The 286272-nt window shown below is 39.4% G+C and overlaps 1 protein-coding gene and 1 pseudogene across 4 annotated transcripts; both read left to right on the top strand.

The window, feature by feature from the left end:
- Positions 1-43129: 43129 nt before the first annotated feature.
- KDR (kinase insert domain receptor) lies at positions 43130-185612 on the top strand. 3 transcript variants are annotated; one of them, XM_081054279.1, is made up of 30 exons: positions 43130-43278; positions 145236-145329; positions 146753-146949; positions 149900-150030; positions 150271-150439; positions 151021-151160; positions 151783-151960; positions 153568-153682; positions 153772-153935; positions 155921-156077; positions 157160-157283; positions 157788-157896; positions 158555-158875; positions 160932-161078; positions 161418-161549; positions 164325-164431; positions 164852-164987; positions 165355-165459; positions 166785-166898; positions 167471-167559; positions 168163-168316; positions 170520-170617; positions 172867-172989; positions 173141-173252; positions 173715-173814; positions 174221-174326; positions 175387-175538; positions 180513-180612; positions 181110-181195; positions 182951-185612. In XM_081054279.1, the coding sequence occupies exons 2-30, from the start codon at positions 145298-145300 to the stop codon at positions 183171-183173; spliced, it is 3921 nt and encodes a 1306-aa protein (XP_080910405.1). In that variant the 5' UTR covers positions 43130-43278; positions 145236-145297; the 3' UTR covers positions 183174-185612. The 3 variants fall into 3 exon arrangements, with proteins under 3 accessions (XP_080910405.1, XP_080910403.1, XP_080910404.1); XM_081054277.1 differs by lacking the exon at positions 43130-43278 and adding an exon at positions 141208-141606; XM_081054278.1 differs by lacking the exon at positions 43130-43278 and adding an exon at positions 145063-145148.
- A 59926-nt stretch (positions 185613-245538) lies between these two features.
- Positions 245539-246557, top strand: LOC308497288 (annexin A2-like; annotated as a pseudogene). Its single transcript has one exon. The product of its transcript is annotated as an annexin A2-like (transcript).
- The last annotated feature ends 39715 nt before the right edge of the window (positions 246558-286272 follow it).

Genomic DNA, 286272 nt, shown 5'->3' with positions numbered 1-286272 from the left:
CTGGCTGTGGGTTTGGCCTCATCCATAGCTTATGGGATGCTGTGTGGGGGGCTTACCCCACAGAGTAGGATTCACCCCAATGGGTTCTGGTACCTGTTGAGACCACCCTTTGTGGATGCCACTTGTGGGGCTAATTGGGCGGTGCTATTCTGTGGTCTCAAGCCAACCTCCAAGTATGTTAGTTCTAGGACCTCTTGGGAGGGGCTCTGGTGCCGGCCCAGGTCAGCCACTGCCTATGACTGGCTGGGGATTACCTGGTAGGTGATCCACAGTTGGTCACTGCCTGTGCTTCATTTGGGGGCACGTGGGAGAGGCCACACTGCAAACTGAGGACAGCTGCCGCCAGTACTAGGTCTGTGGTAGCTCTTCAAAAAGTCCAGGCATTTTGAGGCCTGTTGCCACCTACTGGCTCCCATGAGGTTCAGCTGCTGAAAAAGCCTCTTGCCACAGGCAAGTTGGGTGGGGCCAGGTCTCAATGAGTCAGCAGGGTGGAGCACTGGAGCTCACTAGGCCAATCAGAATCAGATTTGTACTGTGTGGGCGGGCTCAACACAGAGAAGATGGCGCCTGCCTGCTGGCTACATGGGAGAAGGGCCCCATACAGGGAAAATGGGGACTCTTCCTCCAGTCCTACCCTGAAGTTACACAAGTCAGTTTCTCCCCTATGTCTCTGATGGTCTCCGAGTCGCCGTCCCTCCGCTGGGTGGGACATGGGTGAGGGTGAGTGCCTACGTGGGCCCTTTAAGAGGATGTCTGGGTTTCCCACAGCCTTCTGTCCTACCCGGATGGTCGGAATCCCCGCTGTTTTTCACAGCCGGAAGTTGTGGGGGCTCCTTTCCCCAGCACCAGTGCTCTGGGCTGGGAAACCTGGTCTGGGGGTCTGGGGTTCTTTGCTCCTTTGTGGGGAACTTCTGTGTCTCAGATATCCTGATTTTCAATCACCACACAGAGGTTTGAAGCCAGACCATTTCATATCTCTGCCGCCCCATACCAGTCTCAACGTGGCTTCTTTTTTATATCCCTAATTATAAAACTTGTGTTCAGCTAGACTTCAGATGGTTCTCCAGGTTGACTGTTCTATAATTTAATTGTAATTTTGATGTGTTCCTGGGATGAGGCAAGCACAGCACATATCTACTATGCCATCTTGGATCTCCCTATCCATTTACCTATTGAAGGACATCTTTGTTGCTTCCATATATTGGCAATTTCATAATTGCTAATTTGTGTGCAGGCTTTTGTGTGGATATAAATTTTGCATGGACATAAGTTTTCAACTTATTAGGGTAAATAGCAAGGAGCATGATTTCTGGATCAAACATGGTCCTTTGAATAATCCTCTTTTATTTGCAAAGCAGTTTCACTTCACTAATTTACTCAATTTTTACAGGAGCTCTCTGAGGTAAGTGAGGTCCTATATTATCATTCCCACTTTTTAGGAGAAACTGAGGCTCTAAAACTTTAAGTAAAACATACATATTGACATAGTTGGTGAATGTGTAACCCAGACACTGAATGCAGTGTCTTCATGTGGTTTGAAGTTTACAATAAAGCAATTAGCTATAGCTAGAATAATTCTCATGATCTCAGTGCAAACCATTCAAACAATGGGACCAGGCCAGTCCCAGAAAAATGGGGAAACAATAAATTTCTTTTTAGTGTCTTCCTGGGCCCATACCCAGAGTCTGTCTTTCACACAGATGTCCTCTGACCTTCCATTCACTTGAATTGTTATTATTAATGATTTCATGTGCTGTTCCTCCCAGATAAAATGTGCATTTTCACAGTAGCTTTTGATGTCTTCACTCAAAAAAGTAAAAAATGTGGACATTTTCAGCACCAGGCAGGGCATAGGTGGTAGAGAGAAATGAACTGAGAACTCCCAGTTGTCCTCAAATTATACCTCACATTTGTTTATATATCCACATATATATACACATTTGTCATATCTACAGGTAATGACATTTATTCTTTCATTTCATTCCTAGATACAAAAATTATCTCCATAATATGGGAAGATGATACCAATGGACAACATGACTTAACTATAGTCACATTTTCTTCCAGTAGGTTGGCCTTAATTTCCCACCAGTAATATTTATCAGTCTCATAGGTTAATTACCCGTAGTGAAATATACCACATTTGTTTTGGGGCAGTGGTGGCAGTGACAAAAGGGAATGTAGTTTAGAAGTATTTTAGCCCCCTCTCTTTAATCTCCAAGTCATTACAAATAAACATACAATCTGGATAAAAACAAATGCAGCTTCAGCACAAATCTCTTCCAAGAAGGTGGTTGTCCCTAAGTCCCTCCTTTGTAGAAACTCTGTAGCATCCACTGAGAAGGGCTCCTCATAGGGTTTTAGAAAATAAAAGAAACATTTCTAGCATGAATTTTGACATTATCCCTCAGACATAGAAAGAGTAGTGTCTTGATTACTACAATGGGTGGCTGGCCTCCACCCAGCATACTCTATTTATACCACTAAAATGACTCAAATTCCTTCCTTTTGCTTTTACATATTAGGAGTCTACTGGCAAAGCCCTGGCCTTGGGTATTTCTGATCTTATCATGTGGATAATCTTGGGAATCTTACAGTAAATGAAAGTGTTGCTTGCCTGAATCTGATTCCTGTTTTTAAAAAGAGGATTTCTGGGTTTCAGTCTATCTGAACGAAGTTTTACCTCTTTGTGCGACCTCCAGGAAGCCATTGCCTGCTCCATACTGCTGTTGGGTGAGGGTAATGTAAACTTGGAGCCATCCCCAGAAGGAATAATCTTTGGGGATTAGTGATTTCACAAGAGGAGGATTTCATTTGGTTCATTCTGTGTGCCAGAATCTGGATGAGATATTTGGGGTTCACCCAATATGAGCATTGGTCACAGTACTGGGAGAATATTTAAATTATTATTCTTTCCATGGCTCCCACTGTCTTCAGAATTAAGTCTAAACTCCTTAACGACATAAGGGCCCATCATGATCTACCCTTCTAACCAACCTAGTGTTTCCCTAACCCCGGGTACTTAGTACACTTGTAGAACTTGAGTCTGCAGGGTAATAGTTAATTGTTCTATCTCACCTGCTAAGCTGTAGACTCTGGACTCTCATTCCTGACCACAGGGTGTAGAATTCTATAGCAATCCATAAATATCAACAATTTATTGATGAACCCAAACTATGGGTTCACTTTACCGAACAGTTAGTTTAAGTAAATGTCCTTAGTAAAACAAATGTACAATGTTAAGTATGTGAATAGCATAGGTCAGGTATTAACTTGTGTCTCCTCACTATGAACCCATCAACTCCTTCAGTGGAGAGAGGCTAGGAGAATCATTCTGCCCTGACTCTGTGTGCCTTGGCTCATTTCCTTCCTTGGCCCTGGCTTTGCATTGTTCCAAAGGCTCTTCTCTGCACCACACATGTCTGCACTGGAATGGATGCTTCTGTTTTTCAGGGTTTTAATAGAAATTGCTAGGACTTCTCAGTCTATCTGAATGAAGTTGTACAAACACCAGAGTCTAAGGATGATGCTATTTCCATAACTTGGGCTCTTGCTGTTTATAATTTGCTATTGTATGACCTCTTCATGGCCTGACTTTGAAGAAGCCTGGTGCTATACTGAATGTTTACATCTCCCAAAATTCATATTGAAACTCTAACCCCCAATGTGATGGTATTAAGAGGTGGATCTTTGGGAGGTGTGGCCCTCATGAATAGGATTAGTGCCCTAAAGAAAGAGACCCTAGAGAGCTCCCTTGCCCCTTGCACCATGTGAGGACACATGGAAAGGGTGATCATCTATGAAGTGGGCTTTCCTAAAGCAGACTCTTACCAGGCACCAAATCTGCCTGTGCCTTAACCTTGGACTTTCAGCCTCCAGAACAGTGAGAAGTAAATGTTTGCTGTTTGAGCCATCTGCTCTATGGTATTTTTGTTATAGCAGCCCAAATGGGCTAAGACACCTCGTTTCCTTCAGTGTGCCCTCCACAGGAAGCAGAGGTCTGCTGCCTTTTCCGGGGATACTTCTTTCTCTGCTCTGTTCTGTCATTACCACCACCACCACCATCACCATTATTACCATCAACACTCACGCATCACTTACTTGCTCCAACTACAGTGCTAAGTACCCCGTTCACTGAATCTTCACAACAGCCTTATGAAGTAGGTGGCATGATTATATTCTTCCTTTTGTAGACGAGGAAGCTGAGGCAGAGAAAGAGTCTGATTTGCTGAAGGTCACATGCTATCAAATGACCCGAATAGTCTGGCTCTAGGGCCAGCACATCATACCCACCTGGATTTTTCTTGAGAAAACTTCCCCTCTGTACTCTGTGTTATGCTAGCAAATATCCTGCACCTTTCTAGGTGCTAGAATTTTTTACATTATACTCACCTTCATGTGGACCTTGTAGGCAGAGCCTGCCTTTTTGTCTTGCTGATAGTTAGCTCTTGACCTTGTGCTAAGTGGTCCTTGAGCATGGGATACTTTTTCCAGAAATAATAAAATCCTGCTGGAGGGAGAATATGATAGTAGGAAGTAATGGGAGTTAAATTGGGTGGAGCATGTTGGGGGAAATACAGGGGGGAAATGTGTGAGACCCTGTGGTATAATACTGCAGACGGATGTAAGGCTTCACACTTTTCCATTTCTGTCACTCTTTAGAATTTTCAAAAAACAGAAACTCTACCTTTACCATAGCTTTGTGGGCTAGGCAGGGTGGGAATTATTATTTATTTTTTTGCCAAAGAGAAAACAGCAGCTTAGAAAGTGAAATGATTTGCTGTAGGTCACTTAGCTACTACTAAGCAGTGAAGCAGGTCCGTGGTTTCTGTCTTCTTGTTCTGTTTGCACTACAGCATGCTTTTTCGCTATCAGTGTATGGGCAGACTAGGAATGAAAACAGACAGACTTCATCTTTATAATTTAAAATATTCTTTTGTTGGTTCCCCAGAAAACAAGAATGAAAAATGAATTTGGAGTTCTTGTTGACTGGCTTGGCTATGGCTACTACCTTTGCTCTCATTGGCACATTCCAGCAAGTTATGGCTGGAATTTATGATGGGTGACTTCAGAAGGGCCAAGGCTTCAGATGCTAAACTAGTGATGTTTGAGTCATTTTGTCTGAAAATCAGACTGATTCTTAACACTAGTCTGGGTTTTTTAAGCCAACTGGCTTGTGTAATTGTGAGAAAGTCACTTTATCACTTTGTTCCTATTTTCATCTCCATCCCAGGTGATGGAGAAATTATTATACTTGAAATGTAGAGAAGTAAGAGAAGGAAGATTTTTCTGTAACTTCCAAATGATATAATTGCATTTGATTCCACCTATGTTTGTGTGGTATTCACTTTTTCATTCTCCTTTCCCTCCTTCACCAGACTTATTATTTATTTTTTAAATGAGAAAAATGTATTATTCTTATAATAATAACAAAGAACTAGTATAAAATGACCAGCAACAAGTTAACTCTATTTTAATTGTGCCTGAAGCTTCCAAAGTGAAATGAATAATAAGTGCAAAATTTGCTTTGTAATATAAGTGGGAACAATCTATCTACCTATAAGTATTCTTTACATTTCTTCCTCTGTGCATTTGTATACTCTGCTTATTTTACTTAAATGAAAGTTCTTTGCATTTACTTTAATTCAGCAAAACTATGTTCCATGCCTGCTTTTGGCTAGCTACTGATTTGATTCCCCAAACAAAAAGATGCAGTGTTTGCCTTTATAGAAATGATAAATTGGTGGACAATTAATGAAAAAATGCTGGTTCCCCTAAGACATTGTCTTGAGGCACAGATAGGGCCCTAACCCATGCAGAATTGCAGGACTTCCAGGCACATCCCTTCTTAATTCTGCTCCACTGGCCTCCATGGCATCCACTCTCAATGCAGAAGTGAGTCGCTGGTCAACCCAGATGCTCTGATACTGTGGACAGTGATGTCTCCCTTGCTTCTTCTCTGGCTGATCCAGCTCGACACTCAGTCTGTTGAGTTAATTCTTGCCTCAGCCTCTCCTAACTTTCACAGCAAGAGGGAAAAGCATCATTTATCCTTAACCCTGTTGCACTCTTACACAAAGTAGAGTTGGCTTTATTGTCTCAGTTGTACAGAGATTCAAATTACACATGTAAAAATTAAAATTATACACATTTGAAAAATAAACAAAGAAAACAAATAGAAACAACTTATTTTTTAGATTGCAGTTTCCCTCTCTTTAGAACTCCCACTAAGCTTTAAGTGAAGTGCCTTAAGGTCAAGGAATGGGTCTGTCTCATTCTCTTGTGTATCCCCAGTACCCAGGACAGAGCCTGACCAGAGTAGACTCACTAAATGTTTGTTGAGTACACATGGGTGACTACATGACTCAGGTATGTGTTCCTATGACCTTGGACAAGGACAGGCTGAGTGGCAGACACCATGATGTACTCACAGTTATCCCTTCTTTGGACACTGGCTGACTGTCCTTGGAACGTGTTTGTGTGACTTGGCTCTCTCTTCTCTCAGGATAAGTTCATTTCCAAAGAGTCTCCTCAGACCCTCATGTAAGTAGAACCTTGGTAGACCCACCCGAGGGGCCCTGCAGACTCGCCTAAACCCTGACTGGATCCTAGAATAAACATCGCCTGGGCTCAAACCAGGGCTCAGCTACATAAACAATGATGGCTGAAATGTCCAGTGCAAGGACGAGAGTTTGAGAGGGAAGAACAGTAACTTCTGACTGGGAAGGTCCAAGAAGACATTTGGCACGTGATCAGGGTGAGGGACCAACTGCAGGAGCAGGTCACAGGGCACCTATGGGCGCAGTGTTTGGGGCCAGTGGTCAGAAAACCCACTGTGGAGAATAATACTGGGAGATAATGATAAAAGGTTGTTTGGGGACAGTCATGGACTTTATTCCAGAGACCAAAAGAAGCAACTTGACCTGAGTTCTGGGAAGTGTGATGATGAAAGATGGATGGCAGGGAGAGAGGTTAGAAAACTGCGTAGGAAGAGCCAACAATAATCCAACAAAGAGGATTGAGGACGACCAAAGGCAGGGACAATGGGAATGCAAAATCCCCTCCACTGTACCCCGTTTAGCCTTTGTTTACTTTGTTTTGTATTCACGACACTTCCAAACCCAGGGGCAGGCCCAAAAATAGTGGTCAGTAAATGTTTGTAGAATGAATGAGTAAATAAAGCACAGATAGAAAAGACACTGGGGACATAGAATCACTAGATTTCTGAAGATGGGAGTTAGGTTGGTGAGAGAAAGGGAGACGATGAAGATAAGATGAGGTTTTCAGGTACTGTGTCTGTTTGGCTGAGGCGCTCCTTCCTGAGGTAGGAGGACAAGGGAAAGTAAAGGAAAACTGTTTTAGACACATGGAGTGCGTTTCCGCCCCACGAGGAGCCTATTTGTATGAGTTTTCTGCTGGACCCTGACTTTTTGGGCAACGGTGAAAAGGATTGTCACAGGCAATCAGGAGAGCCCAGACTTAAAGTCCCATCACAGCTCAGTCTTAGCATCAAGTTACTTTCTTCCATTTGAATCAACACATTTAGATTCCCACATGTTTTCTATGTGAGCATTTGTGATGAATATTTATTGGCCTGGGTTATATTACCTTTCCCCCCAATATATATTTATTCTGGGGCTAGCATTTTTAAGTTCTCAGAAACTACCACAAGTATTGACATTTATTTTCTAGGCTCCAAGAAAACATTATCTATGCCATTTGGAAAGACAATATTTGGTGTCTGGTTAGTTAAGAAATGAAGACATTGAAATCTAATCTTAGTTTGGGGTCCTAAAATGCCTTTTTGAAAGTATAATTTTTATCTGTATATAGGAATATTTTAAAAATAAAAGTATATTTAGGTTTTACATAGTACTTTATAAACATGAGTTCATTCTTTCTGTGTTCTTATGATGCTATGCAAAGTACAGTTATATTTTGAGTGGAGTCAGTAAAACCCTTAAAAGGGTAAATTGGCCTAAATTACTTGGTGCTCAAGCCAAGAATTAAACTCTTGTCTCCTGATTCCCCAACCATGTTACCCTCAGAGGTGGTAGAGGTCTGATTGACATCCTGGGAGGTCTGGTGGAAAAAGCATAGACTCTGGAGTCATGGGTTCAAATCTCTGCTCTACCCCACACCAGCTGCATGAACTTGGACAAGTTATTTGATGTCTCCGTGCCTCATTTACTTCATTAGCCAAACATTCATCAGGGGTTTTTTTTGGTGAGCATTAAATGAGTTAACTATAAGTGTCTGGCACAGAGCACATGTGAAACGTCTGTGCCCTTTTCTTCCTGCCCCTGGTTAGTAATCACATGTGAGCCTCTCTACCAGAGTGATTTTTCTCATTCTGAGCACTCAGAAAAAATTTTGCTCACAAGCTAAGGAAAACTGTCTACTAATTTTTGTTGCATGCTATCATGGACTCTTAATATAGTCATGTGCCATTTAAGGACAGGGATACATTCTGAGAAAAGCGTCTTGAGGCAATTTCATCATTGTGTGAATATCATAGAGTGCACTTACACAAACCTAGATAGTATAGCCCACTCCACATCTCTGCTGTAGCCTGTGGCTCCGAGGCTGCAAGCCTGTACAGCATGTTACTGTACAAAACATGAGATTAAATCAAGCGCAAGAGAAAATGAGGCAATCAAGAGATGCTGTAGACATGAGATGTGTAAAGCTGCTGCCTGTGTAACACAGCATATGGTTCTACAGCAAACTTCTTTCCATATCAGTAGAAAGAGTACACTATAAAAAAACGATAAAAAGTATAGCATAGTAAATCCATAAATCAGTAACAGTCATTTCTTACCACTGTCAAGTATGATGCACTGTATATAATTGTATGTGCTACCCTTTTACAGAAGTGGCAGCACAGTAGGTGTGTTTATATCTGCCTCACACAAACATGTAAGTATTGTGCTATGATGTCATAACAGCTATGACATCACTAGGCAATAAGAATTTTTCATAAAATTTATAATCTTACGTGACCACCATTGTATATGTGGTCTGTTGCTGACTGAATCGTCCTTATGTGGCACATGGCTGTCATACATTCTGTGACATTATTTATGAATTGTGCTAGAGCAATATTTCTCACTACATAGCAATGTATGTTTTTAATCACTTTTTACCTATTACAGTCCCCCACTTCTACTCTTGATAACAGAAGTTGTGGCATGAATTTTTTTCTTCTTCCTTCTGTTCTTTCTTATACCTGGTGCCCCGAGAGGTACACAGGAGATAATTTATTTAGTTTCCTTTTTGATTCATTGTTAAATTTGAGACAAGAAACACTGATAAACAAAATTTTAAAAGTTTGGCAATTATTCTAAGAAGCAGAGTATGAAGAGTGTAAAGGAATTAGAGAGGAGGCACTTTAGGTGCACCTGAATGAATCTGGATATGTCCTGTCACGTAAGACATATGTAATAAGAAAACTATTAAAGTAAAACATTAAACATTATTGATTATATTCTTTATATTATAAAGAATATAATCAATAATATTGTAATAAATATGTATGGTGTCAGAGGGATACTATATTTGTTGGAGTAAAAGATGGGAGAGGATCTAGGGGCAGGGTGAAAAAGATGAAGGGATTAAGAAGTGCAAATTGTTACAAAATAGTCATGGGGATGAAGGGTATAGCATAAAGAATATAGTCAGTAATATTGTAATAACTATATATGGTATCAGATGGGTACCAGATTTATTGGGGTGATCACTTCGTAAGTTATACAAATGTCTAATCACTGTTATACACCTGAAACTAATATACTATTGTATAGCAACTGTAATTAAAAAATGAAACAATTATTTAAAAAATAAAGTAAAACAATAATAGTATGATTTTTTTTATTTAATAATAACAATACCTACCATTTATTAAGTATCTGTTAGGTTGGTGCCAAAGTACTTGGCGGTTTTTGCAATTATTTTTAATGTTTTAAACCACAGTTATTTTTGCACCAATCTAATACTTAGTACAAGTACTATGAAAAGCATTTTATATGCTTTAACTTATTTTAAGGAAGGGCAGGGCTACTATTATTCCTGAGTTACAGATGAGGAAAATAACTTAGTCAAGCCTGCACAGCTTGTAGTAAGTGGCGGAGCTAGAATTGGAATCAACAACTATATCATCTGTCTTCTAGTAACAGTAGCTCCCATTCATGGAGAGCTCATGATATGCCAGGCATCATGCTAAGTGCTATTCATTCATTATCATTACATCCCCATGAAGTAGGCATTGATACCTCCATTTTAGAGATCAAGAAACTGAGGCATTCTGATTATCAAAATGACTTATCAAAATGATTATCAAAATGACTTCAACCATTTATCAGTGCATTGATAACTTATGTTCATAATTTGAGGCACTGTTAAATCTTGAAAGTGTTTAAACATTAAAATAATTACATCAAAGTGATCAATGCACATGCTAAAAAAAAAAGTTCCTGGCTCCCCTTATTCTTACTCCAGAAACATTTTCAACAGTTCATGTTTCAGGTTCCTTTTTTGGTGGTGGTAATGGCGGGGGGCTGTCCATAAACCTAGAAAATGTACTTGTGGAAATAGTTCTTAATTTATCCATTTAACATTTTCTATTGATAATGATTGAGCTCATTTAAACTACCTACGTAATGCACGCTACTTCTCCTGTCAGTATAGCTATAGCTCTATATTCAACTTCAAAAACAAATTTACACCATTTTTGTTTTATTCCTTTCTTTTACAGGAGTATATCCACAAGCAACTTCTTAAAAAAAGGTGTTCTTTTCTTTAAGGTATCATTGGATGACAGACTATGGCTTTTATCCTTTCTTTCTGATTGATTATTTGGCTGTTTATAAAATTCTAGTTTGAAAATTATCTTTCCTCAGAAATTGTAAGGCTTTGCTTTATTGTTTTCTAGCATCCAATGTTGCTGATGAGAAATATGATGCTAGTTTGAATCTCATTCCTTTATAGGTGACCTACTTTTTCTCTGAAATTTATACACACACACACACACACACACACACACACACATATTTAGGATTTTAAATTTTTTTGTGGATTTATCTAGTTGTCAGACTCTTTTTTTTCACTCATCATGCTCAAAACATGGTACTCCTTGCAGTCTGAAGACTTGTGTCTTTTTTGACTTATGGAAGTATTTCTTTAATAATCACATCCCTTTGTATTCTCTGTTCTCTTTTTCTGGAACTTATATTAGTTGAATAATGGAAATTTTGGCTTCATCTCCATGTGTCATGTTTTCTTTCATATTTATTCATATTTCATGTATATTCTATGTGTGTCTGAAATATCTTCTGAGAGTTTTCTCTACCTTCTGAGAATTCTCTTCAACTATACCTACTAACTCTTCTATTTAACTTTTTATATTGGCAATTATACTCTTAGCCCTGGCTTCTAATTCTCTGATTATACTGGGGTTTTTTTTAAATAAAATTTTGTTCTTGTTATGTTTAGAAGATACAGTATCCTCCAAAATCTGAAAATATTTCAGTATTTAAAAAATGGTCTCAACAATAACACACATATAAAACGATCTCCTCTCGTTGTTCTGGGTTCCTCCTCCTCCTCTCTTTCCTTTTCTCTTCCTCCTCTTCCTCCTCGTCTTCTTGTTCTTCTCTCTTTCTCTTAATATTTCTTTCATCTTATAGAAAAGCTTCTCTTTCAGCTTTTTTCAAATACCAGTATGTGGATAGAAAGGCTGTCTGGGAGCACCTTTTATACAGAGGGTGCCAAAAAAATGTATACACCTTTTAAGAGAGGAAAAAACTGTATTAAAATGATAATACTCAATATATACTCAATATATACTCAATATATATATAGTTCTTTGATAACAAAAGATAACAAGTCACATTTGACTTCTGCAGTTACAAGAGGTGCTCAGAGTGGTTGCCATCAGCATAATTTTAATACAGTTCTTTCCTTTCTTAAAATGTGTATACATTTTTTTGGCACCCTGATGTTAGTAATGTTAGTATGGCTTCTTGACCATCATGCTTCGCTTTGGTGTGAATCTGTAGAGAGCTTGCCAATACAGAGGTAGAGAGTAAATGCCAGATTTGGCAGGCTTTTATTCTGGAGCACTGATGCTTGCACTAGTCAACTTAATTCTCCCTTGACAGTTTGTTCAATTTTCTTCAAGAACAATGTCCTGATTTTCGGTTAAGCTGTAGGCATCTCTTTGGGAAGGGGTAGGAGAAGAGTGGGAGGGTATGTGGATTGTTCTATTGACCTTCAGTTATACCTCATTTTTAGCAGCACTTCTCACTTCCATCTCCCTTGTACCTGCCATTATTGAATCCAGAGTCTTCTTGGAATTTTGCCAGATGGATTGCTCCTACCCCAGCTGAGCATAAATCCCAAACTGTGGCTTCTTTCCTCTTTCATCAATCACCAGATTTTCATGTATTTTCCGTCTTCCGGAAATTTGCTGAACTCTGGACTGCTCATGATTTCTGCAGTGTTCTTTGATTATTAAGAGTTTACATCATTTTAATATTTTTTTCCTGTCATTTAATAGAGTTCAGGAGGGAGAAGAAATGAATATTCTTAGCTCATTATGTTGAACAGGAAGCCCCCTCACTATCTTTTGGAATTTATTAATTCACCAATACGTACTGAATATGTGCTATATACTAGGTGCGAGGTTAGCCACTAGAGATACAAAACAGAATCAGACATAGTTTTTCATGATGTACAAGGAGACAAATGTTTAAGAAGTAATTGTGTTACAAGGTAAAAAGTGAGTAATAAAAGTACATATGACATGCCAAAGATCATAGCAGAAAGAACAGTAAGTTCTATTGGCAGCCCCTCTACTGGGTTGGAAAATAACCAAGTGTCCCAGGTAACATTCAAGAAGTTTCTATATCTCTCAGTCCACATCAGTCTGAAGATAAAGTGGTGTCACATAAACAGGGATGAAAAAAAGTCACCATTTCTCTAGCTGATGTAAAACCTTTATTGGATATCTCCAGTGGCAGAGTAGAGACACAAACCAGGGTGCAGGTAGTTTGGGGGAAATAATAGGAAGCCCAGTGAAGAACTGACGATTAGACAGGGGTGGAAGAAAATCAGTAAAGGTAGTTTATTGAGCTGGTTGCTGCAGTGAACAACTGGGGCTCTGAAGAACTTAATACAAGGTGCCTCAGAATTCTTCCAATGGACAGGAAGCAGGGCCGTTTATCCACTGACTCCCTTATGCTGTTGGTTGGTGTTAATTCTCTTTCTCGGAAGGTGTTAGTTCTCTTTCTCTCCTGGGCTATATCTACATGCAGGCTCAGTAGTGTTCCTTGGTTTTTGGAGAAAATCCCTAAGCAGAAAAACTGGAGATTCCTTGGTAGGAGCTTGAGTTGGAATCTGGCATTGCATACAGAGCTGCCCATGATGGCTGTGCTAAAATCAGATGGGCTGAAGGGAGTACCAAGACCACAAAAACTCTGCTGAGGGGACCTCTTTTCCCCTCTGCGGTTTCTGATAATGTGCAGGGAGACCTCATGTATGATTGCAATCGTGACTGCAGCAACAATGTCTGCTGTGAAAGCCCCTGGGCCCCTCTGAACCCTGCAAAGCTCTTCATCACTATGGCAGCCCCTGCTCCTCAGTCTGATGCCCCTATCTCTGCCATGTCCCACTGAGAAACAGCACAGCCAACAGCAAACCACCCAGGTGGGGAGAATCCCTTTTGCCTGACTTTGTACCCTATACTCTGACTTTGATCCCAAAAGCATTAAGGCATTGAGATTCTGGGAAACTTCTGTGAAGCTGCAAATGTCACCTGGAAGAGGAAAACCTTGATCCACTGTGACTTCTTCCCACATAGTCTTGGCTCGGTTAATGTGTGTTGTGCCAGAGAGCATAGAGGTAAGGAAATATGAGAGTCCTTTGTGAGAATCAGGAGCCTAGGCATTTTGGAGAGGAATTAGATGCTTTATGTTCCCTTTTGAGGTCCGGGAAGGAAAGGCAAAAGGTTAGTATGCTACGGTTTTCTATGTGGCAGGTATTTTATGATATTAGATCTCATTTAATCTTGTTTTGGATGATCTTATTTTTCAATTACAGTTGATATTCAGTATTTTATATTAGTTTCAGGTGTATAGCATAGTGATTAGACATTTATGTAATTTACAAAGTGATCCCCTTGATTCACCTGGCACCATATATAGTTATTATAATATTATTAACTATGTTCCCTATACTGTACTTTATATCCCCATAACTATTTCGTAACTACCAATTTGTATTTCTTAATCTCCTCATCTTTTTTATCCAGTTCCTCCCCCCCCACTCCCATCTGGCAACCATCAGTTGTTCTCTGTACCTGTGAGTCTTTTTCTGTTTTGTTTGTTTACTTTGTTTTTTAGATTCCACATATAAGTTAGATCATACAGTATTTGTCTTTCTCTGTCTGACTTATTTCACTTAGCATAAAACCCTCTAGGTCCATCCATGTTGTCACAAATGGTAAGATTTCATTCTTTTTTATGGCTGAGTAATGCTCCATTGTGTATATATGCTACCTCTTCTTTATCCAGTCATGTTTTGATGAGTCCTCAGGTTGCTTCTATATCTTGGCTATTGTAAATAACATTGCAATGAACACAGGGGTACATACATCTTTTCAAATTAATGTTTTGGATTTCTTTGGATAAATACCCAGAAATGGAATTCCTGGATCATAAGGTAGTTGTGGTTTTAATTTTTTGAGGAATCTGCATAGTGTTTTATATTCATATATACTCATTGGCTACACCAATTTGCAATCCCACCAACAGTGCATGACAGTTCTATTTTCCCCACATCCTTGACAACACATGTAGTTTGTTGATTTATTGATGATAGCCATTCTGACAGGTGTCAGATGATACCTCAATGTGGTTGTAATTCGCACTCCTCTGATGTTGTTGAGCATCTTTTCATATGTCTGTTAGCTATTTCTAAGTCCTCTTTGGAGAAATATCTATTCAGGTCTTCTGCCCATTTTCTAATTGGATTATTTGTGTGTTTTTTGGTGTTGAGTTGTATGAGTTCTTTATTAATTTTTGGTATTAACCCCTTATCAGATGTATCATTGGCAAATAGCTTCTCGCATTCTGTAGGTTGTCTTTTCATTTTGTTGATGGCTTTCTGTGCTGTGCAAACACCTTTTAATATGATGTAGTCCCATTTGTTTATTTTTTTTGTTTCCCTTGCCCAAGGTGATATATCAATATCATCTATGTATGTATGTATGTATGTCTATCTATCAATCAATCTATCTATCTATCTATCTATCTATCTATCTATCTATCTATCTATCTATCTTACTAAGAGCAATGTCAGAGGGTTTTACTGCCTATGAATTCTTCTAGGAGTTTTATGGTTTCAAGTCTTACATTAAAAATTTTAATCTATTTTGAGTTTGTTCTTCTTTAGTGTAAGAAGGTGGTCTAGTTTCATTTTTTGCATGTATCTGTCCATTTTTCCCAATACCATTTATTGAATAGACTGTCTTTACCCCATTGTATATTCTTGCCTCTTTTGTCACACATTAATTGACCATAAAGTTGTGGGTTTATTTCTGGGCTTTCTATTCTGTTCTATATTCTTGCCTCTTTTGCCACACATTAATTGACCATAAAGTTGTGGGTTTATTTCTGGGCTTTCTATTCTGTTCTATTGATTAATGTGTCTGTTTTTGTGCTAGTACCATGCTGTTTTGAATACGATAGCCTTGTAGTATAGTTTGATATTGGGTAACATGATACCTCCAATTTTGTTCTACATTCTCAAGATTGCTGTGGCTATTCAGGGTCTTTTGTGTGTCAGTGTAAATTTTAGGATTATTTTTTCTAGTTCTGTGAAAAATACCATTGGTTTTTTTTTTTTGGTTTTTTTTTTTTGATGATAGGGATTGCATTGAGTCTATAGATTTTTGCTTTGGGGAGTATAAACATTTTAATGATGTTAATTCTTCCTATCCATGAGCACAATATGTGCTTCCATTTATTTGTATCTTCTTCAATTTCTTTCTTCAATGTCTTATAATTTTCCAAATATAGGTCTTTTATCTCCTTTGTTAGATTTATTCCTAGGTATTTTATTTTTTGATGCAACTGTACATAGGTTTGTTTTCTTAATTTATGTTTCTGATAGTTCATTATTGGTGTATAAAAATGCAACTGATTTCTAATGTTAGTTTTTTATCCAACTACTTTACTGAATTCATTTATGACTTCTACTACTTTTTTTGATGGAATCTTTAGGGTTCTCTCTATATAGTATCATGTGATCTGAAAATGACAGTTTTCTTCCTTTCCAATTTGGATGTCTTTTTTTTTTTTTTTTTTCCCCCTCACCTGGTTGCTGTGGCTAGGACTTCCAGTACTACGTTGAATAAAAGTGGCAAAAGTGGACATCCTTGTCTTGTTCCTGACCTTAAGAAAAATGCTTTTAGCTCTTCCCTGTTGAATATAATGTTGGCTGTGTGTTTATCACATATGGCCTTTATTATGTTGAGGTATGTTTCCTGTATTCCCACTTTGCTGAGAGTTTTTGTCATAAATGGATACTGGATTTTGTCAAATGCTTTTTCTGAAACTATTGACATGATCATATGATTTTTATTTTTCATTTTGTTTTGTGGTGTGTCTCATTAACTGATTTGCAGATACTGAACCAATCTTGCACCCCAGGAATAAATCCCACTTAGTCATGGTGTATGATCTTTTTAATGTATTGCTGAATTCGGTTTGCTAGTATTTTTTGAGGATTTTTGCATCTCTTTTCATCAGGGAAATTGGCCTGTAATTTTCTTTCTTTCTTTTTTTTTTTTTTTTTTGGTAATGTCTTTGTCTGGTTTGGGAATCAGGGTAATAGTGACCTCATATAATGAGCTCTGGAGCTATCCCTCTTCTTGAATTTTTTGGAATAGTTTGAAAAGGATAATTGTTAATTGTTCTTTGAATGTTTGGTAAAATTCACCTGTGAAGCCATCCAGTCCAGGACTTTCGTATGTTGAAAGTTTTTTTTATTACTGATTTGTTTTTGTTAGTAGTAATCAGTCTGTTTGGATTTTCTGCTTCTTCTTGATTCAGTCTTGGAAGACTGTATGTTTTTAAGAATTTATGCGTTTCTTCCAGGTTCTCCAAAGTGTTGGCATATCATTTGTCTTCATATTTTCTCATAATCCTTTGTGTGTCTGGGGTATCAGTTGTCACTCCGCTTCCATTTCTGATATTATTTATTTGGGTTCTTTCTTTTTTTGTGTGATGAGTCTGTTTAAGGTTTATCAATTTTGTTCATCTTTTCAATGAACCAGCTCTTGGTTTTATTGATCTTTTGTAATGCTTTTTTCAGACTCCATTTTGTTTATTTCTCTTTGATCTTCATTACTTCCTTCTTGCTACTCATTTTGGTCTTTGTTTGCTGTTCTTTTTCTAGTTCCTGTAGGTGTAAGGTTAGATTATTTGAGATTTTTCTTATTTCTCGAGGTAGACCTGTATTGCTATGAATTTTTTTCTTAGAACTGCATTTGCTGTGTTCCATAGATTTGGGGTTGTTGTGTCTTCATTTAATTTGTCTCAAGGTATATTTTGATTTTTTCCTTGATGTCTTTGTTAATCCATTCATTGTTTAGTAGCATGTTACTTAGCCTACATGTGTTTGTGTGTTTTTCAGTTTTCTTATAATTGATTTCTATTTTTATACCATTGTGGTCCAAGAAGATGCTTGGTAGGATTTCAATCTTCTTAAATTTATTGAAAGTTGTTTTGTGGCCTAACATGTCTATCCTGAAAAATGTTCTGTGTATGCCTGAAAAGAATGTATATTCCGCTGTTTGGGATCAAATGCTCTTAAAATATCAGTTAAATCCATCTGGTCTAATGTATCATTTACAACTGCTGTTTTCTTGTGGGTTCTCTGCCTAGAAGATATATTAATTGATGTCAATGGGGTGTTAAAGTCCCTTAGAATTGCTGTATTACCATTGATCTCTCCCTTTATCTCTGTCAATATTAGCTTTTAATATTTAGGTGCTCCTACATTGGGTGCATAAATGTTTACAAAGATTATATCCTCTTGGTGCATTAATCCCTTTATCAATATGTAGTGTCCTTCTTTGTCTCTTATTATAGTCTTTGTTTTAAAGTCTCTTTTTTTCTGATAAAAGTACTACTTCCTCTGCTTTCTTTTTGCTTTCCATTTGCATGAATATCTTTTTCCATTCTTTTGCTTTCATTCTGTATGTGTCTTTTGATCTGAAATGGGACTCTTGTAGACACCATTCAGCGACCCAGTGTCTTTTGATTTGAGCATTTAATCCATTTACTTTTAAAGTGATTATTGATAGATATGTAGTTATTGCCATTTTAATATTCATATTTATGTTCTACCCCCTTGTTCTTCTTAAAGAAGTTCCTTTAACACTTCTTATAATACTGGGTTGATGGTGATGAACTCCTTTAGCTTTTTCTTATTTGGGAAGCTCTTTATCTGTCCTTCAATTCTAAATGATAGCTTTACTGTGTAGAGTAATCTTGGTTGTAGGTCCTTGCTTTTCATCGTTTTTAATATTTTGTGCCAATCCCTTTTAACCTGCAAAGTTTCTGTTGAGAAATCAGCTGATTTTCTTATGGAGCTCCCATTTAGGTAACTAACTGCCTTTCTCTTGCTGCTTTTAAAATTCTCTCTTTGTCTTTAACCTTTGGCATTTCAATTATGACGTGCCTTGGTGTGAGACTCTGTGGGTTCATCTTGTTTGGAATTCTTTGCGCTTGCTGGACTTGCATGTCTATTTTCTTCACTAGAATAGGAAAGTTTTCAGTCATTATTTCTTCATACAGTTTCTCAGTCCCTTTCTCTCTTCTCCTTCAGGTACCCCTATGATGCAAATGTTGGTACACTTGATGTTATCCCAGAGGTCCCTTAAGCTATCCTTGTTTTTTTTTTTTTTTTTTTTTATTCTTTTTCCTTTTTGCTGCTCCAAATGGGTGTTTTCTGCTATCTTGTATTCAAATCACTGATTCAATCCTCTGCTTCATCAAATCTGCTGTTGATTTCTTCTAGAGTATTCTTCATTAGTTATTGTATTCTTCATTTCTCACTGGTCTGTTTTCAGGTTTCTGTGTCCTTTTTTATGCTTACTATCTCTTTGTTGAAATCTGCACTAAGTTCCTTGAGTAGCCCTTGTAACCAGTGTTTGAACACTGTATCTCGTAGATCACTTACCTCCATTTCATTTAGTTCTCTTTCTGGATTTTTTTTTCTGTTCTTTCACATAGTACATGTTTCTTCATCTCCTCATTTTGACTTCCTCTCTGTATTTGTTTCTAAGTATTAGGTAAATCTGCTATGTCTCCCAGGTTGGTAGGGTGGCTTTGTGTAGTAGGCGTCCTGTGGGTCCCAGTGGCACAGTCTCCCTGGTCACCTGAGCCGGGTGTTCCAGTGGTGTCCCTCCTGTTGTAGTTGAGCCTTGATTGCTGTTGGCATGTCAGTGGGTGTGTTGACACTTAATACCACTGGCTGTGAGGATTGGCCATGACCACAACATACGAGCTGCTGTGCCAGTGCTGACCCCACATAGTGGGATTTGTCCCAGTGGTATCTGGTGCCTGCTGAGACCACCCTTTGGGTATGTCACTTGTGGGGAGAATCAGGTGGTACTCTATTGTGGTCTGAAGCCAGCCACTGCTTGTGTTGGTTCTGGGGCCTCTTATGAGAGACTCTGGTACAGGTTAAGGCCCAGCTGCTGCCTGTAACCTTCCTGGGGCTACCTGGTAAGAGCTACAAAGTGATCTGAAGTTTGTAGTCACCTGTGCTGGACCTGGAGGCATGTGGGAGAGCACACTCTATGAACTGAGGCTGGCTGCCACAAGTACCAGGCCTGGGGCAGCTCAGCAAAGACCCAGGGCACCCCAAGGCTTGCCACCACCTGCTGGCTGCCTGAGGGACTCAGCTGCTGAAAGAACCTTGGGCAGTACTCAAGTTGGGTGAGATAGGGACTCGGTGTCACCAAGATGGATGAATGGTGTTCACCAGATTAATAATACAGGTTCAGTTTTGGTGCCAGTAGTGAGCCTGGATTCACTCAGCAAAAGACATAGAGAACACTAAGTCCAACTACTGCCTGCCTGGTGCCTTTAGACCCCTGAGAGTTCTCCATGAAAGTCTGTAGCTTGGGCCAAGGAGGGCTGCACACCTCCAAAAGAGCCTCAAATTGGGCTCTTTTGGGCTCCAGAGCTACAAATTGGGTGGGGCAAAGGCCCAGGGAGTCAGGGTGGAGTGAGCAGAGTTCACCAGGCCAGTGTAGATTCAGATTTGACTGTGTGTAGGGAGGGTCTTAACACTGGAAAGATGGTACCCGCCCATAAGCTGCACTGGAGGAGGGCTCAGTATAAGGATAGTGGTGACTTTTCCTCCAGCCCTTGCTTTGAAACCACACAACTCAGTCTCTCCTGTATGTCTCTGGTTCCTCCTGAGCTACCATCCCTCCACCCAAAAGTGAGTGTCTGCAAGTGAGTAAGTGAATCTGTGCATGGGCTCTTCAAGAGGATGCCTGCATTTCTAGTAACCTTCCAATTCATCCAGATGGATGGATTCCCCACTGATTTTCACAACCAGAATTTGCAGGGGCTCCCCTTCTTGGCACTGGTTCTCTGGGATGGGAACTCAGGTATGAAGCTGTGGCCCCTTGCTCCTTAGGAGCTATCTGCAGCTGAGTTATCCCTCTGATTCTCAAACACCATATATGGTTGTGAGACCAGCCCATTTAGCGCCTCTGCCCCCCACCGCCGTGTCTATGTGGCTTCTTCTTTACATCCTTACAGGACTTCTGTTCAGCTAGTCTTCAGATAGTTCTCCAGGTTGATTGTTCTATAATTTTATTGTAATTTTGATGTGGTCATGGGAGGAGGCGAGCACAGTGTTTTCCTACCCCGCCATCTTGACCGAAACCTATAGATCTCATTTAATCTTGATAACATGTCACACTACTATTAAGTAAAGGGTATTATTTCCAAGGCAATCAAAGCAACAAAAGTTCGAGAGAATAAATAATTTTCCCAAGTTCACAGTATTAGGAAGAGGCAGAGGTGAGATTTGAACCCTAGTCTGTTTAGTTCTAAAGTCTGATCAATCATATAGCAGCTGAATGGAGGAAAGAAGGGAAAATAATCTGCAGTAGAGCAGTTGAAGGGCAGGTTGAACCACAGATTTTGATTTCATTTTGCATTCTGAACCATCCAAGCAGTCCCCCAAATGAATTCCACAGGTACAAGCAACTGTTCATGTGTAAAAGGCCTGGGGGACTGAGCTGAGCACAATTCAGCGAGCCATCAGGCAGCTGCTGCTGCTACTAAGAAGGGAAAGTGTCTTTAGTTTGCATAATAGAATTATGAGGAGATTATAGGAGGTCATAGACCTCTGCTTTGTTCTGTTTAGAATTTATCTGTAGGTCCATTTTTTGGTCATCATATTTCAAGGGATGCTAGAAGACTTTCAAATCATAGTATTTGCTGGAAGGACCAACAGGATGTTAAGTGGTTTAGAAAATCTGACATGTGAGGTGTATTGTGGACAGGAGATATTAAGCTGGAAGTCGATAACACTAAGAGAGGCATGGTGGCTGTTTTTAGATATTTCAAGGGATAGCATGAAGATTTTTAGCCAAGACAGTAGAATTAGAACCAATAGGAAGAGAAAGAAGCATTTGTTTATTGCGACTTACTATGTGTCAGTTTCTGTGTTAGGACAAGTATTTGAACTCATATGAGGAAGATGAGAACAATAAGCTGAAATGTCCAACAATATGATAGGATTACTCTAGGAGTGAGGAAATGGACACTTCAAGCAGACAGTGGATGAATGCTGAACAAAGACATTGTAGAAGGGATTTGGGCATTACCTGAACGGGTTGAATAGAAGATGAATGATTTCTCAGATCTAGTCTCCATTATAAGTGTACGGATAATCTCAGCCACATCATTCTTCAAGATCATTGAGAATAGGACACCCATCAATTATATATATTGAGTGAAAATAAAGATCTTCATATACAAAGGTGAAAAATTCTAAGATCTTCCAGAAAGAAAAAGCAGATAACATACAAAAAACAACATGAATCTTGTTGAAATCAAAACTGCAAATTAAGCCATGAGATACCACTTTACAATGATAAAAGTAACAGAAAATTGCAAGGTTTGATCATTCCAAACATGGTCAGATAATTTCATGTGAGGAAAGAGAAACCCTCATGTGCTGCTGGTGGGAGTGTGAGTTGGTACAGCCATTCTGGAAAACAATTTAGTGCTCCTTAGTGAAATTGAGAAGAATGCTTATTCTCTGCTACCCACAATTCCTTTTCTAGTTACATGTCCCAGAGAAACTCTTACATAGGTGGAGAAGGGATCACATAAGATAATTTTTTTTCAACATCATTTGTGATGGTAGGAAGTTGGAAGGAACTTGTCCATCACAATGAAAATGGATAAGTAAATTAAGGCAAATATCTAGTATAACATATTATACAGCACTCCCAATTTAATGAACTAGATGTAGCCATGGATTGATCTTAAAAATAGTGAAAAAAGCAAGAAACTGAATGCAAAGATTTGTATGCAATATGACTTAAGCAAAACAATAACATACATAAAAGCAGTGTCTTTCAATAATACAAATAGAGGCAAGGACATTTATTATAAACATTAAAGTGGGGCAGAAAATGGAAGTGGGGATATGAAGGCTATGAAGGGGGAAAAAGAGGCATATTGTAATTAAATAAAGTAAGAGGGATTGTGCACAGAGAGCATGCCGACTTTTGTACCTCCAACAATGTGCTGTGAAATGAAAAGGTTTACAAATTTTATTTCTAAAACAGCAGGAAAAACATAATTTGTGCTTTTGTGCTTTTTATAAACCTAGGTGAAATGATAACTTACGTGCTGCTTTGATTGCCATTTTATCTTTTAAACTTGTATATTCATTTATTTGATAATTGAACACATTTTTATTGAGCACCCATTATATAGCTGGTAGTCGGGCTCTAGGCACTGGGAATAGAGTTTTGAGTAACATGCCCACAGCTAAATACCTAGAATTGCTGGGTCAGAGGGTAAGCACATTTAAAATTTTGATAGATATTGCTAAACTGTCCTCCAAAAGTCTACCTAACTGGTATTTTTTATTAAGTGGGGTATTTTTGATGTGGTGGTAAGGGGGTCACTTCCCAATGATTCATTTCTCTAAATGTGGATGAAGGGACGAAAAGGAAGGGAGGTAAGAAGAATCATGAGAAACGATGAGATTTGAATTGTACATTTTACGTGAGCCGAGAAAGCCAGAGCTGGGCAGCGTGATGGAGGCTCAGAGCAAACTCTGATGTGTATCAGAGGCACGTGCTCTCCCGGCCTCCTCATCCCGGCCCAGCCTGCTGGGACCTGGGCATTTTCCCTCTTGGGTCATCTGGCAGTGGGCTCTAACGTTCAGCACCTGCTGTGGCAGGAAGGGAGGAAAAGCTACCTCATGATTATTACTTACCCATTGTATCCTTTTAGCAGCGTCTGCGCCATGGGCCAGTACCCCTTACTGCGCTTCTGAACTTTGCGTCCACGCGCTACAGCCCTGCATGGCAGCCTCTGGGCCCCACCCAGCCCGTGGCAGAAACAGGATGTCATGTTTCTAAGCGCAGCAAGCAGCAGCTGCTTATCTGCACTGGTCAGTAAGGCAGACAGAAACATTCTCCGTGACCTTCCTTCCTTGGCGTGTTTGAAAACCATGACTCTGTTCCCCTTTATGGGGGAGGTAGCTGCGGGGTTTTAACTAAGCGGGGGTATAGACATGAAATGTTTCTATTTTTAAAAAATTATTGATTTCTATAGTATTCAGCTGAATTTCCATTTCCCACTCTTTAACATCTTTGGTAACTTTCTGCCCTCTTTCGGTTATAAACATTTTAGTCCACTTTGGTTTAAAGCGTCAGTCTCAGATTCAATTTAAATCTAATCTCTTACCTCTTCCAAACCGTAGGTTTGACCTGAGAGGCCTGGCACATCTGGAGTGTATAAACTGCCTTTTCACTTTTCCTTCAAATCCAGCACGTTGGAATAAAAAGAGGGGTGATAAGCAAGAGGTGGGGTGATAGGAAAAATAGTCTGTCTTGAGATACACACGTCCTCGCTCTCCTGGGTCTACCAGTGTGTTTCTCCATGGAGGGTACCAATGTCATTTTGGATGCCACAAGTCTTAGAGTGGAACTGCCATGCACATTTCAGAATATTTCACATTTCTTTTCCTTCATCCCTACACAAATTTCCAGTACTCTTCAGTCTTTATGACAACCATCACCCACCCCCCTTCACACACACACATTTTTCCAAACACCTTCTAGGAGGGCCATTCTGTCTTGATTGAGAACCATTGGAAGTTTCCTGGGTTGGGACCAGTGAGAAGGGGTGGAAGAGCAAGATCTCAGATTGCTGGGCCTGAGTCAGCAGGAGGAAGGGATCCCTGTGTGTCCTTTGGTTGGGTCTGGTTACCTCTGCATCTTTCTGCTACTGTGTGGTAGTCTCTGTATAGAAAATGTTGTTGGGATTCTAGGGATATTGTTCATTTCTTCTGGACTTCTCTGTTGCTGACGATCATCTTAAAGAGGGTAGCTGGTCTTCCTTGTCCCCAGCAGTGATCCATGCCTCCCACATTTTCTCTGGGGAAGAGGTAATCCCAGAGTAAATGAGAGGTTCCTTTCCCTTCACCTGAAAGCCCCATGGGCAGCCTCCAAGTTCTGCTCCTCCCTCTGGCTCCATGTTCTTCTGACTCCACGGCCCACGTAGTAGCCAAGGGAACCACTGGAGTCCACTGGTCCTTACTTATCCTCTGGTAGGTTGTTGTCTCCATTTTCCTCCCAGTGCTACTCAGTAGTTTCTGCCTTCATAAATTTCCAGGAGAGCAGCAGGCACCAGGCTGTACATTCATGGATATCTCCAAACTCTAGGGGAAGCATGTCAAGCTCTCCCAAGAGACAACTTATCGCATTCCACTTGGATAGTAACCCCAATATGGGACTTATATTGTGCAGTTCAGTGAGCTCCCATCCAAGGGTGAGGTGCCAGTTTCCTCTTTTTCTGATGCCCTCCGTCTCTAAAAGTGATTATCCTGCAACTCCGCCCACCTCTTGGCTTCTTGAGGAATGGGGAAGCACACCTCCCCAGTCTTGTATAAAATGTCTCTCACCAAGGACCCAGAAGTTGGTAGCTCTCAAGTTCCTTTTTCTAGCTCCTTTTTCCTTTTGAGATTACACTGAAAAAGGTTTCGTGTGTGTGCGGAGGGGTGGAGTGGTTGCAGTGGTGATGATACCAGTGGTGGCAGCGATGGTTCTGCTGAATATCAGAAAGCCCTTTGTTGCGGTTCACCTTAGCGTGTGTGTCTTTAGGCCCTCATTGTTTTCAGCCAGGAGTCCTAGCTCCTATTCCAGGGCAATAGGAAAAGTCCTACTCAGTCTCCCCCGACACAGGAGAAGCATGCTAGGGAAAAACTGCCGGCGTCTTGACACTAGCCCTGACACCAGAGGTAGAACCTGGAGGATAGGATCACATTCTTAGAATTAAACAAAGAAAAGGAAGTTTCCCCTTCATAGAGTAAGAGCTCCCAATTATTTTCCTTGGGTATTGATTTTTCCTTTTAAGTATTCTATGGTGGGTGAGGGAGGAAAGAGGAAAATACAGGTTGAGAGAACAAACTGAGGTAGAAAGAACATTTGTGGGGAAGGTCTTCTGCTCATCTTTGGTTAAGGAGTATGGAATGGCTAGGAACTTCCTGAGGTTGAAGTGAGAGTCTACTTCCTGACACTGGCATGAAGACGAAGATTTGCAACTAAAACCCGTTCGTGTGTCTGTTTGTCCATCCATCCATTCATTCACCCACCCACTCACCCACCTAAGTACTCACCCACTCATCAAATATTACTGTATATCTATTCTGAGACAGATACCATACAATGAAAATAATCTTTGTGCTATGCCGTTTTTCTTCTTTCTAATCCTGTCTCACATGGTCTTCCTGCCGAGGTATAGAACTATTAGGACCATGTGTTCCTAGATACAGGGCCTTGCTGGGCAACAGCCCCCCTACAGACAAGGGGTGACCTCTAAGGGCTAGAGCTTTGAGGCTGCTGATCTGCTAAAGTTCTTAGCAATTAATTTAATTCCTTTTTGGTTTCCTTATTTATAAAGTGAGATGTGAAAGTGACTTAGTTTTTTTTTTCCTATTAGGTATTATGAGCTATAGAGAAAATTGCACATATATATTCAATTTGAATATTGACTTAAATATATGACTATGTCAGTAACATAAATATACATACACGCAACTATAGATGCGGATATTATCCCTGTTATTCAGATCAGAAAACAGAATACCAGAAAGGTTAAGTCTTACCTAAGGATACAGAGTATTGGTGGAGTCTGAATTCAGACCTGTTTGATTACAAAGCCCTCCACCATCTTTCAGCTTATATTTAATGCCTCTAAATCAGTAGGATATATAAAGGGAGGGTAAGTAAAAAAGAATAAATTACACGTATTCCACAAACTATATGAGGCCTTCAGAGGACTGTCTTTATGATGCTGAGGAATTATTTGTGTGCCATCAATAGTCTTTCTACACAGGACTTCATGGGAGGACTAGATTTAAATCTGCCTCTATAACTGGTATTTGCTTTTCTTGTAATTGTTTTCATATCTGCTTCTTAGCAATGTAGTTGACTGAGCATCTTTATAAGAACTTCCTCATTCCCAGAGCCTCCCCTCTCTGGCTTCTTCCAAAGAGGGATGCATAAAGATTTGTGCTTTACAGATATGATTATGGAAGTTACTCTCCAAAGATCAATGCAGCACCTCTTGGAATTCATGCCCTTTATAGTCTCTTCCTCTTCAGTCTTATTGTGCCTGTAACTCCCTGTTGACCAAAAGAATTTGGTGGAAATGATACTGCAGGACTTCTGAGACTAGGTCATAAGAAACGCTGCAACCTCTACTGGGGTCTCTTGAAATGCTTGCTGTTAGGGTGCTCCTTTCTCTTGGAACCCAGCTGTCGTACCATGAGAAGCCCAAGTCACATGGGTGGCCATGTGTTGTTTCTCTGGTTAATAGCCCCACCTGGTTCCCCAGCTGACAGCTAGCATCACCTGGCAGCCGTGAGAGTGTGCCATCATTGAGGCCAGCCCACTCATGCCCTCCGATAACTTGTGGCTCAGCTGTCACATATATGACTGTAACTACATCAGAACTGCCTCACTGAGCTCACCCAAACCAAAGAACCATGAGAGAGAAAAGGAAATTAGAATTTTAAGCCATTAGATTTTGTGGTGGTTTGTTACACAACAAAGGATAAGTGAACAGTTCCTCTGGGAGGAGGCTGGATTCCTAGGCTAGAGTTGACCTGTGGAGCTTTCAGTTAAAATCTGGAATATATTAGCTTTTTGATCTTGTGTAAGTAAGTTCCTGTACTTCTCTGTATCTCAATGTTCTCTTCTGTGAAATAGGGATAATAATAGTGTATTACTCATAGGATTATTTATTATATTTATTTATTTTTTTTTAAATTTATTGTGGTGACAATTGTTAGTGAAATTACATAGATTTCAGGTGTACAATTCTGTATTACATCATCTATAAATCCCATTGTGTGTTCACCACCCAGAGTCAGTTCTCCTTCCATCACCATATATTTGATCCCACTTACCCTCATCTCTCACACCCCCCGCCCCCTTACCCTCTGGTAACCACTAAACTGTTGTCTGTGTCTATGAGTTTTTGTTTCTCATTTGTTTGCCTTGTTCTCTTGTTGTTTTTGGTTTATATACCACATATCAGTGAAATCATAGGGTTCTCTGCTTTTTCTGTCTGACTTATTTCACTTAGCATTATACTCTCAAGATCCATCCACGTTGTCACAAATGTCCTATATCATCTTTTCTTACTGCCAAATAGTATTCCATTGTGTATATATACCACAGCTTCTTTATCCATTCATCTATTGAAGGACATTTTGGTTGTTTCCATGTCTTGGCCACCGTAAACAAAGCTGCAACGAACATTGGAGCACATGTGTCTTTATGTATAAATGTTTTCAGATTTTTTGGGTAGATACCCGGGAGAGGGATTGCTGGGTCATATGGTAATTCTATTCGTAATTTCTTGAGGAACCTCCACACTGCCTTCCATAACGGCTGCACCAGAGGATTTTTGTGAGAATTAAATATGGGATCTATGTAAAGGGCTTAATGTGGTGCCTGACCTTTGCTAAGCCAGTGAGCATTTACAGACTCAATGTGAGCTATGGTAATAATTATTGACATTAGTGGTTGTGTGGAATTGAATAAAGTTTCTCCTAAAATACAATCACTTATTAACATTTTTCTTTATTTTTGTTTTAGTCTCTTTTCTACCAATTCTAACTTACCAGGTCTCCTGAAAGTTAAGTCATGCAAATTTTGTGGCAACACTTTTTTCTATTCTGCCACATATTTCAAATGAAGGGCGGATTTTTTGAGTTACCCTGATTATTTTTTGGGTTGTGGGGATATGAACCTTCAATTCACTCATTTTTATCTCAACTCCAAGTGCCCTATCAGTTTTGCTTTTCCTTCAGTTTCCTCCAGAGAATTGCTTTTCCTTACTTGAAGGTCAGGGGGATCTGAGTGGGCAATTGATGTCTTAATGAAGATGACAAGAATGAGGGTCATTGGGTTGAAAATGAAAACTGACACTTTAATTGTCCTCTGTGGTATCTTAATGACTTGTGGCTAAGAGCATTATGCTGTTTCTGTAAAAGGGAACCAAACGTATACTGGGGTTTGTTGAAATGCCAGGATGAATGAAGCTTTTTAGAATAGCAAACCCTTTTCTATGGCTTTCTAACTCCTGTGATTATGTTATTGCTGGGTAGAGTAAGCAGGGGCCTGGGATGCACCGTGACCACCATGAATCCTATCTCTCCTCCCACACTCATATTTTAGATTCCAAGCTTCAAATACAAAATTACATCAAAACTTGAGCTCCCTGAGCAATGATGTGAGGTTATGCCTAACCCACCTGTCACTGTATTTGCTCTCTTTTCAGTCAGGACATGTTTTAGAGAGAGAGCCAAATGACTTATGTTGGGAATTTTAGGTCTACTAGGATTCTGCACGTAGGAGTGAGGTAGACAGGGGGAAATATGCCATATTTCATTTAACTTTTTTTTTTCTTTTGGACTTAATACAAAAATATCTGGTTTAGGTCTTCAATTTGTACCTGAAAGAAACCTAAACCACAGAAATCTTGAAGCAAATTTTATCATCCGACATATCGGGGAAAAGGACCCATTTTCTGAGTCCTTTTATAATAGAAACAATCCCATTTTCATAGAGAGGGACCAATAATTAGGACTCAGACTTGTAATTGGTACCACACTGGTTGCTTGTGTGATGGCTTTTTTAGGTTGCCTGAGAGTATGGTTAACCCTGCTTAGCTCCAGATGAGCTTGGCATGCAGTAGGCACATAATAAATGCCTGATAATGGAATGAAAAAATGATACACATCTGCCACTTGCTCAAACCATCTGTGGGTTCTTCTGCTCATTGAGTTAACTTCTATCAGTTTATGCTTTTAAGTTGCTATCAACGTCTGTAGTTCTAGCTTCTTCTCTTTTCCCTTCCATTTCTGGGAGACAAAGCCTATTCTTATTATTCAGTGAGTCACCTTCATATCTGTGAGAGAGGGCCAAATGAAATGAATTTCCTGGATTGTGGCCTGGAATGAAAGCTGAGTTCTGACTCTTAGTTTATGAAAAACCATCTATGCTTGGTATCAGTATAATTCTGTTACGTCTGTGTCAAAGGTGATCAATATTTTTGAATTCTTGGTGATATCTGATGGTGGAAAGTTACAGTTTTTGCATAAAAAATTTGGAACTCTAGATTTGAATACTAGGTATTTAAATCAATAATTAATTTACTAAAAGACTTATGTTGGTGGAGTTAGTTGCTGTAATTAAGCTTTGTTGATTAGTATGGAAAAATTATTACTCACTGAGTGTTGACTGCTTACTAGCTTTGGGAGAAAAGAGCTTGTGGTCTTAGTGTGCTTCTAATCAAATTGATTTCCTTATCAGGAATAAGCATGTTTAAGCAACAATTTTACCCAAGAGCTTAAAAATCGAACATGATGGGTTTCCTCCTCCTCCTCCAGGTTCCCCTCCTCCTTTACTAATTTTAAAGGAAGCCTTCCCACCCAGAGTCTAGAGATTAGTCCCGTCTGGTCTAGCCTTGTGAAATCGGAAACTGTCAATCTGTGAAATATATGGAAAAAAATGCTTGGCTTATCTGTGACCATCTTTCATTTTCTAAGTCAGTGGTCAAGGTGAGAATTTGCAGTTCTGTCTTTGGAAGCTTCCATTGCCATCTCTGGTTCTATTCCCATCCTACTTTTAGGTGATTATAGAATATATTGGTTTCCTATTTTCTTTGTATTTCTACTGTCTTTCCTTACTTTAAATCATTTTCTTCTCCAGCATATTCTCCTGCCCCTAATTCTCAAGGGATCATTTGGCAGGGGCAAAACTGATGGATGAACAGAAGGAAAAATGAATCCAATGTACATTTCAAATGTCCAGCTGAAGATCCAAAACTAAGGAAAAACACCTAAAAGAAATTGAGGGGGCAGCCAGATGGTTCAGTTGGTTAGAGCGCGAGCTCTGAACAACAGGGTTCAATTCCCACATGGGCCAGTGAGCTGCGCCCTCCACAACTAGATTGAAGACAACTAGCTGCCACTGAGCTGCCGGAGTGGCAGCCGGATGGCTCAGTTGGTTAGAGCGCAAGCTCTTAACAACAAGGTCACCGGTTCAATTCCCGCATGGGATGGTGGGCTGCACCCCCTGCAACTACGATTGAAAACAGCGACTGGACTTGGAGCTGAGCTGCGCCCTCCACAACTAAATTGAAAGCCGATGACTTGGATCTGATGGACGCTGGAGAAACACACTGTTCCCCAATAAAATAAAATAAAAAAGAAAGAAATTGAGGCTTTCAGGTAAAAAAATAGATCTTTGTTGTCCACATTTTTCATGGTGATAATAACAACCCATGACTAACAGATGTCAAAAACTATCTGGGTGATGAACACACAAAGTGATATATCGATGATGTATTAATGATATATTACAGAATTGTACATTTGAAACCTATGTAACTTTACTAATCGTTGTCAACCCAATAAACTTTAATTAAAAAAAAAACTGTATGGAAAAATCTAAGCATGTCTTTCTGTCAGAGGAGCAAATTTGAAAACTGATGATCAATAAAATAAAGCTGCTTGTTATCTCAGTCTCGTTATTATCATACAGGACTGGGTCATCTTAGACAAGTAATGGAATTCATGTGTACGTCAAAGGGCTGTCAAATCTGAGAGTAATAACATTTGACGTATTATTAGTTCCCATAAGACTAAGATTGTCATATAATAAATGTAATTTCTCTGAACTTCAAATTAAAATGAACTAATGTGCTTATATCAAATAATCTTAATTGGTAATATTTTCTGAGGACTTATCTTGTGTCAGGTACTATGATATATGCTCTGTTTGTGCTATTTCATCTGATCATTTCAATAACTCCATGTCATAGAGAGTAATATTATTTCCTAATATTACTCTATTTTATAGATGAGGAAACTGGGCATCATCTACATAGGTTGTTATAAAATGGTTAATTGTTAAATACTATCATTGTAATTACTATTACTATTATAGCTGTTATTAACATCAAACAGAGATTAGTTGATTAAAATCAGAACTCGTACTCTGAACTATGCTGATGACACATTGATAAACCTTTCTTCACTTTCCATTTATAACTTAAATTTTTACTAATTTTTCTCCTTCATAAAAGTAATACATATTACAGTAGAAAACTGAGACAATACAGACAGGATAACAGCAAAGCAAAATAAGACAATCACAACAAAAGCATTGCTTGCAATCCCACTACTCAGAGATTATTCCTGCTAACATTTTGGTATATATTTTTCCCTTATTATTTACTAAGCATATGTAAAATATTTTAAATAGAGCATACCACATATCCTTTTTATGTCTTGCCTTTTCACTAAGCAATATAACTTGAACATTTTTCTATTGAATAGTTTTCTCCTACATGTTTTTCTAACTTGTTAGGGAGTTAAAACACATTGTATCAAAGTTAGGGTCTCTCGCCTTAGAAAAGTGAAAACGCACACAAAATGTTGCATACAAATTTTGGAAGTTTCACTTTCTAAAAATTGTCTATACATTTCCTGTCCCTGCCTATACCATTATAGAGAGCTGCACAATATTCTCTCCAATGTTTAAGGTCATACTATAATGTATTTAATTAGATTCCTGACATTTTTTCCCTATCATGAACAATATGATTGAGATCTTCTATATTTGTAATTATAACATTCCTTCACAGCACAATTCCTCATACTGCAAATTTATAGTTACCACGTAGCTGACATTTTGTTTATCCACTCACCTTTTGATAGACATTTGGGTTGCTTCTATTTTCTGACTGTTCTGAATAATGTTGCTATAATCGTAGGTGTACAAATGTTTCTTTGAAGCCATGTTCTCCATTCTTTTGGATATGTACCCAGAAGTGGAATTACTGGATCATACGATAGTTCTGTTTTTAAGTTTTTGAGAAACTACCATAATGTTTTCTATAGTGGTTACACCATTTTAATTCCCACCAACTATGCACAAAGGTTCTATTAATAATTTCTCCCCGTCCTTACTGGCACTTGTTATTTTCTGCTTATCGGATAATAACTATCTTAGTGGGTGTTAAGTAATATTTCATTGTGGTTTTGATTTGCATTTCTAATGATTAATAATGTTTAGCATCTTTTCATATGAGGTCTGACAGTTAGGTTCGCCAACTCATCCTAGAAAAAGTGCTTCATACCTCATTGCCGAATATCACTACAGTCACCTTCCAAGTACTCCCTTTGGGAAGCTATGCACTGACGACAGTGCCTAGTCTACCCTTCAAAGCAATTTTCGAACTCCTTCTGGAATGGCCATCAGAGCTATTGTATTACCTTTGATGTCCTGAATGTCATCCAAATGTCTTCCTTTAAATATTTCTTATATCCTTGGGTAAAGAAAGAAGTCATTGGGGGCCATATCAGGTGAGTAGGGAGGGTGTTCCAATACAGTTATTTCTTTACTGGCTAGAAACTCCCTCACAGACTGTGCCGTGTGAGCTGGTGCATTGTCATGATGCAAAGACATGAATTGTTGGTGAAAAGTTCAGGTCGTTTAACTTTTTCATGCAGCCTTTTCAGCACTTCCAAACAGTAAGCTTGGTTAACTGTCCAGTTGGTACAAATTCATAATAAATAATCCCTTTGATATCAGAAAAGGTTAGCAACATCATTGCAACAAGATGGTGAATGTAATTGTCAGACCTCGTTTGTTTATTGGCCATTTGTATACCTTCTTTGGAGAAATATAAAATATCTATTCAAGGTTTTTCCCATTTTAAAGTTGGGCTTTTTGTTGTTGTTGTTGAGTTGTAGGATTCCTTTATTCTGGATATTAACCTCTCAGCAGATACGAGATTTGCAAATATTTTCTTCCATTTAATGGCTTGCCTTTTCACTCTGTTGATTGCATCCTTTGGCACAGATGTTTTTAATTTTGATGTAGTTTATCTATTTCTTCTTTTGTTTTCTGTGCTTTTGGTGTCATAGGGACCATTCACTTTTTTCCCCCTAAAATTGCACCATGTGAATCGTCCATATATCCCTCCAATCACACACGTATTTTTGCCTTCAGTAACACTCAAAATTTTCCCTATCAACACTCTCACAGGAATCCTAACAAAAAAGTCTTGGGAAAGAGATTTAGGCTGTTTTTCTATGATCATGGCCAAGACTTGGTCATCCTGATTCACCATGGTTCTGAAGTGAGTGAGGAAGACATTTGGAAATAATTTTCTATCACAACAGCAAGTACCAAGTAGATATCTAGGTCACATTTATTGAATTATTGTCTTGTTCTTTGGTATCTGCAAATATTTTCAAAATTTTTTCATGTTTCTCTTAGTCCTGGTACAGTCATTCCCTCAGACTGAATATATGCAATTTGTACAAGTAGAAAATCAGTCGAACAGGTTGTTGTTGCAACAGAATGTTTAGAAATCGTTGTTTTGAAAGACTTATGTCATCTCTCTAGGGCAAGTTAATGTGATAGTGAAAAGTTGAATCTCAGAGAGTTTAAGGGCTAATTTCAGCTTACATACTGAATGGAAAACAAAAGAGCCAGTTGTAGAAGCTGAAAATTCAAAATTGTGTATGATATCATTGCACAGTGAATGAATGACCTTTGATTATATAAATAAAGATTGCCAACGAAAATCATGTCAAGTGAATCAGCTCTAAAGTGCAACTGCGAAGTTAAAAGCTCCTTGAAGGCAAGGGTCGTATATGCCAATCCCAGCAAACACACACATGCACGCGTGTAGACACATGCACATACTTGTATGTACACACAGGAATAGCATACGTCTTACAGAGAAAGAAAGTCTTGTGTCAGTACCTTAGACTTCCAAGAATCCATCTATCAGTATGCCGGTATAACTGAATTATATACACGTAGTCAATGTGTCTAAATACAGCTTTATATGAATGTCCAAGTTTACAAATATTTTATCAGGTTCAGAGAATGCTGACAAATCAATGAACGTGATTTGAAGATGTGTGAGAATACAATTTGAGTTTGGTTGCCAGCTCATCTTTTGGGGGAAAAATACAATATTTAAAATTTTTTCTTAGACCAAAATAAGAAACTAACTGTGTTTCTTAAAAATAATTATTGTTTGTGTCTTTCTCTTTGGAGACCGTGACCTGTTTCCCTTTGGTTTTTTTTGATATCACCACACTCGTTTCCCCAGGGGATGTTGACGTTGACAGAATAAGACCAAGGGGACCTTTGTGACTTCACCCAAATGTCATAACAAAAGTAAGTCTTAGCTGCTTCTGAGGGATTGACTTTCAAGCAGGAACTGGGTTGTTTTGGAAACTTAGCTAATGACATTGTTATTATTTCTCGTGAGTGATTAGGTTGATAGATCAGTCCCACTTGCATTTAGTGTAATCCCTGCAGACCTGAGTGGTGAGCCCCTCAGTACAGAAGCTGTGTGGCCCTGAAGGTTGGCCAAAGCTCTCTTCTCTGCAAGAAGGATGTGGTATTTGCCTCTGAAATTTTTACATTTGGCTGTGAAACCCCCAAATAATGTTTTCTTCATTAGTGTGCCTAGAGAGTTTGAACCATCTCTCATCCTGGGAATATTTTTTAAATTTTAAAAACATTTTTACAAATTTAAAGAATAAATTTGAAAGGCACAACTGACATTTGTAAAAATTCTGGCAAGACACAAATGTTACAGATACTAGGATTCATTTAACTTACACTTTTTAGTTGTGCCCTGCACACAGTAAGAGTGCAATAAATATTTACTGAATGTTGAATGGATGAAGTGAATTTGGAAATAAGCAGAGAGCCTTTGTGGCATTGTAAATCATGTTAGAAGTATGTTTTTACAGATATCACTGGGACACAATCATATCTTCTTGACCTTCTTGTGCCTTTATTGATGTGTTTTGACTGATATTAAGAAGACGCTAGCTTGAAAGGAGAAGCCTATAATTTAAAAACATGATTTTTACCATCCCCTAACACTTCACAAAGGTCAAGAGGGTAGATAAACAACTTCCTACAGCTGCTGCTACATCTGGCACACGCCTGCAGCAGAAAGTGTGCGCTGAAGAGATAAACACATCAGGTTGTATCTACTTGCACGCCTATGCTTTTTGTGTCTGAACTTGACCCTTAGCAATTAATATTAAAACCAGCCTTGACATTAATGAATAAAAATTCAAAAGAAGTTATGCTGAATTGAAATTACCAGTATTCCCAAGAGGACAGGTTTCTCTGATGGTTTTGAGGTTAACTTTGATTTGTAATCCTGGCTCAACATCTTATCTTTGTTGTTTCCTTCTGGGAACAATCTTCTCTTGGTTTCTGCAGTTTCCGGTCCCTTATGATTCTCTACTTGATTAATGCTGAGCATTAATTGTTCTGTCTCGGTCGATTTACTTATATATGGATATTTGCCAAATGTTACTTCATTTTGTGACCTCTTGAGGATGCTTCCAGCTCTGAGATTCTGTGACACTCTAGATAGGTCTAAAATTAGCAGGTGATTTTATTTTAAGAAGTCATCACACAGAATTCTCTACTAGTTTTCAAGTGAAATAATCTGTTGCTTGATTATCTCATGTGCTTGTATAAATACTGCTGATGACTCAAAACCTTAAAAAACCCCACTCAAACTGGATCCTTTCTTGGAAGACTTTACAAAGTAAACTGTAGGGAGAAGGTATGACTTTATAATATTCACTCCTTGTATTTGTGGTGAATCTGGGAGGGCCTTCTATAAACACTTCCTGAATAAAACGAAAACTTCTCAATTCCAAGTTCATTTTCTATCCACGAAACCACAGTAACTTTCCAAAAAAGACTGTCAAACATAGTATTGTTGATTCTCTTATTTGCTAACCAAGAATCCAGATGCCACTATTAACATTGTTTGGAAACGTTCATATATTTTGATCTCAAATATTTTTCATAGAACCAGGTTATGCCTCTATGTATTAGCCTTAGATCTGTGAGCTTTATAATTTCAATCCCCCTCCTTTCAGTTTTTTGCCACAAATAACCATTGATATAAGTGTATTCATTTTATTATTATTTTCAGTACATCTGAAGCTTCTAGAAAAATATTTGAATATTCCATTTCTCTTTGTGGTAGCAGGCAGCCTGTGGGGTGGTCATTTCTGCATAGATCCTTGACCAACAAATGCAGGTATCCAGGCATGATGTTTACACTCTGTTTTTACCAAATTGCTGGGTGAGCACTTTACAAGATCACTGAGCGTTCCCTATCTACTGATTAGCATTTAGAGGACCTTAGCAAATGGGATGGAGCCACAGGAGGGAAGCAGGCTGCTATTGAAATGGAGGAAAGTCACTCGTGGCTGATAAGCGGGAAGAGTGATAAATCGCAAATGGCCTTTCAGCCTTAGGAGTTCACCGCGCGGGTCTATCAGGAACCCAGTCAGCATCTGATGAACTTTTACTTTTCACAGCATCATCTGAGGGCAGCGATAGGGGCAAAGAAATGTCCTGGCATGTTCTGCATTGGATACCTGTCAGTTGGTTTACAGATAATCTACAGACCACAGAGTATTTTGCTGACGTACTTGAGACCAGAAACACAACAGGAGGGCATGTCAAGCTCCGGCTTCTAGGAATAGGAGTCACTGGTCTACAATATATTTCCACTTTAAGAAAGGCCAAACATATTGTTGGAAAACACTAGGTTTTAGACCTGCCCAAAGTCCTGTAAATGCACGTTAGTTTTTTAATTTTAGTAACACCACACCTGCTGACATGATGAATTCTAGTACTCCAGGGGTGACATGGGAAACCCCTTCATCTTCAAGGGGGGACGTGGTTTGGGAGCAAAAGGGTTGCCGCTGGCCCATTTCAATTTCCAGTCATGCTCCATTGGTACCCGTTTGTGACTCATCCATTGTCCGTGTGAGTGCTTCCAGGGCTGTGATGCTGGTGGGGGGCTTCCCTAACCCCCAGCACAGTGCGTGTGTATCATGCTTAGTCAATAAATATTTGTGAATGAATGAAACGCTAGCAGTGTGCTTTATTGAGTAACATGCCCAGCTCTTCTCACTAACGCCTGTTTTGGGTTAGGTTGCTGTGATTTATCATCAAGGACCCAGCATGATATGTAGTCATTAATATGGCTTTTGGAATAAGGTTCCTATTTTCATGGCTACTCTTTGTTAAATGCTGGGCAGGGGACAATGAGCAATAACAAGAAGGTCGCATGATCTCGGTCTTCGAAGGGTTTAATCTAATCAAGGGGACAAGACTAAAAGATGTTCAACAATAGCATGTTCACAACAGTCTAAATGACACAGTGGTACATTGTCTACCATAGATGGTGACAGCTTGGAGACTATTACTTTAATTCTCTGGTTTTATTCTACTTCAGACAGTTCATGGCATTTAGTAGAATTGTAGAACGTTAGACTGAAATGGGACTCTCAGAAATCTTGGCTACCTTTTGGTCCGACTCATTTTTTTAGAGAACACTGAGAAGTTAAGTACCTTGCCCAGGGTCACAATATTCACCTATTTCCCTAGGATTTCGCTTCCACAGTGTGCTAGAACCCCCAGCTCATGCCAGGAGTTTGCCTTGTTTCTAAATGATGCCTTTGTTTTGTGATAATAAAGTCGCTGTTGTTGGGTTCTAAGAAAGAGGCAACTTACACTGAGTTATACTTCTTAGCAAATATGTTAGTTTCCACTGTATCGATATTTTCTTTCTTTTTCTTTTTTTTTTAAACAGCCCCTTATGATTATGCCTATGATCTGCACAGTGTAAGAAATGTTGGAATTCACAAATGGCATCTGCTGTTTAACAGTTAACATTTCTTGAGCCCAATGGCACCATCCTTTGCTCATTCCATGAGCTGCCTCACTTAATCGTCATAACCACCAAATGAGGCAGATATGGAGGCTTAGAGTTAAGGAGCTCGTCTAGTTCTCCGAGAAAGCACATGCCGATTATGCTGGGACCCCACGCCAGGCTCCAGAGCCTGTGCACTTAACCACAGTTCCATCCTGCTTGTGTGTATGACATGCCGGACTCCTAGAAGTTGGTGTGGGCACCTACGACCCATCTGAGCTATTGATACATTACAACAACCACCCAAAATCTTGGCTGTGTCCTCGAGCTAGACTCTCTCTCCATGCTTTTCTCTGCAAATGTTCACTGTTTTTTTCAAGAAAGAGAGTACCAATGCTCGGCCTCTCTCAGTGCACAATTGGGTTAGTTAAGGATTTAAACATAAGAGTCATAACCCTCCAGCTCTTATATTTGCCATGACTCTTCCTTCCTTCCTTCCTTCCTTTCTATCTTTCTTCCTTCCTTCGTTCCTTCCTTCCTTCCTTCCTTCGTTCCTTCCTTCGTTCCTTCCTTCCTTCCTTCCTTCCTTCCTTCCTTCCTTCCTTCCTTCCTTCCTTCCTGCCTTCCTGCCTTCCTTCCTAACTTCCTAACTTCCTTCCTCTCTCTCTCCTTCTCTCTCTCTCTCTCTCTCTCTCTCTCTCTCTCTCTCTCTCTCTCTCTCTCTCTTAAATTTAGTGAAAAATTTGGAAGGATTTAATTGATTTGAAAATGTTACAATTATAGGATTTGTGGTACCTAGTAGAATTGGTGATTTGGTGAAAGTTAATTACTTTAAGTGTTTTTCCTTTTCCTTGGTGCACTTTTTTTTTTTTTTTGTAAGTAAAATAAGAATGGAAAAAAGATAGCAACCTCCATGTTTTCAGTGTAGCTCCTTCTAGAGGAGCCCCTATCCTGCAGAGACTGGAGTCTAAGACATCTAATCTATCCAGAGGGGGCTTCAGATTTGATTAGCCTTGGAATTCAGCTTACAAAATGGGCTGTTAAAAAGTCAAAGCAAACTAGAGAGTGGACCCCTGACTCTTAGGGTGGGAAGCTGGCCTCTCTGAGCAGGAAGTGTTCGGATGTGCTGACAATGAGGAAACAGGCCGTGTTTTTGTTTATTTTCTCATAAAGTGCTGATGAACAAATGAGAGAGTTGCATTAAGGGGCTCTGAAGGCAAGCTGTGAAAAGAGATTGGGGGTTTATCGGCCTTTTAGCCTGGTTTCCTTTGGAAAGAATGCCTGTGACACGGCCGGGCCCTGCAAGTCTGCGTGTCTCCCCTTCATCCCGGCGCCCCTCCTCCCCGCACACCCCTTGATAACTTCCAATGCCTCAAACTGATGTCAGCCCTTTTTGGCAGATGGGGAGAAGGTAGGCCTCATGAATTCCTTAATAATAAGAGGCAAATGCATGAAAGATAAAGCCAATTTCCACACACTAAATAACCCCCTTTTTGTTTTTTTGTGCTTGTGCCTGATAGTTCTAAATTTAATTTCTGGACTTCTTTAAGGAGATCCCTAGGAAATTGGTGGGGGTTGGGAGTGTAAGAAGGATTCTGTCGGGAGGAACATTCATATGTTTTTGTGTGTAAGATCTTACCTGACACAAGAATGGAGGAAAGTCAGAAATATGAGGAAAGCACTCTATAGCTATAAATAAATCTGTCACTTGGAAGATAAAAATTCTTAAGCAGCATACCTTAAAAAAAGTATGAACTTTGAATCCTTGGTGGAGCAAGGATCATAAAAAAATAAATGATCAAATACATTTTTAAAAATTAAATAATCTAGAAGCTAGCTTTGCTGTTAAACTCCGTGTCCTTACAAGTTTCATAAACAGTAATTATAGAGCGACCGTTATCCCTGATCCTCGGTGGCAATTACATCAGCTTCAGAGGTCATTCCACCTTCCTCTGGGGGAGAAGTGAAGTCTGTTTCCTCTGAGCTAGAGTTGACATCTCAGGAGTAAAGTAATGTCTGGTAAAATAACTCACTAAAAATCAAATATGACCAGTGTGCTTCTGAGTCAAGGAATTCAAAATGTTTCACAGATGATAGCAATTTTAACCAGTGTTACCTAGAGTAATTCCAAGGAATGAAAAAATAACAACAAATAGTTCAGAATGAATTTTGTCCAATACTGAAGGTTTTGTCAGGTGTTTCTTTTTTTTCTTCCTCATGTCTTGCAATGCATGAATTTACAGTAAAAATAATAATGGGGATTTGGAAATGATTGGATTACATATCGGAAGGAGATGAATTATTTCATGTGAAACTTAATCTGCTCAGAAATAAAGATTAGCATACACTTTGCTGTTTCTTGCTGTATATTTTAATAAGGTGTGAGGATCACATACCTGACAGCTGAATCATTTAATATTAGATACAAAATATTATTAGATACAAAATAATATTAGATACAAAAGATTAACCTGGTCCAGTCTTCATCTTGGTACCCACTAAAGATGAAGAGCAATGGAAGTTGGTGGAGCCAGTCAATGGCAGTGGTAGAACACTATTTGTTTCTTTCTGGGGTGGGCACATTGATGGAACGTTACCATGGAGTTGGGAGTATATGGGAATCATTCACAAATATTCAAGTTCCTATTTTAATAAGGCTCAGTTTCCCCACATGAGGGGAGAGGTGACAATTGTATGCCCTGGAGCCAGATTGCTGGAGCTGAGTCCCGGCTTTGTGAGTGACTAGCAGTCAGCTCTTGAACCAGGTTACTCCCTTCTCTGTGCCTTAGTTTCCTCATCTGTAAAATGGACATATCACAACCTACCTCAGGGCGTTGTGAGGCTTGAATGAGTTAACACTTGTAAGACACTTAGAATGACGCTCAGAACAAAGTAAACACCGAATACATGCTTGGTACTATTACTAATAAACATCACAAATATCTGGATTCTTTTTTAGAATCTGCCTCGATTCAGTTTTTCTGCCTGTAAAAATACACAGGGAGATAAAACATCGTTTAAAACTAAAAGGTTCAGCGCTTCCAGGATGTAAGGTACAATTGAAGCAAGAAGCCGAGTTTATTATAAAGGTCATCGTGCTACTTTGAAGGGCTCGGGTAACATCAGTGGTCTAGACATCCTAGACCTATCTCGCCCAAAGTAATAATATACATGGCTTATAAAAATACCGTACAGGAAGGCCTCAGATCAAAGATGCTGTTTAAATGAGAAACAGTTTTATTTTTGTTATTACTCAGACTTTCCTACGTAAAAAGAAAAAAATATATGATTTTAGTGAAAAATGCCCCAGCTTTTATTTTGATGTAAGCTAACTACAGAAATAAACGAGTAGGATCAGGGTTATGGAAACTAACATTATACTACTATATTGTAAATACTATAAATTTGCTTGGAAAATTTCAACCTAGGCGTCTTTAATCTTTTTTCCATATCACGTTGCTTAAAAAGACTAAATTAATGATACCGTGTATCATAAAATTTGGATTTTATGATTTCAATGCAAAAATTTTTGATTTTGATTAACAACTGAAAGCATTGTTACAGGTTGTCTAGTCCACATTCCTTTACAGGTAGGAAAACTGAGGCCCACTCAGTTGGGTGATGATGGAGCCCAGGCTAGAACCCAGGCAGGCCTCCCGATGCCTGGTTCCGACTCTCCTGTCAGTATTTTATTCTGCCTTTTTGAAAGCTGAGTACATTTAACCCTTGAACAACTTGGGACTTGGGGGCTCACACCCCCAGTGCAGTTCAAAATACACATATAACTTTTGATTCCCCCCAAATTTAAGTTGTCCGTTGGTTTCCATGGTGCACTGGTTCCAAGATCCCCCTGTGCATACCAAAATCTCCAGATGGTGAAGTCCCCTATATAAGATGACGTGGATCAATGCATACAGTCGACCCTCTGGATCTGTGGACTCCCAACCGCAGACTGAAAACAGTACAGGTGTTTATTGGAAAAAATAATCTACGTATGAGTGGACCTGTGCAGCTCCAAGCTGCATGGTTCAAAGGTCAGCTGTATTTGCAGCAACATTTCTGCCTCCCTCATCCCCTTCCTCAACACTGCTTTATCTCCTACTTTAATCTGAAGTCAATCTGGAATCTACAGTTAGAAGCTTCTCTGGGGCTTCTCCTCTGTCAAACAAGGTTATTGTCATCTAGTTTGCAGAGTTGTTGTAAGGACGACGTGAAATAACATTTGGGAAGTGCCTGGCGTATGACATGCTTTCAAAGTGTCATTGAAAATACTGTGGTTCTTAAGACCCTTTTCTGGGGGCGGTGAGGATATTTCTGTCTTGGGAATTATTTAAACATATTTGGAAATTATTTAAAAGGTTTTTTTTTGAGGGGGTGGGTCTGGACTCACTGTGAAGACAGCAAGACTCTCTCATTCAGAACTGGTGACGATGTAGTGCTTTTAGTTCACAGACTGGCTGTGCTGAGCAGTAGCTAAAACAGGACAGAAGAGATAGATACTAAAAGCCCATTTGAGTGTAACAACTCATTCCTTTCTCCAGGGATAGAAGCATTTCTGAAGACGGAGGCGTGCTGATAATACCATAATGATAATGGCAGCTCCTCTTTCCTGCGGGCTTTCTATGGGACACGCACTTGCTAAGCTCATCACAGAGGTTTCCCCTCTTCGATCTCATAGCCACCTCATGTGGTAAGTCCCCATTTTATCTACGAAAAGCTGAAGCTTGGAGTTCAGTGATTTGCACAAGGTAAGTGACAGTTAAGACCCAACCCAGACTTTCTGATTCCAAAGCCCCGACTTTTAAACCCTGTGTAATTCAAGTGTCTCTGCCCAAATGGTCAGTGGTCAAATTCATCCACTGATTCCTCAATTTTCTACTTTCCTAGTGTAGATACAGGTGATTCCCATCACCTGGTACCGTGTTTCCTCGAAAATAAGACCAGGTCTTATATTAATTTTTGCTCCAAAAGACGCGTTAGGGCTTCTGTTCAGGGGATGTCCTGAAAAATCCTGCTAGGGCTTATTTTCTGGTTAGGTCTAATTTTGGGAGAAACACGGTAGTTTCCCTCTCTCTTCTGGTGACAGAGAAATGCATCCACGGCTGTTGTGTTGCTTTCCTGGTACTGCAATAACAAATTACCCTGAACTGCGTGGCTCAACACAATAGAAAGGCATTCTCTTATAATTCTGGAGGCTAGAAATCTGAAATCCAGGTGCTGGCAGGGCCACGCTCCCTTGGAAAGGCTCAGGGGAAGAATCCCCCCCTTGCCTCTGCTACTTTCTGGTCACTCTCAGCAATCTTGTGTTCCTCGGCTTGGGGTGGTAGTGACTCCCCAATCTTTGCCTCTACCTGTATCTGACCTTCTTCCCTGTGTTGTGTGTGTTGGCGTGTCTGAATCTCCCTCTCCTTTCTCTTATAAAGACACCAGTCATAGAATTCGGGGCCCACCCCAATCTGGTACGACCTCATCTTCACTAATTACATTTGCAAAGACCCTATTCCCAAGCAGGTCACATTCTGAAGTTCCGGGAGGACATGAATTTTGGGAGGACACTAGTCAACCTTCTGCAACTGTGAACCCTGGGAAGAATATGATGTGGGTGAGAATCCACTCCCAGAAAGGACACGCCTTTGTCTTTTTCAGGACACTGTGTCTAGACACGGGCAAAACATTCGTTTTATATCCCTATTATTTGCATGAGCAGGTATCTTCTGTTGCAAATTGCAATGGAATATAGTCTGCAATCTATTTCATAAACCTTTTGACATTTTAATGAGCTGCAAGCAAACGCTAATTTTTCAGAAGAAATAATGCAGCGGCACCTTCTGAAGCAGACTTAGAGAGTTCGTGGCCATGAACCCTTCAAAGAGCTGACCCTGAGAAATGTTCCAAAGCTCACGTCTCCTTCCATCAGAGCCCTGGGCCCTGGAAAGTGGGGCCATTTGTCAGGAAGCCATTTATCTGTCTTCATTGTTGGTGGGAGTGAAAAGTGACAAAACAATGTTATCAGAGGCCGTGTTCAGAGCTGTGATAGGCGTCAGGGAGACCCCAACTGGGCCTACATTTATTTACCAGAACTGCCAGTAAGAGTTGTGCCCACACAAACATATACAGGTATGCATTATATTTATATCACAATTCTGGTTGAATTGGAAAGAAAAAGCACACATTCTTAAGCTAACTTTTTGAGCCCCCTTTCATGTTTAAAGCAAATTATTTCTTTGTCAATTCCTTGGGCTCCAGCCCTGCTGGTCTTTTTTCCATCCCTGGAAGCTGCCAAGTTCACTCCTGCCTTTATATCTGTTGCCCCCTGTCCTCCTCAACTAACTTTCTCCAAATCTTCCCGAGATCCTTCTTATCACTCATATCTCCCCTCCAGATGTCTTCCCTGAGCACTCCAGTTTTATTTTCATTATAACACAGTATTAACCGGACTTGTAATTATTAATATTTTGTCTAGTTGTTTATGTATTTCTCCTTCCCACCTTCTATCAAGAATATAAGCTCCATGAGATCAGAGACCTTGTTTCATTTCCTGCTCTATCCCCAATATCTAGAGAAGTACCTGGCACATAATAGGTGTTCAATTAGTATTTGTGACTGAGTTCTCCCACCCAGCCTTGATTCAGTCCTCATCTTAGACTAAAGGGTCTCTAGGAACTCCATTCAAGAGATCTCAGTGTCCACTCTCCTGAGACAAGCAAGCGGCCAGCCCACTGGACACAGGCTGTATCCAGCCCAGATGGAACTGTGCAGCTAGGTGCAGGGAAGGGTAGGCAAGACTGTCCAGGGCTGCAGAGCTTATTGTTAAAAGTCTCAGATGAAGCGAGGCAAGCCAGGAACCCAGTTATCAACTCAAAGGGAATAGGTAAAGAGGGAAAATCCAGATTCAAGGAAACAGGAAGGAACTAGGGAAACCAGACCAAAACAATAAGGTTCAAAGTAAAGAATGGGAGGTGGAACCTGGAGGAAGTCCCTGAGCCATGGAATCGTAGACACAGCTGCTCATATGGTCTTTGACCAAGTGCACAGGTGGAAAGGAAGCTATTAAAGGTAGTGACTTAGACTCATTCACTCAATATCAAATCAGACTTTCTATTGGATCAGTTCTGATCTTGCACCCTAATCCAAGTTATTAGATCTTGATCTTATCCCTCAAACCCGGTGCCCTCCCTGTAACCAAGTCCTAGAGTTGAACACGAGTCCTGTTCCTAGTTACGGAGAGATGAAGTGAGCAGAGGATGGAATGAGGTATAAAATGACAGATGTTCCACCATGAATATATTTGGCAAGCCTGGTTTCTTCGTACTACATGTGAGCTTTGACAGGTGAAAATACTTACAAGAAATAATTAATAAAGGAAGAACTTAAAGTGAGCCTTGGGGATAAATGGGGGTCATATGTTGCTAATTAGCTAGTTATTCCTATGGATAGTCACAGTTTAATCTTTAGCCAGAGCAAAATGAGGTGTTTAAGAGCTGATGTATTAAAGTTTTAAATGTGTTGCATTCACAGTTAAATCTTGAAAGTCTGGAGAGTTATTATTGTTGGCTGGAGTTATATCGGGTAGAGGGTCCTCAAGGTGTAGCAAAAATGCTGGGAGGAAAGATAAGTTAGGGTTCTGGCCCTGCTCTTGCTGCTAAGTAGTGGCAAGACTTTGGGTGCCCCTCACATCACCTACAAAAGGAGCAGATTTCTAATATGGTTGATTCGCTGTTCACCTGTAATGTGCATGGGATCAGAATTCATATGATAAAATATACATACAAGTGAGTGTGTTTTCAAAATATATCTACAATTAGATTGAGGTGAGTGTAAAAGTAAATTTGCCTGGTGATAGTCACATAATCTGCATACATTAAATATAGTGTCAAAATTCAGCTTGGTTTTCTGGGGTCAAGTTTTGTACTTCGATGCCAGGACTCGACCTTGTTCATCTTGCCTCTGTGCTTCTGCCATAAGGTGAGAGGGACAGCTCACTGGTTTTACAACCTCAGCATCCATTCTTTGTTCTTTTGGTTTACAGCCGTATGATTTTCCTTGGGGAAAATCTCTTCTCCACTCTTAGTTCACATTCAGGGAGGCTATGTGACCCAGGATAGGCCTATCAGAGCTTTAGGTTCCTCGGGCCACGGTGAGTGGTACAGGCGTGGGTACATGATCCCTTCCGAACCAACCGGACTGAATCCCCCCACCCTTTTTTTAAGCATTGGAACGAGTATCTGTATTTTTGCTGGGGTTGTTAAGGACCTTGGTTATAGGGGTTGTTGAAACTTTCTTGACTCTGTCAAGAGAGCCTGACTGATAACAGAGCAATCACAAAGGAAAGTGGGCTGCAATGTCATGAGTTACCAAGTTCTGAAGATTCCAAATGATCTGGGCAAATGTGAAGTGGGTGACTCGTGGACTTCAGTTTCATGAACTCCTAAATTTTCTTTTTAGCCGAAGCCAGTTTGAACTGGATGTTGTTATTTGCAACTGAAGTAATCTTGATATAAAGGCACTTACCTTCTCTACCGACTGAGCAATAAAAATGAATTCTTAATTTTAAGTCCCAAGACAGCAGGAGTATTGACTACTTTCCCATCACCTAGATCAGGGCCTGGCTCATAGAAGGTGATGAACACAATGATTAGAGCAGTGAGGCCCATTTATCAGTTTTCTTTTAAAGATACCCCCTTTTCTTATTATGGTAGTAAATGTTTATTATAGAAACTTTATAAAAAAGGAATAACTATCACTCATTACCATACCCTTCAGAGATAAGCATGATTAACTTTGGTAGATGGTACAGTTTTTCAACCATATATCATATTTTTCAAAAATGATATGTATTTCATATATTGTTTTGCTCACTAATTTTCTAGTTAGTATATAAATGAGTCAATTTCCAAGTTACTACTTAATGTTTTGCAGCATATCTTTAAATGGCTACATAGTATATCATTGTATGGATGAACCAAAAGTTATGGACTGTTGGGCTTCTTCCAGTTTTCAATAATATAGACAACTTCAATATTTATAGATATCAGTGATTGTTTACTTAGCACCATGTCCAAGAAATGGAATTATTGAGTCAAAAAAGTGTGAACAATTTTAAGACTTTTGATACATATTGCCAAATGGCTCTGTGCTCTCACTAACCTGAGTATTAAAAAGTTTTTACAATCTTTGAAAAATGGGTAGGTGAGAAATGTTATCTTTTTATTTGTTTTTCTTTGTTAGTGAGTTTTATATTTTTAAAAAGTATTATAGGTCATTGATATTTCTCCTTTTGTTAATTCTAGGACAGTTCTTTATTTTATCATCTGTTTCTTAATGCATTTATTGTATTTTATATTTGAAAATGCCACTCCAAGCCTGTGGCTTCCAGACTGACTGTTTTCCCTGCAGGGAGGGGGTACTCAGCCCTTCCAGTAATAGCCAGGTCAGCCTTTCAGAAAGCCAAGCACTGCAGACTTTGCCGTTCAGTCCCATGAACTGCAAACACATTTTGGATCCCACTGTAGCTGCATCATCAGATATTTTTATTTCACTAGTTCAAATTATCATCCCCTTTTACCAGATTACTGCAATACTCTTGCAAATGGTCTTTCTTCCTCAGTCTCCTCTCTGCTCTAATCTATCCCCTGCCTTCTCACCTGGAAAATAAACAATAAACCAATAAAAATAAATCATAACTTGGATCACATTGCTGTCCATAAACCTTCAATGACTCCATTTTGCTTACCTAGTACTGACTGGGCATCTAGGACTCAAAGTTTGCTGAGCTCCAGCCCCTTCATGATTTGGTCTCAGCTTCTCTTCCATTCCAGTTTTGCGTTACTCATAACTCACGAATCTTACCCATCAACCAAACTGAACTGCCTCTATGCCTTTATTCAATTTGGTCTGTTTTCCTTGAATGCCCTTCACTCTCGTCTCCACTTATTAAAATTTGGAAGACACAGTCCATATGCCCTCAGGCCCACCCCCTCAATGAAGTCATTCTACTCCCCCAGCCAGGAAAGTCTCTCCCTCTTCTGTGTATCAAACACGTACAACGTATAAATCTTAGAGAACTTACCTCCCCCTGTTGCCTCCTATGGTTCTTTTTATAGAAGATTTGTCTTCCTTAATGAGAGGAAGAACACTCATCTGAATATAGAACTATACCTCTGAAAGGTTTGGCAGGAAAACCAATCACAATATTTAAGAGGCCTCTGTTTCCCCCCCTTTCATTGTGAATCCCATCCCTGGCATTTCCTGCACTTGTATGTCAGCAGCCCTCTTAATGTAGTCACTTGATTGTCTCTGTAGCTCTGACTGTCTCTGATTTTCATCCTGAAACTTGCATCGGGTTTTCTGAAATGCACTTCAGGATTCCACTTTGTTTTTCTTCTGTGTTTAGGAGGAAGAGAGGCAGGGAGTTGGTAAACATGGCCTGGAGACCTTCCCCAAACAGGCAGCCAGATACTTTGATCATTAGTTCTGTTAAGCGTCTTCCTTTCTGCTGCCTCATGAAGATCTATTTTCCAGGCCTGTTTTGAGGAAGCAGGGAGCCATGGGGCTGTTTCATAGGGTGTTTGTTTCTTGTGAACTACTTACTGATAGCCAAAATTCTGCAATTGAGAATAAGAATTACTCTTTCCCTTTTATACTCAGATTAGGTTACCTGGGCAGAGGGGTAAGCTTCCTGTCCATAGGGCTCTGTGGTGGAAAATCACTTGCCCATCCAGATCTTCATATGATCATGATTTCACTTGGCATTGCTCTGTCAGAAATCCTCTCTTACATCACACTGATTTTAAGATTTCTGAAGTGAATTCTACATCACAATATGAAAAGCATCACAATATGTTGACACAGTAAGGAGATAAAAGCGTTCCATTTCACCAACCTTCCCCTCAAGCCCTTCTTATTCACCAAAGCTCACACAGGCAAGGTGTGGTGGATAGATGAAAACAAACTTAATTTCCCTCATGGCTTTGAAGACTTTTGGTTCTAGCAATGGATGGCTTGCCTTAAGCTGGGGTCCAATTCTGTGGCTTGTCAGGAGTCACCAGACGCCACAGGGCATGTGCTCAGGAGCCAGACATAGTGGAAGTTTCTACAGCTCATCAACCCTCACAGAGGAATCTATTCACCTCTACCACCTGCTGCCCACCTGTCTTGGTCCCCTCCGTGATCTCCGTTTCTGTCCAGCATTTCTCCTGGGTATGTTGCAGCTGCCTTGGCCCCTGGTTGGGACTCTGACCTGTTGTGGAAAACCCTGAGCCCTTCACACAGAACCTCTTGGTCTGAGAGTCACTGCTGACTGGACTTCAGGTCCAGGCTGAGGCTGGGGCAAGTGTTTATTAAGCACCTCGCATGTGGGCACGGTGCACATTGGGCCAAAGGCAACCACAGTACAAGGTAGAGGCAAATGGAAGGGAGAGCAGCCCGCGTTTATTAAATATTTAAAGGGCCCAGCCATAAGGGCGAGTCGTTATTTTCACCAGGAGACACCTTTCCCTTATTCTGAGCAAAATGTGTATTTCTCACTTAAGCTCTTCTATTTGCATTCTTGGCTCTACAGGGGCTGAGCCAAGTGTTCCAACTCAAACTTCCAATGTCTAACTTCGTTGATTAAGAAACTACTGATAGTTCACTGACTAAAGTCATCCACTCATTCATTTATTCTTTATTTATCAATCTCCTACTCTGTGCAAGATGCTGGCATTACTGATGTGAAGGAAACAAACATGAATAATAAATTCTCGATGCCTGCTTTCAAGGAGCTTCTGGACTAGTAGCAAACACGACCATTATACAAATATGTAGAAATTATAGACATAGGTAGAAAATAAGTATTAGTGATGTGTAGTGCACTGGCAACCCACAAAAGGAATAATTAATTCTGCTTGGGGATCTTTGAGGTGGTTTTATGGAGAGGTGCAACTTAACTTGGGTCTTTAGAGAATGAGTTGGATTCTGGTCAATGAAGAATGGGGAGAAGGGCAATCTTCAGGTTGAAGAAATGGAATGAACATGATACTGAGGCTTGAAATGTATGGCATATTCAGTTAGTGGTCAGCTGGGCTTGGAATGTGAGATGGATGGTTAGAGCCCAGGTGTTGGGGTAGAAAAGGTAGGCTGGTGTTGGGCTCTGGAAGTTCTTGAATACCATACCAAGGACATTGCAGCTTTATTCTTCAGGCAAGAAAGAAGCATTAAAGGTTTCTGAAGGGGACAGTGACCTAAACAAAGTTGCATTTTATAAACACCATTCTGGCAGCACTGTAAAAGATGAGTTGAAGGGAAGAAGTTGTGGGCAGAGAAACCAGGTAAGAAGTTATCCAAACAAGAGATAAGGGGAACTTAAAGTAGGACAATAAAAGACTCAAGACTATTTTATCAACCTAATCTACTCAATTCTTTCTTTCAGTTTAAAAAAAGGTTGACTTCCAGAAACAACTTGAAAAATGAGTGTGATAATTCGATTTTTTAAAAGCAGACCTCAAGAGGGTATTTTTTAAGCTCTGTGTTAGACAGTATCAATGAGGCATTTATTGAAACCCCTAGAGTTTATAAGGCCTCCTGGGGGATGCATAGAAGGAAAAAGACTTAAGACACAGTTCATTTTGAAGAATCAGACACAGTCTTACAAAAAAATAACCAAGGACACCAAGCACTACATACGATAAGGTGTTTAATAATAAAATGCTCCAGGAGGATTGTTTTCCTCCATCCCTTTTTTGTAAGAATTCTCTTAGTTTTCTTCATCCTGATGGCATCCACAACTATTGGCAGGAAACCAAAGACAGAAGAGAAGGTTGGATATTTTCAGGGGTACTTGATAGAAAGATGAGAGCTTGCCCCATCCAAGGCATTAAATCTTTGTTTGCATAAAAAAAATTCAATATGAACCTTCTTTAGTAATGTATAACCTATTCAATTAAATGCAACTAACTTTTGTGGTGTATCTATTATACACAAGCCACTGTTCTAGAGTACAAAGATGAACAAGAAATGGTCTTAGTCTTTATCTGTAAGTGGGAAAGCTGACGTATTTACTCCCACAACTGTATTTGATTAGCAACCTTCTCACTGACATACTGCTGAGATAATGACTGTACATGAGGGTCAAATAAAAGAATGGTAGTGAGTTATTTCTTTGTCTTTTTTTTTCTTATGGTGTCAGAGACATGGCTGAATTTTTCATTAAACACTCTATAGAGTTTATTTAATCACTGTTTATTTTCCTCATCTGAAATATAGGAGTCATAATTGTAAATGTGAAAGTACCCTGTTCTGGGCCTCAATAAGTTATTTTTTTTTCCTTTCCCTGTTGGATCTAATTCCTCAGGATCAGAACTTCACCTCTTTCTCAGATGAGTTTATTATTTCCTTCAAGGTTCCATGGTCATTTTGTTTTTCCTTTTTCCTCATTTGTTCTCTCTCTCTCCTCCTCTTGGATAGTTTCTCTTTTCCTCTGACTCTTTCCTTCCTCAGTTGCCTTGTTGTTTATTCTTTCCTTTGCTTCTTGATATTAATGTCTGTCTCTCTGGACTCTAAGAGGTGTTTAAGTTTCCATTTTAAGACTCTGTTGTATTTGTTACCTAAACTCTTATGTTCCTGATTCTAAACTTAAAAATAGGTGAATGTAACGTTTCATATTTATTTCACAAAATAGGATGATACCTTTTATTTTATCTGGCCTTGTCATCTCCCATTCTCTATGGAGAAATGAACTAGGGTAGCAGGTCTGTACCCAGTGTCTGTGAGAGATAAGAATCACCCTAGTAAACTTTATAAACGGATTCATATGTGCCTGACCATGGTCTCAGGTAATTGGCCAAGCCAGCTTTTGTCAAGCTTTTTCCTCACTGGTCATTTTTCACTGTGCCCAAGCCCAGCTCTTGCAGGCAGCCAGATTTCAGATCAGCTATTCTGAGTAGAGCTGAGCTCTGGAATAATGAAGTTGCTTTGCCTCTGCCTTTTAAGAGCACACGTTCTCCAGTTTGGAGAGGTAAACTAATCTCTGGATTTAAAGTGAATCTTCGGAAATCTATATTTATTTCTCTTGCTTTGCATGAAAGATAACAGCATTCATTTATTCATTTGCAATGTGTGTCTACTTTGAGCCTGCTCTGTGCCTGGTGTTGTATGTTGACCCTATCTAATAGCATAATTCTATTTTGTAGATGAGAAAACTGAGCCCCAGAGAGAGTAATGATGTAACTCTGAGCACTTCTCTGAGATTTAAGCCCAACTCTATGACTTCTATGCCTCCTCCCATTTTTTGAACATTTACCATGTGCCAGTCTCCATGCTAGGTGAGTTCATGCTTAATTTAGATAGCAATAACTAGAAATAAATATTATCAACCCATTTTACAGGTGAGGACCCTGAAATAATGACTTGAATTTAAGTACTGTAGAGAATAGTTTTGAGATGGAGTGGAAGGTAAGATTAGGAAGGCAGATCAGGGATACAGTTATGGAAGGATTTGAGTACTAAGTGAAAAAGTATAGGCTTTATCTGAGAGGTAATTGTGAAACTTGGAGTTTTTTGTTTTTATTTTTCAGCTTTATCCCCTTAAGAGAAATCATATTACTTAGATTTAAAGTTTAGAAGTTATTATGAAAATAAATAATTATGTGAAAACGCTTTCAGTTTTTCACAGAAAAAACTTCTTAAAGGAATCACTATAATTTAATATTTATAAAACAGAAAAGACATTATTTCGGTTGGATTTATAAATGAAATAAATTTATGGATTTACGAAGATTAAAATCACAGCAAAAAATGAAATGTTAGGAAAAATCAAAAGAAACAGTGACCTGATACAAAAAGATAATAAATCTGTTCCACAGAACGGCCTCACTTAGGGACGTTTCACCAGAACCAGAGTTAAGGATGCCTACAAAATCAGAGTTGAGAAATGTTGGAGCAGTCTTACATGATTGGGATTTTACTTTAATCTGATAATCTAATACTTTAGTCTCATTGATTGGACATCATGGACTGTACATTCATGGAAGTTTGCTTTTGTAGCTGTGAAAAAACTTGTCAAACAATTTAGTAGTCTAAACAAGATGCCATGAAGATACTTAAACTGTTTGAGAGCACAAATCATAATTAAGTACTGCCAAGTGTTTCAGAAAAACAGTTCATGGACAATTTATATACTACTTGCAAGTTACTTTTATTGTCCTTTAATGTAGTTTCCTAAGGCATCTTCTAAGCCTCATTTTAATCAGTTTGGTTTTAGTATATACATATATAAAAATCTTTAAAAATATTCTTAATTAGTACATAGTAGAAAGTCTTCAGTCTTCAGAATGTATGTGTACTTTTAGCATATTATACCAAATAAATCAGGTAGGTTTCAAAATGTAAGATAAGTTATATGAGCCAAGCACATTCATTTGAAGAAATTGGCAGAACCATTATTTAATTTTACACTTGCAATCTGCTCAATGTATTTGCAGTTATTATCTGCTGATTAGAACTAAAAACGTCCTTTAACTAGTGGTGTTCAGAATATTTTGGAAGATAAAGTCTGAATCTTATTTCATGAATTTGTTGCACACAATTACATACTACATATGAAAATAGTTCATTTTAATTTGACATAGAACTAGGTGATTATGTGATCCAGGCTGAAAATATCATAAAGTAATAGTGTAATACATACAGATGACTTTAATCTTCAGTTTTTTTTTCTTTGTAAAACTTTATGTCTATATATGTAGCGTGGAAAGGGGATCTAAAGCTGTTATCCTAAATAAATAAAATCCCCCACTGTGCATTATCTTCAATTACCTTTGTATTTCAATAGAGGAAGTTTTTATTTCTTGCCTATAATTTACAGATATTTATGTAAATTCTTGATTCATGTTCCATGAGTACTCACTGCCTTTTCATTTTGAAGCTATTCTCAGACTAGCTCTGGTATTCTCAAGAATAAAGAACATGGGTTTTATATACTTTGTATTTCCCCAAGTGCCTAGTATAGTGTTCTGCATACACTGAAAACTTAATAAAGTGCTCCGAATGATGGTGGTATTAGGTATGATGATCATGATGATGATGATAGAGATAGTGCTATGCTGGGCACATAGCAATCTCCAAATATCAAAAATGATGAAATCTTATTGAAACGTGAAGTCAGCCTGTGGGCTATCTGAAAGTAGTTACAGCTTAAATATATTTAGAAAACACACTTTTTTTTTTTTTAACATATAGCATGTAGGGTGAGAGTGTAGTCTCTGGAGTTAGACTGCCTGAATTAAAATCCTACTTATTAGATCTGTAACTTTGAGCAAGTATTTTAATTGTCCCATGCCTCAGTTTCCCCATTTGTAAATGGGGATAGTAATGGTATTTACTTTTTAGGATTATTATAAGGATTAAATGTTATAAGGTCGAATATTATATAAAAGATTTAGAAGAGTATCTGCTATATAGTAAACACTTAATAAGTGATAATTATTATTATTCAAATTAAATAAAGGTACATATTCATTATAGAAAATTTAGAAAGTACTAAAAAAGAAATAAGAAAAACCACCCAGTGTCCCATTCCCCAGAGCAACGACTTGTTAATATTTTGACATATTTACTCTTATTGTATATCAATTTGTGCAACTTAGTAGTGTAGTCTTAGAATAGATCAGATATCCAGCTGACATCAGTGTTGATGAAATTAGGCAAATTTTTGGTAAAAACATTGGGCAATCAGTACAAAAATAAAATGTTAATATTATGTGGAAATACGGGAAAATGTTTAGCATAATGTTAAGTGGAGAAGATGAATATATAAAATAACATGCACATGCAGTATATTCAATTTTGTAAAATTAAATTTGCAAAATAAAATTAGTGTTACTGGGGTAAAATTATGTATAATTTATTATAATCATTATTAGACTTATTATTGTTGTTATTGTTACTTTAAGTCAAATTTACTTTTTCATATTTTTATTCATGTTGATTTTATTAATGTAAATAGTTTATTCATTTACATTTATTCAAGTCATTTTTTAAATTAAAGTTTATTGGAGTGACAACTGTTAGTAAAGTTACGTAGATTTCAGGTGTACAATTCTGTATTACATCGTCTATAAATCCCATTGTGTGTTCACCACCCAGAGTCAGTTCTCCTTCCATCACCATATATTTGACCCCCTTTACCCTCATCTATCACTCCTCTTCCCCCTTACCCTCTGGTAAAAATTTACTTTTTAAAACATGGTGCTGGATTGAATTGTAATTATTCCATGGCTGAATCATTGGATGACAGTGTGAGCTCTGCTATCCCTTTGTACCATGGGCCTGAAAGGGACACATAAAGAGCAGCAAAGGTGGTACTTGCTTGGTACTCACAAGAGACCAACGTGTTGGGTTAGTTTGAGCAACGGTATATCCCACACTTGTTCAGCTATATATTATGAGGTGTGTGTGTGTGTGTGTGTCCTGAGGTTGTTCAGATCAACAATATCAGTTAGATATGGCGATGTGGGGATGAGCGTTCCAGAAAAGGAAAGGAGTGTGTGTGTTGCGGGAAAGGAGGGAGAGAAAAAAAATGAAGAAGGTATAAAAGGAAGAGGTGAGGGGAAGTAAGATCTAAGATAAAAGAGGTTAAAGAGGGGAGGTTCCGTGGGCTAGAAATTGTAGGAAACATTCAGATGTTACATATTTTGTTTTAAATGATAATGTACAACTCCCACATCTGTATTTCCATTGCTACCTTTTTTCAATAAAAAAGGTAAATGAAAAGGTATATTTAAATGTAAAGGCATATTTGAGGTGGAGATGACATGCTGTCTTTATTGGGAATCCTGAGGGGTAAGTGGCATAGTGACTTGGCAAAGGGGATTGGGTGGGACATTTGTAAAACCTATAAAAATGTCACAGGATAAATAACTTTATTTAAACTGCCTGAAGTTACCCTAAAGAAACAGCCAGATTATTACGCTGTGCATCCCGTTCTGCCAAGGGTAACTTGACCCTTGGCCCAGGATGAATAACAATGCTTGCCAGGTTTCAATAGCAGTCATTTTGCTATCTGTGATTTTCAGAGGAAGCGGCGGGAGGTGCAGGCTGGTGAAAAACCTTAGGGTGTTCAGGAATACTTATTTGTTGGACTAATTTTAGAAGCATGTCTTAAGATGAAGAATGAGGTTCCTCTATTTCACAGAATGGCTGCCTGCTGGCAGATCAGAGTTTTCCCGGTAAAACCTCTCCTTTGAATAGGGTAGCAAGAGCAAGTAACTCAGACACATGGAGCTTCTCCCACTTGAAAGAAATTCCTTTAAAATCAAAAAGACCTTTGACTTTTACCTCTTGGGTTAACAGAAAATACTCATAATGACTATATATATATATATATATATATATATATATATATATATATATATATATATATATATATATATATTTTTTTTTTTTTTTTTTTACATTTTGCATAGTTTTATAAAATTTTCTCTCCAGGGCTTTTATGTTACTTCTAGTTTAGGGAGGGCTACGCTTTCAGTCTTGAAGAGCATTTCTTTGGAGGTGGTTGCTGACACTGTCTGAAGCCAATGATTTATTGTAAGTGACATCAAAACATAGACAAGAGTCCCTGCGAAAAGGAGCAGAGAGTGGTTTGTGCCATGACACTCGCTGAAATATGTACAATAGCAGTGAAACATTTAAGACTCAGAAGGAAAACAGGAAGGACAAGAAATTCACTTTCAGGGATTGCTGGAGGACTTTGGAGGACTTCCTCCGTAATCCTATCTTCTCTCCACATGTTTGTGTAACTAATACCCTCCATCTGCGCAAACAGATCAAGGGACATGCATCTTTTGGGGTGTTTCTCTGGGACATATTTTCTATCTCTGGGCTGAGCTGGAAGACTTTGGCACTAATTCATTTTGCCTTACAAGGCTGGATGGATAATTAGTGAACATGATTTCCTTGGCACATTTCAGAACAAATCTGCAAAGTTACAGGGGGGAAAAAGAGAGAGATTTGAACTTCAGAGGTTTTTCCAGACTATTAAATTTCCAGCAGTTTAATGATGGACCAAATACTTATCAGCAAATTTAAAACCCAGTAGCACCAGGCAGATAGATGCAATTGGGCTTTTGGACAACTCAGTGGGGACCCGGGAATATCGGGACCTGATCTGAATATTCCACCTCACTTTGGGTGACTGAGGTGTTGACAGGGCCAGGATAGGCATGTGTCACCTCTGGGCTGGGTCCAGAAGAGAAGTAAGCATAAGATTCTTAAGCTCCCTTCCCCCACCTTGCTGTATGAATGCATTTAATCTTTTACTTGTATGTAAAACAAATATCTAATTGTAACTGTAATCTATATATTGGGCATATGGGATAAGGCAACATAGGGTTCAAAGAGCTCAAGTGTGCTTGGGGAACGAACACAGAAAAAACTAACAACAAAAGAGCCTAACTATTGGAATAATTCAAAGATGTAGAAAGTGGTAAGTACAACCACTTTGGAAAACTGTTTAGTGGTCCATGCTCAAGGAAAACATATACATGTGATATGCCCTATTACCTAGCAGTTCCACTTCTGAGTATATACGCAACAAAAATGAGAGCATATGTCCACAAAAAAGATATGTGCAAGAATGTTCATAATAGTCTCTGCATTGAAGCAACCCACATGTCTAGTCACAGAAGAATAGGTAAATAAATTGTATTGTATTCATAAAATAGAATACTACACAAAAGAGTACATATTGTGGATTCCATTTATATGAAGATTAAAAACAAGTGAGTTCATCTATTATGCTAGGAGTTAGAATCATGGTTACCTTTGAGTGGCTAAGTGTCGATTGGGAAGGGGTACAAGAAAGTTTGCTGAGCTGCTGGAATTTTGATATCTTGATCTGGTTGGTGGTTACAGGTGTCCACATATGTAAAAATTTGGTCCCTTTACTATATGTAAGTTACATCTGTATGTAAGTTATATTTCAAAAAAAAATTTTATACAATGATATGTTAAAAATAAAAGAAAGTGATATGGTAGCATTAATCATGTAAGCATTGATTTTTTTTCCTGGGGGAATGAGATGCACACATGAGGGACATCTGACCTACTGTATTGAAGGGGTTTGGGATTTGGACATGAGTCAGAGGCAGTGTTATTAGTTCAGAGAGGGAGCTGATTGGGCCCAAAATTAGGGCAGTGAGAATGGAGGTAGGCAGAGATGAGGGCATTTCAGAGAGAGAATGAGAAAGGGTCTCAAGAGAATAGAGCTGTGTGTGTGAAGGATGGGGGAGAGGGAAAAGGAGCAAGTAAAGATTAGAATGGCTCTAAGTGTTTTCCTTTTGGTTGCTGGGTTGCTGATGGCATTGTTAATAGAGAAGAACATATATGGAACCATCTTAAATCATATGATCAGTTGGTTTGACACGGCAGCAGTCAGAACCAGCATTTAAGTTAATTAACAGCACTTGATACGTGACTTGAATTCTGCCCCTTCTTGTTCTACACATACGATTACAATGCGCAGATCCCTTATACTGTAGTTCTTGTGCAGATCTTTTTCAGTGACCTAAAGAGAAAGTTTTAAATGTTTAATCATGATACTTACACATTGATGTAGTTAGACATATTCAACAGTTGACTCTCTTCTATTTCTAAACTCAGGTTGATTCTGGAGTATTATTTAATTTTGTAAAGAAATGCTAACACAAATTTTCTAACTGTGGGTACAAGATACCAAGTCTAGGAGGCTAGGCACAGCGATATATATGGAAGCACAGGCTAGCTTCTCTTACTGTTATATTTGCTAGGACGTGCTATCATTCATCGTACTGTTTATGTTCATTTTGAGTTCTGATAGTTGAGTGTTAATGGTGATTTAGGGTGGTGTTCAACCCTAAATCAATCCTAAAGAGGAGCATTGGGCTCAACAAAAGACTTTTGGAGATGGAGGGTAGCTTGTCTCTTGCCTGTTTACTGCTGCGTGACAAAACTGTTATCTCCCTTTTTGTTTAAAACCTGCTTAATGTGTTTTTAGTAGACATTCATTTTCATTTCCTCAGTATTAACACTGAAGGGATGCCATCTGGTTGTTAGGGAGTTATATAGGCTGCAGATGCTGTCTACGTACTCTCTACCTACCATCCCAGGTCCACACACTGAATACACCATTTCATTTCCTGGGCTAGGTCAAAATAACTGATATGGTTCCTCCTACTGCTTTTCCTGCTCTGGGGGCAGGGTAAGAATGGCTGACAGAGAGCTTCCTGTTTCCTGTTTGCCTCTAGGAGAACACAATTCTACAAGGTCCCATTTCTCTGCCTTTGCAAAGGCAATTGTCCTCCGCTCTTAATCAACCCTCATGGGAAGTCACTTGTGATTCTTCGGCAGGCCTAACCTTTTAGAGATAACACTGTTGTTAAAAACTCCTCACTGTGATGCTTGTTGGAGGAAAACATGAAAATGTTAAAATTGCTGATGAATTACAGCTATTGTTACAGCTAATTTGAGGAAGACTTTCTGAAATTAAAATTTTATTGACTAATCTTTTGAATAGTTTTACATTTTATTTATTTTTAGTATGTAAGAAATTATGTCTTTCATCTGGAAATCCTTATAATAAATTTTTGATTTACATTTTTTTAAAGTAAGAAAAATGATTTTTCTAGGTCAAGCTGTTAAAATTGTGAATTTGAACAGATTAATTTTATGCCAGTGCAATCAATGAGGACTTTCAGTTAAGTAATTCATTTTGTGAAACTCACATTTGGAGACAGAAATTTACCTGTGATGTGACCCTTTGCCTCAGATTCCAGGCTTTCCATGGTCTGATTCTGTCTGTGTAATCTCAGTGTTCTTACCTTTTAGGAATCTTTTATTCTTGTGAAATCCATCCACTCGCAGCCCTCTGAACCTGCTTGGCCTTTTTCCAAACTCCAGGGCAGTGGCTCTCAAAGTGGTTCAGTGTACATCAGAGTCACCCAGAGGGCTCATTAAAACACAGATTGCTGGGCCTCACCAGAGTTTCTGATTCTGCAGGTCAGCGATGAGACCTGATGAGTTACATTTTTAACAAATTACCAAGTGATGTTGATATTGCTGGTTCAGGGACCATACTTTGAGGACCACTGCATTCGACCTCTGCTTGAACTGTCTGTGGTAGGCCAGGTAATGGATTTCCAAATATGTCTACATCCCAATCCAGAACCTATGAATATAATTTACATGGCAAAAGGACTTTGAAGGTGTGATTAAGTTACAGATTTTGAGATGAGGAGATTATCCTGGATTGTCCGGATGGGCCCAGTGTAATAACAATGGTCCTTATAAGAGGGAAGCAAGAGGATCAAAGGCAGAAAAAGGAGAGTTGATGACAGAAGCAGACGTTTAAGTGATGTACCTTGAGGATGGAGAAAGGGGCCACAAACCAAAGATTTCAGGTGGTCTTTAGAAGGTGGAAAAGGCAAGGAAAGATGTTCTCTCCTGGAGCTTGTAGAAAGAACAGCATTCTGCCAACACATTGATTTTAGCCCTTTAGCAGTCATTTCAGACTCCTGACCTCAAAACTGTAAGATAATACATTTGTGTTGTTTTAAGCCACTAAGTTTGTGGTAATTTGTTTTATCAGCAATTGGAAACTAATGCAACATCCTACCCCATATTGCAGGCTACCTAAATCCTATCTAATTTAGCTCAAATGTTGGTGGCAGTCTACTCTAATCTGCATCCTCATGATGTTTGTACTCAGTGATCTTAATTCAGAATTTTCTATCTTCCTGTGAATTCCTAGAACATTTGTTGTCTTGACCAGTTATATATATATCCAAAACCTATGAATATAATTTACATGGCAAAAAGGACTTTCAATATATATATACATGTATATGTATATATACATATATGTGTGTGTGTGTGTGTGTGTATTCAAAAGATCTCATTCTTTAATGGTTTGCTATGTTGCAGACCTGAAGCTGAGGCTGACAATGAAAAGCTAGAATTCCTGCTCTTAAGGAGTTCCTAATCTATCAGGGAGGCAGACATAACTGATCACTTTAATCGTATATATCACATACATAGTTATGTTACTAACTACATGTGATTTACGAGTGTAGCATATATCTTATAGCTAATACAACAGATACTACATTGTAGTATGAATATTCCTTTATATGTCTTTCCACATAGAGACAGTAATTTTCTATACTACTGTCACATGCCCTTAGCCCTTGCCCACTACCTCATTCCTGAGGCTTGATGGCTGAGTTTCATCAGGATGTTTCTGATCAGAAACTTGCAAATCAGTTCTTCAACTGACAACCATTATAAATGATGGATAAAGCTTAAAAATATGTATCTCTGAAGGCATCTGAGAGTTACCAAGACACAGAGAGGTTGAGGGACCAAGGTACTGGAGAAAAGAAAAATACAAAAATGGACCCAACTTTTTGTTGCCAATTTCTCTCTCAAGGCATTGGGTGGTTCACAACTGGGGGATGAAACATGAAGCTGAACAGAAATGGTGGCTGAGAGGCTGAGTTTCTACCATGTTATATAGCTGAAGGAACAATATTGGAACCTGGGGCCCACCAAGAAGGAGGGGCTCTCCAGACTTTCACCTAGGAGTAAGGATAAAATAGAAAAAGATAACACAAAAAAAATGAAATCCTTTTTCATGCCAGCTCAACTCTTGATTGATTGGATTATAGTGATCTGTTTTAACTCCTAGAAGCAAAAAGTAAATCATCTCTGGAGGACTAATATCACACACAGCCTCAAATTATCTCTATAGCTTTTTACCCTCAATGTCTGTCATGTAATAGAAGTTTGCCAGGCATACTAGCAGACAAAGCCAAATGATCAAAAATCAAGGGGAAAAAACCTAATAGACAATAGATATAGACTGACAGAATATCCTGGTGTTTGAGATAGCAGACACATGGCTTTAAAATAATATGTTCAGGAGATTAAATGACAAGGTGGAAAATTTCAGCAGAGAACTGGAAACCATGAAAGAAAGCTAAAGAGTAGTTTTATAACTGAAAATTTCACTACTTGAAATTAAGAATTCAATAGATGGAGAGTGACATCATAGGAATGGCAGCAGCGGGGAGCACTTTTTGAGTTCTCCTCCGGATCTTATCACAAACGGGACACATAAACCATCAAAGGACTCTGCTCATCATGCAGAACAGCTAAGTGGCTCGTACAAGGATTACTTGCAGGTGGGCAAATTGGGTGAGCAGGGGAAGAGGGAAGGGAGCAGAGTGGAGATGCGGCCCGCATCTGCAGCTGTGGGGATGTGGACTGCATCTGCAGAGGTGGAAACACGGTCCACACCTATGGCTGTGGGGATGCGGCCCACATCTGCGGCTGTGGAAACACGGCCGGCATCCACAGCTGCAGAGACGCAGGGGATCCCAGGATGGAACAGAGAACACAAAAGCCAGGAGCTGGGCTCTTTCCCTGCGTCCCACAGCTGATCTCTCCCACTGAGAGGGCAGCATATCCAGCATTTGAGGCAATAACCTCAGCTGGGTCCTTCAATTGGGCCCTATGCCAGACAAAGGATACAAACTCCATACCTGGGCCCCACCCTGCTCTTCCAGTCCTACACCCACCCTTCCAGAGACTTAAACTGGCCCCTGAACTGAGGAGTAGTGTCAGATTACAGAGGAGCCTTAGTGCTCAGGCTCTGGGAAGACTGGCAGGCAGCTCTGACCCAGGGAAGAGGCTGGGAAGAGTGTGATTTTGGCTGGGTGAGGAGAGAAGAGACTCCTCCACCCCCAGCCACCACCTTTTCTGGCCTGCGGGAAGAGTGTGACATGGCTGGGCTGGGAGAGAGATGACCCCTCCATCCCCAGCCCCCACTCTTTCTGACCTGCCTAGGGCGGGGCAATTACAACTGCGGAGGCATTCCCAGGAATCAGCAGTAAGTGGCAGACGCAGCTCCCGGCTTTCAGCAGCTCAGAAATCTCCCGCCAGCCACACACACACACACACACACACACACACACACACACACACGGAATAAGTGCCCTAAAATTCAGGAGAACTGGACACAGGGCTGGTGGTGCTACTCTCAGCGTGCATTTGTGCAGGAAAGGACAGAAACTGCACTGACTTTGTAAAAACTACCATCCAGATCCCTCAGCCCCACGCATCTAAATCTGCCCAACGTCTAATCTGCCCCACGCATCTCATCTGCCCATCACCTGATGCCCAACGTCACTCTGGGCATCAGGTGACTGGCTCTGCCTGCACAATACACGGGGGACTCTTGGGTACAGCAGAGGACAACCTGGAGATTACTTGGTGGGCTTAAGCCAAGACTGGCGCGCTTTTTGTTTTGTTTTGTTTTGTTTTGTTTTGTCTTTATATCTTTGATATCTTTGCCTGTGTTGAGTGGGAGTTGTCGGTTCTTTTTACATGTGAACGTATTTGATTTTTTCTTTGTTGTTGTTGTTGTTGTGCTTGGTGATTTGCTTTGTTATGAAATTACCCTACCAGGGCCCAGCTTAAGAGGCACGAGATTCAACATCCAGAGGCCAATTCCAGACCAAACCAGAGTACTTCTTGGTTTGACCTACAAGTCACACACCTAGAGGGAATTCTGTACGGGCACAAGAGCCCCTAGAGGCCAAACCACATTTAAGTGGTCAACCCTCATGCAGCAGAACACCCTGTGGTGGGCAGAGCCAAGTCTCACAACTAGTCGGCCTAGGAGTTAACCCCACCTACTCACAAGCGAAAAGCAATTAAAGATATTCTTTAACAGGACAATATACACAACACAAGAGTCACCTTTGGAGCATACCTATGGAGCAGAGGAGAAGAACGAAGTAGTGCAAGTCAAATATAAAGAACACATACTACATAAGATAACCCAGTAAGAACTAAGAACTCTAGGGGATCTACCTAATACATCAAAGCAAACACAGAGAGTCAGCCAGAATGGGGAAACAAAGAAACATGTCCCAAATAAAAGAACAGAAGAAACCTCCAGAAGTGGAATCAAATGAAACAGAGGTAACCAACCTATCAGAGACAGAGTTCAGAACACTGATGATAAGAATGTTTAAGGAGCTTAGAGACGACATAAAGAAGGATGTAGAAATCATAATAAACAACCTGTTAGAACTAAAGACCACAATTACCAAAATAAAGAACTCACTTGAAGGAATGACCAGCAGGTTAGATGAAGCAGAGGATCAAATCAGTGACTTAGAAGACAAGTTAGCAGAGATCACCCAAACAGAACAACAGAAAGAAAAAAGAATAAAAAACAATGAAGATGCTTTAAGAGACCTCTGGGATAACATCAAGTGCAACAACATGCGCATCATAAGAATACCAGAAGCTGAAGAGAGGAAGCAAGGGATTAAGAACATATTTGAAGTAATAATGTCCGAAAACTTCCGTAACCTGATGAGGGAAACCAACATACAAGCCCAGGAAGTGCAGAGAGTTCCAACCAGGATAAACCCAAACAGGTCCACACCAAGACACATTATAGTTAAAATGGCAAAGCTTAAAGACAAAGAGAGAATCCTAAAAGCAGTAAGAGAAAGACAGAGGGTTACATACAAGGGAACTCCCATAAGACTATCAAATGACTTTTCTACAGAAACATTGAAGACCAGGAGGGAGTGGCAAGAGATACTCAAAGTGATGGACAACAAAGGCCTACAACCCAGATTGCTTTAGCCAGCAAGGCTATCATTTAAAGCTGATGGAGAGATAAAGAGCTTCCCAGAAAAGAATAAGCTAAAGGAATTTATTACCACCAAGCCAGCATTGCAAGAAATACTAAAAGGACTTCTGTAAATAAAAGAAAGATGAAAACAATCTCACTACAAATTAAAAAATGGCAATAACTATGTAGATATCAATAATCACTTTAAAGGTAAACAGATTAAATGCTCCAATCAAGAGACATAGGGTGGCTGAGTGGATAAGAAAGCAAGACCCTTGTATATGCTATATACAAGAGACTCACCTCAGATCAAAAGACACATACAGGTTGAAAGTGAAGGGTTGGAGCAAGATAGTTCATGCAAATGGAAATCAGAAAAAACTTGGAGTTGCAATACTTATATCTGACAAAATAGACTTTAAAATGAAGAACATGTTAAAAGACAAAGATGGGCACTATATAATAATAAAGGGATCGATCAGACAAGAAGACATAACCCTAGTAAACATCTGTGCACCCAACATAGGAGTACCTAAATATATAAAACAGATATTGACTGACATAAAGACAGAGATCAACAGTAACACTATCATAGTAGGGGACTTCAACACACCTCTGACAACAAGGGACAGGTGTTCCAGACAGAAAATCAATATGGAAACAATAGCCTTAAATGATACATTGGAACACTTGGATTTAATCGATATTTTCAGAGCATTTCACCCCAATGCTGCAAAATACACGTTCTTCTCCAGCGCACATGGAACATTTTCCAAGATAGACCATATGTTAGGCCACAAAACAAGTCGATAAATTTAAGAAAATTGAAATCATACCAATTGTCTTCTCTGACCACAGTGCTATGAAATTAGAAATGAACTACAGGAAAAAAACTGGAAGACACACCAATTCATGGAGGCTGAATAACATGTTACTAAATAATGAATGGGTCAAGCAGGAGATCAAGGAAGAAATCAAAAGATATCTCGAGACAAAAGAAAATGAAAATATGACGACCCAAAATCTATGGGATGCCGCAAAAGCAGTCCTAAGAGGGAAATTCATAGCATTGCAGGCCTACCTAAAGAAACAAGAAACATCACTAATCAACAGTTTATCTTCACACTTAACGGATCTGGAAAAAGAACAGCAAAATAAGCCCAAAGGGAGCACAAAGAAGGAGATAATAAAGATCAGAGCGGAAATAAATGAAATAGAAACCAGAAAAAAAATACAAAAGATCAATGAATCCAAGAGTTGGTTCTTAGAGAAGATAAACAAAATTGACAAACCTTTAGCCAGACTCATTAAAAAAAGAGAGAGAGAGGACCCAAATTAATAAAATCAGAAATGAAAGAGGAGACGTGACAACAGACACCACAGAAATACAAAAAAATTTAAGAAATTACTATAGGCAACTATATGCCAACAAATTTGACAATCTGGAAGAAATGGACAATTTTCTAGAGGTGTACAACCTTCAAAGGCTAACTCAAGAAGGAACAGAAAACCTGAATAGACTGATTACCACCAGGGAAATTGAATCAGTAATCAACAATCTCCCAACAAACAAAAGCCCTGGACCAGATGGGTTTACAGGTGAATTTTACAAAACGTTCAAAAAAGAATTATCACCTATTCTCCTCAAGCTCGTCCAAAAAAATCCAGAAGGAGGGAAGACTCCCAAACACTGTTTACGAAGCCACTATCACCCTGATCCCAAAATCAGACAAAAACACCACAAAAAAAGAAAAACTACAGGCTGATATCGATCAATAGATGCAGAAAAAGCATTTTATAAAATCCAGCAGCCATTTATGATAAAAACCCTTAAGAAAGTGGGAATAGAGGGATCATATCTCAACATAATAAAGGCCATATATGATAAACCCACAGCTAACATCATACTCAATGGGGAAAAGCTAAAACTATTCCCTCTAAAATCAGGAATAAGGCAAGGTTGCCCATTTTCTCCACTTCTATTCAACATAGTGCTGGAAGTTCTAGCCACAGCAATCAGACAAGAAAAAGAAATAAAAGGCATCCAAATTGGTAAGAAAGAAGTAAAATTGTCATTATATGCAGATTATATGATACTATATATAGAGAACCCTAAAGACTCCACCAAGAAACTATTAGAGCTGATAGATGAATTTAGTAAAGTAGCAGGATACAAAATTAATATTCGGAAATCAGTTGCATTTGTATATATCAATAATAAAACATCTGAAGGTGAAATTAAAAAAAAATCCCATTTACAATTGCTTCAAAGACTATAAAACACCTGGGAATAAATTTAACCAAAGAAGTAAAAGACCTGTACTCAGAAAATTATAAGACACTGAAGAAAGAAATGAAAGAAGATACAAATAGATGGAAACACATACCATGTTCATGGATAGGAAGAATTAATATAGTTAAAATGTCCATACTAAGGCAATATACATATTCAACGTAATTCCTATCAAACTACCAAAGACGTTTTTCACAGAAATAGAACATATAATCCTAAAATTTATTTGGGACCATAAAAGAGCCTGGACAGCCTCAGAAATCTTGAGAAATAAGAACAAAGTGGGAGGTACAACAATACCTGACATCAAATTATACTACAAAGCTACAGTAATCAAAACAGCATGGTACTGGCATAAAAACAGACACATAGATCAGTGGAACAGAATAGAGAGTCCAGAAATAAATCCATGCCTATATGGCCATTTAATCTACGATAATGGAAGCAAGAATGTATGGTGGGGTAAAGACAATCTATTCAATAAATGGTGCTGGGAAACCTGGACAGACACATGCAAAAAAAATGAAACTGGACCACCTCCTTACACCATATACAAAAATAAATTCAAAATGGCTTAAAGACTTAAATGTAATATCTGAAACCATAAAATACCAAGAAGAAAATATAGGAAGAAACTTCACAGACATTACCCGGAGTAAAATTTTTACTGATATATCCCCTCGCGCGAGGGAAGTAAGAGAAAAAAATAAACATGTGGGATTACATCAAAGTAAAAAGTTTTTTCACAGCAAAGGAAACCATCAATAGAACAAAAAGTGATCCTACTGAATGGGAAAAGATATTTGCCAGTGATATATCTGATAAGGGGTTAATATCACAAATCTATAAAAAACTCACTCAACTCAACTCCAAAAAAACAAACAACCCAATTAAAAAATGGGCAGAGGACTTGAAGAGACATTTTTCTAAGAAGGACATACAGATGGCAAACAGACATATGAAGAAATGCTCAACCTCACTAACCATCAGAGAAATGCAAATGAAAACCAGAATGAGATACCACCTCACCCCAGTCAAAATGGCTATCATCAATAAATCAACAAACAACAAGTGCTGACGTGGATGTGGAGAGAAGGGAATGCTTGTGCACTGTTGGTGGGATTGCAGATTGGTGCAGCCACTATGGAAAATAGTATGGAGGTATCTCAAAAATCTGAAAATGGAACTACCTTATGATCCAGCAATTCCACTCCTAGGTATCTATCTGGAGAAATCCAAAACTCCAATTCAAAAATCTGTATGCACTCCTATGTTTATTGCAGCACTATACACAATAGCCAAGACATGGAAACAACCCAAATGCCCATCGGTAGATGACTGGATTAAGAAGCTGTGGTACATTTATACAATGGAGTATTATGCAGCCATAAAGAAGAAAGAAATCTTACCATTTGCAGCAACATGGATGGACCTGGAGAACATTATGTTAAGTGAAATAAGTCAGACAGAGAAAGACAAATACCATACGATCTCACTTATATGCAGAATCTAAAGAAAAGAATAAGTGAATGAACTAATCAGAAACAGTTTTGGAAACAAAGAGGAAAAACAGGGTTGCTTGGTTGGCCGGGGGGGGGGGGTTGGGGATAAGGTGGAAGGTGAGGGGATTAGAAAACAATTGGTAACCACAAGATGGCCACGGGGTTTTGAAAATTAATTTGGGGAACGTAATCAATAATGTTGTAAAGATTTTGTAGGGTATCCGATGGACACGTGTCCCATTTGGGAGACCACCTCAGGGATGATGTAGATGCTTGATCACTGCACTGTACACCTGAAGCTGAACAATAATGAATGCCAACTATAATTATATATACATATATATATATATATATGTATATATATATATATATATATATATATGTATGTATATACTTACATGAAGAGGAGTACAGCATTAGGAATAGAGACAGTGGAAATGTAATGGCTCTGTTCGATGTCAGAGGGATAGTGGATGGGGGAGGGGGGTTCACACAGTGTGAGGCATATAAATGATAAACGTCTAAGTATTACTTTGTCTTGTGCACCTGAAACTAATAAAAAAGTAAATTAAAAAAAAAAGAATTCAATAGATGGCTTTAAGAGCACATTAGACAGGGCAAAGAAAAAGTTAAGAAACTGGAAGATAGGTCAGAAGAAAATATCCTGACTAAAGAATTGAGAGAAGAAAGTATGGAAAATACAAAATCTAATGTAAGAGATACAGAGACATAATGAAAAGATGTAACATGTGTAATTGGAGTGCCAGGAGAGGAAAGGGAGAATAAAGTAGAAGCAATATTTAAATAATGATTAGAGTTCCCTGAAACTGATGGAAGATATCATACCAGAGATACAAAAAGTGCAATGGACCCCCAAAGTGAATAAGTGCAATTCACTTTGGGGCCTTGATTATCAGAATTAGTTATTTTGGCTTATTTACACAAGTATTAGGTTGGTGCAAAAATTATTGCGATTTTTGCAATTTTAACCTTTTAAACCACAATTACTTTTGCACCAACATAATAAAATATTACAATTTTCCGACTGTTGTGCAATAAGGGGTGGCCATTGAGATGTAAGCAGAAATTGTTCATTTGGATTGACAGGAAAATTCTTTAAAAGAAATAGACACTGTTACATGCCCTTTGCCCTTGCCCACTACCTCATTCCTTGGGAATGAGGAATGATGACTGAGTCTCAACAGCCATATTGGTTCATTATACCATTGTAGTGATTAATTTTATGTGTCAACTTGAATAGGCCACAGTATCCATATATTTGGTTAAATACTAGTCTAGATGTTACTCTGAAGGTATTTTTTTTAGATTAGATTAATATTTAAGTCAGTAGACTGAATAAAGTAGCTTTCTCTGTAAAATGTTGGTGGGCCTCATCCAATCAGTTGAAGGACTTAGGAGGAAAAAAAGCTGGCATCCCTCAAAATGGAGGAAACTCTGACTGCAGTCTGCCTTTGTATTCAAGCTGAAACATCAGTTCTTTCCTGGGTCTCCAGCCTGCTGGCCTACCCTACAGATTTTGGACTTGCCAAAATCTGTGAGCCAGTCCAATCACATTAGCCAATTCCTTAAAATCCCCTCCTCCATAGATTATACATACACCGTATTAATTCTCTTTCCATGGAGAACAATAATACAGCCATGAAAGTCATGTGCCAAGGAAAGTGGAGCAGAAAGATGTAAGGAATCTGGTACTCCCATATTGACACTAAATTGCCTACCTATGGACTTCTTTTATGTGAAAGACTAGTAAACCTGGACATATTTATGTGTTTTTCATGAGATTTTATTAAATATACAGCCCAAAATAACACTGAGAAAATGGCAATTTAAAAAAGTACCTGAATAATTATCAGCTTTTCTTTTTACTCATCAAACAGACATGCAGAGCAGAAATTCAAGCTAATTCTATTTTCTTCACTTGTTTATTAGTCTCTATTTATTTTAAAATATGTGAAGGGTCAAAGAACATAGATTCTATACAATGTGTTATTAATAATGATTGACCATGAATCACTCCAATGAAATCTTTCAGGTTTATCTGGTCCTACCACATGAAGAGAAATTTCTCCTGATGGATATTAAATTATATGTGTAAAATCTAATCCAATTTCCATTAGATTCATATATGACAAAGTAAGGCATTGAAAACATTTATAAAATATTATAGATAACATTTATGGAACAATTACTCTAAGACAATGACTCAGATATTTATTTTTCAGTTTTTTTGAAATAGAAAAATCAAACTAATTGAGCATCACAATATGAAACAAAAATATAATTCAGACCAAACCTAAAATAAATACTGATTAAAATTATTTGCTTTATTCAGAGGCTATATCAAGACTAAAAATTAAACTGTTGTGTCTAAGACTGTCTCATCTCTGTAAAATCAAAATAGTTTTACTAAATATACATTTTCTTCTTCATTTGCTTTGTCCCCCTACTGTGGCTGTGTTCTTAATTGTATCTGTTGTGACTGATGTTTTTTTTCTTGCTTTACAGGAAATATTTGGTTTTCCTTTAAAGACATTTTTCATGAAGTCTGTTGGAAGGAATTTATAGATGCTTTTATGACAGGTTTTGTCTGGATTCTGAAAGAAAATTCCACCACATAAATTGTGATGTGAATGAATGCTGCACCATTGGCCTAGAGAAATTATGTTAAATTTTAGCAAAGTCACAAATAAAAAAGATGCTTTGTGACTAATGATTAATGCACTATTTAAGATAAGCTTTATTAGATGCATCATATCTATAATTGGTGTGTCTGGGAAATGCATAGTTGGTGATTTTTTTTTTTTTTTTTACAGTCCAACAGTAATATTTTCCCGAAGCTGACTATAAAATTTTAAAAAAATCTTTCTTTGAAAGCAACACATTTTCTGGACATGAGAGCCTATTTACTTTTGCCTGCCATAGTCTTGAGAATGACCTGGGATTTTCAAATTGCGAAACCACAATGCTCAGAAAGTGTGAAGGCCAAGAGTAGAAAAGACTGAGAATCAAATACCAATCTGAAATTGGGTTTCGTTGTTCTCTCTCCATTTAAATCTATTAATTAAAAATATTTGTTTTTATATTTGTTTTACTATCTGTTCTTTTGACTGTGATAAATGTCTCCTGCGGGCCTTGTAGGCTCACAGGCCACATGTAACTATTTGAATGAGAGAGATACTTTTACTTTCACTGGCTCCATGATTTATTTTCTTATTTTATTTTACATCCTATTCTACTATAACTTTCAACTCTTTCCATGTTATGATTAACCAACCGGTTGGAAAACCCCTTCAAAAATTTCCCTCTTGTTGTGTCTTCTTGTTTTATCCTGCAGAAAAGAGTTTTAGTAGTTTAAAAATAAAACAAAAAGTAGAAACCATATATGACAGTTAACAGAGACTGCATTGAATTTATTTTGTTAACTTCCTCTGGTGTTTTCCTTCTATGCAGTACCTTTTATTTTATTTATTTATTTAAAAAATTATGGGGCGCCTGGATGGCTTAGTTGGTTAGAGCGTGAGCTCTGAGCAACAGGGCTGCCGGTTCAATTCCCCCATGGGATGGTGGGCTGCACCGCCTGCAACTAAAGATTGAAAACAGCAACTGGACTTGGAGCTGAGCTGTGTCCTCCACAACTAGACTGCAGGACAACGACTTGGAGCTGATGGGCCCTGGAGAACACACCGTCCTCCCACATTCCCCAATAAAATGTGTAAAAAAAATGTAACTAACCTTTTTATTTGAGATAACTGTGGGTTCATAGACAGTTATAAGAAATAATACAGAACAACGCTGTATATTTTTTTACCCATTTTTCCTAATGGTAACAGCTTGCAAAACTACAGTACAATGATCATACACTACAATGATCATACACTACAATGATCATACAGTACAATGATCATAAGCAGGATATTGATGTTGATATAACTGAGATCCAGACGATTTCTGTCGCCAGAAGCATCTCTCCTGTTGCCCTTTGATAGCCACACCGCTTCTCTTCTGTCCCCATTCATTCCCTGCTTACCCTTTGGCAACCATTAATCATTCTACATTTGTATAATTTTGTCACTTCAAACATGTTATGTAAATGGAAATGTGGTACCTTTTGGGTTTGGCTTTTTTCACTCAGCATCATTCTCTGGAGTTGAACCTCTTTTCATGTACTTATTTGCCATTTGTGTTATCTTCTCCGAAGCATCTCCATGTGTTTTACCCCTTCTGTAATTTCCCATTTACCCTTTTCTGTTTGGTTTTTTACTGTTGAGTTTTGAGAGTTTTTTATATCTTGTAGATACTAGTCCTTTTTAGAATTTGTGGTTTGCAATCATTCTTTCCTAATCTGTAGCTAGTCTTTTCATACTTTTGACAGGGTTTTTATTTTTTATTTATTTAATTTTTCAATTACAGTTGACATTCAATATATTTTATATTAGTTTCAGGTGTACAGTTTACTAGTTAGATATTTATATAATTTACAAATTAATCCCCTTGACTGGTACCCACCTGGCACCACAACATGCTTATTAAAATATCATTGACTATATTCTCTATCTGTACTTTACAATCCTGTGACTATTTTGTAGCTACCAATTGTACTACTTATCCCTTTCAACTTTTTCACCCAGCCCCCCACCAACCTCCTTCCCACATGGCAACCATCAGTTTGTTCTCTGTATCCATGAGTGTGTTTCTGTTTTGTTTGTTCATTTATTTTGTTCTTTAAATTCCACATATAAATGAAATCACATGGTATTTGTCTTTCTCTCTCTGACTTAATTCATTTAGCATAATATCTTCTAGGTCCATCCATGTTGTCACAATGGTAAGATTTCATTCTTTTTTATGGCTGAGTAATATTTCATTGTATATGTACCACCTCTTCTTTATTCAATCATGTATTGATGAGCACTTAGGTTGCCTCTATATTTTGGCTATTGTAAATAACTCTGCAATGAACATAGGGGTGCACATATCTTTTTGAATTAGTATTTTAGATTCCTTTGGATAAATACCCAAAAGTGGAATTACTGGGTCATACAAGTAAGGTAGTTCTATTTTTAATTTTTTGAGGAATCTCCACGCTGTTTTTTATAGTGGCTGCACTCATTTGCAATCCCACCAATAGTGCACAAGGGTTCCCTTTTCTCCACATCCTCGTCAACACGTGTTGTTTGTTGATGACAGCTGTTCTGATAGGAATGAGATGGTCTCTCATTGTGGTTTTAATTTGCATTTCTCTGATAATTAGTGATGGTGAGCATCTTTTCATAAGTCTATTGGTAATCTGTATGTCATCTTTGGAGAAATCTATTCAGGTCCTCTGCCCATTTTTAAAAATTGGATTGTTTATTTTTTCTGGTGTTAAGATGTGTGAGTTCTTTATAAATTTTGGATATTAACCCCTTATCAGATGTATCATTGGCAAATATCTTCTCCCAATTGTTAGATTGTCATTTTGTTTTTTTAATCGTTTCCTCTTCTATGCAAAACCTTTGTAGTTTGATTTCTTTATTTTTTTCTTTTGTATTCCCTGCCTAAGGAGATCTATCAGAAAAAATATTATGATGAGCAATGTCAAAGAATTTACTACCTATGTTTTCTTCTGGAATTTTATGGTTTCAGGTCTTACATTTAAGTCTTTAATCCATTTTGAGTTTATTTTCGTATATAAAATAAGAAGGTGGTCCAGTTTCATTTTTTTTTACATGTATCTGTACAGTTTTCACAGCACCATGTATTGAATAGACTGTCTTTACCCCATTGTATATTCTTGTCTTTTTTGTCATAGATTAATTGACCATACAGGTGTGGGTTTATTTCTGGGCTCGCTATCCTGTTCCACTGATCTATGTGTCTGTTTTTAATGCCAGTACCATGGTGTTTTGATTGCTATTGACCTACATTATAGGTTGATATCCAGTAGGGTGATACTTCCAACTCTGTTTTTTTCTCAAGACTGCTGTGACTATTCGGGATCTTTTGTGTTTCCATATCAATTTTAGGATTATTCTATTTCTGTGAAAAATGCCATTGGCATTTTAATAGTGATTGCATTGAATCCACAGATTGCTTTGGGGAGTATAAATATTTTAAAGATGTTAATTCTTGTACACTTGAAACCTATGTAATTTTATTAACCATTGTCACCCCAATAAATTTTAATTAAATCGGGTGTCTAGATGGCTCGATTGGTTGCTGATTCAATTCCCACATGGGCCAGTGAACTGCGCCCTCTACACTAGATTGAAAACAACGGCTTGAGCTTGGAGCTGAGTTACCAGAGGGCGGCCAGTTGGCTCCATGGTTAGAGCATGGTGCTCATAACACCAAGGTCACTGGTTAGAGTTCCACACGGGCCAGTGAGCTGCGCCCTCTACACTAGATTGAAAACAAAGACTTGACATGGAGCTGATGTATCCTGGAAAAACACACTGTTCCCCAATATTCTCCAATTAAAAAAATTTTATTTAAAACGCACACACACACACAGATGCACATGAGGTGTGACAATTAAGTTGAGAACTTGTTGCAACGATGTTGCTAACCTTTTTTGATATCAGAGGGATTATTCATTATGAATTTGTACCAACTGGACAAACGGTTAACCAAGTTTACTATTTGGAAGTGCTAAAAAGGCTGTGTGAAAAAGTTAGATGACCTGAACTTTTCACCAACAATTCATGGCTCTTGCATCACGACAATGCACCAGCTCACACAGCACTGTCTGTGAGGGAGTTTTTAGCCAGTAAACAAATAACTGTATTGCAACACCCTCCCTACTCACCTGATCTGGCCCCCGATGACTTCTTTCTTTACCCAAAGATAAAGGAAATATTGAAAGGAAGACATTTGGATGACATTCAGGACATAAAAAATAATACGACAACAGCTCTGATGGCCATTCCAGAAAAAGAGTTCCAAAATTGCTTTGAACGGTGGACTAGGTACTGGCATCGTGCATAGTTTCCCAAAGGGAGTACTTCGAAGGTGACTATAGTGATATTCAGCAATGAGGGATGTAGCACTTTTTCTAGGATGAGTTCACGAACTTAATTGTCTGACCTTCATATATATACATATATATGAATATATATATTATATGAATATATATTATATGAATTATATATATATGTATATATATAATTACATGCATACATATATATATATATATATCAACCAACACTAATTTCAAATGAAACTAAGCACCTAAAATGACCACAATTTTTAATTGCTTCATGAGATTGAAAACCAGACAGATCCCAAACCAATGTACTTTTTATTTTTTTATTTCTTATGACAATACACATAACATATGTGTCTGATAGAAAATATTGCAAAAAAATGCCAACATTATAATGCTTTGCAATATAATTTTTAAAATATTTTAAAGCAAATTTATAATCATGCTGTAAATAATGTTTTATAGCCAGTTTATTCAGTTAACAGCATACTATGAGCATGTACCATAACATTAACTAATGCAAACATATTTTAATAGGCTCCATTAAATAAATGAATAAATACATAAATAAATAAATAAATAAATAAATAAATAAATAAATAAATAAAAGTTAATTCTTTTCATCCATGAGCATGGTAGATGCTCCCATTTATCTGTATCTTCTTCAATGTCTTACGATTTTTTGAGTACAGGTCTTTTACCTCCTCTGTTAAATTTATTCCTAGGTATTTTATTTTATTAAGACCGGGTCTTACAATATAATATAATATAATGTAATATAATACCAGGTCTTATATTAACTTTTGTTCCAAAAGACATATTAGAGCTGATTGTCCAGCTAGGTCTTATTTTCGGGGAAACACGGTAAATCCCATTTGATCCTGATGTATGATCTTTTTAATTTATTGTTGAATTCAGTTTCCTAATATTTTATTGAGGATTTTTGCATCTATATTCATCAGGGATATCAGCCTATAATTTTCTTTTTTTTATGATATCTGTCTGGTTTGGGAATCAGGGTAACGTTGACCTTGTAAAGTAAGCTTGTGAGTCTTCTCTCCTCTTGAATTTTTTGGAATAGTTTGAGAAAGATATCTATAAGTGCTGCTTTGAATGTTTGGAAAATTCACCTGTGAATGCATTTGGTCCAGAACTTTTGTTTGTTGGTGAGTTTCTGATTACTGATTCAATTTAATTAGTAATCATTGGTCTGTTCAGATTTTCTGTTTCTACCTGCCTCCATCTTAGTCTCAGAAGATTGTATGTTTCTAGGAATTTATCCATTTCTTCCAAATAGTCCAATTTGCTGGTATATAATTGTTCATAGTATTTTCTTATAATCCTTTATATTCCTGTGGTATCAGTTGTCACTCTCTCCCATTTCTGATTTTATTTATTTGGGTTCTCTTTCTGTTTTTCTTGATGACTCTGATTAAAGGTTTATCAATTTTGTTTATCCTTTCAGTGATAAAAAAATTATTTATTTTAGTATTTTATTTTATTATATCCTTCCTTCTACTCAGTTGGGGTTCTGTTTGTTTTTATTTTTCTAGTTCCTTTAGGTGTAAGGTTAGATTGTTTATTTCAGATTTTTCTTGTTTCTTGAGGTAGACCTGTTTTGCTATGACTTTCCCCTTAGAACTGCTTTTGTTGTGTCCCATAATTGTTGAGTCTTTGTGTTTTCATTTTTATTTGTCTCCAAGTGTCTTTTGATTTTTTTTCCTTGATCTCATTGTTAATGCATTCATTGTTTAGTAGCATGTTATTTAGCCACCATGTGTTTGTGTGTTTTTCAGTTTTCTTCTTGTAATTGATTTCTAGTTTCATACCATTGTGATCAGGTAAGACACTTAATATGGTTTCAATCTTCCTAAATTTATTGAGACTTGTTTTGTGGCCTAAAATGTGGTCTATCTTGGAAAATGTTCCATGTGCTCTTGAAAAGAATTATATTCTGCTGCCTTGGGGGTGACATGCTCTAAAAATATCAATTAAATCCATCTGGTCTAATATGTTGTTTAAGGCTCCTGTTTCCTTGTTGATTTTCTGTCTGGAAGACCTGTCCATTGATGTCTATGGGTGTTAAAGTCCCCTACTATGATTGTGTTACTGATGATCTCTCTGTTTATGTCTGTAATATTTGCTTTATGAATTTAGATGCTCCTGTGTTGGGTGGGTAAATGTTTACAAGAGTTATATCATTTTGTTGGATTGATTCCTTTATCCTTATGTAGTATCCTTCTTTGTCTCTTGTTATTTGCTTTTGTTTTAAAGTCTGTTTTGTCTGATGTAAGTATTGCTTCCATGTTTTGTTTTTACCATTTCCATTTGCATGAAATATATTTTTCATCCCTTTACTTTCAGTGTGTGTGTGTCTTTTGATCTGAAGTGGGTCTCTTGTAAACAGCATATGTATGAATCTTGTTTTCTTATCCATTCAACCACCCTGTGTCTTTTGATTGGAGCATTTAATCTACTTACATTTACATTTAAAGTGATTTTTGATAGTCATGTAGTTATTATTATTTTATTATTCATATTTACGTTCTTTTTTTCTTATTCTTCTTAAAGATGTCTCTTTAACATTTCTTGTAATATTGATACAGTGGTGATGAATTTCTTTAGCTTTTTCCTGTCTGGGAAGCTCTTTACCTCTCTTTTGATTCTGATTGATAGGCTTGCTGGGTAGAGTAATCTTGTTTGTAGGTCCTTACTTTTCATCACTTTGAGTATTTTGTGACAATTCCTTCTGGCCTGCAGTTTCTGTTGAAAAATCAGCTGATGGTCTTATGGGTGCTCACTCATAGAAAATTACCTTTCTCTTGCTGCTTTAAATATTCCCTTTTTGTTTTTAACATTTGGCATTTTAATTATGATTTAATGATGATGTGTCTTGGGTTGTGATGATGATGTGAGCCTCTTTGGGTTCATCTTGTGTGAGACTCTCTGTGCTTCCTGGACTTCTGTGTTTATTTCCTTTGCCAAGTTAAGGAAGTTTTCCATTATTATTTCATCAAATAGCGTTTCAATCCCTTGCTCTCTCTCTCTTCTCCTTCTGGTAGCCTTATGATGCAAATGTTGGTGTACTTGATGTAGTTCCAGAAGGCCCTTGAACTATCCTTATTGTTTTTCAAATTCATTTTTCTTTTTTGTTGCTCTGATTGGGTGTTTTCTGCTACCTTGTCTTCCAAATCACTGATTAAATCCTCTGTTCATCTAATCTGCCGTTGATTTCTTTTAGTGTATTCTTCATTTCAGTTATTGTATTGTCAATTTCTGATTGGTTCTTTTTTATGGTTTTTATGTCCTTTTGATAGGGTCTTTTACAAAGCAAAAGTTTTTAGTTTTGATAAAGTCTTATTTATCAATTTTTCCATTTATGGCTCATGCTTTTGGTATTAAGTCTAGAAACTCTTTGCATAGCCCTAGATTTCAAAGGTTCCCTCCATGTTTTCTGTTTTTTCTTTTTTACATTTAAGTCTGTGACCCATTCTGAATTTATTTTCATACAAGGTACGAGACTTAGGTCAAGATAGTCTCTTCTTCTTCTCCTTCTCCTTCTCCTTCTCCTTCTCCTTCTCCTTCTCCTTCTCCTTCTTCTCCTTCTCCTCCTCCTCCTCTTCCTCCTCCTCCTCCTCTTCCTCCTCCTCCTCCTCTTCTCCTTCCCCTTCCCCTTCTCCTTCTCCTTCTTTTTTTTCTCTCTTTCTTGCCTGCAGATATCCAATTTATCCAGCATCATTTCTTGAAAAGGGTACTTTTCCTCTATTGAAGTGCTATGCACTTTTGTCAAATACCAAGTAAGTATATTTGTATGGCCCTGTTTCTGGTTTCTCTGTTCTGTTTCGTTTATCTGCATGTCTATCCCTCTGCCAGTACTTTACATTATTACTGTAGCTATATTCTTGAAATTGGGTGTACTGAACCCTCAGCGTTCTTCTTTTTCAAAATTATTTTAGCTATTCTAGTTCCTTTGCCTTTCTATATAAATTAAAAATAGTTTTGTGTCTGCAAAACAATCTAGGAATTTTATTAAGCCAGTATATCAATTTGGGAACAATTGACATCTTGACTGTGTTGGGATGTCCAATCCATGAGCATAGCATCTTTCTATTTATTAAGATCTTCTTTGATTTCTTTCTAATGTTGTGTAGTTTTTATCACACAAGTTTTGTATGTTTTATTAGATTTACACCTAAGCATTTCATTTTATTTGAGTGATTGTAAATGGATTACATTTTTAATTTCATTGTTCATGTGTTTATTACTAATATATAGAAAAATTACTGAGTTTAATTTGCTTGTTTTGTATCCTGCGTCCTTACTGAACTCACCTTTTTTTTTATTTTAAAGATTTTATTGGGGAAGGGGAACAGGACTTTATTGGGGAACAGTGTGTAATTCCAGGCCTTTTTTCCAAGTCAAGTTGTCCTTTCAATCTTAGTTGTGGAGGGTGCAGCTCAAACCGGCAACCTTTGTGGTTGAGAGGACGCGCTCCAACCAACTGAGCCATCCAGGAGCTCAGCGGCAGCTCAGCTCAAGGTGCCGAGTTCAATCTTAGTTGCAGGGGGCAGAGCCCACCATCCCTTGCGGGACTCAAGTACCGGCAACCTTGTGGTTGAGAGCCCACTGGCCCATGTGAGAATCAAACCGGCAGCCTTTGGAGTTAGGAGCATGGAGCTCTAACTGCCTGAGCCACCGGGCCGGCCCCTGATCTCACCTTTAATTAGGTCTTAGAATTTTTTTTGTACCCTCCTTGAGATTTTTTATGTTGACAAATATGTCATTTGAAAATAAAAAACAACAGCTTTATTTATTCCTTTATGGTCTATATATCTTTCATTTCTTTTTTTGCCTTATTGCTCTAACTAAAACTTCCAACACTGTTGAGTAAGAGTGGTATTAGTGGATATCCTGCTTTGTTCCTGGTCTTAGAGGGAAAGTATTTTCTTTCATAATTAAGAACTATGCTGGTTGCAAGTTTTGGTAGATAGCATTTATCAAGCTGAGGAAATTCCACTCTATTCTTTTTTACTTTTTCTGAGAGGGTTTAACATGAACGTATTGAATTTTGTCAGATGCTTTTTCTGTATTGATTGATATAATCAAGTGATTTTTCTCCTTCAGCCTGTTAATACGGTAGATTACATTGATTTTTCAAATATTAAACCTGCCTTCATCACTGAAATACACCCTAACTGGACATGATGTATGATTCTTTTTATATATTGCTAAATTCTGCTTGCTAAGGATTTTGCATTTATTCATGAAAGATATTGGTCTGTAGTTTTCTTTTATTGTACTGTTTTTCTCATTTTGATATCAGAGTAACGCTAGCATTTTTAAATGAATTAGGAAACATTTATGTTTCTCTCTGTGTTAGAAGAGATTGTATAGAATTGGTATTAATTTCTTCTTTAAATGTTTAGTACAATTCTCCAGTGAAACCATTTGGACCTAGAGATTTCTTTGTTTAGAGGTTTTAAATTGTGAACTCAATTTCCTTAATAATTTTATGGTTATTCAAATTATTTCTTTCATATTCGGTGAGTTGTAGTAATTTGTGTTTTTTGATGAATTGGTCCATTTTGTCTAAGTTGTTAAACATGTGTGATGTGTGTAGAGGGTTTTTTTTTTTTGTAGTATTTATTTGTTCTCCTTTCAGTGCCTACAAGCTCTGTGATATCCGTTTATCATTTCTGATACTTATATTGGCAATTTATGTCTTCTCTTTTTTTTCTTTGTCAGCTTGCTAGAGATTTATCAATTTTACTGATCTTTTCAAAGCACCAGCTCTTTGTTTTGTTGATTTTCCCTATTGTTTTTCCATTTTACTGATTTGTACTCTTATCTTTATTATTTTCTTTCTTCTCAGTCTACCTTCTTCTCTCCCTTTTTCAGAATCTTTTTATGTTTGTTTTATACATAATGTCTGGGTTTTTAGTTGTGGTTAATGGGAAAAATAGGGAAAAGTATTTCTATTCCATCTTACTAGTCTGTACATTCTGCTTTTATGTGTGGGTGATGTCCTTGGATTTTACTCTTGGAGCATAGGTTGAGCTCATCTTATATTTTGCTGTGTTAAGAGACAAACTTTGGAAATATGCAGTGTGCTGGGGAATAGCTTTTTGTGATGGTTTTTCATTCTTGTCATGATGCATATTTAGTAAGTAATTATTGGAAGTGGACAAGCCATAGAACTTAGGGCAGGGTGCCTAATTTAGTGAATATTTACAATAGAGTTAAACTTTTTACAATAGAGTTAAAACTTTTCCTGCACTTCTGCTAAATGGCTGCTGCCAACAGGACTGCCTTTAATTAATTGACTTCTTGGTGGGTAGGGAAAGGAGCAGTAGGCTCCAGAAGCTTGTCAACTTCCCTTCTTTTATATCTTTCTCTTTTCTTTGTTTCAAAATGATCTCAAATCTGGAAAGAGAAAAGTTATGATAAAGATAACAAAAATCGTGCTTGGTTTGATAGTATACATATACATATACACGTCTATCATCTATATACCTGTACCTATACCTCTATCTATCTATCTATATATGCTTCAACAAACAGTTCATTTGTACTCATTTAAGGTTTTACAATGTGGGTAAATCTTGTACTGTGATGGTTCCCACATCTCAGTTACCCTTTATCATTCTGACGTGAAAATCATGTTGAAGGGGAAATTGTTTGTGCGTATAATGAGTATAACTTGCATCCTAAGGGCCTTGAAATGCAGTTTTCTAAACTAAATACGAAAAACAACAGTCTAAACATAGATTTCTCCATAGTCAAGCTCTTCCTGTAAAGGCTTTAAAAAAGAAAAAAAAAAAAAACCTAGGGAATTGTCACACTTCCCATTGTTATTCACAGGCTTGTTTGGGATCTGATGGGGGCAGCTGCCAGAGGCCTGACATTTCAGCAGGGAGAAGGAGGGCAAGAGTTGGAAGTCTTTGGATCTAAATAGCACTCTCAAATTCACTGTTGCCTTTGAGCTTTCTTGAAAATGTGGTAATGGTTGTAGAATTTGGATAGATGATTCCTGTAGTAAAACAAATTCAATTAGCTAACAACATGTAGGAACACTGCAGAATACAGAATTAAAATACCATCAAATCCTACAAGCTACTTTAAACTCTTAATGGCTTCTTAAATGGCTTGCCATCCAAATCAACAAATATTTATCAAGAAATGACCATGTGCTAGGTGCAATAGGGGCTGTTGGGAATACAAAGATGAATAAGCCCCAGTCCCTGAATTTAAGGAATAAACAATCTAGAGGGGAAGTAAAGATGCATACAAATAACTGCTGTACAATGTGCTTGAAGTGAGGCTTTTTAAAGGAGTTGCCATTTGAACTGAACCTTGAAGGGTTGTTTAGTGGCTGCAAGCAGCAGGGATGGATTCCAGCTAATTGAAGGTGGAGGGGAAGGGAACAGAGGGGAATCTATGGGTACTGTGGGAATAGCTCCCAAATTGAAATAAAAACTGAACCTCTGAAGGAATGTAGGCATTGTGAGTTGATGTATCAGAACTGGTGGCAGATTTTTCTTTATAGCATGTTCTACAGGGTGGGTCAACTCTAACACTGCTGGATTGGGTCACTCCTCTCAGGTACAGGTTTCAAGCCACAAGGGCCTGACAGGTATGACTTGGATCACGCATCTACCTCATGCACCTCTTGCCCAATGTACTGCCGGGGGAGTCATTCCTTAACGGAAGATCATGAGCTATAATCAAAGGCCAATGTTTCGGGTGTTGGGCAGCATAAACCACAGACAGGTAGAGGGAATAGATGAGTAGACATAGAGCACTAGGGAAATAAGGAGAATATTTTAGCGTAGCAAAGGTGAAGGAGGGAATAAGTTGGGAGAGATGAGGAAAGACAGGCAGATTGGAAGTGAGCAATGGAAGGCCTTAACCACGATGTTCAGAACTGGTTTTAGAATCAATGTCTGGGAATAGGAGGAGCAGGTTGGGTAAAATCTGTGTTGTAAGAACTGTTCTCTGGAAACAGACTTGGGTCGTAAAAAGGAAAAGGGAGGGGGCGGGAAGGTGAAAGAAGAGGTTGCTTAGGTGAAAACAGGGAGAGAAGGCATATAATGATATTGTACTTTACCATTAAATAACAACAGTGAACACTTTTACATGCTTTACCTTTACCTGGTAAAAAGGACAGGGCATGCATGATTTACCCCTTTTAACAGATATAGTGCTAGAAGCTTGAGAAGCTAAGGACTTCTTTTAGATCCAATGGTGGGTAACTGGGAGCCAGGGTTCCCCCTCAAGTCATCTGGGTGGGGTTCCATCTAAGGTGAGACTTTGCAGCCAGATCCAGCTTACTTTGCTTCACTGCATCACAGGCTGTGACCCAGTGTTTTCATTGCTAGGATGATGAGGTTGTACCCTCGAGGAAGTAACTCCAGTACATCTGAATCTTGGCTAGTGCTTGACGTACTTTTGTGACCTGAATGCAGTTTTTCTTTCTCCCCCGTGAGAGAGGATTTTCCAAAAAGAGTTTCAAAAATAATCAGTGGTCACCCTGAACCTGTGCTCAGCAGCTAACTGTGAGGACAGTGACCGCGTAAAAGGAAACAGAACAGTGGAGCAGTTAAGAACATTAGGCTGTGGAAAGTCAGGTTGTCCAGGTTAAAATCCCTGCTCTGCCTCTTAGTAGCTGTGTGACCTTGGTCAACATACTTGACTTTCTAAAGGTCAGTCTCTTTATCTGTAAAATGGAGATAGTGACGGAGCTACCCTAACGAGTTGTTGTGAACATGAGATGAGATAATGCTTGTAGAGACTTGGCACATAGTGTCTATTATGCTGTTATTATGGTTATTGTTATTATTTTCTTAACCATAATTGCCATAATAATATGGCGGGAGAAGTTTTCCAAATAGTTCTGTGACATTTGAGCTTCGGTGCCATCTAGTGGCCAGGACATTTCAGAGTGTGCTATTAGTCTAGGTGTTGCCCCCGCAGGTGACTTAAGGGCCTGCTATTTTGTAACTGAATGAATTGCTGCTAACTGATTTCAAAGGTGAGTCCTGGGCATGCTGGCTAGGACCAGGAAGGTTGTGGGACCTCATTACCGATGATAACTCTGTTTCTATAGACAGAAGTGGAGCTTCTGGTGTCTTCTTTCCCTTGGATTGACCACACAATGGAACTGTGTTTCCAATGGGTGTAGCAGCCTCTTGGAGTGATGCAGGTACAGACTGACTGGCCAGTGTAGTGGTTAGGAGTGACCATGGTGGTCACGTGGTGTATGACACATCCGTGGAACGACTCCCGTAAGTTATTTAAGCTCTTTAAGCCTCTAGGGGTATGGAGAGTAATAATACCTGCCTCACAGTTTTCTTGAGAATGCACATACCGTGTTTCCCCGAAAATAAGACCTAGCTGGGCCATCAGCTCTAATGCGTCTTTTGGAGCAAAAATTAATATAAGATCTGGTCTTATTTTAATGTAAGACTGGGTATAATATAACATAATATAATACTGGGTAATATAATATTATATAATATAATATAATATAATATAATGTAATATAATATAATATAATACCGGGTCTTATACTAATTTTTGCTCCAGAAGACACATTAGAGCTGATAGTCTGGCTAGGTTCTTATTTTCAGGGAAACACAGTATGTATTTAGCATAGGGCCTGATGCATAGGGAAGATGCTCAGTAAACATTAGCCATACTTATTTTTCAGTTTTGCAGTACATTTTTGTGTCAAAGTAGGACCTTTTGTTCATTCATTCAGTCATTCAGTTGATATCTATTGAGAATATACTAGGTGCCAAAGACTGAGCTAGACGAACCCACGCATTAAACAGACAGTTCCTCTGGGTTGGGTGAACAGGCATTAAATAAACGATTCCCGGGGAAAACTGTGTCGTTGAGCTTGACTTACAGACTGGACCAAGGACCTTCTGTGGAGCATCATTCACATCACCGACAATGTAGACTTGAACAACTTTATAAGGCACTTTTTAAGCAGGTGGGAGTTAAGTTTCTTGTTCTTTTTTTGCCCATTTATTTTTATTTATTAAATTTATTGGGGTGACAATTGTTAGTAAAATTACACAGATTTCAGGTGTACAATTCTGTATTACATCATCTATAAATCCCATTGTGTGTTCACCACCCAGAGTCAGTTCTCCTTCCATCACCATATATTTGATCCCCCTTACCCTCATCTCCCACCCCCCACCTCCCTTTCCCTCTGGTAACCACTAAGTTATTGTCTGTGTCTGAGTTTTTGTTTCTCATTTGTTTGCCTTGTTCTTTTGTTGTTTTTGGTTTATATACCACATATCAGTGAAATCATATGATTCTCTGCTTTTTCTGTCTGACTTATTTCGCTTAGCATCATACTGTCAAGATCCATCCATGTTGTCACAAATGTTCTATCATCTTTTCTTATCGCCGAATAGTATTCCATTGTGTATATATACCACAGCTTCTTTATCCATTCAACTATCAAAGGACATTTTGGTTATTTCCATGTCTTGGCCACCGTAAACAAAGTGGCAATGAACATTGGAGCACACATGTCTTTAAGGATAAATGTTTTCAGATTTTTTGAGTAGATACCCAGGAGAGGGATTGCTGGGTCATATGGTAATTCTATTCGTAATTTTTTGAGGAACCTCCACACTGCCTTCCATAGCGGCTGCACCAGTCTGCACTCCCACCAACAGTGTATGAGGGTTCCTTTTTCTCCACAGCCTCTCCAACACTTGTTACTATTTGTCTTGTTGGTTGATGATAACCATTCTGACTGGGGTGATATCTCATTGTGGTTTTTATTTGCATTTCTCTGATGATTAGTGATGTTGAGCATTTTTTCATATGTCTATTTGCCATTTGTTATGTCCTCTTTGGAGAAATGTCTCTTCAGGTCCTCTGCCCATTTTTCAGTTGGGTTGTTTGTTTTTTTGTTGTTGAGTTTCATGAGTTCCTTGTATATTTTGAATATTAGCCCCTTATCAGAGGCGGTGTTTGCAAAAATCTTCTCCCATTCAGTTGGTTGTCTCAAGTTTCTTGTTCTTAAAAACAAAATCAGTATACTCGTATTACAATGATTTTTCAGAAGATGAAAAGAAAGTGCCTTGAAGAATGCGTTCCTTTTCGTAATTTGCTTAAAAGCCCCGTGTGGGCTGGCAGTGGACCTGGTGATTACACTGAAGTACATTTGGATGCATTCATGTTACGGATCTGGTGATTCAGGTGACAAGTCACTTTGTTGAAGGGGCTAAAGACTATAAGATTTATTTTTACTTGTCTATGTAATCAATCTCATCCTCGTCTTTTCTCTGTATTCGCCTATGTTCCTGAACATGTTTTTACTTCAGTTCCGAGGAATTCAGCAAATTCTCAAAGTTGCACTTTTTTTCAGAAAAACCACCCTGTAATATGTATTGGAAATGGAATAATTCTCCTAGACTAAGTCGTAAAGCTGTGATTTTTATGAAGGGCTCGGTGAGGGGGTCGGGGAAAGGAGAAAGTAGCTTGTGTATGCTTGGGAAAAACATATTCAATATAATGATATATAAGTAATATCACATAAAGCCACATAATACTATAAACATGAAATATTCTGTATTATGCCAAACCATAGAAAATACGTACTGTTTTCATAATATGATCAACAAAAAAGTAAAGCTCAGTAAGTTCTTCCTGGCTGGTGACCCTACACAGAAGACAGACTCTTCAGGGCCTCCTAGGGATATTCCCACACAGGGGAACAAACTGAAATCTGATTGAGACATCGGGGTAAGATTTTTTTCCGTTTATCAAAACGGAACATGGGTTAAAACAAAATTAGCCAAGAAAACTAAAGGCTGGAAAATGGCTGTTTATCTGGTTTCATATATCTCCTAAACGAACATTGCTTGGGAATCCCCAAATAACAGCGATAACCATAATGGCCATGGCATTGATGTTGTGCCCGGCTCTGTGCTAGGAACACACCACATTGAGGAGGTGGGTAGGTAAGAAGTTGTGGTTGGCGAGGCTGCCATTGTGCTCCATCGGTAACTTCCCTGGGCTCAGCTGACTCCTTTCTATCTGGGCTCTGCACTCCTGCTTTGGTGCTGTTTGCTTCCTGCATAGCAAGCACCTTCCTTGCTCTTACTTGGCAGCCTGTTCCATAAATTAGTTTCCTTGCATTTAGGTGTGTTCTGCAGCCCCTAGAGGATAATTAAAAAGGTTAATTTTATAATAGTTAATATTAGAGTAGATCTTCAGGGTCAGGGTCTTTTACCGAAATCCCATCTTTTATATTTCCTTTTCTGCCTCCATTGTTGAGAGGTTCTGCAAAAGAGATTTCTGTTTACACACGGCTGGCAGAGAGAAAGAGAGAACAGGACCTTTTCTACGTAGCTGGTTTTTGACTTTAAAAAATTTGGCTTAAACATGCCTCGTAAACGCGGGATCTTCTTTTTCCTTTTGTCATACAGGAGCAGTTTATTGCTACTGTTCAGGTTTTGCCTAAAAGTTACTATTACTGACTACATTTCCAGTCGATCCTAGACTGAGATGGCATAACTTGGAGGATTTCTTTTTAGGCAGTTAGAGAAGAATTATGCACATGATTAGAATGAAACTGTTTAAGTGTTGGCTCTTACTTTCTATTTTCCAAAGCACATAATTGTCTAAAATCTCACTCCCGTTTATGCTCTAAAACGGTGCCTTTGTTTCATCAGATGCCATGACATATCTATCCATCTTGAACTCTTAACTCTTGTTTCTTTATATTGTAGTGTCATCTCTTTATTCTGTGAAGGCTGGAATTTTAAAGGATTGTGCTTGAATCTATTTTTTGGTGGTGGTAGTGAGGGGAGTTAAGGTTCCTACTTCCCCTGATGACTTACACAGGAAGTTTAAGGCATAATCAGACTATAAAATCCTGAACAGAGAGGAGACCATAATTTCAGCTACAGACTAAGCAGATAACAGACATCAGCCATTCACCAGTCAGAAGATAAGGGAATGAGTTTGATTCCTCATTAAAAGCTTCATGGTTTAAGTCAAAAAAAAAAAAAAAGGAAAAAAAAAAGGTCTGGGTCTTGGCTTATTAAGTTACATAAACAGAGTGAAGTGCCATGGGGGAGAATGGAAACTTTCGGTGTGACCTATAATTAGAAAATTTCCACACAGAGAATAAAAGCAGAGACCGTATGCCACTTCCTGACCCCAGTCACCCATAGAGGCCAAGCCATTGGTGGGAGACAGATAAGAAAACACCAAGGAAAGGAAACCTGAGTAGTCCGTCTGCCTGTTTGCCCTGATGGGACTCAGCCTGAGAGCCATGCATGGAACGTGCCCTTATAGTTTAAATCATCTCCAAGGCAACAGTAAGAAGGAAAGGCTGCCCAGTGCCAAACTCTGCGCTAGGAAGGAACAGGCTGGGGTGTGATTCCTGGGAGAAAGGCAGGAGGTTAGAATCCTGCTCTCCCACTTATTTGTCATGTAACTTTGTCATGTGAATATGTTCACTTTTCTGAGCCTCCATTTCTTCCTATGTATATACAGTAAGTCCTCACTTAATGCCTTTGGTAGATTCTGCAACTTTAAGCAAAACAGCGTATAAAGAAATCAATTTTACCATGGGCTAGTTAATATACACAAGTTAAGTTTCTATGGCAGCTCATCAACCTTATAATGAAACGATGGCAAACGAAACGATGGTAATGAAGGACCTGCTACATCTTCCTCCTGTGTGTTCCCATATATCCTAAAACGCAATAAGAATATTGACTCTGGTGGTTTGTTGGCAGGATTTATGAGTCAATAGATTGGTGAAGTAACTGAGGACAGTGATTGCCTCCCACGCACATAACACAGGGCCTGGCATATAGTAGATGTTCAGTTAATATTAACTGAATAAAAATATGTTTAAAAAATCCTAGCAGGGTGACTGGCAAATAACAGTTGATGGTCAGAATTTTGGTTCCATGTCACCAATACATTTTTTTTTTTCTCTTTAAAAAGATGTCAGTAACCAAGTGATCTTAAACAAATCTTTTAACCTCTCTGGGTCTAATTCTTCATCCATAAAAAAAGTTAGAGTAGTCTGTCGTGTGTGCTCTATCTGATAAAAATTTACTCTTTTTGAAAATCAATTCTACCCCCAGTGGAGGCTAATTTGTTTCTAATGAATAAACTGTAGCTTTGGGGCTCAGCTTAAAAGCAGTTGGTATAAACAAGAAAAGCCCTAACATTTAAATTGACTTCAGGTTTCTCCTGAAAAACTCTCTATTTCACCTTGAATAGACCTGGTTTCTTCATATCCCATCCAGTTAGTGTACTTTCCACTCTTGAAAGTGTCAGGTTTGGAAGATAAATTATATGGTCATTGAAGTATGAATGATGAGGAAAACTGGTTGCCTGGCAATTGAATATTATTGTAACGTCCTAAGCTCTCCGGCAGAATGGAAGGCCTGGTTTCCCGTGCTCGGCACTGACCCGAGCAGCGATCTGGGACACGCTGTTGGCTTCTGGCAATGCAAAGAAGCTCCAGCAATTTAGAGACATTTAGAACTATGTTATATGAGGAGCAACATTAGGAGCTAGAGATGTTTAGCTTAGAGAAAGCTCTCACGTGATAGCTGAGTTTGTTTTAAAACCATCAAGACTCTTCAAGTGGCACCAGAAGGCCAAACAAGAGCCAGTGAGAGGCCCATGGATGAGAAATGTGTTAGATTAATCGTGGCCCGTCCATGGAGTGATATCAGGATATGGGACCATGTCCATGATACACTAATACATTTTTAGAAAGCTATGGCACAAGTATATATAGAATCTGATTCCATTTATGTAAAAATGCATACATATGTAATCTTGTGTATACAGAGAAAATGTCTGAGTAACTAGAATGAAGCAACCACTGTTAAGAGGGGGAACTTTAATGTTTTACTTTACAAACTTTTATAACACTTCACATTGCATACTTCTGCATTGTTTGAATTATCATGGCTTTTTAAAAAGAGTAAATGAGAAAATGTTGTAATGAGACAAAGTAACATAGTATCAGAAAAGAATTAGAAACATGAGAACTCAAAAGAAAAAATATCAGTTGCATTTTAAGGTAGTGAGTTCACTGTCTCTGGAGATATCCAAGGTTGGAGAATAGGTGGTCACTGCTGTTGGGAGATAACTAAGGTTTGATGGGGTGCTGAGTTAATGATCTATAAAGCTCTTTCATCCTTGCCAGTCTACTACATTTTGAGATTCAATGAGATAAAACCATTCAAAGGTTACACTTATAACCATTTTAAACTAATCCTGGGCCAAAAAAAGCAGGAATTAGGCTATTATGGTTACTCTGTTTTAAAATTTCCTCCGTGTAATGTTGCTTTTACTCTTTTTAGTTGTAGTATTATCATGGGATATTTCCAGAGTGGTTACTGTGTTGCAGACATTTTGCTTTACACATGCAACTTCATTTAATTTTTGCAGTAGTGTATGGTAGCATTATTGTTATTTCCATTTAATAGATGAGCGAATGGAGGTAAGCAAAGAGAAGTAAAGCAACTTACTCAATGTCATAGACCTAGTACTAGTATAGTGGAGAATTTGGGTGTCAACTCTTTTAACATTCATTTGACCCCCGTCTCCAATTGCATGTTACAAAAATGTGACCTCAGGAGTTACCTTCTCTCTAAAAGCAGTTTCTAATTAGTCTAAGCCAACTCTTGTAACAAAAAAGTTTTTAAATGAAGATTTTCCCCCTCTTTGTATAATGATTTGGAACTTGCTCATGTGCTTTTTCAGATTAATCTTTCTGAGGAAATGACCTTGGCCCTGGAGGGACCAGGGCATCTGCCTGAGTGGGTGGGGTGGGAAAATATGAGGGGAGGGTGTGGAGATTAGAAATCTTACATATAGAATGCAAAGACAAAGTACACATTATAATCCCTCCCGATGTTGAAAACAAAATTGCATTCTGCCGGAAAACAGCTATTGTGTTGAGGAGGGATTTTCTAAATTCCTTCGTTTCCCCCTACAATACACTGAAGAAACTGGCTTGTTTTCTCAAGCCATAGGGATGAGATAGGCTGGTTACTAGGCTTATGGCACTGCCATACAACACTGGCTACTAAACAAATATCCCATCCCTTTCCAACCCCAAGGAATAATGGGAAGAAGAGAAGTGGGCAGGAGAGAAAAAGGAGTGAGGGGAGAGGTGAGAAGCAGGCAATGTTATATTGTTTTTCACAATCAAAAATCATAGCTAAAATTGAAAAATTCAATCCCTCACTGGCACTAGCCACATTTCAAGTGTTTAGTGGCCGCACATGGCTCATGGCTAGGCTATTGGATATTTAGAACATCTGCATAATGTTGTTTTAGGATGGTGCCTCTCCAGATAATGCTCAACCTCAAATTTCTCAGCCGTCCAGCCCCTCCCTGGCTGGTGGGGTCTGGGTTGTCCCTCTCTGAGTTGAAATTTCTAAGGGAGGATATGTGTTAAAAGCAGCCAGAGAAGTTTCAGGGAGTATGAGGGCTGCGCCTTGACCCTACTTGTTGGGCACAGCCTGGGACAACTGTCATCTCTCTAGAGAGGCCCTCAATACATCAGACTCTGGAAGAACTGGGTGCCTGTGGACTTAAGGTCAGAGATGGCTGAGGGCGTTTCTGATGGAATAGAGTTCCCAGATTCCTGAGGTGCTGAGGCCAGAGTGACAGGTCAGGAGAATCCTCTGGGCCTGGACTACAGAGTAGGTCACAGAAGCTGTGGGAGCGAGGGAAGCCTGTTGGCTCCCCCCTGCCCTCCTCAGGCCTGCTCATGGGCCGAGAGACACAGTGTCGGTAGAAAAAATAGAGAATCGGCCTCTGAAGTCAGGAAGTTGAGGGAGGGATATTTGCATGGGTACCCAAAGACCACTGAAGAGCCCCAAGGTCCAGGCAGCCTGAGCTCACTAAAGACCACCCGGCCACAGGTGCTGCCCTCCCAAGCCGGGCAGAAGGGAAGCCAGACTCCTTTCTCTACACAGCAACATCCCCTCCAGACCTCACCGAGACCCCACCAGCCAGGGAGCGGGCTGGAGGGCTAAAATTGTGCGTTACCTGGAGCGGAACTGTCCAACAGAACATTCTACAATGAGGCAGACATTCTAAATATCCAATGTGGTAGCCATGAGACAGATGTGTGGACACTAAACACTTGAAATGTGGCGAGTGACACTGAGGAACTGAAATTTTTCTTTTCAATTTTAGCTGTTATTTTTTTATTGTAAAAAATAATATAACAACATTAAAGGAAAATTTAAAACAGGAAACAGCATCACTCATAATCCTTACACCCTAACATAAAGTTATTCATGATTTCTCTTTGAGTCTTTATTCTCTCATATCTCTAGTGTACATTTTTAAAATCACAGAATACATACAAGATAAAAACCAATTTTTAATTATTTTACCTCTGAGGATACCTAGGAAGAGAGCTAAAATATTTCTGAGTAAAGACAGAGAAAACTTTTGTACCTCTCTGAGAGTGATTTTAAAGAATCAAAAGGGAAATCAAATAATGTCAATGTGTGGGGGATTGAATTTTAAATGTTAACTAATTAACATTTAAAGTCAAATAGCCACAAGTGACTAGTGGTTACCATACTGGACAGTGCATATTCTAGAGGAACTATTTCATGTGTTGGATTGAACTATATTTTAAAGTAGAAAAAATGAAAAGTTAATGTTTCCCCTCTAACAAGTGAGTAAAGAAGAATGGATTAATTACATATCAAATAAGGAAACTACCTCTTCTCTGTATATCCAATGGTTGTGAGGTAAACTTGTGATTCCCTTTATATTATTGCTAATGAAGGTATGCTCATTGTTGAAAACGCTGGAAAATACAGGTGAGCTAAAAGGAAAAATTAAATAACATTTATAGTCCCACCACTTCCCTTTGTAGTTTAATAAATATCCACCCAGTCATGTGTGTAGGTGTATTTATGTGTGTGTGTGTGTGTGTGTGTGTGTATGATTTTTTTTAAGAGTGGAATTATAGTGTCCTGTTGTTTTTGTAATTGCTTTTCCAGCTGCTGAATTATATCACAAATAATCTTCAAATGAAAACATTAGAGCTGTCTTCAGTGTTTCTGGGTCATGAACATTGTTTTGATAAATGTCCTAGTGGCTAAATCTTTGCACACAGCCATAACCCATTTCTTGGCTACTGCTCTCTTTGATCCCATGTCCCCCTGACTTCTGTGAAATTTTCTCTCTGGCACATTCAGTGTCTCCTTCCCTTTAACCAAACAATCTACCCTGCTTTTCTCATATTCCCCCCATCCCAGGAACCCCACCTAACCCCAGAATGAATGAATCAGAGGAAGATAATTTACCTCACTTTAGTTCAGTTGAGTATTTACCGGGATTAAGCCTGGTTAGGAGTGGGGTTCCCCGCTTGTCTCCACATAAGATGTAAGCGGTAAAGAGGCCATACGGTTGTTTCCTGTTTATGGAAACCTCATCTTTCTTCACCTGTCCTTCCTGTTCCCTTCTTCCTGTCTTTGCCTTCATGTGCCCCCCACAATTTCCTGCTCTGTGTTCTGCCATGGAAGCTTCTCTGAGCTTACGGTGGGAATGTTTGAGAGGATGCCCACCAGGTAGGATCATTGTATATTCCACTTACTCAGCTATAAGTTGCTTATAAAACCCCATTTCTGATTTGACTGATTTGCACAGTTTAGAAATACTTCTCCAGCCTGACTCCATCCTCTCAGTGGCAAACCATTGCTCTGCGGTCACCTCGGTGAGACAGATTCTTTACATTACTAAACAAAGCCAAGAGTAAAAGGAATAGGAAAGAGTCATTCATTGCTGATAATTGTCTTCACATTGTATGAATCATTTGTCCCTATTTGTCTGACAGGATGAATAAGAAGTTACTGTAAAAACTTGTAAAAATTGTTTTATTCATTTTATTCTGTAAAGGTGATACATGCACAAGCCAAGAAATTAAGCAAGCACAAAAAAGTATAGAATGAAAAATAATTCTTCCTTTTATCCTCATTCCCAGAGAGGTTGGTTCTTCTTTCCAGAGGCAACTACCAATTTCTTGTGGCGATAACTATACCTGCTACATCTAGTCAGGTAGCTGCCTGCCATGTGTGCCAGGGTGTGGATAGCTGCACTGTGCACATGAAATGTAGCGAGCCCAGATTGAGACATGCTATATGTGTACACCGTAACTTAAAGACTTATGAAAGCAAGCCTGTAAAATATCTCATAAATAACTTTTGTACTGATTGCCTGTTGAAGTGATAGTTTAGATATCTTTTTTTAATTGTCACCCCAATAAACTTGAATTATTTTAGATATCTTGAATACATTTGACCTCTTTCATTTTACTTTTTTTTGTAGCTACTGAACAATTTAAAGTTACGTATGTGGCTCACATTTGTGGCTTGCATTGTATTTCTGTTGGATAGTGCTGGTATATACAGAAATAAGTATACATACCTACACTTTTGTGTAGGGGTGTGTGTGTGTGTGAGTGTGTGTGTATGTGTGTGTGTGCACAGCCATGTATTGTGGTATAATACAAACTTTGCTCTGCATCTTTCTTTTTCCACCTAGCAATATGTCTTGGAAATCATTTCACATCACTGCGTCAATAGATTTTGAAACGTTATTTATGGTTCTGTTGTATAAAACTCTATTTATACAACTAGCCCCGTATGGGGGACCTTTAGGTTGTTTCCACTTTTTCCCTCAATTTTTATAGATGATGCTATAATCGACAGCCTTGTATACTTGTATTTCACATTTACAGTTGGAAAAACTCAATCAAAGAATGTTTATTTACATTTTTGACAAATTTGCAATTTTGACAAGTGTTGTGAAGTTTATCTTAGAGGATGCGACAATTTTCAAACACATAAGGAACGTACGGGCAAGCTAATTTCCCTTAACTCCCTCAAAACAGTGTAATACCAAACATTTTTATCTTTGCCAATCTGATAATTGGCAAACTATATGGTTAGTTTAGACTACCTGCTCATATATATTTATTTAAAATATATATGAGAATAATAATGATGAATTTTATGTAGCAAATTATGGTTTGCAAAGGATGTTCATGGGTTGTCTCATTTAAATCTTACAATAACACAGCGATAGCATCATTTTACCTAGAAGCAAACCAAAGCTGCGATAAGAAGGAGAAATGAACCTTTGGGTGCAGTAACTACTTTAAATACATACATTGATTTAATTCTGAACACACTGTAGAAGCAGATTTTCATACTTTACAGATGAAGACACTGAAGTTCAGCATGATTAGGTGACTCACAGAGATCACACAGCCAGCAAATAGAGGGTTGGATGGGACAGCTTTGCTGTCAGACAAGTGTGAGTGAACTACTATACCAGCTGTGTGAACTTGGATAAGTATATTAATACATAAAATGGGGAGAACAAAGTTACCTACCTCATGGGAGCTGGGGGGGAGGGGTAGCTGTCAAAATTAATCAAGATAGTGTATGTAAATACTTAGCACAGTGCCTGGCACACAGCAAGCTCGTGTGTGTGTGTGTGTGTGTGTGTGTGTGTGTGTGTGTGTGTGAAGACTTAAACCCAGGTTCTTAGTTTCCTGATCTCCCACCTCTTCATTCTCCCCCTCCTGGTGACTCAGTCCCCTCAGGTCAGCAGGACACCATTTGTCTGACCCAGTTATTATCTTTATGTGAGTTGGGGGGAGGGCAAGAGCAGAAAGGAGGCATTTCCAGGTCATCCTGTGCCAGCCATTTCCTCTCCAGCTGGGTCAGATGTTGATTCTCTCTGTACCTGAGTATCATCTTCATCAGATGGGTCAGAGGGCGGTATTGATAAGGTGGAGACTCTTACAAGCTTTCTTTGACCCCCTGGCACAAAATAAGTAGCAGGCCACATAGACTTGTACATGAGAACCAGGCAACTCATGTGCCATTGCCCATGGCTCAGCGGCACTATCGACGAGGTTAGGCAAGTGATGGTGTATTTTTAGATAGCCTCCAAATCAAGTAAATGATTATAATATAATGAACTATAATTGTGAAATTAAGCAGAATCCACTGTGATTTTAGAATGGTCTTTATTCTTTCCCCTTTGGAAAAAAAAAAAAAAAGACAGGAAGTAAGTGATCAGGAAATGCAGGAACAATAGCCTTTTCCTGGAAGAGTGGCTCCAAAGCGATGACTAAACATTCAGACATGCTGGGCTTGACTGGCAGAGGCTGAAGCCATGGGCCACACTGGAGAGAGGAGGCCAGAGGTAACTTATGAAACCTGGACAGAGCAGCCCAATTAGCGGAAGTGTATTATTTACTACTCCCTGTGTGGTGAAAATAAATGAGAGATTATGTCAAGGTTACATTGGACCTGGAGACCACCAAGTTGTTAATTGACAAAAACTGCTACTGTCCGTCTTTTAAACCACCGAATTCTCTGCTTTGAAAGCCTTTGCATGATTAACAGACTTTACTAAGCCAAAAATTGTTTTGTTTCTTTAAAAATAATTAACCATCATTTGTAAAAAAAACAAGCAAACAAACCAAACTACGCTTTTGAATGTCTTATCAGCCTTTGGAAATCAGAGTTAATGACACTGAAAAGATTAATTCCAGGTAGGAGCAAAGACACACGTTGCTTTAGTTGTGTTAAGCAGTCTTATCACCAGCAAACGCATGATTTCTCTTGGCTTTGTGAAAGGTTGAAACACACTTTTAGAATCCCTCTTTTTATCTCCTCAGACCCTTTAGCTGACCAGGCAGCACAGCATCTGTTTTGCAGGGGTTCCTAGGAAAGAAGAAAGTGTCTTTCCTATGGAGCATCACATTCAAGCACCATTAATGTTTTTATTTTTTGGAAAAATATTAAAAGATGAAAAATAAAAAATTATTCATGATACCATCACTTAGACAAATTATATAAAAAGAGTATCTTCTTTCACCTTTGTCATGCCATGCCCCAGAGTTAACACTAAAAAAAAAGGTGTATATTCCTCTCTTTTCCTAAGTCTGCAATTATATAGACTTAGACTTAGACTTACAACTATATAGACCGTGTTTTCCCCAAAATAAAAACTAACCAGAAAATAAGCCCTATCATGATTTTTCAGGATGACATCCCCTGAACATAAGCCCTAATGTATCTTTTGGAGCAAAAATTAATGTAAGACCTACTCTTATTTTTGGGAAACACAGTACCTACTTTCTTAAACAAAATGAGATGCAATTCGCTACGTTTTACTTAGATTTTCCACATAGAACCTTTCAAAAATGGTTACAAAATAGTTGACATTTAGCAAAGTTTAGTTTGTACTGTTTATTCTTCTAAGCATTTTATAAGTATTAACTCAGTTTAATCCTCACAACGACCTATGAGGTAACCACTTTTATCATTCCCATTTTACAGAAGGAAGAGCCTCAAGAGGTTAAGTAATTTGCCCAGGATCATGCAACATTAATGCAACTCAGACAATTTGGCTGTATCACACACACAAAAATCAGCTCCATCCCTCACATTTGCAGCCAATATTCCATGGATTGACTACAGTTTATTTAGCCATTCTAATTATCCTTTGTTATTTCAATGCTTAATGAACATCCCTATACATATATCTTCAATGCTTAATGAACATCCCTATACATATATCTTCAATGCTTAATGAACATCCCTATACATATATCTTTATGCAGTTGTGCTTTCCATTTGGAGGGGTAATCTGCTAGAAGTGGGATTGCTGGGTCAAAGGCTAGGTGTATTTGAAATTTCAGTTAAATTTCCTTGTTGAGCATTTGCTAGATGCCAAGTGTATTTTCCCGTTCACCATCATATTTAACCTTCATAGCAATCTAGTGCCTATGTGTTATGATTGTCCTCATAACCCACTGTGGTTAGGAGATTTGTCTTGAATTCCACAGCTAATCAGTACATGAAATCCCAACCCTAATCTCCTGGCTCCACTTTCTATGTGCATTTCACTGTGTGCTAGCTTTTAGTACTGTAATTGCAAGGTTTCTTCTTCAGAATTTAAGCTTAAATCACCAAGCCAGTCACTACCACAGGGTCTCTGTTCTCAGTTAAGAGAGGGATTTGTGCTTCTCTCTCTCTCTCTCTCTCTCTCTCTCTCTCTCTCTCTCTCTCTCTCTCTCTATATATATATATATATATATATATATATATATATATACATCTTTGGAGTTCAATGTTACTAGAATATGTTGGTCTTGAAAAGTGATTTCTATAATTTTAATTATTCCTAACATTTTACTATACCTTCCATTAAAGAATAGAGTCTATACAGTTTTTATCAAGTGTTTGCTCAGTAGACATTCTAAAAAGAGAATCATAGCTTTTCTTAAAAATATAAACCGTCTGATCACAGAACAATTGATTGAGCCATGTGTGGATTTTCTAAGTTTCTTTTTTCTCTCCTCCATTTTTGAGTCATGTCACTGCTTTGCTACTTACTAATGGGTCAACCTTGGGCAACTTATTTTATTGTTTTAAATGAAATTTCCTCATCTGGAATGTATCACATTCTGAATTATTGTGAGGATTGAACCAGATAATTCATGCCCAGTGTTTGACGCTGTGATGGGCACACAGGAGGCCTGAGTCAATGTTAGCAGGCGGCAGTGGTAGGAGCACAAACCACCATCAAGACTGGACAGGCAGTTCGCAAGCACATGGGGTACAGTATGCAGCCCAAGTGAGAATTTCCAAAAGAGTGGAGAGAAGGCTTCTTGTTAATTAAAGGAGGTGATTTGGCAATTGGAGTGAGTGGGGTGAGAATGCAACCTGACATGAGCCTGACACCATTGGCCAGCCCCGTCTAAGTTGGCCTCCATTGTAAAACCCCCTCCACGTCCCGCTCAGCTTCTCTGACTACTCCTCGGCTTACTCAACTGGCTCTTCTACATCCTCCTGCCTTCAAGAGGGGATCTTCAACAGTTTCCATTTCTCATCGACAGTCTCTCTGTGGCCATCTGTTTATGCTTCGGTAGTTACAGAAACTTACAGAATAATGAAGGGTAGATGAGAAAGAAGAAGTTTTATGTTATGAGGATGGCAGGAAAGATGATTGGGAGCCTTTGCTACCTTGGAGATGGGGGCAGGACAGGAAGGAATTCAGTCTGAAGTGTCAATTTTTGTACTTGATTTTCACCATTGGCTTTTTGAGTTCTTGGTTAATTGAATCTTTTTGCCAAAATGATAAAATGCTCCCCTTCTGAATTTGGGATAAGTTGATATGAATTAATCAGACTCTGTGAAGGTGTGTCAAGGAGCGTATGACCTACAAGGCATGTGTGGGAGCAGTTCCACCAGATGTGAAAGTCAAATTAGTTGGTGTTGCTCCCTGCAGCTGGGGTGAAGGTTTATCTGGAAAAGAGGCCGGGGTTTTATCCATGGTTTCCCATATTCTATGTCCTTCAATAATTAGAGTTGGCTCTATACTATTAATGTGGGAGCCTCAGAATTAATATGTGGGAGTTTGGGTGAATAACATTTTGATGCTTAATATTACCTAGAGATATAAGACTAGCCAGGAAATCTCATGAAAGAAGTTCCTGTGTTGATATATTGGCTCCGGTTTTATTGTATTTAGTGCAGTGATCCAATGAAAATAATAATTTTACTTTTCTGGTTTATTTGTGGGTTGAACCCAGAAGCTAGGGCACTCAATACTGAAAAAGGATAAGGAGGAAAATGAATCAATGAGGCCTCCCCAAAGCTCTGAATGAAGTACGTGATAGTGCCCACCTGTGGTCGGCCTGCCCAACCCTTTGACTACACGTACAGTCCATCTCTTTCTTGGAGAATCACATCTCTCAGACACTTATCTCATGGTGTGGATAGAAGTGGCACTACCCCCTGGCTAGAAGGGACTCAGCTTGAACCAATGAGAATACCACATCCTTCTGGGCACAGTAACTAATTCTGGGGTGGGTCCTTGAGCAACACTGGATTAAACAGACCGGATTAAATCCCGAGCCTGTCGCTCAAATTCTTAGGAGAGAGATCATTTCTTTCTGTTGGATTGCTAAACGGGCGCAATGTATACCTAACGCTGCTGGAGGCCATCTTGCTACCACAGAAAGAAAGTCTGCCAGAGAAGGAAGCCAACATAAAGGAAAGCAGAGCCAGAGATGGATGCTAATTCCTAATGACACCATACGAATATCTGGATCCAGCCATACTGGAAGACATAATTTGTTATGTGAACAAATAAAGTCATGGTTTTGTTTGTTTAAGGAGGTTTGAGCTTTTTAAATCTTCAGTAATTTGAAATCTAAGTATTCTATATCAAGATATAAATTTATAGAAATAAAATGTCACAATAGTCTTTAATTTTCATGGCGTTATACAAGGAAAAATATCTCAGTGATGAGACTGTTTCCCTGTTGGCGAGTTTCCAAAATATGTCAGGATGAGAAATACTGTTATTCTTTTCCTTGCTCCCAAATGTGTTTCTGACATGGTGCTCAGATAGCCAGTGTCCGTGTGCTAATCCCCTGTCTGTCCACCTCCATCGTGTCCAGTGTATCTCTGTTTTGCAAAGACTCGGTGTCCCTCCTCTCTCTCTTGTCTTTGCACTCCACACCCCATTTCTTGTTTGAAGTTTTGTGGAAGCCGAGTTTCTCTTTTCCGAGGAGCATCTCCCCACATGAGCACATGATTCAGACGGCCATTACGGACTGCCCTTACCTTCCAGGTCCCGAGGAGAAGAGAAGGTGAAGCAGATGTGTGGAGGCAATCTACACAGAAATAAGACTGCTGAGACCACAAATGCAAATGGAGGTTGACTTTAGCCCTGTGTTAGAGGGATCACTTTCCCCAGAGAGCACAGCTAATGCCACCCATCTGCTACCAAGAGCCATATCTTGATATGGGATTGTAACGTAGAGTTGGCCTGATGCCAAGAGAGCACTGAAACTGGACCTTCCCAATTTCAAATGTCTAGATTTACACTGCAGGAAAACCATGCTCAGTTGGCATGAATTTGTTTCTTACTCTAACCAGTTTGCAAAGGTCAGATAAGACTCAGCACTGGCCTGAGCATCCCTAGATTAGGGATTGAAAACTTAAATGCCCGCTGGGGCCAGGCAGCTGGCAGGTTGGGTGAGGAGACCTGGATGGGGCCTGAGCCCCTGGGTGCATGATTAAAGGGAGCTGCTATGGTTCAGCCCCAATTTGAAGGGCAGCTTGGGTCCTGTGCTGCCAGGTCCGTCGTGCTTCACAGAGGAGCAGCAAACCCAGAAGGCCTCAGTTTGCAACCTCTGATTTGGTAATAGCATCAGTGATTGTGCCAGGTGGCTGGATTTGGGGTTGTGTTTAAAGCTAGTTTAGTTCACTTTGAACAAAACCCAAAGTGTCCTGGGTTAGAGCACAGACTCCGGTGTCAGGCCGACCTAGGTTTGTGGCTTGGCTTTGACACTTACTAATGTCATGACCTTAGCCAAGGAACTTAATGTCTTGGAAATGAGCTTCCACATTTGTAAAACGCGATTGCAGTTTCCACATCTGACTTGTGTGGTTGGGAGGTGGCAGAATTTGAGGTTAAATGATACAATGCTCTTAAAGCTCTTCCACAATAGTTGTGAAAAAGTGTAAAGCTTTAGTAAGCGCTGGCAGTTCTATGACTAGAGCTGACAGAAATCCATGTAAGATATTGTTTTTGTATTCTCCAGAAACAAAGTCAGAGAGACAATATCGTATAGTGGATAAGAGTGGTGCAAAAGCCTGGAGCCAAATCTTGCTCCCCTCAGTTTTCTTGTCTGTGGAAAAGAAAACGGAGACCTAAGGCTGCCTATCCCAAGAGATCCTGAGAAGTACTACATGAATTAACACACATAACTGGCTTAACATTTCTAAAACATTTAGAACAGAGCCTGACACACAGTAAAGACTCTAGGAGTGAAAGGTTATAATACTATTCTTACAATAAATTGTTAACAGTTCTTATGACTTCGTCATTTGCATTAAGACTGTATACATACCCTGGAGCTTGTGGTTTACATTATGCTAACTTTAATGAGAACTAATACAATTCTTTTTTAACTTACAAAGTTGGAAAAGTTTACTCATGTTTATAAGGGCCACTTCAAATCCACAGTGAAAGGTATAAAAATGCAGAGTGTAAAAAATGAATGCAATTATGTCAAGTTCTTCAAAATCAGGTTTTATAAAACTCACCTAGAAAAAGGTCAGGTAGATTAGAAAAGCATAACAATGTGTTGAGAGTCACTTTTGTGCAACGCACATTACTAGGCCTGGAAACAAAGCTACAACAATAAATGGGGGAAGGTATGCACCTCTACCTTGCAGCCAATGTTCATGTTCACACACTAGCATATGGTTGACGTGGGGTCCTTTTCGGAGACCTTTTTCTCCTCTCAGAGAATACCTGGTAGTGCCAGTGTACAGAGGATAAAGATCAGTATTGCGTTCAGAAGCAATGCAGACTCGAATTGCCCAAGGGCGGGCGAGCTGGTGGCACTGTCCCCAGCTGGTGAGGGGAGCCCAGCGAGGACATCTCGGGGTTGATGGGGCCGGTGGGAAAGGGGATCCAGGCAGGGGGCAGACATCCTCAGTGGGTCCTTCTTCCCAAAGCCTAGGGAGTGAGCGTGAGTCTCCAAAAAATTTCGATCTGAATTTCGTGGGTGTCTGAGAGAAGGCGAGACTGACGCCTTTTTCCCCGGACTGGAAGCGTGGGTGAACGTGCACCGCCCGGAGCAGTGCCAGAGCCCAGGGAGAAACGGAGTGAAGGCGCGGCCGGGGGGTGAGGAGTGAGGAGGAGGGCCGCAGGGGCCTGCGCTAGGAAGCCGCGGAGCCGGGCCTGCAGGCTTTGCGGGGCGTTGCGGGAGCCGAGCTGGAGAGGCACGTTTCCAGCCCACAGGGACGCTGTCGGTTGTAGCTCTGGGGCACCCACCCCGGGCCGCTAGGACAGAGCCCTGGGCAGGCACGGTGTGTCGAGGCCTCCAGCAGGTCCCAGCAACCCGCAGCCCTGACGGCCCATGAAAAGGCACCACCACCTCGCCGTGCGAAGGCAGGGATGCCCACCCTCCACCCTTCCCCCCGAGTTCAAGTCCAGGGCCACTCGAGACTGCCTGCTCCGGGAAGGAAGGAAGCTAAAGGAAATGAGACTGCTTTAGTTACCAAAAAGCGATGGGAAGTTATGGAGTCAGGCTGAGAAGTGATTAAAGAAGACGTTTTCCAGCAGAAAAAGGAGGGGGGAGGTTGTCCACAGAACAGTTGGCAGCAGTTATTTGAAAAAGTGAAACCATTTCATGTGGTATATGCAGCTCTGATGAATTAAGAGTCTTCACTCAACAGTTACACATGCACAGGGTGTGAAAACTGAGGGCTGCTTTTGCAACTCAGCTAGCGTTGGGTGGTAGTGTCAGAGAGCTGGGTTCACTCGTGGAGTGACCTCAGGGGAATACAGTCATTTGATTTCTCTGAGACTCAAGTTTTTTTCTTTATTAATGTGAGGATTACACTAACATCTTAGCTACCTCCCAGGGTTCTGTTGTGGGGCAAATGAGGCAATTTCTTTGAGTGAAACTTCTTTATGAAAGATCAAGTATTGTATGAACATTAGGTATTAATAACTGATTTTAAAATTCATTCCTCTATGTGCTGTCTGATTCAGCTCATGATTTAGAGTATAACTGCTTAAAGTAGAGAGTCGACTGTTTAGCTTAATTCTATAACTATTTGTTGATTGACTCCTGTTGAAAGGAACTCTCTGTATGGTTTGCTCAGTGTGGACAGCTGGTCTGAGTAACATGAACCTCCTACATGACTGTTAATGGCTTTGGGAGGTTTGGGGCTATATTATTATTAACACGTCTTCTGCTGTCCACTTCATTTTCTCCATAATTGTCTGTTAATCTTCCTTTTCTTATTTTACTGTGGAAAACATCTGTGTTATGAATAATTGGCTTTGTTTCTGTGTTGTTTCCTACACCTAATTCATTCTTATTTAGAACTGTATTTAAACACTATTTGATGGTTTAATGTGCGGTTTCATAGTTCAAGTTAAGACTAACTTTATTTGGAGGGAATATAATCTTATTACTTACATGATTTCAAATCAGATTATTTTCTAATAGTTGAAGAAAATTAAATAGGTTAAATGTGTAAATAAACTTTAGAATTCTGAAGAGAGAAAAATCTTTCCCCAAACAACTATGTAAATGAGTTTGGAGGAAGAAAAGGCCCAAAGTTGTATTTTAAGAAAAAGAAGTATACTTTAACTAGAGTAATTTATAAAGAACTGACACTGTAGTTTGAGTTCTACATTATAAGCTCATTACTATTAAATCCAAACAACGATTTTCTCTCTTATTGGAAGTCCAATTGCATGTATGGTCTCTGCATAGTTTTAATCATATAGTGCCTCCTATTATTGCCTAAATAGTATTCTAACAAGAAAGACAATCTTTAGTGGGGTGAGGTTGTGTGGCTCACTCTTATGCCCCTCCACCCAATGTCTTTCACAGAAATGAGTCCAAAGTCATTACATAATATCCAAATGCTTTTGTTGTACTGTAATTTGTTTCTATTGGGCCAGATACTGTTATCCCTAATTTAGCTAAATTCTCCATTGTCAACTTGTAGTTTTTGTAAATTTATATCTCTTATAAATTACCTTGGCTGTCAAGCTTTCGTAACAATTGCCAGGGGGTTATCACTCCACTTCTTTAATCTGTATAAGAAAGGAATAAAGTCTCTTAGAGATAATTCTAAATGACACTCAGTGTGAGCGATTTTGAAGAAATAAAGCAGAAGAAATGCCTTGCAATTATGCCTCGCCAACACACCCACTGTCCTTTGCTTTGAGATTTGGCTTGAGGCTCATAGAAAACTGTCTCCTTAACAAGAGGATCTTGGATGATAGCTAGCCTCTATTTTCAGTGTGCAGAAGGGGAGAAAAGTAAGAATGATGGTTCTTTCATCACCGATCACTTTGGTGACATCAAAAGATTAAGGGAAGTATTTTTTTCTGGGCCTCTCACCTACTTCTCTTGTCCCTTCCTCTTCAGTCTCCATAAAGCTTATCTTGGAAACCAGGCACTCTTTGCCATGTCACAGTAAGGTGTGTATAATACGTGCTCTGATAGGTTTGTGTTTATAACACATGGAGTTGTCACTGAGGCAGGACTTGCTTGCTATCAGGAGATGCATCCTGAATGGGGATTACCAAGGCTGGCCTGTGGTCAGATTGTCTACCGGTAGCTTTCTCTCCCGCTTAATATTTATAGCTTCACTTATGAGAGTCCCTTTTTTTTTTTTTTGATGCTGTTGTCCATTTTCCTTTCTAATCTCAACCCATCTGAGCATAAACTTTCATCCCAAGCAAAAAAAATAAAATAAAATTCTTCCAATTTCAGCGGGGGGAGTGGTGAAAACAAAATGAAACGGAAAGCTGTTCAGATAACCCAGGAGAATTTTAAGACCCCTTTGTTATAACAATCCTTTTATGTTTGAAATATTTATTGGGTCTCTTCCTGGTCACGATCGGAAGGGAAACCTGAATTGGTGCCCTTTAAGCTGCTTGTGTGGACAGAAGAGTACATGTTTATAGTCAAGATGGTGCTTGATCTTGGAATGACAGGAAATGATTTTGCAAGTCCAGATAAACTATTTTATCCTAGAAAGCATACATGCCAAACACAGTTTAAAGTAAACACACAAGAATCCTTCTGCGGTGCCAAATGGGTAGAGTGTTGGGAAAAGCTAACACTTCTTCACATTTAGGACAGTTTGGTACAATAGTTGCCTTTCAGTGACTTGTTTTGACCATGTTTCCTTTTGTAGATGTAAGCTTTTAAGATCTCCATACTGGAACACATAGTGAAATAGTGGAATTTATTTGAATGAATGAATGAATGAATGAATAACTCCTCACCCACCCAAAAGCTTCTGGAGTTTGCATCCTCATGCCAAAAGTTGTGAGCACTTTTGAGTGGATCACAATACACTTGATCTCCAATTTTGTAACTAGTTTTGTATTAGTTTGGTATTAGTTCCCTGCCGGACAGGGTGGAGCTGGTGTCTTAGCTCCATTCCTCCACCAAACTTTAAAAAAAATTACTTAAAGTTTATATTGATGAATACTATGGGACAATATTATTTTGAAGTTTATATAGATGAATACTATGGGAAATTGCCAAGAAATTTTTGAAAAAGAAGATTAGGGAGAGGAAATTGCTCAACCAGATTTAAAAATTTGCTATAAAGCTAATGATAAAACAATGTAATATTTGTAAACAGATCACTGGAATACAGGAGAGTCTGGAACAGATCCAAGTATATATGCTGATTTTATATTGCTGAAAAGGACATATTTGATTGAAAAAATTGTTTAAAAAATGGTGGCAAAACTTTTCAACTAAGTCCATTAACATCTATCATTTAGTGGGTATTTACTATGTGCCAGATGCTATTCTGAGAGGTTTTTATGTATTAACTCAATCCTCATAACAACCCTTTGAGATAGAAATTATCTGCATTATTATCCTCATTTGTAAAACTGAAACTCAGAGATGTTTAATAACTTGTCCAAAGTCACGCAGCTAAAAAGTGGTGCATTTGAACCCAGGCAATAAAATTAGATCGTTACCTGGTTTATGCTGTATAAAAATTTAAATTCCAGATGGGTTAAACATCTAAATGTATAAAATATCATCTTCATTACATCATAGGGAGACAATCTGGCGAAATGGTTATATAATCTTGAAATTAGAGAGATTTTCTTAAGCGAGACAGAAATCCCAGAAGAAATCAAGGAAAAACATTGATCTGACAACATAAAACAACAACAATAACAACTTCTGTTGACAGGATACCATAAGCAAAATCAAAAGCTCAACAATTAGCCCCTGAGTAGGGGGTAGAGAGCTTCCTCACAGTAGTGGGTGGAGGGGACCTGCTTTTCTGTGCTGTGTCCCACCCTGGGCTGTTCTGTATGTTAACACTTCCCGTGGTGTGTTTCTTCTCCCTCTACCTCATCACCAAGGTAGGTTTATGTTGCTCCCAGTGTCTCTCCCCACAACGTCAGCCCCAAACTGAATTCTTACCTGGAAATGGTGCAATGGATAATTGATATAAACTGCCAATTCACATAAGATAAAATGCAAATGGTCAATAAATACGTAACAGAGGCAATGCGTACTCTGCTAATAGGCTTTTAGGGAAACTCCCAATTTTTCTGTTTGGTTTCACTTTGGTCAGAGAACCAAGCTATTCCTTTAAGTTCTTCTCTGCTCCCCCTACTTTCTGACACCACCTCTATAATCTTTCAAGATGTTTAAGTTCCTTATCGTCTGTGCAGTGGGTCCCGGACTGTTTGATGGAGGATTGTCAGTGGCTGCGGAGTGAGACGTTGAAAGTGCACACTTGAGAATTACCTGGCAATGATTTCATGCTGCTGTTTCCTGCTCCTCTTGGCAGAAGATACAGAAGATATTTTCCCTTTCTGCTTTGTGATCTAGAATCGTAGTCTTTCCATTGCTTTCTCTGTCCCCAGTTAGGATGGATCTTCTGCCTCCAATTTACATGGAGTCACAGTCGTACATAGTCTTTGGGAAAAGTCTTCCTGTTCTGCATTTAGGCCTGAGGTTTCTTTGAGTCTTTGTTTCAGTTTAGAATGGGGGTGAGGTTGGAATGATAGAAAAATAGCCATCAGAGTTGAAAGGTACCACTGAGAGAACGTGGAAAACCTGTAGGTAACACTTAGAGACATTATCTGCCATACGTCTATGTTTTTAACTTCTCTAGTACTTAGGAAATACAAATAACAATGCAATAACTGTTTTTTCCCCATTAGATTCGTCAAAGTTTAAAATATTGACAACATCCAATATAGGCCAGAGCTGGAGGGAAAGATACTCATATGTTGTTGGGAGATGAATTGCTGAAACTTTTTAAGAAATTGCTAAAACATATCTACAACCATTAAAATTTAAATTGACACAGGCTTTGAGCTAGCAGTACATGTCTATGAATTTAGCATGAAGAAATAAAAGCACTAGACATAGGGATTTACTTACAAGGATATTTATTGCAGACTTATTTACCAGTGCACTGTAGACAAGCCAAATAACTTATCAAGGAATAATTGACTAAATTATAACACATTCATATAATAGAATATTATACAACTATTAAAAGGATGTCAACTCTATGATCCCTTTTATTTTGTAAAATACAATGTTGAGAGCTTTAAGTATGGTAAGTGTATTTATATTGTATAAGTGTAAAAAGATATACACCACACTATTCACGTAAGGCACGCATCATAAACTTCAATGAGAATAGGCACCATTCTGACGGTCATTGAAGCAGAGTGGGCATTGAAACACCTGCAGGAGTAAGAAAGGATTATTATTAGTCTTAGAGTCCTAGGAAGGTGGCAAGGATGGGTTCCAAAACACAGATGAAGAGATTATTTTTAGATCAGAAGAAAGAAAAATAGGACAGGAACAGCTGTAGGTAGATTGACATGGTAGATAACGGGAGATGAGGCATTCCTACTGATGGCTGGCTTTTCTTTTTTCCATAATGTTGGAGTAAAGGGATTAAAGGAAGTGAGGAAGGCTTAGAGTAGGTTTCCTGGAGAATGAGAAAAAAAATAGTAGGATTGCTTGGGTCATTTAAGGTTGGCGAGCATTAATTTAGAGCAGAACCATTGTATACATTTTTTAGATTGGTATGATGAACATAAGAAGCTATATTAAAAATGAGTAAAAATTTCTGGTAAGGTAGAAGTTAGGAGTTTTATTAATACTTTTCTAGGAAAATAATTCTAAATCCAATATTAGGAAAAATCTCAAGAAATAAAAGAAGTTACTTGCTTTTTCACATTAGAAATTTATTTTTAGTCATAGACTTTTTTAAACAGCTTTATTAAGGTATGGTTCATATACCATACATTTCAGCCATCTAAAGTGTACAATTCAATTGTTTTTAGCATATTGATAGACACATGAAACCATTATGCATTCAATTTTATAACATTTTTATCTTCCCCAAAAGAAATCCATAGCCTTTAGCCATCACCCGACCCCACAACCTTCTCATTTCCCCACCCCCGCACCCTAGGTAACCACTAATCTACTTTCCTTCTCTATAGATTTGCCTATTAGGGACATTTCATATAAATGGAATCATACAATGTGTGCTCCTTTGTGACTGTCTTCTTTCACTTAGCATGTTGTTTTCAAGGTTTGCTGAAGCACCTGTGTCAGTACTTCATTCCTGCTTATTGTCAAATGATATTCCCTTGTGTGGATACACCACTTTCTATTTATCCATTCATCAGTCAATGGTCATTTGGGATGTTTCCACTTTTTTGGGAATTATGAATAATACTACGATTAATATCTCGTACAAGTTTTTGTATGGACACGTGTTTTCATTTCTCTTGGGTATATACCTAGAAGTGGAATCTCTGGGTCATATGGCAACTTTATGCTTAGCTTTTTGAGGAACTGCCAGACTGTTTTCCAAAATGTCTGCAGTCATAGAAATTTAGAACTAGATGGAACCAGGGAAATTACTAGAGTTGTTCAATTCATCTCTAATAACTGTTCCAGGGCAGGTAAGTGACTTAACCAAAATTAAGAAGCTAGTTGGAGATTAGAGCCTAGTGTCTGATCTTTGTGTTAAATTTTATTTTTTATTTTAAACAGTTAAATTTCTTTATACACGTAGTCACACATGTACATTAATTTCCATTAGTATGATTACAAACATGCTATTTTTAGTGTAAACTTTGGGAATTCCCTTCTCTTTCTTGTGCTTATGTTCTTTCTCCCTTCCACATTGCCTTAGTTTCCTCCACAAGGTAATTAATACTAGCAACTTAAAAACCATACTATCATATTTGTTCTATGATAGTATTTTCACACACACACACATGCACACACAAATGGAATTTTTACCACTGTTTTACAAAAATAGGATCATGTTATACTATTTTATTATTAATTTATTGGGGTGACAATGGTTAATAAAATTACATAGGTTTCAAGTGTATAATTCTATAATACCTCATCTGTATGTCACATTGTATGCTTACAACCCAGAGTCAGTTCTCTTTCTATCACCATATATTCGACCCCTTTACCCTCTTCTACCATCTACCTCCCCCCTTACCTTCTGGTAACCATTAAACTGTTGTCTGTGTCTATGAGTTTTTGTTTCTTTGTTTGTTTGTCTTGTTCCTTTGTTGCTTTCAATTTTATATACCACAAATCAGTGAAGTCATATGATTCTCGACTTTTTCTGTCTGACATATTTCACTTAGCATAATAATCTCAAAGTCCATCCATGTTGTTGCAAATGGCAGTATTTTATCTTATGGCAGAATAGTATTCCATTGTGTATATATACCACATCTTCTTTATCCAGTCATCTATCGAAGGACACTTTTGTCATTTCCATGTCTTGCCACTGTAAATAATACTGCAATGAACATCAGAGTATATATATATCTTTACTGATAAATGTTTTCAGATTTTTTTGGTAGATACTCAGGAGAGGGATTTCTGGGTCATATGGTAATTCTATTTGTAATTTTTTGAGGAAAGTCCATACTCTTTTTGATAATTGCTGTACCAATTTACATTCCCACCAGCAATGTATGAGGGTTCCTTTTTCTCCACAGCCTCTCCAACACTTGTTATTATTTGTCTTATTGATGATAGCCATTCTATCTGGTGTGAGGTGATATCTCATTGTGGTTTTGATTTGCATTTTCCTAATAGTGAAGGTGGTATCTGTTGGCCGTTGTTTGTCTTCTTGGGAGAAGTGTCTGTTCATGTCATCTGCTCATTTTTTAATTGGATTGTTTGTTTTTCTGTTGTTGAGTTGTATGAGTTTTTTATATATTTTGAATATTAGCCCCTTATTGGAAGCATTGTTTGCAAATATCTTCTCCCATTCAGTTGGTTGCCTCTTTGTTTTGTCATCAGATTTGTATGGAATCACAAAAGACCCCGAATAGCCAAAAATTTTAAGAAAAAAGAACAAGGCTGGTGGTACCACATTCCTTGACTTCAGCTTCTACTACAAAGTAACAATAATCAAAATAGCATGATATTGGCAGAAAAAAAAGACACACAGACCAATGGAATAGAATTGAAAACCCAGAAGTAAATCCACATACATATGGCCAGATAATTTTCAACAAAGGAGCCAAAAACATACAATGGAGAAAAGACAGCCTCTTCAATAAATGGTGCTGGGAGAATTGGAAAGCCACGTGCAAAAGAATGAAACTGGACTGCTATCTGTCACCATGTACCAAAATTAATTCAAAATGGATCAAAGACCTACACATAAGACTTGAAACAATAAACTGCATAGAAGAAAACATAGGTACTAAACTTATGGACTTTGGGTTCAAAGAGCATTTTATGAATTTGACTCCAAAGGCAATGGAAGTAAAAGCTAAAATGAATCAATGGGGCTATATGAAACTTAAAAGCTTCTGCACAGCAAAGGAAACCATGTTATACTATTTTATTGCATGTTGCTTTTGGAATTCCGTCCTAATCAACCAGTATACTTTTATTTTATTGTTTTAAATGTCAGCATAATTCTCAGTGATGTGGATGTTTTTTTAATCTCAATGATGTGGATATTATTTTTCATGATGTGGATGAGTGTTCATTGTTTCTGGGTTTTAATTTAATTTTTAATGGACAACACTACAATAAATATCCTTGCTACTCAGGTGTGGTCTGTGGCAGCATTGGCATCACCTGAAGTTTTATAGATATGAAAACTTTCAAGTTCTAACCTTGACCTACTGAATTCACATCTGCATTTTATCAAGATCCCCAGGAGAGTCATACTGACATTGAAGATTGCACACTGACCTTGTACATACAACCTTTCCTACTAGTGCTATCGTTTCTATAGATTCCAAGGAGTAGAATTCTGGGACAAAAGTGTGTACATACTTTAAACTTTAATAGACACTTTAACAGATTGCTTTCCCTAAAGACTGCAGCACATGGATTTCTACCAGCACTGCTTTACTGCTTTCCCTCACGTTCCTATTAGCAGTGAGTATTAATGTTAAGATTTTTAAGGAAATTTGCTATTACAGATTTTATTAGATTTTTTTCCCATGTAATTGAGAAAACTGTTCATAAGACAGTATTATTAGAATAGTACCAATTTAGAATTTTGGATTTCCAAGTCAAACGATAGTAAAAGCACAAAACAAAAAATAACGAGAATAAGGATGCAACAAGTCGAATAAAAAACTACTCTCCTCTTCTCTAACCTTCCCTCATGTTAACATGAGGAAATGGGTACCCAGAATCGCCATCATCTGACCAGCTGGATATTGTGCAGTGCCTTGTTCACACTTCCTGGCAACATTTTCGGATAAATATTTGGCAGAAAAGGTGAAACAGAGTAAAGGTTTACACAAAGCCTGTTTAATCTCAAAACTAATCAGAAACTTATAAATCTTTAAAAAATACCATAGTTTGCCAATCAAATGGGCAGCTTTTAAAATATTAACAATATCCAGTGTTAGTAAAGTTGTGGAAAACCAAATAATCTTCTAAATTGTTGATAGGAGTATAAATTGATAATGTCCTTTTAGGGGATGATATAGCAGTGTATATAAGACATTTAAATGCCCATACCTTATGACTCAGCAAGATAGGAATCTGTCTTACAGAAATAGTCACACATGAGGAAAAGAAATATTAAAAGATGGCCATTGAAAAACCTGAGACCACTTAAATGTCCATCAGTAGGAACATGAATTAATATACTTTGGTGTATTGATAATGTCTATATCTGATATGGAACACTCTACAAAGCATATTGCTAAACAAAAAAAAAAACGTCAAGTCTCAAAACAATATATTTTGTACAATCCACCCAAACAATATATTTTTTACAACCACCTTTGGAAGCTATAACATTAAGAGTGTGTGTGTGTGTGTGTGTGTGTGTGTGTGTGTGTGTGTGTGTGTGTGTTGTGTACATATCTATGGATGTAATAGGAAAAAACACACACCAAACTTCTAACACTGGTTACCTCTGGGTTTGTGTGTAAGGCAGGGAGACTGGTGATCAGAATGATGGTGAAGGAGTAACATACATACTATTTCCTAAGTAATAATAATTATAATTGTTAACATTTATGTCTGTATGTCTGGCACTATGCTAAAAGCTTTACATGAATAATCTATTTAATTCTTACAACCACCTCTCTCTCTCTCTCTCTTTCTCTATCTCTCCAATCTATCTATATCTTTGCTACACTATGTTTCTAAGGTCATCATGGAGAAAATTAAACCCAGCTTTCCATTTACATCATTGAAGTATAATATAATTTCTGAAAGTACACTAGGTTTTTCAGAGGGTAGCACAATTGACAGGTAATGTAATTGGTCCTGATTCTTTACCACTGTGGGGGAGGTTTGCCTCATTCCAGAACATTTGTGTGACAGCCTGATTGTAGATCTTGGAATGGAGTAGAAAAATACAACCAAGTACAATCTCTGCACTCAGCTGGCCACTGAACCACAGAATCAAACATTTCATAACAAGGAGAAGACCTTAGTGATCCTTGTCATTATTTTGCTAATGAAGAAACAGGACTCAACTCTATCAGTGGCAGAACTGGTATGGAAATCAGGTTTTCTGACTCTCGGTTCAGTGCTCTTTGCACTGTATTAAGATTTGGGCTTGTGTCATTCATGATATACATTTAGCTTCCTATAGGATATAACCAGACAGATGGACACAGGGTGCTGACTCATCCCTGTATATGGAGCTCCTCCAATTTGTATACCTTTATCTAGAAGGAGAGAAAGGACTGAACAGCCAGTGTTGAGCAGATGTTGCAATCATCAGCCTTAAAGATGTGGCCATTATACTCTCCTTAAAATTTATGGAGGTCCAGCTACATAATTTCCTTGGGGTTATGTTTAACTCTATAAATTACCTAGTTGATTTTTACAGAGAGACTCCAACTCTTCCATTTTAAAGGTTTCCATTCCCATTAAACAAGAAAACCACCTTGACGGTATGGTTAAGAAATGGTGTGGTCAGACGGTGGTGGACATGAAGCGAATCATCTGCAGAAGACACGGGCAGACTGATGAAGCACAATGATGGGTCCAGGACAGAGCTAGGCAGGAAGTCATTGTCAGCTAAGCCCAGGTGCAGGTGACTGCCCCTGGACAGAAAAAAAGATCAAAGGTCAGGAAACACGTGGACCCCGAGGAGAGCAGAGAAAGTACTGAGTCTAACCCACTTTTCCTGATTTTATTCAAGCCAAGAGGAAGGCAAAGGGCTGCGTCAACTAACTTTCCCAAACTGGCGCATCAGCGTAACAGGCTGAGCCTCTCCCACTTACCTTCAGATCCCAAACACAGGGTTTACAGCCCTCTGGCCGCTCTGCCTGGGGCTCCCTCCCACAGGCAAAGAGAAGAAAGGCCACTGGGACATCTTGAACTCCTGAGTCTTGCTCCAGGATAGCAGCTGTCACAGAATGTCATCTGCCAAAAGAGCATCATATCAACATGCTCTTCACTTTATAAGCCTTTAGCCTCTCACAATTTATGATCAATTCCATGAACCATGTGTTGATTCAGCTTTGAAATTCAAACTTCTGAGGCTTTGGACTACTTATTAGCACTCCAGAGTCAAAATATTCATGCGTCTCTTGCGTGAGGAAAATTTGAGTTTCTGTGAGACAATGACCAATACTCTTAAATAAAAAACTGTGTGTAATGACCATTCTTCATGCCTAATGGTTGATTTTTTTATGGCCCTTTTGTTAATATTCTACCTCACTTTGAGTGTATGTGTTTAGGTTACTTGTTGGTAATATGAGGTATCTGAAAAGCAAAAATGTAAATATTATATATCCTGGTGTATACCTATCTATATATTAATTAGATTATTTTTGAAGATTATAAATGTAATATCTTTTAAAAAATCTCCACCAGCACAGAAAGTAATAAAATAAAAAATAAAGTCAGCTGCCAGTCTCATCAATATCGACATTCTTAACTATTTCTCACATTGCCTCTTGGAATTGATTTGTGCATGAGGTGCATTTATGAGGCACGATGTCCTTTTTTGTTTCAACTAAATGGGATCATACAAGACATACCTGCTTGGCACTTTGCTCTTTTCCACTAGCAATATATTTAACTATTCCCTATTGATAGATATTAAGGTTGTTCACATTTTGAAAACCTTTTTAATCATCCTTTATTGCAAGGAATATTATTGTCATAGGTAACTTCATAGACTTGTGCATGTATATCTTCAAATCACTATATTTTCGTGTTTGTTACAACTCTAGTAAAAGTTTTGAAAATTGGAAACAGAGCCTGAAGGCAAAACTAAAGGGTATGACATCTCCCTAGATTGATCCTCTTTGGTTTCTATCTTCAACAGCTACAGATAATTGAAAGCTGACTATAGGAAAAGAAGACAAGCAGAAAAGGAATATATTTAGGAAATATGGACAAGGATTTTCTTGGATGGCATGAAGTTCAGCTCTTAGGAGAGAGGTGACTTGGTAATTTTCATGCTGGCATAGTATTTAAAAGGAAGTGATTTCACTTGTCACAAAATAAGTTAATTTTTTCTTCTTTAAGTCTCCCTGCCACTGAGGTTTTCCTATCATCCCAGCCCTTGGTTTCTGCTGCTTCTAAGGAATGCCTATGATATTTATTGCTTGTCCTGTAAATTTGACATGCTATATATTTAGCCTTATATGTTTATTTTTCTAATGTACATATTGTGATTTGCTAATCTCATAAACTTCTTCTTGGCAAGCTTTATACCTCTGTATTCGTTGTAGCCCCCCTGCAGCAATTTGCAGTGCAATACATAGTGCAATATGTAGTCACTTTCTAAATGGGTTTCCTTAGACTCTAGAGTTCTACCGTATTTTCTATTCAACACCAACACATGAATAAGGGAAATATTTTTTCCACAGTCCCTTCCTAAGGTAGACTAATACTTGGCATCCCATTTGAGTTTCCCGATCTGTGTTTCCAGGGTCTCGGTGGACCAAAACAAGACATTTTGGTAGGCAATGACCATGAACCTTTGTTTTGTTTCCCCTCATGGGTCAGGTGGCCTTAGCTGGCACGTAAGTAGACACAGATGTCAAGAACGGCAAGGAGGTATGTGGTGCCAATGTCTCAGTTCTGGGAAAAGGAAACACTTCACAGAGAATAGGTACCACCTGTAGGTGTTGCAGTCTGCCAAGTGAAACCAGTTTGGCTTAAAGATAGTGAAAAATAATTCCCAAGGGTATAAGTAATGTTTGCTTATACACGAAATTGAATGAGGGTGTGTGTGTGTGTGTGTGTGTGTGTGTGTGTGTGTGTGTGTACGTATCTGTATCTGTATGTGTACCTGGTGCTTACTCCACTCCAGTAAAACCTGTTGACCTCTTTATGAATCTCAATTGCTGAAAGAACACTTTTTATTTAATATTTGACCTGTTCAGAAGAACAGACCTTAAATTTGCTTTAGCAGGCATGAAAGAAAGAATTTCACATTTCCTTCTATTTTCAACCATCTCAATGAGATTTGTTAAATTCCCCCAAAAGGATTTGGGGCTTTGAAGAACTTTGCAACTCTACACAAAGATTGAGTGTTATTTACATCTTCCTTCTAGCAGAATTTGATTACATTTGGGGAATTAATTTTACTTAAGGCCATTAGATGGAATTTAGTACAAAATCCACATATCTCTGGGCAAATTACTAAACTTTGTGCCTCAGTTTCCTCATCTATAAAATGGGTATAATAATTGTACACATCTCATAGGTTACTGAGAAGTGTGAATGTTCTAAGAAAGTCACAGTACATAGCACATAAATTATCGATTACTTCTACTATTATTACCTTACTACTATTACTAATACCTTTACTATGGCTACCACAACCCCTATCCTATTCCCTTCATACTTCTCTCTCCACCTTTCATCCTTTAATTCACAAAGATCTTCAATCAATTTAATGTAATCGTGAAATTCCATTGAAATTTGTGGAATATTTCATATATATGGGAATCCATAATTTTCCTTGATGGTGGAATTTAAAGCATGAGGTCTGATGTGATGGAAAGAGCATTATATTATGAGTTGGATTTAGTTGCAGCCCTGTCACTTACTAGCTTAGTAATCCTGGGGAAGTCAAGTCATTTTTCTGGGATTCTGTTTCCTCTTTGTAAAATGGGAGTGGATGGATGAATGAGATGATTTCTAAGGTCCCTTCTGGGGGAAACTTGGGAGGATTTGGACTATGGTATAAGACCAAGATGTATAAAAATACCATAACATTTTATATTACAAGATGAGCTCAACTGTTAATTTGTTTTACAGAAGCAAAGTTAAAAATAATCCATTCCAAATAAAACAGCTTAGAATTGAACAAAATATTTTCTAAAATAAATAAATAGGACTAAAGATAATGATGTCAGACTATAAAATCTTCAGTTGCAGGGACAATGCATCAATATAGATCCTTGTACCTTCAGAGGCTAGCAGAGGGCCAGGTACTTAGTAGGTGTCCACACAAGTTTGCTGAAATAAACAGCAGAGTCAGTGTAGCTGGTGAACTAAAGAATATTCTATTTGGATTGACTCAGGGTTTAAATTGTGAGAAGTTTGAAATTTCTCAAATCTTAGGCTTTATATTGAAGCAGAAGTTCTCTTGTGGTTACTGGGCCAGCATCATCATTATCACCTGGGAACGTGTAATAAATGCAAATTCTTGGGCTTTTCCCCAAATCTACTGCAAATTATTTTTATGCAAATCCAAGGTAATAATGTTATTTCACCTATAAATACATATGACCCAGAAAAATAAAAGAGAAGGGGGCATTTCCTAACTAATTTTATGAGGCTAACATTACCGTGATAACTAAACCAGAGATAGATATTACAAGGAAAGTAAACTATAGGCCAATGTCCCTCCTGACCATCAATTCAAAAATCCTTACCAAAATGTTATCATATCAAACCTAGCCATATATAAAGAAGATAGTACATCAAGTCCAAGTGATGTTTAATCTCAGGAATGCAAGGTTGGTTCAAGATTGAAAAATCAATCCACACAATTTTCCAGAACAAGAATCTATTGAGATAATTATATGGTTGTTCTGGAAAATTGTGTATTTGACAAAATTCAACATTCATTCATACTAACTTCCATTAAATTAGGAATAGAAGGGGACTTCCTCAGACCAATAAAATGAATCTATGAAAACTTCTTATATTTAATGAAACAAGATTATATGCTTTCTTCTCAAGCATGGATATAATAAGGCAAGGATGTTCACTCTTCACTTCTACTTGACATTATATTGGAGATCTTACTCTAGGTAATAAGCCAACAAATAAAAGCATAAAGATTGGAAAGGAAGAAATAAAACTGTCTCTATTTACAGAAATGTGGCTATCTACATAGAAAATCCCAAAGAATCTACCAAAAAAGCTATTAGAACTAATATGTGAGTTTTGCAAGGGCACAGATTGTAAGGACAATATGTACACTTGAAACCTACATAATTTTACTAACCAGTGTCACCCCAATAAATTTAATAAATAATTTTTAAAAACTGTATGTCATATAGTAGCACAAAACAATTGGAAATTAAAACTTAAAAAAAATAGTACCATTTACAATGGCATCAATGAACATGAAATATTTTGAGATAAATCTACCAAAATATGGTCAAAATTTAGATGCTGAAAACTATTAAGTACTAATGAGAGAAATTATAGTCAAATCCATGATGATCCCCAGTGACCCCTGTCTTCTGATATTCAAACCCTGGTATTGACGTCCTCCCACAGTAAGTTGGTCTGAACTGTGTAATAAGATATTGTGGACATGATAGTGTATGATTTCTAATTCTAGGTCATAAAACACATTATGGCTTCCACTTTGCTATTTTGGATCACTTGCTCTAGGGAAGCCAACTTTCATGTCATGAGAACACTTCAGTAGTCCCGTGGAGACTCCCAGTGTTTATCAAGGATCTGAATACTTCTGTCAAAAGTCATGTGAGTGAGTCACACTAGACATAAGTACTTCAGCCCCAATCAAAACTTCATACAATCGAATCCCTGGCCTACATCTTGACCACAATCTCATGAGAGACCTGGAATGAGAATAACCTAGTAAACGGTCCTTGAAACTGCATCACACTCATGAACTATAAAAATTCTGTGAATACATGCTTATTGTTTGAAGCTACTAGGTTTTGGTCTAATTTTTCACACAGTAATAGAAAACTAACACAGTATTTTGTACCTGGAAATGAGGTGCTTCTTGAACATTTAAAAATGCAGTCATCACTTTTGAATGGAGTGGTCAGAAGAGGCTGCCAGGACTTTGAGAAGCATGTTAATAAAAGCCTAAAGAATATTGGAGAAATGATCATGTGATTTTTACCCCTCATTCTGTTAATGTGGTGCATCATATTGATGGATTTTCATTTGTTGAACCATCCTTATACTCCAGGGATAAATCCCACTTGGTCATGGCATATAATCCTTTTAATGTGCTGTTGAGTTAGGTTTGCTAGTATTATGTTGAGGATTTGTGCATTAATGTTCATCAGGAATATTAGCCTGTAGTTTTCTTTACTTGTGGTATCTTTGTCTGGTTTTGGTATGAGAGTAATGCTGGTTTCATAAAATGAGTTTGGAAGTGCTCCCTCATATTTAATTTTTGGAAGAGATTGGGAAGGATTGGTGTTAATTCTTCTTTAAATGTTTGGTAGAATTAAATTCCAGTTATGCAAAATGAATGATTTCCAGAGATCTGCTGTGCAGTATTGTGCCTGTAGATAATAATATTCTGTTATACACTTAAAAATCTATATAGAGGATATGTGTTCTTAATACAATAAAACAAACAAAAGTAAGAGAAGAGAAGAGAAGAGAAGAGAAGAGAAGAGAAGAGAAGAGAAGAGAAGAGAAGAGAAGAGAAGAGAAGAGAAGAGAAGAGAAGAGAAGAGACAATTGTGGCTCAGCAGGGTTAAAATTGCCCATGTAGCAGAGCTGAGATTCTAATCTTGGTTAGTCTGGCACCAAAGCTCCCACCCCTCTACTACAGTACTGTTCTTTCCTTTCAAACAAATATGGAAGACTGAGAAGAGGAAAATGTCTTTAAGACAGGCCATTTGAAACTAAATACCACCTATTTTACTCCAAAGGAAATTGATTTAAAAAATAATAATAGCAGCCTTTACATGTAAGGTAATGTGAATTCCCTGTGTTTTGACGATCCTTCCCCCTTCACAGTTACATGGAATATATTTTAAAGGATCCTTCCCCTCTTCCAGTCATGGGGATAGTTATTAAAGAGCTTATTATGAAGAAAGGACCTATACTGAAGAATTGAACAAGCATCAATTTAAAAAATTCAACCAATCAGTGTAAAATAAAAAAATATAATATGGACCAAACCCTGTATATTAAAACTTCTCCACATAAAATTTTTATTAAACCATTATAATATATATATATCTATATCTATATAGATATATATATATATGTAAGAGAAATTGTATTTAAATAGAATACTGAGATTACTAGCAAAGGCGTAATGGCATTTGAGAAGGCTACCAGTGTGGGCTTAAAGGAAAATATTGAACACTGGAGGCAGACATTTTAGCAGAAAGGTTGAAGATATTGTCTCAGAGCTTATTCAATTGGACAATAGGGCTTTTCAGAAATTTTAAGGGCACGGTTCCACAGCAGTCTCAGTACAAACCCAAGGTAAACAAATACTTATTTCAAAGAGATTTTTAGATGTGGACTTTGACTAATAGAGTGAATCTCAAGAAGAGTTGTAAAAGACCTACAAAGTCATTTAGAGATTATGTCAGCAGAAATATTATCTAGCTTACACTGACATCCAGTTATTGTTCCAATTTCCTGATTGTTTCACAACTTGAATTTTTTTCCATTTGAGTACATTGTCTTGTGAAGCCAGAAAGATGTATCTTTAATCCTGGCTCTTCCATTTACTAGTGGTGTGAACTGTCAAAGATGCTTAAATTAGTTTGGGGAATATAATCAGTAATGTTGCAAAGATTTTGTAGGGTGTCTGATGGACACTTGTCCTATTAGGGAGACCACTTCATGGAGACGGTGTAGATGCCTGATACTGCACTGTGCACCTGAAGCTGAAGTTGAATAATAATGAATTTCAACTATAATTATATATATAATATATATAATAATGTGTATTATGTATATTATATTATATATAATATATATACCATGTTTCCTCGAAAATAAGACCTAACCAATCAGCTTTAATGCATCTTTTGGAGCAAAAATTAATATAGGACCCGGTCTTATATAAGACCATCTTTTATATTATGTTATGTTATGTTATGTTATGTTATGTTATGTTATGTTATGTTATGTTATATTATATTATAGAACTGGTCTTATATTATATAAGACCCGGTCTTATATTATAGTAAAATAAGACTGGGTCTTACATTAATTTTTGCTCCAAAAGACGCATTAAAGCTGATTGTCCGGCTAGGTCTTATTTTCTGGGAAACATGGTATATAGTTACAAGATGTGGAGTACAGTATAGACAATAGAGTCAGTGGAACTGTAACAGCTATATACGATGTCAGAGGGGTAGTAGATTGGGGAAGGGGAGTTATCACTTTGTGAGGGGTATAAATAGCTAACTTTTACATTGTTTTGTACACCTGAAACTAATTTTTAAAAAAATGATGCTTAAATTTCTGAACCTCATAGGATTGCTTGGAAAAGATAATGAGATAATGTATAAGAAAACATTTTGTACAGTAAGGGCTTAATACATTTTAGCTTTTAAAATGAATTATTATTGATCGCTTATGACTTCTCAAGATCATGTGTCGGCAGTACCATGAAACACATGAGGAAGCAGAGAGTATTATAAGAGAGCTACTCCAAGCTCTGTAAGCGGGAGAGAGAAGGCCAAGCACCTGCTTATCCACCTGGGCAAATGAGATGTCACGTATGGCCTTTAATAGCTTTTTAAAAATTCAAAATTTGTTATGTTTATTATTATTTAAATTATGATTTCAAATTATCAATGAAAATATTCAAAGCTATAAAAGAGTATAGAGTAATAAATGAAATCTGTTCTACCCTCCCATCCTAACCCTAATCCTCAGGGGTAATTATTTTTAAGCTTCCCCTTCTTCTCTGCATATATGTATAAAAAAATATTATGTGACTCATGTAGAAAATTTAAGTCATCCATATTTTTCTCACCAAGGATTAATCACTGTTAAATTCGGATGTATATGTTTTTAGTCTATTTCTGTTCACAAGCATACACCTACAGATGTTTTTAAACGTTCTCAAACATGCTCATAAAGAATTTTAAGGATGGTTGTAGTTCTGGGGTCCTCATGTTAGGCCATAAAAGCTTCTTGTAACTGGATATAAGAGCTAGCTCTACATATTACTCCAACTCTGTCTTTTGACTTTAGGAGCTAGGAAGGATGAAAAACAACGTCATGTACTACACTGATTTCAGATTAGAAAACTGATTTAAATGATTCATGTTTCTCGAAACTCAATTTTGGAGTCTTCCTCCCTCCCAACCTCCCCCAAGCAGTTCTGTCATTCAGAATAGCATTTAGCAAAAAGCTTAACTCAGAAAAAATGGGAGCGTTGCTTCAATAAACATAAAAGCTTATCTTCTGTTTGAGGCTAAGACCTAGAAAGTGGTAAATACTTCTATCAAAATGAATTGTTGTTAACAGACTGTTGACCTTGGACTTGTTTACTTCCTTGACACTTTCTTCAGTAGTAGATGGGACCATTTCAGACTAAAAATATCGAACTGTAATTTGAAATACTCGAGGATGCTATAAGACCTTTTTGTATTGTAGGTACTCTTACTTTTGGAAGACTTACCCTGAGTCATGGCAAATACTTTAAAATGAACTCACAACTCACATTAAATATATGGTTTTGGTTGAAAAAAATATTTAAAAGCATTTTTAGTGATTTTGAGTTTTCTAAGAATAAATTATTTTGTTCTTTTAAATTTTCTCACATATTTTTGGTACTCTTTAGAAAGCTCATGGTGACAATAGTACACAATGGATGAAATAGTCCTGGAGCTATGATAAATGTCTTCATTTCTAATTTTTGGAAGAATATTTTTTATTCTCATGCACGAGAGTTTAACAAGAGGTTAATATGATTAGAATCACATTAGAACACAAAGAAATATCTGTTGGTTAGGTTTTCCTCCCAGAGATTCTGATTCTTAATTTATGTAGGATGGTGCCAGGTACCAGTATTTTTTCAAAGCTCCCCCAAACTCTGGAGATTCTAATGTATAGCCAGGATTTAGAACCACTCGTTTAACATTAATAAATGAATTCTCTAATAAATAAATTACCAATAAAATAAAATTTAAAATTTAAATGAAATAATAAGTGTCTAATAAATCCTCTAATACAAAACAAGAACAGTATATCTAGTCCATGGGTAATACCTTTTAAAAGTCTAAAATTCTGGTGTTTGAATAGATATACCACAGTTACCTTGCTATTAAAAAATACATTAATAAATTGCTGAATGAATAGGGATTGCTCAGCAATCTGCCACCTGTACTTAAGGAGCAGACCTCTGGCACTACAGCAGCTTTCTGGGTACAGAATGTGGGGCCAAACCTCATGGTGTTGACATTTTGGAAAGAGTCTGTCATAGTCACTTGCTAGAAGAAATTCTGTGTTGCCAAGTGTAGTTGTGGAAAATATTTTCAATACTTTTTCAAGATGCAAACAATCAAGATCTGTCTTTAGTGGCTAACGACTTGTTGATTGAAGACAGGAGACTGGTTTATATTATCTCTCGAGGGTCTCCTACAATTCTAGGAGTTCCATCTTAGGAAGGATAGCATCAACGAATTAACTGACACACTGTCCCACAAGAATTATTGTCAGGAACAACTCCAAATATGACCCAACATTAGTTCCTCATGGTTTTATTCTCTTATGATTATGAGCTGAAAGACATTAAACATTTGATGTTAGAGATCAGGTCGGGAAGAAGAGTCTTGAGGCTAGGAAGATAGTTTTGGCTGAAGATAGAGGATTAATTCTCAAATACATGTTTCTGCAGTCTAGCCAAGAGATGGTCAGAACTTGGATGGTCGATTTAATACAAGAACAAACTAGAAAGAACAGATGTTAGGAAAGAAGAATTGGCAAGATTGAGTGATGCTGTGATTGGGAAGGCTGAGAGACAAGAATTAGCTTTTTAGAGACTGTTTTTACCAGGAAGGATATTTTAATGAGAGACGAACCCACATAAGAGTCTGTTTTAGAGTGTAGCTTTGGATTCATTCTTCCTTGGCTCAAATCCTAGCTCCAAGTTACTTAACCCCTCTGGGCCTTAGTTTCACATCTGTTAAATGAGGATAATAATAGTACCTATTTTGTAGGTTGGTGGTGAAGATTAAGGGAGTCAACACATGGAAAATGCTCACAACATGGTAGCTCAATAAATGTTAGTTATTGTTATGATGATACCAGCGGATGAAAGAAAAGAGGAATGAAAACTTGTAGTTTTCAATGAATTGGAAGTTTAGGGAAAACAATTATGAAAATGACACTAAACCTGCTTTTTGTCTCATAATATAATGAGGAAGACAGACACACATAGCCAAATAAATCTGATGTAAAGCAGAATATCATATATGTTACAACAGGTATTGAATAATGGGTTCTTGGAGTGTGGGGAATGTAGTGGTCATTGACTGGTTGTCTCCTTAACATCCATTTTCTCTTGGTTTCTACAAAAACCTTTGGATTTTTCTTTGAGAAATAGTCCTTTCCTCATTTGAGTAATGTTGTTTTGGTGTTATTGGCTGCACTCTTAATTTCAGAGCTAGACTCTGATTGATCTAAATCTATTGGCATTGTTCCTACCTGGTATCGTCTGATTGTTTGTGTCCTTGCCCAAATTCATATGTAGAAATCATAACATTCACAGGAGATGGTCTTGGTAGGTGGACTCTTTGGAAGCGATTAGGCCATGAAGATGAACGGCCTCGTGAATGGGATTAGTGCTCTTGTAAAAGAGAACCGACAGAGCTCCCCAACCCTTTCTGCCATGTGAGGATACAAGAGAAGTCTGCAGAAGAAGACTCTCTCCTGACCACGCTGGTACCCTGATCTCAGACTTCCAGGCTCCTGAACTGTGAGAAATCAATTTCTGTTGATGATCAGTCACCCAGTCTGTAGTATCTTGTTACTTCAGGCTGAACAGATGAAGACACTGCCCCCTGGTAACTAATGTAGAGATGAGCAAATGAGATGCAAGGAGATGTTTGCTGAAGACAAAGAGTTTTCCTCGTTTGTTCTCAAGAGCTTCTGGCAAAGAGTTTTTTTTTTTTTCTGTGAGCAATGTAGTATGAGGATGTATAGTCTTTTTTTTTTTTCTTACTATGAGGAGAACCTGAGGGAAGAATTGAGAAAATCGCCGAGAAAATTAACAGGATGACACACTGAGACTCTGGACAAAATGAGCTGAAGCCAGCCTACAGCTTAACAGCAACATGATCCGATACATTTCAGTCAACTCAATTTGATTTTTCTGTTGCATAAAACCCAAGAAATCCTGACTATTGTATGAAGGAGAGAATAATTCAGGTGGCCAGGACAGGAAGGGTAGGGATGTAGAAGACATCTTGGGGCCTGGTTTTAGAGGAAGGCCAGCTTCCCATAGGCAGATATTGGAATAATGTACCTTTTAAACAAAGAACACATTGAGCATAAGTCTGTAATCAAGAGGGGATAAAGAATTTTCTGGAAGTGGCCAGTGGACCCTATATGGCTGGAATATCAAGTATGTATATCGTATACTGGAAGGAAAGCTGGAAAAACAGGAACCAGGCAAGGAATGAAACCTTTAAACACAAGCCTTTGGATTTGGAGCTTTAAGCTGTGTGCAAATATCAACTGTCAAAGATAAATACAGATGAAACTTATGTTTTAGATAACTTTGGCAGTGGAGTGATGGATGGATTGGAATATTCTAAAACAAAGGCAAAATAGTCACGAATCAGGGCAGTCTCATGAATGAAAATAGGGGATGGATGTTAGAGATGTAAATAATGTACGCAAGCTTGAATTTGGGTGGAAGGGAAAAGGCAGGGGAGTAGTAACATTGCTGCAAGTAACACTACTCCAGATGGAGTATAAGCATCTGGAACGACTCTGCGCTTGAGAAGGCTGAAGGAGCCAGTGTGGGAGTTCAATTTTGGACGCTTTGAATTTAAGAGATTGATGGAACACAAACATCGCGATGTCCAGAAAGGATTGGAGATTAGAGTCTGGAACTACGGTAGAAAATCAAAGCTGGAAAGCACAATTTTGCAAGGAATCCCTACAAAGAAGATGGTTGAAAACACAAAGGGGAATAGGGTCCCTGAGAAAGTTATGGAAGAAGATAAGGGATAATTAAGGATGGATTTGGAGATTCCCTATGTTTAGGGAAGAACAGAGGAGCCTTCGCCACTGAAGGGTATTGGCTGGATAAGTAGGCATGTACAGTGTTATGAGTGTCAGGCAACAGAGAGTTTCAATCGAAGCAGAAAGTGGGATGAATGTTGTGGAGATAAGGTGAGGGTTGGCTTCTCTTCTTTCAAGAACTTTTCTGATGAAGGAAAGGTAAAAGTAACAGACAACTAAGTAGATTTAGGGAGAAGTAGGGTCAAGTTTTCATACGATAAAGAAATGTGTTTTTGTATACAATCTAAAGACAATTTTTAATGTCTAATATTTTTGATGTGTTGCTTTGTTACTGGACTCATTTTCTCCACATCTGGAACTTCTATTTATATTATGTGGTCAAATGCATGAAATGACTCCCTTCTGGCCTTTCATCTGCCTATAACCAGCCTGACCAATTTTTGGATGATTATCAGTTAGATCTGAACTTGTATTTTTCATTTTATTTATAAATTTCTCTCTGTGTGAGGTGTTCCTTGGTGAGTTGTTTCATTTGGTTTTATTAAGTGCACCAAATGATGTATTAGAAATGAATGTTAAGAAACACTCCCAGAGAGAGTTTTTATTTGTGCCTCAAGGGACTACTCACCAATGTTTTGGAAACTCTGGAGACTAGATTTATATACAAAAACATAAAACTTTTCTGCTGTCATTGACTAACTCTCAGTACTGGTGAAGCAACATTACTGTGAAACACTACCTTTTTTTTCTGTAAAATTGTGAACAGAAGTGCAAACTAATACTACAGCTAAGCTAGAAGTATACTAGTATACATCCTTCCTGTGAGGGGCAAGTGACTTGTAACAATTCTCTGGGAAACAAAAGCATTTTTCTTTTTTCACTATTTGGTTCTTGGAAAACTTGATAAGCTTTTAAGAGGGGAGATGGTATTAATTCACTGGAAAATGGTTACAATCTACAAAAGGCATAGACATGAAACTCAGGTCACACATTTCTTATATAGCACATGCAAATCTTATAAATGCTTTTTCTTCATTACTCAAAATAAAAAACAATATTTCCATCAGTACTGATTAATAAACTAAGAACTCTTTCACTGTAGCTGTGTATATGTTGCTGTTGTATGGTTCTGTTTATTCCAACAAGTTGCTCTCTGTAAATATAATTTTGATGGATACCTAAGAGACGTAATTCTGGGCAATGTCATCCTCATTCTTTTTCACTGTAGCTGTGTATATGTTGCTGTTGTATAGTTCTGTTTATTTAAACAAGTTGCTCTCTGTAAATATAATTTTGATGGATACCTAAGAGACGTAATTCTGGGCAATGTCATCCTCATTCCCAAATGAGGGAAGTGAAGGAGAAACAGAGAGCAGCAGAAAAGGAAATGACAAAAATTATTTGAAATTCATCAATGTATTGAGAGGTGAGTATGCATAGAGACTGTGTTAGGCACTAAGAATACAAAATAAATTTGACCTAATTTTTGCTTTTGAGAGGGAATCATTCACATAAACATATTATCATCTATCATCTGTCATATAATATAAGTGTTGAGTGAACAGGAAACAGAAAGTAATTTTCTAGCTCTGTGAATAACAAAATAGCCCATATTAATTTGTCTAGGATAAAGTGTAAATTCAGTACAGTTGTGGATATATTTATTAAATATAAGACTATTATTTAAATGTGAATTTAAGAATGATCATTAAGGTACATGATACATAACTAGCACATACAATTGAACCCCCCCAGTACCTTTGACAATAGCTCTATTTAATTAGACGTATCATAACATGCCTATGGTGTACAAAATACATTTTATGAAATAAGCATCATCATCATACATTTCACCATTCTTGTTATAATTTAACAACTATCCTTCTAAACCCAGTTACCTGCTCAGGTAAGATTTATCTCTGCCTATTTCTTCTGGAAGGGTCTCAGTTGAAGAAGAGAGCTGAAAAAAAACTAAAACATTTCACTTGGGAAAGGGCATTTGAGCTGGGTATTGAAGGATGAATACAATTTTTTCAGGAGACTAAAGGACAAAAAATATTCATGGCAGAAAATAAATTCCCCAAATGAACAATGACTATCTGTATAGGAACAACTGCTTTTCTTTGGAGGAAAAGATTAGTTGGGTAGGGTAGGGATTGAGTAGAAGGTGAAGATCCAGTTGGGTTGCAATTCCTGGGGTGAGAGGAAGGGAGATCTAATTACCTTTCATTCTTCCTTGGGTATTCATCCCAAAGTGATTCTCCTAAGTGACTCTTGGCCTTTAATCCACCTTGGAAGATGGAAGTGATTATCATGGGGAAGCTGAGGAAGCCAGTGGCATCAATTCACACAGCCTCATCCCCTGGAAGAAACTAGTCCTCCACAAGAAATTGTATGTGCTGGGGGGATCTATCTTGGATATTACCTCTCTGCGAGTATTAAATCCTGATTCCACCACTTAGAGTTGTGAGACTTTGAAAAAGTTAAACTTAAGCCTTCTAAATCTCATCTCTCTTCCCCCTGCAAGAGAAAAATTATAGTATTTTCTCCATTGAGTTATTGTGAACATTAAAATAAGATAATCCAAGGAAAGTACCTTGCAATTCTTCTTATTATTATTATTTTAAAAAGAAAAGAGTGTTTTGATTAGTATCATGTCATTTACTAACAGTGAGAAAACTATGCATTAATTGTTTGCAAACAGATAAAACAACTTTTCTTTGCAAGACTTTTAGGAAGGCAAAGGAAAATTTACTTAAAGTAGGAATAAGTAATTTCTTGTCTTTAGTCTGTTTTTTTTTTTTTAACTAATAATTGATAATAGTGCTTACTACCCTTATGGGATATTGTAGGATGAAGGGAGGGAGGAAGTGAAGCATTCAGAATAGTGCCTGCTCAAAGGATGTGCTCAATAAGTATTGGCTACTTTTATTATTTTCTAAAATCCTTTTCTGCTGCTGTGTGGATTTTAAGTTGATTATTTAAATTCCCTAAATGCTTTCCACATTCAAAATTTGTTCTATTTATCTTTATGTGAAATATAACAAAAACTCTACAGGAGAGTTTGGGAGGGCGCATACGCATACATATTTATAGTAATTGAAAAATTCTTTTGAGATTGTCTTCATTATTATCTTCTACAGATGAAGAAATGAGGACACAAATTTACAATATAGATAGATTACAGTATAAAACAAAATTATTCAAAAGTCAAAAGAAAGGATGGGTTTGTTAGCTGTAATAACTTTCCAAAGTCCTCTGGCCTAAATCAGGGATCATCAATCTTTTTTATTTCCTAATATTAAATGTTATGGTTTCTTTAAAAATTATTTATTTTTCAACTACAGTTGACATTCAGCATTATTTTATATTCATTTCAGGGGTACAACATAATGGTTAGACATTTATATAATTTACAAAGTGACCCCCTCCCCATTAGCCTAGTCCCCGTCTGGCACTATATATAGTTATTACAATATTATTGACTATATTCCCTATGCTGTACTTTATATCCCCCAATGACTATTTTGTAACTACCAATTTGTATTTCTTAATCCTTCACCTTTTTCATCCAGCCCCCCAACCCCACTCCCATCTGGCAACAATCAGTTGTTCTCTGTATTTGTGAATCTGTTTCTGTTTTGATTATTTTGTTCTTTAGATTCCACATATATGTGAAAGCATATGGTATTTGTCTTTCTCTGTCTGACTTATTTTAGTTAGCATAATACCCTCTAGGTCCATACATATTGTCACAAATGGTAAGATTTCATTCTTTTTATGGCCGAGTAATATTCCATTGTATATATGTGTCACTTCTTCTTTATCCAGTCATCTATTGATAAGCAGATAGGTTGCCTCCATACCTTGGCCATTGTAAATAATGCTGCAGTAAACATAGGGGGGCATATATCTTTTCAAATTTGTGTTTTAGATTCCTTAGGATAAATACCTAAAAGTGGAATTGCTGGGTCATAAGGTAGTTCTATTTTTAATTTTTGAGGAACCTCCATACTGTTTTCCAGTGGCTGCACCAATTTACAATCCCACAAATAGTGCACGAGGGTTCCCTTTTCTCCACATCTTCATCAACATGTGTTGGTTGTTGATTTGATGATAACCATCTGACAAGTGTGAGGTGATATCTCATTGTGGTTTCATTTGCATATCTTTGATGATTAGGGATGTTGAGAATATTTTCATATGTCTATTGGTCATCTGTATGTCCTTTTTGGAGAAATGTCTAGTCAGGTCCTCTGCCCATTTTTAAATTGGATTGTATTTTTGGTATTCAGTTGTATGAGTTCTTTATAAATTTTGGGTATTAACCCCTTATTTGATGTATCATTGGCGAATATCTTCTCCCATTCAGTAGGTTGTCTTTTTGTTTTGTTGATGATTTCCTTTGCTGTGCAAAATCTTTTTGTTTGGTATAGCGCCATTTTTTATTTTTTTATTTTTTATTTTGTTTTACTTGCCTGAGGAAATATATCAGAAAAAAAATTTCTAAGAGTAATGTCAAAGAATTTACTGCCTATGGTTTCTTCTAAGAGTTTTATGATTTTGGATCTTATACTTAAGTTTTTAATTTATTTTGAATTTATTCTTGTATTGGTGTAAGAAGGTGGTCTAATTTCATTTTTTTGGTAAGTATCTGTCCAGTTTTTTCAACATCATTTATTGAATAGACTGTCTTTACCCTATTGTATATTCTTGCCTCCTTTGTCATATATTAATTGACAATATATGTGTGGGTTTATTTCTGGCTCCCTATTCTATTATGTTGATCTATATGTTTGTTTTTATGCCAGTACCATGCTGTTTTGATTACTATACCCTTATAGTATAGCTTGATATCAGGTAGCATGATACCTCCAACTTTGTTCTTATGAATTAATGGATATTAATTCATCCTATCCATGAGCATGGTATATACTTCCATTTATTTGTCTTCTTCAATTTTTTTTCAATGTCTTATAATTTTTCAAATACAGATCTTTTACCTCCTTTATTAAATTTATTCGTAGGTATTTTATTTTATTTTATAATTTATATTTAAGTTATATATATATTATAATTTTTGAAGAAATTGTTTTCTTAATCTGTCTTTTTGGTAATTTGTTATTGGTGTATAAAAGTCCAACTGGTTTCTCAACATTAATTTTGTATTCTGCTACTTTACTGAATTCATTTATCAGTTCTTATAGTTTTTTTGTGGAATCTTTAGGGTTCTGTATATATAGTATCACATCATCTGAAAATAACGACAGTTTTACTTCTTCCTTTCCAATCTGGATGCCTTTTATTTCTTTTTCTTGTTTGATTGTTGTGGCTAGGACTTCCAATACTATGTTGAATAAAGTTTTGTAAGTGGATATCTTTGTCATGTTCCTGATCTTAAGAAAATGCTTTTAGCTTTTCACTGTAGAGTATGATGTTTACTGTAGGTTTGTCATATATGGCCTTTATTATGTTGAGGTATGTTCCCTCTTTTCCCACTTTGCTGAGAATCATAAATGGATTCTGGATTTTGTCAAATGCTTTTTCTGAATCTATTGATATGATCATATGATTTTCTTTCATTTTGTTTATGTGGTGTATCCCATTAGTTGATTTGCAGATATTGAACTAACTTTGCATCCCAGGAATAAGTCCCATTTAATAATGGTGTGTGATTTTTTTAATGTACTGCTGAGTTCGGTTTGCTAATATTTTGTTGGGTGTTTTTGCATCTATGTTCATCAGGGAAATTGGCCTGTCATTTCTTTGTTTCTTTGTTTCTTTGTTTCTTTGTTTCTTTGTTTCTTTGTTTCTTTGTTTCTCTCTCTCTCTCTCTCTCTCTCTCTCTCTCTCTCTCTCTCTCTCTCTCTCTCTCTCTGTCTCTCTCTCTCCCTCCTTCCCTCCCTTCCTTTTTTTTTTTTTAATTGTCTTTGTCTGGTTTGGGAATCAGGGTAATAGTGGCCTTGTATAATGAGCTTGGGAGCTATCCCTCTTCTTGAATATTTTGGAATAGTTTGAGAAGGATAGTTGCTAATTTTTTTTTTTTTTGAATGTTTGGTAAAATTCTCCTGTGAAGCCATCTGATCCAGGATTTTTGTGTGTTTGTTTTTGTTAGTAATAATCAGTCTGTTAAGATTTTCTGTTTCTTCTTGATTCAGTCTTGGAAGATTGTATGTTTTTAAGAATTTGCACATTTCTTCCAGGTTCTCCAATTTGTTGGCATATCATTTGTCTTAATATTTTCTCATAATCCTTTGTGTGTCTTGGGTATCAGTTGTCACTTCTCCTCCATTTCTGATTTTATTTATTTGGGTTCTCTTTCTTTTTTTCGTGATGAGTGTGCTTAAATGTTTATCAGTTTTGTTTGTCTTTTCAATGAACAAGCTCTTGGTTTCGTTGATCTTTTGTATTTGTTTTAGACTCCATTTTATTTATATCATTTTGATCTTCATTATTTCCTTCCTGCTACTCATTTTGGTCTTTGTTGTTCTTTTTCTAGTTCCTTTACATGTAAAGTTAGATTGTTTATTTGAGATTTCTCTTATTTCTTGAGGTAGACCTGTATTGCTATGAATTTTTTTCTTAAAACTGCATTTGCTATATACCATAGATTCGGGTTTGTTGTGTCTTCATTTTAATTTGTCTCAAGCTATATTTTGATTTGTTCCTCGATCTTATTGTTAACCTATTAATTGTTTAGTAGCATGTTACTTAGCCTCCAAGTGTTTGCATGCTTTTCAGTTTTCTTGTAATTGATTTCTGTTTTTGTACCATTGTGGTCCAAGAAGATGCTTGACAGGATTTCAATCTTCTTAAATGTATTGAGAATTGTTTTGTGGCCTAAGATATGGTCTATCCTGAAAAATGTTCCATGTGCTCTGAAAAGAATTTATATTCTGCTGCTTTGGGGTGAAATGCTCTAAAAATATTAATTAATTCCATATGGTCTAACGTGTTATTTAAGGCCACTGTTTCCTTGTTGATTTTCTGTTTGGAAGGTCTATTCATTGATGTCAATAGTGTGTTAATTTCCCCTACTATGGTTGTGTTACTATTGATCTCTCCCTTTATGTGGGATTGATCCCTTTATCATTATGTAGTGTCCTTCTTTTCTCTTGTTATATCTTTGTTTTAAAGTCTATTTTGTCTAAGTATTTCTTCTCTGGCTTCCCCCACCCCCACTCGTCTGCCCCATTTCCATTTGTATGGGATATCTTTTTCCATCTCTTTATTTTCAGTAAGTGTGTGTCTTTTGATCTGAAGTGGGTACATTGTTGACAGTGTATGTATTAGTTTTGTTTTCTTATCCGTTCAGCCACCCTATGTCTTTTGATTAGAGCATTTAATCTACTTACATTTAAGGTGATTACAGATAAGCATGTAGTTGTTGTAATTTTATTGTTCATATTTATGTTCTTTTATTCTTCTTTTTAATGAAGTCTCTTTAACATTTTTTAAAATACTGATTCTGTGGTGATAAATTCCTTTAGTTTTTTTGTGTGTAGAAAGGTCTTTATCTCTCTTTTGATTCTAAATGATAGCCTTGCTGGATAGAGTAATCTTGGTTATAGGTCTTTACTTTTCATCACTGAAAATTTTGTGCAAATCTTTTCTGGCCTGCAAAGTGTCTGTTGAGATATCAGCTGACAGTCTTATGGGAGCTGCCTTGTAGGTAACTAACTGCCTTTCTCTTGCTGCTTTTAAAATTCTATCTTTATCTTTTACCTTTGCCATTTTAATTATGATGAGTCGTGGTGTGGGCCTCTTTGGGTTCATCTTTTTGGGGGACTCTCTGTGCTTTGTGGACTTGTATGTCTATTTCCTTCTCCAGCTTAGGGAAGTTTTCAGTCATTATTTCTTCAAATAGGTTTTCAATCCCTTGCTCTCTCCCTTCTGCTTCTAGTACCCCTATAATGTGCATGTTGGTATATTTTATGTTTTCCCAGAAGTCTCTTAAACTATCTTCATTTTTTTTTTTTTTTTTAGTTTTTATTACCCCCTGTTCAGATTGGGTGTTTTCTGCTATCTTCCAAATTGGTAATTCAATCTTCTGCTTCATTGAATCTGCCGTTGATTCTTTCTAGTGTATTCTTCATTTCTGACTAGTTCTTTTCCAATGACTTCTATGTCCTTTATTATGCTTACTATCTCTTTGTTGAAGTTCTCACTAAGTTCCTTGAGCATCCTTAAAACCAGTGTTTTGAACTCTGTCTCTGGTAGGTTGCTTGTCTCCATCTTTTAGTTCTTTTTCTGGAGTTTTCTCCTGTTCTTTCATTTGAGATGCATTTCTTTGTTTCCTCATTTTGGCTGCCTCTCTGTGTTTCTATATGTTAGGTAGATCTGCTATGTCTCCCAGTCTTGGCAGCATAGCCTTAGGTAGCAGGTGTCCTACGAGGCTAGTGAAGTAGTCTCCCTGATTGCCTGAGTTGGATGCTCCAGGGGTGTCCCATGTGGGTGTTGTGTGTGTGTCCTCCTATTGTTGTTGAGCCTTCATTTCTGTTGGGACACCAGTGGGTAAGAATGATCCTCCGGCTGACTGGCTGTGAGGATTGGCCATGACCACAGCTTATAAGCTGCAGTGTGGGGGTAGACACCCTGGAGCAGGACTCCACTCACTCTGGTGCCTGCCAAGACCACCCTGTGGGTGTGCTGCTTGTAGGGATAATTAGGTGGTGCTCTGTTGTTGTCTGAAGCCAGCCATTGGATCTGTTGGTTTTGGTGACTCTTGGGAGGGGCTGTGTTTCAGGCCAAGGCCAGCACTGCCTGTGACCAGCTCTGGGCTACGCAGTGGGAACTACACAGTGATCTTCAGTTGGTAGTTGCCTATACTGGAAGTGTGGGGCAGAGGCCATACTGTGAATTGAGGCTGGCTGCCACCTGTATCGGGCCTGGGGCAGCTCAGCAAAAGGTTCAGGGCACCTCAAGCCCTGCTGCCACCTGCCAGCTGCCTGAGGGGCTCAACTGCTGAAAGAGCCTCCTGAGGTACACAAATTGGTTGAGGTGGGGTCTCAGGGAGTCACATGGGTGGGGTGAGTGGTGTTCACCAGATTAATGCAGACTCAGATTTGGTGTCAGTGCTGAGCCTGGGTCCATGCATCAAGATGTACAGAGCCACCTCCTGGCTGGAGTCCACAGACCCCTGAGAGTTCTCCAAGAAAGACTGCAGCTCAGGCCTAAGCCAAAAGAGCCTCAGGCTTTGCACGTATTAGGAGGGGTGGGGTCCCAAGGAGCCACCAAGATGGAATGAGCACAGTTTATTAGGCCAGTGCAGATTCAGATTTGGCCATGTGTGGGGAGGGCTCAACACAAGAAAGATGGCACCTGCCCACTGGCTACACGAGACGAGGGTTCAACACAGGGACAATGGCGGCTGTCTCTCCAGCCTCGCTCTGAAGCCACAGAACTCAGTCTCTCCCTGATGCCTCCCAAGCCAACATTCCTCTGCAGGAGCCTAGGGTTAGTACCTGTGAGCGAGTAAGTCTGTGCACAGGCCCTTTCCAGAAGCCTTCTGTCTCTCTAGGATAGACAGAATCCCTGCTGATTTTTATAGCCAGATGTTGTACGGGCTCCTCTTCCCGGCATTGGTGCTCAGCGATTGGGAGCCCGATATGGGGCTAGGACACCTTGCTCTTCAGGAGGTACCTCTGCAGCTGAAATAATCCCTCACAATTTTCAACAGCCACACATGGATGTGGGACCAGCCTGTTTAGCATTTCCACCCCTCCTACCAGTCTAAATGTGGCTTCTTCTTTATTTCCTTACTTATAAGACTTATGTACAGCTAGTCTTTAAATGGTTCTTTCTCCAGGTTGATTGTTCTATAATTTAGTTGTAATTTTAATTTGATCATGGGAGGAAGCTAGCATAGTGTTTACTTTCTCCACCATTTTGACTGGACCCCCCCCCCCCAATAGCAACTGAAATTTTTCTTTTGCAGGTGAATGTATCGAAGTTTTGTTTCATCTGTTTAACAAAAAGGACAGGGAGTTTGCTTTATATTTATTAGAATGTAAGACTTCATGAATAAAACCAAACACAGATAGACACATCTAAGGCAAGCCTGGCTTTGTGGTGACCTAGCCTTCTTCTTTTTTTTTTTTTTTTTTAACATACAAGTATATTTTAAGTTTAAGTTAAAAATATAAATCACAAAGAGAGTAAAATAAATGTCAGTGTGTAAGGAAGATGGATAATGAGAGAGGAAGTGTACGCTCATAATCTCTCAACACATAATAGTCATGAGTACAGACCAGCTATAAAACGGAGCCCACATCTGGCAAGGTTGTCAAAGGTTCTGCATTAACAAATTACAAATATTGGAAACAAACTAAATGAAGAAAAGACAAGATTACATATAGATGAAAATATATAATCAAGAAATGGCAATATTTCAAAATATAACAGCCACTAGAAGACAGTTGATCTTGATTTATATTTTTGATTTGTAAAAGTAACACTTTCTTGTTCTGACAAAATGTCATAGACATATATGAAGTCAAAAGGACAAGTTCCTATCCACCTGCTTCAATCATTTCCCAGGGTAACATCAAGAACTGACAGTGGAAAAGTCAGTAGTATTATATACTAGACTGGACATCACTTTGATTATAGTTACTTAAAACAGGATTTTTTTTTTATCATGGAAAATTTTAAACATGTAAAAGTAAAGAGAATAGTAAAATGAACCCTAATGTACTCATCATCTAACTTGCACAATTCCTAGCCTTTTGCTAGTGTTCACATTTACTTTTTAAGATACGAAGTCCAAAATACTGCTGGTGATGGAACCAAATTTGGCATCATGGAGTACAATTTATGCAGTGTTCTTTGGTGATATGAACAATGTATATTCTGTGTACAGAAAGTCAAAAGAAGTAGCTGGACATACAGAGTACTCTGTGATTAAGTTACATATTTTCTGGGTGGAGCTATTGCGAATACTGTTCATTTATGCTGTTATTGCTTTACTTTTCACTATTGTAACCCTAGCCTTTAGTATATTCCCTAGCACATAGTAGGTGCTCAAAAACTGTTGTTGAATGAATGAGCCCTATTTGCAGTTTAGGTCTCAGCAGCATGAAGGAGATGGTGCACTATAGTATAAATAAGCTTTGCAGAATGCTTCCTAATGTGTATCAGGGGCTTACTATGCGCTAGGCTCCTGTGCTTATCAAGGTGCTAAGTCCTAGTCTAAGTGCCTTACATGGAATATCTCCTGTAATTCTTGCAAAAACCATACAAAGAAGGTACTGTTATCATCTTTTGTGTTTCATAGATATACAGCTAGTAAATTGGTCAAGACCACATGGACCATAAGGGGTAGATCGGAGAGTCAAGCCTCGCCAGTGTGACCCCAGAGTCTGTGCATGTAGCACCACTCTGCTATTTTGCCTCCAAATGTGTCTGAATTCTATCTATGGAGCACTGAACATATTTGAGCAGTTTGATAGGTGGTGGTCGTACCTGTACTGCTGGATTAACTCATGAAATCACTCCTTTGCAATGGTGCCTGATAATGGTATTGCACAGGGGACCGACTTTTTTTTTGTAAAGCAGACATTGTCATTTTTCATGAGCACAAGGCACTTCTAAGCGCTGTGTGGGAGGGAATGTGGTAGACTGATTTCATTGAGACCCTGCCAAATTCTGGTCTTGTGGCCATCAAAGACGCATCATTTCCTCCAAGACTTCTACAGGGGGCTATTACCGTGGCCTGCAGGTTCTGGTTTGCATTCAGAGGAGACACTATCTTCTTAAGTGAGACATGGAAGAGGAAGTGTCATGAATTGTAAATAAGGCTGAGAGAGGAGAATTGTTTGGAGATAGATGGAGAAAAATTGCCTTCCCCAAATCAGGTTCCATCTCCCTCCCCCTTATCCAACTTTGCCAGAGCCCATCCTGTTTTCTTTGCTGAGTTTACTAGCAGGAAGCAGGGAGTTTCTTTAAGGATATTCCTGCTCCTGACAAACAAATAACTACTGGATTAAATATTAGTACATACATACAGTGGAACACTATGCCACTATTTAAAAAAACAAGATGGAGCCTGAGAGTTGATGTAGAATGATCTCCAAGTTACATTTTAAATTAAAAATAAAAGCATACGCTCCTTGGTATTTATACCAAGGTTACTCTGTGGAAGGAAGGAGGTGATATAGCTGTACTTATATGTGTGTAGAATTTGCTTTTGCTTGGGGAAAAAAAGAAAAGATAAAAATGTTTGCCTCTGACGAAGGAAAGGCTTTTCATTCTAAACCTTTTCTTATTAAAAAATGTTTTTTTGACTACATATATGCATATTTCAGAGTTAAAGTATTTCAACTGTCAACCTGGCAAAGTAGAAGAGTAAATACAGTAAAACATTTTTAAAATTGCGGAACAAAAGCAACACTTTACATTAATTGAGTATTTCAGGAGGAGGGGTTTGGACTAGATGTAGAAATAATAATTCTACCTCTTCATCGCCCTGAAGAATGGTCCTTTAAGTTGTCATTCAGAAGCACCTGGGAATGAGACAGAGGGATCCGGACGATCCCTATTTAATGAAATTGGGGGGCATTTGATGTCCCTCCTGAGGAGTCGGGAGAACTGGGGAGAAAAGACGGAACAAATTTGGTCAGAAAGGAATTCGAGTTCTCCTCCCAACAGCGCCACAAGTCTACACATGCGGAGAGAATTGTGAGGTTTTGTACAGCGTGTTCTGGGTGCCCAGGATCTGGAACCTTTCACCTCATTGCTTCTCCAGTGAAGCCAGCTGCTGGGCCTCCTTTCCCTCTGCCTAAGGGTAGCTTGGCTGGAAGGTCTGCTTGGAAAAGGGGTTCTGCCTAGGGCCCAAGAAGACTCATGCTAGGGACTCCTCCTAGGGTAACACAGTGGACAAAAGCCCTTTCTCACTGAGAGCCTCACTCGCAGGACAGACAGAGCCTGAGTACCTCCAGCTGGAGGCCTGACTTGGATTTTTTGGCGAAAGCCAGGTTGGGGTGGGGGTGTCTCAAATTTAAATGCCTTTTGTGGCTAGGCAGGTAACTTAAAAACACTTGAAGCTTCCAGATATGAGGAAATAGTGGGAACTTGGAAGAACGGGGCAGGTGTATATTGTCACTAAAAGCATTCAGATTCAGATTTTTAAACTTCAACTGTGCTGGCCAAGCAAAACACTCGTATTGGCTGGAATCACTGCCAGTTTGCGATCCTGAGTTCGTCTTGGCTCACTATCCGCTTCTCCCTAGTTGCTTCACTCTGCTGCTGGTCCTCAACCTGTTCCCCAGCCACTTCAGTCTCTTGCAGCGCTGAGGCCCTTTCCAAACTTTCGCGCGCCTCCTGAGGGCGCAGTGTCCCTCGTTGAGCTCCCAATATTGCTCCCCAATATCTCGGGGGACCAGCAACCGATTGAACCTTGGAGTGGCTTAGAACCCGTTACGGGCTACATTTTATTTCCGCCAGAAACGGGGTCGTTGCGCCCGGGACCTTCTCACTCGGACCATTCCGGGCCAGGCGCTGTCCCTGGCCAAGTGGCGAGATGGTGAGGTGGGCGTGGGAAGCCGGCGGTTCTGGCCGGGTACCCGGCTGAGGGGTGGGGCAGGCCGCAGAGAGGGATCCCCGCCTCCTCCCCCGCCCCGCATCGCCCCGCCCCTGCGCTCTAGAGTTTCGGTCCCGGCTCCCACCCTGTACTGAGTCCCGGGACCCCGGGAGAGCACGCAGTGCCTGGTCGTGTTTCCTCTGCCGCGGGGGGCATCACTTGCACGCTACAGAAAGCCCGGAGGTGTCCCGCAGCCGGGATATCCTCTCTTACCAGCACCCGCAGACGCCCCTGCCGCCGCGGCGGGAGCCAGGGCACCCTCGCCCCGCGCGCTCGGTAGTCCTGCCCTGCGGCACGCGTGGCACCTCCACGCCTTCTTCGCGGGGCGGGCCGGGGGAGAAAGAACCGGCGCCCGAATTCTGGGCACTGCACCTCGCGCGAGGTGCGGGATGGAGGGCAAGGCGCTGCTGGCCATCGCTCTGTGGTTCTGCGTGGAGACCCGGGCTGCCTCTGTGGGTAAGGAACCCGCTCCTTAGAAAGAAGGCGGAGAGGTTGGGTGCGGGCAGAGAGATGGGGTGGCGGAGAGGATCTGGAGGCCGGATCTAACTCGGAATCACATAGCAGGAGAGTTGAAAGCGACTTGACACTTTGTGTTCTTTCATTTACCAACGAGGAAACTGAGGCTCGGCGACTGGCCCAAGATTGCCTTGCGAGTTGGTGGTGTCCTGAGCCCAGTTTCTTTTCCACGACTCTGGTCTGGGACAGGGGTCTCGGCTGGAGAGTGTCCTGCGCAGCCTGCACACCCTCCGGCTCTCGGGAGGGTGGGAAGGCGCCCCAGGCTGGCAGGAAGGAGTTACTCCCTCAGGCGGGAACCAGCGGGAAAACTTTGTCCCGCTGCGCGTACCATCCCCATCTGCGCCCGGGGTAGGCAGCGGTGCGGGGAGCGCAAGCCAGTTCGCGGGGATCGCACGTGCGCTCAGCTCTGCCTTTGGAGGAGGAGCGGCGGCGCGTGTCTGCGGTTCCAGTCTGATTCGAACTCACAGACACATCCGCCGTATGCGGTGGGGTCCAGGGGGAGGGAAACTTTTCTGCCTTCCTCGGCGCAGGACGCCGCTCTCCTGGTAGAGAAGGGAAAGTTACTGGGGCTTGGACCCAGGGTTTTGAGAGCGTCCCAGAGTGTCTCCAAATAACAGTCACCTTCCTATGTAAAACAATTTAACATCTTTCAGAGAGAGCTTTGGTTCTTGCGGTAAGCGAATGGTCAGAAGTTCCCATTCTGAAAACCTACCTAGCGGGACTAGATGTAACGCCACACGCCTCTCTCCTTGCCACCAAATATTTATCTCCTGCAAGATTAGGAACACACATGCTCTTGATGCCATAAATTCTCTTCTCTTTTTTCCTTTCTTTCTTCCTCTCCGCCCCCCACCCCCATCTTTTTTTCTGTAGCCACAGTTTGCTGATTTCCAGATTTCCACTCTTTGGAGGGTGAGAAGGGGAGAGGGTGGTGAATGGAAAAAAAAAAAAAGTCAAATAATTCAGGGAAGAATTCCTTGTATCAAAAGGGAAGAATTAGGTCTTTTAAAAAAGGCACACATATACCGTAAAAGATCATCTGTCTATGGTGATTGAATTTTCTTAATGACTTGGTGCATCAGGGCCAGCTCCACCATGGACACCCATTTGTCCCTGACAAGCTTCTCTCTGCCTTTATGGGGAGAGAATGAAGGTCTGGAACATGTGGTTGTTCTGTATCCCACAAAGAAGTGAGTTGCTTTTAAGCCTGGGGTGTTTCATAGCGCAGCAGTAGTAAACTAATCGGGTTGCCCTGAATATAATGATGAGGTTGCCCTTTTGGAGTGTGTGACTTGCTTAATTGGATTGGGTATAATTGGTGCCATCAAATTCTGGAAACAGAGGCACTCTTGTTTTGCCTTCCTGCCTTTGAGCTGGAAGGGTAACAGTGCACAAATTAATTTTGGTTATGGGGCTTGAACAGAGAAGGGCTTTTTATTGAGTAGTAGCAAATGTACTTCTTATAGTTGTGTCTTTAGAATTTTCTGAAGAGCAGAACTCAAACTTGCCAATGAAAATGAATGAAGCTTAATGGAAAAAAAATTGAGTGTCGGTCTACAGAAACGAATTCAAAGTTACCATTATTGATAGCATTGTTGTATAATTTTTTTTGTTGTAGATGTGTCTAGAATAGCATGGTGTTGTTTTGGCTTCCCACAAATGGAGGGCATATCTTAATTTTTTTTTAAGTGGGAAAGTATGTCTAGAGTGTGAATTTATTTGTAGAATAATTTATGAGAGAGCTTCAAGAATCTCTTATTTTGGTGGTGGGGTGGGCAGAGCTTAGTCTCTACTATCATTTTTCCCCCCATATGAATGTGCTCAAATAATGGATTATTTCTCATTTGGACCATTGTGTGAATCGTATTAAGTTACTGTTTTTTTACATGTTTCTCAACCTAGTGTTTTGCAATTTTGATATCTGTTCACATCCAAATGAATTGTTTTCATTTTCCTTTTCTTAGACAAAGAGGGACTCCATTCTGGGAAGGCTTTTCTTTTGCTCTTAAACATTTTGCTTTATTGTTTGCCTACTTTGGGGCTAGTTATTTCTTTCCTATTAAAAAGTGCTGTGCTAATTAACTGACCACTCAGGCCAATAATTGTCCAAGTGTGGCCCATAGATCATGTATGATCCAGTAACCTGAAATTCTTGTTAAAATGCAGATTTGCAGGCCCAGGAATATTGGGCCTGCAATATCTGACACATCCTAAAGTCTAAGAACCACTGCCCCAAACACAAGTGAGTACCAAAGCCAATTCGTTTCTGAGATTTACTGACATAATTTAATTTCCAGGGTTTTAAAGTATTTTTTGATTATATTTTTTACTATGCTATTGATCAACAAATCAACAGTTATGTCAGCAACCTACTTTACATATCTGGGTGAATGTGTGAGAACATCTGTGATCAGATCATTTTGCCTGCAGCTGTTCACGTTGGGGTCCACACATTCAATGCATTGGATATTTGCCCTGGATATTTGCTCATACTCTGTTTAGTCTGTTGTCTCTCATATTTGCTAGTAATCTCTTATTTGCCCAACAAGGTCAATGCCATTTTAGGCCTAGAGAATCATTTGTTCTTAGTAGATGTGAGTTAGGGATCATATTAAGCTTGGATGCTTGCCCAGCATCAATCTCTTTTTAAAGTGGGGTTTTGAAGATCTGGATATCAGTTAAGACCCTAGCATCATGGATAATTTTTCTTTCTCTGATGTTTATTCAATACCTGGTAGCTCATCACATTTAGTTGACAGAGAACTCAGTTTTCTTGCTGTGGAGCAACCCAGGGTGAGGAAATCTGTTCCACGGTATTTTTAGGTAAAGCCATTTTTCTTGTGTTCCAAGCTTGGTATCAGGAGGAGCTCAGAGCTTTGATTATTAAGTTCAAATTCCCCAGTTGTAATTCATCAGCATTACGCTTTTTCTAGTCCCATTCTCTGAGGAAAAGTATATTAACAGGTATATTATATCACGCTGGAAGGTATTCTACTCCATTCTTCTCAACTAGTTTAATGTACAGTCTTTGAACCTTGGCAGTTCAGTTAGCAGAGGAAGTGAACTAGAAAATTGATAAAGGAAAATGAGGCAAGGTCATGGATACTGCCATCCCCTTCAGGGTACATGGATGAACTATATAGAAAATCTCTCTAAGTAGTATTCATTAATCAGCAGTTTAGTCGAATGTGTGTATCCTATGTTTTATAAGAAATGTCAGTGGGTCCTTTCCCAAGGGAGTGAGATCATCAGATGAAGGTTCACTTGGTTTCAATGTCCCATATCCTTTTGTAAGACCTTGAAGTTGGCAATGCAGGAAAACAGGAACTCCACCCAAGCTCCGTGAATTGCAGAACTGTTGTGTTGGTTTATGACCATCTGCCCATTCTTCCTGTTATGACACAGCTTGTGAACTTTTACTGGGAATGGTGAAAAGTAAATTCGCAGTTTTCCACAATGAATTGCTGAAGAGGCCTTTTAAAGTATGGAGTGTGCATTGTGTATAGAAGGTGTTTCCTATTGGGTCTGACTCAGTGGCAACTACATTTATTTATTTAATTTGTTTCTAGGTTTACCTAGTGTTTTTCTTGATCCACCAAGGCTCAGCATACAAAAAGACATCCTTACAATTATGGCTAATACAACTCTTCAAATTACTTGCAGGTAAGGATTGATTTTTAGATTCATATTTCCTGTGTCAAGTAACTTATTGTTGATTGACTAAAAATAATTTCCATATAGCAGAATTATAATAGTTTTATAGTAATTGTGTATAAGTAGTGAGGTTTCTAAGAAATTATGTAACAACGAAAAAATGAGAAAGGTCTTCTCCCAAAAATCTGGCACGATTTTGCTGGCGTTTATTTTCTATTGCCGTCTGCCAACATCCCCCCTCCCCCCGCACCACACACACACACATCTTAATAATCAGTAAAGCACCTCGCATACAGTATATAGTATGTAGTAGACACTCAATAAATATCAAATGGATAAATAAAATTAAGAACATTCTCTTAAAGGATAGAGTTGAAGAAGTTTTAGGCCATATTTATAATACTCTGAGTGCTGCCTGGGTATTTGTTTAGTCCTTTTCATGCACTTTATTTCATGATAAAGTTCTGACTGTAATAGCATCTTAATATTCAGCCATTAATGTTACTGAGTGTGTGTTATGCACAGCTAATGAACTTCATGTTCGCACCTGATATTCTGGAATGCCTTTCTTCTCACTTGCTAGCAAGAACTCATGGTATTGATTTATGAATGTAGCTGCAACTTCATGGAAATTTCAAGTTCTTTGAAAGAAGGCTCAATGATGTTACGTTCTTCTTGACATTGACTATCTTCCTTGGGACTTTGCAGAGAAATGCTGCAATAAAAGTAATCTATGTTTTAACTCCTCATTGGTTCCTCTGAGGCTCTTAGTGACATCCTTTCTTTCCTAACCTCACTTCTCATTCTCCTGCTTGCCTACTCTTGTCTAGCCACTCTGGCTTCCTTGCCATTCCCCTAATACTTCACCTATATACCCACTCCAAGGCCTTTACATTTGCTGTTCCCACTGCCGGGAATACTGTTCTTCCCGATATCCATATGGCCCACTTCCTTAAGTCCCCTTCTTCCAGAACTCTTCACTCTTTTTTTTGAATCGTCTATATTTTGTCCATAGTACTTGTAACCACGATTTAAAAAATGCATCCTAATTACTTTTTTTAAGGATGTCAGCTTTATTGAGGTTTATTTACTTTTGTATTGCCCGTCTCCTGGTCCACCTGGACTGAGATTCCATAACGACATGGTTTTTCATTCATTGCTTTGTCTCCAGTCTTTAATAATGTTGGGCACGTAATATTTGTTGTGTGAATGAATGAGTTAATTAATAGAAAACTCAGGATCCCTACAAGTGATTTCTGAAGCTGAGTCTATGGCTTTTTGTCATTTATCAATAGAACCGGTCATTGTTGGTAGAAGTCTATGACTCTGTGGAGAAGTTTAATAAGTTTGAGAACCAAAACTTCTGCTTTCTTAGAAACAGCCTCATAGTGTGGCATTTCACATTAATACGTCCCTGGAATTCATTTTTCAGAGGACAGAGGGACTTGGACTGGCTCTGGCCCAACAATCACAGTGGTTCTGAGAAAAGAGTGGAGGTGACCGAGTGCAGTGACAGCTTCTTCTGTAAGACACTCACAATTCCGAAAGTGATCGGAAATGATACTGGAGCCTACAAGTGCTTCTACAGGGATACAGGCACGGCTGCGGTAGTTTACGTCTACGTCCAAGGTAAGTGCTTCAAAGAAATTCATTTCCCACGTTGATTTACCAGCTATAAAACACAATAGGCACAAAGAAGAATCGAGTTCAACAAAAGGCTCTCCCAAAAGGCTCTTTGCCAACAGGAATATACAAAACTCTTCTCTCCCAAAGCTTCCTCTGAGAATAAGACTCATTGATTTGTTCTGGAGCTTGGGCCCTGTTATATCTCATTTGCCCAATTAGTTTTGTTCTGATCTGTATTTCCAAGGGAAATCTGTGTGCACAATTGGCTATGGAGATTTATAAAAAGCCTTCTGATGTTTGCGAAGAAAAAAAAACTGAAATACTTGAAAAGGAAGGTTCGGAGTGAATTATGGAGAGGTTTCTGTGGAGAGATAGGTTATCTATAGCAGAGTAGGAGATTTTCCCAAGAATGCACAGGGAAACAGCCAAAAGCTCTGGAACTTTTTGGTATATAGGAACTTTTCTTTTCCCTCTTATATTTTATAATAAACAATTCCCATAATCTGGAGCAAATGAAGACGCTGTCTCAAAGGGCCTTTCGAGGACTATGTTCGTTTCCTTTGCTTATGTGGCCTGAGATCTTGTATGATATGCCACATCCTTCTAGAGTGTGAAATTCGGGATTGACACCATGGAGGGCGACTTAACATCCATGTAGGATACAATACAATGTTACATGTATTTAGTATTTATCATATGAATTATTCTTTCTTTTGTGTTTCACAAATCTTCTACCTGAATTTCCCTGTGAAAACCTGACTTAACTAAAGCGATACCTATCATATAATTTAGGGAAATGTAAGTGGTGTATAGTATTTTGCTTGGATGTACTAAATATTTTTTCCCAGTGAAGATGAGCTTTGTACACATTTTATTTATACATTTATATACCTCTTTACATCCCAGAGGATTTGAGTGAAGTGAAGATGGCTTAGACTTTTTTCCAGAATCATCTTTTATAGAACAGGAATTTTCTCAGCTTTGGAAAACACAGTTGCATATTTCCATTTACATTTCAATTGTGTGATATGGTCAGTGCAATTGAAAAATGGAGACCACATCAAAATAACGTATGCCACTCCTGGGTTGTGTAATATTTGAGAATTATTTTTGTCCAGGGCAAGCACAATCCAAGATGGAATTCTGTGCCCTCTTCCTCCCCTTTGCAGAATTTGAAAGAGACAGGGCTCAGATCTTCAAGAATTTCTGGCTCCTTTTGATCTGGCAGTCTTGGGAGACCAGGCTTTCTCAGAAGATTGCAAGGATTTCCTGCTTTTAGTCTGTCTGGAAATAGACTACAAGATGAACCTTTCCCATAATATTTCGTTATTTCCTTCTCCCTGGAGTCAGGAAACTTGGAGACATGTGAAAATCCATTTCATGAGTTTCAGTAAATATTTTATTTTGAGAGGATGGGTGGTTGTTTGGGTTTATTTTGTTTGTTTCCTTTTTGGGGATACTGAAATACAATTGATTTACTGAATAGCTTTAGTCTTACGTCAAGGGGTTAATTTAGCTTCCAAAGGCAAGCGAAGGCTTGCTCTGTAAGCTAACTATGCAACATTTCTTAGCATGTCGATGAAAGGTAGGTCACATTAAGAAGTAGCAAGCCCTAGGCCCGTTTATTTGTACACTGCTCATCTTTGAGTATACCTTCAAATTCTGCTTCCTGTTTAAGAGGTGCTCTAAGATTTTGGTCATTAAGTTTAACAATGGGAAGGAAAACACTGAAGTATTCCCTATGGACAGCACTTTAGTGTTCCCTCTGGTTCCCATCTTACTTCCCTAGTCTTCTGACCCCATCCCCTCCACCAGTGGATGGAGCCAGGAAGTGGGTCCTGGCTTCGAAAGATAATGTCTATGGCATGTGATGGGCTGGATTGGCTGCCTTTCTGTGCTTTCCAGCTGGGAAGGAAACCAAACTTCTGCTGTTCCAGAGAATTAGCTGCCTTTCTCTCCTTTGGTTTAATTAACTCTTTCTTCACTTGGGCCAATCATACTGAAGAGCTCTGAAAATGCTCAGTCAGGTATGTTGGGCATAGCAGTCTGAACCATTATCTCTCTGAGATTTCAAACTTAACTTCACACCACATCATCTCTATCTCTGAGGAATGGGGTAGTTTCCCAGCAGCGCATTAACATTGTATGAACAATGTTTCAATGACATTAAAATTTCTTTTGTTTTCGTCTCACTCTGCCATGGTGACTTTTCAAGTTTTTGTCATCGAAGATATTAACGACTGCTGAATCTTAAACTAAATGCGATAACTATTAAACATTATTTTATAAAGAATCTTATCCTAGTCTTCAGTCTTAAAATACCCACATAAAATTTTCTCTGAAATAGTTGAATTCAAAAATTGTTAGTTATTTTTTGTTTAAGAAATAAAGGTCTTTTGGAATCCATTAATTATTTTCATGGCATTTACATTATTTGCCTAGAGAAAGGGAACATGGACTTTTTTAACATCAATAAAACTGAGTAGGTAAAGTGTACAGATTTAACTTTAAGTTTACTTTAAAATCTATATAGATGAAAAACGTAGTGTATATGAAAAATGTATCTGTGTATATGAAAATGTATATGAAAAATGAAGAAGTATGCTCCTTCATTTTGAAAAGAAAAATTATAATGATCGACCTGTTTAAATGTGGAACCTATAAAATATATTCTACTTATTGATGATACTTATAAAAGGAGTCACTCCCATTCTGGGAGTTTTCTTTCAGATTTTTCACACACACACCCCTCCTGCAGTATATCCTTGGAGCCAGATATCTACCAGCAGATCGACCTGTGGATTCCTTTGCCTAATGTGAAATGTCATTCCCATGACATTTCATGACCATGAATTAATGACCATGAATTCTCTGGTCAGAGTTTATGAACCTGAAAGATAACCAACTTTTCTATTAAATACCATTAATTAAATGGAATTAAATTTTCTTTTAGATTACAGATCTCCATTTATTGCTTCTGTTAGTGACCAACATGGAGTTGTGTACATCACGGAGAACAAAAACAAAACTGTGGTGATTCCATGTCTTGGGTCCATTTCAAACCTCAATGTGTCACTTTGTGCAGTAAGTTACATCTTCAGTCATCTCTTACATTTTCATAATTTTAAGCTAATATTAAGATGGGTAGCCTGTTTATAATATAACATCAATAATGAGATTTAAAGATCCATTAGGGAGGGTCAAATGACCATAAATAAAATCAATTTGTATTCTTAAAAATATTAATTCTTTAGTAGTCATTTTATATGGCTCCACTTTTGGATAGCACTTGATTAAATATTTGATATTCATTTTTCTACCCAGAGGTATCCAGAAAAGAGATTTGTTCCTGATGGTAACAGAATTTTCTGGGACAGCAAGAAAGGTTTCACTATTCCCAGCTACATGATTAGCTATGCTGGCATGGTCTTCTGTGAAGCAAAAATTAATGATGAAAGTTATCAGTCTATTATGTACATAGTTGCTGTTGTAGGTAAGAAGTTTTTTTCTACATTTTGATTATCAGACAATAAAGGCATTCTATATTAAGATCCTAGAGATTAAGGTACAAGGTATAAGGTAAGGGATTTGCAAAATATATTAACTCAAAATATGGTGTTGGGCAACTCATATCTATATGCTTTTCTATCAAATAAACCTATGCACAATCAAGATTTTTTCTTTTCTTGCCAAGACTGAGAATGAAGAAGAATACTATTAACTGAAACATATTTTATGGAAAATTTAATGTTCAGAGCATTGCTTGGCATCAGTTCTTTTAATTATACCAGTATTATGAAAAGTTTAGCAATTTACTAAAGCTGGCCCCTTTGGCTATTGACTACTCAAATCTCACTACTTTTCTATCCATGGAGCTACATCTCTAAGATTCCCATAGGTGTGCTTAGTAAATCTCTCTGGGCCATTTTTTCTGGGAGTTACCAAGTATTGGTGAGGCCCTTGGGGAAAGCTGACATGGCATGTTTTAAAGTTGCATCATTTTTGAAAAAATGTGCCAAGTTGTAGATTTGTTTTCCCTCTCATGTTCTGTTTTTTTCAATTTACTTGCTCTAGGGTACAAAATTTATGATGTGGTTCTGAGCCCCCCTCACGGAGTTGAGCTATCTGTTGGAGAGAAGCTTGTTTTAAATTGTACAGCAAGGACTGAACTAAATGTGGGGATTGACTTCACCTGGGAATACCCTTCTTTGAAGGTAACACTAACAATTTAAAGCCAGATCTCTATATATTGTGATAATCAGCCCCAACAGAGTTTGCTTGCGAGAGATAGGGATCTCTCTAGCCAGATAAAATGTAAATGCCTTAACACACACAAATATACACATCCATACATTTTAAGAGAATTGCAGAACAGACAGCATCCATGGAAAAAAAGATTCAAAGCCAACAACTCTGTCTCACTGATATAATCAGGCAGTGATGAGTAGTATTCTCTGAGTGATTACATCTTCCCAGGTTGTGTTGTTTCTCTGTTCTCCAAAGTCCTTGATCTATTTTCCCTTTGAGTGAGTGGAGTTTCTTTTCAAGAAGTGGCATGAGACACACTTCTCCTTAAACAGTGGCCCTATTTGCCTATGTTTCTGAAGTTCATATCCATCTCATTCCCACTATGTGAGGTTCTAAGAATCCTGATTCATTTGATTCCATTTATTTCTACTGAAACCAAATATTGTCGAAATGTGTTACAAGTTCTGAAGTCACTCTATTAGCAGTAAATAGTGTTCACCAAGGGCTAAGACTTGGTGTTGTGGGTATCTAGAAGCTACTGGGTAATGTTATGCTGGACTTTGGAAATTCAGTAATCTCGTTTTTCAGCATCAGCATCAGAAACTTGTAAACCGGGAACTAAAAGCCCAGTCTGGGAGTGAGATGAAGACATTTCTGAGCACCTTCACTATAGCTAATGTAAACCGGAGTGACCAAGGGTGGTACACCTGTGTGGCTTCCAGTGGGCTGATGGCCAAGAAGAACAGCACATTCGTCAGGGTCCACGGTAAGCTAAGATTTCCTTTGAAATTATGCTGTGCCGTGCAAAGTGAGATAATTTATATAAATGTAGGTCCACTAGTGATTCCTGTTTTGTTCATTCAGAAGATATTTTTGAACTCTTGCTAGGGAGGCCACATGACTTAGAGGTCAAGAGCATAGCTTGGGTTCAAATCCTAACTTTAATGATTAATGATGAGAAGGGCCAGTATATCGCTTATGCTCACTAAATAGTACTTGTTGTAATTGTTGCTGCTGCTATTATTGTTATTACTACAAGCAGAGTGTTATTATCTAAGATAGTTTTCAAATTTTCATTTTATTGCAAGGCTGAGAGTCCTACTTGAATAAGCATGGGCTTTGCAGTTGGAGAAACCTGGATTTAATTACTTTCTGTGGGGCTTTGAGCAAATAATTTCTTATTTATTCTCTTTCACTCACATAAATGTCTCAGTTTAGACGATAATTTATGTGGTACCCAATTTATAAGCCTTGGTAAGGACTTTGGGTTTTATAATATGAGAATGCTTAGAAGGGTTTTGAGCAGAGAGAGAGAAAGATGTGTTCTGGCTTATGTTTTGCTAGGATTACTATGATTTTTGTTTGTTTTTTTGTTTGTTTTTTTTTTTTGTTTTTTTTAGGGAGTAAAGGCAGAAATAGGGAGGCTAATTAGGGGGCTAATTGCAATAATCCAGGTGACAGATGGTGAGTAGCTTGGACAAAGTGGTAGAGGTAGAAGTGGTGAGAAGTGATCTGACTTTGGATATATTTTTGAAGATAGAGCCAAGTAGGATCTGCCTATTGATTCATTGGCTGTGGAGTGTAAGAGAAAGAGAATGAAATATGACCTTTGAGTTTTTAGCATGAGCAACTGAGTGAATGGTGATTTTATCTACTGAGATAGGGAAAATTGAGAAGAGAGTAAGATTAGGGGAAACAGGATTGGGTAGGTTCATTTGGAGACGCCCATTAAACATCCAAAAGGAGACATTTAATTTATAAACCTGGAACCTAGAGAAGTCAGGGCAGGAGATGTAAATTTATGACGCTGTGAATGGCATTTTATGCCTGAGAGTAGAGCAAGGTGTAGATGAAGGAAAGATGTCTGACGACTGACATCCAAAAGGAGACATTTAATTTATAACATCCAAAAGGAGACGTTTAATTTATAAACCTGGAACCTAGAGAAGTCAGGGCAGGAGATATAAATTTATGACGCTGTGAATGGCATTTTATGCCTGAGAGTAGAGCAAGGTGTAGATGAAGCAAAGATGTCTGACGACTGAGTCCTCAGGCACAGGTGGGGTATGTATAGCATCATAGGAGCGGAGGAGAAGGAGCACCCAAGCAGCCCTGGGGGACTGAGAGAAAGCTCTACAGAGGAGAAAAAGCTTGACTTGAGACTTGAGCAATCAATCAGCTTGCAGAGTGAACTTGGGGAGAGAGCAAAGCAAACACAAAGCCGGGGGTTTTGGGAGAAGCTAGAATGTGACCTATAGGAAACATGGGGACTCTCTGAATTCAGACATCTTCACTTGAAATGAAATAATAAACCAAATGACCACTTACAGTAAGTTGACATTTATGAGAATAATTATTTTTATTTTTTTCCAGAAAAACCTTTTGTTGCCTTTGATAGTGGCATGGAATCTTTGGTGGAAGCCACGGTGGGAGACCGTGTGAGAGTGCCCGTGAAGTGCCTCGGTTACCCTCCCCCAGAAATAAAATGGTAACTCTTGGAAATAAATGTAAAGCATTGTGTCACATGAAAGCAAATCCTTAAATTGTACTGATTCCTGGGATTTTTCCCCCCCATAGGTATAAAAATGGAAGACCCATTGAGTCCAATCACACAATTAAAGTGGGGCATGTACTGACTATTATGGAAGTGAGTGAAAAAGATACAGGAAATTACACTATCGTCCTTACCAATCCCATTTCAAAGGAGAAACAGAGCCATGTAGTATCTCTGGTTGTGAATGGTGAGTCCATGCAGTTTTCCTTCTCTGCCCAAAATTTATTAAGCAGAGTTTGATTATGTCTTCCTAAACAGCCAAGCCACCATTCCTTGGTTGCCTGCTGTTCCAGTCACATCATGAATGGGCTCTGGTGTATTAAAATGGTCCAGAGCAGTGGAGTTGAAATGAGGTATAGAACAGTGTGCAGTGGACATGTTTGCTTAAGAGGCTGTATGAATGAACTGTCTGGTGGTCAAATGCAAGATTAAAGTAGATCTCCCCTCGATGGCTAAATGCTGTGAAATAAGAATGCCTATGGGGACAGTTCACAAGTTTAAGCTGTGCTAACTTTGCTCCTGTCTCATAGCATTACATACCTGGCATGCACATGTGTAAGACTCTTTTTGAATTTTGTGGGAAGCTTCTAATTTGACTTTGTAGTTGATGTGTCTGTGATGCCCAGGCAGGTTGACACTGTCGGCTGGTTGGAAGTGTTTCCATTTTTTTTTTTTTAAGCAGGAGTCTAGGATTTGACTCTGAGGCTGGAAAGCTAAGATAGTAAGTTATTGATTTAAGGATGATTTGCTTTATTTTCCCAAATTGAAAGATATACATAAGTGACTGGGTGCGGGGAGGGGGGAAGGGTGTCATAATCAAGTAAATGTGGGAGATGCTAAGTTGATGTAAAACAGGTGTCTTTATTGCAGGACTTCTCAGGGCCTTTAATATGCTAATGTGTTTTGCCATTCTCCAGGGGGAGAGATACAAAGCATTCAAGGTTTAACAAACTTATTTGACCCGAGCATCCCCTCCTCCACCAATAAATTCATCAATATCTTGCCCCAAACACAGTTTGGGAAACTCTTCTCTGTTATAATTCTTTGTTCTCCCTGCTGGCATGCCATATTAAAACTTCAGAATCTTCTTGTGTGACATGAAGTTGCTTCCCCATATATCCTGCCACTGCTCTGTATGTCTGTTGAAGTTGGCTTTATTTCTTTGCTGGGCTATCAGCTTCAGGGAGTATTTTAAAGATAACAGCATCCAGAAATGTCGCATAGAAGCCACTTGGGAGTAGAGGATTGGGGAGTGGAGAAAAGGTGGAAAGCTGATAAGTAAGGTGGGGGGAAGGAAATGAACAAGAAATAAAGATATAAAAATGGACAGTGAATAACCCCATATCATTAATTGATAAGTAACTAAACATTTGACTTGCTCTAGCATTTACCCTGCTATATAAAATAAGCATAAAAAAGAAGTCAAGTTTTGACAGTATAATCTAAGGCTTTAGGTTGAAAGTGATGAGGAAATAGTTTCATATGAATGACTTTGGAGCCAAAAAAGAAAGAAAGGGAAAAGGGAGAGAGGGAGGGAGGAAGGAAGGTGAAGAAGGAGAGGGAGATGATGGAGAAGCAGAAGAGGTGAGTGACCCTGAGCAAGTCATTTATCTTTTCTATGTTTCATTTTTCTCATGTGTAAAATGGAGGACAATAATAGTGGTTGTGTGGATTAAATGAATTAGTCAATGTAAAGAACTTAGAACAATACTCGTTACATAATACATGTATTTACGATATTATTCACAACCAGGTCCTTTTCTTTTTGCCCTAATCTTATGAGACTGGAGGACAAGGAGAATTATCCTTATAATGTAGATGAGAAAAACTAAGGCACACAGTGGCGAGATATGCACAGAGTCATTCAGCTTATTGTATTGTTATTATTGTTATTGTTATTATTATTAGTAGTAGCAGTAGTAGTAATAGTAGTAGTAGTAGTAGTAGTAGTAGTAGTAGTAGTAGTAGTAGAAGTAGTAGTAGTAGTAGTAGTAATAGTAGCAGTATCACTAGAAGTCAGGTATCTTGTTTCCAAGTCTATATATTCTTTGAGAAACCAAATGGGAGCAAAATCATCTGCTAAGAAATACGTAGGCTTTAGTTGCTGAAAACTTCTATTTTCCATTCCTCAAAACTGATTGACAATTCAAAAGGTGTTTTTCCCATATCCAGTCCCACCCCAGATTGGCGAGAAATCTCTCATCTCTCCAGTGGACTCTTACAAGTACGGCACCACCCAAACGCTGACGTGCACGGTCTATGCTGTTCCTCCCCCAAGTTACATCAACTGGTATTGGCAGCTGGAGGAAGAGTGCACCTACAACCCTACGTGAGTAGGGCCGTGCCCTCTTTTCCTGCCTTCTTGCATTTCTTCCAGCCAAGCTCTAATCTGATTCCATTCTAAGCTGAGATGGCTATCTTTAAGAAAGTTATCTGTGGATACCTGATCATGGCACTGTACACCAGAAGCTAAACATTAATGAATGCCAACTATAATTTTATATATATAATGTGATGGCTCAAGGTCGGAGGGATAGTGGATGGGGGGAGGGGGGTTCACAGTGTGAGGGATATAAATGATGAACGTCTAAGTATTACCTTGTCTTGTACACCTGAAACTAATAAATAAATAAAGAAAGAAAGAAAGAAAGTTATCCCTCAGGTGGTACTGTGATCTCCTTTCCTTGGGGCATTCTGCTTTGAGATTAGCTAGCTCTCTCTTCCTAGGTTAGCCCTGCTGTACCTTTGCAAATGCAGGCTCTTTGCTCACTTCACTAATTGCCCATCTTTGTTTTCTTTCTTTATACAAATCTCCGTATCTCTCCTTATCTGGGAGAAGGTTCATCTTGAGGAAGTGCTGCTGGTTGCAAGGGACAGATAGACCTAGCTGCAGCCCTCAGCCTCAGGCCCAGCTTATCAGGTTCTAACACAAGTCCAGACATCCTTAGGAAAAAAAAAATAACAACAAGCCACCCACCGCCACCCTACACAGTTCACTTCCTGTTGTTGTTTTTGAGATGGCTACTGCTAGTTTCTTCCTCAGATGCTCACCATTTCCTACACAAAGGCCATAGTCCCAGAGAGATTACTTTAAGGAGCCCAATGGCTTCTGAGTTTCCTTGGCTTCCTTTGAACTAAATTAACTTGAATTGTCTTGTCGATCCAATTTATGAATGGAAGTTTATTCCCAGAATAGCTGCTTCCCTCCTGTATCCTGAATGAATCTACCTAGAACCTCTTCCTTCATTGCTGAGGCCTATTTTTAATTGGCACCAACTCTGGTAACATGGTAGGGTGTATTGAAAGTTACTCCTGCGAACATAATAACCAAAGTCTGGCTCCTTTCCTTACTATTGATTTGAATTAATGAAAAATTAGATCATAATACGATCTGTTATCTTTTTCTTATAGTCAAACTGTATTAATGACAAACCCATATACTTGTAAAGAATGGAGAAATGTGAAGGATTTCCAAGGGGGAAATAAAATTGAAGTCAACAAAAATCAAATTGCCCTAATTGAAGGAAAAAACAAGGTGAGTTTAAAGTTCTTTAATTTGAAAATCTGTCTCTCTTTCTCTCTCTTTTATGGAAGGATGGTGTGGAAACAGGGTATAGTATGTGAGAAATATTGGAGATTGATAATCAAATAAATTAGATGATAAAATACTAGCAGATTAAGTCAGTTTGAAAACACCATTGACTTTTAGATGTACTAATGTCTTATTCATAGCTTAGAGAAAGATAAAACACATATGCCATTAAATCTATACATCTGTTGTAAGGTGATTCTGATTTTACAAGTATGAAAATGAGAAACTATATTATATTAAAACACATGGTTTCAAAAGCCCGTTTTGTGTAATGTGTGAGCTCCACCAGCATAATTATACTTGCATAGGTTTGAGAGTGGTCACTGTAGTAGTATGAGTGGAGTAGGCAGGTCATAGCGGTTGTGGGGACGGCTGGATTTTAGTCTGAATAAAAGTGCATAAGCACCGCCTCCTTTGTTTATAGCCTGGGATTTTCTTTTTCCACAGACTGTAAGTACCCTTGTTATCCAAGCAGCAAATGTGTCAGCTTTGTACAAATGTGAAGCGGTCAACAAAGTTGGGAGAGGACAGAGGGTTATCTCCTTTCACGTGACCAGTAAGTATTGCTCTCCGAGGGGTGGGCTGGTTCTCTTGCCAAGTAGGTGCTGTCTGATACTCTGTAGCCCTTGCCGTTCCTATGAGTGGCATGGTACTTAGGGAGAGGACTTGCATTGATAAATGATACTTTTGTTCATGAATTGAAATTCCTCAGGTAGATCCTGGGCTCATCTGAAGTCAAACCATCTGACTTCACTGGAGAGAGAGTGTTTCACACAGGCTTTTGAATCATAAGTCCTACATCATATTCATGTTTCTGTCATCAGAGCCTAGCACAGTGATTGGCTTATTGGGATTCAGTCAATATTGGTGGGCTTGTTGGTGACCAGTTGACAAGGTTTGGTTCTGTGGAAGCCGTTATGACAGGAGCAGTGCCCTCCCGATGCTGGTTTTGTCTATTCATCTTAGTTTTATGGCTAAGCTTTAGATGATTGGAGAGTTGATAAATTTACATTTCCAAATAATATATTTTGGTACAACAATTATATTTTGGGACCTGAATTGTCCAGTTTTGTTGCCTCCTTGTATTATATCATCTGGGATTGCTAAAGCTTCACTTCCCCTGGTGTTTTACAGCAGTTGGAAAGCAACAAGAAGACAATAGTGTGCTGCCCAAGTGGAATTATTATCTTCTAACCACAGGTTTTACATTTCAGGGGGTCCTGAAATCACTCTGCAGCCTGGCGCCCAGCCAACTGAGCAGGAGAGCGTGTCTCTGTTGTGCAGCGCAGACAGAACTACATTTGAGAACCTCACATGGTACAAACTTGGCCCACAGGCTGTGCCCCCACCTGTTTGCAAGAACTTGGATGCTTTTTCGAAAATGAATGCTACCATGTTCTCTAATAGCACAAATGTCATTCTGATCATGGAGCTCCAGAATGCATCCTTGCAGGATCAAGGAAACTACGTCTGCTTTGCTCAGGACAGGAAGACCAAGAAAAGACATTGCGTGGTCAGGCAGCTGACAGTCCTAGGTAGGGAGGCAACCCTGGATCTCCCAGAGGCCATCAGAATGCCTTAAATGTAGTGCTTTCAGGTGCTGAGCCAAGATTGCCATCCTCTAAGAACTTATGAAGTTGACTGGTACACACTTGTCTTATTCATTTGAGGCAGAAGGAAGCTAATAATGGTGAACTGATGTATTAAAAAGAGAAAATAGCATGGGTCTTTCCAATCAGTGAAGGTGGAATAACTCTGCAAGGGATTAGCCTGAACCAGGGAAATTTCTGCCTTATCGTTGGGCATTCATTTATTTAAATAGACACATATTTATTGAATGTCTAGTGTGAGCTAAGAGGGTGAACAGGTAGACCGGATGAGAACACAGATATCCATGGGCAGTCATAGTACAGTAAGGTCTCTGTGTCCATGTGGACATAAAATGTTTTCTGTTTTATTCCATGCTATGCTCCAGTCCTAGAACATAGCAGTACGTGCTAGATGCTAGTGGGATACCTGCTACATGAAGAATGTACTGGGGGGATTGTTTAGGACCTATGAGAGCCCATGGGAGGGGTGCTACACTAAAGCCTGTACCTCTGTGTCATCTCAGCGTAGTTCAAGGTCCGTGAGATGACAATTTTAGTGAGCACATAACTTTGAAAATTTCCTTCGAAGCCACTCTCTGCACCTCATCTAACCTTGTGCTTTGCACAAAATCTGTGTAGCCATGGCTCTGTCTTGGCAGATCAGGCAAATTTGGGGAGTTTCTCTTTGTGCCATTGCCTTCCATTTTCTCCTGTTCTTTGTGTCCTTCCTAGTTTTTAGGATGCATGTCTTCTGTTTTTTATTGTTATGAAGGGAATTGCCAAGGTAAACTAATCTATACCCAGTTTTTGAGGATACCGGCTTCAGAGGCCTTGGCATATTTTTCAGAGGTATCTTCAGATGGACACTAGAATAGTGTAAGACTTGCTAGTGTAAGACTCGGGTGTAGAGAGAAGAGATATTTGGGGGTGAAGTCATTCTAGGACTCTTCAAATCACATCACATTTATGACCATATTTTCTGTTCACCTTGGTGACTCGTCTGGTTTCAAGCTAATGGAAGAATTCAGAAAGGAATGTGAAAGAGGCTCCTGGCTTTGCCATGCCCAGGAACTGTATGCTCACAATGAGCTGGTTACTTCCTTAAGGACTCCCAGGTTGTTTCCCGAACATTATTTTTAGAAACAGACTAGAATCCAGGACATTTACTTTAACTCCAGTATAGTTTACTTATTGAAGTAATTTCATTTTGCCAAGTGTTGAAATGGATTCTTTCAGTAAGATCCCTTTTGATGTTCAGTTGATTTGGACAAGGTATTGCCACAGCACTTTGATGATTTACAGGAAAAGGGTAAATCTAAAGTTTTGCTGTACATGTAAACAAATACTCATGGGCTTAATTTTTTTTAAATTTAAATAATTGGACTTTCCTTAGGTTATTGTTGTTTTACTTGTGTTCTCATGGAAAAGCGTTGGACTAATCTTTTAGGCTCACCAGATGCTATTAGTTCACCTGTTTACTTAGTTGCAGGGACTTGGGCAAGTCGTTTAATCCCCTGAACTGCAGTTGCTTCATCTGTAAAATAAGGCTAGCACTCCTGTCCATCGTGACTGAGAGTGAGTGACAGAAATAGTATCAATGAGATTTGTAAAAAGTACCAAGTACACATAAGGCATTCTTTGTTTGTTGAATTACCCTGAAGTTTTGCACTTTCTAGGAGAAACATGGCAGAATTCTAGGGTGCCTCTGGCTAGAGCTTTCATGGGAGGGAAGCCATATCTGATAGGTGGAAAAAGCCAGAAGCTGACAACCTTTGTTTTATGATGTGGTTACCAGCTTGAATCACTAACATGAATGTTCAAAGAGATACAGTCATCTGTATGAGCTGTCCTGACCTATTGGTTTCATTTCACTTTGTTCAGTGACCAGTGGTAGTGTTATCAACCTGTGTGTGTTCAGCTTGGTAAATCAGCAGTTTACTGATACTCAAAGCATTTCAAATACTATACCTAAATGTTCTGTTTTCTTTTTGTGTGTGCATAGAACGTATAGCACCAATGATGACCGGAAACTTGGAGAATCAGACAACAAGTATTGGTGAAACCATCGAAGTTTCATGCACAGCATCTGGGAATCCCTCTCCACGGATTTCATGGTTTAAAGATAACGAGACACTTGTGGAGGACTCAGGTGAATAGAACATGCCTATCTCTCTTTGGTTGCAGAATTTTCCTGGAGATGTTGTCTAAAATCCATATTGTTTCTTCATTTGTCTTAGAAGGAAAAAAATAGCAATCTTTCTGTCCATGGTCCAGCTCATTTCATAGACTCAGAATCAGAGTATTCAGAACCTTGTTGAATTCTTATGGAAGCCAGCGGTGATGGGTCAGCAGTTGATCCTGTATGACTCTTTGGAGTTAGATAATAGCCCAAGATGAGGAGCAACATTCATATTTTTAAAAATATTCCTGAAAAACTCCACCAGACCATGTTGTAAATAAAAATAATCTTTTTTTTTTCCTTTTTCAGGCATCGTACTGAAAGATGGAAACCGGAACCTAACTATTCGCAGGGTGAGGAAGGAGGATGAAGGTCTCTACACCTGCCAGGCATGCAATGTCCTTGGGTGTGCAAAAGTGGAGGCATTTTTCATAGTAGAAGGTCAGTGGGACTTCATAAACATACCAGATGATTTTTAAAAACTAGCTTGTATCTTACATATACACATTAGGTTCTGGGAAGGTTATAGGTGATTTTTGATATTCTTTGTATTTTGTAAATTTTCTACTATAAGTATATATTATTTTAACCAGAAAACACAATTACTGTTATTTTCATTCTATTTGCATCACATTTCTATCTCTGCAGTTCTCCTTGTAGAAAAATTAATAGCCAGGCAGATAGAATATCCTTTTTTCCCTGATTCTTTCTTCATCTGAATGGCTCAATTAACTTGTTATGGAATTATACCTCTATATTTATTTGGAAAAACATTAGAATTACTGCCTAGCCATGAAAATCAACACTATCCAAATAGTCACAAAGGTTCATAGTTTTCCCTGGATAATTAAGATTCATTTGTGAGCAATAGATCATTGCTTCTCTGAAATGGAAAAATTTGAGTTCTTACCTAAATGTGAAAGGAAACTTGTATGTATATGCAGGAATGATTGAAATCTGGCATTTTTCTCAGATGGAAAAGGTAATTTGTGACAGAATATTTTATCTTCAGAAGTATATTCCTATGCCTTTTAAAAAAAATAACCCATCAAGGGGACAATGAAAGTGCATTATGTGGGTGAAGGAATGATATGCAAGGGGAAGAAAGAAGGATGGTGACAGATGGAGGAATTGACAGATTTCTATGAACTCATTCTAACGTGTCTCTCAAAGTCTAGGATGTACTCCCTTTAATCTGTTAAATCTCTGTTGCCAAATATCGCATCTCAATACCTTGACTTATTTTCAAATCTGTAGGCTTATAACCATTTTATAAACTGCACTTGCAAATAAAGATTTCAAGTGCATGAAATAAATAAAGATTTCAAGTGATGTGGTGGTTTGGCCCCTTCCAACGTGCTTCATGTTTTAGGGCAAATCCTAAGGTAGACTTCCAGTTCTCTCCTGAGCTCTGTCTCATCTCCATTGACTCTCTGTGGCTGGTTGCTGATATCCAACGAGGTAATATTGGCACAGGGATTATATTTACTTCTCACCTGAAGAGAATACTAAAAAAGGAAGAGGGAAATATTTAATTTTCCTGCTAGGTTCCCAAATGTTATTATGGGAATATTAACATACAAACTTATATAGACAATTGAATCTTTGAATTTTTTACTTTGCTTAAATGGATTTTAAAATCTCTGTGTGTCAGTTACTTCAGTAGGACCACCAGAGAAACAAAATCTATTTCCACATATCCTTGATGCGTGTCTCTCAACTGTTACCTCGTATTTTGCTAACTAATTACTCAATACTTGTCTTTCTGCGTTCTTGAGGTTTCTGTGAGTGGGAGACTCATAGCTTCGATTCACACTGCCCTCATCCGATGAGAACCCTAAGTGATAATTGCTTCCTTATCACTTGTTTGCTAATCACTCGTAGTGGAAAGCCTCCTCTGGGTTTAATTTCTCCACTCAGAGCTGTCCTCTGGAGCCCTGAGCTTCTGCAGCTTTCCTTGTCGACCTCTAGCTTTTTCTCTTTCTCTTCATGAATGGTTTTAAACTCATATTGCTGGACCATGTTGCATGTGCTCACTTTGGCTTTCTTTTTCTCACTCAGGCTCCTGACACACAAGGACAGGGTAATGTAGTGGTTAACTGGTGTCAGACAGACCTTGTTTAACTCTTGAACATTCTACCAACTGGTGGTGTGTCCTTGATGAAGTAACTTAACCTCTCTGAGCTTGTTTCTCCATCTGAAAACTGAGGGTTGTTAAGATTAAGTAGGATGACACATTTAAAGTGATATATGAGAGCACCTAGTAGGTGTGTGATCATCAATAACTCTCTGGCCAAAGATTTCCCTACTTGGTTTCTTAAATGATCCTTTCTCAAACTCTATATAGATCAAAACATAGACTATCAGTGTAAAACCAGATGTTTATCTTCTCCAAATGGAAATACTTTTCTTCTTAATAGAACATGATCTGTTTTCTTTCCATCAAAGTTGGCTCTTCCTCCAAACACTTTCTATGCTTGTCTTTGAAGACATTAATATTTCTATACTTAATTATTTTAAGATTTTACTGTTGGAAGTTTTCATGAGCAACATTTTTTTAAAAAATTAAAGTTTATTGGGGTGACAATTGTTAGTAAAGTTACATAGGTTTCAGGTGTACAATTCTGTAATACATCATCTATATATCAGATTGTGTGCTCACCACCCAGAGTCAGTTCTCCTTCCATCACCATATATTTGATCCCCCTTACCCTCATCTTCCACCCCCCTCCCCCCTTACCCTCTGGAAACCACTAAACTATTGTCTGTGTCTATGAGTTTTTGTTTCTTCATTTTTTTGTCTTGTTCTTTTGTTGTTTTCGGTTTTATATACTACATATCAGTGAAATCATGTGGTTCTCGACTTTTTCTGTCTAACTTATTTCACTTAGCATTATACTCTCAAGATCTATCCATGTTGTTGCACATGGCACTATGTCATCTTTTGTCATGGCAGAATAGTATTCCATTGTGTATATATACCACATCTATTTTATCCATTCATCTATCGAAGGGCACTTTGCAACATTTTGCGAACTAAATTATCCACTAACAACATTACAGACTTCATCCAAGTTAGAAGTTTGTGACTATTATTGTTTAGGATTTCTCAATGTTGGTAAGTTTGAGATCTTGCTTTAGTGTTGAACTTTGTTGTCTTATATCAAAAAGTGTAAGTTTCTAACTGTTGATGCTTATTCCATTGTGTCTTTCCAGGTGCCCAGGAAAAGACGAACTTGGAAGTTATTATTCTGGTAGGCACTGCTGTGATTGCCATGTTCTTCTGGCTTCTTCTTGTCATCATTCTACGGACGGTTAAGCGGGTAACAAAATAATTTCTCTTCTATGCCATGCACGTTGGTTTTCATGATTAATGAAAGCTGACTAGGGCTCTTTGAGTTGTATCTTCCCATTATTATTGGCTCAATGGACACAGTTTATTTCCATACAATAACATTCTTGCCCACTTTCTGTTGGCTGGAGCATAGGGCTTTAATTGATAGAAGCCTCTAGAGGGGAAAAGGGTTTGGACTGTCTAGCGTAATTAAGATTTAAGAACTGAATTCATTTGGGAGTTGAGGGGACACTGAAAACAGGATTATAATAGGACTACTGTTAAAGGCCATGAGTTTTATTTGAAAATGAGACATCAGGAATGGGGCTGCCAGCAAAACAATAACAAATACACAAAACAACAGCCAAACAACAGAGTATGTGTGACTTAAAGAAGGAATGCCTTCCAGGCCAATGGAGGGGAACTGAAGACAGGCTACTTGTCCATCGTCATGGACCCAGATGAACTCCCTTTGGATGAGCACTGTGAACGGCTGCCTTATGATGCCAGCAAATGGGAATTCCCCAGAGACCGGCTGAAACTAGGTGTGTTTTCAAGTGATAGCGATTTGATACTGGGTTTATCAGGCCGTCTCTTCTTTTTTGAGGAGGATGACCAATCTGGTCTATTCAAATGTTGAATTCTGGTTGAGGAGCATTCACTCTATCTCTTGAATTTGAGTAATCATCTTTTTAGTCACTTAGATGTCGGGTCCCTCATGACCATCCAAAGCAGGACATTTGGAGAGTGAAAGGGGAGATATTAAATAATTAAACCAGCGCACGGAAGTAAACTGTACTGTTCATATTAAACGGGGGTGTGTGGTCACCCTATCTGCTTTGAATCTCTGCGTGTCCCTCTGGTGGTGTATTAACCCGTCTGTTTTGTCGCTGCTGCCCTTGGTCACTGTAGGTAAGCCTCTTGGCCGTGGCGCCTTTGGCCAAGTGATTGAAGCAGATGCCTTTGGAATCGACAAGACAGCAACCTGCAAGACAGTGGCCGTCAAAATGCTGAAAGGTAAAGCAACATTATATGGTGATATGTTCCTGTATCACCTGTATCTGTTCCATCTAGTCTTTCAACACGAGGATGGGCTTCTAGCTTGCTAGCCAAGCATGCAGTTAGCCTATACATCTTTGTGCAAATTGGAAAACTGTTCCTCTCTTATAGCCTCATGCAGGGTACGCAGCCAGGCAGGCAAAGCTGGGGGTGGGTTTCAGGGATCCCCCTACTTCCCCAGCTTACTGGGGGGTCCTTGTGCAGGGCTCCGCTTGCACAACTGTACTTAGTGGCTATAGGTAAAGAAAAACACCTTGGTTATATCAACACTGTTTTCCAATATATTATGGTGCATTAGTAAGATAATTATAGGTCATCCAGAAATATGAAAACAAATTTGATGTAGTAAGTAAAAACAGTAGAGTAGAAAAACAGCATGGTCCCTAGACTTAAGAATGTATATAAAAGATTTCACATATGACAGATAATATGCAAAATAAGAACGGTTGTGCTAGGAAAACAGGATTATGGGTGATATTTAAAAAATTAAAAGCTTTATAACCAATTGTTAATCCTAATAGTAATGTAATTCTGTTTTGCCGTTTTAATTTGGGGAGGTGGTTCGTATAGAGCTCTTTGTTCCAATTGTGAGGTGCTTTCATTGAAGGAGATGATGCCACCTACCCTTTGCCATAGGTCTTGTGCATTTCAAAGCCATCTTGTCCTTTTGCCTGTTCTCCCTTGTGGCAAAGGGGATATGTAATTTTGATCTGGCTCATCAGGACCTGAAGGTGTGGGCTGTGTCTGGATTAGAGGGAAGTGTACTGGTCGGTACTGGACCAAACTTACAGTCTTAGCCTCATCAGCCCTGTGTGCCAACTGGCCTTGCCAGCTGGCCCTTGTTAAGTTTCCTGCTCAGCACAGATTGGCAAGAACTTCAGCGTAGCCCCTAACACATGAGGATATTTAATACATGGTGTTGCTTCCTTATGAGGAAGCACCGAAATAATCAGGCCCTAAGAAACATAGTAAACCTGATTTATGAAAATCCAGTTTTGTAAAAGAAGAAAATCTGGGCATGATTCCATTTGCAGACGTATTCTCCACTTTGCAAAAGACTTCACAATGGATTCCTTTAAATATAAAACATTCTGGGTGCACTTAAAGTAAGAATTTGATTTAGAACTAAAAATTATAATTTGTACTTGACTTTTGGGGGAATGCACATAGTCTGTAAATTGCGCTAGAGTTGTGTTGTCCCTGGAGAGGAAGTTGCACACATGCATCGATCTTCCTAAGTAATGCTCACATTTATGATCTCCCCTTTTCCCCTGTATTTGTAGAAGGAGCAACACACAGTGAACACCGAGCCCTCATGTCTGAACTCAAGATCCTCATCCATATTGGCCACCATCTCAATGTGGTGAATCTTCTAGGTGCCTGTACTAAGCCAGGAGGTGAGTATCTGTAATGGTCCTGGTTGCCTGATTTGGGCATACGCTTCTCTGCTGGTATTTGAGGGAAACCGCTCAACTCCCATGGCCTTGATTTCCTTAACTTAGGATACTTATTTATAAGCATTCTTGGATATAATTATATTTCATGGAGGTTAAATGGGCACTATAAATTAATTCTAGAATTTCCTGTGAATTAAAAAATGTCACATCACTGTTATACAGTTTGCTACTTGTGTAATAGGTGTTCAGATGAGAAAAATAAACTTCTCAAAAAACTTGAAAGCAAAGGACCTTAATAGTAGTTACCCCTGAAATGGTGTCATCTTAGGTGATGTGTTGAAAAGCATCTGGGTGGGTTTTCTTTTTAAATTTTGTCAATCTTGTGGAATTGCCTTTTGGAAAAAGAAAGCTAAAATATAAGGTGATTATGACCAGTTGATTTGTATGATCCTGTCCCCTTTGAAAGGTTGTAGACTCTTCTATGATATTTTATGGTTTAAAAACATATTTAACACTTAGTAAGAAACATGAATGAAAACACATTTTTTTTTCTTGACATGTGCTGTCTGCAGGCCCACTCATGGTAATTGTGGAATTCTGCAAATTTGGAAACCTATCAACTTACTTAAGGAGCAAGAGAAATGAATTTGTCCCCTACAAGGTATGTTATTTCCTAACTCAACTCTGGCTACATTGTAAAATGGAGGAAAATTCAAAGTGGTACAGGTTAATTTTTTTCGTTAAAATTCTGTGAAGAACTCTTGAGGAATCTTCTCACATTGCCTCTTGGCTGTCATAACTTTCTCTTTTACCTTCTGGGGGACATATGCTTCTCATGTTTTATTTTTGTGACTTTAATCTACTGACCCATCATAGATGGTGCCTGAGAAGAGAAGACAGTAGGGGTGATTAAGGGAAGAACGAGGGAAGGAAAGCCCTGGATTATTCTCTCTCTCCTCTAGTTATATTTGGCCCTATGGAATTTAAATCCCTCTGTATGGAACACCCTAATGTTGAAAGTGTGTCTGAGTGAAATTTGAAACAAGGCATTTATCGCTTTAAGCTAAAGAAGGAGCTAGGCTTTATGGAAGAAAATCTATTATGTAGAACACGTGTCCAAAATTTCAGCCCAGAGACTGCCTGATCCTGATATCGATGTCCTTCTTGTCTACTTTTTAGTAGTTACAATTATTTCCAAAGTTTACTATGTTTTAGACATCTCTTTTGTATTCAAGGAATTTGTTTTTCATGTGCTTCTTTATAGACCAAAGGGGCACGATTCCGTCAAGGGAAAGAATACGTTGGGGAAATCACCATGGATCCCAAACGCCGCTTGGACAGTATCACCAGTAGCCAGAGTTCAGCCAGCTCTGGATTCGTTGAGGAGAAATCCCTCAGTGATGTGGAGGAGGAAGAAGGTACCTGCCATTGCTTCTTCTGCACTTCACACCTGCTCTTGTAGGAACAGACAAGATGACAGGATGTTATGAGGAATTTTGCCATGGGAAACGTCTAATACTACCTAATATTTGAAAGAGACCTGAATTTCTAAACTGCCTTCTTTGAGTCTCCCCAAAGGTGAAGTGTGGAAGCTCTAAATAAGCAGCGGGCTAGACTGTAAGACAAAGCCTGGCTAGCCTGAGAAATCTTGGTACCCTGGGAGAGCTAAACAATCAGCAACGATCAAATCAATGCTCTTAAAATACTGGTTGAACATTTATTGGCAGGAGAGGCTCAGTGCTATGTTCTGGAAGGGCAAAAGAGGCTTTCTGGGGGCTGATTAGCCTCCCCATTGCCTAAGCATTGCCCATCTCACCAGCACAACAGAAGTCTTTCAGTTAATCATGCCTAACCTTCTCCAAGGCTGTGTAGGGGCCATCTGTTGTTTCTACCCCACCCTAAGTGGCTTAGCAAGTTTTCTTTCCAGCCATACTTCCTCAGGAAAGTCTTGGTAAATACACTTTTCTTTATCCAGTTATGCTTCCAATGATATTTTAGGGCTCCTTATGAGTGGAGCTGTATTTCCAGTCTAACTTCTAGGACTTCTTCCAGGTCCAGGATAGAGATATATTTGCTTCCCTCCGAAGGAGCAGAGAGAGCTCCCTGGAGGTAGACATGGGGCTTCCTGACATCTGGCTTCTCTTGAGGCATGAGCTTAGAAGAATCTAATCATGAAATAAATAGTGGAAGAAACTCACTTCTATTTCACTTGACATAAGGCCATAGATAGTAGTGAAATCTGAGTTCTTTTCCTTAGAAGCCAGGCAGGAAGTGTGAGGCTACAATGTGGTCTAGAAAAGCGTGGAGAGGTTGTCTAGTCTTCATATAACTGGACCTACACTGAGTGGAGCCACTTCTTCTCCATTCTGCTCTCTCACAAAATGATAGCCAATGAGCTGAAAATACAAGGGATGGAGGTAGTAAATTGGAATAGAAAGAGAGTTGGCCTAGAATTTTGCCTCTATTTCTTCATTTGGAAAATGAAGGGGTTTCACTAATTGTTCACTGACAGACTTCTACCCCGAAGCATACAAAGTCATGCTGTTGGAAGCCTTTTTAATACTTATAAGGTTATTATAATTGAGTTTTCATTTACTTTGGTATTTGTCTTCAGGAAAGAAGCCATATCTTATCCGACTAAAGTTAAAAGATCATGTTGAAACACCCGTTAATGTCTTAGTGTTTATTTGTACCAGTTGAATGAAAGAAAATACCACCAATTTACGTAAATTCATCTTTCTCTTGATGGTTGGGTCATGTCTCAATTCGTATTCTTGAAGGAGAAAAACATCCTCACAGGCCAGATTTAATGTGTTTACAGGACTTTCTCAGCTTGAAAGTGAGAGAATTAAATATATTTCTGGCAGTTTTAGTTATCTGTTGTAAATTATAATTTGACCTTTGCCTTTGTCCCAGGACAAAGCCTGGAGAGAAAAGAATCAATGACCCTAAATATTATTATTATTATTATTATTATTAGTTTCAAAACAATGTAATAGTTAGACATTTACACCCCTCACAAAGTGACAGCCTCTCTCCCCCAATCCACCACCCCTCCAACATTGCACACAGCTGCCACAGTTCCACTGACCCCATTCCCTGCACTGCATTCCACATCTCGTGACTATATATGTGTATATATATATATATATATGCATTAAACCATAGTCGACACCCACCACTATTCAGCTTCAGCTTCAGGTACACACCGCAATGGTCAGGCACCTACTGACCCTGAATATTATTGTTTTATTTTTAGAGCTCTTGCTATGAAACTATTGTTTATCCCTCTGGGTACATGGGAAAAAAACAACCAACAACCGTCTAAAACAGCAAATTTGTTAAAAGTCCTCTTTTACCCCATTAAATTTTACCTCCATTCTGCCTCCTGGATTTGCTGGTTCAGTTTGGCTGAAATGGAAAACACCAAACTTTTTGCTAATGGACATGATGAATGTTAATAATACTGGTATTCAGCAAACTTATAGAAGATAGAAGCATTTTCTATACGTTTTTATTTCCTGAAATGTAACTCCCACATTTTAAAATGAAGTTTACTCTTAGAAACAAATAGTTTCTGGTGAAAATAACTGATCTGGGTCCTTCTGCATCTTCCGACAGTTTCTGAAGATCTGTACAAGAACTTCCTGACCTTGGAGCATCTCATCTGTTATAGCTTCCAAGTGGCTAAGGGCATGGAGTTTTTAGCATCACGGAAGGTAGGACGACAGCTCAAGAGGAAACAAAAGTATCTTTTCAGATCACAGATTTGGAAATAAGATGTCGAGTGCCAGGCACGGGTGTTTGTTGGGGACTGTACTTCATTCACCACTATGGGCTATTAGAAGAGCTCTATTGGGGAGGCCCATTTCTGTTAATTAAGGGGGTTTAAGTATTTCATGAAATTAATTCATTTGATAAATACTACTTATTGAGCATTTACTAAGAGCAGACAGTCTTCTAAGCACTAAGGATGCAGTGTGAACAAACAGGCAAAACTCTCCGGCTTCGTGGAGTTTACATTCTGGTGGGTGGAGCATGCAGTAAAACAATAGCAATAAGTAAAATACATAGTAGGTTAGACAGGAGTAAGCAATGGGGGAAAAAAGCAGGAAAGGATTATAGAGTATATAGGAAAGGTATGTTTGTACATGCATGTGCTCCTGTGTTTGTGTGTGTCGATTTTCAGTTTTAAAAGAAGCGGACATAGAAGGCTCTATAAGAATGTGACATTTGAGTAATAACCTGGAAGAGGTGAGGGACCAAGCCTTGAAAATATCTTGGTGTGAGAGAATCTATTTTTAATTTATTGTACATTCCTCACCATCCATCAAGAAGTATTTGTTAGTAGTATAATTAGAATCTAGGAAGGACAAGCTTCAGATGAAAGCGATTAAAACAGCTAAAATTAGAAAAGTAGGCCAAACAAAGGCTGAGGTGGGGACGTGACAAGTTACAAATATTCCAAAGGTTGTAAACACCACAGAGGGAGCGAGATTGGTTGAAGTCACCCCTCTGGAAAGGATAAAATGGATGGTTTGACATTCCACATGAAAAATTCAAATTTAGTTTCAAGAAAAATTATCAGCTGACAAAATGCATTTGTGGCAACCTACTGGGGGAAGAAAGACTTAAATTATTTTTCGTTTGTTTGTTTCTTTTGTTTTGCTTTCTAAATTAGGGTGAAATCCCTAACCCACTTTTTTTCTGAAGTTTAAAGCTCATCACAGCTTTCAGAGCTTTAGGATCTCAGATGTTTTTGCCAGGAGCAAAACAAAAGGGCAAGGGAGAGAAATAAAGTTTTACAGGATTTTTCCAAAGAGAAAGGTCCTCTTGGAGACTTTTATTTATTTATTTATTTTCTTATTTTTTTAAGACCAGTGGCTGCCATTTAGTCAGGGCTCCTTTCAGTAACTGGCGTGAGAACGGGGAGGCGGGAGATACTTTAACTTCCCTTTCATCTATCTACCAGCTGGTTTCTTGAATATCACCTCATTTTGGGGCTGAAAAAGGAAGCTCTTAGGTTGGGAAGAAAGTAGGAAGGGCTGTCTGTATTTTGGAATCTCCTGTCTTGTTCATTCATGTTAGGTAACGTACTTTTGAATATGCCTTATTCAGAGGAAAGTGCTACAAGATGCGAGGTGCAGGGTGGTCAATAATGCTTGGCTCACATGACCACTTCTACACAGATGTAAGAATTGAATTCTCATCTAAACCTTTCATTCATTTCTCAAAGTTCCTGAGACTCTTATTCTCTCACAAATCTACCAGGAGGAGTCAAACCTGCTTAGCAGTATGAAGTTGGGGAGTATAGAGAAGGGAGAAACTGGGGAGCAGAAAAGAATAGAAGGAAAGCCAAGGAAAATGAGTTTTCCTTTTTAGTGCACCAGAGAATCAACTTAACTAGTGAGAAGCTGAAATTGCTTTAATAAACCTTTATGATAATCCTATACTTTGAAAACAGGATGAGCCCCATGGGGAATTGTTTATCAGAGCCAGTCCAGCTTTAGTTACATATGGAATGGGGAAACCAACAAAGGGCACCAAACCAGCGAGAGCCCCTTGTTTCTGATTTCCGTGCATTCATTCAAAATAAATCCCATTCTGGGGCCTCCTTTAGAATAACATGTTTTAACCGTATATGGAGCCAGGCAAAAGGGATGTGTGGATGTGACCAGAAACACATTCTTAATTGTGTCCAAGAGAAGTCTATTTATGACTCCCTCATCATACTATAACTTAATTATTTAACTCCAAAGTCTGGGACTGTTTATGGGATAAGCAGATGTGTGTCTCAATGAAACTCAGACTTTTTTCAAAGTGTTGATAAAAGATATTAACCCCGGTGCTTGTTAATCTGTTGGTTTTCTGATGTGGGATTTTTTTTTTTTTTAAAGCATGAGGTCACAACAGATGTAGAAAAGATCAGCTGTGCCGAGACCTAACGCACACATAATTCTTTTTGCAGTGTATCCACAGGGACCTGGCGGCACGAAATATCCTTTTGTCGGACAAGAACGTGGTTAAAATCTGTGACTTTGGCTTGGCCCGGGATATTTATAAAGACCCAGATTATGTCAGAAAAGGAGATGTAAGTTTCAAAGATGAACCCAGTGTCTATTAAGTTACAGAATTCAAACACCTCTTAGCAAGCTTCAGGACCTGTGTTCAGGAGCAAAGGAAGTGTTTTCTTCAGATATTTGCTACATTGGGTTCTGATTCCTTGTCTTTCACCCTTTTAGGCACGCCTGCCTTTGAAATGGATGGCCCCGGAAACAATTTTTGACAGAGTATACACGATTCAGAGTGATGTGTGGTCCTTTGGTGTCTTGCTCTGGGAAATATTTTCCTTAGGTAAGTCACTTCTCTTGGTCCCTCCACCCAGACTTCAAATACAATAAAAGTCAGTGGCCTCAATATACCTTTCCTCTCTTGTAGTAGATCTTTACTGGGTGAAACTTTTTTGGAAGCTTAGGATTGTAAAATAAAAGGAAGGAAGGAAGGGAGGGAGGGAGGGAGGGAGGGGGGAGCGAGGGGAGGGAGGGAGGGGAGAAGGAAGGAGGGAGGGAGGGGGGAGGGAGGGGGGAGGGAAGGAGAGAGAGAGAGAGAGAAAGAGAGAGAGAGAAAAGAAAGGAAGGAAGGAAGGAAGGAAGGAAGGAAGGAAGGAAGGAAGGAAGGAAGGAAGGAAGGACGAAAGGAAGAAAGAGTATTAGGTGATGAGGATATAGGTGATGATGTTCAAGAATCAGGCTCAGCCAGGGTTTTCTATAAAAATAAATCAAGTCGAATAACATCCCATTCCTGTGTTTAATCTAGGTGCTTCTCCATATCCTGGAGTAAAGATTGATGAGGACTTTTGTAGACGATTGAAAGAAGGAACCAGAATGAGAGCCCCTGATTATACCACACCAGAAATGTAAGACTTTAAAAATACCCTTTTCTTCTCTTTCTTTGCTCAGACAATTCTCCCTGCCTAGAAGACTTGGCATTATATACACCGTCATGGCCCCATTCGTGTCCTGCTTCTCCCTCACACTCCTTCCTTGAGAATCTCAAGCACAGAGTCATCTCTTCTTCTTGAAATAATAGCATTTTATCTATAGCAACCCGTTAGTTTTTATTACATGCTGATTTATAATTTTCTTTTCTATGCACACTTGAATGCTCTAAGTGTAGGGGAATACCAGTGTCTTATGTATCCCCGTTTCACATTTTGACTCCTGCTAGACTCTTTGTAAATGTGTACTCATTCAGGTGCTTATTTGCAGCATTGGATTAGGCGGAAAGAGGCTGTTCATGACATCAGTGTTTTGCTTCTCTAGGTACCAGACCATGCTTGACTGCTGGCATGGGGAGCCCAGTGAGAGACCCACGTTTTCAGAGTTGGTGGAACATTTGGGAAATCTGTTACAAGCTAATGCTCAGCAGGTTTGTGACCTCCATCCAAGAAGCTTCTACAAAGAGTACTTAATGGTCAAGGGCCATTATCTGCCTATATGTTCTCATGGTCACCATGCTGTCCTCCCAGCCACTGAATAAGGAGCCATATTCTTCCAGATCTTAGCAGTAATGATTTTCTAAAAGCTGTCATACTGTTTTAGGTAGATGAGATCCTAATTCATAACCTGGGAGCAGACCACTCTGTTCCTACCAATGTATCTTTTTGTTAAGTCTTCAGATGCTCTTCTAAAGTAAAAATAACAACAACAATAAAAAATCCACAAAATATCAACAATGATGGAGTTTTTAATACATTCTGCAAGCAAAAACGCATCTGAACCCTGTAAAATAGATGGCTTTTTTTCTTTTTTCGGTAAAACACCAGGCCACCATAACTTCCATTTTAGATTTTAGCCCTCACCACGAGAAAGTTATTTAATCTCCAGTCAACACCTCATACTACAGTGAATGGAAGCCAATTTCCTCCTGCTTTTCTTTTGAACAGCTGAGGGATAATGGGTCAAATCTGTTTTTATCATAAACCTTCCAAACATTTAAAGGTATCATATTACCCTTTATTTCTTTCTTTTGATGAAATAATGTTAAATTGTGCAGCCTCTTTTGCGAAGACCCATTTTCCTGTACTTTTATTGCTTTGCTCTAGACTGTCATCGTTTTTCCATTGCCTTGAAATGTAGAGGCTAAAATTGGATGACATGTCCTTTAAAGGACCTGGCGCGTGGAGCTGTCTGTGTCCTGTTGCTGCATCTGTGACCACAGCTAACTTTGTCTTTATTGTAGCCACAGTGCTGTGTGTCCCCTCACCTATCTTCTTATTCATGAACTCCTTCAATATACTTTCATGTGCATATACCTTTCAAGTGCCCTTTTGGTGTGGACAAGCCATTTTTAATGTTGTCTTCAAGTTTTACATTCAGATATCCAGGCAACATACCCCATAAGCAAGCCCCCTTGGCCTTTGTTTTTCATGAAAAGGCCCTTGAAGGACTGAAGCCATAACAATAGCATTCTGTGTTTATTGTTTCAGGATGGCAAAGACTACATTGTTCTTCCGATATCAGAGACTTTGAGCATGGAAGAGGATTCTGGACTCTCTCTGCCTACCTCACCTGTTTCCTGTATAGAGGAAGAGGAAGTGTGTGACCCTAAATTCCATTATGACAACACAGCAGGAATCAGGTACTGTACATGGCCAGCATCCCCTTGCGGGGGTGGGGGGCTTCAAGGTCATCTTAGGGAGCGGAATGGAAGGAAGACACGTTATAAAGCTGCAGCATCCCACTTCCACAGTTAACCAGAGCCCTGAGACTAATATAAAGGGATATGCTCCTTGAAGAGGGCCTGGGTAGGTGTGTTTCCTCCCATCTGTAGCCCACATTGCTGCCATAGCTCTTCCTTTCAGAATGCTAAGCCGTGCAGCTGCAAATAGCTGGCATGCCACAGTTTGTTAATCTCCAGAAAAAGAAACCAATTTTACAAAGACATCTGCATTTAAATTATCCCCATGTACTCTTTTATTAATGGGAATTGAATGGCTTAGGAAAGATTCAGGAAGGAAGGGTTCTATGCGTATATGAAAACACACTTATGCCTCTGGGGCTAAGGATACAGTGTACCGTGGGATGTGCCCTGAGTTAGACTGGACAACACATCCTCAAAGCCCCACCCAAGTCTGATTTTGAGCATTTTATTTGCATAATGGGACTTCTTGGCTTATTTAAAACACATGCACTGCAGTCCTTTCCTGATTTGTAAAGGGGTTCTGAAGGCAGCTTTCTTTTTTCTCTCTCCCAGCACCTGTGCATAAGGAAAAAGTTGATATGGTTTTCTACAGTATGATATTAAAATTGCCATTTACTAAGCCTGGGACTGCTTGCCTTTGCTTTGTTTCTTTTCCTACCCCTTTGGGAGTTTTCCTCCTGTAACTGGACCCCCCCTCCCGACCGCGTGGGCCCAGGCTGCCCACTTGAGTGTGCCGTGGCTGCAGGGAGGGGCACAGAGCTCCGGCACGTGGGCAGGTTGCCAGGCAGCAGGTGAGGAGGCGCCCTGGACAGTCTGTCCCAGGAGTCACACGGAGCAGCAGGAATTCTACTCTGAGAGGGAAGAGAGCTCAGAGTGGTTAGAAGGCCAACAAGTGACCCGTTCATTCCTTTTGTGTCAAGAACTGTAGGCATTTTTCAAAGAACCTTTCCTTATATGACCAGATTTTGCCCACCTGAGAACTCTCAGTGTTAGACAAGGTAGAAACTGTTATCTTTTTTGATGTAGATGGTGATCATGAGGCTGAGTGATTACCTGGGGGAATACAATATTGTGATTCAAGATCCAGATTTTGAGTCACATAGAAGTGGCGTGCTCTCCCAAGTCAGCCTCTTAGCAGCTGTGTGACCTGGAGCAGGTCTGCACTGAGACCCAAGCGAGGTCACTGGTGTTGCTGGAAAATTGTTGTTTTGAGAATTACTGATATAATGCATTTCTAAGTACCTGGCACTTAGGGAGCACTTAAAAATGATAGCTCTTACGTGAGCTGCTTAAAATTACATCCCAGAATGAATCCAGTTCTTCTGACATCTCAGTGCCGTTTTTTTTTCCCCCACAACAAGGAGGAGCCCTCGGAGAGAAAGAGTAATGAAATGAAAGGCTGTACAGTTCCCCTCCCATGTTTAAAAAAGCCCTAGTTCAAGTTCAGCTGGCCTTCTGGTATGGTAATTATTCCCGTAACACTGCTGCCTTCTCCTTTCTCAGAAAGCCATTTGATCGTGAACTCTATCCCTTGGGTTTTCTGTGACCAGGTGGAGTGAGGACCCAAGTTGGCAGCATCTTGGCTCGCGTGGGTGCTTTGCACATGGTGCTGAGATTCGATGAAGTCATGCTTGTGTAATGGAAGTGCCAAATGCAATGCTGGATCTAAGACAGGGCTGCTAACATTTATCCCCAGAAGTGTGGACAAATGTGACACCATACTCCGAACACAGGCCTGGCTTCTATTTTCTGTCTGTGATTTTTGAATTGGTCTTTCCAGTCCAGTTTCTCTTTTATCCAGCCATAATTTGAAAAATGAAATAGAAATTGGAATCTTTTGTCTGCATCGCCTCCCAACCCCCTCCACCTTTTCCCCTTTTATAAAAATAAGACTCCACGGTCAATTTTAATCATCAGGGTTAAAAGAAAGGCAGAATGGAGGCACCTGCACACAGCACACTTCATTTTGATGCTCTCTGTGGTTCTGCTCCCCTGGGGAGAAAGAGATGAGACTGGGGTACCTCTCAGCAGACTTGTTTTTCCGTCTTCCACATTTCTAGTCAAGTAGAAAAGCCGAAGAGTCTTTCTCACTTGCTTCTCCCTTATAATTTTCAATTCCATTGCATTATAAATAGAGCTGGACAGAGACATCACTGTAGGAGCCAGACTCATGATTTGTTGCCTGGTTAAAAAAATATGTGTTCAGCATTCATTTAGCGAGAGGCTGAGAAGCGTGTAGGGGACGGGTGAGGAGGAAGGACCACCAGTGTCTAGACTGAGCTTTGTCTCTCATTTTCCCTGTGGATCAGGTCTGGCCTCAAGTTTGTATGCTTCCGGCAAGAAAACACATATTAATTGCACTCATTTTTCTTTGAAGGTAGTTTGGGGACCATCTGCGGTTGCTCCATCATTTCCCCCGGGAGTTTTACCTCCCACTCCAAGCACCTTATCAAAGATTTCTTTTCAATTCTCAGAGAAAGGTTATAGCACATACCATTTTCTTCATTTTGGTTCATTGTTAGTAATAACTAAAGGCTCCTTGTAGATCGATGCCTGGGATAGCTTGCTGGCTAAATGTTCCTGAATTTGGCTCTGATATTAGACAGCTTTAAGTAACACTGTCCTTTCCCCACCCTTTGTCTCTCTCACACCCCACGTACCCCTCCTTCCCCCCTTCCACCACACAGTCAGTGCACACATGGGACAGGACTGGGTTGTGCACATAGTAGGTGCTTAATAAAAACTTGAACAGTCATGTCCACCGCCCTCTTCTTCCTTTTCCTTCCTGATACTACCCCCAGCGAGTCAATGTAGAGTAGGGTTAAGCACACAAACAAACAAAGCAATACCCCTCTCCCCCCACATTGACTTTAGTGTCTGAGACCAATGTTTGAGTTTCAGTTCTAGCCATGTCCTCCCTAAGCCTTAGCTTCCTCATCTCCAAATGGGAAATTTAAAAAAAACAACAACAAAAGAACAAACTATTTGGTAACTTTGTGAGGAGCAGATGTAATGATATCCATGAAAATGGTTTTATAACTGTGAAGGGCCATGCAATTCTTGGAGCTGTTGAGCTCCGAAGTCAAGGTGCTGTCCTTGCTAAGGCCGTCACGTGATTGCCCAAGCTCACCAACTCTAGGTGACTCTATATCGCAGGTACCGCTGGGATCCGCCCACTTGTCCAAACCCTGCGAGCATCACCTTCGATCGTCAGGCTGCCCTTCTATCTCTCAGAGTAGTGGAATTGCGCCCTCCTTGGTCTCGTTGCCTCTGGTCTTACCTTCCTCGACCCAGAGTCGTCTTTCTAAAAGGCACGTGTGACCTGGTCAATCTCATGGCTAAAATCCTTCAGTGATTGTTCATTGCCCTTAAAATAATAAACCAAATATTCCAGTTATGTGATTTTGGACAAGTTCCTTAACCTTTCTATGCCTCAATGCCTCTGAAGTTGGGATAATAATACCTACCCCTAGAGAGTTTTGTGAAGATGCCACAAGATCATGGTTGAAGAGCATTTAGCACAGTGCCTGACACGTGGAAGATTCTCAAGAAGGGATTCCTGAGTGAGTGAGAGAATATTCGAATGATTGACTATCCTGCCAATAGTTTTTAGTAACTGCCACTTTTAGGGACCGGACTTAGGAGAAGTGGACTTTTCTCCTTCCATGTATATTATATCCTCTTTCTTGTGGAGCTTCCTGAATGAGGATGTCACTAGTAATCCTCATTCTCTCCTCTCTGTAGGGAGAGGAGCCAGCCTCCTGGGGGAAGGGAGGGAGACTCGGTTTCCATTCTTCTCCTTTGTCCCAAGTGAGTCCTCATTCCACTTGGTCACAGAAAACACAGGGATGTGCAGAGGGCTGCCTGGGTGGGAAGTACACAGGATCAGAGCAAAGAGGGAATTTGCTGTCCCGTCCTGTGGAAAGGACTGGCCTTCTCTCCACTTCGGCTGTGGGCAGTTTTAACCAGATCACTCAGACTTACCCAAAGCCATGGGACAGGAAAGGAGCACATCCTGAGACCAGGTGATGTGTTGCCTGAAAAGTCCTATTCTTGGGACTCCTGAAGGAAACTGGCACCCTTGGGAATTCAAAGGAGGAAAACAAGCTTTGGTTGATAGAGCATCATTCTAAGAACACTTACCACCCACCGTTGACCACCTCATTCATCCTTCTGAGTGAGAGAGGAAAAGCCAGTGCAGTTTAAAGATGGGGCAACAGAGGCATAGAAATAGTTATGACTTTCCCAAGTTTATGTAGTCAGCAGTAGACTTTGAAATAAACAGAGTATCTTGTGACTCTTGAACCACTGCCCTTTCTTAAGACCAGCAACTCTGTGGGCTGAGAATAGGGACGAGTGTGACGCAGCCCCTCTCTCTGTGTATACACTAAATCTCTATTACATGTAGATGGAGGAGGGTGTCTTCAGATCCTGCTGGGTTCAGTATCCTATAGTGAGATGCAGTGAGATCTACAGGTGTTTCCTCTGCCCAGCTTTCATTGAATGGTTGCTCTTTGGAGATGGCCAGAAAGAAGTGAGACGCTCAGTAATATGTTGAGAACTCCATGGAGGAATTGCATGCAATCGGGATGCCAAGCAGAAGGCAGTTGATCACTTAGTTTGCTGTTGTTGTCTTTAGGCCAGCCCTAGACCTCAAAAGTATGATTCAAAAGAACAGGGGATCATCTAGGCCCCTCAGTTATATTATACTTTTAAATGGCCTTTCACAGGAAATTAAGCCTTCAATGTGTGCTAGCAGAGAAAGATTTTTGTTTTGGTTTTCTTTTTCCAAAGGATGTTTTGAAGGTCGCTATTAAATTTGTGGCTGAAAGATAATGAACTTAGGTATCACTTGTGGTATCTGCAGCCAAATATACCACCGCTAAAATATAAATATTTGTTCTTTTGCAGTCAGTATCTGCAGAACAGTAAGCGAAAGAGCCGGCCTGTGAGTGTAAAAACATTTGAAGATATCCCAATGCAAGAACCAGAAGTAAAAGTAATCCCAGATGTAAGTACATCTTTTAAAAATAGTCTTAGAAATAATACAAAGGATGAAACATTAGCTATATAAATATTAGCCTAAGCATTAGAGTCTTGGAGCCTCATTATAAGGCTATCCTTGAGGGTCTGTGTCATGGGGTCACTATGGAAATGCAATTTATTGGGGCCCCTTGATTTTTCCATAAGTAAAGCCCCTGGTCCAAGGTTCAAGATAATGTAGTTTCATGCCCAATTCCGCTCAACTGTGAATAGCATCATTGTGAAAAGAGGGATGGAAATGGACCTCTTAGCTTCTTCTTTATAAATTCCTCTCTTCTTCCTGGCCTGGGTATACTTCTAGGAAGCGGTGCAGCTTGCAGTTTCTGGCTATGACACCTTTACCTCCCTCTACAGAACATTGAAATGTGTTGTCTGTTAGATGGGTTAAGAAATCAGTTTAAATAAGTAGTTGGTCAGTGTACATACACACTTATCAACTGTGTCATCTCATTGTCTCTTAAAAAGGACAACCAGACCGACAGCGGTATGGTTCTTGCATCAGAAGAGCTGCAAACCTTGGAAGACAGAACCAAATTAGCTCCGTCTTTTAGGTAAGGCTTAGCCAAATAGAAAAGACAAATCTAAAGAGGAATTTTTGGAAGGAACTTAGGACATTCAATATAGTACAAAACAATATTGTACAATAGTACAACATAGTACAGAGTTTTCCCTTTTTGTGTCTTTGTTGATTTGACAAGTTTGTATCAACCTCGCTAAAGAACTGAAACAAATCAAACAAATTAAGCAGCAAGTCTAAAAAGGAATCTGAAATGAAAGGATTTGGTCAGTTTTTATGAAAATGATGAATACTAGGGAAGTTCTGAGTATATTTACTGTGGTCAGTGGTTTATATGGTATTGGCAAAATAACAAAAATCATCCCTAAAATTACTGAGATGAGTAAAATCTTTGTGGACTCTGACGAATTTTCAAAATTGTACATAAATGGTGCATCTTTCCTTCAGAAGTATGATATATAAATAAGCCAATATCGATTTGTTTAAGATACTTAAATTTTATTGGCTGAGTTAAGTACTTAATTGTGGGTAAAAAACTAAATTTGGTTTTGGATATAATTTCTCCTACGTGGTTCCCCAATTGTTCTGAATAGATATATCTGCTTTTAACCTAAAATAAATGAAAATCTGTACTTAAAAGAATAATAGGATACAGAGTACTTAGTTATTTGCTAGTGGGTTCACTCTTGGTAAGAATAGAGATTTTGATCTACTTATAATCTGTTCCACAAAATGGGAGCACCCCTAGGTTATTGAGTGATGCCCATGTTGAAAAAAAATTAAATTGTGCCATTCGGTGATTTTATTGTTTGCCTTAGACCCAAAGTAAGAAATTGTGAGAGCCAGTCATAGGTTTCACTTATTGATTCAAAACATACTTATTCAGCAATAACTCTGTGCCATGCCATAGCCTGTGACACTAAACTTGTTTTATTGGGATTGGATTCAAAGAAATAATGCATTTCTAGTTATTTGAAATAACTTTTAAACCATATACGGGAAAAGAGTACATAAAACCTTTTTTTGCAGTATTTAACAAGAATAATTTGGTTAAACACTTATTAAGGGGAAAAAACCCACATCTCAGAATGGCTTTTGAAAATGTAAGTCCAAGTTTTGGATCAACACAGCCTACACATCTAAGCTTTGACATGGTTACCATCTGTCAGGAATCCACACCATTGAAAACATTCTCTGCTTGCTGCTGAGTGATCCCGGTCCTCAGTCCTTCCAAAGAATGTGGTTTTGATAAGTAGAAAGCAATTTTTGACATGTCTGGCTCGATTGCACACACGCTTCAACGTATTAAATTTTAATGTTGCTCAAAAACTTTATTAACACCATAACATGCCTCATAATCCCCTAATTGACAGTGCAGAGAAAGGAAAGCACAAGTGGACTTTCAGAACATCCCAATTTCCTTTCAGATCGTGAAAGAGTCCCTTTGGCTTCTATCACTGTATACAAACTTGTCAATCTGCAAGGCCATAAAAATGTTCCACTGGTGGGAACCTTTGCATAACTCAGGAGAACTGCTTTTCATGTCATCTCAGGCTTGAAAGACCTGGACCCGAATAAGAGGACTTAGCTGAAATGACTAATTCATGCTCGTACCTGAAAATAGACATGGTCTGAGTAAACCTGATATGTTGATTGACAAGTGGGAGAGATAGGGGCTGTTGTCTCCAGGGAAATTATAGCCAGCATGGGGTTGGGAATGAGGTTAGAGTCAGAAGCAAAAGAACTGCCTTCTCTCCACCAACTCACTCGATTGCCATTTCTTCCACAGTGGACTGATGGCCAGCAAAAGCAAGGAGTCTGTGGCATCTGAAGGCTCAAACCAGACCAGTGGCTACCAGTCTGGGTATCACTCCGACGACACGGACACCACTGTGTACTCCAGTGAGGAGGCAGAACTTTTAAAGCTGGTGGAAACTGGACCACAAGCTGGCAGTGCCACCCAGATTCTCCAGCCTGACTCTGGAACCACACTGAGCCCTTCTCCTGTTTAAAAGGAGGCACCCATATGCCCCATTCCTGGAAATCACACGAGAGGTGCTGCTCAGATTTTCAAGTGTTGTTCTTTCCACCACCAGGAAGTAGCCACATTTGATTTTCATTTCAAAAAATAAAAAAGAACCTCAGGCTGCAGGGAGCTAGTCCCTTAGGCATTTCCTGACGAGAGGCTTGTGACCCAAGAATGTGTCTGTGTCTTCTCCCAGTGTTGACCTTCTTCTCTTTTTCATTCATGTAAAAAAAAAAAACATGTGTGATACCCCCTACTGTGGGTCTTGCCACAGGTTTTAACAAAAGAAGTTCAAGAAATGGCTTCCTCCTTCAAGAAGTAGCAATACCTGGGAATTGACAGGTCTTTTAAACTAGAAGATAAACCAGGCAATGGAAGTGCTTTAGGTGTTGAAGATGGGAAAGACCTTTAGGGCTGAGTCCATCTAAGAAGCTTTGTTTAGGATGTGGGTCCAGAGCCAACGCTTACGTGTAAGGTTGGGATGGATAGAAAGGAAGACGTTGGCTTGCTCTGAGAGCGCGGTGGAGCCTGTGGACGCGTCCTGTTGGCTCTGGTGGAGGAGGGCATGGGGTCTGCGAGGAAACAGAAAGGCTTCAGACGAGGTTACTGGCTTTAGAAGGTTTGCGTGCTCTTCCCAGTTGAGCTAAAGGAGAGTTCCTTGTGCTGTTTCCGACTCCTAATGAGAGTTCCTTCCGAGTTCTTACGTGTCTCCTGGCCAAGGCCCAGAAAGGAAATGATGCAGTTCTGGCTCCCAGTCTCCCAGGCTGATCCTTTATTCAGACACCACAAAGAAAGGACATTCAGACAGAGGCTCCCTGTCGTGTTGAAGAGCTCTGACTGTATAAACCAGCTTCGGGCTGCTTCTGGATGAATACCCACGTATCTGTCCCGATGTGATATGTCTGAGCCTGAATGCAGTAGGTTCAGTATCAAGCTGTGGTGTAACAGCTTCCGGAAGGATTTTACTTTGTTGTTCCTTCTGTCCTACCCATGCCTTCCTCCTTCCCTTTCACCCCCAACTAGTCAGTATTTTAGTAATTTGGCCTCTACACCGTGGGGAAAGCTGATTTGGTTTGTTCACACTCTGAATAATTACTAGTCAGATTTCAAAATTATGTTATAGCCAAAATTATAACAACATGTATTGTATTATGTAGACTTTTAACGTGTAAAGCTATTTTTACTGGTTTCTGCCCTTGTTCTTTCCTTTCTAAAAAGCAAAATGTATTTTTCGTTTGGTACCATAGTGTGAGATGCTGGGAACCATGACTATAAAACATGCTATGGCACATATATTTATAGTCTGTTTATGTAGAAACAAATGTAATATATTAAAATCTTATATATAATGAACTTCATACTCTTCACATTTTGGATCAGTATTATGTAGCATAACAAAGGTCATAATGCTTTCAGCAATTGATGCCATTTTTTTAAAAAAAATTGAAAACTTGAAGGAATCCCCTTGCAAAGTTGCATTACTGTACCTATCATTTCTAAAATGGACAAAGGGGAATCCAACATAATTTCCACGTGGTTGTTTTTCATTTTCACTTGTTCCCTTATTCTTCTTATAAAGGATATTTTCATAAAATGTTTATATACTTGATAATAAATGTATTCTTAGTAAAAAATACAATGGTATAATATGATCATAACTATTTGAGGGTAAATACTTCTGGCTTGAGGTATAATTGCTTGTCTCCCTCGTCTTCTTTGTGACCCAAATAAATCACACACACATACACTCTCATTACATTCCGAGCACTTTTGAGATTCTTTTTTTTTAATTAAAGTTTATTGGGGTGACATGGCTCGTAAAGTTACATAGGTTTCAGGTGTACAATTCTGTAATGCATCATGGACTGAGAGATACATGATAAGTACTCTAACGGTATGTGTGGTCCTTCAGTGAACTCCACGCCTGTTAGACTAGCCAACCATAAAAATCAGAGCATGAGAGACGCTGAGACAGGTGTGTAGGGAAGCATGGCACATACTGATCGTTTCCTATGTTTCACTCTATACTTATGGTGTCAGAACATCAGATCCAGTGATGCGATTTTCAGTTATTACTTTTGCCTGAATTCAGTGAGTGGAGTTATCTAACATATCATTGGCACAAATGAATGGCCCTACTCTTAGTGGTATTTTTTAATATAAGATTTTGAAATGTTTATATAATCAAATAGCCTATCCCTTTTTAATGGTTTCTAGGTTTTTAAATCTTACCAAGGAAGATCTTCCCAGTTCTAAAATAATCCAAAATTCTAAATTTTATTCTTTTCTATTTTATTACGTTTAAATCCATTTGGGATTATTTTCATATATGGAGTGAGGTGGGGGTCTAGCTTTGTTTTCTTCAAGCAACTGTCGATCGTGGCCTCACCATTTATTAAATATACCTCTATATCCCATGTTTGGGAAAATATACATTGTATCATTTTTTAAGCTCTATCATCACACTGAGACTTTCTGCACAACTTTATGAGGAGAAGAGGGTGGCTCTGGGTGTGTGTGGTTCCTGGTGACAGCATTTACAGATTGGGCCATTGGCTGGATTAGTGGATTCGGGTTTTCTGACAGATGTTGTTAAACTATAGGTCACGCCTGGCCTCTGCTCTCCTAGACATTCTTGTCTAGTAAATGAATGGAAGAAGATTCTAGGTTATTCAAGATGGAGAAGACCTCAGAGAACATTTTCTCATAATTTTCTTCATTTTAGGAAAAAGATTATGTTTCTCATAAGTGGCCCCTGGCACTCTTTCCAATGCCAGGAATTTGGATTCAGTTGAAACTTTGCACTTTATAAAGAAATACTTCTTCAGGCAAAATGATTAGGAGGTGAGGTTTGGCTCTCTCCTTCCTCTCTTCTGTCTTCCACACCCTGTGTTCTTAGCCCCTTTTCTCTCCTCATTTGCCCCTGTATTGAAGAGAACTTTGTGGCTTTTTAAAGGGTTTCCTGCATGGTCTTATTTTCAAAGCTTTAATTGGAGGCATTTAATTGGAGGTTGTGTGTTTTAGATGAGGCCACACTGTCTCCCCTTGCCTCCTGCCCTCCCTCCTTCTTTCCTTTTACTTGGTTTGTTTTTTTCCTTCATCTCAAACTCCTCTATCCCTTCACCTTCTGTTTCTCTCTTTCCACTATCCTTCTATTCCTCTGCCCATCATGCACACCTGCTCCCACCCTCACCCCCAGCCTTTCTCCTTGACCACATCAACAGGAAAGATGAGAGTTGTAGGAGGTTTAAGTTCATTACCCCTGGACTAGGTTTTCCTATTAACGCACATTCCTTTGTCCTCTTCAATGAAAGGAAAAAAGAAAAGTAAAAAATCTCAAACCCACAACTTTGTAGTTAACCCAGTTTTCCTCTCTCCCCTGGCACGGCTTCCTGCCTCTCACTCAGCTATTTATCATCAAGATGATAAAATGTAGGCAAACCCAGCAAATGAAAGCCTTTGCTTTTCATACACGTCTTTCCACATTTGCATGTCCTTTCCCCTTAGTGGCAGTAGTCATACCATGTCCATGCTTTCTCAGGAATGTAGTAAGCACAGCTCAAAGGGGTTACTGATCATTTTTATAAAATTGCAATTTCTAAATGAGTCTGTTCCATGTAAGGGCTGAGACCTAAGTGAAAATCTGGGCAGTCTTTATGAAAGCAATTTTAATTCCAATGTTTTGGGGAAAAGTTACCAGATACACTTCAGTGATAAAGACATGAGAAAGTTAAAGTCGTTTACTCTGGTTTTGAAGGGAGAGAAATAGAGAAATCTTGGAGGAGCAACCTACAGAGAAATTTAACAGCGAAGTTGACCTGCAGTTCTGTAGCTCAGACCAGCCCCCGCAGAGGTCTGACTCAAAGATAAGAGCTCTGAGTTAAGGAAAAAGTATTCTGAGGAAGACTACTGATAAGACGAATGTCACAGTAAACTGATTGACATCAAGTAAACGCTAGTGAGAAGACCTCTAATTTACCTTCGATGTTACTTTCTTTACAACACATGACCTTTATATAACTTCTTGACATCTATAAAAACAACATCAAATTTAGTAACGTCACTAATTTTTGTTTGTTTAAAAATAAAAGAACAAAAATATATGGTTTAATTTTTTTGTTGTTGTTGTTTTTAATTTTAGCTTCACCTGTTGTTTATTCCAAGTACTTCAAAACCTATGATTGGTGTACTTATCCATACCTGGTGACATTGTACCCTCAGCTTATTTGATGCTCTAAACTTTTGGATACATTGCAATAGAAAGATGTCAGGGAATAAGAAAACAGGACTTTGCTCTAGTTTTCATCCATGCTTTACTCTGTTTGTCCTCTCCCTTCCTCAGGAAGGAACATTTTGGGGTAATAAATTCAGGAAAGTTGGGTTGAGTTCTTTGGTTAAAGGTACTCTCACTGCCTGACTCTGATCCCATGTGCAGCTCACAGGATATGGGGCAAGGGATGACTCATCAGGAGACCTCTGAGCTACCGTTACCAGGAGAGGTTTAATGAGAGCCCAGTGTTATGCTGCGTGGGTGATCGCTTTAAGCTGAAATGACTTATCCTGACAAAGGAGATTGAAAACATTCCATTCATTGCCACAGAGAGAGCATAAATGCAAATGAAAACCCAGATGCAAAGTAGAGAGTGCAAGCTAGATATATGATGACCAAAAACATCTCACATTCATTCCTCAGGTTAACAAGAAAATTGGCAGGCCATATCCTGCAGCATATATTGCAGAAAAGCAAGGCCTTCCACAGAAGTACCCAAAGATCCAGCCCTTCATACTAAACTTTAAGCGAGTTATACTTTATTTCTTTATGTGTTTATATTTAACTGTGCTTATAAAACACTTACAATGTGCCAGATACTCTTTTTAAAAGTTTACTAATATTAAATTTACTAATATTAAGATTACTAATATAAGTCAGTTAATTAATAGGAACCCTAAAGCAAGATGTAGGCTTTGCACTGTAGACCAAGTGACCAGCCAGAGTAGGATACACAGAAGGTTCCTCACTGACGGCTTTCATGAGTATTTGTTAGGCATTTACTGTGTACCAGGCACCTTAGCAGGCAGTGATCAAAACTATTTCCTTAGCTGCATGGGTTAAGGGTTATCAACAGAACCACAGAGAAAAGGAACTCCAATCTTATTCCACAATTCTCTAAGTATCTGTATGGTCTCACCTTACAAATTGAGCATAGTTCTCATTATTGGCTCACTCTTTATTCGGTTTTTCTTGAATAAAGATCTGAATTCAAGACCCCTGCTAGGTATTGTAATACATAGATTCCACCATGGCGGGACTCAACCTAAATTTAGAGTCAGGATGCTCATGGGAACAACCAGGTAAGAAGCCATCTTACAGAAGGTGGAGGAAATTAGGCTTCTTTTTGTCTGGTTTGCCTCATGTTGCAAAATTTGCATTTCCCTTGTAAAATGAGATGAGATTCTGATAGTGCTCCAGAAGAATTCATATTGGCAGGCATTGTGTGGCGACACAGAAGGAATCTTTGGTTTTAACATAAGTAACATTGTGTCGTCCATGATATTAGGTTGGTGCAAACGTAATTGGGTTTTAGCAATCATTTTTAACATTTTACACAGCAATTACTTTTGTACCCACCTAATACCGTTCTACATTTTAAACTTTTCCAGCAGATGCAAATCCAAAGTACAGAAAGAATAAATTCCATCATTGTCATTAGTTTTACCAGGAATTTTGCAGTAGGGATTGGTTTATATAACGACTTCTCCTTGGTCATCTTAAAACAACAGGTAACATGCAACATTTCATAAATACAACTGCTTCACAAATCAAAGTATGCTCCTGAATAAACCACCTTGAGAATCTTTTAAACAGCCTGTACTTGAAGTCAACAGAAATGAGTTTTCTTTTAGTTAAACATCGTGGATAAATCATGATATACGGCTGTGCCTTTACTCCTATCCCCTGTCTAATGTAGTTGGCAAATTGCCTTGAGGACCTGTCATAAAGTGAGAGAAACATCCTCTTTCTTTTCTTATCACCTTATTCATCAGCGAATTTCAGTGTTCTGCCCAGCTTTTATTCTTATAGTCTTTTGTACTTCAGGAGAGCTTATTGCTTCTTTGACTGAGGAGCAAGACGAGAGAATGGCATGCCAGAAACCATTCCTGGGTCAGAGCGTACAGAATTAATTAATAATTTTCACTTAAAATAAGTACCAAAGGAGTATTAATCTTGACTGACATATATGAGAGCAACGTTAATCAGGACATATTCGGGTTTTTAGATTAATATACATTATGGATTTAACTTTCATTAGGTTTATCTACTTCATGGTGATAGACATTTCAAGTAGCTCTGTAGTCACTCAGACCTGACCAGCTGGAAGGGCAGAAAACCACCGTTGATCATCTACCATACGCCAGGTATTGAGCTATGCACGTCTTATATATTAGCTCATTAAATTGGAGATAATAAATGAAGAGTGCGTAGTTCAATATGGAACTTACTGCTCTCCTTGGTCCATTAAATTTAAAGACTTATTGTGGGGACAGAGTCCCAGAGAGCACTTTCCAGGCTCTCGGCCTCACGTGGAAAGGTGCTGGCTTGGGTAGTAGATGGCCATCAGCTGTAACCGGTTAGCCATTAGCCACTAATATAACTGCTGTGGCTACGCTGGCAAGTTGGTTGGTTGCCAGAGAAGTGGACGGCAGATTGCGGATCATGTGGCTCCTGCTTCCTGTGTCTCCAACCCAGCCGCCAGTGAGAACATAGTGGTATGACTCCCGTATCTATGACTCTATGGGTGTTCCTTTTTGGCCTCACCATGTCTTGCGTTCTTGTGCGGGGAGGGGGAGCAGAGGCCCTGCATGACACTTACATAAGGATGTGCATAGTATGAGGAACAAAATGCTGGAAAACATGCACCTACCGTGTTTCCCCGAAAATAAGACCTAACTGGAAAATAAGCCCTAGCATAATTTTTCAGGATGACAAGCCCTGATGCATCTTTTGGAGCAAACCTTAATATAAGACCCTGTCTTATTTTCGGGGAAACACAGTAGGAAGACTGTAGTTGATAGAGTCAGGATTCAGAAAGAGCTCACTTGTACACTGCTGGTGAGATTACAAACTGGTTCAGCCACTATGGGAAAGAGTATGGAGGCTCCTCAAAGAACTAAAAATAGAACTACCTATGACCCAGTAATTCCACTTCTGGGTATCTATTTGAAGAAAACACTAATTTTATATCTGTACTCTGATGTTCATTGCAGCATATTTACAATAGCCAGTCTATGGAAGCAACATGTATCCATCGATAAATGAGATATCCCATCTTCTTTACCCATTTCTATCTATCTATCTATCTATCTATCTATCTATCTATCTATCTATCTACCTACCTATCTTCATCATCATCATCATCTATCTATCTAATGGAATATTAGTCATAAAAAATGAAATCTTGCTATTTGCAACACTATGGATGGAACTCGAGGGTGTTATGCTGAGTGAAATAAGTCAGACTCAGGACAAATACCATATGATTCATTTATATGTGGAACCCCAAACAAAACAAAACAAAAACCAATGAACAAACAAAACAAAACAGAAACAGACTCATAGATACAGAGAAAAAAACTGATGTTTGCCAAAGGGGATGGGGGTGGAGGGATGGGTAAAAAGGTAAAAGGGAATAAGAGGTACAAACTTCCAGTTATAAAATAAACAAGTAACAGGGATATAATGTACAACACAGGGAATATAGTCAATAGTATCATAATAAGTTTGTATGGTGACAGATCGTTACTAGATTTAGCATGGTGATCACTTTGTAAGGTATATAAGTGTTGAATAACTGTGTTGTACACCTGCAACTCATATAATATTGTATGTCAACTATACTTTAATAGAAAGGAAGGAAGGAAGAAAGAAAGAAAGAAAGAAAGAAAGAAAGAAAGAAAGAAAGAAAGAAAGAAAGAAAGAAAGAAAGAAAGAAAGAAAGAAAGAAAGAAAGAAAGAAAGAAAGAAAATGAAAGTTACTGGTCAGGATTCAAAGGCTGACTCAAATTAATTTGATTTTTCTGCACAAATTTTGGGATGGAGCATCATGGCTTTAACAACGGGTTTAAATTGGTTAACAAATATCAGTTTGCCAAAGTCAATTAGACAATGACCAATTTGCTAAAAATCACTTTGTCAAATGATCAGTTTGCCCAATGATTAACTCATCAAATTAAATTTATCAATAAACACAAGTCTTTAAGAATTATTTATAAAGTTTACAACAATTTGTACTGAAGTTGTAATGGGTTGTTTCTAACTCTGTCTTCAAAGCAGAATTTTATGGAGTGTTCAATTTTTTCAAAGTTGATGGACATAGGCTTACATTTCTCATGAATGTATTTAATCATTTTCAGTGATTCATTCAAATTCATCAATTTCAGCATAAGATTACATTACAAATTTGCCATTAAAATTGAAATTCTGCAAAGGGATCCAAAATAATCAAATCAATATGAAAAGCTGAATTTTTCTTACCAATTGCTAGCAATGCAAAATTAAGGTTTATATGCTACTTGAGGCGCTGTTGAAATGACAGTCAAAGGGATCAGAAGAACTCAAAGATGGCCAGAGAAATTCCATTATGCCAAGAATGTTAGCTCCAACAGAACAGGATTTGTTGTCTATTTTGTTCAGTTTTATCTCCAGTGCCTAGAGCTGTGCCTGACAATAGTAGGCACTCAATATCTATGGAAGGCGATGATAAAATCAGTCAGTTGGTAAACAGAATTTTCGCCAACTGGCTCTGAGCAAATTGACTTTTGGCATTTTCACCTGCTCTTCTAGGCACCAGTGAGAGAGAGCACAAAAAACTCAGGGGCTTTTGTTGACTGTGTTTTCAGGGTATGTTGGGGTTTCCAAAGAGGTGAGGGAAATTTTAAGTTGTGTAACTAGATGAATACATGGAGATGAAGGGAGGGAGCTTTCCCACTGTCTCCAAACCGGTCAGACCCACTTGGATTCTGACACTTCATTCTTGTAACCACATTTAAGAGATAACTTGACAAGCTGCAACATACCCGCAGGAGGGTGACCAAGATGGTCTTACAAAAAGAATGGTTGGGAAACTGGAAATTGTTGAACTGGAGAAGATTTACAGGGTATGCAAGGGCTCTCTTTTAATATATGAAGAGGCTTCCGTGGAAAGTACTCTGACTTTCTGTCTTCCCAAATGGCAAATTAGGTCAATGGATAAAAAACCACGAGAGTAGGAGACCCTGGATCATCGGATTCCTAATCACATGTCCTTTCCTTTGTGACCCATGGATTCACCCTTCCATGGGGTAGTAGAGATTGTTCTGCAAGTTCCTGGAGAGGAGTTAAGAAGTTGTAAGGCGTTAAGGAATCAGAACACCACTTGGACCAGGTGGTCTCCAAGTTCCATTTCAGCCCAGCATATTAGAGACCAAGAAGCTGGGCTCTTGAGTAAGACAGACCTATGTTTGGATCCTGACTCTGTAATTTATTAACTGTGTGATCATGTGCAAGTTACCTGACCTCTCTGAACCTCAGTTTCCTCATTCATGAAATGGAGATAATAACAATACATACCTCATAAGGTTGTGAGGATTAAGTAAAGTAATGGATAGAAGTGCTGACCCTGTTTCCCCGAAACTAAGACCTAGCCGAACAATCAGCTCTAATGTGTCTTTTGGAGCAAAAATTAATAAAAGATCCGGTCATATCATATCATATCATATCATATCATCATATTATATAAGACCCGATCTTAGAGTAAAATAAGACTGGGTCTTATATTAATTTTTGCTCCAAAAGCCACATTAGAGCTGATGGTCAAGCTAGGTCTTATTTATGGGGAAACACAGTAATAGAGTCCCTGAGACATAATAAACACTCAACAAATGCCTTAACTATTATCATTATTAATGTAAAGGAATGTACTGTCTGCTTGCTTTTTTTCAAGAGATGATAACCCAGGTTTCAGACTCAAATGGTAAAAGTAGGCATTTCTAAGAGCTCACCAAGTTCTTCTGAGGGCAGGGAAATTACTTTTTTGTTTTCAAAATAGCTGCTTCCACAGATGATGCTCAGATATATACACAACACTTCAGTCTTTGCCGTGGACTCCAGGCTTCTGTTTTGCCCAGAGGTCTGGGCAGAATGGAGACAGGAAGAGGCGCTGAGACACAGGGACCGAGGAGCTGGAGTCCAGGCTGGGTTAAACAGGGAAGTGGCTCCGTGAGTCACAGGCTGGAAAGCTCCAGCAGGGCCTCTTTGGCTCTTGGGCTCCTCACATGGGGAGACATTTCCTGCTCTTTGCACTCCACCGTCCCCCTCCCCCAAGAGTTCCTTAAGATTATAACCCAAGGGAAGGATTGTTTTTAGTGTTTGCCAAGGCTGGGAATCTCCCAATCCTTGAGAAAACTGTGTGTAAAGCAAGTTGCTTCTCCTGCTGGGGCTTACCTTGCCATCTTGGCAAAAGGAAGCTGGTGGTGTTGACTTGTTTCCTTGGGAGCTGGAAGGTGTGGTTAGCTTATGAGTTAAAAAGCCAAGTGTTGCCACAAAAATAGTCCTTCTTCAGCACCCCTGAAAGGGCAAAGATTTCTCTTTGACTTTGGATAAGTTACCCATAATCCGTTGGGATTTGCACACTCAAGCTCCATGTTGCATGAAGGTCAACACAGGAGCCCTGGTTACCTGGGGAGAGGAGCTGATGTGGGTTATCTCCATCCAGACTCAGCCTTTGACAGGTTTATGGAGGATGGAAGACAGGGAGCAACCTCCTCTCTTGACTTTGGCCTCCTGGCCGGATCAGGTTGGAACTTGTTCAGGCACCTCCTTGGGCGTGTGGACTGATTAGGCCCCAGACTTTCCTGGGGACATTTGGAAACTGCACAGGCCCTCTAACACATGGCCCTGATAAAGATCTCCCTCTCAGAGATATGGAGCTGTTTAAGGGATTCTGAGGAAGCCCCGGTTTTGTTTCCATAAAGCTGGACAATGTAAAGTGTAATCCCTACACAGATATAATTAGCTGTTAAGCATATTAAGTCATGAGGAAGGGGTGCTCTGCCAGCTCATAAATTACTGTGAATTTGCCCTAGAGGAACTAAGGGCAGGTATCTTTTCCTGCCAGATCATTAGAATAGCCACTAATGATGGATCAAGAGGCTGAGCTTATAGGAGTTTTAGCAACCCCTTGGCTCCAAAGGAAGAAGGTCATGCGAGAGCCACAGCTATGAATGACCAAAGGCCTTTGGGCCTTTTTTTCCCTAATATAAGATGGGGCGGGGGAGGGGGCGAGGAGGGGACAAGAGTGTCATCTCTGAGGGGGGTCTTGAAGAAGTCATATCAAGACTCAATATGGCAGCCAGCTCACTTAGTGTCTTCTGCGCACACAGGTTTTGGACTGTGGTAAGTTGCCAGTTGATCTTGGTGAGGGCTGAGTGCCCCTCCAGATCTGACAGGTGCCCTTCCAGATGCCTGGTAAGGCCATTAAAGCTGAAGGAGGGAGACTCTAAGTCTTATTTCTGGACAAGTAGCTATAAAATGGCGCTCACCAGATGTACCAATGGAACCTTCATATTAATTCCATTGATTTAATATAAATAATAACAGCAACAATAATACTTGATAATTATTAAGAGCTTCATCTGTGCTTGGCAGAGTACTAAACACTTATATATCTATTATATAATGTATGTCTCATAACGACCCTATGAGCTAGGTAGGTACTAATATTATCACCAATTCACAGATGAGAAAACTGAAGTTTAGGCAGGTTAATTTATTTGTATAAAATTATACAGTTGGTTCGTAGTTGATTCAGGTTTGAATCCCAGAAGCTGATTCAAGAAGCTTAAACTCATAACAAATATTTCAGGGCTCATTAGAAATATCTCTCCACAAGCTTTGTGGAGAAATCAGCCATTCCTCAGCCTCCAGTTGGTATCAAGACAATCAAAAATAAAATGTATTCGTTGAATATGTTAGTAGCACCTATAACAAAATGCTCTGCTCCATCCCCTTTTTTGTCTGCCTGTTCTAGCCTGATCTTTGGAAATTTATTTGGGGCTTTTCAGTCATAGTTGACTTTATGTTGTTTGGAAACTTTTTGAGATGGTGAAAGAAAAAAGCAATCAGTGAACAGCACTTGCAATCATGTCTTTGAGTGTCTTCAAACTTTATAGAGATAGAGCTTTTCAGGCAAATAACCCACAGTTGGGGTGGGATGCTGGGGAGATGGCTGCAAATTAAACTTTGGAGTTTTTAAGCAAAATCTAGAGAAAGTCTCTTTCCTTTGAATTGGCCACCTAGAACTCCAGTAATCAGGGTCTCCAGCCTTTGTGTGCCCGGGCAGGATAAGATAACTTAAAGATAGGTGGTTGGCATAGCACCTTTTGGGGAGTTGACATTCTCTTTCTGTTCTGGTTTCCTTTATGTATCTTCCAATCAGAAATACTTGAACACTGAAAATGTCTGATCTGAGAATCCAGTTTGCATTCACTGCAGAGGCAAATTGTGATGTGAATGCTTAGTGACATAACTGCTGTCTTTAAGATGCTGGCTGGATCTTGGATCTACTGACTAGAGACGGAATCGCTCTAAGTAGAAGCTTTAATGATTTATCTTAAATGACAAGAGAGTCTCCCAGTAGGCATTTAATTAAAAGTTAGTCTCAGGCTACCACTGACCTTTGCAATCTGCTGAGGTTCTGAGACCACAGTCTTCCTGGGGCCTGCCCTATAAAGTGTTGAAGGGAACAGTATGCCTCTCTTGAGCATTTAATGCACCAGATGACAGAGTTTGTGCAAATGACTTAGGATGGCAAGAAAGTTAAGAAGCTTTGTGGTCAGCCAGAACCAGGTGGAACTGGCGTAAAGAGTGACCAGGCAGCCAGGCTACGCTGAGACAAAAACACAGTGTACTCCCTATCTTATCAATTGCCATTTTGTGTGATTTAAGACAGCGCAGTATTAAATTTTTCTTAAAAGTGTGTGTGGGTGGAATACGGCAGGCATGGCTGGAAATCTAAATGCCGAGGTACTCATTTCCAGAGCCTTCAGGAGATAACATCCCAGCAGGAGCTGTGCAGAGGCACTTAGGTTACTATAGCCTTGCCCTAAGACAGAATAATAATCACAAAGTGATCTTTACACTTTCTGATAAAGCTCTCGCTCTTGCTCACTGGCAGAAGCCGAGGAACATCACATTTGAGTTAAGGGCTCAAAGCAGCAGCGAGCGAGCAATGAGATAAACCACTGCAATTATTAACTTAATTGCTATTTAATGGCATGAAAAACCATCAGTAGTGTGGTAGGCCTGACTGGGTTCCCACAGGGATCCTGCCATCTTGCAGGCCTGGCTTATTACGTTTTATTGGCAGCCCACAGCTTCTGTTAATTTGTACAGCCATCTCTAACGAAAGGTGCAGAGTTATGGCTCCTCAGAACAGTTTGCTTCCTAGTGCCTGGTTAGATGGAGAGATGGATCAGTTTGAAGCTGTCATTCTTATTTATGGCTCTCTGATTTTTTTTTCACTGTTTATCTAAACAAGATTCTGGTGTCAACCCCCCCTCCCCCACTGTATCCACCAACTGTTCAGACATGGGGCTTTTCATGGTCTACATTGAGAATTGATGCTATGGCAGACTTCATTTCTGAGAACTTGTTGAGCTCTCTAAACGACGTGCTATTTACAATAGCCTCCTTGCTAAGAGCGATTTTACAAATATTCTGGCAAGAACAAAACTTTCTGAAGCTTGTCGGCAATTTATAAAAGTGGAATGTATGTAGGTTCTAGAGCCCTGTACCTTCCACAATGTACCACCTAAACACAGAAGATATTCAAGTATTGTATTCACTTCATAGTCATACATAAATTCAACATTTACTAAAATACAGTAAGACTATTGTGTTAAAGGTAACGCTTCACAAAATACTTTTTGAAAACATAAAATAAACACTTTTATGAAATGATTGAGCAGATTCATGCATATCCTTGAGCCTCAACACATGACAAATATACAAAGTCATATGGAGCAGGCTTTGGGTGGGTGTTGTTAGGTCCCCAAAAACAGACATCAAGTCTACTTTAGAAGAAAAGATCTCAGTTCCAAGAAGAACCTATGTGAGAAAACCCCTTAAATCTAAGGAAAACAATGATGGGATGGCTATAAAGGTGTCCCTATCAGTCAAAATACTTTCAGGTGTAACTAACAGAAAACCCTGTCTCAGATGGGTTTATCGTTGAAGACCCTGGCTTTATCTTAGACTAACCCAGAGACTGGTGGTTTTTAAAATCTCCCTAGAAATTCTAATATAGTGAAAGTTAAGAAGCTCTGGTTTAAACAATAAGAGTATTTATCACCTCATGATATAGTCTAGAGGTAGAGTGGGCTTTAGCAGTTCTATGATGCCGTGGGGACCCAGGTTATTTCCATCTCTCTGGTTTTCTGTCTTCAGTGGCAGTTTCAGTGTTACACAGGAAGTAAGATGGCTGTAGTAGGTCCAGATGTGATAATGTAAGAAAGAAAAAGAGAAACCTCTCAGAAGCAAGCAAATGATGCCTAGAAGCCCGCACCCACACCCTAGTATTCACCTGATGGCTCATTGGTCAGAGTTGGCCCGTTTCTGAATCAATCACTGGCAAAGAGAATGAGATAATCCTCAGGTCAATCAGGAACCTCCTCAGAGCAGGGGTAGGGTGGTCCAAACCCATGGCTTTGCCACAAAGCACATGACTGTGTGCCTGAAGAAACTGGGTTTGCTATGAAGGAAAATGAAGTATGGATGAGGTTGGCAATTCAAGTGCTCACCAGAGTATCATTCACTGTGAATGATGAGGTGAACTAAAGTTACATGTTTGGCTTTATTTTTCTCTTCACTGCTTTTTTTTTCAGGTCACAAAAGTAATATGTATTCCTTATGCAAACATTTTAAAATTCAGGAAATGAAATCACTTATACTTTTTACCTAACAATGATATTGGCTTTAACCATATATATATATATATATATATATATATATATATATATACACACATATATATAAATATTTATATATCTATGAATTCCAAATGCATCAAAGAAGTTGTGACACTCTCCTGGGAGTATCTGAGGTCTTGCTTCCCAACACACATCGTCAGTTTGGCTCAAATAAACTCTTTTAAAAATCGTCAAAAAAAAATTTATATATCTATATGTATTCTAAATATAGAATGTATATATTTTAATTTAAGCAGGTACTATTTATAACAGCCTCTTTACTAAGAGTGATTTTATGAATATATTGTATAAAATTATATATATATTTATTAGGTTGGTGCAACCTAAAGTTATTGTGGTTTTTGCAATTATTTTTAACCTTTTAAACAGCAATTACTTTTGCACCAACTTAATAGAATATATATATATATATATATATATATATATGGTTAAATCCAAATAATATATATTACATTACATAATACATGTATTATATGTATAATAATACATATATATATGGTTAAATCCAAATAAATACCATGTTAGGTTAAAAGTAATAGTGAATATATATTCTAAATATGTGCATATAGAGTATATTTATGGTTAAAACCAAATATTAATTATTATATCAGAAATAAAGTAATAAGTAATTTTAATTTCCTATATATATACACATATATTTTGAATGTATACATATATTGCAAAAATACGTATATATTTAGGGTGTGTGTGTATATATATATATGATTAGCAGCCAAATATTAATAACACATACATATATATTTTGTGTGTATATGTGTGCATATTATATATAAACATACATTTATAATGTTATAATGGGATTATAATATGCACGGTGTTTTTTAAAAAAAATATTTATTTATTTAATATTTATTTATTTTTTAATTAGAGTTTATTGGGGTGACAATTGCTCGTAAAGTTGCATACGTTTCGGGTGTACAATTCTGTCATACATCATCTATATATCACATTGTGTGTTCACCACCTAGAGTCAGTTCTCCTTCCATCAGCAAGGTGTTTTATAATTCTGCTTTTTCACTAAAAATATACTGTGAGAATATAACATTTCTTCCATGTTATTAAATATTTTTCTAAATTCTGACTTTTGATGGTCACATAGTATTCTGTTGTTAAATGTATCATAACAACCAGCCCTCATTGTGTGATGTGTGTTTCTTTTCCATGTTTTCTTTATTATAAGTAGTAGTTTGATAAATATTATTGTGTTGCTCTTTTCTTTCTTTTGGAGATCTATTCCTAATCATGGAGTGACAGACTTGAAATTAAGAATATTTTTAAAGCTTTCAATAACTGTTACCAATTTATCAATTAATATGAGTGGTGCAATGCCTTAGGAGAGTAATTTAGAGAATGTATTTGGTCAGTTTCATTTAAAGCCTTAAAATATTTACACATACTAATCCTGTTCCTGGGAATTTATACTGAGGAATTAATCTGAATTAAACAAAAGTAGGAGAAGGCTATCTGCACGGAGATGTTACTGCACATCCTTTGTAAACAGTAAGCTTTTGAAAACAATCTGAATGCTTTAGAAACACATTACTGGAAGGATTCTTGGAGACCATCTAACTCTTACCTTTTAGACATGGAAAACTGACATCCAGAGGGTTAAAATGTCTTCTCCAGGATCACACAGAAAGTTGAGGTGTTCTGACTCCCATTCCAGATTGTAGCAGGCAACTTCAAAAGTTCAAACTATACCACTCAAAATGTTACAACCCTTTTCTTCATGAATACTCAACCCTTAATGACTAAATCTCTTTTTTGGGGAAATAGAGTGAGCATTCAAAATATAGCTTAAATCTTTTTGCACAAGTATAAAGTATTCAAAATACATTAATTTTAAAGTATTTAATTTAAAGTATTCAAAATACATTAATTTTAATGTAAAATCTTGTCAGATATTAAAGCATTGAAAAACTACATATCTTATCTGAGCTTTGTTATACAATGCCTAATGATACTATTATTTTTAAAATTAGAAAATATAAAAATACTTTTTTTATATAAAAGGAATACTTAAAACCAATGCTCTCTTAGAAAAGCTACCTGTTCTGAACAAAGTAAAACATTAATCACTTTCTAGTTTCCTCTCAAGCAACACAGGAATTTAAATTGCATTCACTTTAAACTGTTCCCATCTTCATCTACCATGTTAACTAGAATTTAAGTTCCCTAAAATAAGTAAATTTTTTCAAAAAATATTTTTTTTAGGTTTAATGACATTTTTACCATTTGGGGGGTTATTATTACTTCTGCATTCATGTCTTACTTCTGGTTTCAATTTCTTCTTGCGTACATTCCTTTTTATGAGAATTTATGCATTAAAAACTTCCTTAATCTTTGTCAGTCTAAAGATGTCTTTATTTCATCTTCATTCTTGAATGATAGTTTAGCCAGTTATACAATTCTTTCTTAGCAGTATGTTCATACCTATGAACATATTATTCCATTATCTTCTGGTACTTATTGTCACTCATGAGAAGTTTGCTGCCTAATTGCTGTTTCTTTGGAGAGAATTGGTTTTTTTCCTTTGCAGATTTAAGGTTTTTCTTCTTTGAATTTAATAATTGTAGTTTTATTACAATGAGCCTACGTGTAGATTTATTATTACTTATTGTGCTCAGGACCTAGTGTGCCCTTTCAACCTGAGGAGTCATTTATTTCTTCATTCTCAGAAAATTCTCAGCTACAATCTCTTTGAATATTCCTTCTCTTCTCCTTTTGTTCTTTCCGAAAATTCTCTTAGATGGATTGGTGATTGCAGATTTTCATTTCATTTCCTTGATTTTTGTTTCACATCTCTCTGGGCTGTCTGTAGTGCACTAATGTAATTCACATTTCTGTGCTTTAGTTTCCTCATTTGTGACTTGTGGATATACTAGTTCTCACATATCATGGGTTTGTGGAAGGGTGAAATGAGTTGTGGTAGGACGCTTCAGAGATAGTCTCTAATGACATTTAAGGAGGAAAGGAAGGAGAGGGAGATGAAGAAGCAAAAGGAGAAGGAAAAAGAGAAGGGAAAGAAAAAGAGACAATGGAGTTATCACCCTCAATATTTTTTTAAAGATGGAATTTTGTGTGTGTGTGAATAATTTTTTTATTCTGATTAGACATTTACACCCCTCACAAAGTGATACCTCCCCCAATGTTTTCTTTTTAAGGACATTTCTGTAAGTCAAATATGCCACAAAATTATTCAAAAAAGCCACGTAACAATGAAGAATATTATACTAACTATTTGGAGATTTACCCAGAAGGAAGATGAGGTCCATCTATTCCAATATGTGAAGAAAAATTCATAAAGGTGAACATTTACAAAATAGCTCACAATTAATATTTTAAAGCATTACTTGAACAACAAATATAACGTTGAGAGACAGATGCAACTGACAAAAGGATATTTATTAGAATTCTTATAGTTGAAGTGCATTTATATAAAGTTCAAAAATAGGCAAACCCAAATTATGTTGTTTAGGGATATATATCCAGAAATCTTTTACCATTAAAGATTGAATAGTGATTACCTCGAATGAAGAGGCAAGGGAATATGATTGGGTAGGGTCATGTAGGGGCTTCTGGGACACTAGCTGTATTCAATTTCTTGAATTCAGTCATTGTTCTCAGAAGTGGATCTCTTTTGGGATTTAGGTATTAAGATGGGTATGAACTTTGTAATTATTATTTCAATTGTACATATTCTGGATTATGTATATTTCATATTCATGAGTAAATGTATAGGAATTTTGTTTTATTTTTTGATCAATTGTCATATCCAAAAATATGACATGTGTTTCCAGGAACAGAACAGTGATTTATAATATTGAACCGGTATGACATGAGAGTCTACGTGTAACAGTCTGGCTTTTGACTATGGCCTAGAAATCACTTGCCCTAACTCAGGCCCATGTACTAATCGGTATTCATTTCTAAACAAGGTGCCAGCTGGGTAGGAAGGTTTTCAACACGAAGAAGGACACTGATGGGGAGTGACAGACTGCAGTAAAGACAAATTTTAGGTACTTTCTGATTCTCTGCAGGATTCGCTTCTTCCCCAGGTCAGTGGTCTCTATGTCCCTGCATGGATGCTATTCTTGTGCTATTGTTTACAAATGGTCATAATCAGGTCAGGAATATTTATACATGTCCAGTGTTCAGAGACCTTCAGTGGGGGGGAGAAACAGAGCTCTGGAGTGAAGGACATGGAGAAACAACAAACCCCAGGAGCAATCCTCCCCTGAGAACAGATATAAAAAACAAACAACAAACTGTGCTGGTGGAGAATAATAATGCTGGGGCAACTATTTCTACTAGAGATAGTCGCAGTTTTCTGGTTTGGACAGGCTCGTATTTGCTAGAGGGTGAGGAAGGGAGAGGCCAAAGGCCAGGGAGGATGTGCTTCCTTCCTCCTTTTAATTGTTTAGGCAGTTACTCCACACATACAACCATGACCTACAGTAGGTCCTTGCCAAGAGTAAATTCTCCATATATGCACATAGGGAAAAGCAACCTAACTAGATATTAGCCTTTCTAAATTTATGTATGTGTTGTATTGCACAAAACATGTTTACCTTCTGCTGTGCTAGGAGTGGTAGTTAAGCTTTGGAGTCAGGCAGCTTATATTTGGACGCTTTGGGTCCGACTAGCAGCATATCGTACTAGCAGTAAGATAAATTATTTTCTTAACTAAGCACTAGTTTTCTCATCTCATTGTTGCCTTTCAAGATTATTGCAAAGACTGGCAAGAAGGTCAGGTGCCTAAAATAGTCCCTAGCTTTATAGTACTTGCTCAATAAATGGCAGTAGCTGTAGAAAATATGGGGAAACATATTGGCCATTTGCACAAAGTTGTAAAATTGTATGTTAATCAAGACCTTGCTGGGAAGTTATTTCCACTGGTGCAGAACAGTGACGGCAGTTGAAGTGAATGGATCATTGATTTTGAAGGCTATCCCAAGATTTCCAATAGGAGGGGTCATCATTCATTTATTACTTGTTCATCAACTATTGAAGAGAGCTTTACTTTGTTCTGACACTGTGCTAAGTGCTGGAGATAAAATGATGAGAAAGATAGGTATGTTTCTACCTCTGTGGAGTACTTATAGTACAGGAGACTTTTCCCTCTCTTTTTTAGGGCTGTATGGTAAACATTCTTTGGGCTATACTAGAATAACAAATCCTTTGAGATGTCCATTTATAGACCTTATCTTCTCAATAGATCTCAGTCTGAAGCCAGTGATTGCCACATTTGGGATTCCCTAGCTCAATTCCAAACCAGCCACTAGCCATGAACAGGCCATGGCAAATTCAGGCAAGGAAATCTACAACTTCAGGAACCTGAACATTTCCGACCTCTTCTGGAATGATTTGAAAATCACTTAATATAGATATCCTGTAAAATTCCATTCTACTGGAATCTCTGTTTAGTCAGTTTTTTATGAAAGCATTTTATTCTATCTATAAAGCAAGAATCATAGCAAGGAAGAAGGAGCAACTCCCTAACTACACAATCTCTGCCCATCTGCCCCATTTCCCTTTTCTAAAGAATTTTTTGGCTACTTTTTTTTTTGAAAAAAATAAAATTAAATTAAATATTCCAGCATTTTACTATGAAAAATTTCAAGCTACAACATAGTTGATAGTATTTGACAGTGGACACCTTTATACTCTTCACCTAGAGTCTTCATTAACATTTAACTATATTTGCTTTATCATGTATCTGTCCATCTACTTATCCTTCTCTCCATCCATTAATTCATCTTTTCTTTACTGAATTGCAAAGTAAATTGCAGACATCAATATGCTTCTCTCTATATATTTCAGCTTGCATAACATTAACTCAGTATTTGCAATTTTTTCTTTTGATGTAAAATATACAAACAGAAAATCAATCTTAATAAAACTGAAGTGTATATTTGCTGATTTTGACAATTCATCAACCTGTATAACCCAAACTTCTTTCAGGATTTTAGATAGCACCATCAGGCCCAGGAAGTTGTTTTACGTCCTACCTGTCAATCTCTGCTAACCCCACCTCCATCAAAGTCAATCATAGTTCTGATTTTTCCCCCCATATTAGTTTTCCCTTTTCTACAATTTTGTATAAATGGAGTCATACAGTATATACTCTTTGTGTAAGGTTTTTTCCACTCAGCATACTATTTTTAAGACTCAGTCATGTTGTTGCATGTATCAGTAATTCATTCCTTTATATTACTGACTGGTATTTCATTTTATGAATATGCTACAAGTTTGTTTATCTGTTTTCCTATTGATGAACACTGGGACTGTGTCCAGTTTTGGGCTGTTATAAATAAAGTCACTATGAACATTCTTGTACAAGTCCTTTGTGAACATATGTTTTTATTTTTGGGGGGTAAATACCTAGGAGTAGAATTGCTGGGTCAAAGACAGGTGTATTTTTAACTTTATAAGCTATTACCATACTGTTCTATAAGGTGGATGTACCATTTTACACTCTTTCAATAAATGTATGAGAGTTGTAGTTGACTTACATTGGGGGTTGGTAAACTTTTTCTGTGAAGGACCTGAGAGTAAATCTTTTAGGCTTTGCGAGCTACATGGTCTTTGTTGCAACTATTCAACTCTGCTATTGTAGTGTGAAAGCAGCCATAGACAATTTATAAACATAAGAGTGCGAGTGTATTCCAGTAAAACTACAAAAACAGGTAGTGAGTTGGCTTTGGCCTGGGGAAGTAGTTTGCCAATTCACCTCTGTCCTTGCTAGAGTTTGGTGTCAGTCTTTTTAATTTTAGCCATTCTAATTGGTGTGAAATTGTATCTCATTGTGGTTTTAATTTGCATTTCCCTGATGACTAAGGCTGAAGTGTCTGCTTCAGCCTTTTGTCCATTTTCTTTTTAGGAAAACCAAGCTACTCTACTGGAGATAACGACCACAGGAGTTGTGGGTGGAATCAGATATGAATGGGAAGAGGTTAACTTGGAGTCCTGTTCAGTCTAGCCTTCAGATGATTCCGGTCTAGCCCAGCCATTATCCAGTTGCAATCTCATGAGGAACCCCAATAAAGAGTCACCTTGCTGAGCCCAGACTGTGAGAGAAATTATTTTAAGCCACTAAGGTTTGGATTAGCGTGCTAATGCACAATAGATAACTGGGACCCAGACTTACATACTCTCATGTTCTAAAACAGAAGACTTCAAAATAATTAAACTGTTGCACACCATCATTAAAAGTTTTGCATGTCTCTCCTATTTTTACCATTGTGTTATAAACAATTGTGTTAGAGTAGTTTTAGGTTCACATAATTGAGAGGAAAATACAGAGACTTCCCATATGCCCTTTGTTCCTACCCATGCAGTCTTCCCCATTTTCAATATCACTCACCCTAACGATACATTTATTACCAAGGATAAACCTACACTGACACATTATAATCACTCAAAAGTCCATAGTCTATTACTTTAGGGTTCATTCTTGGTCTTGTACATTCGGTGGGTTAGGACAAATGTATAATGACATATATCCATCATTATGGTATCATTCGGAGTATTTTCACTACTCTAAAACATCTCCTGTGCTTCACCTATCTATTCCTCCCCCCCTCCCACCCTGACAACCGCTGATCTTTTTACTGTCTCTATAGGTTGGCCATTTCTAGAATGTCATATAGTTGGAATCATACAATATGTAGTCTTTTAAGATTGGCTTCTTTCACTTAGTAACATGCATTTAAAGTTCCTCCAGGTCTTTTCATGGCTTGACAGCTCATTTCTTTTTGGCACTGAATAATACTCCACTATCAGGATGTACCACGTTTATTTGTCCATTTATCTACTAAAGGACAACTTGGTTGCTTCCAAGTTTTGGAAGTTATTATTATGTAAACTTCTGACTGGATGTAAGTTTTCAACTCCTTTGAGTAAATAGCAAGGAACATGATTGCTGGACTGTATTGTAAAAGTATGTTTTGTAAGAAACTGCCAAACTATCTTCTAAGGCGACAGTACCATTTTGAATTTTTACCAGCAATATATGTGAGTTTCTGTTACTCCACATCCTTGCCAACATTTGCTTATGGTGTTCTGAATTTTGGTCATTCTAATAGGTGTGTAATGGTATCTCACTATAAAATTGATACGTTAGTTTGCATTTCCCTGATAACATATGAAGTAGAGCATCTTTTCATGTTTGTTTGTCATCTGTTTCTCTTCTTTGGTCAGGTGTCTATTAAGATCTCTGGCCCATTTTTTAATCACATTGTTTTTTTATTGTTAAGTTTTAATTGTTATTTGTTTATTTTGGATAACAGTTCTTTATCAGATGTCTTTTGCAAATATTTTCTCCCAGTCTGTGGCTTGTCTTCTCTTGACATTGTTTTTTACAAAGCAGAGTTTTTAATTTTAATGAATTCCAGCTTATCGACTGCTTTCATGGATTGTGCCTTTGGTTTTGTATCTTAGAAGTCATTGCCCTACTCAAGGTCATCTAGGTTACCTCCTATGTTATTATATAGGAGTTTTATAGTTTTGCATTTTACATTTAGGTCTGTGGTCCATTTTGAGTTAATTTTTGTGAAGAGTGCGAAGACTGTGTCTAGGTTCATCTTTTTGCATGTAGATGTCCAGTTGTTCCTACACCAGTTGTTAAAGGGACTATCTTTGCTTCATTACACTGCCTTGCTCTTTTGTTAAAGGTCAGTTGGCTATATGTGTTGGGGTTTATTTCTGGGGTCTCTATTCTGCCCCATTGACCTATTTGTCTATTTTTGGCCAATACCAAATGTCTTGATTACTGTTTCTTTACAGTAAGTCTTAAAGACTTAAAGGGTGGTATCCGTCCTCTAACTTTATTCTTTTCCTTTAAAACTGTGTTGATTATTCTGGGGCTTCCACCTCTCTATGTAAACTTTAGAATCACTTTGTCAATATCCATAAACTAACTTGTTGGGATTTTGATTGAGAGTGCTTTGACTCTGTAGATCAAGTTGGGCAGAACTGGCATCTTGACAACACTGAGTCTTCTTATCTATGGACATGGCACTCTCTCCATTTATTGCAGGGTTTGTTTTTCATTCATCAAAAATTTTTAGTGTTTCTTATACAGATTTTATACTTATTTAGTAGATTTATAAGTATTTCATCTTGGGGGGTGATAATGTAAATGATAAGATACTTCAAGAAAATGTGCCCAACTTTGAAAAGAATCTTCTGAGATGGTCTTGGCTATCTGATGGAAGCAAGACAGCAGTTGGGTCAGCCAGCACGTTTGTGCCTGTATGGGATACCACGAGCAGGAAGATTTTGTAAAAGCTGCCAGGACACACTGCCTCCATCGATGAAATGGCTTTCCATCCCAATGAGCCCATCATTCTTTCATCATCTCGTGACGAGTGACTGTATATGAGAGAGATTCAGGGAAGATATGAATGGAAGGCTCTAGAATACTTGAAATTGAGACCTCAAATTGCATAAGTGGCATTGAATGGTGCCCAGGCCAGCACCCTCCCTTCAGACGAAGATCATTACCAGCAAGAAACAAGGAGGTGGCCATATTCCAACAACCACATGTATCTCATTTCACCAGGATCATTAAGACAAGCTTCCAGTGGTCTCTGAAAACCACCTGTCATAGTTCAAGAATTGTTTTTTTCTCCTTTTCTTTTCTTTTTTTTTTGTAAGATATTTTCAAAGGGACAGACTTCGGTTGTTTTATGGTTTCCTCTTTTCTAATCCAGGCTGAAAACAGGGAGTGTGACTGATATTTGTTTGTTGTGGATTTTTCTTTTTCAGTAAAGAGTGGTGAAAACCATTACCAGGTTTCCCCGAAAATAAGACCAGGTCTTATATTAATTTCTGCTCCAAAAGATGCATTAGGGCTTCTGTTCAGGGGATGTCATCCTGAAAAATCATGCGGGGGCTTATTTTCCGGTTAGGTCTTATTTGGGGGGAAACACGGTAGCTATAGCCACAAAGAGATTAGTGAAAGAAAGGCCTGTGGCAGTGAAAATTGTGCCTGTTTGCATTTTTATTCTCCCACTCTTTATTAATCCTACAGTTTGGTATGGAAAGAAGGAAGAAAGTTGTATTCCCCTACCAAGATCGCCCCCTTTCAGCTGAATCCAATCTGTTTGGCAAAACTCCTCCAAGTGGAGCTGCTACTTTTCCCCAGAATACCTCAAGCTCTGAGGGTATACTCCCTGCAGAAAAATTGTTTTCCGTAGGCAGCCTCTGTACTATTGCAGGGCAGAGCCTGGGAAACACTCATGGAAAGAACAAAAACAACAACAATCAAGTTGACAATGCCAAGGATATAGCAGTGACTCAGGTTTTTCTCAGTTTCGTAGCGCCCACTGTCTGCATTCAGCCTAAAGGAAAAGATGGGCTATATGAGGAAGGTGAATTGGGAATATGAAAGTACAGATTTTCTGATATTCATATACACATTAACTTTTTTTTTTCAGTGGTTCACGCAGAAATTCAAGAACAACTGCTGTTCTGAAAGCTTTTTCAGGATTCCACACATCTTGTTGACATTTGGATACTAGCATAAGCAGTGTTGTGCTCGTAATCTGGCTCTCTCAGAGGAAATACCCTATTTGTGGCACCTGCTGAGTTCCATGATGTAAATACTGCCACCATGGCTGATTACAAGCTACCAACATGACATCACTGAGCGTGGAATGGGAAGAGCCATGAATAATCAGCTCTCTTGAATCTGTGCAAGCTGGCTCCGACATCGCAGAGCCGCAGGCTCATGTTTTGGGATAATTGCTATTGGCAAATTCAACACTTGTTGAAAATAGACATCATCGAGTTCTAGAATTCACTGCCTCTCTCTCTCTAGCCTGTATTTTGGTCATTGTTTCTCCAGCTTTTTGAAGCAGTTCAGTAAATCTCACTGCTGTGGACCCCCGACCCTTTGACTTAATGAAGATTGATGTCTTCATTAGATTTTGAAAAGGAATGCTTGGACATTTATTACCTGGTTGCTGGTGCCTAGTACTCTCTGTTCCATGGGCCATCTCCCCCACCTCCTGTGAAACATTCCTGAAAGGGTTCCAGGAAAAAAATGTTACAGCCTTGGCAGATCAGTGTTTTCTGGTTGTGCAATGTCCTTCCTGAGAAACCCCAGTCTCCAAAGGCAGTCATTCTGAAATAAGAGCAAGAAATGGGGGTACAGGCCAGCCACCGGTCAGGGAGCAGCACAGGAGACCAGATGGTGGTGAGCTGGGACAGAATAAATCTATAGGAAATTGTACCCATGTGCTTCTCACCCGTTTTATGGGTTTAGAAAAACTGTCAGACGTTTCATCAGAAACAAGAAAGGGGATGAAAGGCTGGTTACTTTGCCAAATACTCTACTTTCATTTTGATTATTTTTTTGCCCCTTACAAAGCGACTTCACAAAAAAATTATCTCATTTGTTCCTCCCAGCAGGCTGATGAAACATAATACTAATATTAATATAATCAATACAATATATTACATATAACATATCGGTGTAATATGCAATATAAAATAAAACATATTAATTATAATGTGATAAATAGAATTATTTCCCTTTTACAAGTGAAGACACTGAGACTCAGGGAAGATAAATGACTTGCTTAAAGCCACGCAGATGTTAATGACAGTGGAGGAACTTGAACTCCATATGTCTGATGCCAGGCTGGAGCTCTTTCTATACCAGACTGCTGTGTGTATATCTGGTGGAATCAGCACTGTCAGAACATTTAACCAAGTCTAAAGTTATGCTACTGCAAGAGAAGTTTCCACAGGCTCCTAGGGGTCAGATGTGCTCCAAGCCATAGTTCAGTAACACCTCACTTATCTGGGGCTGGCAGAAAAGAAGATATTCTGCAAAGATAAAATGTCTATGCAATTGTTCACATGCCTTAAGCTTCCAAATTTCGAATGAAATCTTTTAAAATTATGTCGCATGTTACCCTGTTTTCTTAGACATAGAATGCCAAACATAGTTCATTTAAACTTTTCTTATTGGCGTAGGGCATCGTTGTAAACCTCAATTTTTTTAGACTTTCTTTAATTCACAACCATCTAGCGCTCTCCACTACAAAGTTCCCAACCTCCACGCTTTTTGGAGTTCCTAATATTTGTTTGTTTGGTTTGTTTTGATTGGTGCCCTTACCTTTAAGAGTCTTGGAACATTCTTCTGTCTTGCTGTTTCTAATCTGTTAAGAAGTGAGGAACCAGTCCAAATAACTACATTGATTAGACTTGTTGCTCAAATTGTTCTTCTGTTTCTAGTTTCTTAAAGATGTAACGTTAGATTGTTTATTTGGGATTTTTCTTGTTTCTTAAGAGAGGCTTGTAATGATATAATCTTCCCTCTTATCATTCTATCCCCAAAGTTTTGATATGTTGTATTGTCATTCTCATTTGTCTCTATGTATCTTTTGATCTCTCCTTTTATGTCTCCTTTGACCCAGTCATTCTTTAATAGCCTGTTGTTTAATCTCCACATATTTATGGTTTTTCCTGCTTTCATTTTGCAGTTGATTTCCAATTTCAAAGCATTGTGGTCAGAGAATGTGCTTGGTGTGATTTCAATTTCCTTAAATTTGTTGAGGCTGATTTTGTGTCCCAACAGATGGTCTATCCTTGAGAATGTTCCATGTGCACTAAAGAAGAATGGATAATCTGTTGTTCTGGGATGCAAAGCTCTGTAATTGTCAAATATGTCCATTTGGTGTAATGTGTCATTTAAGGTGATATTTCTTTATTGATTTTCTGTTTGGATGATCTATCAATAGCTGTCAATGGTGTATTTAGGTCCCCTAGTATAATTGTGCTTTCATCAGTTTTTTCCTTTAGTTCTGTTAGTAGTTGCTTTATATATTTTGGTGCTCCCTGATTGGGAGCATATATATTCATAAGTGTTATGTCTTCTTGATATATTGTCCCCTTTATCATTATATACAATGGGATACTCCACCATTAGAAAAGATGAAATAGTGCCATTTGTGACAACATGAGTGGATCTTGAGAAGATCATACTAGGTGAAATAAGTCAGAAGGCAAAAGTCAAGAACCATATGACTTTACTCATATGTGGGATGTAAAACTGAAAGCAACAAACGAACAAAACTAACAAACAAAAACTCATAGACACAGATAACAGTATGGTGGTTACCAGAGGGAAAGTGGGGTAGGAGGACAGTAGAAAAGGATAAAGGGGGTCAAACATATGGTGATGGAAGGAGATTTGACATTGGGTGATGAACATACAAAGCAATATACCAATGATGTATTATAGAATTGTACACTTGAAACCTATATAATTTTATTAACCAATGTCACCCCAATAAATTTAATAAAATTTAAAAAAGAATTTGTTAGTCAACAGCAGTAGATAGGTTTTAAATAAAGGCTTGGATAGTCTTTCTAGGAGTAAACACTTTCTATCATCCTTATTTTTAAGGATGTGGTAGGGGCTTTTGCTGTGCTACTCAGATCTTTTTACTGGATCCGGTATCTCCTCACTCAGCTGCTGTGAGTGTTGGTGACTGAGACTCCTCTTGGCCCACAGGAGCTGCTCTACCCAGAAATGTCTAGAAGGTTGTCACCCTACTTGTGGATATGGCTTGCAACCAAATACTAATGCAGGGGTATAACAGCCTAGCCCCTTCACCTCAAGATAGGACAGTTCTGTGAGGCTATCATCTCAGAATTTTCCATGGGATTGCACTAAGGCTTGGCTGCAGCTGAGCCCATATTTTCATTTTGCTTCTCCTATGTCTTCTCTTGCTTCCCTCACTCTCTTACAAGGTCTCCCTGGGAGTACTTGCACAGGACTCCCCATCCCAACCTCTGATTCCAGGCACTCTAACTTAAGATAGTCCACTCGCCCCTTTTCATATTCCCAACTATATTCTAGAGAGATTAGCTAACAAAAGACACCTTGTTCTTTTCACTCCCCCTCCTCCCAACCCAATACTAAGAGAGAAGGGCAGCCTAATTATGAAAGCAAGAATGCATAATGAGAAAATAAATTATTTTTGCAAAAAATATATTAGAAATTCATTCATTTGTCAAACTTTGACTTAAAGTCTACAATATGACTCGCTATTCTAAGGTCTCAGAATACAGATATAGAAGACACAATGTCCCTTCACCTTTCCCCTTAAGAATCTCAGTCTGATGTGGAAACAAACAGATAAGTAAGACAATTACCATACATCATAATAAATGCTGTTATTGAACTCAGAACTCATTCATTCATTCAAGAAATATTTATTAAACATCTACTATGAACTAAACTTTTGGTGTCTGAACAATCCAGAGCAAAAGACTATAGAATCCAAAGGCTGAAGATAGGTTTTACTTTGGAAATGACTTCAGTGCTGACTCTGGTAGAGTGATCAGGACTTTACCAGTTGAAGAAAGTTAGAGAAGGTATTTGAAACAAAGGACAATGCCCTGAAAGGGTGTGGTGTTTAGGGGGATTGGAGAGAAGTTAATTATGGTAGGAGATGAGGATAAGAAGGCATGGATGGATGTGAAGAGCTTTAGCTTCCAGAATAAGAAGTTTGGGTCTTAACCTGTAGGTAATTTGAAGCCAAGAGAGCCTAAGAAATCTAAGAATGTGGCCAAGGACATTTCAGTGAGAAAATGACTACTATCTATAGGGTAGATTGAGCAAGGAGAGGGGGGAAAGCTCACAGCTTGACAAGCAAATGCCTCCATCAGGTTTTTGTGTGCAGTACCCTAACTATGCAATGGTATATGACAGCCCTAATGATTTGTGACATCATGGCTTAGCTGTGGCATCTGTAGCCCAATTCATGTCTCTGTCAGGAGGAAAATAAAGAATTCCTTAAACTCTCACTTTTGAAAATTTGATTGTATAAAAACTTGAAATTCTCCTGCTGAGTATGCCTTGTGTTAGAGGTCATTAGCTATCTATAAATGACTTGATAAGATCAAGAAAGATTCAAGAGAATCTCTGTCCCCAAACCACATACTCTGTCATTATTCCCTGAAAGGCCACCATTGCAGATCCATTTCTTAGGACTCACCTTGTTCTCATTCAGCCTGGGAAAGAAGGAGGGCAATGGAAGGATTGGGCAGAGAAGAGAGATGTGAGCTCATTGTGGCACAGTGGGGATATGAAGGTAATGGGGATGGGGAAAGGCACTGAAAGAAAGGGAAGAGGCAAGAAATCAGAACTTGAGGGAGATAATAAATATGCAATTTTCTTCTTTCATAGGGCTACAGTGGGCAGGTTCTCTCTGTTCAAATTCATTTAAGTAACACTCCATACCAAGTATTTTGATTATTTTATCATGGGGAAAATACATTTTCCTCAAGTACAGAGTAAAATTCCTGCCTGTTTCATGTTTTCAATAACAACAACAACAACAACAACAACATACAAACACTGTTTGAAGAGTTACCATATTCCTGGCATTGTGCTAAGGGTTTACCTATACTTATCTCATTCAATTCTCCCAAAAACCTGTGATGGAGGCACTCACTTATTATGTAAGAGGAAAGTAAAGCTTGGAGAGATTACTTAACCTGCTCAGAATCACACAGCTGGTGAATGGCACACCCAGGTCAGTCGGCCGCACTCCAAAGCCAGTACTCAAACTACTGCGCTATACAGCTTTCCCAGCAATGGCTCTTTGCTCCTTCCTTCACCTCCTCCAATGCTTTTTGTCCTTCAAGGCCCATTTCAAGTTTTCTTATTCACTTAGTTGATATTATTGAGCACCTTCCATTTGTATTGTGTTTTCTCCTCCATGAAGCTTTCCCACACTGATGTCTACCTTCTTTAAACACCTTTAAGATTTTAAGGCAGAAAGTGAATCTTATGATGAACAGATTTGGATTATTCTCTAAATGTTTGCAGTACATTTATTTTATTTTCTCTCCCCCAAAGATTTTAAGTAATGGCAGGGTCAGGATCAGGTTTTCAAGGTCTCCCTCTTCTCAACAGCACCCGACCCTGTTGGGTGGATACGGCAGGAAACTCGTGACTCTTAGCCCATCCAGTGGCTGCATTTTAAGGAAGAAGAAATGCATGTGTGGATCTGATAAGGTCTGAGTGCTATCTGGAGAAGATGCCCTATGAGTGAGAATTAGCTATGTTTACCACTTAAATCCACCACAGCAAGCCAAGATAACTGTCACAGCCTGTGGACAGAAGTTCGTGAAGATCATTGCTTGACAGGTCAGGGTAAAGGTCTCTTTCTTTCAAAATATGTGAAGGGGCAGGAAACGTGTTTGCCAGGTGTTTTGTGTTCATGGCTGCCTGGGAAAGATAATTCTGTCTACCCGATAAGAACATAGTGCTCTACACATCAGGTTGTTTTCCCAGCAGCTATTTTCTGCCTATAAAACACGAGCATCGCTGGCTCTCAACTTCTTTCCGCAAATCCCCTGGGCTACAAACAATAACAAAAGGTATCTTATATTTATACAAAGCTGTCCTCGGAAAAGCTCAAGGACCTGAGTGAAGCTTGTTTTCATATGTAAGAGTTCTTATATAATCCCTGAAGGGGGGTGGGGGGGGGAGGAGCAAAGGGTGACAATTGAGTTAGGAATGTTGTCATTCCCAGCTAACAAAATGAAAAGTAAGGCCCTGTGACATGACAAACTGATGGTCAGAACCGGGACAGGAAGTCTGTCTTCCCCACTTCCTGTGCAGGGTTTTGCACACTGGGCGATGCTGCCTTGTGAGAAATCTAAAAATCTGGAGGAGACAAGTGAAGGGGGAAGATTGAGAGAGAAAGCCCAGCCACAGGAGAAGGGATGCTGCCGTCCCACTGCCTTTAGTGACTGTTGTTTTCACGGGTCAGGATTTTGCAGCTCCCTGAGTGGGTGTCTTTTGTCCTTGATCTTGGGGAGAACTTCTATCACCCTCACTAGGAGTTATAGCTGGATGGCAGGAGATTTCAGAGGTCTGAGTGGTTTGGGAAGGAAGAGCCATTTGAACAAAGGGTATTTTGTAAATATTTATTACATGCGTGGATACAAAAATCAGTAAAGCATACTCGTAAGCTCTGCACTCAGTAAGTGCATCACCTAGTGGAGAGACAAACACAGGAGAGAAGGACCTACAAGTGCTAGATGAATACAGTAATGGAGAGGCAATACTTTTGACAGTGATTTGAGTCAGAACTCCATGGACCTGGGAAGGGGGGATTTTGGCTGGGGCTTGAAGGATAAGCAGGAATGGTTTAAGGGATACCTTCTACACTGTATTGAGGCAGTAGCTCTGTTCTAAAATCACCTGGGTAACATTTAGAAAACACCCCATCCTTAAATAATCAGATTAAATTGATCTGACTATAGCTAGGCATCGGTATTGTTGAAGAGCTCTTGGGTGATTTATGTGAGAAACCAGGCTAGACAACCAGAGAAAGAGCTTGGCTTTGGAATTACACAGCCCTATTCTAGTGCCCTGTGACCTTGGGCAAGGCCCACTGAGGGGAGTGGGCGGTGTGGGTCTCCCACAACTTCACTCTTTCCTCCCACTTCTACTCTTGCCTGTGAAGAAACTGCCATGGGAGAGTCCCTCCTCTTTGAAAAACTTCCCTTGACTGAAAATCCCTAGACTGGGGATCAGGAAATCTGGATTCTATCCCAGCTCTGCCACTGGGGTGCCACGTGTGTGTGCTGGGTCGCATAGGAGATAAAGCAAAGACACTTAGGATTACATCTTCAAGACATTCTGCTAGGTATTTAATGCACCTCTGGACCTCAATTTCCCCAACTGTTGAGGTTTCTGGATCAATATTATAGGTCCTAAATTCTATTTACTAGACCATGACCAGAATTATTTTAAAAAAGACATATAAAACATAGTAGAAAAATGGAGTGCACTGCATAAGAATATGGCAAATATTGCAAAGTAAAATTTCGTCTCAGTTATATATGTGTGTGTTCACTGGGTGATGATGTAAAATACATTTAATGTTATGAGTTGTTAGTTAAAATTGTTGAGAATGGTTCTTTCGGCTGTACATATACTAAAATTGGAATGATATAGAGAAGATTAGCATGGCCCCTGGGCAAGGATAACATGAAAACTCATGGAGCATATCATATTTTTAAAAAATATCATGTGGTTTTTATCACAGTGGAAAAAAAAAGTTTGTGACGCATGGAATAGGTGCTCTGTATGGACACCTTTCGTCTACTCTATAGCCTACCGTGAACTCACCCTTCTATGACCTCCTTTTAGTTAGTACCATGTAGTTCTGTCCTATCATTTATTTTTTTGAGACGGAGGAAGGATGGTGTAGTGGCTAAAAAGCACCCTATTGAGTTAGCAAAGTCTATGTTTGAATCTGATTTCTTCCCTTATTAGTTGAATGACCTAGAAAATGTACCCATCCTCTCTCAGCTTTGGTTTTCTCATGTAGATGAGAACATGTAGGACACACAATGGTTATAAGATTAAATAAGATACTGTAGGTAAAACTCTTAGCACAAATTACCTTGTTCATAGAGAGTGCTCAGTGTATGAAAGCAATTATTATCTGACTTCCTGTCCCACCCAGATTTTAAGGCACAGTCTGTAATTTAGTACCTGACACACACAAAATTATAAATACCTTATGCTTATCTGATTGGAAAAACAAGGATACCAGCCTCAAGGAGACCCTCCTGCTGGAGAGGAGCCGATTCCCTTTTGGCATGTCCCATACAGGTCTTGGGAGAGAGGCAGGGCACTCTGTGTGTGCTCTACCCATCCATTATTTTTGGCCTTTTCCTTTGACATGGTCAGCCGGACCTGGGAAGGCAAAGCAGAAGGAAGCAGATCCCGGCTATGATTTGCTTCAAAGATCAAAACGACCATGATATTTCAGTGCCATCAAAATCAACAGACAGATGGAAATTCAGGATCAGCTGTGTCACAAACTGGGCACCTACCTGAAAGGGCTTCAGAAAGAATCACAGGACAAAGAAATGAGAAAGTACTAGTGGCCAGAACACTGAGAAATTGGGATTAAGATTCAGACATCGCACCAGGAATAAACAGCCACCATCAAACAGTCAACAAATGAGCAACTCACTAGGTTCTAATTGCCTCAGAAATAGACTGGGAACCAAGGCAGTGTTTTGTAAATGACTCATTTCAGGAAACACCCACTAATCAATTAGTAGGGCTTCTGTGTAATAGTTTCCCAAAATTTATAGGTGGTGATTGTGTGAATTGGATCATTGATTCTAGAATGAGATAAGCAGCAATACTGGTAACCTAATCTACTTACTCCAAGTAGCTACAAAGAAATTAGCTGCCCTTAGAGGAAGCCAGCCTATTACTGAGGAGTGAAAAGAAAAACCCATTCATCATGGTGGAGCCTCACACCAGCCCAGTCTCCCTGGAGCATTCAGCTATGCTGAGAAGATGTTGATAGAGAAGGGGATAATGATCCATAAATAAATATGTGGAAAAGGAGCAGTGATGGGGAGGGTGAAGGAAGCCTCATGAAACTGCATAGGAAAAAATGGCCTTAAAATGATAAAAATGGTAAAAATATAGTTACAGACTACAGAGCTTGTGTTACAAAGAGTAGGACTGTTGAAAGTAGTGCTCGATGCTAAGGGTTTTTTTCGCGTTTTTTTTTTCTGGACGAAAACTTGATCTGAAATTGTATGGCAAAAAGGAAAAGAAAATATATGTGAATAATGTAGCCCCACCTAAAAATATGTTGCTAACACAATGGTTTTTCAGGAAAGAAAAGGCAGGGATGCCTGGAAATAGCTGCATCTAATCAGCCCCCATCCCAAGCAATCAACTGAAGTCCAGGAAATTCCATATGTAACCAGAAGAATAGACATCCTGGAGCATTTTGCCACAGTTAAGATTAGAGGAAACAGACCCCCATCAGTGCTAACAACAAAGAAGAACTAAAGGTGAAGAAACCGCTGCGGGTCCCTGTGCCTCCCTTCTGGGACGGTGGTGGCCATGGGGGTGAGAAGGATGGGACTTAGGACATGAGGCTGTAGACAGCCCTTTGTTCTGAGACCACCTCTTCAACAGCAACACAGAGCAGTGTATTTCTCCAGGGAAAATAATGAAAGCAACACTGGTTCAGCTATCCTCCTGACTTATCTTGACAATCCTTAAAAATGTTTGTTAACATAGCAATGGTTTATGATTAACCCTTTTTGGGTCTTGTTTAAGAAATCTTTCCCTACCCAAAAGCTATAAAGAGAGTCTGTATTTTCTTCTAAAATACTTCAAGTTTTCCCTTTTATAATGAATTCCTCCTTCACTATGGGATTGAAAGCCACAACAAGCCCAAACCAAAAAGGAAAAGATGAATCAATTTCACTTCATTAAAATTAATAATTTCTGCTTACTGAAAATATGATAAAGTGAATAAAAAGATCAGCTACAAACTGAGAGAAAATCTTGACACCACATCTGACAAAGGACTGGGATCCTGAATATATAAAGAATGCCTACAACCTGTAAAAATAATGTACAAGAACATGGTAAGGTAGTGCACAAAAAAGAAATATAGATGACTGTTCAAGATATTAAAAGATTCTCAACTTCATGATCAGGGAAATGCAAATTAAAACCACAATGATATAACATTTTCTATCCATTAAATGCACAAAAAATACAAAGTTTGACAATGACAAGTGTCGGTGAGGAGGTGGAGAAACAGAATCTTATATCCCATTGTTGGGACTGTAAAATAGTACAGTTTCTTTGGAAAAGAACTTGACAGTATCTGGCACAGGTAAAGGATGTATTAGTATGGCTCTGCAATTCCACTCCTAGGTGTGCACCCGCAAAACACTCTTGCACTTGTGCACTAGGTGAAATGTATAAGACTGTTAATAGAAGCACTATAAATATTAGCAAAAACACTAAGCTGAGCAAATGTTGTTTGGGGATACTTACATTGTAGTCAACTATTTTTAGAAAGCAAGAATATGATAAACACAAAATTCAGAGAGTGGTCATGTTTGAAAGGAAAGCAGGAGAATGAGAATTGGGGAGGAGAACACAGCTAGTTTCAATTATATTGTTATTGAGATTCTTCAGTTGGCCAATGAATTTATATATAATTGTACACATTCCATTGTAGGCACAGAATATTACACAATAAATTGCTTTTAATTTGTTGAAAAAAGACAAGTGAACAAAGAAGAAAAATTTCTTCAGTTCGTTCTACAAGTTCACAAATTGTATCTCATGCTGTATCCATCTTCCAAGTCTCTAGTTTCATTCATTATGTGTTTGTGTGTGTGTGTGTGTGTGTGTGTGTGTGTGTGTGTGTGTGTGTGTGTTTAACCAAGAAATCCTATTTGGTTCTTTTTTTCAAATACATCTAATTATATTTCATCGTATTTGGTGCCTTGTTATACTTCAGATATTCTATTTTCTTAAATTAATTGTATCAAACCTATTTGTTTTACATTTCTTAATTGATAATTCTAATATCAGCCATTTTTTGTAGCTATGATTGTTTTGGTTTTTATTTCTATTTATTCTCACTCAAATGACTTGCTTCCTCTTCTGTTTTATACTTTTTATATATTAGTGAGTTTATAATTACCTGAGGAAACTATTTGAGACTTTGGTGTAAGGTATATTTATTCAGGAAGGCATTACTAATCATCACGAATCACTTTAAATTAAATTCTAAAGTAAGATTATTTTGGAACCACATAGGCAGTGTGAATTCTAGATGGTCCTAAACCCTCATGAAGACCTCTTGTGAATAGGAATTTTCAAGATAGACTCTACCCAGAGTCAAAGTTGAATAAGAAAGTTTCTTTATTATTTTCCTTTGTAAGGTAAATTTTCTTCTTTTGGTTTATCCTTGCGTTGAAGATATCAACTTCTGGTTACTGGCCTATTTAGGGATCTTTTTCTGTCTTCATCTGGTTTAGGTTCTAGGCATTGTATTCTGATCCCTCTTTTTTTAAAAAAATGATTTTTTTAAATTCTTCTTTTTAATTTTTATTAGTTTCAGGTGTACGAAGTAACATAACAGTTAGATATTTAAACCCCTCATAAAGTGATAACCCATCCCCCAAGCTACTACCCCTCTGACATCTTATATAGCTGTTACAATACCATCAACTATCTTCCCTATGTTGTACTCCACATACTGTGACTATATATACATATATATTTAGTTATAGTTGACATTCAGTATTATTCTACTTCAGCTCTTCAGGTGTACAGCGCATTGGTCAGGCATCTACACAGTCTATGACGTGATCCCCTGATCAGTCCAGTTCCTATGTGGCACCTTACATTATCTTTACAACATTGCTGATTATATTCCCCATACTGTATTAACTATTAATTTATTTTTCTTAATTTCTTCACCCTGACCCCAACCCCATTACCATCTATCACCCTGATAGATCTAGTATCTATCTGGCACCATACCTAATTATTACAATATTGTTGACTATATTCCTTATGCTATAACCTACATCCCCAAGTCTACTGTATAACAACCAATATGTTCTTCTTAATCCCTTCCCCTTTCATCTTTCCTTAACCCCCTTTCCATCTTAAAGAAGTCCCTCTAAGATTCTTGTAATAGTGGTTTAGTGTTGATGAACTCCTTCCGCTTTTTCTTGTCTGGGAAGCACCTATCTGTCCTTCAATTCTAAATGACAGCCTTGCAGGGTAGAGCAATCTTGGTTGTATGTCATTGCTTTTCATCACTTGGAATATTTCCTGCCTCTCCCTTCTTACCTGCAAAGTTTCTGTTGAGAAGTCAGCTGACAGTCTTATGGGGACTCACTTGTAGGTAACTAACTGCCTTTCCGTTGCTGCTTTTAAGATTCTCTGTTTGTATTTAACCTTTGGCATTTTAATTATGATATGTCTTGGTGTTGCCCTTTTTAGGTTTATCTTGTTTCGAACTCTCCATGCTTCCTGGGCTTGTATGTCCATTTCCTTCATCAGGTTAGGGAAGTTTTCTGTCATTATTTCTTCAAATAGTTTTCAAGTCCTTGCTCTCTCTCTTCTCCTTCTGGTACCCCTTTAATGCAAATGTTGGTATGCTCGATATTCTCCTGGAGACCCCTTAAATTTTCCTCAATTTTTAAAATTCTGTTTGCTCTTCTGGTTGGGTGTTTTCTGCTATCTTATCTTCTACATCACCGGTTGGATCCTCTGTTTCATCTAATCTACTGTTGATTCCCCATAATATATTCTTTGTTTCCATTATTGTATCCTTTACTTCTGACTGATTCTTTTTTATGGTTTCCATTTCCATTTTTATGAGATCATTGAGTATTCTTATAACTAGTGTTTGGAACTCTGTGTCTGATAGATTGCTTATTTCCTTTTTGCGTAGTTCTTTTACTGGAGTTTTGTTCTGTTCTTTCATTTGGGACATGTTTCTTTGTCTCCCCATTTTGGCTGCCTCCCTGAATTGTTTCTATGTTTTAGGTAGGGCTGGTATGTCTTCCAGTCTTAGTAGAGTGGCCTTATATAGTAGGTGTGCTGTGGAGGTCAGTGGCACAGTCTTTCTGGTCACCTAAGCCACACACTCCAGGTGCGTCCTTTGTGTGGGTTGTGTGTGCCCACCTCTTGTAGTTGAGCCTTGGTGGATAATTGCACATCAATGTGAGGGACTGACCCTTGGGCTCACTGATTGTGAGGACTGGCCTTGACTACAGTGGAAGAGTTGTTGTGCAGGGGCTGATCCTACGGAGCAGGATCTGCCTCAGCAGGACTCTGGTGCCTGCCCAATCCCCCTGTGGGGTGTGTTGTTCTTGAAGGCAGCTGGATTTCCATCTCATTTTGAAGCTGGCCACTGGGGGCACCAGCCCCAGGACCACCTTGGAGGGGATCTGCTGTAGGTCTACTTCAGCCATAGCCTGTGTCCTACCTAGGGCCACCTAGTGGGAGCCAGAAAGAAATCGCAGATGTCTGCCACCCGTGCTGTGCTTGGAAGCACCTTGAGAGGCCAACCTGCAAACCAAAGCCAGTTGCCACTAGTGCCACCTTAGAAATGCTCAGCCAGAGGTACAGGACACGACCAAGCCAGAAGCTGCTTGTCTGGGTTCTGCTAACCTTTGAGAGTTTAGGAAAGTCTCCAGCTTGAGCCAAGGCAGGTGGTCTGCATGAAAAAGCCCTGGAAGCAGCCTGGGTGTGCCTGAAAGTTAGGAGGGGCCAGGTCTCAAATAACCAGTGCAGGGCAAATTAACAGTGGAGACTCCTGTGTTCATGTGTCAGGAAGAGGGAGGGCTCAACAAAGAAACAATGGCCTCCACCAGCTCCTTCCTCCAGGAGAAAGTCGCCTCTCCAGCCCCTATCGCAAGGCAGACCACTCTGTTCTTAACCATATGTCCCTGCCACTTTTCCAACTGCTGCCCCAGTGCTGGAGCTCAGACTGAGTGATCCCGTTGGTTGGTAAGTCTGTGTGCAGTCCCTTTAAGGGGAGCTCCGGTGAGTGCAGCTGTGCTTAGTCTCACTCAGTCACAATCTCCGCTGTTTTTCACAACCAAAAATTATGGGGTCTTCTCTCCCTGGCACTGGAACCCTGGACTGGGATGGGGCTGATATCTCTTGCTCCTTTAAGGGATTGTCAGGGAGGGTGTCAGGTGGGGACTCATGTGGGTTCTCTGCTCCCACTCCCCACATAAGAATGCAGGACAAGGTGAGGCCAAAAAGGAACACCCACGGAGTCATAGATAGGGGAGTCATACTACTATTCTCTCGCTGGCGGCTGGATCCACACTGTCCGCAACCCTCACTGCTCTGCTTGCAGGCTCAGCCACCAACTTCTTGCTAGCCCCCATTTTTTCTGCTAGCGTAGTCACGGCAGTTATATTAGTGGCCAATGGCTCACTGGTTACAGCTGATGGCCAACTAGTCACAGCTGATGGCCATCCAATCACAGTTGATGGCCATTTATTACCTGTGTGAGCACCTTTCCACGTGAGGCCGAGAGCCTGGAAACTGCACTCCTGGCTCTGTCCCTACACTCCATCCCTACAGGGTCTTGCCTCACAATCTACATGACAAGCGTCTTCCTAGAGGGGCCCTGTGCAAGGACCCTGGTGGTGAATGCAATATCCTAGACACAGCCAGGCTCTCTGAGCACAGCCAGGGTTTCTCAGGGCACCACCAGTGCTTCTGGGCACAGCCAGACTTACTGGGCTTCTTAGGGTACCACCCATCTCCCTGGGCACAGCCAGGCTTCCTGGACTCAGCCAGGGCTCTCAGGGTACTGCTACTCTCTCTGGGCACAGCCAGACTTCCTGGGCTCAGCCAGGGCTCTCAGGGCACTGCTACTCTCTCTGGGCACAGCCAGACTTCCTGGGCTCAGCCAGGGCTCTCAGGGCACTGCCACTCTCTCTGGGCATAGCCAGACTTTCTGGGCTTCTTAGGGTACCACCAGTCTTCCCAAACACAGCCAGAGTTTCTCAGGGCACTGCCACTTTCTCTGGGCACAGCCAGACTTCCTTGGATCAGCCAGGGTTCTCTGGGCTCAGCCAGACTTCTTGGATTCAGCCAGGGCTCTCAGGGCACGGCCACTGTCTCTGGGCCTCTCAGGGTACCATCCTGGAACAACAGCGGCTCATAGTCAAGGTGCTTACATATTCTCAATGGTGGCCGGTCAAGGCACAAAAGCAAACATCCGCCAGTTCCACTACATGGTGGTATGTTCCCAAACAGTCAAGTAGTCCATTAAATTAGGTATGGAAGGCAATTCCCCATAGTCCATAGTCACTCGCCAGGGCTGTCCTGGGGGTGAGGGACGATTCTGACCTCACCCTCATCTCCCATGGAGGACTCAGCAAGTGTTTCCTCCTGGGACAAGTCCCACATCCAGGGTGCGTCAGCAAGCACTTCCCAGCCCACAGGGCTCTGGCCTATCCTGGTTGGGGAACCGTCCACGTCTTCCCACCCCTCCACGGGGGGTCCAGCTCTCCAGCAGCTGCTCCTCCTGGTCTTCCGGAGACTGAGTGTTCATACGCACAAACGGCTCCACTGCCCTTCGGAGGGCTTTGGCCGGCACCGTACCCTGCTCGCTGCGCTGTGTCAGGTAGGGTGTCAGGCGGGAACTCATGCGGGGTCTCTGGTCCCGCTCCCCACATAAGAACGCAGGACATAGTGAGGCCAAAAAGGAACACCCACGGAGCCCTAAGTAGGGGAGTAATACCACTATATTCTCGCTGGCGGCTGGATCCACACTGTCTGCAACCCTCACTGCTCCGTTTGCAGGCTCAGCCACCATCTTCCTCCTAGGCCCCATTTGCTGCTAGCACAGCCAGGGCAGTTATATTAGTGGCCAATGGCTCACTGGTTACAGCTGACGGCCAACTAGCTACAGTTGATAACCATCCAGTCACAGTTGATGGCCATTTACTACCTGAGCCAGCACCTTTCCACATGAGGCCGAGAGCCTGGAAACTGCACTCCTGTCTCCGTCCCCACAGGGATAGAGGGACCCCCACAGCCAAAATAGCCCTCCTGATCCTTAATGGTCACACGCAGGTGTGGGACAAGCCAGTGCCCCGTCTCTGACCTTCCTACCAGTCTGGAGGTGGCTTCTTCTGCAAGTCCTTAGTTGAAAGGCTTCAGTTCAGCTTGATTTTAGGCGATTGTCAATAATGGTTGTTTTGTAGATTAGTTGTAATTTTGATGTGGTTGTAAGAGAAGGTAAACAGAGCACTTACGTACTGTGCCATCTTGGTTGTCTGGTCTCCTGAGACCTCTTTGAGCATTAAAATGAAGACTCTAGGCCACCGTGGATAAGTTGCTGCCTGCAGGGACCCATAACTTCAGGGAAGTTACCTCTGAAGATTTGCGCTTTATTGAATTTTTTAACCTCTTATGATTTCCATTATTTTCCTGACAGCTCAGATTAGCATTGTAACATCTTTTATTAAGCACTTTTAGGTTTTGTGAGCAGAGGAGGTTCCTCGTGATATTTATTTCTTTAATATTCGGGGAAGTGGAAGTTTTGGGCACTGTTCTTAAATACTGTAATTTACAATATTTCTCTTGTAAGGTAAACAGAATTGAGTAACTGATATAGTCCTTCCTCCTCCCCTACCCCAGATAAAAATCCTCTGAACACATCAAACTCAAACACCTGAGCTGTTGGGGCCAAGTGATCATTTCACTACATTATAGCATGGTTGCTGCCCCAGTGCAATCCTGGCCAACTTCTTTCAGTAGAAGACAGACTGAACATAGAGATGGAGTGGTATCTGGCTTATGGTAAGCACCTAGCATGAAGTACTTATTTTTAGCCTCACAACAACCTAATGAAGTGGGTAATATTGCTTTAATTTTATAAATAAGAAAACAACCTCAATGATGCTAAATAATTTATCTGAAGCACACAGAAGGAGCTGGAATGTTATGAAAGCTCATTCAACTGTATCTTCCTAGCATATCTTCAGAGGAACTGTGGGTCAACCATTTTGTCATCCATCCATCCATCCACCCATTTGTGAATTCATTCAAGATATCCTTCTTAAAATCTTGCCATGTGTATGACACTGTGATAGATGCTGACATAGAAAAATAAATAAGACAAAGAGCTTACCTGCTCATATGGAAAGACACATAAATAATTATCATATATTACAGTAAGTTCAATGATAGAGGTAATGAGAATATTGGGAAGAGCATCATCACTGAGACCAGCTCAAGTATGGCTTTAGGGTAAAAAAAAAAACAAAAAAAAAGAAACGGAAGGTGGTTGCTGACTGAAATGGGTGGTGATCTAAAGGTAGAAATAACAATAACAAGTGAAGATGGAACAATCTTCTTGAAATTTACCTTTCAGGAGCTGATCATTACCTTCTTTTTTTTTTTAAAGAGGGAAATAGCAGCTCAAAACAACTGTCTATAAAAAGGTTTTATTTTCACTTACCATGAGCAAAAGCTGTTGCAGTCCAAAATCAGTTCACTTGCTGGTGTGGTTACCCGGTTTGTGATCTTTAATGGAATTGAAACATTGCACAGGGGAAAGACTCGTCTGGTACAATTGCTTATAATTGCTTTTGGCTCTTGATCATTCCAGTCCTTATATCATATCAGGAGCTCTAATCTAATTTTCTCAGACCCCCACTTCCCTACTGACCAAAGGTTCCATGCTGGGCCTTGCAAAATTGAGCTATAGGCTTTTCTTCCACCAAAGATTTGAATCTAAGCACAGATGTCACAGTTAATCCAGTTACCTTAGGCACTCTTAAACCCCCAGAAAAGTAGATTTGTCTTGCTGCCTTTTTAATGGTTTGGAATTTTCCTCTACTCAGCAACTTTCTTCACTTTGTTGGTTATACCTAATTGAGTTTACCTTTGTCTGAACAAATGTGATGGGCAAACCTTTTGGCAAGTGGGCTGTGTTTATTTCTAGGGATTAAAATATGGGTCATAGGTACTGCTAGAGACTAAATGTCCACTGGGAATCCTTATCCCACTCTAGCTGTTTGTTCTGAAAACAAAACTGTCATCAATAACTCTGGAAAACAGAATCTGGAGCTTTAAGGATGTTGTAGCAGTTACATGATATTAGAGCTAAATTAAGTATGCCCAGTGGTGTTAATTGGGGTCAACTTCCAACATGCTTTTGAGGTCTGTGATTGCTGCCACCGAAACCTAAGACTCTTCCAAGCTGCATACTTATCAGTAGTCCAGCTGAATTTCTGGTCTCTTAGATAAGTGACTTTCCATCAAAGTTGAACATATAATTTGAGATTGAGGTCTTTCCTAACTAAATTTTTGTTGAGTGATCTCTAGTGAGTCCCTTATATCCATGATTCTTGGCATTACAGTTTGGACAGGGTAGAAAAACTTGTTTCAAAGCCTGACTATAATATTTGTGACCTTGGGCAAGTTACTCAAACTCCACTATTTTCTTCATTTGCAAATTGGGACAATAATGTTCCTAACAACATTTGTCTCACAGGTTTCTTGTGAGGACTGAGTGAATAATGTATGTAAAACACGTAGCAGGGGACATGGCTTAAAATAAGTGCTCAATAAATAGTAGTTGTTGTTCCCATTGCCTTACCTGACAGGGCATCAAGGACTCAATTCTACCAAGAATAGTCAAGAAGCCAGACTATAAAATTATGTTCCAAATTGTATGGAGAACAAGTCAAATTGGAGATTGGTAGACTGATTTTCTACACTCATCTTTACCCAGTCTTTGGTCAACATTTTACAATATTGCCTGAAATGTGAAACCAAGGATGGACTGGCAGAAGATGAGATGGGCAGAAGTTATGTAATTGTTTTGCAACCGTGGTCCTCTCTGTGACCACAGCCTGAGCCCATCGTTCCTTATTGTATACCAGGTCTCTACTGCTTGCAGCTCCTCTTTGCTTCTCACTCCATGATTCATGAGATCACTGTGTCCCATGTGTCAGAAGTTAGGTCCTTAAAGCACCAAGGGAAACTGTGTTGGGGGTGGTGGTGAAGGAGACATGTTGACAAGTGACCATAAGAAGAGCCCAGCTGCATTCGTGTGCTGGACGCTGTGCTAGGAGCCCGAGCAACAATGACCATGAGACAGTGTCTCTGTCCTCAAATTGCTCACCACAATCTAGAGGGTGAGGCAGACAAGTGCACAGGCAACGCCCCCGCAGAGCAGCGAGTGCCACATAGGTTTTAGAGTAAGGTTCTAGAAGAAGAGCAGAGAAAGGGACGCCAAGGCTGAGAAAGAAAGATGTAAAGAAGGAGTTAGCCAAAAGGGCAGATGTGTGCGTGCAAATGTACGTGCTCCTGTGTGTTCAGTGGGATGTAGGATGGTGGGGGGAATGTTAGGAAGACACAAGCGTGAACATTTGCAAAGCGCTTTTGGTGTGAAGATTCTCTTCGTGCTGTCCTTGGAGGTGAGAAGAGCAGGAGATAGTTGAGAAACTGTTTGTCCAACTGCTATTGGTGCCTCTCTGGTGTCTTGTACAGGGCTTTGTCATCTCAGGAAGATCCCTTGGTGACCTTCACAGGGATGCAGAGGGTTTTTCTGCTCTGAAGAGCCCACTGTGAGAAGCAAATCCTTTCTTCATTACTTCTCTGTAGTATTCCTTTCTCCTCATATCCTTTCCTCTTCCATCACCTCCCTAAATGCTTCTTCACCCCCAGTAGTTTGTCAAGGAGCTTTGCTGCAATGTGGACTCAGGTCACAAGTCACAAAGGTGGGATCTGGGATGCCCCGTCTGACCTTCCTTGCAAGGTGCGCCAGCTCATCAGGCACAGACACGCTGGTCTGAGCTTCATGTTGTCCTGAGTGCCCACTTCGGCCCTGGACCTTAATCTCTGAGTGCCTCCGTGCTGACTTCCCTCTAAAAGAAGGTTTTTCTTTCAGCCCCTCTGTTCAGAAAAGGAACTTTCTTCCTGCATCCCAGTTCTCCCAATGCCTGACTAAACCTGTTTTACAGTCACCTGGAATCCTGACTAGGAAAGTCATCCGTAATCCACTATTCACAGAAACATCCAAAACAAGAGTCAATCTCTCTCTCTCTCTCTCTGTCTCTCTCTCTCTTCTCCCTCTCTTGTTCCTAACCATCACCCCCCCAACACCACATACAAAACAAAAATCCCCTCATAGTCCGTCTCTTCAACTTTCAAATCTGTTAGAATGATTGTTCCCCAGTCTCCCGATCTCTCAGCATTTTCCGTGTAATCTGAAATTTGTATCCCTTCCTCAAAGTGTGACTCATATTTATTGAGAACCTAATATGTGCAAGAAATAGATGCTTTGTATGTATATGAACTCATTTAATCCTGAAAAAAATCACGTGAAGTAGATATGACTATATCCAGTTTTTTAATGAAAAGAATTGAAGGTCAGGGGTATAAAGTGATTTGGCCAAGATCATCAGCTAGAATGTAGCAGAGAATTCAAATCCACTATGACTCAAAGCCCTTGAGTTTCCTTTCGTATTTATAAATTTTTAATAAAATTTTATGCAGTCTTAAACACATTGTTTGCAAAATTGGTACCTATATATGCATGTATATATTTTTTCCAGCTTAACTGAGATATAATTGATATATAACATTGTATAAGTTTAAAGTGTACAGCATGGTGATTTGATACAAGCATATATTGCTAAATGATTACCATGATAAGGTTAGTTAATACCTTCATCACCTCACATATTTACCTTTCTTGTGGGGAAAGTTTTTAAGTTCTATTCTTTTAGCAACTTCCAAGTATGTAATACAGTATTGTTAGCTATAGTCACTATGTGCACATCCAATCCCCAGGACTTCTTTGTCTTATAACAGGAGGTTTATATTCTCTGACCAATATCTCCCTGTTTCCTGCACCCTCCCCAGCACCTGGTAACCAGTATTCTACTCTCTGTTCCTATGAGTTCAGCTTTGTTTCCACACGTAAGTAAAATCATACAGTATTTGTCTTTCTCTGTCTGACTTATTTCATGGGACATAATATGCATGTGTATATTTCATATATATAATTTTCTACATTGAGTTAATTTCAAGCTACATTATATTCAAGACATACACATTCTTATCAGAAACATAAAATTATCCCATTTAACCTCTTCTAACATAAATTCTTAAAAATATTTGTCAGTTTATTATCAATAATCACATCAATGTTTAGATTTGTAATTCTTGGATTCCAACCAAATTGAATATTTTTCAAAAGTTTATTGATCATTTATGTTTCCTAATTTTCTTTTCTTTAGAGCAAACTACAGCCCCTGGGTCAAATCTGGTACACAGTCTGGTTTTTTTGTTTTTGTTTTTTTATTTTTTGGAGTTGTTCTTTGGATCTTAGGCTTTCTAAATTATTATTAAATTTATTGGGGTTAACACTGGTTAGTAAAATTATATCGGTTTCAAGTATACATTTCTATAACACATCATCTATATATAGCATTCTGTGTTCACCACCCAGAGTCAGTTCTCCTTCCATCACCATATATTTGACCCCCTTAATCCTCTTCTACCACCCCCACCCCCTTACCCTCTGGTAACCACTAAACTGTTGTCTGTGTCTATGAGGTTTTGTTTGTTTTTTTGTTTGTTGCTTTCAGTTTTATATCACATATACGAGTAAAGTCATTGGTTCTCGACTTTTTCTGTCTGACTTATTTCACTTAGCATAATAATCTCAGGATCCATCCATGTTGTTGCAAATGGTAGTATTTCATCTTTTCTTATGGCAGAATAGTGTTCCATTGTGTACATGTACAACATCTTCTTTATCCAATCATCTGTTGAAGGACACTGGTCATTTCTGTGTCTTGGCCACTGTGAATAATACTGCAATAAACACAGGGGTACACATATCTTTTCAGATCAATGTTTACAGATTTTTGGGGAAGATACCCAGAAGAGGGATTGCTTGGTTGCGTGGAAATCCTTGGAGGTCTAGTGGCTAGAATTTGGCATTTTCACAGTCTGCTTTTGTAAATAGAAATTCATTTGAGCACAGCCACTCCCTTTCATTTATGTTGTCTGTGCTGGTTTTGTGCCTTTCTGCAGAATTGGGTAGTTATGATAGAAGCACTATGGTCTGTAAAACCTACAATATTTATCATCTGGACCTTAACAGAAGGTTTGCTCACCCCTGCTCGTGAGACTACACACTTGTATTGTCAATATCCGGTTCCCTTTATCTTCAATTTGCAATACTTTTCCCATCTGTTTCAAGTTTATTTTTTTCATGCTATTTAGTAGACTAGACTAGATGTTTGCCAATAAGCAGGATAGAGGAATTTCCCTTGATTGTCCTTGCTGACCTCTAGCCTTCTTGTTGAGTCTCTTCTCAAGTCTACAGAAATGTGATTATACATTTTACTGCCTAATTCCCAGTGTCCAGCTGGTGCTCATGTACCTTGGCTCTGGGGTTCCAAGAGAGAATTTTCTATCTCCACACACAGTTTCTTTCTATGGTAGAAATCATTAATAAAATCATTGGTATTTGTGTTACTTTTTAAAGGTAATATATAGAAGGTGCAAAAAAAATGTATACACATTTTAAGAAAGGAAAAAAGCTGTATTAAAATTACACTGATGGTAACCACTTTGAACACCTCTTGTAATTGCAGGAGTCAAATGTGACTTTTGTTATCAATATATGTTTATATTGAGTATTACAATTTTAATACAGCTTTTTTCTTTCTTAAAATGTGTATACTTTTTTTGGCACCCTCTGTAGTATAATTTTCAGCAGCATGGATTCTGGAACCAGATTGTCTGGTTAAAATAGCAGATCTACCACTTACTAACAGTGTGAATTTGGGTAAATTGGGTTTTTTTTTCTTTCTGCTAGTTTCTCATCATTGTAAAAATCATGGGGATTATGCTATTGCTTTCCTCATGAGGGTTGCGTAAGAGACAGTGTTTACTGGGATATGCTTGAGGTCCTCAACATTTCCCAGCCTTCCTTGCTGTGATTGGAGCCCAGTGACCAGTTTTGGCCAATGGACTGAGTGCAAAAGTGTCATGTGTCATTGCAAGGCAGGTAAGAGCTGGTTTGCCTTCTGCATCTCTCTCCTTCTCTACCATAGTGCTTTAGGATGGTATCATAAGATGCAGGGATCCTGAATTCCTGAGTTACCAAGTGGAGGAGTGATTACCTACATCAAACTTTGCATGAACAAGAAATAAACTTGTGTTAACTATGAAAATTTTGGAGTTATTTATCTTTACTACAATATAGCTTATGCTATTCTAATTAATACAGGGTTGTTTTAAACATTAATTAATACATAAAAAACACTTGGATTCTTGACTGACATATAATGTGCTATAAAAAATGTTTTCCTTCTTTTCTCTTCTTCTTATTACAAGGACCATAATTCATAGCTTGAACTCTTTTGTGTTCCGCTCACACCTTTATTACTCTGCTTATTACTCTATTTATGATGAACTGGCCTTATTAGGATGCATTTACCCCCCCCCCCCACACACACACACACACACCCCGTGCTGTTTTAGGAAGGTTACTAGTCTCCTAATAGATTAGAACTTGGGGGTGGGGTGAGGTGAAAAGCAGTTCTCTCTCCATCTCAAAAGATAACCACCCACATATTAAGTTCTACTTAAAGTCTGTGTCTCTGACCAAAAAAAAAAAAAAAAAAAAGGAATCTACATGTATTTCTACCTTCTCTAAGGTTGCTAGGGATGTTTCATGAGGAAAAGCACCGGCAAACTATCATTTTTGTTTCTCAATACACTTCCATTCACCTTACAGTTAGTAAAAACTTTCCCCAGATTCTTTGGTAGGCTGTTTTTATCTGTCGGTGTTCACCTTCTTGCTGAGTTTCCATTGATTCTTTATCAAATCATCAGGCTTGTTCTAAGTCTCCCCTGGTATTTGTTCAGTCATGCCTCTTACACAGATTACATTCAGTGCATACATTCCTAATAAAGCTCTTTTCATTCCAGAGCTCTTCTCTTTGATTATTTTTTCATTAGTTGGAACATGGAACACAGGAGAACAGATGTCATTAAGAGAGTTGCTGAAGTTCCGTATTCTCCATTCCCCATGTTGTTGCTCGTTTCTAATAGCAAGCCATCCTTTGTTTCCTCTTTGACGTATCACATATGCATTATTTAGCTTTCCTATTTTGAGAAAACATAATTCTGCTATTCACTGTCTACTTCCCGAGCCCCAGTGCATATTATCTCTCCATGCTGTTTTTTGAGTCAGATTTATGGGGAGTGTAAATGAGCCAATGATTCCAATTTTGGTGGGAAAATTGTAGGGGGAAAATCACGAAGGACCTTAAACTTAGGGCTTTACATTGTAATTAAATTGGTAACTTGATGTAATATATATTTTGCATCTTAAAGAAACCACAGATAGGAAGGACAAAGGTCTCATACTTAACTCTTCAAAGCATTATCTTGTTCCTTCTCCTCTTTAATCTACACAGAGATCACTGTCCCAAATGGAACTAACATGTTGTGGAAATAAGAGGGACTAAAGAAACTTTTCATTCTAGATGTAAATTCTGGGTAGAAACTTACTCACCAGGTGAAACTGGTAAAACTACTTTGTTTCTCTGACCCTCTGTTTCTTTCTTTATAACCTCGTATGTTGCTGAGAAGATTAAATAAGGTAATATAACAACATTTGACACAGCTGCTTTTCCTTCTTTCTTTATTTTAATTGATAAGCAATTTTATGCTTTAATGTTAGAATCTCATTCAGATACTTTGTTTTCCCACACACACAAAAGAGCACCTTTGAGCCACCTTCTGGCAAAGGCTTCAGTACCCTTCATTGAGGTCCAAGAACATGACCCTCATTTTAAAGAGTGTTGGTTCTAGTTTCTTTTCGGGAGTGTAGCTGATGGGCTTTTTCATTTTGAAGTTCCAGAAAACCATTCTTCAAAACAGATGGGTCCTCTACTCTGTTGTATGTGGCCCTTGGAAAATGCAGTTAAATCCTGTGATAGTTCAATCTTGTCTGACATGCTTTGTTTTTCTGAGCACCATGGATGAAGATTGTTGTTACTTCTGTTTCTCTTTCTGCCAATTAAGTTTTCCTCTCACTCATTCATCTCTTTGTGATCTGAAATTTCTGTTGTATTTACCCACTGTGTTTGGTCATTGATTGAACTTCATATCCCATCAGTAGTCTTTGGCCTGGGGAATTATGTGAATTCCTTTAATCTTTTGTAAATGGTGTAACCATTTTATTGGAGTGTTCAGATATCTGCTGAAAATAGGGCTCTGTCCACCAAAGCGTTTGTGGTCATAGTTTGACCTCACTGGGAAAAGTAGACTTCCAAACTTCATGAGATGAGTTTTAGTGGTTCTTATAATTTGCTATCCATCTTATCCAAGCCAGATTCTTAAACTGTGTAGATCCTTCCCTTGATCATTTTTGGCCTACGATCAAGGGTATTTAGCACATTTTGGAAAGCTGACCCACAGTCCTTGAACTTGGACAACAAAGATACTTTAATGGTGAAGCCTATGTATTGGAGTTGTGGGGACAGAGCCCCAGAAAGCAGTTTCCAGGCTCTCGGCCTCATGTGGAGAGGTGCTGGCTCAGATAGTGGATGGCCGTCAGCTGTAGCCATTAAGCCATTGGTCACTGATATAACTGCCTTGGCTACAGAGGGGAGCCGAGGAGAGTGAAGGAGGAGACTGAAGGAGAGTAAGGAGAGTCCAGGAGAGTCGGTCAGTTGGCAGCAAAGCGGACAGCAGGTCGCACGTCGTGTAAACCCAGCCTCCAGTGAGACCATAGTGGTATGACTCCCCTACCTATGGCTCCGTGGGTGTTCCTTTTTGGCCTCACCATGTCCTGTGTTCTTATGTGGGGAGCAGGACCAGAGACCCCGCAGGCCGCCCCGCCGGACACCCCGCACAACGGGAGTATTTCCACAACAATATGGAATAACCATTCTTTCTTGGTCAGCTTTGTTGATTTTTCTGTAAAATGAGCCATTGTCATAACCTTTCTCATAACTTTCTGTCCCTTTCTAGAGTTAAATACCCAGTGTTTTAAATCCTAAAGTGGCCCATATCAGACGTTAGAGTACTTTATATCATCTCACCTTCCTTCAGGAAAATGACCCAAGGTACTCCCCTCACAGGCATCTTTCCTTATAAGTCATATTGTTCTAAATACTTTACAATCAGTAACTAGTGGGAGATTATTTTGCGACTTTCATGAATAGCACCTTGGATTACCGAAAGGCTTATTAACATAATCATGGCTTCCTTTTTTTTGTTGTTTTTTTAATCTCTAGAGTTGCCCTTTTGTATTTGAAGTTACTTTAAGGATCATCTTTCAGAAGGAAAACAACTTGGCACATAAACCACTTCTGAGCCTGTTTATCCAGAGTGGAGGGTGAGGACACTATGAGGCATGAAAAAACAATTCACTCCATGGGTATTAAGCTGTAGTTCCAGGAAGCACCTTCAAGTACAGAGTGTCTTAGGCTGCAGTTGAACACGAGATGTTGCTGTTAAGGCCCCCTGGGGAAAACAAGAGGCTGCAGGCTGCACTGCTTTGCTGAATTTGTTTTCTGAATAAATATTTAGAAACATCTACCCTTCATTTTTCATCTTTTCACCTGCATACCTGATTAAACAGCTGTAATGGCAAAGTTAAATAATCACAGTGGGGACCAGATGCAATGGTACTTCCTGGAGAAGGAAGTGAAGTGAGGTGGGAGAATAGCATGTGGGGATGACGACGAGAGGGAAGGCAAAAGGGCAGCCACTGGTGTGTCTCAGAAGAAAGCTGGGGAGATCATTCTGGAACCTCCCCAGTTTCTGGACTCGACCAGGCAGATTCAGGCTGAGCCAAGAACTCATAAATACCTCTGATAAGTGAGTTAATAATTTAACGAATACGGAAGCTATGCACAGGCCTCAGGGTTAAAGGCTAATGGGCGAGGTTTCAGAAACAATTCCATTAAGTAGACAGTAATAAACTACAGTTAATGTTGTGTTTTCCCACATTGAAACAAGAAAATGGTTCAAATGAATGAATGTATCCTGGATTCAAAATTATAAAAAATATTTTAGGAGACGGAGGAAAGCTGAAACCATAAGATATAAATAGAACCATATAGTATATAGCACATACAGTAGTACCTCGATTTTTAAACGTCTCCATTGACGAACATTTTGGTTTACGAACGCCGTAAATTTTATGGATCTATGGTATCATTAGACAGTAAAACTCATGCTAAATTTGCAGTTTTAGGGGTTGATGTTAAGGGTCTGGAACGGATTAATCCATTTTGCATTACTTTCTATGGGGAAACCGTGCCTCGGTTCTCGAACGTTTCCGAACTCGAACGGTCTTCCGGAACAGATTACGTTCGAAAACCGAGGTACCACTGTAGCAGATACTGGGAAGTGAAGTGTGCATATGTTGATCTTTCTGAATAGATAGTGGTTTGGTTCTGGGCAGGACTGTGTCTTCATCTTCCTGTTCTGCCTATTGGGTTAAGTCAATAAATGGGAGTTGAATTCCATTCAAGTCAATGTCACACTTGCATTATGGTTGTACATTATACATGCACAAAAAAACCCACAATGAAATTGTTTATAGTACAAAGAATTTACCATAATAGATTTAATTTACCTGTATCTTCAAAATGAAAAAAAAGTGAGAAAAGTGATACACTCATTACTTAATAAAAATTAAGGCATGTATTTTAAGCAACTGGAAAGAAACCCAGCTGTTACATTTCACCCTCCAAAATAAAGTGGACTGAAATGGATCACTAACCACCACCACCACCACCACCATCACAATAATAGCAAACAGAGTAGAGACACTTCCAAGTATTTCACATATTAATGCATTTAATCCTCATAAAACGCTATATGATAAAATTTTTGTCCTTATTTTACAGAGAAAGAAACTGAGGCACAGAGAGGTTATATTACTTGCCCAAGGTCATACAACCAGTTAGTGGCAGAATCTAGAGGCTCCGGACTCTGTGCTATGGACCCTTACTCTACTACTTCACTACGGTACTGTGAAACAAGCTGAAATAAGATTAGAAAAATGTACTATAAAATTACTAGCTAGGGAGCATTTCACTTCATCTGGATTATTCAGGGTAGACTTTATAAAGAAGGCATCATGTGAGGTGAAAGAATGTGTTGGATTTCAGCAGATACAAAAAGAAAGGTTATAAAAGATGAGATAGGTTTGCATAGATGAATGGAGGAGATGAAGGAGCGTATTTCAGATGATAAAAAGAAAAGAGAAAGAATATGGAGGAAGATAAGTTCAAAGCACTTTGGGGAAATAGGGGATAGAGCAGTTTGGCTGGAGAAGGCAAATGTAGTGCTGACGCAGGAAAGGTACAAATGATGAAGGGATGAGCTTGAATCCTTAAGGCAATGGGAAGCTACTGAAAACTTTTGAGCTAGTAAATGACATGAGTAGAAAATCTTTCTGGCTTCTTCTAGATCAAGACTTGGAAACCCATCCTCATTGATGTCTGAATTTAATTAGAAGTCAAGCCCAAATATAGAGCATGGGCTTCAAGGGATTCAAATCTTAGTTGTACAATTATGCTAGTTTGTTTACTTTCCTTTTTCATGTAAAAGCACTATTGTAGGTCTTAAAAAGATATTAATGCTCAAAATAAATAAAAGTAGTCCTGTCCTCATGGAGCTAACAAACTAGTGGGAGAAGACGTAATGCACAAGATAAAAATAAGTAAAAAGAACATATGAATATTTTGAATGTATTGCATATTTGAAAGTTGCTAAGAGAGTAGATCTTAAAAGTTCTTATCACAAGAAAAAGAATCTTTGTAACTATGTATGGCAACATATGTTAACTAGACTTATAGTGGTGATCATTTCACAATGTATACAAATATAGAATCATTATGTTGTACACCTGACACAAATAAAATGTATGTCAATTTGAAAAACGTGAATTATTTAAATGCTCACATTTGTGTACTAAGTTTCTGGACCATGACACAGACTTTTAAGAATCTTATTAAGAATTTTTAGTAAGAATCTTCCTTCAACAAACCTAAAGAAAGCCCATTCTCAACGCAGACTAGTGCAGCCACTATGGAAGGCTGTGTGGAGGTTCCTCAAGAAATTACGAATAGAATTACCATATGACCCAGCAATCCCTCTCCTGGGTATCTACCTAAAAAACCTGAAAACAACTATACATAAAGACACGTGTGCTCCAATGTTCATTGCAGCTTTGTTTACGGTGGCCAAGACATGAAAACAACCAAAATGTCCTTCAATAGATGAATGGATAAAGAAGTTGTGGTATATATACACAATGGAATACTATTCAGCGGTAAGAAAAGATGAAATAGGACCATTTGTGACAACATGGATGGATCTTGAGAGTATAATGCTAAGCGAAATAAGTCAGACAGAAAATGTAGAGAACCCTATGATTTCACTGATATGTGGTATATAAACCAAAAAGAACAAAAGAACAAGACAAATAACTGAAAGAACAAAAACTCATGGACATAGACAATAGTTTGGGGGGGGGGGAAGCCCATTCTCCTGATATAAGTTTTTAAAAAAATAATATATGAATGTTAGTGATAAAAGGGAGGGAGAAAAAATTAAAAGGAGAGGGAGCAAGAACAGTGAGGGTGTTGATTTTCCGACAGGATTTCCAGAGAAAACCTCTCTAAGAAGGTGTCTATTAGTCAATAGACAAAACTCTGAAAGGAGTTGAGAAGGAAACCATATGGATGTTTAGAGGAAGAGCTTTCCAGGAAGAGGAAAGAGTAAGTGCAAAGGCCCTGAGGTGGAAGCATACCTGGAATACTTGAGGAAAGGAGGTCAAGTGGCCAGAGTAGAAGGAGCAAAGGTGTGATTAATAGGAGATACAGTGAGTGAGGTAAGTGAAAGGCAGATCTCATAGGCCCACATACATCATAATAAAGACTTACCTTTTACGCTGAGGCCACTGTGGTTTTGGAGAGGCAGAATGACATGATTTGAGTAGTATTTTATTTGGGTCAGTGTGGCAGGCATGTTGAGAATGGGCTATGAGGATGAGGGTGGGTAGGTGTGGCGTGGTAGCCGTGGAGACTGTATTCAATTTAGAATGTATTTTTTTGGGAGAGCCTACAGAATTTTCTGATAGACAAGACGTGGAGTATAAATGAGAGAGAGAGAAGTCAAGAAACGCATGATAGAGTTGCTTGAGTGACTGGATTACTGGAGGAACTATTTTGTTTTGGGTAGTAGTGCAAGGAGGTCTGTCGGGGCTCAATTTTAGATAAGTTGCAGATGTCTGTTAGATATTCAAGTAGAAATATAAGCTCCGGGGGTCAGCAAGGGCTAGACACACAGGTGTTGGAGTCATAGCACATGAATAGTATTAAAACCATAAACTGGATAAGACCACCTAAGGAGTGCGCATAGGTAGAAAAGAGGAGGTGCAGCTGCAGGTACTGATCCCTGGACACTGAACTGTCAAGTATTGGAAGGAGAACCAGCAAAAGAATCCGAAAAGGAATGGCCAGTGAGGTAGGAGGAAAGAAAGGATTTTGAGGAGAAGAAAGTTATCAACTGGATCAAATGCTGGTAATAGGGCAAGTCTGATGAGAGCTGAGAAATAAGCCCTGGACGTAGCAACATGGAGGCCATTGTGACATTGAAAAGAACAGCAAAGGTCAGAAGGAGAGAATGTAGCTGGGTTTGAGAGGACGGACCAGTCTACTTTATTTTAGCTATGCCATTTTCTTGGCTTGGCATCTTCTTAGGTGGTACCTGGGAGGAAAAGGTGCCTTTCAAAAAAGTGATTTCACGGAGCTCCACCTTTGCGTGACTTGTATCATGTGTTCATTTGTGGATTCAAGTATTTTCTTGTCAGAAAACTGAAGCTTCCTTTAGGCAAAGGGATGGGAAAGCAGAGAAATGGGAGATGTCATTCCAGGGCTCACTATAGTGCCCTTGCAGTTCCCTTCCCTTCACTCGGGAAACATCCTTCCCTGTGGTGTGGACGTGGCTGAGGTGGTTTCCTCCCCAATCAAGAGTGGGCAGGTGACCTAGGCCTGGCCAACCAGAAGGCTACATTTCCTCTGCCACCGTGATTGGTTCAAGGGCCAGCGGACGCCATCACACCAAAAGCTCCACCCTCTAGCCCTTGCATCCAATAGTGTGCCTGGCTTGGGGAGGACTGGGGGTGCGAGTGACTAGAATGGGGAGAAGTCTTCAGCTCCCCCTAGAGGCTCCAAACTGTCAACCTAGGTAGAACAGGAGGCTGTGTGCCTTGCAGAGGACAATGGCAGGCTCCTTCGGGAGTGGGCAGTTGTTACCGCAGGGAGATCCCTGGCGAAGGGCAAGTCACACAGGGAAACTCCCTTTCCAGCTTGGCCCCCAGCAGCTGACTCGGTACTTCACTGGAGCGACCTCAAGAGCAGCCTGGCTGTTTTGCATTATCAGCATCTATTCGAAAGCCATATGATAAATGATGGCCTGTTTCCTCACTTCTGTTTTTGAGGGCACCACAAAAGGACATCACACTCAACAGACATGCTGGGCCAGAATTCCTCCTGCCCCCACCCTCCCCTCCCTGCCACGAGTAAGGTTCTCTCCAGTGCATGATTGATCACAGAAATGGCAGGACTCCAGCTGAAGCTGGGGAAAGGAAGGATGGGCAGTAGGATTAAAGTGGTTGGAAAAGTTAAAAGAGTGAGAATTTTTATTTTTGCAATGTGCCCCTCTGCTAACCATTATTGCAAAGCTTCCTGAATGGAAACGAATCAGGAAACAGCAGTGGGACTAATAAAAATCTTACTGGGGAACAGCTGGGGATAGCATCGGTGATCATTACTAACACTACCATTGTGTGGGACCTTTGGTCATACGTAAACTTGGCTAATATCCTTTTATTGCCAATGTTCCCATGTTTATTTGTTTTGGACAATGCCAGTATAATTCAAAAAGTTAAGTGACTTTTTTGAAAATTAATTTGGGGAACGTATTCAATAATGTTGTAAAGATTTTGTTGGGTATCCGATGGACATGCGTCCTATTTGGGAGACCACCTCAGGGATACTGTGGATACCTGATCATGGCATTGTACACCAGAAGCTAAACATTAATGAATGCCAACTATAATTTTATATATATAATGTGATGGTTCAATGTGAGGTCGGAGGGATAGTGGATGGGGGGAGGGGGGTTCACAGTGTGAGGGATATAAATGATGAACGTCTAAGTATTACCTTGTCTTGTACACCTGAAACTAATAAATTTAAAAAAAAATTTAAAAAAAAAGTTAAGTGACTTGCCCAAGGTCACTCACAATGCATCAAGACAGAGCAGAAAGTTGGAATTATGTTGTTGTAATTTAGGTTTTTTTTTACTCTTGAAGCTGGATGTGCTCAGCTTTCCTGTTACCCCCTCTGCCTGGGGGCACCCAGCTCAGTCTCAGCTAACATGGCTAACAATATGACTTCCACACTAAGATGATGAATGCCCTAGAACAAATGTCCATCGCCTTCTCAGAAGATTGGCCTGGTTGACCTGGCCTGAATGGTGCCTTAAGCAAGAGCATTTCAGAACCAACAGGCTTCACTGTCTTGGATTCGCCTATCCTTCTCTTTGTGGTAGGGACTTTTGATCTCCTGAACCTCAACTAAAAAAAAAAAAATCACATTGCTCTTAGCTTCTTTTTCTGTTCAAATGAATTTATAAAACATCGATATTTATTGAGCACTTACTCTATGCCAGGTGAAATGCTGAGTTCTGGAAGGACAGCGGCACGACCTACTGGGCAAGGAGGCCAGGGTGCAGGTGGTAGGTAGAAAATCCTTCCCTGAGGATTTTCTAGACGTTAGCTAGGTGAAGAGGGGTCTGGAAGAGTCTTCCAGGGCAGCAGGTACATACGCCTGGAGGCAGGAGAAAGCAGGCCCTCAGAGAAATGCCAGCACTCAGTTAACGAGGAGGAAGACTCAGAAAGATAGGTTATAGACATGCTGCTTGTTAAGGGAGTATTGACTTTCTCTCGAGAACAATGGGTAGCTGGAAGGGTTTTAAATATACATGCTTGTAGGTCCACCTTTCTCTTTCATACTAAAACCCTAACGGCTATGAGAGAAAATCAAATTCTTTGTGATAAATACCTGAGTTCCCAGGCCCTGGCCACTGCCATGCCTCTTTAACTATGGGTGTGAATTCCCCCCAGGACCCTGGATTAGAGTAAATTAATCTGCTTTGGTGAAGAGAGGAAGAGGGCAGTATCGAGAGGGACTGTTCAACCCTTCGGCTAGATCTAATTTCAAAAGTGGCCCTGAACAGAACAAGGTTAAGAGAATTCCAGGGCCCAGGGTGATGCAGAAAAGGGGATTAGGAGGGAACAACCATGGCCAGGAAGGAACAATTCAGTCCTAAAATTCTGTGATCCCAGGCCAAATTCCACGAGTGCTTCAGAAGGCACTAAGCCATACTCGTCACTGTGTGGGGAATGAAAACACGAGGACAGGGCTCCTTTTCTCCTGCTGATTTGTTTTGGGTGTGCCCTTTAGATTCCAGTTCTTACCCTCCACTCAGGGAGTGAAATTTTGGAATGTGCTCCTTTTTGAAAACATTTTACCTCTCCTTTTCACCAGTGCCCGCTCCAATTCTAAAGAGCTGCCCCTGTGGAAACCATTTTCACCATTGCTCCTGCTGCCTCAAAGCCATCCCCTCTGCTGCCTGTGGAAAGTGACTGTCTTGTCTGAGCCCGCCCTCCCAAGAGGAAAAGAGGGAAGCCACGTCTTACTGTGGACTAATCCCAATGGTCCTGCCACAGGACCTTTGCTCGGGCTGCTCTGTCAGCTTGGACATTTTCTTGAGAAAAAGCCTACCTACTTGCTCCACTTCAAGTCTTTGCTTCTATGTTACCTTCTTCCCAAGGCCCGCTCTGTCTTAGTTAATAACAGCCCCCTGCCCAGTCCCCCTGACCCTACTTTCCTTTTCTTCTATTTATATATCTGATAAGGCACTGTGTAATTTATTTATTTACTATGCTTATTGTTTATTGTTCATCTTATGCACCACACCCCCATGGAGCTGAAGGAAGACATTCCTTTCATACCCAAAGCAGTCCAAGCTCCTCCTGGATGTATTTTTCGGGCCAATTATCTGTTATTCAGCTGATGTTTTGTAGACCTTGTATTTTCCAAGCTCACCAGTGCATAGAGCCTGTGGTAAGTGCTCATTAAGTACTCACTGAGTGGATGAATGCTCTGTCAGCAGGATATGTGTTCTTTTCTCCATTATTACTGTCCTGCTATTTTGGCAATGGATGCAGATATCATCAATGTGTATGGTGTTATACACAAGTACCATCTCTGCTCCAGGGTATTCTCAGTATTCGGTAAATTCTCTTTAGACACATAGGAATGAAACAAAGGGTAAGCAATCAATCTCCGATAAGCACTGAGGATCAGTGAGAAAAGGTTGAATGCCAATAGGTAGATATACAAACAAAAGCTTTTAAAATAGAAAGGAGGGATTTTCTGAGCTCTCAGAACTGTCCTTTAGTATGAACTCTCCTGGAGTCCGGAGGTGGCCGGCCAGCAAAATGTTGACCACACTCCAATCAACAAGGTCAGGGAAGAATTTACACACAGGAAGTCATCTATTTTTAATATTGCGATTGTTTTCCTGTTTTCTTTATTCAGTATGTTACCACAGGAGCCCAATTCCAAGAGTTTTGTTTGCATGCTTTCCTCTCCTATTTTTCTTTTTTAAATTTGGATGCCGCCTTGTATTTCCAGAAAGCAAATGTTCTCTCATTATTTAAAGTAGACGGGGAGGAGGCGAGGTCATCTGTCCGGTTGAACAATGATGGACTGATAGAAAGGATGAGCGTCACAAAGGTGGGGATCCTACATGGTCAGGCTGAAAGGGAGCTCTTTTCTGGGGAACAGTGTAAAAGGGCGTGCAGCAAGCAAAGAACGGTCGGATGTGTGCTGTGTGAGCCAACCCACAGAAGCGGCAGGCTTCTTGCCAAGCTGGCAGGACTTGAAGCGGGGCCCCGGTAGTCCAGTTCCCACCCCATCCTACCTCACCACACCCCCATGGAGCTGAAGGGAGACATTCCTTTCATACCCAAAGCAGTCCAAGCTCCTCCTGGATGTATTTTTCTGGCCAATTATCTGTTATTCAGCTGATGTTTTGTAGACCTTGTATTTTCCAAGCACCAAAATTGCAAAGTTTCACAACTGTTTGATTATAACTCAGCCATCGACCCTGTTTGCTTTATCTTTTGATTAGCCCTTTGCAGTGCCATGACTGGCAAAGCCTGGGCTGGAACAGAAGCAAGAGCAGTCAAGAGTTTTCCTGAACACAGATTCTTTATTGTAATGCAATTAATGTTGAGCTTCATCTTGGGCTGGTTAACACAGTTCACTGTGTCCTAAAGCCCAAGGCTTGTCCTCGCCTCTATGCAGCTGGAAGACTAGAAGTTGACTTGATGGACTCTTGCTCTTTCTTGGAGTCTACTCCTTGGTCTTGAATCGGCCTCCCTGGCTCTGGGTTATGAGGCATCTCAGCTCTGTCACAGCAGTCCCAATGAAGGCACTTCTCTCTCTGAGAAGCAGCCCAGGACTTCCTGTCCTGACCTTGCAGATGTTTCCGTAATCTCTCCTGGAAATCTTGATGGTCCCATGCCCCTTGCAAGTCCTAGATTCTTGCCCCCAACACTTTCTATGTCCCTTGTTTCGTGTCTCTGAGTCACATTCACATATCCAGATTAGATTCCTGTTTGCTGGTAGCTGTTTCACTTATTTTTTGGTGATGTCAGCAGACTCCTAAGGGAAATGGTTTCATAGAACAGAAAGTCTTTTCGCACACTCATCTTTCACAAAGACAAGGATCAGCACCGCGATGAAGACAGACATGACCCAGAGATATTTATATTCAAAATGATTTCAAACGTTAACCCATTAATCCAAATGGAGTTGAGCAGTGAGCAATGCTAATCCCATATTGGAAAAGAGAATCTATCGAGGTTAAATAATTCATTGCATGTCAGGGCAGAAGCCAAGCAAAGAACTCTCAGCACTAGTGCTATCTTTAGAGCAGGAATTATGTTTTAGGAAAACGAAGCTTTCCATATTCTAAGAGCCGAGCAGATAGTCTTATGTTCTATCACTTAGTACTGTTGTCTCAAGCACTTTGAAAAAAATGTGTTATTTGAGCCAAATTGGCTTATTAATAATATCTTGTTCAACAAGCAACATAGGAATATATATATATATATATTTATTTTAAATTCATACATATATATATATGTATATATATATATATATATATATATATATATATATATACATATATATATATATATATATATGTATGAATTTAAAATTGAATACCAGGGCCAGAGAAACGTAAATTAGAGCAGTTGCAGAAATGAAGATGAGATGTGCAAAACAAAAAGATCTTATATAGATGCAATAATTGAGCTGCAAATTTGCCCCAGAGCTTCCTGGTGGCCCAAGCAAAGAAAAAAATATGGTCCTTTCCGCAGGTGTTATTATCCAATAGGGGACAATTACTCTTTCCTCATGAAGCAAAGCATTTTGCTTTTAGTTCTGAAGGAGATGACTCATGGAAGGTTTCAGCAAATGAACTTATATTGTCATAACGTTATCTATTTCATGATATATCTGTGAAGTAAAACCTTAGGTAGGTTGCAGAACCTCTCTGAACAGAAGTTTTTCATCATACCCATCCATTTTAAGGGATGTATTACCCATGCCTGGACAGAGCTGAAGTTGATGCATTCCAACAAATAAATCTAAAGATTTCATGTGTGAAGCACTGTGCTAGGTATTCTGAGAACATAAGATTTAAAAAAGAGAGAGAGAGGCTTGGCATCTGGGGATGCTTGCAGGTCTCGGCGCTCGGCCCAGCTTTTTGCAAAATGTCTACTGTTCACGAAATCCTGTGCAAGCTCAGCTTGGAGGGTGATCACTCTACACCCGCAAGTGCATACGGGTCCTTCAAAGCCTACACCAACTTTGATGCCGTCCGGGATGCTTTGAACATTGAAACAGCCATCAAGACCAAAGGTGTGGATGAGGTCACCATCGTCAACATCTTGACCAACCGCAGCAATGAACAGAGACAGGAGATTGCCTTCGCCTACCAGAGAAGGACCAAAAAGGAACTTCCGTCAGCACTGAAGTCAGCCTTGTCCGGCCACCTGGAGACGGTGATTTGGCGCCTGTTGAAAACACCTGCTCAGTATGATGCTTCAGAGCTGAAAGCCTCCATGAAGGGGCTGGGGACTGATGAGGACTCTCTCATTGACAGCATCTGTTCACGGACCAACCAGGAGCTGCAGGAAATTAACAGAGTCTACAAGGAAATGTACAAGACTGATCTGGAGAAGGACATTGTTTCCGATACATCTGGTGACTTCCGCAAGCTGATGGTTGTCCTCGCAAAGGGTAGACGAGCAGGAGATGGCTCTGTCATCGATTATGAACTGATTGATCAAGATGCCCGGGATCTCTATGATGCCGGAGTGAAGAGGAAAGCAACTGATGTTCCAAAGTGGATCAACGTCATGACTGAGCGGAGCGTGTGTCACCTCCAGAAAGTCTTTGAAAGGTACAAGAGCTACAGCCCTTATGACATGTTGGAGAGCATCAAGAAGGAAGTCAAGGGAGACCTGGAAAATGCTTTTCTGAACCTGGTCCAGTGCATCCAGAACAAGCCCCTGTATTTTGCTGACCGACTGTACGACTCTATGAAGGGCAAGGGGACTCGTGATAAGGTCCTGATCAGAATCATGGTCTCCCGCAGTGAAGTGGACATGTTGAAAATTAGGTCTGAATTCAAGAGAAAGTACGGCAAGTCCCTCTACTACTACATCCAGCAAGACACCAAGGGTGACTACCAGAAAGGCTGCTCTACCTGTGTGGAAGCGATGACTGAGCCCACGATGGTGCGAGCGAGCGTGCGTCCAGGAACAGCGCTCCTGTGTTTCCAGCTAACAATTCTAGAAAATCAGCTTGCCACTAACAGCCCCTGTACTCAGCCTTGTGAGCATGACGTTAGCGTAGCCGGCCTCCCCACCCTTATTTCATTTGCCTAAGCATTGCCTGGCTTTCCTGTGTAGTCTCTCCTTTTAGCCAAAGAAAAGAACATTCCACGGAGCTGGAAGAGAAATCTATGATGTGAGACACTTTGCCTCTTGTGTACTGTGTCATAAACAGATGAATAAACTGAATTTTTACTTTAGAACAAAAAAAAGAGAGAGAGAGAGAGATGGTCTTTGTCCCCTGCGTTCATAGTCCAGTGAAGGGGACACACAAATACACAAAGAATCCTCATACAAAGTAGTTTGTTATCTTATTCAGTTTGGGTTGCCATAACAGACTTGGTGGCTTAAACAACAGATTTTATTTCTCACAGTTCGAAAGTCTGAGAAGTCCAAGATCAAGGCACCGAAAGAGTTAGTGTCTGGTGAGACCTTCTTTCTGGTTTGCAGACAGCTGTCTTCTCCTGGTATTCTCAGATGATGGAGATATATATATATATATATGTAGAGAGAGAGAGAGAGAAGATTCTCCTGGTTTTTCGGATAAAGGTACCAATCCTATCACAGGGTTCCACCTCCCAGTCACCTCCCAAAGGCCCCCTTTCTAATACCATCACACCAGGAGTTAGGATTTCAACATGTGAATTCTGGGGGACACAAAGGTGAGTCCATACAGTGTTGATATAAAGTGTGAACAAATAACTGCTGGGTAAATTCAGTTTCAAAAGAAATTTCTGATACACTTTTGATGTAATTGTGTCAAGAAGCTGGGTCCATATATTTCTGAAACTACTCAGGAATGACAATAGCTAATAGACCCCAGGATTTTCTGACTGACTTGGTAAGAAATGGGCCAATCCCTAAACCCAGCTCTCCAGCCAGGTGTGCAGTGCTCTCTGCTCTCCGTAGGCAGGCTTGAGCCACATGTCACTCTGGTAGCCTGGTCAGGGACCAGGGAGGCATGATTGTGCAAGGAAAGCCACGGGTTCTGTTATAAAAATAAAGGTTGATGGGAAGCTCAAAGCCACAAATGTCCACTACCTACTGGTTTTCCCTTCTGCAAACATGTCCCCTGTTTACTAGCCTGAATAATTTAGTTAATTCTGAGATCCCCATCATCCCGATTCAGGTGTTTTTTATAACTGATTTTGGGGGAGACACAGCAGATATATCCTGCATTTTTATTACTATTGGAAGAGAAACAGTTGACTGTAAGGAAGCAATAGTTCTGCTTCTTTTTCTGGTGAAAGCAGCTTCATTTATAAAATGTTCCTTATCGCCTCGCTGCTGTTACCAGGGGAGCTTGGAGGAAACTCTCCAGCACTTGTGTAGTTTCTTAAATCCTGCACATCTATTAGCCACCAAACCCTGCTTGGGTCACTTGACCCCAGACTGAAAAACCAACATACGCACTAAGGGGCTCATGATGAAAAATTAATCATGTCTCGATATGAATTATGGCCTAAGACCAAGGAACACTTGCCCATATATCCTAGTGTGTGTGGGGACCTCCTTACAGACACAGAGTGCCCCCAGGGGGACTTGAGGTCTGCATCTTTGACATGCATTCTTTTTCTTCTCCCAGCCTGGACTGGATGTGCACTCTTACTCTAATTCACATTGCACGTGTGGGAGGACAGGCAGCTGGACGAAGCTCATCAGAGGAGGTACAACTCTCCACGCAGACCACGAGCTACTGTCCCTAATGTTTGCACCAGTCAAGGGAATGCCCGAACAGTGGCCTAGATAAAGTGAAATTAAAGATAATAGTCAAACATCATTTTTTTCCAAAGCCAGTGTTCTACACTGCATATATAATATATGTCATTATTGCCATGCATGCTTGAGATGTGTTACAGAACCGACTTACACACTTTTATACAGAACAGATTTCCCTGCCTATTTTGTTAGGCTAAAAATCATTTTTCCTTCCTCTTCAAAAACTGGTTGAAACATTTCCCCTAAGAAGTCCCATCCAAACAAATCTCTTTGGAACTTCAAATTCATCATGTGTACGAGACTTCCATGTGACCCACACCTCAGAATCATCTTTGTTATCTCCATTTCTTTTTCTCTGTATAATTATGTATCATTCTGTTTGTTTATCAACCTATCTTCCCCTCAGTAAATGTCTACTGAGCTCCTTCTACGCAACTGGTACTGTGCCAGGCCCTGAGCTCAGGATGGGGAGGAATAGCAGACACGGTCCTCACCTCATGGAGGCTTCTGTTCGATAGAAGAGACAGATGTTACTCAAATAATCATAGACACGGATAAGGAATTTCAACCAGAACAAGCGCCAAAAGGAGAAATAAAGTCAGTTGATTGTTCTTTCCTAATTACTCTTGAGTCTATTCCTTCTTTCCCTTCACCATGGCCACACACCTTGGATACGATTTATCATCTTATATTTGGATCTCTGCAATAGACCTCCTGTTCTGGTCCTCTCCTCAGTAAAACGAACCTTACGCTTTTTGCCCAGGTGCCTCATTCTATGAATTGCCCTTCCTAGTTGACCCTCCCACTGTTGTTCCCTCTCCAAATTCTACCACTCTCTAAGACCCAGCAGAAGTGCAATCCTTCTTTGAATCTGTCCTGTCATCTCCAGCCAGAATTGATCTCCTGCCTCTCCTGCAAGCAGCACTCTGTGTCCACATGATTCGATAGCATATCTTGCACACGGCCGTCCCTGGTGTGCATCTTCTCTTCTGTTAGTTTGTAAGTGCCTGAAGATCAAGGACTCAAGGTGGTGGTCACTTGTCATTCTTTCGGATGTACCAGCATCTGCAGTTCCTTTCTTTATTTTGAGAATTGAGTCTTTGTTGAAGATCCAGCCCACCTCCTACTGTAGATGTTCCCAGACACTCATGTTCCCAGCATTCCCTGTAGTTACACTGTGTACGTGTGACTTATAGTCTTCCAAATAAGTGTCCCAAATGAGATCTTGAATGGAGAACTAATGACGCAAATCAGCAAGACCATCAGTGGTGCTTTCTATTGGAGTTGTGAGCCCAGTGGGATCGAGTCCCTAGGGTAGCAGTGGTGGTGCTGCTGATGGCATCTATCAGTGCCCATGACAGTGGAGTCAGTGGTGACAATTTCCTCACCAGATTGGGTCTGTGATGTGACCTTAGGCTTTGTCCCTATTGGCATAGCCACACATCCCCAGGATTCTGTGAGCTGCTCAATACCCTTTTCTGAATCCCTTTCTGTTTAACTCAGCCAGTGTCTCTTTTAGCCTCCAAAGATATTAACACAGAGCCTCAGTCATTGCAGGAATTTTATATATTTGTGGAATGAATAAATGAGTGAATCGATCACGGCTAGCTGTAATAGCCCAAGACTGCATTTCATCATCTATAAATGGCCTGATAATTCCTACCCCAAAGGGATGTTGTAAGGATTTAATGAGGTAATATATAAGCACAGCAATGAGCTTATAGTAAGTAAGTGGTAAAGAGTAGTTATTATTGGTAGAAATACGGATCTGATGATGGCAATAACAATAAATCAACAAATATCCCTTGTTCACACAGGAGAAGGCAATGTGAGTAGGTTCTCCCTGTCAGGGACGCATGTCCTCGACTTCTAAACTTGCTTCGTCTAATCCATATTTAAACATTGGCTGCCTTTGTGTTTCCATGAAATCTAGGTTGTATGTCTGGCCATGTCACCTGGCTGGACCAGTGAATGCAAACCTGAGGGAACAACTCACCTGAGAGCATACACTAAAGCAGGTCCTTCTTTTGACAACATCACATCATCTTGAGAACTTCAGAAAAAGCCAGTGTTTGGTTCAGGAGTCCAAGGTCAGGAAAACCAAGGTTAAAAAACTGTTGGCATCACATCCTGATTTAAAACAAGAGGTTTTTCAAAGAACCAGAGCACCCCTTGCAGGACAATGGAGGAACTTGAAGAATGAAGGAATGCTCAGAAAGGCAACTAACTATGTAACTGCAAGGAAGAAAAAGCAAAAACAGCAAGTTGAGACCAGATTCCAGCTGACCAGACAGTGAGGAAGCAGAAGGAGATGGCCACCTGGCTCTGAAACCAGTTGCTGAGAAAAAGGACAGTTCTAAACCGGTGACATGGCAAAGACTGTGGGTCAAAGGTCTGTCCTTAATAGCTCTATCAAACAGTTGATTATAACTCTCACATTCCCATACCCAGGACCAGCATTGTGATATTTTGTTCATCATGGATTTCTTTGCATTCAGTTTGACTTTTAAAAAATATTACATTTAAATATTATTTATCTTTATTCCTGAGGTTTTTGGAGGCCCCCTTAAATGTTTCTTCTCCCTCTCCTTACCTTGGTCCTGGTCTTGCATGTTCCAAATTATAGGGCAAATACTGCCACGTATAATCACATTCACTCCTCGTAGCAACCCAAGAGGTAGATATCACTGTCTCCCTTTTACAGTGAAACAAACTGAGCGACAGAAAGATTAAGTGTCCTGTCAACAGCTCATGCAGCTAATTGAAAATTTTAACCTGTTCAAGTTGAATTTGGACCCAAGCTGCATTTTTTCCACCAAAACATGATTGCAGTCCAGGACAATAGTGCAAAGAACAACATAAGGAATCAGGTAAAAGAGGATTGAAATATGTGAATACAATTCATTCTAAGAAGTATTGTAATTGACATTGAGATCACAGGATGCTTCTAGTAGGGTGACTGTAGGGGCCTAAGGGGTACTTGACATGTACCTTTCATAAAGTAATGTTGAATCAAATGTTTCCATGATACTCTCTGCTCAAAAAAAAAACAAACCAACAACAACAAAACCATCTTTCTCAACAAATTCTTTAAGCCATCAGCTGGATTTGACACGCCAGCCAGTTCAATGTTTCAAAACCCTACTTGTGCTCTCCCGGGCCATCATAGCAACCTGCTTTAAGTATTCATTTCTCTCCTAGTTAAAACCTGGAATTGGTTTCCCTTGGATACAAACCATCAAAGCCATTTTTAATTAAATTTCTGAGAAACTTGGCAGAATGAGGGAAAAACTTTTGACTAGCCAGACAGTCTTCATGAGAATGATGTCCATAAGTTCTACAGAAAAATTGTTTTCATTATTTTATAATTATAGCTCCTTCTCACTCACATGCTTATTTACAGAGAGCTTTCTGAAGCGTTTGGGCAATCACCTGAAAAAAAGCTCAAGCCGCTTGGACTTTGGCCACAGTGGAAATGCCTTTAGGATCCCTTGCAGCCCAGATTTCAGCACTAAGGCTCCTCAGGGAAGATGGAGCTCTGTTTCAAGTGCTTACTCTGAGGTTTAAAAAGTGCAGCTATTTATTGGGGAGACTGGTGGATAAAAATGCCATGGAAGACCCCAGAGAAAGAAAGACTCATCAACTCTTTCATGCATGTGCTTTCGGTCTGAGTCTTAGTGATACTAAGAGAGTTCAGCACTCTATGTGGATTCTACTTGTGTAGTCCAATTTGTAGCGCACAGAGAAGAGCCATTTAAATTAAGTGAATGTGTGAGAAAATATTTTTTCAAGGGAAATGATTGTGATAATGATAGTCTCTTTAGATACCTCTGGGGAATTCACTGTTATTAAATACTCTTGGAAAGCATAGTTAAATGTTCCCAAGAGGAAAGGCTTGTATGTATTAAATGTCCTCAGTGAATTGTTCCTTGTTTACTTACTGAATAACTACTGATGTTTCAGGCAGTGTTCTGGGCGCTGGGGATAGAGCAGTGACTAAGGCAGGCACACCCTTGCCTTCTTGAAGCTTATATTCTAAGGAAGAGACAGGCTATAAGAAAACAAACAATTGACCAATATAATTTCAGGTATTAATGAAAAACAGTAGATCAGGATCAGGAGGTGGAGTTTGATGGGGGGGGGCAGGCTATTGTAGATGGAATATTCAGGGAAGACCTTTTCAAGGAGGTGACGCTTGAACAAATACTGAATCATGTGAATGTGTGAGCCATGTGAGAATCTGGGGGGAAAGTCTTCTAGACAGAAGGAGGACCTTCTAGACTGAGAACTCCATGAAAGTAGGAACTTTGTTTTGTTTACTGTATCCTCAGATACAATGCCTAACATTCACTAGGCATTTAATACATCCTTGTTGAAACTTTGCTAACGCTTTGATGTGAGAACCATTAGAAAGAGCAACACGGCCAGTATGGCTGGAGCTGAGGGAGCAGGGGAAGAGTTAGGATGCGACTCTATCACTTTTTTCTGGTATCGTTATTCATAGATCCTCCTTTTAGTGTCAAAAGTGCTTGGTTTGGATAGATAAATTATATGGTCACTTTCCTAATAGGCTATGGTAAGGGAAAGCAGTGCAAGACTTTGAGTAGGGGAGCAGTGTTATTTCCTTTGTTAAAAAAGATCTTTTCACTACATACCTATTGAAATGGTCTAAATCTGGAACACTGACAACAAATGCTGGTGTGGATGTGGAGCAACAGGAACTCTCATTCATTGCAGGTGGGAATGAAAAATAGTACAGCCACTTTGGAAGGCAGTTTGGAGGCGTCTTACAAAACTAAACACATGCTTACTAAACAATCCAGCAATCGTTCTCTTTGTTACTTACCCAAAGGAGCTGAAAACGTATGTTCACACCAAGACTTGCACATGGATATTTATAGCAGCTTTATTAATAATTGCCAAAACTTGGAATCAACTAAGACGTCCTTCAATAAATGAATGGATAAAAAAACCGGTATATCCAGAAAACGGAACATTATTTCATGCTATAAAGAAATGACTGTCAAGTCATGAAAAGACATGAAGGAAACTTAAATGCATATCACTAAGTGAAAGACGTCAATCTGAGAAGGCTACGTACTGTATGAGTCCAACTATGACATTCTAGAAAAGGCAAAACTACAGAGACAGTGAAAATCAGTGGTCGCCAGGGATTAGGGATATGGGAGGGTTGAACAGGTAGACCACAGGATTTTTAGGGCAGTGAAAATACTCTGTAGGTACTATAATGGTGGATACATGTCATTACACATTTGTCCAAAGTCATAGAATGTACAACACCAAGAGTGAATGATAATGTGAACTATGGATTTGGGGTGATACCAATGTGTCATTGGACTGTGGGTTCATCAATTGTAACAGATGCATCACTCTGGTGGGGGGGCGGTGCTAATGGGGGAGGCTGTGCATGTGTGGGTGCAGGGGGTATATGGAAACTACTTTCTGCTCAGTTTTGCTGTGAATCCAAACTTGCTCTAAGAAAATTAAGTCTTTAAAAAATATTAGTGAGGCCAATCTAACTTTATCAATCGATCAATCAATCATCATCATCATCATCATCATCATCATCATCGTCATCATTATGACAATGATAATACACCGTTAAGAAAATTTTACCTCCAAAAAAGCAAGGATGATTCACCATCAGAAAATCAAAGTAACTCATGAATAGACTAAAAGAGAAAAACTATGTTATTATTGTAATAGAGCTAGAAAAAGCACTTGATAAAATTCAGTAACTACTTATTATTAACAATGAAAACTTAGAAAATCATATCTAGAAGCAAATACCCTACTTTTATAAAGGTAATATATCAAATACCTATAGCAAACATTATGTTTGCTGGAGAATTTCTAGAAAGATTCCATCTAAGACAAGGAACAAGACATCTCACTATCACTGCCTCTGTTTAAGTTAATATTGGAGGTCCTGGGCGACTGCACTGTAAGAAAAGAAATAAAATAAGAGGCCAAAGGATTTGAAGGAAAAATAAAGAATTATCATTTACCATGGACAAGATCATCTATATAGAAAACCAATAGAATAATCAACCAACTATTGTATCAACCAACTAATATAAAAAATTATCACTTTACACACATCAGATTAGCACAAATTAGAACAAATAAGAGTTCAGCAAGGTGGAACTTATAAAATTCAGTAGCATTTCTCTATACCAGTAACAACTATTTACTAAATATATTTTTAAAAATAGAAGACTCTTCACAATAAAAACAAAAGCCATAAAGTACCTAGGGTCTAATTTATCAAAGAACATTTAATGTTCACTTTGGTATAATGGATAGGTAATATTCATTTTATGAACACTCATCAAGTTGTACAAACACAATTTAGTGTACTCTTCTGGATGGAGATTATATATAAATCAATAAGGTTTATTTATTTATTTATTTATTTATTTATTTATTTACGAATAGCTAGGAACATTCTGAAGAGAAAAAATAAGATAATAAGGGGAACTAGACTTACAGAAATTTAGAAGTATTATGAAGTACAGTAATTGAAATAGTTTGATTAAGAAATGACTGCTTAATATCTCAGAAAAGATATTAATATGGAACTCTATTGAGAGATATAAATAAGGTATAAATAAATGAGTCACTTTCTGCTCTTGGATGGAATGAGAACATAATAAAAGATGCCAGTTCTTTACAAAGGAATCTATAAATTCAGTGCAATCCCAATGAAATTCCAGCTAGATTTTCTTTTTAGAAACTCAACAATTTTATGTAAATTTAATAAGGAAGTTCAATCATCCATGAATCACTGTGAAAAAGAAGAGCAAAGAGTGGGAGAATGGAGACTTTCTCTACCACAAAGTCATAATAATAAAAACAGTACTGTTCTAATGAAAAAACAAATAGATCAATGAAACACAATTGAGGGCTCAGAGAGAAAACTGTATTCCTACTGAATACCACATACACAGATGGATTCTAGATGGATTAAGACCTAATAAAGGAATGATAAAGACATAAAACTAATAGAAGATATTTAGGAAAATATTTCTGTGACTCAGAAAAGGAGATGAACTTTTCAAACAAAATTCCCAAAGCACAAACCATCAGGCAAAAGTTGATGGATTTGACAACATCACAAATAAGCTTTTCATTTCATAAAAATAACCAAGGATAAAGGCAATAGAGAATGGATGGGGAGGTCAGGAATTCCAATCAAAATATAGTCAAAGGAAAAATAACACTTAATTCAGAAGAAGAGGAAACATAAAATGATACAAGCCTAGGATAAGATGCTCAGACTCACTGAGGTTTGCTAAAAATACAAATTAATACAAAAAGTATCACTTTACACACATCAGATTAGCACAGAATACAAAGCTGGAGCTCATGCTCCGTGCTGTGGAGAGGCAGAAACGTAAAGTTCCTCACGCCCTGCTGGAGGGCTGTGGACTGGGCAGCCCTGATGGATAGCCACTCGCCGTATTTGGTCAAATTAAGAATAAGCATATTCTGTGATTCAGCCATCCTGCTAGAGAATCCAGGGGTTTGTTATGAGCAAGAATTCTGGGTGCCTGTTCCAGAGGAAGTCTGACATAGGTCTACAAGGGGACATAAATGAAGATGTTCATTGTTTTTCAGGGAGGTGGAGGCTATCTGGAAGAATGAAGAAGTATGTGTAGAGGACAAACACTAGGGAACATTATAAGGTAGTTAACCAAGACTTAACATATGCATAGCAACAGGAAAAGAGCTTGAAACCAGAATACTGAGTGAAAAGGTGAGAAATAGAATGAGGTCCATGGTGCAATACAATCTGTATACATTGCAAATACCTGCATACAAGACATCAATATCTGTTTTATTGATTGATTGATTGATTGATTTTTAAGAAATATGTTAATATAAGCATACATTCTAGCAATAAGCCGCGCATGGATCACTGGCGATGGTGCATGAAGAACTGAGGATTTTGATTTGAGATCTAACACTGAATTTATAAAAGAAGAAAGGGAGGGAGGAAGGCAGGAAGGAATTGGTGTGGGCAGTGACTCTTACCCAGGGCCTCCTGCTGGGCCAGTCAGTGTCTGATGAGACTGTCTTAAGGGTGATCCTCAAAGAGGATCCCAGGCCTTACCATGGAAGGCTGGCCTCTAGGAAGTTGCGTGTTGAAGAAATAGTGGACAGAGGGCCATTTAGGGCAGATCTACTCACAGAAAAGTCCAGCCAGGAGAGTGTTGTGACCAGGCCAGAGGTAGACGGGCAAAGTTTGGGAATCCTATTGACCTAGTCAGGTGCTAGAAGCAGAATGGCTCCTGCACAGTTGGGAAAAGAGTTGTGTGCATAGTTGACCCAAGGGACCCAGCAAAGACACCTCTGGACCACGTCTGCGGGTGCCGTGCGGTAGTGAGGGTACTTATTCATGCTGGCAGCCCATACTGGTTCAGTGGGGCCCAAACTGGCCAAAAATATTTGAGCGTGAGGGCATGCTGTAGAATCAGAAATTCAAAGTGAATTTAAAATGTAAAGGAAGGCACGGAGGTGCATAGTAGAGAACTAAGTCACAGTAAAACGATTAATAAGCTGGTGCATGTACTGAAACATTTCCCTAAAGGACATGAAAATCTTGTCAAGTAGGGCATTGGAACAATTCTCTGATGTATACTTGTAGCCCATCTCTGTGTGTTTTGATTTTTCTGTAAAAAAATAACTACTCCTCGATATTACTTTCAAGCCTCCTTTTTCTCTGTAAATCTCTATATCCATCATGTTTGTTCAAGAGGCAGAGGCTTTTAAAATTTTTCTTAATTCAGGTCACTATATTCTAGGTTAAGCAGTTGTATGATAATTTATTTTAATTATTCACGTTTTTGGTCTTTAAGGAGCAGTAAGTGCTCAGCGGGTCACCATGGAAACCAGCACAAGCACTGGCAGGTTTTATCCATCTTCTCTGTCCAAAATCCTCCTGCTGATTTGACCATTAAGTACTGGAGGCCCAGACAGGAGCTGGGATGAGCTCCAACTTTAACCCAATGATCCCAAGAGTGTTGAAATTCCACACTGGAAAACATGACTGGCTAGCCATCTATCCTTCAGTGACACCTGCACATGTTGGAAAGGGGAGTAACCATGGGCTTTGTGAACAGATTTTTCCATCTTCCATGGAGAGGTGAGAAATAACTTGTCCACACTGAGACATTCCGAGTCTACCTTTCAGGATAGATACAGATATTCATTATATGGACCTCTGGGGCTCGGTCGTCAGAGTGATTCCTTTTATGGCACACTGTATAGAGAGAGCAGGCCCAGTGCCTTGGACAGAAAGCCTGGCAACTCTCAGTGGGCGGCATGGATACATGTTTTTTAAGCAACTCAATAATAACAGACATTCACTTACTTGACTTTGACGGGAAAAAAAACACATTGTTCATCCCAAGCTGGCCTTTAAGAATACATCGCTAAATGTTACATAAAGTATTAAAGATTATCCCATGTGCAACTGCGAGAGTAATACACCGTCACCCTTAATATGGTCCTGCCCTTTGGCAATGGACCTGCAGCCTCTTCACCACCTCCTCCATTCCTGTTAGATGACTCCAAGGATATCCTAGATGGATGGAGCCATGTCAGCCTTGCTCAGGGCTCACCACCCATGGCCCCTTACAGGCCTGGCCCATGGGAGGGACTCAACAAATATTTGTAGAATAAATGAATGAATAACACCTGCTGGCTTGTTCTCTCTTGAATGGGTTGTTGATATAGCAGTCCCCATACTTCTGGATGTCTCAGACCAGGAACATTTCCAAAAACCTGTTTCAGGACCCGCATCATGGTGCCAACTTAGAGTTAGGAATAACAACAAAACGGAACAAAATAACACGTAAACATCTCTATGGGGACCAATTTCACAAAAGAAAGCTTTTCTTTCATTTTAGAAAGGTAAGAAAGAGCTAATCTAAGAATAAAAGTAAATACAACATATTTAGCTTTTTGAAACATGTTACAATGTCCTTTTTCCCCCTTTTCATCACAGAATAGTGAAAACCTCATCGTGGATCAGGATTGGTTTTTAGACCAATTTTTGGAAAACAGTTATAATTGATCTGCTTGCCTAAAATGTTACCAGGAGTAAATCATTTTCTCCTTACTAATTCTCTGCTTAGTGTCTTGTTTTAGTTGGCTCCTAGTCCACAACGTTAAAACAATTTCCTATTTCTTTACATACAATAAATGAGACCTACATTCCTCTCCCCTTTAATTTATCTGTTTGCCTAAAATACTTTCAATTGTAATTATTTCCCATTTGTCTTCTTTTCCTTGTGTCATCAAATTCTTGCTGTTTTTGAGAATGGCTTTATAAGGTTAGGTCTCTCTTTATCTTTGTTGTCTTTGAGACTCATTGCTAACATCTAGTATTCTCATAATTCATTTAATTCAAGGAGCTTAACGTGCTTTGCATAGTATCCTCTAATCCTCTAACAAAGCTTTTTGTACTAAGTGGAGGGGGAGGTAGACATTTCTGTATTAAGGCCCAGCCTTGGTGATTTGGGTGTTGAAGTTTTTCTAACAACTTCCCCTAAATTGCAAACGTCTCGGAGACTATGAAGTTGAGTGATGGGTCAGGGTTGCTTGGGGACCCTTGAATACAGAACTCTTGATGTCATCATCCAGAGGAATTGTATCTTTACAAAAACAGCTTGGCTGAAAGGGCCTGTGAGAATATGTCTCTCTAGCGTTCCACCTGATTTTTTCAAGGAAGGTATAGCTGCAAGAAAAAAATTGCTGTTAACAAAGATAAACTTATTGCTCATGGTAGGAAGACGATACCATGAAAGATAGCATTCCTTCCTATAAAATCAATTTCATGATAGCTGTATTCAGAGTTTTGTTTTGTTTTTCCTAGAGAGTGAACCTTCACTAGCTGGCTGGTTCCAAGAGACATCAAAGATAGCAAACTGTGCTAAGATCACCACCTAGCGTTTAACTTGGAAGTTACTGCTATCCTAGAAGATCACTAATTTTGAGCTTTCCTCATCTGTTAATATGAGAGTATATTTTGTCGTATGTTCTGCTGTGTTAATTGTTAATTTTGATCTTTGCTCTGAAACTCAATTTTTCCATGATCTGGGTTTTTCGTTACCAGTGTTTTGTACGTTGTTGTTGTCCAGATGAGTACATCAATATGTAATTTGGTTTTTATTGCTTTTAAGTGAGGATTGATTAGAAAATGTGAGTTAAATGCCCTTGAAGTTTGATCCTCCAGGTCTTACTTCCAAGAAGTTTGTTTATGATCTTTCTTCAATCCTCTTCTCTGCTGGGCAGTGACCCCATTGTTGCATTTTTAAGGCTGTGTGTACAAATCGTTGTTCATGTCACTGTGGACTGTAAATGGCTACTCACCTGTTTCTCATTCAGTAGGGTGCACGTCCTTCAAGGGCAAGCTTTGGGTCTCATGTTCTATGTTATATCTTGAACCGAGCACATGGAGGTGCTTGATCAAATTTTGTTGAATGAAACGAATAGATGGATGGATGGATGGATGGATGGATGGATGGATGGATGGATGGACGGATGGATGAAAAGTATTTTCCAAATAAGATTAAAGGGTGAGGCTAATTTTTTTTCTTGTGACTCTCAGCTTTCTTTTATGCTCAGTAAAACATTTCATCTTGAAATAGCCTAATTTAACGAAACTAACAACTCCATGTAAGACCTTGGCAGGATTGTCAAAATCCTGATTTGAGGCCAACACTTTGAATTCAAAAATTAATGAAGCTCTAGTCACCGTTAGGATATGCCTGCCTTTCATTTTTATTTATTTTTTTTAAATGTTATTAAACATATTGGTGACATTTGGTTAATAATATTATATAGGTTTCCAGTGTCCAATTCTTTGTCATCTATATATTGCATTGTGTGTGCACCACCCAGAGTCAGTTCTCCTTCCGTCACCATATATTTGACTCCCTTTACTCTCTTCTACCTACCTCCCACCCCCTTTTCTCTAACAACCACCATACTATTGTCTACATCTATGAGTTTTTGTTTGTCTTGTTTGTTCATTTGTTGCTTTTCAATTTCCCAAAATGAGGGAAATCAGGTGGTCCTTGACTTTTTCTATCTGACGTATTTGGCTTAGCATGATAATCTCAAGATCCATCCACGTTGTTGCAAATAGCAGTATTTCAACATCTGCCTTTCACAGTCAGATTCCCTGCCCTGTCTAGTAAGTGTAGGAGGCTGAACATCACTGTTTTTTTCTGTTTTGTTTTTTTTAATTAACAAGGTACTAATCAGCCTTGAGCTGTTTAAAAATGTGCGTTTGTAAATTTTCAGCAGGAACTAGTGCACCAAACTAGAAGGGGAATAGAAATTGGGGAGCCTAGCAGAAGAGGAGATCTTTAAGGAATGTCCAGGTCTCCTTCTTAGCTCCACTGCTGATCTGGAATGAGTCCTAAATCACTCTTCCAAATTAAAAATGTAATCCTTTTGTTTCATAGGAGAGATGCTTTTTATCTGATCTTAAGGTGATTAAGCCCATGTGTGGGATATTGGCTAAAATTACCTGATCCTAATTAGCAGGAGTCCTGGGATCTCCAAAATATGATTTGGGTTTTCAAATTGAGAGAAATCTCTGTCTCTGTCTCTCTATCACACACACATGCACACACACACTCATCAATGGAATACTGTGTCTTCAATTTCTCTTCTGGAGGAGAGGGAGTTGAAAACATGAGATTTGGAGTCACCTGGGCTCAAAACCTGACTGTTATTTATTTGCTATATGATTTTGATGAAATTTAAATTGCTAGCCTGTTTCTCATCTGTAAAATGGGGTGCAAGTACATAGTACCAATTCAAAGGGTAGTTGTAAGGCTTACATGGGGTTTGCTGCCTGTAGCATGTGTAGCGGACTGCCTGGCACATTAGTCATTGCTTAACACAAATAGGAATGCCAATAACGATTCACTGTGGGCAATTCTGTCCCCAAACCCTCCCGTGTTTTAGCGAGCCCTCCGATGGCCTGGACATGAGACACGAGTCATCCTTCAGGATCTATTGATGTGTGGCTACCAGGGACATCGCTCCCAAAGGCCTGCATGCTCGGCTCTCCCTCTGCCTGCCAGCGCCCCCGGTGAGCTGGCCATGAGCTCACGCCTCTCCAGGCCTCTATTTATGTAGCGGTTCAATTCACCTCAAGGTCAGCCTCCCTCCACCTCCATCTTCAGCTTCTAATGCTTCATGACCCCAGCTTATGTCACTTCCTTTCTGTAGCCTTACCTTGGCACCAAGAATAAGAGGCGAGTCCCTCCCAGAGCACAGTGGTCACACTTTATCTGAATATTCACCGTTACCTGTCTTCTCGCCAGCTTGGGAGCTTCTAGCAGGCACGGACCATGTCTCATTCATCTTTATCTCCCAATAGTGCTTGGCACTTAATAGGCCATATTCAGAGTTGTGAACACTAATGTGCCCAGATGGAATTCGAGAGTCTCTGCACCTCTCGGCCTCCATTGCTGCATTCTAGTTAAATCCCTGGAAAGAGCCATGAAAAGGGAAAGAAGTGCAGGGAGGAATGACCTTTCAACACAGGCTAAGCACAGAAGTGAGCCGCAGGGAGACGCTCACTGTTAAATCATCAATACAAGTGGCCCTTGAATAGAAACCAAAAGGAAGTTCTCTGGGGACACTGCAGATGGCCAGTCTGCAGCTGTGGTTTGGGATGAGCTTAGCCAAGTACTCTGTCCTTTGAAACAGACAGCTCTGCCCCGAAGACTGGTCCAGAGGAAAGGCAACCTCCCCCGCCTCTGGCTCGTAGATGGATGGAGCTTTGAAACAACTCCTGGTGGTTTTTGCATTCCAAATCCCCTGCCACTGTTGCGTTAAAAGAGTATAAAAGAATACATGAAGTTCAACGAAATGTATGGATGGGACAGAGCTATGGTATCTACATTGCATCTCAATATGTCCTTGGAACTGTACAGGTCAATCTTATGGAGGGGGCAGTTGTCTGAATGTATTTATGTGTGTGTGCCTAGGAATCTGGTGGGAGGTCCTAACTGAGATCGTTTTTTCTGCCCTGTAGGTTGCACATTTGTGAAGAGGTCTATTGGTAGGGGAAGCCTCTGCTTTTTTAGGGCCAAGTTCAAATGAGATAATTCTAGGCGTAAAACTCCCCAGTTCTAGGGGTTAGAGACTCTGGCCAGTGGGAGGTCGTATACCGACCAAGAAATGCGAGTACAGTGAAGAGAGACCATTTTTCTGGGCTGGCCTGGTGGCTCAGGTGGTTGGAGCCCGGTTCTCCTAACTCCGAGGTCACCTGTTCGATTCCCACATGGGCCACTGAGCTGCGCCCTCTACAGCTAAGACTGTGAACAACAGCTCTCCCTGGAGCTGGGCTGCTGTGAGCAGCCAGAGGTTGGTGTGGGCTGCCACGGGCTACTGTGTGCTGCCTGGGCTACCATGTGCTGCCTGGGCTACCGTGTTGCTGGCAGGAACGGCAGGCTGCCATCGTGAGCAGCCAGGAGCTGCCGGGAGCTGCTGTGAGTGGCCAACTGACGACCAGCTACCAACTGCCTCAGCCAGGGGGAGCGCAATACTCATAATACCAGCATGGGCCAGGGAGCGGTGTCCTCCACAACTAGACTGAGAAACAATGGCTTGAACGGGAGTGGGGGGAGCGGAGGGGGAAGAAAGGGGAGAAAAAAAAGAGAGGGCATTTTCTCACCTCTGTTCTACTAAGGGGAATGGGAGGGTGAGCATGAATTGTTCCCATCCCCCAAATCCAGAGACGGCAATTCCCCAAATTATGGAAGTGTGGGTTCTGTAAGGAAGAGTGACATTCCCTGCCCTGGTTAGCAGCTACCAAGCTTCCTGACCTGAGCAGGGCACAGCCAGATGGAGGAGAGGAGACAGTGACCACGATCTCAGGTGCTGGCTTCTGAGGCCCAGCAAATGTACTCAGCTGTGCCTTTCACTGGGGCTACAAATTATGTGTGCGCTGGTGGCCCAAGCTTGCCAGTAACTGCCAGAGTAGTGACCAAAGAGACACGGTTTACCAGGGGAATGTGGTCGTGGACCAGCGTTTGTGGATCAGAAGTCGATGGAATCAAACATCTCTTTATTATGGACTATCATAGTTTATACCTGTAACCACAAGGAGTCTATAGCTTAGGAGGTATATTTGTGGCCAGGAGTTTGCAGAAAGGAGGCAAATAACCTCATCAGAACCAGTCTCAAAGGGAGACATTCTCCTCCTCCCCCAGCACAATGCCACAAGAGTAACTGTTAGAAAGAGGGCAGAGGGAGAAACTAGCCACACCAGTCTATGCTGGCAGGGGGACAGATCTGAATTAAATGCAATATTGAAAAATTAAAATGCTTAGGACTAGGTCTTGGTAACCAGATGGAGAGTTTCCTAATTATAAAAAGTGAACAAAACGTTATAGAATTGGATTGAGATGCCTTAAATCGAGGTACCACTTATGATAGGACAGTGAGAGCAGTTAGCTGGAAAACAAATCAATTCATATGTATTTGCTGAAATCGGCTCCTTCCTAAACTGGTTATGTGTGTGTATGTATGTATCTAGTTATACTCTGCTTTTTCTAAAAGTTACCTAAGGCAACTTTAAAAGGTGAGGGTCTATATAAGGTCAGTTCATTTGTAGATAAACCAGTACTGTGTCTGGTCTCGAGTTAAGAACTTTTTTTGTAGAGCCTGAATTTTGTCCATTACCAGAGCCAGAGCAAAAGGAAGCATAATAAAAATCCCGTTGATGAGAGGAAGGACATGGTTACACTAACAACATAAGAGTTCATCATTTTCTTTGTAAGTAGGCTGTCGTTAAGGCAATCATATTTTTTACAAGCAGCAAAATGTTCACAGAAGACTTTCCCAGACATGGTCATTCTGACGGGCTCCTGGATGTGTTCACTGATGCTAGAGGGGCTTCGGGAAGGGGTCAGCTTCTCTTGGAGATACCTCACCAAGTTGGCAGTAGCACCACAACCCTGCTGGAGCTGGCAGGGGAAGCTAATGGAAGAAGCCATTCTGGAGGAGGTAACTTAAAAATTTTTTTGAAATAAATTTATATTTACAGCAGAGAAAATAACACAGAACGTTCCCACATACCTTTCAGCAAGCTTTCACTAATGTTAACAGCTAACAACATATCCATAGTACATTTGTCAAAACTAAGAAATTAACATTGGTACAATTCTATTGATTACATAAAGATTTTACCCAATGAAAGGGGTTGGTTCCCCAACCCAATTCGCACGCATGCTGTGGGTGTATGTGTGTGTACAGAGTCCCAGAGAGCAGTTTCCAGGCTCCTGGCCTCACATGGAAAGGTGCTGGCTCGGGTAGTAGATGGCCATCAGATGTGACTAGTTGGCCATCAGCTGTAACCAGTTAGCCATTGGCCACTGATCTAACTGCCGTGGCTGAGCTAGCAAGCGCGGATTGCAGTTAGCAAGGGGTTGGTGGGTGGACAGAGAGTCCCATGTGGATTGCAGATCATGTGGCTCCTGCTTCCTGTGTCTCTAACCCAGCCGCCTGCGAGACTATAGTGGTATGACTCCCGTATCTGTGGCTCCGTTGTTCTTTGGCTTTGCCATATCCTGCTTTCTTGTGCAGGGAGCGGGGCCAGAGACCCTGCATGACTGTGTGTGTGTGTGTGTGTGTGTGTGTTTGTGTGTATGTGTGTATGTGTTTGTCTAGGCTTTCCCATACCAGTAAGGAATTCTCAGACACCAGCTGGATATCCAAGAATTTTACTCAATTTTGATTCTATCAAGCTGGAGGTAGAATCAGATTCCACAGGAAAAAGGCTCAACTCCACCAGACGGCCCTCCACTTCAGATGCTAGTCACAGGCCCAGGTTGTTACCTGTGGTTCTGACTGACTGGCTATAGATTGGAGGTTCCAACGATCCCCTCCAACTCCAGATACCAATCACACATCCAGGGTACCTGCACTTTTGACTGACTGGTGTAAATCAGAGGTTCCCTCAAGCCTCTTCTTGGGTTGGATTAATTTGCTAGAATGGCTCACAGAATGCAGGAAAACCTTTTTACTTCCTACATCACCAATTTATTATAAAAGGACATCAAAGGATCCGAATCATCAGCCAGATAAAGAAATACACAGGGCAAAGTCCTAACCAAAGGAACATCTGTCTTCATGTAGTTTAGAGCCAGACATGGCAGTGCATGGAAGCGTTCTGGTTCCCCACTGTGGAATCTCTCCAAAAAAAGGACGGATGAACTGTCCTTTTGAATTTTTATGTAGGCTTCATTACACTGTCAGAATTGACTCAGTCATTGGCCATTGGGAGACCAGGGGATGGGACTGGAAGTTCCAATGCTATAGCCACAAGGTTGGCTCCTACTGGCAACTGGCCCCCACCCTTGGGTGGGGCCCAAAAGTCATCTCATTAACATACAAGGGACACCATTGTTGCTTTCATCACTTAGTAGGAAATTCCAAGGGCTTTGGGAGCTGTGAGCCGAGGACTGTGGATGAAGAACAAATATATCTGACCAATGTATTTTGGTTATCTGAATGACCAAACGTATATGTCTTATATTAGGTTGGTGCAAAAGTAATTGTGGATTTTGCAATTATTTTTAACCTTTTAAACCACAATTGCTTTTGCACCAACCTCATAAATCACAATATCGTATCCAGCTCCATTACTGCCCTTTCCCATTCTAGGATTCAATCCCTACTATCACATTGCATTCTATTGTCTTGTTTTCACAATCTTGGAGGAGATAACCTCTAAGATGAGGCCCCCTGCCTGGAGTAAAAGCCCTGAGACTGAGAATACACAGTGCAGGCCCCTTCACTTCTCCAACAGGAGGTAATGAGTCAACCCGAAGATTTCCCAAACTACCTGCCTAAGCTGCCTGCACCCTTCTCCATTGTATGTAGTCACCAAAAGCAGATTACTATGGCTCCTGGTTTTTATCTGGAATTACCTGGCTAGAGTAGCAGAGTTTCAGGATTCTACCTCCAGTGGATTATGGAGATGCCAAAGCACCAGAGACAAAAAGGCAGAGCTAGATTTTATGTCGTGGCTCTGCCACCTCCCGTTCTTTTTCCTCCCAGCTCCTGCCTCTCTAGGCAGGTATTTGCCTCTCTCCTCTCAAATCTACTCCTCTCTTTTTTTTCCTGCTCTGCTCTGTATTCAAGGGGTTAGACCATGCGAACTACATGCTTTATTCCCATTGCCAACTGGAGTACTATTAGGTTTAACCAAGTAGAGGCACTGGCAGGGGGTTGGGGAACAGAAGGAAGGAAGATCCCCTCCTTCCTCTCTGCTTTGGGTCACGGACAGCTCTGGGAGTGGCTGGCCATTTCCACACGGTTCACGATGTCCAAAAATCCCATTTTATGGACAGTAAATGTCCCCTTTGCCCTTTCCCCCTTCAGCAATCAAGGTTGTAGCTACACCCTACTATTGCTAATGTCTGGGTTGCTTCAGTGTCCCTTTTGTAACTAGTTCTTGATAACAAATTCCATCTATGGCACTACATGGAACAGGTTCTGTTTTCCTGACCTGGCTGTAATTGCCACCTCTACCCCAATCATCACCTCCCCCTCCTTCCCTGGAGCTGACACAGGAGGGAGGAGGGGTTGTCTCTCTAAAACTGCTCCAGGGATTTGTCATCACAGTCAGGAAAGGACGGATGAACTGTGCTTTTGAGTTTTTATGGAGGCTTCATTACACTGTCAGAATTGACTCAGTGGCATGAATGTGGGCAGAGAACTCTATTTTCTTCCTCGGTCTTAGGCTCTTGCCAATAATCCTTAATGTAATCTGGTGGCAAGCGTTGGTCTACATTAAATTAAACCAAGAAGTTGATGCATTCGAGTGTTTCTGACCTACAAAAATGGCAATCTCACATAACTCTACTTAATAGAAAAAGAAGCAGGCAAGGAAAAGATAAAAAGTAAATTGTTCATGATGATTTACTTATAGCTAATAATAAAGCTAACATTTACTGTATGTTTACCATGTACAAGGCACTGTAAGGCAATTTAAAGAGTAATGATGGCAAACTCATACATGACACCTATTCTAAGGGTTTTATGTATATTGAATCATTTAATCTTCAAAACAAACCTGCAAGGTCAGTACTATTTTATCCCATTTTATGGACTAGGCACAGAGAGAGTAAGTAACTTGCCTAAAGTCACACAGTAAGTAGCAGGGTCAGGATTTGAAGCCAGGAAGTTTGGCTCTGAAGCATGTGATCTCAACCACTACACTATACATTGTCTTAAAGTTGATTTTATTGTATCCATTTTACAGATGAGGAAGCTGAGAAACAGAGGTTGGATAACGCGCTAAGGCACACAACCAGGAATGTGCTAAGATGGCATTTGAACCCTGCGCCATCAATTGCCAAGCTTAAATGTTTCCCTCTTCCCTGACCCCTCTCTCCCAAGTTTGTCCTGAAAGGTCTCTAACACTGCAGTACACTGGACTCTCTTGTCTTTACTTACAAAGGATAATAATGTGCAGATTTTAACACATTCCACCTGTTCATCCATCTTTCCCTGCATTTATTGATTTTCCCTCACTGTCACACCAGTGTGTGTAACCAATTCGGAAGGAAATCACGGAGGTTTGTGTTAAGACCTCTGTCAGGTAAAACATCTAAGCATCTCTTTTGACTGACATGCACATGCTAAACAGGCTCAGACCTATTCTCACTTCCTCCTTTAAAAAGTGGGCATTTAATAATGACCTTGTTTACATTTTATAAGTGTTTTATGTTGTATATATACAATGCCAAGAAGCACAGGCATTATTTCTCTGGACAGAGGACCTTTTGTCTGTTTTGTGGTGCTCCAAGGCAGAATTCCTAACGTATCTTTCTGTTTAAAAATCCTGTGATCTCCTTTGACGTTTATACCATCAATGTTAACGCCAAGGGGTTGTAGTATCTAACGCGACCACAAGAGGGCGCTATTTCTTCATCCCACAGGTTCACTGTAATAAGTACGTAATAGCTTTTGGGGCCACAGATGTGAGATGCTATTCTGGACACAGTAATTAAACTACATTTAGTGCAATTTACCAAAAATAAGCAAAATGGTTTGTTTGGTGGAATAATAAATTCTATCATTTCTCTAATGTCCAAATAAAAAGGGAAATTTTAATAAAATGAATTGTTTTCTAGCACGCATTTCTAGGAATTTCTTCCATTCTTATTTGGATCATGGCATTTAAAAAATAGTGCTTCCATATTACACTTTCTTAAAAATGTCTCCCCCCGCCCCCCTTTTTTTTTGCAGTTGAGTGACCTAATAAATCTGTCTGAAAAATTGATAGTAACTGAAATGTCAAATACTCTTGAGCTGACGTCCAAGGCTGGGTATCAGTCAGGAAAACAAAATCCACATTTGATATTTCAACAGAGGAAATTTGTTGTGGAGAATTGATCACACAGGTGTGAGAGAGCTGAAGGAACAAAAAGGGACCATTGAAGTAACCAATATCATTACCGCTGGAAGTGGCAACGACTTATAGGGCTGAGGAAACAAAGGGAAGGGTATGGAATTATCAAAACCTACATGCTCAGGGGAAGGACTCTGGCTGTGCTGACACCTCCAAGAGGTTGCAATGAGGCTGCTTTGGGCAATGGTGAAAGTAGATGGACCCTGTCAACGCCGGGGCACAGGGTTCGCGTGAAAATGATGGTCTGAGCAGCAGCCGCCCACCCTACCCCACCTGGTCTTCCACTACCCCCTCTAGCGCGCCCTATTGGCAGAATTTAACTAGGAGCCAACTGTTGAAAGAGAGCTACAGCCCCCGCCTCCCTGAGTGGAATATAAAAAGGTAGCTTCTGAGCAGTTTACTCCCTTGGATACTCAGCTACTTCGTACACCTTCTCAACATCTTTGAGGTCTCATACAAAAAATAACTTTTTGCCTCAGCAATAGATGCTACCATTTTCCATTTGTTTTTATTATTGAACATGGCTGTACTAAGAAATACCCCAGAAAACCCCTTGGGTTCCAGATAGACTTTTGGTGTAATCGAAATCTGATGTCTCGTAGTAGTCAGGGTCAACCAGTATGATAAACCCCTTTTCCATCTGCTACTTCAGCAGGGCTAGGACCCGCAAATGACAGACTGGCAGTCTCAACTTCCAAATCATTGCGGCAGTTTTTGTGTCACCTGGTGGAAGCCTTTCTAAATTATGAAATCATTTGAACCTCTGAACCAGAAGAGGCAAAAGTGGCAGGGCCAGAAAGCACATGTTCTATGAGTGGGTACTGGGTGTAATAGTGAGAGAAGCCCCTCCGACTCCCACCCTGATTCCTGGACCCATACGGTCTGGATATAGGAGAAACAGGACCACATATTGGTAACTGATTCAAAGAATATGGGACATCCTGTAAAATAGAACCCTGACCTTCAGGTTATTCTCCCAAGTTGTACCCTGATTTAATTTTTGTAGGCCATTCCACTTTCTAATAGGCCACCTGCTCCTGGGTGATGGGATATGTGGTGAGACCAGTGAATTCCATAACATGAGCCCTATGTCACAATTTTTTTCCCCCTGTGAATTGAGTTCCTTGGTCAGAAGCAATGCTTTGTGGAATTCTATGCATGTGAGTAAGGCATTATGCAAATTTGATCATGGAAATCTTTTTGTTCGGCATGGGTTTTGTGATGGCCAACACATAGTTTGGCAGAGAAAAATCCATTGGATGACAATGTCCTAAAAATCAAGCCAGATATGCCCTTGGTCCTGCCCTTACCCCTCTTCCAGACTTTGTTTCAAGGTAGGGTTTTTCACTTACTTGAGAACAGATATTGTATGGGCTAAGAGCCTTACTGATAGTGAGTTGGGTTTTCACCACACCCACATTCCAGCATGTATCTCCCTTAGGAGGCAAATGACAGAGGACTATGGGGAGGTGGTCATACACGAATTCAGAGGCAAATGTTTGCCTGAAGCTGACTTGTCTTCAACCTCAGTGTTTATTTTCCTGACCATCACACTTTCATGAAAAGTACGAGGGGGTTATTCTGTACCCACACACATTCAGTTATTACTTACATTGATGCTTACTTTAAGGGAGAAGTATGTAAATGCATTGTTTTCACTCAAAAGGACCAAGGACTTAAGGAATTTTCTATTTGTTTAATATTGCTGTGGCGACACTGTTTACATTTAATGTTAAAGGTTTCAAGGTGGTACTATCTTGAAATACAATGTTTAGTACCAATACCAGATCTAATACTAACCCTGCCTGGCATTTTCACAAGCATTTAAAGAGTTGTAAATTTACTGCGCCACTGGATATTTCAGGACTGAAATTATAATGACCAATTCCCAAGGGAGAGTATTATCTAAAAGACACACTCCCAAGCATCCCTCTAGTTCTAGATGGTCACTTAGTTTCCCGTAGAACAAAGATTCACCTTCTCTCCCTCCACTATGGCTGATGCACTTTTTCACATTTTAATAGCTTGTTTTGTGGTCAAATTCTCATTGCCCTTAAGACTATACAAAGAAGAAATTAGAACTGTTCTTTAAATAAACTGTTGTTCTTTTTCAACATTCATAATTTTTTTTCAACAAATATTAATGAGGAACTCCTTTGTACCAAGAATTGAGTGGGTACCGAGTGTGCCTGTGTTACTGGTGTTCTTCCAGGTCAGGCCAGCCGTGGTGGCCCCGTAGGAGCACAAGAACTGGAATAAAATGGTAATTTCCTGGTTTCTCTGCTCATGCGTATCCAAGTTCTCCTTCTGGTTTGGGGATGTTGTGAGGGGCACGTCAGTGTGGCTGCACACAGTCACTAGGGTCATGTGCCTTGCATGGCTGAGAACTCACCCTTTGTGACCTCGCTCCTGGGGAATGTGTTAGCTATGCACTGGTAAACACGAGAGGCAAGAGTCCTAACCAGAAAGCCTGTGTCTGTTGTCAGATTCAAAGGGTGCGGGCAATGCTAGAAGCAGGAAACTACAGTAATGAGGTCAGCAGCTGTGTGACGTGCAGAGCAGGCGTCCAGGATCTTGCCTTGAACAGGGCTCACGGCAGGGCTAGCACCCAGGATCCTTCACGTTGTGTACTGCCGCTCCAGGTGCTCCATTCACACAAATCTCAGTGTGATCAGCATCCCCTGGAGGTGTGCCATGCCTGACCTACACAACTGGACGGACAATCCTTGCTCTGAGGCCTGTTGCTTCTTTGTCTTGGCCACTGGTGCCATGGTACGTGGAGGGCATAACTTGCAGGCCAGGATAGGGCAGACACACCAGCTTCTTCATGTCTCCATTGAACCTGTCATTCCTTTCCATATCAACAGTCTCACCCCATGTCAGAATGGCCTCTGTGCTTGAACCCTTGGTTTTACACAGAATCTAGTGATAACCACCTTGTATTTGTCTCAGATTTGTTTTAAAAGCTGCTTCTTCCTGGAACAAGGCAGTCTGTTTCTCCCATTGTGGGGCAAACAGCTGTCCTGAGTACCTTTTCCAACCCATAGCCCACTTCAACTTGGCCCTCATCAATTGCCTGTCCTTTATGAGTGTTCTCATCTGCTACACATCTGAAACATTCAGATTAACTCCTATTCCTAGAGCCTTCAGAATTTTGTCAATTCAATTTCAATATCAGCACTCAGCTTCTAGTTAGGTTATCTTTCCCATGAGGATATTTAACTCTATAGGCAAGCACATTTCCCTGATCCTTTATTCAGATTCTATTGTAGTCATTAAGCCTGCTCACAATTGTGTCATCCTTCCAGGCACATGGTAGGATTGCACTTACCCTTTTAGAAGTTTCATGAGGCATGTGACCTGCTTTGTCAATGAAATGTGAGCATATAGGACTCTTCTGGACAGAGCTTTAGAATCTAGGGATATGATACATCGTGTCCATTTCTTCTGAAGAAATGACCAAGAAGGCATGTGTCATGATGAAGCCTGAATGATCTCAGTCTCTGAATGACTCAAATGAATAAAGTCTGCTTGACAACCCACGTTGGACATGCAACTTGAGCATGAAATAAACTTGGGTTGTGTTTTAAAAAAAGAAACGAAATGTTGAGATTGTTTGTTATTGCAGTATAACCTTACCTATACGGATTGACACACATTCCCCAAATGTCTGAAACTGCAATGAGTACACACAGTTCAGGCCTTTGTGCTGAATTGGACTAACTCAAGACTGTAGTCCAGAAAACTGCTGAAGTTAAGGAAACAGTAATGATCATCTCCTAAAGTCAATGGTGAGATTTAGCATCATGGCTTCTACCATCTTGAAAGATATCAACAGGTAGCTCTTGGGCTCCACGATTGCCTCAGTGATATGACTGCAGGGAGGAAGAACGGAAGGTGAGTGGAACACTGTGTTGCAGGGCCGGCTTTTTAAAGAACAGTTAACTTCTTACCCAAGGGCCTTGGTAGTTTACCTGAGCCAGGTCTGTGGGAATCTGGCTCCCTCTTGGGAATGACAAGAGCAGGGACATAACAAAAGTGCCAAAACTGACATGCTGAGGGTTCCTTGTTTGTCACTGGTCTCCATAGCTCTCCGCCTTCACTTTCTGCAGGTCCCCAGATGCAGGATAAGGTGATCTCAGCCAGTTATTGGATTTTGAGATTTATGACTATAACCAGTGGGATCTGTTTTGTTAAAATTAAGTAGACACATTTGCTCTTAGAGTCCTGCTACCCTCCTGAATTTTCAGCTTCTGAATACCTGCCATCCCTCCCACTATATTGAGGTTCTTTCTGGAAAGGTTGACTATTGAACAACTTCTCTTGAACTGTTGTTAGTTGATAAGTACTTTGACAAACAGCATTTCAACCTGTGTTTACTGTATGCCTCATGTGAGAGGCACTGGGATAGGAGGTGGTAGGAATGTCCCTGACTGGCAGCCTCGTGCTAAGCTGGTAAATTATGGTTCATGACCAAATACAGGCTGCTGCAGGTTTTGTAAATAAAGTTTACAGGAACCCAGCCAGGCCTATTCGCTTACTGGCTGGGGCTGCTTTGGCGCTATATCTGTAGAGGCACATAGTTCTAATGGAGAATGCTATAGTCCACAGAGCCTAAAATATCTACTATCTGGCCCTTTTCAGAAAAATGCTGACCCCTGTCTAATGGATTATTAGCCTTTGGGGGAGTTTGCATGTTAGTAGCATTCTTTAAAGGCCAGTTGTGTGAGACTCAGGGGAATTACGGTTAATGGAGGAAATTCAGGCTATAGGGAGCCGTTCTGAGGAGGAAGTCATGTCTAGATGCTGTCAAATCACCTCCTGTAGGCAGCTGCTCTCTGTCAGTCCAGGAAAGTGGATAGCCTTTTCCGAATCCCTGAGCAGAACGCGGGCACCAGGAAGGAGAAGCAGCTTTTGTGGCTGGGCCTGGTCCCTACAGAGGAGGCGACAGCGTGGTGTCCCTGTAGCTCCAGGAGAGCCCCCAGGTTCCGGGTGGCCACCTGGCTCTATGCAGAAGCCAACTTTGCCTTCTTTGCTCCCCTACGTATTTTGATGATAGCAGCATGAACTTTCGCCAGCCCCCACAAAAGGCTTCACTGCTCTCCATCTCTCCACCGGCATAGATAAAGAGGGCTGAAAGGGGCGCTTCCTGAGGTTCCATTGATTTTCTAAAGGGAAAAATGGGAAAAGCCGAGTCTCAGGAAGCCTTTGTGCCACACTCTGTCCATTCCCCATGTGGGAGGGTGGCTGTCCCCCACTGAAATGCCATGCTCTCATCGGTGGAGAAGGATTCTGCCCACAGTAACGGGGCCACACATATTTCCTTGTCAGAAAGACCAGAGTCTTCTAAGAAAGCCCTGGACTTGGCCTTACTCTGCAAATGGGGGAGGGGCTGAAACCTCCACTCACTGGATGTGGGTCACTAGGCTGGAAGCGGAGGCCACATTTCCCAGGGAGCTAGCTGGCTCAGGGCCAGGGCTGTGCCTCCTCCCGGGGCCGTGAATGACACCTGGGTCTTAAGTTGGGAAGAAGAAACCTTTCTCAGTCTGTGATGCTCACCTCAGTGGAGAAGAGAGAAAATCATACAGGGCCTTAGAGTTCTTCTGCTTCCTAGGGCGTTGTCATGGAAACCTAGTCAGCTCAGCAAACATAGGTTGAGTGTCAGCAGAAAGGTGATGATGTCCCAACAGGAGCTTGGAGAGATACAAAGATATCTAGGATGTGGTCACATGGCCGTCAGAACCAGGAAGCAGAGACAGAAAAGTGAACAAACCCTAAAGCAAGATGGATAGTATGAAGTCTATAAAAGAAATGAAATCCTGGACTTTGGAGAAAGACACATCTAGGTTTAAATCTCAACTCGGCCATTTACTAGCTATATGACTCTAGTTATATTCATTAATTCATCCAATGAACATTAACTGAAGGCCTACTATGTACCAGTTCTCCTGCTAAGTGCCAAGGATAGAGAGAAGCCTGACTTAAAGGAGGTGAACTTTCTTGACTCAAAGAATTTACACGATCTATTGGAGGAAGACAGACAATACGCATGAAAACAAATAAATAAAAAATATAATTTCAGAGAGTGATGGGGACTTTAAAAAGACAGAGTGGTACCAAGAGTGGCTCTTTAAGAATGAGTGGTCAAGGGAGGCTTCTTGGAGGAGGTGACATTTGAACGGAGACCTAAGGAAGGAGGCAGCCAGGTGACAATCTGGAGGAAGAGGATTGATTCCAAGAAGAGGGAAGTATTGGTGTAAACGTCTGCTCACACGAGTCTCTAAGTTTCATTTTCTTTGTCTATAAAAATGGAGATAATTTACTTAATGAAATTGTTGTAAATGTTCAACGTACAATGTATCCAAAGTATTTAGCTCAAAGCCTAGCACATGGTGAGTGCTCTTTAATATTACCAAGTAAATCAATGCAGAGGAGCAGTTAATTCTGATGAGTGTGGTGTTGACTGGTGAAGGGCTAGCATTTGACTTAGGACTTGCAGAATAGGTAAGGTTTTGGTAAGCAGATCATAGGTTACATTTCTCTGCTGTCAGTTTCGATATCTCCCAGTAGTTTCCCTTTCAGAAGCTTGGCCACACTTCATTATAATAACACAAATATTTTTTTCTCCTCTAATCTGTAAATTATATAAAAGCAGAGACTTCCTGTTTTTTCCACCATTCTACTCTAATGCTTAAATGAGATATGCATGCCAAGCATTGAGAATAGTCTTTGGTTTATGAATAAATGAAAGAATCATGGGAGGGCTTTGAGGGCTTTAAGTATAGCTTGAAGTTGAGTCGGTTTGGGAAATGGTAATCAACAAGCTAAGTAAGAACCTGGGATTCCAAAAGGCTAACCCTCTCTCGAGTAAGAGAGAATTCTTCCTGGCCGATTCCTTTCAAACAAGGACATCAGCATTTTTCTTGCCCTTAGACTATGACCAAAACATGGGATCTTCCTGAGGCTTCAAGCCTGCCAGTCTTCAGATGGAACTATACCATCTCCTCTCTTGTTTCTCAGACCAGAACCACCAGCTCTCCTGAGTTTCAACTTGCTGACTCACTCTGCAGATCTTGGGTCTTGCCAGCCTTCGTAATCACGTGAGCCAATTCCTTATACTGTGTTTCCCCAAAATAAGACCTGGTCTTATACTAATTTTTGTTCCAAAAGACTCATTAGGGCTTATATTCCGGAGATGTCATCCTGAAAAATCTGCTAGGGCTTATTTTTTGGTTAGGTCTTATTTTGGGGGAAATACAGTATGGGGACAGAGCAGAAGTGCAGTTTCCAGGCTTTTGGCCTCACGTGGAAAGGTGCTGGTTCAGGTAGTAAATGACCATCAACTGTGATTGGATGGCCATCAGCTGTGGCTAGTTGGCCATCATCTGTATCCAGTGAGCCATTGGCCACTAATATAACTGCCGTGGCTCCACTAGCAGAAAAATGGGCGCTAGCAAGAAGATGGTGGCTGAGCTAACAAGAGCGGATTGCAGTTAGCATGGCGGATTGCAGCTAGCAAGTGAGGTTGGTTGGCAGAGAGAAGTGGACGGCAGGTTGCAGATAGTGTGGCTCCTGCTTCCTGTGTCTCCAACCCAGCCGCCAGGGAGAATATGGTGGTGTGACTCCCCTATCTATGGCTCCATGAGTGTTCCTTTTTGGCCTCATCATATCCTGCATTTTTATGTGGGGAGCAGGAGCTGAGACACCACATGACATCCCACATGACACCCTGCGTGACACACAGTAATAAACATATATATGTACATATATATGTATATATATCTTATTGATTGCGTTTCCCTGGAGAACCCTAACACCAAGGCCCACCCTAAGGGATTCATTTTAATTTAATCACCTCTTTAAAGGCCCTATCTCCACATACAGATGCATTCTGAGGTATTAGGGATTAGGGCTTCAATGCATGATTTTTTTGGGAGGGACACAATTCAACCCATAACTGTGAGCAAATTACCCTTTATTTGTTTAACCCGTTGTTACTTGTAGCTGAGAGCATACTTGACCGCTTATGCAAGGTGTAGGTTCACATACCAAGTTTGGTGATCCATGAGGATGTGTTGCTGTCTTTTCTTGAGAGCATGTTACAATTTCTTCTATCTTTGAAGAGTCATTTAATGGTTAGAATGTGGGCTTGGGAGAAAGCAGGACTCAAAGAGTGTCAGTCTGATAACTGACTTTAGTGGCGTCTCCCAACCATGCTTCAATTTGTTCATTTCCAGCTAATATCAAAATAACACCATGCACCTTAATGAGAAAGGCATTCCAAATACTGAGCTTTGGGAGAGGGAAGGGGAGGTTCAGCAACCAGAGAGAGGCAGTTCTCTTCAGCCAAACTTACATGAAATGTCCTGATGTGTGCCTTCCAGCCAATGTCAGCTGCTGATCGGTACGGATTAATGCAGTAATAATGGGGCCGTATTCAGCAAGCACTGATTTCTTTCACTATATCAAATCAAGCTTCATGATTGTTTAGAAATAAACACGCCATTCCCAGAATTCTGAATCCCCGCACTGACAGCGGAGTTCTGAGTGGGTCTGGAAAGGTCCAGGGAAGAGCCTGGGTTGCCCAGTGGTGGGACTCATTCCTGAGCGTGGAAGCCCAGACAACTGTGTGAGACCCGATTGAGCCCAACCACATCATAAAGGATGAGAAAGGAAGCTGAGCTTTGATTCTGGCCAGTGTCCAAGGAGAGTTCACTCAAGGAGTATCGTTCAGTGCTTCTGCCTTCATATGGAGCTCTCCCCCCTCGACAGCCTCACTGCTCAGATTTCCTAATGAACAGCTGCTACCTGTGCCTTGCTAAGAGGGGCTTGCCGTGTCACTGTAAGAAAGTAAGTAAGTAAGTAAGTAAGTAAATAAGTAAGTAAGTAAGTAAGTAAGAGATCGTGAGAGAGACGGTTCCCAAGATTCACAGGTCAGACTGCAAATAAACCTCAGAGGAAATGTGTAACAGACTCTTACAAGCAAGAAAACAGGAAAACCAAAGAGAGAGAGGCTTCGAGCTGATGAGAAAGAGATGCTTTCCCCTGCTTTGCCTGCAGAAAGGGAAGAGCGGGAGAAGTACAAGGTGTAGAATGACGCTAAAGGAAGTCGGGAAAGGATGGATGAGTTATTCTACTAGAGTGTGTGGTAGTCAGTCCTCCAAATAAGATATTTAACAAGTCGGTAGGAACGTTAGCTGTTCTACTCCAGTTGCTGGGTGATGCTTGTAGTAAAACCATGGAGGTCAGTGTTTCATTCTTGCGTCTTCTTTCTTACTCATGCACTCTTGTACTGATGAGTCCCTATGCCAGGCCCTGTGCTCCACACCGGGACGCAAAGCAGACACAGTTCCTGTCCTCCCTCCCCTCTGTTCCTATCCTGGGTCCTCTCTCTCTTTCTCCTTCTCCCTCTGTCTCTCTCCACTGGTATCCCTTCTCTCACTCCTCACTCTGCTCTCTATGCCTAGGTTCTAAATAACTTCGAAATTAATGTTCTATTCAGTGGGATCATTGTTTTCTAAGCACTTATTAATTAATTTTCCAAATAAGCAATGCAGGACTGAATTCCACATCTTTCTCACATCGGTTGTTATGTGTAGACCTAGGATCTCCCACTCCCACCCTACTCTGGGGTGCCGCTGTCAAGCTCTTTCCTCATATGTGCTGTCTCTCACCCTCATTCCCCATGAGCTGCTTATCTATGCACAAGCTTAGAATGTCAGGCCTATAAAGCCTCTTTAGATTTCTTTCCTCTTCCTTCTGTCCTTATCCTGTCAGTCAGGATGAGAGAAATTAAGTTGTGTAAGTCTGTACATTTCTCTCTGATCTTAGCTTCTAGGACTTGGAGCTGCCTGGCAGCGGCCACGTCACCTGGATCTGGATTTAGACATGACAAGCTGCAGGAGTTCTGGGAATTAGGTACCATTGTGTTCCCAAAGCGTTCGCCTTCCAGTCCATAACTTGGAAAGCAGAAAGGAGGCTGTGAATCAAAGCTCCAAGGAAATTCCTTAGTGCAGTGGTAGCAATGAACCAGAACCCAATATCTGATGAAAGTCCTGAGCCGCCTTCCACTACAAGGAGCTGCACTACTGCATGAGTGTACAGGTCGTGCACTGCACAACCTGCCAGCTGAGGGGGCAGCTCTTGTTCTGCTCTCCAAGGCGCCAAGCCATAGGCTCTTGTGCAGAGCTGTGTCCGCCCCATGGAAGGGAATCTTTCTGTTACGTGCTTGCTATGCTCTTGGACCTGGGACTGCACTTGCTTGGAGGGGACATCTTTTTCAAATTCTCACAGAGGCGCATACATGCCACTGATGATTAAGTATTTTAATGACAATATACAAATGGATTGACTTTTTAAAGTGTTTTTATTTTTTTTTAATTACTTTCTAGGGTGTATTTTAGAATTATTGGAAGTTCAGTGCCATCTCTTATTCCTTTTGTATGTGAAAAGTATACAATAGTAACTAATAATATGTATTATTACATAACATCAAATAATATATACTATATACATAATAATGCAATTATTAAAATATAATGGTATATAATAATAAATAATAAGTTCCCATTTATGTGAACTTTCTAGGTGCCTGGTACTATACTGGGTATCTATATAGTTTGTTCACAATTCTTCCTGCCTGCCTTTACCGTAGTTCATTGTGGGTAGAGTATTCTTCCTGCTCCAACGACTTTGGCCTTGGCGTTAGCCAATAGAATGTGGGTAGAATTTACAATGTGCCAATTACAAATAAACTACAGTGAACAGACCAATGAACATTAAATAGATGTTTATTGTGTCAAGTTGTGCAGAATTGGGTATTGTTTGTTATGTGGCCTTATGATAGTGGACACCTACAGTGCCTGACCTTTCTCTCTTTTCAATAAATTCTCACTACCACTCTTTAAGGTGCATGTTTCCATTTTAGATAAAGTCAAGACTTTGAGAGGTTAAATGACTTAAGTTAATAACTGTTATAGCTGGTATTAACATCCAGGTCTGCTCAATTCCAAAACCAGTTCTCTTTCTGACTCTACTTCCCATGTATTGTGTCCAGAATACTGATGCTATATTGCCCTAGAGATCCTTAACTAGCAAAAACAACACTATTACGGTCAGTCAGTTTGTGTTCTATTTACGAAGAAAGGGAAAGGAACCAATGAATTTTCGTTTTGCAAGACTGCACTCCCAAGCGTCTCTCTGCTCAACTGCCAGTTCTAAACAACATTCGTTTAAACAGAATTCATCCCTTTCTTTTTCCTCTACTCACCCTAAACTTCCTGTTACTTAAAGTTTTAAAGTTTTAAATCTGAGCCTATTTCTCCAGGCTAAGTTGACCTGAGCTGGAGGCAGAATTTAACTTGGCACCTTGTGTGTTGTAAGTGCAATGAGCATTGACCACATGCAGATTATTGAACTCAAGAATGATTTGTCTCTCCTGATAGTACTTTGGGCAGGAAACAAACAAAACAAAACAAAACACCTTTGTCTGATGTATTGCTAAGTAAAAAAGCAATGTGTACAACAATGTATTGTGCATTACTATTTGTGTAGTTAAGAAAAATATACACATGTAATTGTTTATATCTACATGGGGTGTCTCTGGAAGTCTAGAAACTGGCAATGATCGTTATCTCTAGTAAGGGAACTTGGTGGCTCGTTGGGGGCAAGGGTGTAAGAGAATTATTTTTCATTGAATACTCCTTTAAGCTTTCTGACTTGGTGTGCATGTTCATAGTATTATGCAAACTAATAAATACATTTTTTTTTTTTACAGAAGGAAAGTGCACCTTCTCTCACCTACCCCTCTTTTCACTGCAGTGAAACAATCCCTTAGTTCTCAGATTCCTTGACTTTTTAAAGAAACTTGGAAGGAGTAGCTGGCCCAAGAGGAGACACGTTCTCTTCCTCTCAATAGTTGAGGTGCTGTGTAAGCATCTTCAGAGTCTCCACAGACAGCAGAGACAACATGAGGAGGCATAAACTGGAGCCCGTTGGCTTCCACAAGTGAAAGTGAGCAGCTGCTTTCTTAAAAACAAGACCCCACCCCACCGATGTCCTCTGATCTTGTTCTGAGTTACATTGTAGAACATTCCAAAAGTCAGTCCTTAGATTTCCACCTGCAAGCCAAGGATGTTTTTCTGTTAAATTCTAATCGTATTATTAGAGTTTATTAATTGTTTCAACAAACAGACATCTATGTCCATTCATTAAAAAAAGAAAAAAAAGAGGGTAAATAAATCAACTTTCAAATCATGTCCTCCTGCAAACACCAGCTGCACCGGAAAAGGAAGGCAGCCTGTTAGGCTCTCACTACAGTGCTGTCCGTGTACATGCCCAGAGCCTGATAATGTGTTCTACAGCCCACAGGAAAGAGCCTCGGCGGAAAGCAAGAAGGCAGAACAATTGTGTGAACTTGCCTCCCCTTTGGACTCTCCAAACATCTGGCCCCTGCATGTGTCATGTCTTTGATTCAAACCTGCTCTGGGGTTATTGATAGGGAAAATCTCCACCTGGGTAACGACGGGGGCGTGGGCCAACTACTACTTCATTAAAGAATACTTAGCCTAGATTCACTTTTTGCAGCAAAATAATGGAGCAGGTTGGTTATAAGCCATGTTTCTGAGATCGGCCAGCTATGTCTCTGCCAACTCTTTATGGAGAGACTAAAACAAAAGCTGGAAGCAAAGAGACAGTAAGGAAAGCCCTTGTGATTAGGGCTATAGAAAAATCAAAACACACATGATACCATCTTGGTATTGGCTAACCGTAGGGGAAAATCTCTGCTGTTTAACATAATGCATTTATAAACACAGATGTCAGGGACGACAAGTTTATTTTTGTAGTTCCGTATCTTACGTTTCCCCAGTTGGTTCTTTTTCTTATCTTCTTCTACGTCGGAACAGCCAAACAGGATTCAAGTGATGCATTTGGAGGGGTTGCTTCCCTGAATTGTGTCTCTATGCATTAGTAGGACAGACACTTAATTCCACCTGTGAACATGGTAGTTTTCTAATCGTCACAACTGTCCCCGTTTCCTGCTCTTCATTTCATTTTACTGGGGTACTTTAAATAACAACCTCCTGGGCTTATTTTGATGGCAGTTAAAAATCTGTTTGGTAGTAATATTGCCCGGAGATCAGCTATCAAATTTTAACTATTTTATTGGGCTCCAAAGTTAAGTTTTAGGCAGATCTTGACTGCAGACTGCACACTTAGTTTGCAGAAATCTTCTTTCCCTTCTCTTTTCCACCTCTTTCAGTAGCACCTGCACCCGAGGGGTGGCTGCGTGGTGGGTGAGTGCAGAAAGGGAAGGGAAATTAAAATGCTGCTTAGCCAGTGCCACCAAAGGGAACTTAAGATGCAAAGTCGTGCATTTAGGCTGGAAAAAAGAAGTCAATTGCACAATTTTAGATTGAGGTAGACTGAATTGGGAGCCACATATATAAAAGTGATTTGAGAGTTTAGTTGACCGCAAACCTAATAAAAAAAAAAAAAAGGAAAATTATGTAGGACTTAAAATGTACTACGAAGCACTGTTCTAAATACTTTATAAATATTAACTGTTTTCATTCTCACAACAAGTTAATGAGGTATGCTCAATTATCAGACAGGGAATGGAGACATAAAGAGTAAAAATAACTTGCATATAGTTACATTGCTAGAAAGTGTCAGAGCCATAATTCAAATTCTGGCAGTATGGCTCCAGAGTCCATGGTCTTCACATGGTGACTTTTTTTATTTTTTATTTATTTTTTAATGAGATGCCTTGATGTAAGCCAGTGGTGGGGTGTCGCCACTAAGAAGTAAATACAGAGTCAGTTCTGTTTAATGTTGTCGCTGTTTGGAACTTGTAACAACGGTATCATAAAGGTTAAAGTCTTTATGAAAAGGACAATAGATATCTAAGTCTATGCCAATTGTTTAAAATAATAGTGAACAAAATAAAATTCTAGAACCTTAAAAATAACATTATTCTTATCAATTTGGGATGATGATGTTACACCCATAATTTTGTGATAGTTTTGATGAAAATAATATCAACTAGAAATATAAGGGTAACCGTTCCAAGCCAAATTATCCTCTGGGTCTTCAACTTCATCTGTCTAATATGTAGAATGAGCTCCATGGTTTCCTAATCCATTCACATTTTAAGGTTCAAATATTCCCCCAAATTATCTTTAAATCCAGTCATGATGTCATGTATTCAGTCTTGGAACTGGCATTTTTCTGAGTATGTTCTTTTTCCAAAGTGCCCTGCTGGCATTCTGGAGAGCAGTAGGACAAGCTCAAGAGACATAGAGCGAGGGAACTATGATACAAAGCCTGGGCCGTGCGGAAGCTGCAGGAGTTCTTGGGCAGTGTTATCAGTCTGCATTTAGTTACAGACATGATCACTCAGCTTGCTTTATATAAGAAAGGATTTGGTAGGAGGATATTACACACTCACAGATTCTTTGGAAGAGCTAGAGGAATAATTTCTGGACTGATATTCTTGGAACAATACCTAAAGCCACCCTAGAGAACTAGCCTGAGAAGGGTGATGCCTCACACTGATTCTAGACCAACCAGATGGCTCTCCCCATCTACAACAGCAAAATGGATATCATATGCCAAAACTCACCTCCCAATCAAATTCCTTGTGGTGCATAGGATTGTAAGGAACCAAATGGTGGTTGTGGTGGGGGGTGGGTTGTGTGGGAAGAATAAAGTTGTTTTGAATTCTATTTAGGATAGGCAGACCTAGAGTATGGAGAACTATCAAAATGTAGAAAGAATGTTCAAGAGGTTTTTGGGAGCCACGAGTAACAAACGTCTGCTACAGATAATATTTCTCTCAATTTATCACTGGGAAAACTCTTATGTAAGAATAGTATTGAGTTATGTTTATTTGAGATATCCAAGACTGAAATTTAATTCCTATGATGATGGTAGTGGTGGTGATGATGATGATGATAGTGACATTTATTAAGGACTTTTTGTATTTTAGCCACTGTGCTAGAGGCTTTACATATGTAGTGAACATATTATTTTATGTTTGGGTAGAGTAGACCCCTCCTTAGTTCCACGGGTGACCATGACCCAGAATCAAGCCAATCAATATATCCCATTCCCTGGCCAAGTAATAAGTTCAAGGATGGGCATTTGACCATCTTCAGACCAATGAGCATCAGGGTCAGGACTTTCACTCGAATGCTGGACTGAGACATAGGAGAATGGGGGGGGGGTACTTCTTGGCTGCCATCTTGCCACCACATAGAGCCTTGAACAAAGCTAGAAAACAAGAGTAGAGTTAGACATGGAGAAAGATCAAGTTCTGGTGATGGCATTTGAGCCTCTGAAGCAAGCTAATCTTTTAATTGGCATATGTTCCTGGATTCTCAATTATATAAATCAGGGGTGTCCAAACTTTTTTCAACGGTTTTCACCAAGGGCCATATGTGGTAAAATACACAAACAGCCGGGCCACTCACTCGAGGTGAAGTATGTATTGCCTCACCTGGTTTATTTAAGTAAACTAAATATATTTTTGGAATTTGCTGTGGGCCAATTAACAATGGATTGTGGACCGCAGTTGGCCTGCGGGTCGCAATTTTGACACCCCTGATATATATCAATAAATTCCCCCTTTCTCCTTAAGTCATTAAGTCATGCTTCTTGTGACTTCTTTCCAAGATTGTTTTAATTTCTACACATACATTAACTCTTTTAATTCTCAGAAATGCCCCATAAGGTTAATAACGTTATCACATTTCATAGATGAGAACACTAAGGCTCGCAAAGATTAGTAACTTGCCCAAGGTCCCATGATTTGTCTATGTGACTTCAAAGCACAAATCCTTAAATTCCTGTGTTATGGAGAGGTATTGGAAAATGCTGAGTGGGCAATGGCCCTCTGATTTGAAGTTTGAAAAGCAGACCTTGCTGACTGATAGTGGGCAGCTTCTGGATTGCAGGAATAACACTTTACATTTCTTTATATTTCCTATAATGACTAGTCCCATTCTGTGTACAGTTGGCTTTCAATATGCACTTCTTGCTTATTGAGTAAAGTGGCAAAAGAGGGAACTGAATGCCTCCAGTCATGGAAGATAAGAGAGCCAGATTAGCAATCTCCACCTGTGTGAAGGGGTATCATATGTAAGACAATTGTCTATATGACCTTTGGCTTGGGTATGCAATATAAGAGAAAGAGAGGAATTAAGGAGGTTTTTGTCCTGAGCAATTAGAAGAATAAAGTTGTCATTACTTGATGTGAAGGCTGAGGAGAAGCAGGATTAGCAGCTAAAAGCAGGAACTTGTTTTTCAACAAGTTAAGTTAGACATACAAGTAAAGATATTGAGTAGGTTGGTAGATCTATGAGCCTGCATTTCAGAGGAGAAGCTAAGGATGGAGATGTACACTTGGGAAGTATCAATATAGAAGTTGTATTTAAAACCATGAGGTTGGATGAGACTACTAGGAAAGTGAATGTGGATAGAAAAGAGAAGAGGTCCAAGAACAGAGCCATGAGATACAACAGCATTACAAGGTCTTGGCCAGGGGAATGAGGAGAAACCAGCAAAGGAGGCTGAAAAAGACCAGCAAACGAGAGAGTAGAAAAACCAAGGGAATGTTGTATACTGGAAAGTAGATAAGGGGAACGTTTCTAGGAGAAGGAAGTAGCCACCTTGGTCATCGTTACAGATAGGGCAACTATGATGACGGCTGAGAATTGACAATCAGACTTGGCAAAGTGAAGGTCATTAGGGGTCTTAATAAGGGCAGTTTCAGAGTGGGAAATGCCTCATTGGTGGGTTCAAGAGGAAGAGGAGAGTGATGGTTGAAGATAGTGAGTGCAGACAGCTTTTTCAAGGAGTTTTATGATAAAGGGAAAAGAGAAATAGGGTGGTAGTTGGAGGGGGATATAGGATCAAAGGAGGTTTTTATGAGAGAAATAAAAATGGTTATATGCTGATGGAGAAAGCTACCATGTTTCCTCGAAAATAAGACCTAACCAAAAAAAAAGCCCTAGAATAATTTTTCGGGATGACATCCCCTGAACATAAGCCCTAATGTGTCCTTTGGAGCAAACCTTAATATAAGACCTGGTCTTATTTTAGGGGAAACATGGTAGTACAAGTGTGAAAATTAAAAAAGGGGAACCTCATAAAATGAAGTTGGGAGAGCAGAAGGGTGAGCTCTCACACCCTACCCCCAAACGGGAAAAGATAGATATACCTTGCATCTCCAACAAGAAGATGTTTTCTACTTTACTGCCCTAGTAGGAGGGAAGATTTTCTCCTTGCCTGGAATGGCTCAACGAATAAGAAAGACTGTCACGATTCAGCCAATGAAAAACCACTATACTTCAAACTCCCAGTTTCCTTCAACTGACTCTTTGTAACAGCCTCTCCCCAATCCCCTCTTTCCT

This window comes from Rhinolophus hipposideros (genome assembly GCF_964194185.1).
Source record: "Rhinolophus hipposideros genome assembly, chromosome: 1".
Classification (NCBI taxonomy): Eukaryota; Metazoa; Chordata; class Mammalia; order Chiroptera; family Rhinolophidae; genus Rhinolophus; species Rhinolophus hipposideros.
This window is presented reverse-complemented; position numbering and strand designations above follow the sequence as displayed.

Excerpts from the sequence above, each read along its gene's own strand:
- KDR (XM_081054277.1), top strand. The coding sequence starts at position 141,540 with ATGGAGGGCAAGGCGCTGCTGGCCATCGCTCTGTGGTTCTGCGTGGAG. Across the intron at positions 151,961-153,567 it reads CACATTCGTCAGGGTCCACG|AAAAACCTTTTGTTGCCTTT; the intron begins GTAAGCTAAGAT and ends ATTTTTTTCCAG. Across the intron at positions 173,815-174,220 it reads GATTATACCACACCAGAAAT|GTACCAGACCATGCTTGACT; the intron begins GTAAGACTTTAA and ends TTGCTTCTCTAG.